Source organism: Lagopus muta, chromosome 9, assembly GCF_023343835.1.
Source record: "Lagopus muta isolate bLagMut1 chromosome 9, bLagMut1 primary, whole genome shotgun sequence".
In the NCBI taxonomy this organism is placed as follows: Eukaryota; Metazoa; Chordata; class Aves; order Galliformes; family Phasianidae; genus Lagopus; species Lagopus muta.
The window spans coordinates 11,187,844-11,390,093 of NC_064441.1; the positions used below are offsets into that span (position 1 = coordinate 11,187,844).

The 202,250-nt window shown below is 47.1% G+C and overlaps 7 protein-coding genes across 19 annotated transcripts; 2 read left to right on the plus strand and 5 right to left on the minus strand.

The window, feature by feature from the left end:
* The first annotated feature begins 2,369 nt into the window (after positions 1-2,369).
* FAM43A (family with sequence similarity 43 member A) lies at positions 2,370-4,153 on the plus strand. Its single transcript, XM_048955489.1, has one exon. It carries the CDS (start codon positions 2,595-2,597, stop codon positions 3,681-3,683), a length of 1,089 nt encoding a protein of 362 aa, XP_048811446.1. The 5' UTR covers positions 2,370-2,594; the 3' UTR covers positions 3,684-4,153.
* A 23,921-nt stretch (positions 4,154-28,074) lies between these two features.
* On the minus strand, positions 28,075-63,953 carry XXYLT1 (xyloside xylosyltransferase 1). The gene is made up of 4 exons (XM_048955488.1): positions 63,500-63,953; positions 59,290-59,437; positions 43,586-43,718; positions 28,075-29,232 (listed from the first exon to the last, which is right to left on the minus strand). The coding sequence occupies exons 1-4, from the start codon at positions 63,911-63,913 to the stop codon at positions 28,836-28,838; spliced, it is 1,092 nt and encodes a 363-aa protein (XP_048811445.1). The 5' UTR covers positions 63,914-63,953; the 3' UTR covers positions 28,075-28,835.
* Positions 63,954-66,621: 2,668 nt separating this feature from the next.
* Positions 66,622-122,406, minus strand: ACAP2 (ArfGAP with coiled-coil, ankyrin repeat and PH domains 2). 9 transcript variants are annotated; one of them, XM_048955478.1, is made up of 26 exons: positions 122,270-122,406; positions 107,436-107,493; positions 105,727-105,846; positions 104,320-104,373; positions 101,390-101,448; positions 100,708-100,891; positions 99,216-99,260; positions 98,137-98,232; positions 95,090-95,164; positions 88,743-88,855; positions 85,361-85,381; positions 84,038-84,184; positions 82,703-82,754; positions 81,264-81,364; positions 80,356-80,461; positions 79,729-79,937; positions 79,457-79,526; positions 78,193-78,287; positions 76,620-76,789; positions 76,167-76,271; positions 75,690-75,782; positions 74,283-74,470; positions 73,814-73,923; positions 72,713-72,823; positions 72,405-72,466; positions 66,622-67,529 (listed from the first exon to the last, which is right to left on the minus strand). In XM_048955478.1, exons 1-26 carry the CDS (start codon positions 122,320-122,322, stop codon positions 67,426-67,428), a joined length of 2,601 nt encoding a protein of 866 aa, XP_048811435.1. In that variant the 5' UTR covers positions 122,323-122,406; the 3' UTR covers positions 66,622-67,425. The 9 variants fall into 9 exon arrangements, with proteins under 9 accessions (XP_048811435.1, XP_048811433.1, XP_048811436.1 ...); XM_048955476.1 differs by having other exon boundaries at positions 76,602-76,789; XM_048955479.1 differs by lacking the exon at positions 85,361-85,381 and having other exon boundaries at positions 76,602-76,789.
* A 739-nt stretch (positions 122,407-123,145) lies between these two features.
* On the minus strand, positions 123,146-135,463 carry PPP1R2 (protein phosphatase 1 regulatory inhibitor subunit 2). 2 transcript variants are annotated; one of them, XR_007378953.1, is made up of 8 exons: positions 135,274-135,463; positions 131,226-131,333; positions 130,707-130,787; positions 130,306-130,409; positions 128,805-128,987; positions 127,411-127,619; positions 125,838-125,888; positions 123,146-124,528 (listed from the first exon to the last, which is right to left on the minus strand). XR_007378953.1 is itself a non-coding variant. In XM_048955490.1 (7 exons), the coding sequence occupies exons 1-6, from the start codon at positions 135,429-135,431 to the stop codon at positions 125,884-125,886; spliced, it is 639 nt and encodes a 212-aa protein (XP_048811447.1). In that variant the 5' UTR covers positions 135,432-135,463; the 3' UTR covers positions 123,148-124,528; positions 125,838-125,883. The 2 variants fall into 2 exon arrangements, 1 of the variants encoding a protein (XP_048811447.1); XM_048955490.1 differs by lacking the exon at positions 127,411-127,619 and having other exon boundaries at positions 123,148-124,528.
* A 737-nt stretch (positions 135,464-136,200) lies between these two features.
* Positions 136,201-139,700, minus strand: APOD (apolipoprotein D). Its single transcript, XM_048954768.1, has 5 exons — positions 139,575-139,700; positions 138,998-139,143; positions 138,609-138,730; positions 137,572-137,660; positions 136,201-137,164 (listed from the first exon to the last, which is right to left on the minus strand). The coding sequence occupies exons 2-5, from the start codon at positions 139,118-139,120 to the stop codon at positions 136,929-136,931; spliced, it is 570 nt and encodes a 189-aa protein (XP_048810725.1). The 5' UTR covers positions 139,121-139,143; positions 139,575-139,700; the 3' UTR covers positions 136,201-136,928.
* A 7,630-nt stretch (positions 139,701-147,330) lies between these two features.
* Positions 147,331-164,533, minus strand: LOC125697470 (D-beta-hydroxybutyrate dehydrogenase, mitochondrial-like). Of its 4 annotated transcripts, none has more exons than XM_048954730.1 (6): positions 164,388-164,529; positions 160,688-160,798; positions 160,054-160,128; positions 154,402-154,543; positions 150,865-151,017; positions 147,331-149,393 (listed from the first exon to the last, which is right to left on the minus strand). In XM_048954730.1, exons 1-6 carry the CDS (start codon positions 164,472-164,474, stop codon positions 148,912-148,914), a joined length of 1,050 nt encoding a protein of 349 aa, XP_048810687.1. In that variant the 5' UTR covers positions 164,475-164,529; the 3' UTR covers positions 147,331-148,911. The 4 variants fall into 4 exon arrangements, with proteins under 4 accessions (XP_048810687.1, XP_048810688.1, XP_048810690.1 ...); XM_048954731.1 differs by lacking the exon at positions 164,388-164,529 and adding an exon at positions 163,778-164,375; XM_048954733.1 differs by lacking the exon at positions 150,865-151,017 and having other exon boundaries at positions 164,388-164,533.
* Positions 164,533-178,266, plus strand: BDH1 (3-hydroxybutyrate dehydrogenase 1). The gene is made up of 7 exons (XM_048954735.1): positions 164,533-164,635; positions 165,706-165,837; positions 167,713-167,785; positions 169,179-169,289; positions 174,496-174,637; positions 175,453-175,605; positions 176,412-178,266. The coding sequence occupies exons 2-7, from the start codon at positions 165,755-165,757 to the stop codon at positions 176,879-176,881; spliced, it is 1,032 nt and encodes a 343-aa protein (XP_048810692.1). The 5' UTR covers positions 164,533-164,635; positions 165,706-165,754; the 3' UTR covers positions 176,882-178,266.
* The last annotated feature ends 23,984 nt before the right edge of the window (positions 178,267-202,250 follow it).

Genomic DNA, 202,250 nt, shown 5'->3' on the forward strand with positions numbered 1-202,250 from the left:
TGCACCCCGTTCCCCACTGCCTAAAAATAGCAGCAGGAAGCGCCGGGGCCGCCCGTGCAGGAAGTAGGGTGTGCCTGCCCTGGGTGGCTGAAAAACAACTGCATCAAGAGGTGTGTCAGTGTGCGAGGGGACACACGGCTGTCACTGCATGGCCCTCACTCCCTCCCGGCATGGCTCGTTCCATACTCCAGTCCATGGGTGATGCCGCCCTTTGGCACTCATGCAGGTTGGCAGGAGGTAAAGGCATTAATGACCTTTTCCTTGAAAGCAGAGCATACCTCATGCTCTCTGTCCCCTGCTTGACTGGCATACCTCGGGCTGCCTGAGCACCCAGCAGATAGACGAGGCCAGAGGAGCAGTGTTGGCACAGGGAATGCAGCACCCATCCTGCCCCTGGGCCTGGGACCCACTCTGGCTTTCCATTTAATGGGAAATCCTGACACTTCCTTTGTCTTACTTGAAGCTGAAACTTCAATTTATCACAATTACAGATCCACTACACCACTTTATTTTGGAAAAATACCAAAATGCCCTTTTGAAATGCTTCATTCTGTCTGTCTGTCTGCTGCTGCAGCAAGATAAGAAACACTGCTACCCAGGCTGTGCTCATAGCTCACACACTCACACAATCAATAGATCCCCATGCATGTGGCCTCACTGCATCCACTTTTCCCACAGGTGCACTGCCTTGGCAGAAGCATCACATTTCTGCTGCTCTCCCCAACGCCATGTAGACCCTGACCCCAGCTCCAGCAGTGGGGCACCAATGTCAGGAACGTGGTCCAGCAGCAGTGAGGAGGAGGAGGTGGAGCAGGGCAGGAAGGGAGAGCGCTGCCAAGAGCCATGCGCAGCACTGCGTGCAAGGAAGGCCGGGTTGCTCAGGAGAGATTGTATCTCACAGACTTTCCCACGCCACTGAAAAGCTCTCCAGGCGGGTGCACAGGGGCAGGTGATGCTCAGTAGCTGCTGGTGTGTGACACAAGTAGGGAGCAGGCTGCTCTCCTCCCCGTGGGTGACAGGGCTGTGCATGCCCTGCAGAGTGCTGTGCTGCTGTCCTCACAGTGTCAGCTCCAGGATGGGAAATGAAGCAGAAAGAGACCGCCGTTGGGAGCATTAACAGAGCAAGGGGGCTGCAGCGGTGTGGCACAGCAAGTGGAGAGGAAGTCTAGTGAGGAATTGAGTGGAGATACTTTCCATCCCCAGTCAGCCCTCAACCACAAGGCACCAACCTGCAGCTGGGCCTGCAGCTGGGCCACAGGCAGCTGTGCTTGGGCTGCTCTCTGCCCAGCACTGGCTGTAACCAAACCCCCAGCCCAAGCAGGCAGTGCAGAATGGAGATGCCAAGCACAGAGTTCACGTGTCACCCTACGCCCTCGGATGTGCCGTGTTTTCAGAAGGACTCCTACTGTGCTGATGCATGTGGCAGCACCAGCTGCTTGCAGCCCTGAGATTGTGGTCATCCCATGCACTGCTCACAGCCAGACATGGATTTTCTAATGCTGCAAGATGCTACGCCAGGCCTCCCTAAGACAGGAAATGCCCCGCACTGCGGGCACACATCCAGCAGTGTCTCTGGAAGCACAGACACAGGTGTCCCCTACAGTGCTTTGGGGCCGTGCTCACAGAGCTGCTCTTGGTGCAGGGCTGTGTCTGAGATGGAAGCAAACAGCAACGCTGTGGTTAATGTGGCACCGGGTGCTGCAGAGACATGCAGTTCCCGAGGAACCTGCTAGATGGCATAATGTCATGATAATAAATAATATCACTTTATTGCAATTGATCCAGACTTTATAAATGATGTGGGGAACAAGTAAGTGTACTTTTGTACCTCTTACTGCACTAAGAAGCACTGCTCCCATTCTGCAGAGCATTCATTCAAATGTGACGAAGTCCCACTCTCACTCTCTGCAGCTCCAGAACGGGCACCTTTTCTGACAGAGGATGCGATACACGGCCCTAGGAGCTCCACCACGACCCGGAGAGCAGCTTCCCACAGCCCTCATAACGTACGTGAGCGTGTTCACATAACCTCAGCCAGAAGCTGCCAGGGAGCTGCTCGTGTTCCGCCGCTGCACACCAACAGCGCGAAGCATTACTCATCCGTAACAGCCGGGCTTCGCTGCAGGCACCGCGGCCGGACTCACCGAACCGGAGGGAACGCGGTGTCGCAAGAGCGGGGCCGGCAGCGCACGCTCACGCGTGGACGGGCGGCAGGGCGGGACGCGGCGGAACGGTCCCGGCTCCCCCCGGCTCCCGCCCCGACTCCGGGCGGGGCCGACGCCGCCCTCTGCCCGCCTCTCGGCGGGGCCGGGCCCGGGGCTCCGCGGCGGGCGGCGCAGAGCAGCGGCGGCGGGCGGGCGACGAGCAGCGCGGCGGCAGCTCCGCGGGCCGCGGGCGCTCCGCCCTCGGTGCGCGGGGCCTCCCCTCTCCGCGCCCGCGGAGCGCCGGCGCCCGCCTATATCTACGGCGCTGCGGCCCGACGCCCGCAAGGATGTGAGGCGGGCGGGCAGCGCAGCCGCCGCCGCCGCCGCCGTGGCATGCGCTCCCCCGGCAGGAGCCGTCGGCGCGGCGCGTAGCCGCGGCTTCGCGGGGCGATGCTGCCCTGGAAGCGGAGCAAGGTGGAGCTGGTCGCGGGCGAGGCGCGGCGGCAGAGCAAGCCTAAGGGCTACGCGGTGAGCGTGCACTACTCGGCGCTCACCTCGCTGGCCCGCGCCTGCCCCGAGAGCGCGCTGCACCGCGTGGGCAGCATGTTCCGCTCCAAGCGGCGGAAATTCCGCGTGACCAGCGAGGACCCCACGTACACCGTGCTCTACCTGGGCAACGCCACCACCATCCAGTCCAAGGGCGAGGGCTGCACCGACCTGGCCGTTTGCAAGATCTGGAGTAAGAGCGAAGCGGGTCGCCAGGGCACCAAGATGAAGCTGACCATCAGCGCGCAGGGCATCCGCATGGCCCACGCCGAGGACAAGGGGCTGCGGCGGCCCGGCCACCTCTACCTGCTGCACCGCGTCACCTACTGCGTGGCCGACCCGCGCCTGCCGCGCGTCTTCGCCTGGATCTACCGACACGAGCTGAAGCACAAGGCGGTGATGCTGCGCTGCCACGCCGTGCTCGTCTCCAAGCCCGAGAAGGCGAAAGCCATGGCCCTGCTGCTCTACCAGACCTCGGCCACGGCGCTGGCCGAGTTCCGCCGCCTGAAAAAGCGGGACGACGCGCGGCACCAGCAGCAGCAGCTGGTGGGCGAGCAGAGCATCCCGCTGGTGCCGCTGCGCAAGCTTCTTAACGGGCAGTGCTGCTACAAGCCACCGGTGGAGCGGAGCCGCAGCGCGCCCAAGCTGGGCTCCATCACAGAGGACCTTCTGGGCGAGGAGCAGGAGGAGCGCGCCATGCACTGCGAATGCGAGGACATCCTGGAGGCGCTGGGCGAGCCCGAGGGCGAGCTGCTGCGTGCCGGCGCCGGCCGCGGGGAGGGCCCGGAGCTGGGCCGGCTGCTGCGCGACCTGGGCGAGCTCAGCCTGGGCAACGACCTGCGCTCGCTGCGCGCCGACCTCGGCGTCCGGCGGCTGCTCTCGGGGGAGAGCACGGGCAGCGAGTCCTCCTTGGAGAGCACCGGCCCCGACGGCGCCGCCCCGCCCTGCAACGGCGCCGAGCAGCCGGCCCAGGGCGACCCGGAGAGCGGATGAGCTCCGGGGAGGGGGCACGGCTCGGCAGCGCTCGGGCCCTTCCTGGAGTGCGCGGTTCCGCCGGGGCGCACCGGCTCCACCCTCGGAGCTCGCGGCCTCACCGGGGAGCTCCGGGTCCCCTCCGCCGGCGGCGCGCGGTCCCTACCGGCAGCCCGCAGCCTCACCGGGGGGGTATCGGATCCCCTCTGCCGGCAGCACGCGGCGCTCCCCGGGAGCGCCCGGTTCCGCTGGGGAGCGCCGGGGACCCTCCGCCGGCACCGCGCGGCCTCACCAGGGAACGTCGGATCCGTTCCGCCGGCAGCGCACGGTCCCTCCGGGAGCGCGCGGCTACTCCGGCTCCTCCCGGTTCCTCCGAGAGCGCCGTGGCCCCGCGGCGCCGCCGTGGCCCGTGGACAGGAGGTGTCTGCGGGCTGTTTACCTCCTTCCCGGCCCTTGAAGATCTGCCAAATTCCTGGAATAGCTTTCCCGGGGGGGGGGGGGGGGGAGGGAGGGAGGGAGGTGTTGCGCCTTGTTTACAGTTAGAAATCTCACATCCGAGGGGGGGGGGGGGGGTGCCGTTTTCTACATTAAAATCACTCCATCGTGCTGTCGTGTCCGAGAGGTTTGCACTGTTGTGAATTTATTTTTTATGACCGTTTTTAATTTAGACTTTTTTTGGGCCCCGGTCCTGCCCCCGGTCTCAGTGCTCTAGATCTTTTGCTGTGCAAAAGAAAACTCTACTCGTGGCTGTTCACCTGTACATAGGGAAATGTATGCAAATACATTTGGTTATTTTTAAGAACACCACCATCGCGATCTCCTCTGTTTGCACATTCATGATGAAAATAAAGATGACAATAATTTAAAATAAGTGGGGTGGCTGTGGCCGTGTGACCTTATTTATGTGTGTTGCTGGAAGGAGCTGGCGGGGCAGAGCGACGTGTCCTGCACGGGGTGGGGATGTCACAGTGCGGAAACTCACCGGGAGAATGCTTAAGGTCAGCTCTGAGACACACGGCTGAGATTGCCTCTAACGATAGGGACGGCAACGTGCACGAGGCCTCGTGTCTGCTGCTCCCTGTCGCTGGGTCACAGCTCTTGTGCCATTGCTGTTGCTGTTAACACCACTGAGGCTTGCCAGGAGCAATCCCTGAGGCTGCCTGCACCTGTGCCATCCCCATTGCACGGTTTGCAGCCGGGCAGTGCCACAAATGGCAGCGCAGGACCCTTGCTGCCCACACCTGAGAATTTCATAAGCTGTCCAGGGTAAGCAGTGCAATAGATTGACCACGGAGCCACCAGGGTATTTTTAGCTGTAAATCTGTTTGCAAGCAGCAGCTCCCAGAGCAGTAGAGATGTTCTGGTTTCATCCCCAAGTGGAGGTATCAATTAAGAGATAATTAATGTGGCACTTGTGACGTCTACGTGTTTTCCCCTGTGCTGCAATCGGGCAAGCTGCAGGAATGTTGCCCAGGAGCCCAACCACTGGAGCCAGTGTGAGTGCCTTGTGCAAGTTGTAAATATCTCATTAAAACATTGCAGAACTGCCACCGCACCAGCGAGCAGCTGCGGAGCTGCCTTGGTGTGAGGAGGGCAGTGCAGTGCAGTGCGGTGCTCCGCAGGGAGGAGATCACGGGAATTCGAGGTGGAGGCAAAGAGGGTGAAAGTGGCAGGGAAAATGCGGTCGTGCTGCCCCCGAACTGAGCTGCAGGCAGCCCTTCCTCTGGGGACCTCGTGCACCCCTGCCTGTCCCAGCTCCCCCAGAGCACAGGTCGTGTCCCAGCTGCAGCAGTGCAGTCCAGAGCCCTGCAGGCTGCTCTGAGAACACCGCGGTGTTTGCTTTTGCGTCCTCTGTGTGTGCTTAAGGGCAGTTAATGGCATTAGCTCAGTCAATGCCTTTCCCCTCTCCAGAACAGCTTCTGTGCTGGCAAATGTGAGGAAACATTCATGCAGCACACTGCGCTGAGAGCAGAACTCCCTGAGCGACCACAGCCAGGGCTGGAGCATTCCTCCCTGGAGCCATTAGCAGCCCGTGGTCAGCCTCATGGGAGGAAGAGGCCAGTACAGCTCACGAGCTGCAAATGCGGAGTGCAAACCCCTATGTCATATTTTCACACTGGAATCACTGAGAAAACGCAGACAGCTTTCTGCAGAACTGGTGTGTGAAGTTCTTCGTGTGTGCTGTGCCCTGCCCCGAGCAGCATGCATGGACTGGCACTGCAGCACAAATGTACATGGGCAGAGAAAGAGCCTTGTGCATTCTGCACAGCAAGGCTGGGGGAGCATCTCCCCTGATAAGGAGGGAGCCCAGCCCAACCCTGCAGCTGCCTGCTTTCCTCTGCTCTTAGCACACACTTCTCCAAACCTTCCTCATTCCTAACTGGAGAAAATATTACTTACAACCAAAAAAATCAGCCGATGGCTGAGCTGTGTGCCGTTGCCTAAATCTTGGCCATCACACCAACTCACCAAAGCACAGGGCCAGAATGCTGCGAGATTGCACCCCCCCCCCCTCCCCCCCCCCCCCCCACACACACACTCTGCTAGCAGGGGGGATGTGTGGGACGGGAATGTGAGGGCAGTTCAATCCAAGGTGACGTGGGGCTTGCTGTCAGTGGGTTCACAGCAGGAGGAAAGGGGCTGCAGCTCAGGTCATGCTCCATAAGGCAGGGGAGCTGCGGGGTGTGCGAGTGTTGCTACAAGCCAGCATGAAATCTGAGTTATGCATGCACAAAAACATGACATCCCCTCTGCCGGTGGGAGCTCTGCCCAGCAGGCGGACATGAAAACACCAGGAAAAGGGTTACATAAGGAAGGACACGGCCCCATCCTGCCTTCAGCGCAGAGCTCCTGCAGGTGCTGCAGCTGCCCAGCACCTCCAGGATCCAGCCCCAGCCATGAGCTGGGCTGTGCTTTGTGCCAAGGACAGGAGAAAAGCTTCAGGATGTCTTGTCCTGGCCTTGGCGAGGCAAAGCCCAGCACCCTCTGCATGGGTTTGGGCACAGGGGAGTCTCACAGGGCCAGGACCCACGACGCAGGAGCTGGGTGAGGTCTGGTGTGGCATTGCTCCGGGAAACCGAGGGGCAAAGGCTGAGTGCTGTGAGCATCTCTCACGCTGCTGCCTTCGGCTCCATCCCATGGGCTCCGGTCACAGTAGTGGCACATTTTGGTGCCTCCTTATGTCTATCCCCGTGTCTCAGCATGTCCCCAGCTCAGGATGTGAGCTCTGCCCTGGGGAGCTGCCCCCAGCAAAGCACTGTGCCGCTCCTCCCGTGCTGTTCCAAAGTGGGACTGTGACAGCCTGCCTCCTGCAGCCACCTCTGCACAGAGGGGGACACGCTGCACATCACGTCCACCTCCGGAAAGCCCCCGTCCCAGGGGGTTGGGAATCGTGGCTCTTCCCGCAGAGCTGCTGGGATGCATGAGCCAGCGGAGCGGTGACACTGATTGCAGCTGACAGTGCTTCTGGGGGGAGCAGTGGTGCCAAAGCTGCTGCTGCTCAGGGACGGCGAGCATCTACAGTGCGCAGAGCTGGGCTGCAGACACACGTGCTGAGCTCTGTGCGCTGGTCCCAGCATGGAGGCAGCTCCCTGCGCAGGGCTGCAAGGGGTCCTGTGAGCAGCAAATGGTTAAGGGAATTAGGACGGAAAGTTGATAAGAATAGTTCAGTAGCTCCTGTAGGAAGATTTAGCTTAATTATCATCATTACATTTTCAATCTCTTTGCTAATAAGTACGAGACAATAGAGCATGATGTGAACACAGCTGCCTGCTCTCCCTCTCACCCTGAGGACAGCTGGTAATGAGGGGATGTAGGGCTGAGGGATGCTTTCCTCTTCTGCAGCCCCAGCTCCCACCTGGGGTCCCAGGACAGCCCCCAGGCAGGTACCATAGCCAGGAGGCAACATGAGCAAGGGGGGATGTGCTGTGTTCCCATTGTGCACAGACCCCAGAGAGCAGCCAGAGCCGTGGGAAGCTCTTCCCCAACACACCATCTGCCTTTGGCTGGTCACAGTGTGACTCTACTGGAGGGACCTCTGTCCTCTTCACCCTGACTCAGCTTCAGTAGCACAACATGGCCCTGCCCTGTGCCCCCCAGTGCCCACATGGATCCAGCTCTGGTCCGTGTAGGTCTGGGGCAGCTCCATGAGCTCAGTGGATGCTGTCACTCACTCTTCCTCGTGGCACCTCTGTGTGCAGAAAGCTATTTCAGGACCCAACACAATGCTCCCTGATGTCAGCTCCAATTAGCTCTATCCCATAAGGGCGAAGTCCCCTGACACCTGGCTCCAGTGGGGCAATGACATTACAACATCCCAAGTGCTCACATGGGTTCCCCGGACAAAGCATGAGCATCATCCCGGCACGCTTCCCAGCTGCTCCCCCCACAGCCACAACAGTGAGAGATGGAGAATTTGAGGCATTTAATCTTTGCATTGTCCTCCCCCACAATGGCATTCTCCTTCTCCAAATAACCACAAGCTGAAGACACAACAACACGTTGCTTCCCCCCAAATAGCTCCAACGAAACAAACGGAGGAAGTGCGGAGGGGTTGGAGCAGAGCCTGCTGCTGGTTGCAGGACATAGAGGGGACCTTGCTGGGAACCCACAGCCCCTCCTGGCACCGGTGGGAGCCCCAGGACAGGAGAGGTGCTGGGAGGTGCTCACAGACCCCATGGAAGCCCGGTGAGCAGCAGCCTGCATGGCAGTGCTTTCTCTCCCTGAGGAAAACTGCCTGCTAAAAGCAGAGGCAGGGAAATTGCTCGACAGAATCATTTAGTAATTGTTAAAAAGAAGAACTTGTTTTCTTCGTCTTGCAACCCACAATTGCACAATGCAGCTTGCACTGTCTGCGTGTTTGCAAGTAGAAGGCTTTGGGGAAATTTAAAATTCAGCCTTAAGAGGGGGAATAGTTCTGCAGCCACTACAGACCATGTGCTGCCCAGAAGGGGCTGGGACTGATGTGCAGGTGCAAGGCAACGTGGCAGCAGGGGGAGATAGGTGGAGCAAGGGCGGCATTTAGGAGCTCATTTTTGCTGTGTTGCCATAAGAACAGTTACGACTCAGAGCTGTTTAACACACAGCCACCCTTCAGCACGGCACAGAAGGGAGCACAGGTCATGGAGCTGGCTGTGCAACAGCCTGCGCTCAGGGTTTATCACTTGCCTTGGTGCAATCCCTTTGGACCTCACATATGGACTTGGGACATAGAAAAAGAAGAGGAGAAAATCCCAGCAGTTCTGGAGCAAGAAGCAGTGGCTACAACAGTGTTTCATTCCACTCATAAAAGGCTATTGATGTTAAAAAGAAAATGGGGATTAAAAAAAAATGAACCCATAAAAACCTTCGAGCCCAGTTTTGTCCCAGTTTTAAATGGTAAAATCTGTACTTTGTTCTCAGCTGTTGTTGCAAAATTGAACCACTCTCAGCCTCTCGCCTTACTTAACCACAGGCTACCTCCATGCAGAGTGCTGCTCAGAACCAAGGCCTGCAGCTGGCCCAGGAACCTGAGCCACGTGAACCTTGCCAAAGGGCATACAAGGAGCTTTAGAGCCAGTGAGCCTCCAAGGGACTGCTGGTGTGTGCCACGCTGTGCTGCTGTGCCAAGGGGTGCCAGGGGATCTCAGCTCCCAGCCGAGACACACAGCACCACAGACACATCCCAATGGCTGCCCCCACTCCTTGGGCTCTGTTTTATCGAACTGCAGCATCATAAATGGCTGGGGTGGGATGGGACCTCTCCAGCCCACTGCTGGGAGCTTAGTGAGTTGCCCTTGATCTGCTGCCTCCTTTCCCAGACAGCACGTCGTGCCCAGTTGTAGCTTCCATAGCTTCATTACGGATGACGTATCTCGTACCACAGGAGATGATATTCACACAGCAGCTCTTGCTGTCTGACATCTGCATTTAGATTACAGCGTGGTGAAGCCCCCCACGCTCTGCACGCCCAAGGCCCAACACGTTCCCTTAACCTCTGTCCCCTCTCCCTGTTTGCAGGTGGGGATCCCACGTGGCCATGGGCAGGGATTTGTGCTTGAGTGTCCCCAGCCAGGGCACTGCCACCCTCTGCCACCCCTTTCCTTGAGACGCCCAGCACGGCAAGCAGTGGTGGCTGTAGGTAGCCAGGCACAGGCTGGACTTGAAACCAGGCATGATGAGTTATTTATGAGCGGCGGGAGGGAAGTGGCGATAAATAATACATCGGCGCTCTCACATTCTGTGTGCGTGTATCTGTGGATAAATATTTCATTCACCAGGAATATGCGTAGATGCTTGTTGATAAATAAAAATTGGAAAATGTTCCATTGGGTGGCTTTAAATGAGACACCAAGCTTGCATCCGAAGAACAGCGTGTACCCTGCTAGAGCACAAAGATTCTAATTTCCCTCAGCAGAGGCTGCCTCAACCGTGTCATTGCGCAGCGCCTGGTGCAGCACACACCCCAGAAACATACGGCCCAGCTCTCCTTCCACGCCGCTATTTTAGCATCACTTTCCTAGCAGTGGTATTCAGGCAGCTCCTCTAATTATACCTTGTACTGACTGGGCTGGGGATGCAGCTGTCAGGCTCTAAACACACGCAGACCCAGAAAGCAGCACATTGCCTTTTTCTGCATGCCATTGAAGCTCAGTGCGCTCAGGCATGGCTGATGATGCAGATCTCGTTAGTGCCGTTTAATTAGGCAGGTGGTTCTTCCCATAGGAAGAACACGAGATATGGAGAGGAACAACAACAAACTCATGGGCATCATTGGGGCTGTTCTCCAGGCTCAGGCTGACATGCACAGCTCCTGGGCTCCCATTTCCTAATTTCCATGTGTTTGCAGAGCATGTTGCTCTCTGCTGGCTCCATTTACAAGTGCTGCAGGTGGAAAAGTTGAGCGTTCCTAGTCTGACCTGTTCCCCACGTTGCAGTGCTCTTCTTCTTCTAGCCCCTTAGTAGTGCTCAGGCTCCATTATATGTCATGAAATAAATTCAGAAGGAAGATGGGTGCTCTCATGCCTCATCTTCATTTTTCATTCCAGCTTATCACCCCAAATAAACTGGAGTAATTGTGCAGAAAATTACTCAGCCCACAGCATGCCTATGAGAAATTTCTGCTCTGGGTCAGTAGCAGCAGTGCCCCAGCACAGGGGGCCAGGTGAGGGGCTCCCCACTTGTTCACCAGGTGGGCACAGTGCAGTGCTCTCCACTGCTCTGGGATGAGCCTGAGGAGGGGCAAAACACCATCCCTGGCAATGCAGCTCACCTCCAGGCTGGTCTCTGCAGGTGGGTGCCAACATGGTTGTTCCCTGCAAGCACAGAGCCCACATCCCTGTCCTGCACATCTGGGTATGAGGACAGGCAGAAGCAGGGCACAGGGACAAGCGACTGAACTGTCCTACATAACAGCACAAGGAGAGCCTCCACCCTGCAGAGTTGTGTGCTGCCTGCGACAAGCAGAAAGGCTGTAAAAATAGTACCTATTGTGCAGTGTGCTGCAGGTGGGTTGTGTAACACGGCTCCACACAGGTGGCAGGAGGGCTGTGGGGATGTGGGGCAGCCGGGCATCAGCTTCATTCGGCATCTGTGCTCCTCTGGATGGCCCTGCTCTGTGCATTCCCAGCTGTGGAATGCCTTAGGGTTGCTAAATCCATCATAAGTCAACTTTCAGATTTATTTATCCAGCAATATCACCTCATCACGAGGGCGGTGGAGGCAGCCCAGCCACGGCTCCACATACCCCAGCTTTGCTGTGCCAGCGCTGCCTCTGCTCAGCAGGCACAGTGCAGGGCTTGGCCGCGTCTCACAGGGCGAGGGCCAGGACATAACCTGCCATATTTCCAAAGGGAAGGAAGGCTCCAAGCAGATCCTCCTCCAGGTTTCCTTCCCCCAAGCTTTTTCTCACCCTCTGCCTCTCCCCTGAGATAACAATCAGTGATACTGTGGTTTAATTAATGTTTTTGACTTCCAGCACACGGATGGGATTTCTCCTCTGTACTGTTGCCAGAAGCCTTCTGCTCCTGCCAGGCAGCCAGGCAACCTGGGCCGGTGGGAGCAGCTCCATAGCGTTCCTGCAACTGCCAACCAGGCAAGGGGCCATATGCTGAGGGCTGTGACCCAGAGCAGCCCACTTCACCTGGGTAAGAAAAAAGGGAGCGACCCATGGGCAGCTGTCCCCTGCTGGCTGTGGGCTCGTGGACCATCGGCTCCATCCCTGCCATGCAGCCCCTCAGCACCAAAATAACCACTCAGCTGTCGGCTCTGCTGCCCTGGGGCACCAAAATAGCCCTGCTAGCAGCCAGCGCATTGCTGTCGTCCAGGGCCCTTCTGCTTTTTTCAAAGATGCTCAGACGATGTAAAATTAGATTTCCTTTAAAACGCAGCCCTACTGTTAAAAGAAATGCTAATAACACGTAGCCTCAGGGCTAAAGATGGAGCCAGGCCCACCGACGCCTTCACCATCCAAAGTGGCACTCGGGAGCCAAGGAGAGCTGCTCCAGAGCCAGCTCCTGCCACAGCTCACATCTCTGCACCCAGTGCAGGTGGCTGCCTCTAATTACAGGGAGGGCTTCTTCCCAGAGTGTTTAATTAGCGCCACAGGGCAGAGATGTGCTGTGAGAGCCAAGGCAGCCTTGGCACAGTCTGGCACGCAGCGTGGCCGTGCCAAGGAGCAGAGTGCATGGGAGCTCAGTGCATGGCACCACAGGGTGCTCCGGCGCTCACAAGATGTTGGGGCGTCCCACTGGGACAGGCAGGAGCTGAGCCACACTGCGCAGCACAAATCCCCCGCAGCAATCTGGCACCTCGGGGATCCCCAGGGAGTGTGAGGCTCTCACAGCACCCTGAGCTGCTCAGCAGACGACTCCTCAAGGCCACCACAGAGATCTTAAGAGCTTACGGCAGGTAAAGGTTTAACCTGCACTGAGCCCCACAGACAGGCCAGAGGGACAGCCCTGCAAAGCAGCTGCACCGCACACCTCTCCCCACCACGTCCCCCCAACACCAGGTTGATTTTCTGTCTAGACACGGTGGATTTGCCCTCCGCACCTCAGCCACGCTTCTGTGTCATCTCACCAAGAGAGCAATAAAACAAGTGGCTTTTGTGCGCAGTTGCATGCTTAATTCCAAGCTCTGCCCACTGAGAAGCCTGAGAGAAATTGCACAGAGCAGAGCTGGTGCCCCAGGTGTGTTTTCATAAATGAATTGGGAGGTTTCAGTGGGATCTTTAATACACACTAAGCAGGAGCCTGTCACAGATGAACCTCTTGCTAAGGGACAGCAGAATCTATCTTGTCTGCAAGAGCAGATCAATCTGTGCAGATTTTCCCCAAGCGGTTTCTCAGTGCCATTAATGACTTGTCCCTCCCAGTTGCACAGAACTCCATTTGCAGATGCTGGATACCACAAATTACTTCACTCGCTTTCAAGATGCCGAAGCTGACCTTAAGCTCAATATTGCAAGTTATTGCAAGCATCTGCCCTGCTTTCCTCTGAGGTGCCATGAGGAAAACCGTGCTGCCTGGCTCCCTCCCAAGCTCCTGCATTCCTACACTTGGTGGGATCACGAATCTGCCCTGTGACAGCCACAGGAGCCCACTGCTGAGGCTTCCATGGGTTTTATCTCTGCACACAACTGTAGAGGGCGAAGGCGGCCAGGCACTTCAGTTTGGGTCAGCACAGAACTCCCAGCATCCAGGCAGCCACCTCAGGCTCCAGGTGACCAGGAGACAGCCGCCTCCTCCAGCTGAAGGCCCAGGCCTCTGAGAAACTCCCCAAGAACCCAGGCACAGGGGAACATGTGTGAACAGACAGAGCATTTCCATGTGAAAGGAGGGCTCCTCTGTATGGAAATGGAAGAACCAGGGAGACTGCAGTGCAGGGCCAACATGAAAAGCAAGCTCATGCATATGGACCTGGTGTGAGAGCCTACAAACCCCATCTGTGAACAGCCCTTGTGCTGAAGGGTTCCCATGTGTGCTTTACAGCTTCTTTACGCACAAAAACCCAATCCTGGACAGCAAATTGAGTCCTTTACCATCATGCTACATTTTCCACAAATTTCAAACCCTAAAAAAAGCAATTGATTACGAAGCTATTTAGATAATAACCATACAATTATATCACGAGAGAGAGGAAAATAGCGAGAGAATTTATGAAAAGCCAGGCTTACTCAGCTTTTAACGCAGCACAAGTTTTCACTCAGGCATTTCTGAAATGAGGATTTTAAATTAAGGTTGATGATAGCTTGAAATAATAAGCTCCATACTGTCTACAAGGCTTTTATTCTATTAACTCCTGCATCGTGAACAGGATGATAAATTCACTCAGTGCTGGCCGTAAGCACCCATAAGACCTCAGATACAGCCATGCACATGCCCTTGCTGACAGTTCCCTGCAGCATCCTGCAGGCTGTGGAGGCTCAGATCCATGTGACCACAGCTGGCTGATCCTTCAGCAGCCTGACTTTGCAAGCATTCTAAATTCCTCATGCTGGATACGTAACTGGGAAGCGCAATGGCAGCAGCACCTCTGCAGCAGCACCTCTGCAACAGCACAGGAAAATTCAGGTCCCCGTTCCCCTGCCTGGTGATTTTCCATGGCCTGGTTACCCTTTGGACACCTCCCAAGTTCCTTCCTGCGGTGGTCTCTGAAATTCATTTAAACCAGGAAATTACCCTGCCTGTTTTTCTCCACCGACTCCATGTGTCCAGGCTGACAAATGATAGCAGGACAGGATGCCAGCCACCACTTAACTCTTCACCACCAGTGTGAGACCCTTCTGCATGACACCTGGCCTCTGGGCCCACGTGAGCAGCACAGGGACACAGCAGCAAGTACTCAAAGTACCAAGGACCAAAGTACCGAGGGATGGTACCACGGAGCTGGGCTGCAGCCAGGCCAGGTTGAGACTGAATGGCCACATAGAGATGGCTGCTAGAAACAAGAATTGGGAAAGATGATGAATTGAGGCTGGGAAACAAAGCCAGCTTGAATTCTTTTGAAATGGAGAGCAGCTCCTCAGACAGCAGCAAACATGAGCCTGCCTGCACAGCCTGCACTGGGGAGGAAGATAAGAGCTTGCCTGGCCCCAGTCCAAGCAGCATGAAGGAGACGCACCGAGGCAGCCAGCTGCTCCAAGACCTACTGCACCAGGATGGGCTTTGCTGGGCATAGCCAGAGGCCACACGGCTGTCCTGGGCTGCAACATTCCTTGCTTTGTACCATGAGTCAGAACCAGGCAGGGTGACACTGTCACGTCCTGCAGCAGGGCAGACAGGGACCCACACCTCCAGCAGAACCAGAGAGATGGGAGTGATTCACAGCCACTGGCAGGAGCTGGGCAGAGGGACAAGAAGAGCTGCTGGTTATTTCACAGCCTGCATCACACTAGCCCTGTAAATCAGATGAGGGAGACATAGCAGATTCATCGCTGTGGGATTAAATGCTATTTTCTCCCCTTTTTTTTTTTTTTTTTCCCTTTTTTGCTGGTGTTATGCCAACACCATCAAGCTTTGCTTCATCTCCCTCTCATTTCCAGGGGCTTTAAATAAAAGTTTCTCCCCTGTGCTATGATGTGGGTAAACAAAGCATCAGCTCCTGGCCAGAGGGCTGGGGATGGAGCACCATGAGCCAGCAGCTGCATGGGGACAGGATAGCTGAGTGCCACCAGCAGAGCTCCAGTCCCCAAGACCATGGTGGCCTCAAGTGGCCCACTGCTGTCTGTAGCAGGTGGCCCATGTACAAACCACACCAGCAAAGGGAAGGATAGCTTTAGCTAGAAGCAAGTCTCCCGTTATATAGCCTGAACATTCAAACTGTTGTAATCACAGAAAATGTTCTATTTCCAGGGAAATAGATCACTTATGTGACAGCTGTAAAACCCTATTAATGAGAGGATAAGAGCTCTGAAGCTGCTACAAAATCCACTTGCTTTTTTTCTTTTTTTTTTTTTCTTTTTTTTTTTTTTGCCTTTAGTATAGCTTACAATTCAATTTACACTCAGGAACATTTGTTCAGCGTGGCAAAGTCAAGTTATGGACAGACACCTCAGCCCCAACCAGGTAGGAAACATGTGGGGCAGGAGGACCGCTGGCAGCACCCAGCACCTCCCATCAGGGCTGCATTTTGGATGCTCAGACAAGTGCATTTTGTGTTGACTGTTGCACAGAACTGCAGTGCAGTGTCTCCATTTATTTGATTTGTATCGCCTGAAGGAAAAGGCTTTTGCTGTCTTCATGCACTCTAAGCATTTGGCTTCAAAATAAAAGCTCCAGGGACCTGTCATCACATGTGTTCTTTCCCATAAAGAAAGGGCAAGATGCAGCCTTTTGAAGCTGAATTGCAGAAAAGTGCTCAAGCTCTGTGCTGCTGCTTTGTGTTGCTCAGAGACGACCTTGCAAAGGTTGCTTTTTAAAGCAGCTGTCTCCTCTTCCTACAGTTTTACATTACAGCTGCCATGTCCTGACTTCCTTGCTTTACCTGGAGGACTTTGATGGCCTTTGGAGGAGTTAGAAAAGGAATAACATTGCTCAGGCTCTTCCACCCTGAAGAAATGCTCTCAGGACTTGATCCAACACAGCCACAGTGACCTCTCACCACGGACATCACGAGCACTCATGTGCACAGCACTCATGTGTAGCAGCCCAGTGCACCTCTGTGAGGTGGAAATGTTCTGTCTGCTGGGCTCTGGGCAATTCCCTGAGTGTCCAGTGAGCTTGGGCAGGACTTCCTCCCCCCAGCTGTGCAGAGGGCTGTGGCAGGTACACGATGTGTGCAACACACTGTGGACAGCCCTGCGTCTCTGGCCTCAGGACTGCATGCACAACCCAGTGCTGCTAGGACAGAACACCAGCTCTCCAGTTTCTCCCAGCACAGGCACTGGTTTCTATCTTGGGTATCTCAGCTCTGTGCAATGCGCTTCCCACAGCGTTTGCCCCAGGCACCCGTCCTGGAGCAGTGGGTGGGATGCTGCTGCCTGTGGGGACCATGGCACTGCTACTGCAGCAACCCCTGCAGCAGCACAGCTTTAGCCAGCCAGACAGCTCCTTCCTCACTACTAGAGGGAACAAAAAGGTATCCCAACCATTTACTGTACAATATAACAGAAAGATTCAAAAGCCACTTCCAGTTCTGCACCACTCCCAAGCACTGTTTCGCTCCAAAAGCTTAAGCTTGCTCCAACAGCACTGCTCATGCTGCACCAGATCTCTCACCCTCTCTCCTCTCACTCTCCACCTCCTCTCCCTCCTCCTCCTGTTTTTTTCCATTTCTGCTTGGAGGAGCAGCAGAGATGAAGCACAGCCCTCCCTGGCTCTTCCTGCAGGCTCTGAATTGCCCAAACCAGTGAATTTGGTTCAGCCACTACACCTCTTTTGCACACTGCTGACAGTCTGCAGAAATCATGAATCTTTACTCTTCTCCTGGCACAGTGAGAGTGATGGGATACAAGTGTTTGCAGCTGGAGGATGCAGAAAGTCTGACCTGACCCACACACCATCCAGTGGCTGATGCTGCCCACAGCAATCACCTGCCAGCTCTCTGCCAGCTTCTTCCACCACCTCTAAGGAAAACATAAGCCTTAAAGGCACTCACAGGTTCTGCAGGCAACTCTGGCATTTAGGACACACACAGAGGCAGCCTGCAGCAATCGCAACTCAGCCATCAGCAGGGCCATGGGGCTGCTGACCCAGGAGCCCTTGCTTTCTCCAGCAGCTCCCTGCCCTACTTCTCTTTCATAAATGCGTAATTGTGACACACATTACATAATTCATCATGTTACATCGACATCGGGGCCGTGCTCGTGCAGTTTATTCCATGGAGCACTGGAGCTGACACAGAGGGGACAAACTGTACTGCAGGAGGCTTTCTCATTCAGGGCCCAATTCCCAGAGGCCCTACGCCACAGGGGCTGTGACCCTCATTCAGCCCCATGAGACAGGGCAGGAATATCCAGGTGCCACCAATTTCTCCCTGCAGCCAAACAGACAAGTCTAAATCTACAAAATGGTGTCTCAACACATCACACTCTGCCATGCAGAGAGATGTGTGAACCAGCTATCGTTCCTGGGTTTGTTTTTTGGAAGGTCTGCAGACCTGCCTGACAAGTTGGTCTGATGCCTTATAACCCATTTTCCTCCAGGTTTTTAATGCCACCTAACATTCTGAGGAAAAACATTGCATGCAAACAGATTCTTGCACTAAATTTGAAGCACGGGAAAGAATTAAAGATGCTATTTGGTTGTTATGAGCTGCTCCAAGGGATCAGTTCCTGATATTGCATAATTTAGTTCTTCAACCAATAACTAAGTGGCTAGAAAAATCTTTCCTGGTAAGACAAGCAGATGGCAGAGTTAACAGTGCTATGTACAGCGAAGAGCACGTGTTGCTAAAGCAAATGACCTGAGTCACACGGGGGGTGGCCTTGGCCCCAAGAGCACCTTAAAGCACATTGAGGGCAGGGTCAGGCTGAGGATGAGAGGCGGTTGCAGAAGGATGCAGAGGATGAGAGGTCTGGTACAGGGAAGTAACAACTGAAGACAATACAGGGCTACCACTCCTAGAAACCTCTTAGTCCTCAAAACTGTGCTGTCCTGCAGCATGATACAAAGAGCACCACTAAATCACAGTCCTGTTCCAGACAACAATGAAAGCACAGGCTGGAAAGGGCTTCTGGAGGGCTTTGGTCCAACCTTCTGCTCTCTGCAGGGCTACCACAAACACTGGAACAAGCCACTTGAGTTGTGGAGATCCTTAAGCACGTGGACCCCCACAAACACCTCTTTGGTGACCTGTTCCAACACTGCACTAGCTCCCGGCACAGAAAGATGAGGAGGGGGGGAGGATACCCAAAAGGAAAGCTGCCTTGCTGATACAGTAAGCCTTCAACTGCAAAGGGAAGATGTTGTGGGCACAGTCAGAGAGCACGGACACACAGGGTGGGGTTACAAACCCTTCAACAAAACACCTAGCACATTTTCCCAAAATGAAATGGGTCAAAGGCTGAGCAACTTACCAGCAACTAGGGGCCCTATTGCTTCTGCAGGTCTTTAGCATCCCCCTAAAAAAGGAAGATGGACTGATAAGCTATAAGTACTTGAGAACTACGGCCCAGCAATGGAAGTCTCAGATCTCCCTTCCTCACCTTAGGAAGGCAAGAAGTTCTTATCTCCCCTCCCAGCACTGCCACCCTGCCTCAGAGCTTCCCTCCCACCCCTCAAGTGCTCCAGAGGTTTCTGGCCCCCTAAACCCAAATTACTGATGCTTCTCGCAATGAGCCAGCTCTGAAATACTGGTGCAGACAGGCATTATGGTAGCACCCCACCCTGCCACACACCTGGGCATAGCCAGGACCAGGTCACGGCCACCAAGCACAGGGTGATGCAATAAACAGAAAACCCTTCACTTCCTCACAGGCAAAGCAGCACTTGTGACTGCTGTCATCACCTGAGTAGCCTAACCAGGACCAGCTGGGCGAATCACAGAACAAAGCCCACGGATGCCCAATAAAAAAGCCAGCAGGGCAATGCACAGGTGAGTTGTGTTAGGGTTGGGTGTTAGGGTAGCTGTCAGCTATACATGCTTGTTAGCAGCTGCCTGGGGCAGAAAAGCTCTTGTGCTAGCCAGATTTGTTTTCCATCATCTTAGTATTAGCTGATTTTGTGCTGTTTATACCCGCAGACCATCACCACAGCTAGGGCTGTGGGGCATGGGGCTGTAGCTAGGAAGCAGCACTATATGCTCTGGGATGTAATCTTCTCCAGGGTGCCTTCCTATTTCCTTTTTCACACCGAGCCAGCCCCTGCACAAGCCCCGTGAGATAGCAGCAAATGCAGCATAGGAGCTCCTGCTTAGTCCTGCTGGAAGCACCTCAGGGCACAAGGGGCAAGCCAGACCTATCTGATAATGGGCAGCCCTGGCTTCACTGCTCCCTGCACATGGCCTGGGATGTGCTGGTGGACGTGGAGGGGTTGGCACGGGTGGTTGGGGTATGAGGCAGCCTGTGAATCTGCTGGAGTGAGCGTGGCCACAGAGCTCACTGTTCCCCAACCTCTCCAAATAGCTGCCAGCACAGCTCTCAGGTGACACACAAACTGCACCATGTCCCAGCCACGCAGTGGCCTCCTTCAAAGAATGTGCAATTAAAAAGCAAGTTTCCTATTTGATCACTTACAGAGAAGGAATTAAGTGATGTATGCATCTTGCCTCAGCCTGCCCGCTCCGATGGCAGCTGCTCAGGTGCACCAGCAGTGGTGCTGCTGGAGCCAAGGCAAGGAGGTGTCCCTGCTTGCACCCTGCCCCGTGGGCTGTGCGTGGAGAGCGATTTTGCAAACACAAAGTAACCAAGCTGTCATTGCTTGTGCTTGGATAAAAGGTCCGCGCCTCCATTAGGGTGCACGTGAGATAGAGATGACCAAGTTGTAATGCTGCTCCCTGCAGCTGGGGTGATGACTCCTACATTCTTTGTGTGCTCTTCCTTGTGCTGGAAGCTGAATGTGTTTCCTGGTGGTGTCCCAGCGGGGCGGGGAGGGGCACTGACCCCAGCTTGAGCTCAGCGGGGAGCAGAGCATCATGTTGTTCTTGTGCTGAACAAAAGGAAACAGCCGCGGCGGGCTGATGGTGTGGGGCTGTGATTGTGTCCATCCAAGCACGAGATCCATGCAGTAAGGCAGCTGCCTAAATAGAACAGGGTGAAGGGCGTGAGTTCACAACGCAGGGCAGCACATCGCGCCGAAGGAAGGTGCGGTGCGCACAAGAAAAAGCCTCTGCCGGCCCATCCAGGGGATGATGAATCCCGTAAGAAGGAGAGGTACTCAATAAGTATTTCTGTTCAGCGTTTGGAGGGCAAAAGCCAAACAATACAGCACATTATAAAATATAATAGCTATAAAACACTTCCCACCCTACGACGGCTTCAGGAAGATGTTGAACAATAGCTGCCGAGCTCGGATTTTCAAATCAGCAGCTCTGACACATGGCAGAGTGTAAAGGAGTGGGTGAGGAGTCGGCTAATGGGCGTCCCCAGGTGCTGGGATGACGACCTGCCATTACCGCCTGCAAGTAAACAGGATGTCCCACATCGGTGCAGCCCCACTGGCACCCAGCTGCACAGAGGGATGGGGTGGCGGCCGCCAGGGCTAATGGATGCAGTCCTGAAGTGAGGAAATGTAATCAGAGTCAATTAGTGCAGCTCTATGGAAAAGAGATCTTGGCCCCTGTGTTGTTAATATTGCCCATAGTGGTCAAATTTGTGACGGCGCTGATGGAGTGAGCTGTGTGTGTGTAAGGTGCTTGGCAGTGTGAGCTGGGAGGGAGGGAGTGCTGGAGCTGACACAGCTGAGGACTGATTCTCACTCCTCACAGTCACAGTATCACTAAGGTTGGAAAAGATCTCTAAGATCATCCAATCCAACCATCTGTTTACCACCAATACTGCCCACAACCCTCAGTGCCGTGTCTCCACAACTGAACCTCCAGGGATGGTGACCCCACCACCTCCGTGGGCAGTCTGTGCCAGTGCATCACCACTCTCCTGGAAAAAGCAGATTTTTTTTAAAATCCAACCTGAAATTTCACACCACTGCAGCCCTGCAGTGAGCGCTGCGAGTGCCCGGGCCCTGGCAGAGTAGCTCTGGTTGCTGGGGAGAAAATAAATCATAAGTAGCAATAAGGAATACCTGGTTGATGAATATCCTGTCATCTTTGACATGCATGCCAGAAATAGAAGGGTGGTTAAGAGGGTGACTGTCAGGAGCATGATTAAAGACCCACCAAGGGAAATGAACATGAGCTGCCAATGGGAAGTAGCTGCACTCATGTTTAAAGGCAATTACAGGTGGGTGATGAACACGGCCTGGCGGTGGCCACTGCCTTCTCTGTCATCTGTGTGTGACTGCAGGCTCTACATGCTGGTGCTGCAGCAGCTCTCTGCATGGCCTCAGGTGCGGGCTGGGCTGACTGCTGGCAGACCCCATGGTCAGACCTCACACCACTGCCTCCCAGGTGGCCGGCAGAGGCGGCTGGTGGTATGGAGGAGCCCAGCAGCGGGATGCCGACAACACAGGGATGGCCTTCTGCCGCCCAGCTGGGGCACAGCACGTTACCTTCTTCTCCCTGCCCTGCAGGGGCCCACTTGGCGAGCACCCGCGGTGCTTCCCAGCACCAGCTTATGCGTGGGCCCTTCCTGGCGGCAGGCTCGGCCCTGCAGTGCTAATTAGCCGCTGATTGCCAGGAAGCGCTGCTGCCGAGGTCACAGCCAGTGTGCTCCAGGAGGGGGGCCAGGCCAGACTGTGGGGCGGACCTTGGGTGTGAGAAGCCTTGTTGAGGGCACAGCAAAGGGAAAGGCGTACATGAGAGATGGGCTCTCAGCCTCCTGCACTTGCTCACATCCCAGAGCTGCATGTCCACTGCAGGGCAGGCAGGACACCCAACACTATGGACTGTGTGCTGAATGAAAACAGTCCCCCGAATGAAGGAAACGGTGGGACTGTTTAAAGCCTTTTTCTTATGAAGTCTAATAATGATAAGCCTCCCAAAAAGATGGCATATACCCCTTGGTACACTTGGGAAGCAAGAGTAAGGCAGGAACAAACACCAGCCTTAAATTACTGTGAAAGCTGATCCTACCTTTTAACATTTAATGTGTAAAAAGCCTATGTCCCACCACATCTTGAGTGAAGCCTCTGCATCATAAGCATGGCCAATAACTATTGGAGACAATTCATGCCTCCTTCCGGCTGGTGCAAAAGCTGCCAGCAGATATTATCTTTCATGCTATCATTTTTCCCTCTGGAGCAGTAAGTTCAGAGATGGTGAGCATAAATCCATGCTGCAGGCGCAGCTAATGCTCTCCTCATGCAGCATGCACTGTGCTGAGTGGGACCCAGCTGTGGCATGGCCTGGAAAACAGGAGCAAATGTTTGAACTTGCAGCAGCAGATGTCCAGATCCCAAAACCCCCAAGTACAGGGGTTAAAGATGATGATTATCTAATCTGCCTAACCAAGAAGGTGCTCCAAGCCAGTATGGCTTCACCTCGGATCTGCCCAGGTGCAGCCCAGGCGTTGGCCAGCAATGGGCTCTGCACCACTCCTTGCTTGGGTGACTTAGTTTTGTTTTGCTCTTTGATTTCTACCCAAAGACTTCTGATGCACAGAATCCCAGAGAAGAGAGGAGTTTCTTTGGTGCTGAAATTGCTCACGAGCATCAGCACAGACAGCACCACGTCCTTGGTTTGCTCTCCAGCTCTCAGGATTGAACAGTGGAGGTGCTGGCAGGTAATTTCACCTCCCCTCATTCTGAAGGGGGGAAAATAGCAGAGGCCTCTGGGATTAGCTGCCCTCTCTGTGAGAAGCACTTATCACTGCTCACTTGGCTCTCCGCAATCTTTTTGTCTATCATAAAATGAGTGTTGACTGAAGATCTCTGGCCTATCCAAACTTCTTCCCCAGCGAGCACAGGTCATGCAGTGAGCCTCTGCTCACACCAGTTATGTTTTGCTGGGAGCCAGCTGCTGTGTGCAAGGGCCTATCCTGAAGACATGGCTCTTATATAACCTGCCTTGTTTGAACAGGAGAAAGCCAATGCAATCTGAGAAACCACTGGGGAGCAACGCTGAGCAGCGCGGGAGGGGACCTGGTGCTCCGCGTAGGAGGCGGGATGGGAACAACACAGCTTGGCATGAAAGCCTGCATGAAGCTTTCCTTCCGTGTTGTCCTGGCACTGCGCTGAGCCGCGCTCCAGAGTGCTTCCAGCAGCTGTTTGTTACAGCAGTTTGAGAGGAGAAGAAACCTCCGCCTGGTTTCTTTCCCAGGCAGCAATGAGACTGCATTAAGAATGCTTCAGCATATAACAACAGACCACAGGCGAATGGTTTGAGCTTCAACAATGCTTGCAGCTGATAATGTTAATGCTAAACGTGTGGGACACCGCTCAAACTATACTTGAGCAAAACGAGGAGGAATATTTGCTTCCAGCTAATTGCCGAGCCTGTATGTTGTGCAAGGAAACAAAGAGCGTTCTAAATTAATTACCATCTGATCTTGAAGGTTGTGCAACAAAACTTCTCAGTTGCCTTCTCTCACCATCAAAAGAATTTGGGATGACGGGAGATTTCATGTTTTCGGCTCTGGAAGAGCAGAGGCGTGCCACAACAAGCCAGCTGTCTGCGTGCCCTGCCATCTGCGGAGCTCTTCTGGCAGTTCCCAGCTCGGAGGTGTTTCCTGGTGTGCAATGTGGGGCTGCGGGCTGGGCAGTGAGCTGGGATGTGGGGAGCACAGCCTCACCCCAGCCCGGGACAGCCACCCTGAGCCAGAGCAGGCAGGCGGGATGGCACTGCACTCAGAGCGGCTCTGGAGCTGACATCCACCGCTGCGCACACAACAGTGGTGATTAATTACTCCTGTGCCACCAACCTTGGAATTTGGTCGTTTATCATTTGCAGCCTCGTTTATCATTTCAGCAGAACTGCTGCCCCGCGTGCCGCTGCTGCTGTGCCACGCAGGCCAGGCTGTGCTCACACCCCGTGCCACCCCACACTCAGCTCTGCTCAGCTCTTCAGCATGGCCCTGGTGGCCACGATGCTCCTCCTCTTTATGAGACCTGGTTAAAAATAACGCAGTTTGATCTTCAGTGTGCAAAAGGCTGCAACATCTGTTCTCTGAAGGAGAAATTAGACAGAAGCAAATGAGTTGGGACCATAACTAAAAGGGCCTTACTGCTGCAGTTCAGGGGGATGCCTGACTGTAGGATTTCTGCAGGCAGCACGAGCTGATGGCCTCATGTTTCTCAAATCTGGAGCTTGGGGGAACAAGCATGCCTGTGACTGTTTGAGCTCGGACCGTGTGTGAGGAGCTGTGCCCAAGTCCTCTTGCACTGCCCACGGCCCGCTCCCAGCTGCAGAGCAGCAGCGCTGGACAGACATTTCCTCGGCAGGGGCAGGACAAACAGAGCTTTTCTTGCCTCCATCCCGCCGCTGTGCTGAGCCCTGGGCACCTCCGGTCGGACTCACGCCTGCTCTTGCATCTCCACAAGGCTGTATTTTACAGGCAACTATAAAGGGCGCAGAGGGTATCAATTATGGTTTTCAAACAACTGATCCACAAGAAGCCAAGTTATTTCAAGAAGGATAAGTGCAGCTGAAACCATCACGTATAATTCACATCTGCCCACAGCATTCCTGCCCCGCTGATTTGAGAGCCCACGGCTTCAGCTCCCGTCCTGCCTCAGATGTGACTCAGGAGACAGCAGGGTTTGCATTCCAGCGCTGCTGCTTCCCCAGCACAGGCTGCAGGGACCCTTGGGCAGCAGGGGCTGCAAGATGGCACATAGCAGCACCCTTTCCAATGGGAGTGATTTCCAGGTGATGCTGCAGGCACACACCCGCCTGGCGCTGCTCCTGCCCAGCTTTAGCTGACACACGTATTCATTAACACTCTGGTACTTGGTTTTTGTGACAAGCATATGACAGCCTTGGCACTCCCTCCTCACCCTGGTGCTATTTAAATATTCCCCCTATTATTATTCGATAATGCATCCTACTACATATAGCTCTTGAGGGAAGAGGAAGATCAAACACTGTGCATTTTTTATCACCTTTGTTCTTTGCTGGAAAAACTTCACTGCAGTGATGACTGGCAAAAGAAATTTAGCGGCATCTGCTGAAAAATACTGGAGGATTACAAGTAAATGTCTCAAGATAACCTGTATCATTGCGTTTGCTTCAATATTGCTGACTTCTGGTATTTCCTGCTTCGCACTGTGTGCTGCTCTGAGAGCGTGCAGCAGCAGTGTGTTGGGGCAGGCACCCCCCAGTGAGCACCCCCCAAGCCCGCAGGCCTTTGAGCACTGCTGTTCTGTTTCTGCTCTGGTGCTGTGTGCGTTGAGCAGTGTTTGGCAAGCACATCTTTTCCAATGACCAAACAAAAGTTGCTGCTGGACACCTTTGCCTTTTCTACAGCACTAACAGCTTCCAAAACCACCAAGCAGAAATGCTACATAATGACAGAATTTCTTTTGTTTCTGGGAGACTGAAACACTGCTTATTCTCCTCAATTGCATCTCTCAAATTGCACCATCCTTGTGTGAGCAAAGCTGCTTTAACCCCTGCAGTGTGGTGCTGCTCTCTGACCCAGGGCTCTGCAGCACTCTGAGGATTCCTGCCCATGGCTGTCAGCTGTCCTGAGTGCCCTGGGCATTTCCTCTGGGGTCTGTGCTGGATGTCCCAGACATTGCCAGCACCCGCTGGTCCGAGGGGCTCCATCCCACGTGCCTCTGTATTTTTTCTCTTCTGCTGCTGGTGTTTATAAGTGCTCTGAATACAACGCCCCTTTCTCCTCAGCACATACCTGGAGGTATACATCTTTGCTGTGTTCCTGACCAGCTCCAAGGGAGGGATATGTTCTGCAGAAGGCCCCAAGCCTTTCCATCTCAGCAAAACACACTCAGAGGAAGCGCTCTGCAGGAGATAAAGGCAGATTCTCCACGTGGTACCCCATGAACATGGCTCTGCATGCAGTCCATGCCTTGCCTGGCTTTGGGACCATCACCATCAGGTGACAAATCACTGCTGTACGACAGCCAAGCACCTCTGATCTCAGGCAGAAACCTGCTGCAGCACAGTGGGTTCTGGCAGCTCTGAACTCCACTTTGTCTTGGTTTTCCTTTTATTTTTTGCTTCCCAACAGGCAAAGTGCCTCAATTAACTTTGAAATTTTAGGTACAATGAAGCTAATTCCCGTGAAATATCTCCATGATGTAATTTGCTCAAAGTGCTTCCCCCATTAGCAGCAGCTTGGCAAATAAATAAGTTCCAGAGCAAGTGAATTTCACAAAGCCAACCCTGACAGCATTGAAAAGAATAACAGGACCAGGCAGCAATTTGTCAGCAGTTAGTAATTAAGCCACGGAGGCTCATGATGGTAAAAGATGGAGCTGCTACATAGCCTGGTTGAAATATCCCCAAGCCAGGTGCTTGTCTGAGGGGAAAAAAGTGTGAAGTGAAACCTCACAAAGCAGTGCAGAGACCTGGCAAAAACCTGTGTGAAAAGGAAAAAAGCCACATGCCAGCCCTACTGCCCCAAACACCTCTTTCCTCCTTCCTTCTGCTGCCTCTTGGGGCAGAGTTAAGGTTACCCACTGCTCTCCTGAAGGTGGAGAGGTGGTAAGAGCCCCTCTCTGCTGCGCTGCAGAGGGCATTGCGGGCATTGCTGAGGAAGGAGAAATAATAGGTTGGTTTTTTTGTTTTGCAAAGTCAGAAACTACATCTTAAGGCTGAAGCCTGTTGTTATGTTTTGTGTTATTCTTGGCATGCTGACCGAAGTGCGCTCAGTACGAATAGCAAAGAGCTGAAAAGTAAATATTGTATCCACTGGGAGCAGCGAGCAGGGGAGGGCTGTTATATTGCTTAATGGATCACCCCCAGCGCCTGTTTGGGTTAGGCTTACAGTAATTGCTCCCTAGGTGAGTTTACACCAACAATTGATCATTTCAAATGGGAAAGAAGTACAAATGAGTAAGAGAATAAACACTGACAGCGTTACGAAACGCTGAAGAGGCAAGCAGCAATCCCATGCAGCTCGAGCACGGCTCTGAAAGCAAAGCCGACCGGACAACAGGGGATACTGTTTGCTCTGTGTGCAATTCCTCGTGCGTGCTGAACAACACCAAGTACAGAGAGATGAAATGCAGTGCTCTCAGCACGCCCTGGCTCCAGCTCCATGGCACAGCCCTGTCTCTGCATGTGAGGCAGCGTGGTGGGCTGGGGCTCTGCCCTGTGCTCCAGCTCTCTCTCAGGGGCACTACAAGGAAGAAGGGCCACAGAGCTCCGCAGAATGCAACAGGAACCTGGTGGCATTTCCACCAAACCAGGGCACAGGGTTAGGGATGCAGCCCAGCTCAGCCTGCTGCCCTCATCACAGGGAAGAGAAACTCTCCCTCATCAAACAAAAATACCTGTTCATTCACAGCACAGGTGGAGGAAGCCAGGATCCCCCTAACCACGCTGCACATGCCATTAGTAGGTTCAGCTGTAACTACGGCCCTGTCCCTCTCTTCCACACAGAAATGTCACACACACGCACATGGCAGCTCAGTGACCAGCCCTTGTGCACACAGACCCAGGACCAGTGGGTTTCAGCCTGGAAAGAGCTTTCTCAAACACCTGGCTGTAACAGTGTCACACTGACACCACCATCACTGCTGGCAACCGCCACTCTCACACACGCATGCTGGGATAACAGAGAGCCTGAGCAGGGTACAATTTATTGCACCACTCACTCAGAACAGACTGGTGATTAAGCACGGTGATAAGCTGCACAGGGCACCATTTTCATCTGCCCAACAGATACATATCAGCTACTTATTAATCATGATAAAAAGAACACAAAACCTCCCATGGCACAGGACTCCAGTTGTGCCACAGAAAAACAGCAAAGTGTGTTTTATGTTTGCAGCTTTATTACAGTACAAAAGGTTAAAGGCAAAGCTAGAAAAATGAACCAATTTGTACACGCTTGCTGAATGCTTTTAAGACAAGATACGGCAGTAAAGCTTTTATTGCTAAGAAGAACAAGTGAAAGGCTTTAAAGTTCATATGGCATTCAATTTTTGTTCATAAGTAACACAAATTTAAAGCAGCTTTTCAGTCGTTAAAGCTTTCTTGCCTTTCTGGAATGCTGAAAAGAAAGATGACCTGAGGACAGTGTCTCCTCTCTAGACAGAGCAGACTTATGCTCTGTGTAAGTTGCAGAAATGGGCCACCAAGGAATGTCTAAACAAAACCCAACTGCCTGGCTCTGAAATCTGGCTAACAACATAGTGCTGCACAGCACCCATGGAGCCAGCACTCCCTGCAAGGTGCCAAAGCAAGGTCACCCAAAGGCCTGCCAGCTGTCCCTGTGCTTGGGGGCTGCAGCAGAGGGGCACCGTGCACTTGCCCCAGGCTGAGCCACGGAGCCAAGCCCAGGCATCTTGTATGTCCTGTGCCAGCTACTGGACTGTACCTTCTTCTGGACGGGTGGGACTACAGGCAGTGGGAAACTGAACGCTTTGGGGATTGCCAGGGATCAGGGATGTCCCTGGAACATAACAGACTGGGCTGGCCATGCTTCAGGAGGTACCGCTGGTGTGGCCACTGCAGCCTGTGCAGCCGTACAGGGACCCTGCAGTCACAGCTGCTGCTGGAGGAAGGGGTGCCCTAGTCCTCAGGGATAGGGGTGTTGCAGTTCCCGTGGTAAATTTTGACCTCACCGTCGCACCGAAAGTACTGATCAAACACATCGCTGTACCCGTGGTCCTTCCACCACGTGCAAAGCTGACGGTTCCATGTGCAGTCGAGCACGTGGAACAGTTCTGGATGCTCCATCCCCACCATGGTGAAGAAATCCTGGTCCCCAAGGTGACCCTTGAAGTGGTACTTCTCTGTGAGCTTCTGCACCATGCCAGGTTCCAGCAGCTGGTTGTAGAGCTTGGAGCGCCTCATGGCTTCCAGGTTGAGGAGCAGCACACCGCTGTTGAAGCCAGGCAGCCCGTCAGGAGGGGGCTCCCCCACCCTGGTCTGGGGGTTCTCGCGGCGGTACTGCCAGAACGTGTGCCTGGGGACAGAGGGGAGGTCGTTAGTAGGGAGGTCATTAGAACGGAGTCAGTGAGCACAGCTGAAGAGCAGCCACCACCAAAAGTCTGGGCAGGCTGGAAATGAGCCCCCCCCGCCCAGCGTGGTCCCTTGTGGCTGCTGCTCTCTGCCTTCCTGCATGAGATATTGTCCAGACCTCAAATTGTTCTTCCTGCTCTCTCCTAAAGCCTCTTTTGTGTGCATCAGCATCCTATGCTGAGTGAACTCGGGACACGGGATGGTGTGGCTGCTCACATGGCTGTGCATGGAGAAGAAATGACATCCTTCTTTCTTAGGTCAAATGACCACATGTGCTCCACTGCTACTTAGCACCAGTTTTCACAGCCCCTCCTGGGCCACAGCCCTCTGGGATGCACACTGCAAATGCATGGCAAGGGAGGTGATCCCTGGTCCTGGCATTCTGCTGCAACTCCAGGTGTTCGAGCGAGCGGCACAAAATAGGTCAGCTCTGTCTGCAGGACAGTCTCAGGCACTGATGTGCAAGCTGCAAATCTTATCAGCACTTTTTGTTTCTCTCCAGAGCCCTGGTAAAAATATTGAACAAAAGTGGGCAGAGTACAACAAAAAGAAGCCAACGGTGTCAGGAGAGCTGCTCTCACCTCACCTACAGCACCTGCAGCCATGTTCTCCTCGTAGCCCTGCTGCCCAACAACCTGACAAGGCTCTGGTTGGTGGAGTGTGACTGCAGCCCCACGCCCTGCCTGAGGACATCCATGTGGCTTCACAAATGTCACAGCAGAGCCGGTCCCTTTGCGTTGCTCACTAGCAAGATCAGCAGATGGGAAACGTCAGGAACAGAGTTAAACCTGACACTGAGCGAGGGGTTTTTGGTGTCTCTTAAGTATGCATACAGTGCGCATTTTCCACATTATCTGGTCTTATACATTAAGGTTCAGCCTCCTGGAGACAGTCGTCCTTATCTCTGTCACCCATCAACAGTGGCTGAGCAGGCTGGGACTGTTGCTGCACAGGGAGGTGAGGAAGGGGAAGGCCTCGCCTTGCTCTGGCACTCACTGTCTTGCCACAGCGTCAGCCGCAGCCCCTCCACATGAGCTCTGTGTGCAGTGCAGGAACCGCTCCCTACCGCTTCACACGGCAAGGAGCCATTAAAGCATCCCTCCAGCTCCAGGAAGGAACCGCAGGACGGGAGCTCCCTGCGGAACGAGCTCAGCACCTTCTTGTTCCTGCCAAAAATGGTCTTGGAGGCCCAAGCTAACACCGTTCCCATGGAGACCTTCAAAGCAGCATCCCAAAGCGGCCAGCAGCCTCGTCCTTCCCAGCAGCACACTTTGAAGGCGGCAGAGCGCAGCCCCATGAGCGGCCCAGCCCGACTGCCCGGCTTCCTGCAGGGACATTGTTTGCACCACGTACAACGCAGCGCTTTGCGAGCGGCGATAGCGCAGGCTCCGCTCAATCAAAGGCTCCGCTCAGGACAAACGTGGAGCAAACCCAGCCGCAGTGGTGTGGGGATGGTGAGCTCGGCCCAGACCATGTGCCAGTATCACCATGCTGAGCTGTGGCTGGGGACAAGCTGCATCCACCTGGCAGCGCTGTGCTTTGGGGGGCAACAGCTGGGCCAGAAGGGTCAGGGAGCCCAGGGACCACAGGGGACCGGGATTGTTGGGACCGCTGCCGGGCAGGCAGCACGGCTCCTGGGACACCCAAACGCCGCTCAGCTGCCCAGCCTTGCTGCTGGCAGAGCAGCACACGGCAGCAAGGCGGGCAGTCTCCGCTCCGTAACAGCCTAACACCAACTGCAGGTAGTGGAGCCATGGCATCACTGTTGTTATTTGATTATAGGGAAACTCTGGATCAAAACGGCCTGGGTTTGGGGCCGTGCAATAAGGTTTGCAGTAGAAATATTTCTTCTTCAAAATGAGATACTCAATGGCAACATTTCGTTAGCTCAATAAGCACTGCCTTCAGCTTCTGCAGCCCTGGAAAGGCTCAGATGCAGCAGCTCTGGCAGGCATGATCTCCACTAGCTAATTTCCAGCTGCCACAGAGAACAGAGTGCTGCGAGTTTAGGAACACACAGAATTAATCTAAGAGAGTGATTCAATTGGGAAAAAATCAGACTACCTCAGTAAGCAGCACAAATACGTCTTTGGCTCCTTCCACAGCCCCGGGGCAGTGAGCACACCCCACCATATACAAGCTGTTCCCACTTGCAGGAATTGAATCCATCCCATGCTGTTACCCAAGCAGCTTCTGCTGGAGTTGTATCCGCCCCACAAATCACTGCCATTCAGAAGGTCTGCTGTCCCCGAGCAGCATCCTCTGCTGAAAGCCAGGCAGAGAGCTCTTCTCTCACTCTGGCTTTAACGCCTTAGGCAAAGCTACACCACCTCGCTATGAAGCTGTCAGGGAGAAACACTGCTGAGAATACAAAGAGTACATCAAGCATGTCTGATACCTCTCTGAATTTGCCAGAGACCAAAGCCTCCATACACCTACACAGAAAACAAGAATTTGATGGTATGTGGTTGGATTCAGTACCTAAGGGTTTAATATGCTTCCAAGCTTGGAAGCGGAACTAATTCAGCTGTAAGAAGATGCAAGGAAATCAGCTTCTGGGACACCTGAAGAGCCCTGCTGGGTACTCCTGCACTGGAAAAAATGTAAATCAAAACTTTTCTTGTACTGAGCTGTGCTCAGCTCTAACGCTCCGGGAATCCCAGGGCTGGGCAGAGAGCAAACAAGCAAACCTCCTCTGGCCTCTCCCTGGGTGCCCAGGGTCTGGAGCCCTGATCAGGTGTCACCATGGGGGCTGGAAGGCAGCAGTGCGCAGGTGAGTGATCCTGGTGGAAAGTTCTATTAATAATGTCTGCGTACACAGTTTTAATTTCCTGAGAAATAAAGGCAGGAGAACCAGAGCTGTAAGATGCCATTTCTTCCTTACCATCTTCCATTCAGATGCTTCAGATTCAGAACTCTGAAATTTCTCATTTCATTCAGGGTGTTTCTACCATTCCCTTTGATCTGATTCAGGATGGAATGGGTTTTTGAAAGTGCCAATTTCCCCTGGAAGGAAGGCTCAGCTTTGAACAGCTGTCTGCAGGCCTCCTGGGGAGAGGGAGTAGAGCACTTGCTGTGGGCTCACTGCTTCACTGGGAGAGCACAGGCAGCATCCAGATCTGAAGGGGAGAGAGGGGCTCTGCCAGTGCAGAGAGCAGCTATGTCCTGCAAAGATGATTTGTGGGCACTCCTGGGAAAAGGAAGCAAGACCTCTAGATGCAGCATTAGAGGGAGTCTCAATGTGCAGAAGCAAGACCCAGCCTTGCACTCATGAGCTGCTCAGATCCAGGCTGGAGTGCTGTACAGAGGACTTGAGTGCAGTCCCAGGCTCTGAGCAGAGCTTGGCTCAAGCTCATCTCTGCATATTCTGCTCTCTCTCCTTACCCTCAGTAATTCCCTGAAAGTAATTGTCAGCACCAAAACACGATGAAAGTGACTGGCAGAATGCTGTGCAGAGCCCGAGAAGGAGGTGCCTTTCCAGCTCCAGAGCACTGGAACAGATCATTCGCTGTGCCTTCTCAATTCCAAAAACACACACTGTCCAAGCTGTTGCCAGGCTGCCAGCAAAGGGACAAAATTACACCCTCTGCAAGTTGTTGGCTGTAACAGGGAAAAGGAGAGAGCTGTGGCCCCTAGCACCACCCTGCTGCAAACTGCAGCTTCCCAGCCCAGAGCGTGAACAGATCTGTATCAAATGACTCAAGTTTTGAGCAACACCATTCCCCAGTGGATTACCCCATGATGGCTAATCCAGGTAACAACGCGGGGAGAGGAGACGGACAAACAAGCAGCAATTGTTCCAGTGCTTCCTCCAGGCCTCAGCCAGGCTGACACAAAAGCTGTGCTCTGCCTCCCAGCACGCAGGCAGCACGGCACGATGCGATGGGGAGCACGGGGCCCCTGGGAAGCAGGGATGCAGGATGCGAGAAGCACAGCACGGCTCTGACAGACACTGCCTGCAGCACCATGCTGTCCTTCCCTGTGCTGGGGCCAAGGGAGAGAAAGGTGTTCCGGCAGGGCTGCTGTCAGCATTCCTTCAGCCTGAATTCACTCAGCTTTTGTCCGTCCAAGGATGGCTTTCCGTTGTCTTCTCCAGGGACCGGGGTAGAGAAGAACAAGGTTGAAAAATGCCTCCACCCACCTGGAAGTGGATCGTGAGATCATAACTTTCCATTAAGGAACCAGGCCTCAGACTGCCACGTCCAGCCCCAGCTCCCACAGTGGGGCAGCAGCCTGGGCACAGGCCAGGACTTTCCTTTGGGCACAGGGCTCGGGCAGCACCTGTTCTGTGCAAAGAACCCCCGTGAGAAAGGGGCTGCTTCTGCTGTCCCCTGCAGGCACTGCTGGCTGCTACATCGTGTCCCCTGCTGGCATTGGAGGCCACCTGTGATTTTCCTTGGGCTGTACTCTGCATAATGTTCCCTGTGGGAAATGAGTCTGCAGGTGCTTTTCAATGGGGAAAACACACATGGAAACTTCTGGAAAAAAATGCATTAGCAGGTGCTCTGCAACAACAGGACAAGCTGTGTAAAACACACAGTTCCCCTGACACACAGGAAAGGCAGCTGGTAGCACATCATGAGGCCCATGTGGTGGGATGGTGCCTGCCCAGGGCAGGGCTGGCACTGCAGCAGGACGGATGGTGCATGAGGGACGGGACTCACAGGGCTGCTCTGTGGGAAGACCCCAATCCAGCACAAGGCCAAAGCAGAGTTGGGGCCATCAGTGAGCACAAAGCTACCCATGGTGCTGGTGCTGGAGCTCCATGTGCCCACCCAGCTGCAGCACTGCCGGCCTTGGCCGTTTGTTGCTCGTGCCCCCTGCAGAGCTGCCTCCAGCTAAGGCAGGAAGGCAGCCCAGAGACCCCAGCCACCGTGGGGATGAAAAGCAGCAGGAAGCAGCTTCCTGGTGGAGGGGAGGAAAAAGGAAGAGAAGGCATTTCAGGCTTTTGTTAACCACTGGGCTGACCGTGGCCCCTTCAGAAAAATCCTTCCAAACGTGACCCTGTGCCCCTGACACAGACACAGTGCGGGGCTGTGGCCGCCAGCGTCCATCTGCAGCCCGATGCCCTGGGCTGCACGGAGGGGCTGTGCTTTGAGGCGCTTTTTATAAACAGAGCCTGCATGTGCTAGGAAACATCTGGAGAGCAGCACTTCCAAGCATTCAAACACGGGGCCCAGATAAAAAACACTTCCACCAGGACTTCCCCTGCTGGCCCAGCACATGCTCCTGCAGCCCAGCCCCCTGTGCAGACAGCCTCCCCTGCCACCAGCCCTGACAAGGCAGCCTCCAAAACAAGGTCACAAAGAAGTAGACACTGCCATGGCCCAGCCTGGGGGCCCGAGGCACTGGCTTCTTCCGTTATGGGAATGCTGTGAAGTGACTAAAAGCCTCCTGACCAAATGTGAGGAGGTTTCATCTGCATCAAGCATGGCTGCAGCAGCCACCCACAGCATGCTGTGCTGCAAGACAGGGCCCAGTTTCTGTCCCCAAGGTAGCAGCAGAGCTGGTGCAAGCTCACCAAAGCCACAGGGCACCGGAACAGACCCTGCCCCCAGGGGCTCTGCACCATGCTGTGGGAAGGCTCTTCCCTGGCTCACACAGCCCACAGACAGTGTCTGACTGTACTCAAGGGAGATGCTCATGGAGCTGCAACCCTGCCAAACCAGCTGAAAAAACAAGTGTGAAATCTTGCTACTTCTAACTGTGCAAAACACTGCAAGAGTAAGAGGTCAAGCCTTCCTAAAGGAGCCCAGTTTTTGCCAGTTCAGCTGCAAACTGGGCGACACCGTGTATAAATGGCAATGCTGTTTGAGTAGAGCCAGCCCTTTGAACACTATTTGTTCCTGAGCAGACAGATGTGCCTTTAACTCATCACCACTTCTGCACAGAATTGCCATCTCCCTTCTGGTTGGTGGTGCTGCTGTCCCTACTGCCAATCAGAGGCAGCTTTCCCAAATCATCCTCCACAAGAAGCAAGTGTGGCCAAGAAACCTCTCTGTGACCTCCTCCTGCTCTTTGCTGCATAGAGAAGCCCCACAGCCCCTCCTGCACCAAAGGATGTTCCCCTTCCCTTTGGGGCATCGCCAGCACAAGCAGTCCTGCTGGAGAAGATTTTGTAACAAAGCGCCCTTTGTTGCTAATTGCTGATTTCCCATGTGCAAATGCTAAACCTTTTAAGGAGCTGAGGAGACAGGTTCAGTACCAGCCTGGTGCAGAGCGCCTTAGCTAAAGCTGAGCAGCTTGTGTAACAAGGAAATCCCAGCTTCACTGCCATGCAACAGAGCTCATGCAGGGATGTGCCACAGGGTCCAGCACTTGGGGTACTGCCTGGGTTCTCCCAGCCCTCCGTCCAATCCAGGCCTCTCCATCACCTGGAAACACTGACAAAATTAAGGACTAAGTCCCTCAATGAGACTCCAGTAATTTCCTGATAAATCTCTCATGTAGCACACAAATGATGTCTGTACAGCAGTGGCCTCTATCAGAATGCAGTCAGCATGCCGAGCGTTTGCAAGGCTGCACTTGGAGCAGGAAATCAATGCTGGGTGATTACATTCCCGCATGGACTCAGCGGTCTGAAAATGGCCTTGCTTAAACGGCTGATTAGTAACAACTTGCAAACATGGGTCATTATTTGGTGATTAATAGAGGCAAGTGCAATGCTTTTTGCTACCAACATGTGAAGCACATGCTGCCCTGCTTGGAGGACTGCTGACCAGAAACAGCCCACTGCAGCCTGCCTGCATGGAGAGGGGCTGCCTCTGAGCCCCGGGGAGCAGCGGGCACTGAGGAACCCTCGAGAGGACACTGCCAAGCAGACTGCCTGGAGCTGGCCCCATGCACCATTCCAGAAACATCTCAGCTATGCAGCAGAGCCTCTCAATTTCCTGCTTTTTGTTTGTTTGTTCCTCTATCAAAGAGCTTCAGTTCCTTGGAAATTCCTTCTCCACCAAGCACCGGTTAGGAGCCTGTAGATGCGACCTGGCACCAGGCCCTGGCAGCCAGAACAGCCACATCTGCTTCACCATCTGCTGAGACCCTGCAGGTATCACGGCCCTGCTCCCTGCAAAGCCTCTCTTGGGGTGCACAGAGTCACAGATATCTGTACCATGCAAACCTGCTCTGCTACACTCCACTATGGAAAGAAATGCCTGTGCTTGCAGCAAATAACAGAGCTGCCCTCAGCCAATCACCTCGGAGCTCCAAACAGTGCCCTGCTCCCTTCCAAATACTCAGCACAGGACTGAGCTGCACCCAAAAACCCCATTCATACCACCTGGCACCAACAGATGCCCATGGAAGAAACGGGCAGCATGGGGATGTCTCTCTGCTGGATGGTGGCAGCTGCTGCACCTAAAAAGATGAGTTGGAAGGCTGAAGGAGCGTGGAGCTGCTGGGACACTCCGGGAAAGTCTGAGACCATTTTTGAAGGTCCGATGGCAAGTGCAGGAAGCTCCTGCAGCAGGAGACTTTGTCCCCAGAAGGAGCAAGCTGCTCCCACCCTGGCTAAGGGAGTACAAGCAATCACTGCAGACCATGATGGGGGGTGGCTCTTCCTTGCCCTTCCTGATCCCTGCTCAGCTGAGTGCTCCTGCAGGTGGGCGCTTCCGTGGGAATGGACAGATACCAGTGGTGTGATACTTACCTCTAGACTCTGAACCTGAGACATTCAGGAGCAGAAACTGAGAAACTCAGGAGCTGAAGACAAGTACAGGAAAAGTAACCAATATGTGCTCACCTGACACTCCGGTCTTGTGTGTGATGACCAACAGAAAATCCTACAGCAAAACCACAACAAAATTCTCAGCCAGGGAAGAATGAGAAGCCCCAGCCTTGGAGAATCCCAGCTGCCTTACCCACACACACAAGTATTGTGATTGTTGAAAAAAAAAAAAGGTCTGCAACATCCAGTATCTCAAAAGAGACTATAATAGTGCTAATATTATTAATAGCACTCATGCTAATCGATGCACATTTGTGGTTGTTAGATCTTGCCAAATTTATTCACTGTTTATAAGTGACATTGCAAGTTCAGTTGGCAGTGGGAGTAAGTGAAACGGGTGCTACATATTCATGATGTGCACAGATGTACGCAATGAAAACCTCTGCCTTCTTGGATTTCAGATATCAGAAAGTAATGCTGAATTCCTTAAATCAATTCTGCTGCCAATTCCTTACAGGTTCTGCCTGTTCTGTAATTTTGGCTTTTTCTTGGTAGTAATTGCCAAAGAATTCCTAGAATCGTTTCCTCCTCACATCAAGCAGCAGCACTTGCTACAGATAGTTCAATCCTCTAAATGGTTTACAACCCAAAGTGCAGCGGGTTCTTGGCTCTGCCTCCCAGCTGAGCTGCTGGCAGCACAGGCGTCACTGTGCCTGGCAGAACACAGAAAGGCAAACTGCTGCCATCTCCAACAGGACTGAGAAAGGCAGAGCTCCCCGCTCCCCAGGGGAAAAGCAGCTGGAAAAGGGCAAAGCCTCCAGTTTGGGGCAGCCTGCCTGTATGAGGGGCCCGTGGAGCCAGGAGAGAAGGCAGGCAGAAGGAGCTGCCCTCTGGAGATGATTATTTCCTTACTCAGAAGGCTTGATCCCAAGCAACACTCCTGCACTCTGCTACAACCCCTCTCTGGCTTTACTTGGTGACTGTTTTCATGCAGCTGTGAAGCCCTAAATATCACAAACACCACCACCACTCTAATTGACACGTAGGGAATTCAGCAGCTCCACCTTGCTGGCAGCTGTCAACTCTGCTTTTTCTTTTCAAATCCAGAGAGAGGGTACAGGATGTACTGTCTCAGCACAGACATCTATCAGCCCAGTTTGACTGCAGGACCAGCATTAGACTGCTCACAGCCCAGGCTAACTCTTTTTCTCAAAACATTTGACAAACTGACTTAATCCAGCTGTCACTAAGCTTCTAGTAAACATTAAACACCAGAGGTGACAGGCTCCGAGGTAATGGATGTCTGAGGGCTATTTTACCCCTTGTGGCTTTTGGCTGAGCCCTGGTTACCTTCTTGGTTATTCGTGTGGCTGTAAGCCCACCTGGCTTGCAGGAGTGACAGGCTTCCCCTCTCTCCAGCAGCAGAAGGGGCTGCAGGAAGGGCAGTATGGTCTGTGATCCTGGTTGGTGCAAGCACATGCAGAAGAGCACAACCAAGACCTGTGAGACTGAGCACACAACGCAGCTACAGCAGCTCCCACATGACCACAGTAAGAAAAAACAAAGAAAAAACGCTTCTCACCCCTTTGACTCCTATGATAAAACACCCTATTTGCTCTCCCCAGGTTTTAGGCAGAAGCAAAGACAAATGGCCTTGCAGCTATAAAAGGATTCAAGTGTCAGTCCTTTGTAGTCAGTAGGTGTCCTTTGATGTAGACATTCTTTCCTGCAAGAAGAACTTCTTTAATTTCCAGCACTGCTGATTTCCAAGATGCCTTCGTCTTTAATGTCTTTTTGTTACCAGGGCCAGCAGTGATAACTTCACCAAGGAGGAGAAATGGAGACAGCAGTGACCTCTCCAGCCCCAGTCCCTTGGACTTGGGAAGATCTGAGACCTCTAAAGAGGCATCAGAACCCAGTACTCCCTTCTAAGCTATGCCAAGTGGGGGCTTCAGCATCTCGGCTACTGGGGCATTTGCAGCACCAGCTCAAGGAGACAAGCCCTGCCCTGCCCTGCAGACCCTACCACCTTCTCAGGAGTCTCAGGTGTGCTGCCAGGCTGCTCTTCAGATCACAAATACATCCAGTACATGTCCTGGGAACAGTGACTTGCTTGTCCATTTGACAACCTGCTGGCAGGATGCATATGCAACATCTGCCTGCATGTTCCTTAGCAGAGCTGCCAGCACCAGAGCACAAGAGAGTGGGCTTCAAAATTTGTTCAGAATCTGGCATTGAAGCCCCAGCACAACATAAATATTTAAGAAGAGCATCTTCACCTGCCCTTTGCAGTCTGGTAAGCAGGTCACTGCCAGCATGCTTCAGTAGCTGAAATGCTGCAGGGGACAACAGGATTTTAAATTAAGATTACGACTGTGCAGAAGCACTTCCTTGCACAGAAAGCCTTTTGGATTAGACAAACATCAGATGCAGATTTTAATCTTTCCATCAAAACCTCCCTCACTGAAGCATGAGGTCCCAGTCCTGGCCAAGGCAGGCACAAGAGCAGATGTCTGTTAGTGCTGTGAAGAGGTTTTGTCTGCATCCCGAGAGGGAGTAGGAGCTTGCAGACAAGAGCCTAGAATACCACACCACCACACTCGATGTGCTATACTTCTTTGGAGCAGGGCACAATTGCAGGTACTCAGCCCTTTGCAGGCTGAAGCACTGCCTCTGCAACAACTAAATCCTAGCACGTGCATTGCAGGAGGGCCAGGAGATCTCTTTGCTCACAGAAACACATTTGTCCAAGACAAACAGCAACCGGGCATTGTTTCAGCATGAGTCAACTGAATGGAAACACTCCAGTGCCATCCTGTTTTGCTGTCTGGAGGTTTCCCCTACCTCCAGGATGTGCTGGCAGGCTCTGGGACATTTCCTATCTGCTGTTCTCTTGCTGCCCTGTTTCCTGTAAGCATTTGCATCCCGTGCTGCATGGAGCCCTATCCTAGAAGCAAAGCACTGTGCAGTCCCAGCCACTGCCTGGAAAGCACAGCCTGCACTGGCAGCAGGCAGGCAGCTGGACGGAACAGAACTGCTTCTCAGAAGGTGCTGTATCATTAAAAAAAATGCCTTGAACATATAACAAGCATTAAGACTGAGCACCAACCGGTGAACCAACTGATCTCCATCCATCTTCCTACCACCATGTAAGGCAGGGGAAGAAGGCACACAGACCTTTCACAGGCAGCAACTGGCTCCCCAGGCCTGGAGCTCTCAGTCCAATGCTCGTCAGGAGCAACAGTTCAGAAAAGCTCTGAGCTCCAGCATAGGCAGGGGAAGGCAGCACACAGGCAGAGCTGGGTGCACAGAAAGTTGCATAAGTGGGGAGGGAAAGACAAGACGGTCCCACAGACTCCCAGCTGCCCCGCACCCCAGCAGTGCTTCCCCCCCCATCCTAGCTGATGCTCCCAGCCTGCATGGTAAATCACAGGGCTGGAGCTGGCACCTCTGCTTCACACCTAGGGCACATTTTTATCTTGCTAGAAGTGTAAAAACAGCAGAGTTTTACAGAGACACTCACGCCTTGTCAGCTCGCTTTGCTTTCTGGAAGCCGTTGGAAGAAGGAGGTGTGAGCCCCCAGTGCAGAGGACCTGTGGGGGGAGGCTCACCCCTCCCAGGGTGACCTATTGACACGAAATACCAGGGACTTGTTTGCACATGGAGAACAAAACAGCACAAGGAAAACACAACATAGCCCAAACTGACCCAGAACATCAAAACTGTACCGACAGAATGTTCATCCCCAAAACATAGCCTGGGAGGGCTGTTGTTCCTGGGCTCATTTGTACCCCCTGCTTGCAGCAGGGGTCGGGGAGCATGGGGTCAGCTCAGGTCAGGTATTTGCTAACAACACGGCTCAGCCCTGCCTTGTCTGTGCTGTGCTGCAGACCTCCCCCTCAGCCGAGCACCCTGCAGCTTAACTCGGCACCCCCAGGGTTACCCTTTGTACATCCCAGGAGCTGGCCACCATCCCCGCTCAATAACATACAGAAATAACACAAGACTGATCCGTACACAGGCAGAAATGTGGAGCAATAACACCTCAAACTAATTGCAGGCAAACAGATGCTTACTTTACCCCGCTTGCTTAACTCTTACAAGCTATGCTGCTAACAAAAAGGACCTGCCCTGTTGGGCAAGGCAGGCTTAAGCCCACAATCCAACACAGCTCCACTATAGTGCTCAGCTGTAGCTGTTCTCTGTATTCTACTTTAAGCTCTAACAATTGGATGTAATTAGCTGGGACTGGATTTACCATTCTGGGCACCAAAATCCTACCAGGGCACCCAAAGCGGATACAGGAGCCCTCTGTGCTTTGGGTGTGGTGTTGCACTGTGGAGCACTCAGCACCTGCAGTCCATTGGTTCTAGCTCAGTGCCAAGCCCACAAGCCAGGAGGAGCACAGAGATGTCTTCTTTCTGAAGTAGGAGCAACCAGAAATGCACTTGTGAGTATGCTCATCATTTGGCTGGGGCTTCTAGGAACTGACCGTTGGTGATGAACAGCTACATGGGACACCAGCAGCTGAGCAAGGCTCTCAGAATGGAGATGCTAGGATCAAACTCATATCCCAGTAACAGCCTCCCACAGGGCCCCATTCAGGCCCCAGCTTCCCCCCTTCTGTGCAGCTCAGTGCAGAGGGATGGCTTTCTGTTTTGCAAGCAGACTGTCCCACACCAGGCCTACAGAGCACACTGCATCTTCTGCTAAATCACATTTGCTCCAAGCTCAGCCCTTGCCCAAGAGCGATGCTGGACATGTCTTACGAGGTTCACTTATTGATCTCATTACTGGGGCTTCCAGTAAGGAAAGAAAAGGCAGAGAGAGCTCTTAAGCTTTTTTATCTTTCTCTGAGAACATTTCCATTAGGATTAGCAAATCTAGCTGAGCCATCTCAGACACTCAAACTCAGTTCAGCTGAAAAGTCATTAAGGCACCCTGAGTTCAAGATCTGACTCACTCTGGATTGAAATAAAACTGAGGTTCATCCTTGGAACAACACACGTTAAGTTAAATCAGCTTCTTTAAGTACCAGCCTAGAAATACCCACAAGGAAAATATAACATAGCCCAAACTGACCCAGAACATCAAAACTGCACCAACAGAATGTTCAGCCCCAAAACACAGCCTGGGAGGGCTGCTGTTCCTGGGCTCATTTGTACCCCCTGCTTGCAGCAGGGGTCGGGGATCCCACTCAGCACAGCATCTGCTCAAATATGAACCTCTCTCCTGTCATACTCTCTCTAAGGACCAGAACATCCCATGATGTTTGAAGATGACTCCACATCCACCCACCCCTCTACCTCAGTCTGACTGTACTGCATGTGGCTCTGCGGGGACAAGTTGAGTGGCAGCAGGGGGGTTAATAAGAGACACCACGCTGGGGCAGAAGGCTGTGCCTGACTTCTGCTGCAGATGTGCTCTGGCAGCGAAATGCAGTGTGAGCCATCAGGAGCCACACCAGTCCGTGCAGGGCACTGGAGCTCCCAGCAGCCCTAGGAGAGCCCCTTCACCTCTCACTGCCAACTATCTGTGTGTGAACAGAAAATCCCCCTCCAGAACTCCTAGTTGGGATTTTGTCTAGCGCACGTCTCACAACAAACACAGACAGCACTAAATAAACCCTCGAGCACAGCTGGAACAAATCCACTGTGAGCACACTCAGAAAGCAGGCAGCCTGCCTCTGCCAGGCAGCTCTGGAGCTGTGCATGAACCATGGAGCAGCACCAGAACGCTGAAATAGCTGAGCCAGAATTGGCTGCTGCTTCTGAGTGGCTGAAGGTCTCTTCTGGGAGTGATGAAGTCCTAAAGCCTCCTACAGCTCTGAGCAAAATCTCAACATTTGCACAGCACAACACGTGACTATCTGCACGCTCACAAGCCCAGGTCACAAGATTATCCCCCCCTAGGTTTCTCTGGGTGATCTTCAATAAAATGTGCACTTCAACTGAAAACAGGGTCAAACCTTAAGGACCTACAGACCTACAGCTACAGCACTTGCTATCTCTCCATTCTGCTGGTCATTTCTGGCACTTCCCAGAAGATTTCTCACAGGTAGCTCAAAACATTGTAAAGGAGTTCATGATAGAAGAATGCAGGCTGCTCCACCTAAACCTCACACCAGAGGGATTCCCCAAATGCCAATTCAGGTATTTTGTGGAAAACATGTGTGGAAGTCTAGGAGTATGGCTGAAACTGGTGCTGGGTCTGCCTGCAACAAGAGGTGTCCCTGCTGCTTGGGCAGGGCAGCAGTACTCACAACCCAAACCTCTGACTCCAAACACACAGATTAATGTGCCAAGCTTCAGACAAAGCACCTGAACAGGAATGGCTGGCCAAACACACCTCTAACAGGTATGTGATGAATCTATTTATGGATTAGACACTTGTTATCAGGAACTTGGCTCTGAAAGCCTTGTGACAATGTGGGAGAACAAGGAAATCACACCACACTGCACAATTTGTTCAGACTGGCCTGGAAGATTCAAATTAAATTCCCCTGCAGGGATTACAGCAGAAAGACTGTTTCTCCCCAGATTTTGTTCCAAAGACTGATCAAAGTTGAACAGAAAATGGAAAATGTGAAAGCCCCCCTCCCCACACTCGTGCCCTGGGCACACGGCTGTACCTGTACACTGGCTGCATTTCCCTGGCAATCCCAATGACAGCTCCTTCCTGGAAGTTGTCAAACTCCTCAAACAGGTCGCGGATGTTGGCCTTGTACTTCAGGTCCAAGTCTACCTGGATGATCTGTGTTATTTCTGAAAGCACAAAGAGGAAAAATGAGTAATGTGAGACAAAACCTTAACCAGCAATTACCAACGGTGGTGCAATGAACTGCACCCAATGAGGATTTGGTGAACTCAGCACCGACTCAGCTGATTCAGGGCAGCAATGATCCAGCCATAACCTCTAGATCCAGCTACCAACCTTCTGCCATGCCAAATTCTGATGGCATTCACTGCTTCGTACTGTAGGTACGCCTTACTTCAGAAACACTTCTGGTGACCTTCTGCTTCTACCAACTCCTTTTTTCCAGAAAAGCAGTTTTCCACACGACTGAGAGAAGCAAGAGGTAACTTTAACAGTTACTGTCTCCTTTTCTAGAAGTGCTCCTGCAGACAGCCACGCCACATCCCACGCACACCTCGCGCTACAAACCCAATGAGTGTCTCCCAGCTCCAACCCACGCAGCCTCCCCAGCTCAAAGCATTGGAGTGATTCCCATGGCAGACAGCAACACTAAGTCAGAGAGCCTCAGTGCACCTCAGGGACACCTGCACAGTTAGCTCCTCTGGTTTGGCATGGGCATCCCCACAGGCACCACCCTTGTCAAAACTGTCTGCCCTTGAGTCTGGGTTTAAGGAACGGGCTGCAGCAGGCCACTTGAAATGCACCAAATGCAAAGGCTGTGAGAAGTCAGAGCCTTGGACAGGCTCCCCCAGCCCTGGGCAAAGCCATGGTCACTCTTTGAGCCGCAGAGCTTAGCCCTGCCTGGAATCCCCAAGGGCAGCAGCAAGGTGTGCAGAGTAACGGGAGCAGGCTGCCAGGGCCACCGTGGTAGGTAACAGCACAGCTATTTCTGTGTTGTGACAGGAGAACCTTGGTCAGGATGCTCTGCACTCAGCACTAACTGGATTACAGCCTGTCAGCCTTTCTCAGCCCCACTTACCACGCAGAGGTGCCACGACAGCTTTCTGCAGGCCAGATGGGCCTTTCACCACTGTTTTCCTAGTTATCAGAAAATAAAGGCCTCATTCTTCCTCCTGCCAAGTACTTCCAGATAGGAGGATGTCACCCTGTGTGTCACCATGTCAAACGCCCTCCCCCCACCAGGCTTGTGGGTCTGCACCATCTGTGTGCATCCCCCAGGCCAGGGCAGCTGGTGCCCTGGGAAAGCAGGGCACAGACACCTCCACGATTCTCGTGGCTCTGCCCATGCTGTAGCTTCACACCATGTGGTTCTTCACCCGCTGCCCTCCCTGTGTGGGGAACAGGCTGCCTGCTGTTACTGTGCTGCTGGCAGCATCATGAAATGGCTCTGTCTTCAACCTCCAAAGCAAATGTTGGGACTGGAGATCCGGAGACCATGAGAGCAACCAGGCATCCACTGCTATCTTCCAGCACAGGAATGTAACTCTTCCATCTCAAATGCATTCATCACTTCATGTTTGTGTTTCAGGCAAACACTGGGCTGTACAGCAGCTCTGAATTTTTTGCAAATCCTGCATTAATCCCAAGCTCTCAGCAATTGGCCATATCTAACACGCTGTCCGTGTTTAAGATGGAAAAAGCCCACGAGGTTGAGGAAGAAATATACTGCCTAGTCTGTGAAGTATCAAAGCAGAAATATAAATCAAGGAGAAACAGTATCTAAGCTACAATCCAGGCTGTATCTCAATTTTCTTTTTTAACCATTCATCACTTGCTATTTGCTGAAGGGGAAGGCCACGCTCACTTCATCCCACAGAATGGCAATCCCCAGGCCTACCTCATGTTTACCACCACCATAATCCTCTGTTTGCAAAGATTTAAAACCCAGGCATAGTAATTCACCACAAGCTAAAGCAGGTCTCGACCCGAAAGCAATTTCCCTCAGCCTTCCTAACTGCCTTAGAAATTGCTAGCACAATTTGAGCAGATGAATAGGCAGAGCAGAGAATTTCTGAAACAGGGAACGAGATGTGGATCCCAAATACTCCAATCTAATTCCCTGGTAAAGCTTTTCCCGAGCTAAGCATGAACTTTCCGAGCAGTCCATAGCACAGCAGTGCAAAAACTCAAATCCATACCACCACTGCCCTCAAGTACATCCAGACCAGGTCACAAAGCCACAGCTTGCAACTTGTTCTCATGTGAGGGGCAAAGACAGCACTGCTGGATGGAGCAGGAGCCCCCAGATCTCACCTCAAAGCTATCAAACCCGTGGCTCGAGACCAGGAGAAAGACATCTCCAGCACGGTATGGCACAAGCTCAGCCTGAACAGGGAGAGGAGCCGGAGATGTCCAAGCACTGCAGGGCCGGGGGAATGCTCTGGGCACCATTCCCAGCCCTGGCTGTGGCAGGAAGCGTTCCAGCACAGCTCACCCCAGTGCGCAGCAGCCTTCAGCTGGCTCATCGGGTTTCAATTAAACCAACCACAAGGCACGTCATCTGATTGTTCTCCAAAATTACAGATGAGCACTAACTGCAATTAATCACAACTGAGAATGAAAGCTAAGCTCGGGGGGAAACTCTCAGTCCCTGTCTCCTCCATTTTCCCATCCCTGTCTGCTACAGCACCAGCACCCTGCTCTGGTCCGCATGCTGGGCTGGCAGAACCCTGCAGGGAAAAACTAACAAATTAGACAGAGAGCACAGAGTACTTTTCCTTCTTCTTTTTCTTTCTTACTTTTTTTTTTTTTTTTTTTTTTTTTTTTTTTTTAAGCAAGCATTAACTGAGCATTAACTGCAACACTGAGACAAAGATGAACGTGGGCAACACTAACCGCTGTGTTGCCAGATGCAGCTTGCACGAACAGATTCATGGCTGAGATGAGATCTCTGCGAGTGCTGTCTGTGACTGGCAAGGGGCCAGGCACTAATATTCATGATTTATCACTGTGTTTTGTCCTTACACCAAGCACTTCACCCTGACTGCTACACGGGGGTGGAGGAATCACATGCTCTCCTTCTCTTTGGCACAAATTGCTTGGAGGGGTCCAGCTGGAAATGTGCAAAAACACTGACAGTGTTTTGCTCAGAAATGGAGTTTTCTAACTTTGCCACGATATATTTTACCCTCTGCTCCATTCAACTGTGACTCTTTCAGCCCCTCTGCATAAAGGGGAGTTAAGCCACTCAAAACAGAGATCTCCATTAGCAGAGACAGTTTTACGACACAGGCTGGCCCCAATTAAAGCTTGTAATATTTTACTGCAGCCTCCTAACAGTAGCCACAGAGGGCTGCAGCCTGCAGGCTTGCTCACACTCCCACCAAGCCATGGCCTTGCAGGCTGGGACGCATCGCCCCAGAGGACGGCTGCAGAGCTGACTCAGCACCGACGCCTGGCTTTGCCATGCCGACTGGAACCTTCCAGCTCAGAGCCTCTCTTCAGCTGCTGGAAGACTGGCTTAAGGAATGCCTGATCCCAGAGCAGGGCCTGCTGTACTGGAAGCTGCTGCTCTCCTGCTGTGCAGGAGTGAGAGCCAGCAGCAGTGCCCAAGACATCTCATACTGGAGCTCGGCTGCCAGAGGAGAGGGGGAATCAGTGCTATTCCAAAGCAGAAGAGATGTTGGTACAGAGCCTCTCTCATGTGTGTGCTCCTCTTTCCCCTGTGAGCCTCAGTCCAGCAAAGGGACACAGACAGAGGTCACTTCCAGGTGTGCTGGCATCCAGAGTGCTTCCCCAGGACCTGGCAGAGGGGTGCAGGCATGAGGACAAGTGCTGGGTGCGTACCCAGGGGCTGGGTGAGTTGCTCTGAGCAGTATCAGGAGCACCTCTGGCAGAAAGCAGCTTCTGGAACAAGTCTGATGCAATGCATCCCTCAAGTGCAAATCACTCTCCTCAAAAAAGGCAATTTACCTTGAGTAATTGAGTGAACGTGCCTGGCAGCTGAGGTGCACAGGAGGAGGAGCTGCTCTGGCTGATCTAGACGGAGCTTGAAGGATGCTCCTTGGCTGTGCCAGCCCAGCAGCACATGCTGCACACGAGGGCAACGCACCCTCCCAAGCTGCCTGCCCAGCTTTGCACATAAGCCTGTGAGCCCCTTCCCTTGGCTGCTCTGGGAGCACATGCAGTGAGCAGGAAACCTAATGGGACAGGAGCTCTGTTCAGCAGCACTTTGCCTTTTCCTGCTCCTGTGCCTCTGCTACCAGCATGTGCTGTCTGCCCAGTACTGCAGCATCCAGTCCAGTAGCAGGCAGTTACCATGGTCACTCCAAACTTTGTCCTCCACCCAAAAATAAAGAGATCTGGAACAAGGGCACACCACTCCTGCAATCACCTTAATCATGTCACTTTGCAAAAAGGGGAAATTAGTGAAAGGAACAACTCGTGTCAAGTAACAGATGATGGAGAGCTGCCACATCACAGCACAAAATCCAGCAGTGCTTTATGACAGCTTCAGATTAGAAGACACAAGAAGACTGAAGCAGCCTGGAGTTGCTGCTGCTCTTCAGCTACTGATGGTCTCTTAGCACAATCCCAGCTCCCTTATTGCAATACAACATCCCACCAGGATGCAGGGGTGAATGCTCTCCACACTCCATTGCAGTAGTGTGCCTGAGCAGGACCGTGTGGCTACAGAGTCTGTTTATCCTGAAAAATCTGTTTGGGACTGAGTCTTATTATTCACAACCCCAACTGCTCACAGACAAGACCATGGCTCCACCAGGCTGTGTATGATGACTACTAGTGATATACAGGCTCACAAGGGGATAATCCTCACTCTGTGCAGTGCTGGCTGCAAACAACTCAGACTTCTCTGCAGTGAGAGCAGTGGCTGCAGCCAGTAGTGACACCACCCAGCCAAGGGACAGGAGTGTCCCCTGCTGGCTGCCCTGGTTCTCAGAGTAGGGGTCTGCAAATGCTGAGCACACCGGGACAGATTCTTCTTCACTATTTCCCACTGCTTTGACTTCGTCTCTGATTCTGCTGATGATTTTTGTCAGCCAGAAGTTACTCTCCTAACAGACAAAAGCTCGCTCTTCCTGTGCAGCTCAAGGCACACAGTTCCACACACTACCTGCAGGCATTGCACTGTGCCTGCACACTTGGTTCAGATCCTGGCACGCTCAGATGCAAAGGCAAAGCTTGGCTCTGGATGGGTTGGATGAGCCCGTCAGCCAAGCAAAGCCAAACCTTGGGCCGAGCCTCAAATGAGTGCAAGCCTTGCCCAGGCTGGCTGCACACTTGAACGGCAAGGCCAGCTGCTGCCAAGAGCATCCTGTCATAGCTGCTGCAGGGTACAAGGGCAATGCAGTGCCAAGCAGAGCCACAGTCAGCCAGATGCGGCCACGCACCGCTTGCTTACATAGCCATGCTCCACTCCTCTGCCTGCCTTTTGTTAGAGGCTTCCTTTGTTTTGCTCACCCTGCACTCCCGCCTTCTCCCCAGCAGCTTTCCCTCTTCTGTCACAGAGCCGTGAGCGCTTCCTGTTTTGTTGTGTGCTCCCCTTCCAGGCCTTATTTTCTTGGCAGATGAAGTCTGCTCCTCCGCTTCCAGTCTTCGTCACTGCTGCCGCCCCGCTGACCACCACTGAGCCTCACCCTGGGGCAGGGGGTGAGGCTGGGGTGAGCGTATGTGTGTGGGTCGGGACCTGCTGCCGTCCCCATCACATCTGGGGTACGAGTGCACTGAGTGCTGCTCTGCAGCTCATCTCCCCAAGAAATAAACAGCCCAGAAAACTTGCTTCAGCGGGGCTGGCCAGCTTGGCTTCTGACCTTTTGGTTCAAGGCTGGCCCCCCAGCCATGCCAAGAGCAGGAGCACCTCTTCTCCTTGCAGCATCCTTCCAGTCTGCTCTGCCTGCCCTTTTCGTTGGGGCTGTGCCTCTCAGCAGCTTGGAAGCAGCTCCCAGCCACATCCCTGCCTCCCTGCTTGGCTCAAAGAGCAGCAGTAGGGCAAGGGGCAGACCTGCAGGTATGGAGCCAAGTGAGCAAGGCAAAGGAGGACGTTTCCAGGCAGGCAGAAGAGCCCCGGCTGGCTTACAATGTCATTAAGCAGATTTCTCTAACACCTATTATGCACCCAGTGGAGCAGAACAGCAGCTCCTTCACAGCAATTTCTGCCTATCAGCTAATTAAAAAATTAGGCTGTCTGCCAGTGAGATGACAAACCCCTGCTACACAAATGGCAGCACTGGCACAGCTCAGCAGCTCAGCAGCTCCAGCCAGAAGCCCCAGTGCCAAGGCAGGTAGCAGCTTGGCTCAGCAACCTGCAGCACATTGTGGAAGTCCTGGGGCAGCACATACATGAGCTGAAGCGTTGGGTATAGCAGCAAGGACCCCAGCAGCATTGCTCCACTAGCCCAGCGCCTCCGTCCGTGCTCCTGCATCCTGCCTGGCTCCAACTCAAGGGACAGCATTTACGTCCCCCAGATCCACAGCAGGGCCAGGAGCACCCCGCGGCTCTCAGGGTGCAGCCATCACACTGCATGCTGTGTATTTACTACACAGTGCCACTGGAGGAGGAGCGTGAAGACATTTCTTGGAGCTGGAGTTAGAGCAGCAGGAAACCTTATAATCAGACAGAATAAGGTTTAATTTCAGGTTGCCATAGATTATAAAGCAGCGTGGATGGCAAGCTGTAAAGTAATGGGCGGGTGAGATGGAAAGGGAAACCAAAGAGATACAAAAAATAGATGCAGTAAGATAAATGATCTCACATCTTAACGGTGGGGGGAAGGGGCTGTGGAGCCGCAGGTACTATCTGCTTCTCCTTGCAAAACCCTTAAAAGCTGAGGCAGAGCCACCAGAGAGATGTGAGGGCCAGCAGTGCCCTCTCCCCAGCTGGTCCAGCTCTGAGCAGGGCTGGGATTTCAGCACAGGGTGCGTCCCAGCAGCTCGCATGCTCTTTCCCTGAATAATCCTCTCTCAGACGGACCAGGAGGAAGCTTACAGCCCCCCCCCACCACTCACCAAAACAGCTGCCCCAGCCAGGCCAACACAAGCCCCTGTCTCTCCGCAGGAGGTGAAATCACCACACACTCCTGCCCTGGCCTGACAGATCTAGGACAGCCCAAATAATGGATGCTGGCACTACAGCGAGGGGCAGCCGATGGAAGTAACGAGAAGTGACACTCCCAGAGGGGCTGTGGTTGTGCTGGGCTGAGCGGGGATGGTGCTGCGGGACATGGGCACTGGGGCTGCCCTGCACCGCTGTCCCAAAGCCACATCATCCCCAGGGCAGCCTCCCTGTGAGCAGCAGCACGCTGCCAGCATGGCTCCAGCAGCGCCAAGCACCCCATGACACTTGGAGCAGATGGGCCCGGCAGCCAGGTGCCTGTCCTGCAGGGTTAGCACTGCGTGCCTTTGCCACACTTAGGCCTCCAGTCCTTACCTGAGGAGGTCACTGGAGGTGTGCTGATGCCTGCACCCCAAATACAACACACAAACAACTGCCAAATCGCAACAGGATTACCCCAATAGTAAACAATGGCTGGCACTGCTGCCCTACTGCTTCTAAATCCATTTCTTCACTCTCTTTTCCTCACTAGCACTGTCACACACAAGTTCATACAGAGACTGAAGGAATCTGATTCTTTCACACATGGCTGAGATGTGAAGCAGGGAGAGAGGCTGTGAGCACACCAGACACCATCAGCTCTCCCTCTGTCCCGGTATAAATTGAAACATTTTGCCAGAAAACAAACCTTTCTGCTACTGCAGCACCCCATGGGAACTGCAGTATGGGAGCACAGGGCTGTGGAGCCACGGAGATGGCTCCAGCATAGACCAACACTTCCTATGCCTCTTACCAACATCTCCACTCCCAAAAAACATCGTCAGGCCCAGAGCATCTGGGATGCAGGCACTCCAATGCTGCTGCCTCACTGGATGCCCTGACACAGCGCAGCTCAGCAGAGATACCAGTTCTTCCAGTAGCAAAAGGCCAGTAGTGAAGTGCTCTGAAAACAGTGATTTATTAAAATGTAATAATCACTGAATTATGCAGGTGACTGGACGGCGTACAAGACATTGCTGCACAGCTGACAGAAGGAAGAGGAGGAGTTCATGCTGCTGTCTGCCAGCCTCTACATTACAGACTTTTGATGCTTACCTCTGTGTGTGACACAGATTATCACTCCATAAAACTCCCTGCAAACAGGTGCTTGAGCAAGGAACCAGCAGCTGCACGGAGTTATCTGCACTCCAGACACAAAGAAAGACCTGCAGACCCACTTGGGCACTCCTGTATTGCAGCTGCAATTGCAAATCCTCACACATGCACAAATCTATGTTTCACAAAGGCAAAAAATACCTTTTACAAAGGTATAACATTTTCGGGACACTACATCCCTGCTTTCACACAACTGCATTAACAGAAGACAACTGTGTTTGCTATCCTATTGGAACATTCCCCATGGACCCTGTCCTCCATGGCTTGATAGAAAGGCTGCTCACATTGCCCACTGCCTCTCACTAACTGCAAGGAGTGCTGTGAGCACCTGGCCAGGCTTGTGCCTTACTCTGGGCACTGAAATGCTACCAGTGCAGCTACAGGATCCTCTTGCTGCCTGTCTTCCTGCAGGGGTTGCTGTCACTGCTGCCACCAGCTGATGCAGCACAGCTTGGTGCAGCATTCACACCTTGCCCTTTGCCCTCCTCCCAACTCAGCTCTGTGGGAAAAGCACAAGCTGCAGCTCACAAAGGCTGTCGTGTCCAGGCTGAGACTCCCAGAGCACTCACAAGGCAGACAGCAGTTTCGTGGGAGACTGTCCCCTCCATTGAGCTGCAGCCAGCAGCTGGAGCCTGTTCCAAGCCATACCAATTCCCAAACGATTTGTGGCTTTGTCATTAACAGGCAGTTTGGACAAACATCATTGCAATCTGGTCTGCGTTTAATAACCAGGATAACTGTAGATAATGAGCTGGAGAGATGATCTGCCCCAGAGTCCAAGCCCAGGGGAGATCACTGGCTCTTCTGCGTCCCAGGCCACGGCACCCACTGCAAAGCCAGCAGCACAGCTCCCTGCTGGGGCCATTTCCCCATGTTTCCCAGTTTGCTCACCTGCCAGCGCTGGCTCTGCATCACCCCAAGATACACAGCCCTGTTCCCCATGACAACATCTATCACAGAGCAGCCTCCAGTGATTTTCTTTCACAAGAGATCTCCATATGCCCAGATAAATTTTAGCACCTACAACACGTGGCAGCAAGGAGCTCCACAGAGCACTAACAGCCTATTCTGTCTGCCTGCCTCTTGCTAACCATGATGCCTCTGGTTACAATTCTGCTTCTGCAGCTCATGGCTGTGCAGCCCCAGCTGTGAGCCTTCAGCCAGCTTGTCTGCAGAGCAGAGGGGCCCCTCCATAACTCCTTCCTGCACAAAGCCACTGCTTTCCTCAGAACCTCTCCCAGCACACCACATTGCGTGCTGTAAATTTAGGCAGTGCATAATGGCCAGCTCACTCTGTTCCCCAGATCGCTTAATTTAGCCATATGAAAACTTACCAACCTTTCCCACTGCTGCTTGGTTTCCTTATGAGCCTTTGATGAACAGCCTTTACCAGATGCACCTGGAAATCAGGCTCCTGGGTGTGCATCCAGCGTGCACCTCCTTGTGTCTTCCCTGCAGAGCACCACCCAGCTCCTGCTTCCCTCCACATTTCTTAAACAAACACTGCAACTGGTGATTTTAATAATTTTGTCAGAAGCATCACCCCACCAATTTCAGTAGTGATAATTACGTCAGGTATTTTCTCACCGCATATTTTCTCTCAACTATTTCCCAACACATCTAGCCTCTTACTCAGATTCCTAACACTTGATTAAAGGAAGCAATTTACCCTCTTCCCCTCCTTGGCCCCCTGCTTTCCAAGTACATAAAACTGAGTGAACTGAATGGTGTTCATCCCCTGGCTGCTACTTTGACACCCTTTATCCCAGCTTCACACCTGATACCTGCTCTCAGAGCCTCCCACATACACATGGGTCATGTCTAGGATGCAGCAGACATCAAAGCAGTAAAGAGGCTGGGCACAAGGAGGAAGGAACTATCCTGTTGAGCTGCTTTTCTGGAGATCTCCAAGCCTGATACGTGCTTGTAAGAGATTCTGTTAACTGAATTAAACAACATATTCACATTCCATCCTGCTCTAAACTGTCCTTGTGAAGATACAGAGCCTCATTAGCAGAGCAAGGACCCAACCTCTGTGGCACCCTGCTCTCTATGCAGAAATCCTAGCCACAGCTCTGCTCAGCTGCATTCCATCAGCTTCAGAGAAACAGTGCTGCCCTCCTCCCCTGCCCACCCAGAACACCAAGATTAATGAGTCAGGGCTTCACCAGTGCCTGGAAGATGCCACACGAGGGCTAACCTCTTGCATTGCAGGAACAGCACAGCCCAGGGGCCCTTTCCACTCCATGCTCACCTCTCAGGCTTTGTCAGGGCTTCTGCCTCCATGCTGAGCTGTCAGTGGGAGAGGAACCCCGAAGGCTTCCCCACACGTGCTGGGCAGGGAGGAGGGAGCTAACTTACAGAGATGACGCTAACCCCCTCAGGAGGGCCGCCAGCTGTTCTTAAAGCCAGGAAACCCTGCTGTCTCCAGTTTGTCATATGCCATCTTCAGTCAAGTTCTGCTAAATACCCTAACTGCACATGACACATTACCTCCAAGCTGAGTTTCAGAGATTCCCCTGCAGCCAACAGATACATTTCCTTTGGTCCAGTCAACAGAGATAAGCCACAGAGATGCTTCATTGAGAACTTTAGCCAGATAACTGCAGAAGCTCCAGACAAAATTAACTTGGATTTCACTTTGTCATCCAGTCCTATTTCCTCGTTGCTCCTTTCCCTCTTGTCCAACACAGTGATTCTGTTGCCAAACAGCCCGCAAAACCAAAGCAAACAGGCTCTGCTTATGGCTTCTTCCACTACATCATCCTTTCTGGCTCCCAGATTAACTGTTGCCTTGTTGTTACTTGGACATTCCAGCTCAGCTGTGGGGTGCTGACAGCACCATGCAGAAGGCCTTGGGTAGCTTATGCAAGGACCAGTTTTGCCATGGAGCAGCACCTCCTCTTGTTTGGGGGGCTCACTGCCAGGCCTAAAAACCTGTGCCTAAAAACCCTCCTCAAAACATGGCTGAAGCAAGAGCCAGCAGCTCTAACCAGCAGAGCCTATGTGATCACTCAACAAAGAAGAAAGCTGCTTTTTCACTGGGGACAGCAGGGAAGGTTTCCTGGACGACACTACGAGAGAGCTGAGCAGGTAGAGAGAATGCAACACCAGAGAGAAGCAATACTTCTCGTGCTGTGCTACCTCCAGCGGCTGCATGTCCACAGAAATCACAAAGCACACATCTGCCTCAGCTCTGATTGCTCTCCCCAGCCGTTCTCCTCAGCCACATGGCACCTCGGCATGAGATGATCTCATCCGACACCAGAAAACCTGAATGGAAATGCAGTGGGGCAGTGAAACAGAAGGACTGACATCTCTTTTTCACACACAGCCAGGATGTGGCTGCAGCTTAGCATGTATGAGTTGAAGAGGGGCAGCATGAGGAAGGTGGATGCTGCTGAGACAGCTCTCCCTGAGAGCTCCGGGGCCAAGGGCTGGGGTCCTGCTCTAAGGCTCATTGAGACCAAGCCCTGTAGCATCAGGATTACAGGGACATCAACCTGAGCTGGGCCACAGAAGAGCTGCTCAACTATGGATTGCTTATCCGCCTTACTCCCTGCCAGTCTAGTTTCTCCTTCTAGCTCAGAGACAGCCTCTCCAGCCTGAGCAGTGCAGATCCCGGGACCATTTCATTCTGGCATTGCTCTTTAGCAGCTCCTCCTCAGACTGAACCCTGCTCATCCTCTCTGTAACTTTCCCAGCACTTCTCCATCTCACAATCACTGAAATGCACCGCCCCTCCCCCAGCCCCTCAGGCCTGGCCATGCTGCATTGAAACAGGATTTATGAGTTGCAGGCACAGATGAGAGTTACGCAGTCTGCGCTGCTGCACACTGCATACCAGCTCCCCAGCTGGTTTAAATCAGGTTAACTCCACCAGTGTAAGACATTAAAGGCAAGAGAGTTACATGATTTACAGCAGCTAAGAGGCTGTTATATTATACTTTGACAGCTGCAGGTTTTAGACACAAAGTTTTGTGGCAAGGATCCAAAGCAGCAGTGAAAACCAGAACAGCTGAGTGGCACAAAACATTTACTCTCATTGCAATACACACACTGCCATGCATATGTTCTACAAAGATCTTTAAAAATAAAACAACTGCTGTTCAGCTTTTGAGCACCATCAATCTGCAAAGTCACTGCACCATCCCAGACCTGCAGCTTCAAACAAAGCACTAAGTTATGAGAGGCCAGAAATGCCATTTCATCTCAAAACGATGAACCTGGGAACCTAAAGCCAGGCAACTTAAACACAAACATTCTGAGCTCTCACAAGAACGTTCAGACGTTGACACAAATGCAAACAAACACACAAGAGAGAATTTAATATTCAAATCACTGCTTTCATTTCTGCTGGACCGTGTTTAAGCTTGCAATTAAATCCAGGTCCTACAAAAACTGGTGCTGAAGCTCAGGAGCCAGCCACACCTGCAAAGACACAGGGTGAGGTGGAACCAAAATGCACCAGAATAAATAAACACTAGTGCAGGAAAATGGAGCTTCAAACACTTACCTTCCACCTTAGCAAAGCGGCTTCTATCAGGGACTGGTTCCCCAATCTTCCAGAGAAATGAGGCAAGGCCAGGAAGGAAGTTGGGAGCACAGCACCATTCCTACGCCATGCATGAGTTTTCAGGGGACAGCAAATGCATAGCCCTCCCTGTCCCCAGTCAGAAGGCTCTTACATTTGCACATAAAAACAGGTGGGTAAGAATACAGACCGAGTAGAATTGCCAGTTCTTCACGCAGTTCACATCTAAGGTGGCTGAGCTGCAGTGGAGATGAAGAAGCAGGCACCCAGCCCAGCCTGCAGACACAGAGCAGCAGAAGCAGCCCTGGGGCACTGCCAGCCCTCTGTATGCTTGCTGCCTCCTGCCAAGCCCCACTGCACGGCCGGGAAGCAGGGAATGGGCTGGGAAGCCCTGCCAGGCCGTAAATCACCCAGTGCTTCAGGCACCCCGCTCTGCATCTGACCTCCCTTGAAAGGGAAATATAAATCAGCTTTACTAGCAGCTTCTGAAACAAAAACTAAACTCATGAAACTGTAAAATGCCTCTTTATACATCCTGTGTGCCAAAGAGGCCATTGCAAGCCCCTGTCAAAATGACAGACAGCAAGCAAGCTTTTCAGGAGACAAAACTGCCCACAGTTGGTGAACCAAGGAAAGACATCTCAGTATGTCTGAACAGGTTTTGGCTGGTAGACTGTATAATATGGGTGTCTTCAGCACACAGTAAAGATGCAGCAGAGGTACAGGGCAAGTGAACTAGACAGAACTAATGCTGTCATTTGTATTCAACAGACTTCAGAGCACTCATGATGCAGACATCACTAGACAAAAAAATTACCAAAGGCTAATAAAGAGCTGGGTACAGCACATTCACTTAAAACCAGAGAATAACAGCACAGCCAAGGTTGGATGGGACCTCTTGAGGTTGCCCAGTCCTACCCGTGCCCAAAGCACATCAACCACAGCCCAGGCCATCGCCCACTTCACCTCTAAGGACCTCCAAGGAAGAAGACACAGCACTCCCTGGGCCTGGTCCTTCACTATCCTCACTGAAAAGTAGTTTTTTCTTATAGGTAAGCGGAATTTCTCATGTTTCAGTTTGTCCCCATTGCTCCATGCCACGAGTGACACATGGCCACAAAGTCAGCGTCCTCCACATTTAGCTCACAGCTCAGCAAGAGAAAGGCTTTGCCTGAAATTTGTGGTGGCAAGATTGCAGGAAATGTTATGCCTGGGCAGCAGCCAGCACAAGCTTCTGCTCCGGCTGCGGAGGAAGTGGTGGGTGCCAGCTGAGAGAGTCGAGGGAAGAGAGATGCCACCGGCATGCAGCAGGAGCGGGCTGCTGCCACGTGCCCAGCTGCACTGCTCATAGGCAGCTTCAAGTGCCTGCAGCACAGTGCAGCCTGCAGCTGTACCTGCAGCGTGCCAGGCATGGGGCTGGGGCAGCTGGGGGCTGCTAGGGCGGCCAGAAGCAATCTGCTGCCTTCAGCACACACTGAGCAGATGTTTGGGAAGCTGCTGCTGGATCCTGGAGACATGGAGCATGGGTGAGCACGAGGCCTTCCAGGACTCTAGGGAGAAGGATATCTGTCTGCTTCTTGGATGGACACCGTGCAACTCAGGAAGGAATATGATGAATGGGGAGTAAATCTACAGAGAGAAAACCTGACTCCCATTGTCAGCAGCAATGAACCTCTGAGCTCAGTGGCTGTTCTGCGCTAGTGCTGCACCTTCACCAGCACAGCGGGCAGCCTGCAGGGTGCCGTGGGGAGCACTGACACCAGAGAGCCCCCAGACACTGCACCCACCTGCCTGTGCCCCCACAGCAGCAGGGCAGTGGGCTGCAGGCCTCGCAGTGGGATGACCCAGGCCTCTGCAGCGCATGACTGGCATGGTGACCCTCCCCAAAAGGATGGTCTGGGAACACAGGAAGGAAAGGAGCGTCTGCTCCACTTCCTCCTTGTCTGACAAGCAAACACTGTTTGTGAAACCACAGAGGCTACAGGACATACCAGGCCCCAAGAAGGCCACTCTGTATGTAACTCTCATGAGGAGGGCTTCCCAAATGGCTCCCTCTCAGACCAGACCCCACGCCGAGGCGGCCCAGTGAACACAAACCACGTGCATCATGCTGGGAGGAGCTGTGCTCCCATGGGCAGGGCTGGGTGAGCTCCACACAAGGGCTTGGGTGTGCGATCCATCCTGCTGAGCAGAGGGCACAGACCCCTCACACTGTGCCCCAGGGCTCAGCCCTTGTGGCACTGATGCGTGACTGCTCACATTCAGCACTCTGCTTCTGAAGGAATAAAAGCCAACAGCAACGTGACCGTTGGCCACTAATCTTAAGGAAAAGCCTCCAGTCTTTCTCCCAGCCCTGACCTCAGTATAAGAAAAACAATCCTGACCTACAAAATGGGAGAGACGGGAAGGCAGCAAAACTGCTGACTGATCCAAGGCTACAGAGCACGTAGGTCCTAGGAGAAATAAGTGCACACAGCTGGGGAGGAAAGTCGGGCAACTGGACCAAGCTCCCTTTGCCAGGTACCTCCTTTTCTTGCAGATTTACTGTTGTTTCCTCTCTCAATAACAGTGAAAACACAATAAGGAAAGTAAGTGATCAGTGGCTGTTAACCAGCAAAGCCTCCTAAGAGCTCATCAAAGCCACAGGAAGGGAAGGTGCGCGCAGTAACCGCACAGCTGACACTGGCAGGCAGGCAGCACCCTCACTGTGCTGCAGCACGTGGCACCTCTTCCTGCTGACACGCCAAGGGGAAGGGAGGTTGTAAAAACACACATACAAATACACAGCTGCATGTGGCCAGGTCAGTCCTGCCTTCTCTAACACTTTGAGGTGTGAGGGCAGCACTAGCCTGCTGTATGGTACAGAAACCTCCTGCCATCACCCAGTGACTTAGCCTCTTTTCATAGATGCCTGTTAACTCTGCATTTCACATAGCACACACATACAGGCAGTGCCTGCAGCTCAGCTGGGGCTTACCTTTGGGCATGATCCGATGCATTGCGACAGACAAGAAGAAAATCGAGTCGCTGTAGTAGGTTCCTGATCCAGCACTGAAGTGTTTCTGCATGGCTTCAACGATTGGAAACAGCTTCTCAGTCAGCTCGCTGACATCGTGGATTATTACCTAAGAGAGACAGCAGAAGCACCGCTCAGCCATGAGCCCCAGCCACCCCCAGCAGCCTCAGCTCAGCACACAGGTGGGAGGCTACAAAGCCCCAGTGCAGCTCGCTGCTGTTCCAGCTGCACAACGTGCACACCTGCCACAGCAGGCAGCTAGGTGCAGCAAGGACAGGAGGGGAGGATTTTTATGGCCACGCTGTAAATGTGAGAAAGGCATGGAGAGGCTCCATCAAATGTTTGACTGATATCTTCTCGCAGCCTCTGGTCCCAGCTGCTGACTCCGCAGAAATGTAACCACATATCTGGCCTCCATATGGAGTCAATCAGGGAGGTGACAGCTCACCCCAGGCTCTGGCATCCTGCAGCTCTGAGGCAAGCCAGCCCACGTCACACACCCTGAGGACCGAGACTTGCTCCCTGCCACAAAGGCAGGCTGTGACACGGCCAGGAACCGAGCCCGGATTTCCTGAACCTCAGCCCAGCAGTGAAGAAGGCTGCACAGCACGTCTCCATTGGGGCTGGGAGGGACAGGAGGGCAGGACACGGCAAGCTGGGAAAAATCCGGACATTGAGCAGTTACTGCAGAGCTGAACATCTCTTCTAGTGGGAGCTCCCCCGTGCTGGGACAAGCAGCCAAGGGACTGAGTGCTCTGTGCCATGCTGGAGCCAGGCGGGTAGCACTGCTACGGCCAGAACCAGGACCCCAGGGCACACGGACCCCTGGCATTCTATTACAGCCTGTGTCGTGTTAGCACACTCGACAGAATACAGACCAACTTCTAAAACAGAACCAAACCAAACACCTCGGCAGCCCACTGCACTTAGTTTTCAGGAGTCACTTGAAAGCTCAGCGGTGAGGCAAACCACATCTGCTCCAACCAGGATCAACTGTAAATAAACTGTCAGCTAACGAAATTTTACAAGCTTATAATTAATTTCAGCCCAACTCAGATGAATGGGACCTTTCGTGCGGGTCGATGCTCATTATTACACACACAGAATGATGCAGGTCACTGAATCACACCAGATAACTGGAGGAACTTCCAGTGTAACAAATAGACCCAAAGGACATGACCGTGGTGCAGATTAGAGAGTTCAGCAACTCTGAGTTGGAGACCTGAGGTCATGCTGCCTTCTTCAGGCAGGAGAAAGCAGGAAAATTCCAGCAGGAACTGAACACCAGTGAGGACACAACACAGCACCAGTGTTTTATTTCTGTTGAGGGATGCTGAGATACTTCCCCTAGCTGGCTGCACCAGACCCATGATCCACACAGCTCCCTTCCAAACTAAACTATTCAATGATTCTATAGTTTCGCTCCTCTTCCCTAATAAAACTTCATCTGCTAAAAGCTAGGAAGAGTGCACTATACGTGTAAATACATAGGTTAGAGTATTGCTTTTTTCTTTTATTTCAATTCCTCAAAATCAACCACTGCAGCCTAAGCTGGTGTGGCAGCTGTGCTGTGCGTGGGACGCAGCAGGGGATGCTCTGATACCAATAGGTTGGTGCAGCAGCAGGAAGCTGCCCAGAGCTTTGTCCTTCCACACTTTGTTGCTGAAATTGTTGCCCCGATCACAGCTCAGTTACCAGGAGCATCTCACCCAGGACACAGTGCCATGGCACAGGAAACCAGCTGTTTCCTCAGCAGCAGCACTAGGATCGCTGCAGAAACACACAGCACAGCAGCACAGCTGCAGCACCATGTGCTGGCTCCCCATGGAAGCTGCCAGGCTTCAATCTTCTCCCACCTGAGGAGATGACAAACAGCACAGCAGAGGTGAAAAAAGCGAGTTCAACCCAATTCTAATCACCTCTGAAATGAGCAGAGAAGTGCCAAGCACCAGGGGACAAGCACTGTGGGAAAAGCACTCCTGGAACTCCAGACACAGCAATGTGTCTTCCCTCTGCTTCCACAGAAAACAGTGGAAAATGTGTTCCTCTTGCCCATCCGTTGGTGAGGCATTTCTGCAAAGCAAACTCCTGACACAAGGAATCTTCCTTCCGCAGCACTGCAGAGGGCTCTCCTCTCCTCTCACTTGAGCACAGCCTGTTTATCTGTTACTAATTTTGTGCTTCACTATTTATTTGTGGAGCAGCTTTCAGTAAACCCCTGTAGCTAAATCTGAGTGAGTTCACTGAGGACATCAAGAAAACTAAGTTCTGTGGGTTTCCTATGGGTTTCCTACACAAACACATTTTATAAACACATCTCACACCGAGAAAGGACCTCTTCAATTGGTTCACCAGTAAACAACTGCCATACACTCAGTTTCTCTTTTTGCTTCCCTCCTTCTGGTGCAGGTACCTTTGCAGCAATCCCATAAGAACAGGGTGACGGCAGCTTGGTGGTGTGTGCCAGATCCACAGAGGAGGAGGAGAGCTCAGGCTTCCCCCACAGCCCCACTGTGGTTCCCACAGGCCCTCACCGAGGTGGCTGACAGAGGGGATGGAGCTGTGAACACAGGGCTGGGCCTGCCCAAGTGAGAAGTGCTGACTTATAGAAACCAGAGCCAGGCTTCCTGAAAGCCAGCCCTCAGGACTGTGCCGTGGGGCTCCAGCCTCCTTCTAGAGCAGCTGCTGGTGGCTGCAGGACACCTCTGCTCTGTGTCCAGAGGCAGCTGCAAACGTCCAGATCTCCTGCCACTGAATTGCATAGGCAGAAAAGCAGCGGTCCCAGGAGAGGGCTCTAAAAATTAGCTTGAGAAGGGCATGCGTTGGCACTGCGTGGTACCCATGGAGGGAATCACCTAAACAAGTCACTGAGTGTAGCAAACATTGAGGGCAGGCGCTGCTTGGGGTGCACAGGGCATAGCACAGGCCAATGCTGGTGGCAGAGCCCAGGCAGGCAGGCTGTGAGCCCTTTGTGCAGCAATGCTGCTCGCTTGCCACTCAAGGCTCCATGCAGTGCCGTGCTGTGGAGCTCTGGCTCCATCTGCTGGCACGGCTCTCATCTGGGACGCATCTGCATGCAGCCGGTGCTCCCGAGGCAATTCAGATCGCAGGCCCTGTGACACCGTACCATCGTGCTCCGAGGATCTGGGACAGCTGAGGCCACCCCTCAGTGCAGCACAGAGTCCTGTGCAGATGCTGTTCCATGCACACTGCTGTGTGCACCCCAAAGCACCCTGCTCTCGCTGTCTGCACACCGTGGAGAGGCTGCAGCCTGCTTTTGCACTCTCCAGAGATCTTTGTAAGTGCCTGAAGTTGCAAATGTGCCCAGGGAGTGATGAGAGCTGACCCGATACCTTCCCCAGGGGAAGGTTCTCTGATTCCTTCACTCTAGCAGAGATTCTATCTGATCCCATCTCTGCTGGGAGGGCCGGGCAAAGACAGCTCCAAAACCCCAGTGCTCTGCATGAAGTAGAAGCACAGCTTGGGGCTCAGCAGCCCTGCCCTGTGGCTCCAGCTGCTCTCCAGGCACTCAGCAGGCCTCAGCTCTGCACCTGCTCTGGGAAAGCTGCATAAAGACCAGGAAAGCGCCCTGCGAGCACCTGAGGGAAGCCAGGAGAGGCCTCAGGGCAGAGACAGTTACTGCTGGAGCCACCAGAAGACTGCACTGAGAGTCTGCCTTCTTCAGAATTGCAGCAGCACGAGAGCTGCAAGCTACCCTTGTGTCTGTGCTGCTATTTTCTGCCAGCTTGCCACTGCGAGCGCCCCGGGAGCTGCTGGCACCGAGGGCACAGCTGCACGTGTAGGAGCTGACATGGAGGCTGTCCGTGCCAGCAGCTCCCGCTTACAGCCGGGCAACGGACCGCAGCCCGCTGCCGGCCACAGCGAGCGTACCGCAGCGCTAAGCACCTGACCGAGCGCTGTGAGGAGACGGGATTATTTACCGAGGAATACTTGGTACGAACACCACCGAGGTTCCATCTGCGGACACAGCCCCGGCTCTGCCAGCAGTCCAGCTAACATTGAAGGACGCGCTCCGTTAGTGCCGCAGGGCTCCGAGCAGCGCACGCCCGGCAGGCACCCGGCTGCAGCGGGCCGGGCACGCACCGAGCCCGGGAACGGGGCGGGGACCCGGCCGCCCCTCCCCTCCCCCGCCTTCACCCCCCCGCCGCACCTGGTAGCGGAAGGCGGCGCCGCGCATGGCGTCCCGCAGCAGCTCCTCGCCGACGTCTCTGCTGGCGCTGTCGGTGACGAGGTGGAGGTGCAGCCCGTCCCCGCGGCGCAGCCGTCCGTGGCGCAGCAGGGAGCGCAACGCGACCTGGCCCTTACCGCGCAGCGCCGGGCTGCGCTCCACCTTGGTGAACATCATCAGGAGGTGCAGCGCCCGGCCCGCCTCTCCTCCTGCCGCCGTCCTCTCGCGGCGGGCCGGGCCGGGCGGCGTGGCGGGCGGCGCGGCGGCCCGCGTGGCGCGGAGGCGGCGGGTGGCGCTGGAGAAGGTCTCCCCGCCGCCGCCCAGGTAGTAGAAGGCGCACACGGCCAGGGCCGCCGCCAGCGCCAGCGCGCACGGCTGCGAGCGCGCCCAGCCCATCCCGCCGCTACCCGCCGCGCGCCGCCATGCTGCGGCTCCGCCCCGCCCCGCGCTCGGAGGCGGCGCCTGCCGGGGGCGCGGAACGACCGCGAACAAAGCGCGGCGCGGACGTCGCGGCCCTGCTGGGCTGATTCCCCCTTTCTCCTTTTTCCTTGGGTGATGCAAAGTTATCCGTGGTAGAGCAGTAATTCAGGTAACGCGTACCGACGTCGCTGCAAGGCAGGGGAATCCTCCTTTCCTAGGGGGGGTGCTGACGTGTGGAAGGTCAGGTTGCATTTTCTGAAACTACTTCAGCTCTGCATATAAATGGATCAAACACAACTCCAGAGAGTGAAAAAAGCGGCGCTAATACAGGATTCCTTATAACGCAGCTAAGGGGTGACACGTGGCATTGAAGCCCGGAAGGCTACAAGCCAAAGCCTCTGAAATGAGGGGGGCAGAGCCCACCCCAATGCCAGCAAGCATTTGGGTTAGGCGCCAACAGGGAGGAGGCTGAAGGCTTCCAACACACCAACCAGCAAGCGAAATGCGTTCAGGCTGCAGTTGGGCAGCCTGCAGAAGCAGGCAGGATGTCTGCAACCCACCGCCTTCACCCGAAGTTAAGGGAGCACAGCCCAGTATGTCTAATACCATTCAGTAGCATTATGCAGAAAGAGGATTTATAAGTTTGTTTACATGCATTGTACCAACATTAACAAAACATGAAACCTTATGAACAATCAAAACAATAGGAGACACCACAGATACCATCTTCACATGCAACATAAGGAAATTATACTTCTGAAATTAAGATGCATTAGAATACGTGCTCATTCTTAAAGGATAAACATGAACTGAAATTGAAGTTTTCCATTATCTGGTATAAGGTACAATGTGCTAACCAGCAGGGGAACCCTACTGCCTACCACTGAAGTTCTGCTCAGATTTATATTGTTATAAAAATAAAAGTTTCCTAGAATTAGTGAACAGAACATGAGCACTCAATCCAGAACTCAAGGAAATCCATATCTGAGCACAGGAATTAATCATGCTTTCTCTTACTGAGGGCTGAATCCTCCAAGGCAGAGGCCCTGGAGCGCTGAGCCTGCCAGCATCTGCTGGGACACCCTCACTGCATTGCATGCAGCTTAATGACACATTCATTTTTGCTGATGAGCAAGACCTTAACATACGTATTGCACCTGACCTTGAAAGTGACTTCCTAGTGTACCTAAAAAGATCAGGGAACAAGGCTGCGGGATCACAAGTGCTGCACCTAATCCCTGATCCACTGAAACTTCCAATCTCCTGAAAGAGTCATCTGACCTAAAGATCAGCTATGTTCCTCGCTCATCAGCATGAACAGTCTGGTACTGCTTTCCAGAGTCAGAATGCACACTGATCTGCAGAGCTGCGGGAAGAAGCTTTTGTTGACAGGAAATTATCCTGCCAAGTTTGACAGATTTTTGTGGCTGGGAAGGAAGATACCCTTGTGGATTGGGTGTCTCAGCAGCAAGGAGTGAGACAGATTATGCCACTAAGCTGTAGGGAGCTTTGCTTTACAAGCAATCACACTGCACACTGCCTGTCCTGTAGGCAGCAGAGGACACACATCTTAAGAAAAAAGAAATCTATGTGTAAAGTGTACTCCATACATAGCTGTATCTTACATGGTCCGTCTGTACATGGGGCATTTAACTTCCTCTAAAATCTACTAACAGAACATTCACTGCTGTTAAATACAGATTAGAAAGTACATCAGCATTTCATAGACAATTATTTAAAAAGGTTATGAATCATCTATAAGCAGTAATTTCTATTAAGTTGCTTATTATTCAACTAAACTCACCCTTGAAGTGGACAGAATCTGCTTTTCCTAACATAATTACACCACACATGAAGCAAAAAACCTTTTAAGATTCTTTTGCTTGGAAAACTTACTGCTCACTTTTCAGATGTTATTAACTTTGCATCAAGAATCATTCAGATTAAATGCATGGCTATACATTTTCTGCAAAATAATATATATGTGAAAAGCTTTGTTAAATATTAACGTGCTAAAAAGTTTAACTTTACCATAACCTACAAAAATTCTTTGCCCGATTTTGGTTATTAAGCAACTTGGAAAAACCCCATTCTTTTCCTACATATACAGAAGACCAGCATAGTGCTGCGGCTAACAGAACGACAAGAAACACAAGGATGTAACTAACAATTCTCCTCGAGTTTTCCTTGGGGCAAATACAGCATAAAGAACTGCAGTGAGTGCCTTATGGCTTCAGGTGACGATGATCTAGGCACTAACCTAACCTGACACACGAGCACATACCTACAGACACCATTTATGCATGCACATCAGAGTGGAGCTGACTGAAACAAGCAGTTTGTGTTGCTGCCTTCAATACAGCTGCAAACTGCACTCATTTGTTACTTTGCAAGAACGTGCAGCAAAATTCCTAGACTTCCTTCTGCAAATGTTAGCTTAGACACGTAAATAAAATCTGCAAAGATGTGTATATTACACCATGCTTGAGTGACCTGAATTTAGGATGGCTGTATTACAGTATGGAGTTTTATATACACAGCTTAGGGCTAGCAGTGAGAACAGCAGAGGTGACAAACAGCCTTTGCATGACTGTTCTGCACAACACTTTCAGCTTTCCATTTTTTACTTTAATGTCTCAATTTTCATGTCCAGATATCAACATACTGACAAAACCCAGATAATGTCCAGCAGGATTACATTTATTTTTCCTCATGAAAGGTTCCAAGTGCTCATTTAAAAGTTACTTCCTTCACAGCAAGTCTTAATTTTAGAAAGGGCAATGAAAAGAAAAAAGGAAAACATAAACTACTCTTAGAAATTTGGTCCTTCGGGATATACACCTACTGTGACTGACCTGCAGTCACCAGCATAAAGGCCAGCCTGGTGTTAAAGCTTCCACTGCCAAAGAGCTTGAAAAAGAGAAAAGCTCCCACACCTTGTTATTAACAGCCTGCCTCTAACCAGCTTCAGCACAGGAACAAGAGAATGCTGTACGTTACAGACCCACAGGCAGAAGGACGATTCAGCAAGTCATTACCTGATTTCCCTTCCAAACAGTCCAAGAAAATGCAGCCTAGACCTTCTTGTCAGAGGTGCATCTTTATGGCAATAGTGAGACAGGTGACAGCAGAGGATACCGGCAAGCAAAGCTGATCCGGACCCTCGGTCACCATCTGCAACACACACAGCTGTGCTCTGCTAACTTCACACACGAGTCACAGATGAACGTGGTACTTGCTAACAGGTACTATTTCTATACTGAGCTAGCAGGTATTCCTTTTTTTTTTTAATAATATACATATTTTTCAGCTGCTGAGGTATATGTACTGTACAACATAAAAACTTGTATACAATTCCTCAGCTACCGCAATCTACAGCTACATTTAGAGTGGTCATTTTATCCAAGCTAACAAAACACAGATAATTCATTCTCTTAACGTAAAGACGACTTGCACTGTAAGGAGCAGATTCTTTTCCTTCTTGACACTTAAGGCTTCTGGGAATCTGACTGCTGGAAACGGTTTAGCTTCTCTGGATTATTTGATGCCATTTGAGAAAAGTCACGAAAAATGTCCTGATAAATTTCATCTCCTAAAAGAAGAGAAGAAAGGAAACAGTTCATTATCACAGATGTTTGAAACATCACCCATCACTACACAAATGCCCTACCACGTTACCGATCACTGTAAAAACATATATTATTGGGGTAAGGACTGCTTATAGATGGAATGATGCTGATGTCAACTCTGAGACTGTTTATTGCATGCACGTTCTGTAGAAGCAAATTAAACAAAGCCAAACTATACCTGCAATAGTACCTCAAAGGCAGCCGCACAGAGGAAAGTCCAGAGTTAGAAAGGAAAAGTGCAAGCATTTTAAAGCAATGTAAAACAAAAAATGTTCATTAGCTATCAAAGAACAAAAGTCATTTTTGACAGGACGTGTTAACCAAGACTCTGCTCAGGAGGTCAGAATTACGGCGTAAATGGAGCTTTGCTGGGAAACAGAGGCCAGAAGTCTAACAGCCAGACAGAACTCCCCATGAAAGAAACAATTAGCAAGCAATACCATAGAAAGCAATCCTAAGTAATTAGTTGTTGCTCGTAAAAGCTTTTCAACTACTACTTCAGCAAGTATAAATTTTTACTGCATCATTGGACATCTATTATATCCTCTAGGTTTATCTCTAAGAGTAACAATACCTTCCTTAAACATTTTCCAGTGTTTCTTTTCTTCACCCTTTATGTTTAAGAACAACCTGACAACAAGAACAGCTCTATTCCAGAGTAAGGCAAGGCAGTGATTTGCACCTGCTCTGTCTCCCCATCTCTCTCCAAACTGGAAAATCACATTCAAGAGAAATTACTTCTTGAGTCATTGCCAGGTCATTCTTCTACCATTTTGAAGTGGCTTGTTTTCCATCTGCTGCAACATTTTAGGCCTTGAGTTCTGCTTGAGTTTTAAAACATTAACCCCACCCCACTGACTTCAAAGGGAACTGCATGCGTAAAGCATTCAGCCCAGGCAGGAAATATTCAGCCATCCAGATTTTCCTGTCTTCCCACAGCAGATGACCGCATGGCACAAGATCCCAGCATCACTGCTCCCTGCTGACGACTTGATTAAAACACGACAAAGAAATCAACCTAACAATATCTGTTATCACGTAGGTTGAATGTGATTCTCAGCCCCTCCTTTTCCCCTCCCCTCCCCTCCCCCAGCAGCAGGACTGCACACAAATCACAATTCCACCTCTCCTTTCAAAAGGACAGTTTTAAAAAGGGTTTATTGTGCGAGAAGTTACACTGCTCTGTTTTCCATCTTTTTAGTGCACGTTTCCAATATCAGAACCATTCTACATTTCAAATATTGGAGATGAGGCTGCATTCACTTGAAAACGCTCTCAGAAGAGATAACTGACCTTCTGCAGATACTTCACACGGTACGTGGGGTCATACAGAAGTGTAGTAGTGACAATTCTGTGCAGGCTTTAAGGGACAAAGAAATTCTGCACTACTCTGCTAGGAAGCTTTCATTCTAGTGAAATCTCTTTTGGTTTTCAGGTTTAGTTTCAAGTACATTCTAGAGATGAAACAGGCACACAACACTTTACCACAAGTTTCTGGTAACTGCTTGCAATGGAGAATAAGCACAGAACAGAAGAAGTTGCAAGATCCATCCCAAGGCTAGGTTTGAGGAGCACAAATCAGAATCAAACTAGTATGATGCAAGAAATGAGACTTTTAATACAGACACGGGTTCCATTTGTGAACTACTACTGCAGTTCAAGTTGCCATATTTAGTTCTCTTAAATAAACTTGAAAGAAAAAAGCTATTTTTGTAAGAATCGTTGTGGCTCTGATTTTTACTATATTACATAACAAAACTATTACATACAAAAATAGAGTAAAATAAAGTGCCCCTTTAGTTCGTATGCTGCATTAAAATATTTAATGCTGTAAACCTTATTCTTTTAAAATCTTACTTTAAAGTTTAATTCTGGAAATCCTCTTTCCAAGCAATGTTTTCACTAAAGTGCAGATTTTATGTACAAAAATACTGAAACACTGCTTTACCATTTAACACCAGAATAAATTAAAAGGCACACATGATACATTCAAGAAAAGACAGGAAGAAAGAGTAGCAGTTCTAATATCAAGTAGTTAGCAGACATACTGCAGCACCAGAAGATGAGCACTCAAGTATCATATGAGAATCAGTACGATGGTGTGTATGGCTTCCACCACCAGAAATGAGCCAAGCTCATTTGGCTCATTTCAGCTAGTTCCCACTCTAGGAATATTATTCTGGAAGACCAACCATACCTTGCAAAGCAACACAGAGTTCCCTACGTAGCTCAAACCAGCCAAGTATATTAAAATCAGAAACGCTGGCACTATCAGCTACATTATTAATTGCTTATCAATTGCATTACTGAAGCAGAGGAATACGCAGCCTGCTTCGCTGTGATGACAAACTCTTGCACTGATGTTTACCCTCCCACATACCATATGCATATCCCATATATGAGATACGTATATCCCATATATACATATCTCCCAGCAAATGTACAACTGCCTCGAAAATCCTTATCTTTTAGAAACACAATTTAGGAAAAGAGGAGTTCTAAAATAAGCGTAGCGCAGATACTTAAGCATGTCTGTGCAGTGAAAAAGACCTGCTTTGTCTATGGCCAAGCAAGGGGAACATCCATCAGAACGATTCAACTAGATGATTCTGGAAGGTCCCTTCCAACTGAACTACTCTATTCTAACAGCAGACAGGGGCTTTGTGCTCACACAGTTTCACAATCCTAGCAGGCTAGCAGACGTTAACATTTAGAACACTCAAATACTTATTCAGCTTTCTAGGAGACTTCAGCAAGCAAAGAAATGCTGAATCCAGAGACAGTCAGAGCTTCTGGCCGGGACGCTGCCCTGTACAGCTCCTGGTCAGAGTTATGACAGCTACTCTAATGCTACCCTCCCTCTGATTCGGGGCAAGCTTTATGCTTTGTGCTGGCATAAAGCTTTATGCCTTGTGCTGGCTCCACTTTCCATGATCAATCTTGCCCCTTTACAGTTATCAGAGATTGTCTACACAAAAAATGTCTGGTGCAGATTGCATTGGCTGCAGTCTCCAGGTTCTACTGTAACTGTTAAGAAGGCCCAGGTATCTTTGATAAAAGATGTACCAAGCTTTTTATTTTCTCTACTTACTTGAAGAATCTGTCTAGACCACTTTTAAACAATATAACAGGGAAAACAGACTCCCCTCATCTTCAGTTTAAAGACGTGGACATTCATACTTTCATGTGACAGAATTTCTTATGAATTCAGTCAAAGCAAGCCTTATAATATTTAGGAACCAACTTAGGTTTTAGTACAAACTACAGAAATACATTTTCTGTTTTATAACAGTTTTAGATTTTTTCATGTCAATTAAGTGATGCAGAGTGTTCATTTATGACCTAAAGCATAACTTTTGAATCAAAGTTATCACCTCCCCTAAAACAAATGCATTTCACTATTTGAAACCAGTAGTTATGATTTTTAACACTTAAAACAAGAACTAGGAAAATCAGAACTACTCCAGTAGTTGTTATCTCCAGCCTGGCAGTGAAGTAGCATGCATTATATCAGAAAACAGCCTCAAATTGAACATGAGCAAACAGGCAATAGATCCTTTCACTGCTGCATTTTGGGTGGAAGATTATTCCATATTATGCTCATAATTGAGTACTTATTTCTGATTTATTTGTTGCTCCTCCAGAGAGAGCATATAAGTCTCTGAGTGATCTTCAATACTTCCATTGTTTTAATTTGAATTTCCTAGGAGTTTTGTTTAAAGATAAATTTGTAACACAATCATTCTTCAGGAGAAGCTTTACAAAATATGGAAGTTCTGTTCATTTGATACCATCCATCTGGGACACTGGACACTCAACACGGCCCCTTGAGTACATCCCAGCTCCAAACTGAGGCAAAAGCACACAGTCCTTATGAATCAGTGACAACTATGAAGGCTTGATGAGCAGTGAGCCAAGATTACCTGGCACTCAGCCTTAGAAAGGTTTTTCTTTCACTACTGCCTGGGATAGCATATTTTTACGATTGCCTTGAATAACCTGACAATTAACCATACATTCATTATTGATATTTGCATGAAAATAAATTAGGTTCCTATGGAAGCATATTGTAACAGAGGAAATGGCTTGCATAAATGTCATATCAGAACACGTTATAAACTGGGACAGAATGCCTGAGAATAAGTTGCACATGCTCCTTAAATAATGTTATTTTCTGGTATGAGTGAACTCAAATGCCTGATGCATACACTTCTTTTAAAAATCGAATGGTGAGATACTATGCATACAAAAATACATAATTAAGAATTACTGTCTTGCTCAAGATATTAACTAAAAATATTTTTTAAAAGGAAGAAGTAATACTTTCAGAATTGTCTGGAGATATTTTGAAATATTTGATACACATTTTTACAGTGGCGTAGAATTTTTCTCTCTTAAAAAAAAATTAAGAAAAAAAAAAAAAGTCCATTCTAAAGGAAGAAGAATGGCATCTTGTACTAAGATGAACTTCTCAAGTGTCTCTGAGCAACCTGGCCTATAAGGCTGCCACTCAGTGTCAGATAAATCCTAACATTACATCAGTTTCAGAGAAATGTCAGTAGGAGAAAACTGAACAACCAGCAGCAAAAAAGATTGGTAAGAGTTTACTAACAAACTACCATAACTATGTGCTTTAAACACTCTTTTTTAGGTCTCCTAACTAATCTGACAAAGCTGCACCATAATGAAGCTTTAACGTGTAAATACTGTCTAAAAAAAACACTGTACGAAGTTATCTTAAATTTTCTTCAGACCCTAAGAATCTAGCTGTAAACTGATAAATTCCTGAATACATTTCTTGTACTGCATCTCAGTATGGTTATTAGTAGAGTATTGACCTGGCTGTCCATAGAGCCCTTCTGATTCACGCATTTCTTCATTCATCCTTGCTAAGCGCAACCTGCGATGTGGGAAACAGAAAAAGAACAACGTCACTTTGAAAGCAGAGCAAAAAGGCTGCTGCTCCAAGACCTACAGCGTGCCCTTGAACCTCATAGCAAGGTCACCTATGTCCAGTGCACTCAGCTTTATTTTGCTCTCCCTGTTTTTATGTATATTTGACATAACATGTATTTTGACATAACATGTATTTTAAAATAGAAGCAGTATGAAAAGCTCAGACACCTAATTAGAACACAGAACTTACAATGTTACAATATCTGCATTTGCAGCCTCTACAGCTATACTCAGTGGATCTTTCCCATCTTCATCAGTAGCATGCTGGTTTGCTCCTCGTTTTAGGAATAAACACACTTGCCTGTTTAGAGATATAATTCAATAATTAATTTCCATCACAATAAAGGAAAAGAAGCTAATATACAAAACCAAGCAGGATACAATATATTTTACTTAAATCACCAAAAACCTCTCGAATACCACTGTTCACCTATAATAAGATATTAACAGATAGTTAAGCAAAGCTTTTAGCTAGCTTTCTGAAAAGTTCTGAACAGTATTGAAACTGCCAAATCATGCTAATGCAGCTATGAGTTGAACCCTTCAGAAGGTAATCCTTTTCCTTCCTGCGTCATCCGAGGTTACAGAACCATAAAACTTCATCCCTTTTGCTATGACAGAAGAGAAATACTGAGCAGGATAAATTAATACAGTACAGAATCCGTAGGCACAGATGCATGTTTTACCAAGTAGAAGCTGTCCTCATTTTTCATCTACATGCCTGTACGTATGCACACGTGTACGTAGATCACCTACACAAGCAGGGCATGATGGCTAAGCTTAGACCTTAAACTCTCTCAAGCTGTCAACTTCACTCTATTCAGAATTCATGTATGCAAAGAGGATGGGTGCCACAAAACAGATTACGTCCTCATTTGAATTAAGCTGGTACAAGGCTGCAGTTTAAAGCCCTGATTCCAAGATTCAAAATGTGATGTAGCACATTTCATTTCAACATGAACTACCTGTGTGAGATGAACCAGAAACAGCTCTGGTCCACACTCACCACTATTTCTCTTACTTGCATTTCATGAATCTTCACCCACATTGTTTCAAAAGTATTATCAAACACACATTTTTCCAACACGGACTGAAGTGTTTACAGGCATGTGTTCTGCTAGGAGATGAGTGGGGAAATAATGCTTTCAGTGCTCTCATCACAAAGTTTAAAGGAAAAAACTCTATGATCTGAAATAAATTAAAACGTTTGAGTGTGGGGCAAGTGAAGAAGCTTTGCATTAATAAAGGCAGTAACCAGTGACTACTGTCAAATTCTGGAACAGAGAGGTACCCCGTGTGTCCTAGAACTGTGGCGTGGTGTAGGGGTCCTCTTCCTTTCATGTCCCTGATGTTCACATTGGCACCATTCTGCAGCAGGAATTCACAAGTTACCAGTGAACCCTATGGAAGAAGAGCAAAAAAAACAATTTAGCACCAGATCTCCAGAATCAGAGTGAAAACCATCCTGCCTTGTTACCACTGAGTATTATGGTAAAGGAAACTAAAGGGATTGCTTCCATATCATTACTGCACACTACCAGGTTGTGTAACAACCAAGAAAAACAACAACAAAAAAGTAACCAACCATAATACCGGGGAAAAATAGTTCAGAAATAACTTTGAAAGAACTCTGTAAAGACGATTTCAGGATCACCTTATCATTCATGAGCAAAGCAAGTAGTTGGAAAGAAGCAGTGACAGAAATGTCCCTATTATTCCCCCTCCCCTCCTCCCACATCACTCTGCTGTAGATCACATACCCCTCGCACTGCCTGAATGAGTGGAGTTGCTTTGTTTTCTTCCATATTGACCCAATTTACTTCAGCTCCATGGGCCAATGCTTCTGCCATATCTGGAAGATTCTTCTCAAAGGCAGCTTGATAAAGATGCAATCCTGGATTAAGCTGTCTGGAGTCATAGAACACGGAAGATTCTTGCTTTTCTCCTTCTGAAAGAAGTTTTTAAAAGAAAAAGCTTGTTTGTAATCCCTGTTTCTGCAAGGTACATCTTTGGCATAAGGTGGATCAGACTTCACAGAAAGGTCTGCATTGGTGCCCCATTCTACCAGACATCTTCACACATGCCTTTAGCTTATTCCAGCACTCAAACATGGACACTTCAGAATTCTGCCCAGAAAACCTTCTCTTCATGTTACTGGCATTTGTGAATATCCTTCAACCTACCTATCCCATGTAATTGCTAAAAGAAAAAATAATAATTATAAGAAGCTTGACTGGTCTCAAACAAGATATGAATTAAACCAATTTCCTGCTGAGACGCAGTCATACAAATATATCTATCTGCAACAGTTTAATACAGCTGAATATAACAAGGCTAATATTGTTCTGAGAGTTTTCAATTAAACACATCATTCTTACATATAAATTACTTGCTGGGGCTGTAATCCTTTGAAGTAAACCAAATCCTTTTATCTCAACAACAGTTGCACACAGTAAAGTGTGGGAAGACATTTATACATAAGCTTTCATGAGTTACTTCATAACTGCTTCTACAATGCAGTCAGAAGATCTAAGGCACATACTGCCTGCCTACAAACCACAGCTGTGAACTACTGTACTTGAAACGTACCTCAGAAGTGTGCTATGATGCAGAAGTATAAGCTTGCTTTGTAATTAAATGCTTTAACAAGCTATACTCTATCAGCCCAGGATACTGATAATAGATAATTTTATCAGTTTATAAAAGCTTTAGATATGTGGATGAATGTTTGAAGGTATGATCACTTCCATATAAGTAGAAAACAAAAATTAAGCAAGAATGTTGAAGTAACACACAAAGCTTATAATCTGTGACTTAACAGGAATTCCATCTCTAACATCATAACTGTATGAAATGAGTAGTGCATCTCTCTGGAGACATCTCTGTGTCAAGATGAAGCAGTGTTCCATTCTGCTAAAAAGAAGTTCTGGCTCAATATCACGAACTAAAAAATTCTCTCAACTTATTTAGGAGGATTCTATGACATTCTTGCTACCAAGCATGGAGGAAAGAAAGACAACCCAAGCAACTATTACCCTTATTAAAATGTTTCAGCATACTGGGATAGAAGACACATGAACTTTACCATTAAGTACTAAAGCCTTTGATGGAATGTGCTGGCAAAAAAAAGATTAAATCTTTGTCTTGAAACACAAAGCCAAACACACCTGGTTCATACAAGCTGTTAGCTGATATAGTAGAGGCAAGGTGTTCTCTGCTGTCATCAACACTCTGCTGGATCCCACTGTCACTGCTTCTTACTGTTTTGGGGAGAAATTAACATTACTATGCAGATCACAAGTTACCTACTCTTCACAGACACCATGATAATAAAGCAAGCTCTTATACTTGGTCCTGAATTATTTTTTTTCCTTCCCATTAACAAGTACTTATTCATTATCTTTCTCACAAACCTACCAAAATAAATCTGAAGTCACACACTTCAACTGTAAAATTCGTAACAATAGTATCCAAGATTACCATAAAGGTGGAAAATCAGGATAAGTAAAAAAGCTTAAATTATTTCATGAAAACACTAAGCAATGCAGTAGCCCGGAGACAATGGATTGAAGGCAGGGAGATGGCCACAACACACAATGGATCACTAGTGCAAATACTAAACATGCCACTGCTGTAGTACTTACTACTACGTAGCTTTGAGGAGGTATCAAAGTAGGAGAAGAGTGAATCTAGTTCATCAGGACAGAACAGAGACTCCCGCCTCGCCTCGTCGCTACTTACAGCAACCGCTGGGACATGCAAGTTAGCAAAGCACAAAGCAGGCAGTAAGGAAGGAACAGGGCAGGAAAGAACATTATTGGAAGAATTAAGGATGAAAATACGGAGGAAAGAAGGTGGTTAATATGTTTCTGAATGTAAGCATCCCCAGTCCACAAACTGCCCACCTAAGAAATGCACATTCCTCAACAAGCCTTTTCTTCCCTGTACCTCTGAACTAGGCTACAACCCACTGACAGGACTACTCTGCTTGGGGCAGGAAATCAGCAGATACAAAAAGCTTTAAAAATACTTTAAAAAGAACACGTGTAAGGTAGCTAAGGAGAGAAATGTGTAGATACCTCTTGGAGATGTCACACCTTGCTCTGCTGCCAAAAGGGATTTTTCAGGAGCACTGTGCCTTTTCTCTTCCTGACTCTGAGGTAAAACTTTTGTTCTGGACTCAAGTGGAGACACTGCTGCTGCAGGCTGCTTTTCTACAAATTTTCTTTCCACGTATTTTGCTTTGATGTACGCCTCCTTCTCTTGTCTGCCATATACAAAATGCCTGGAGTTAGTAAGCTCAGATTATCTTTTCTACAAGAACATCCACTTCATACTAATGCCAGTAATCAAACTGCACTTTGGCACTGCACATAGGACACTCAATGACATTTTCAGAATGATGAAGAGCACATTACCCAGCTCTCTCTGGATTCCTGATGAAGTTTTGTATAAGCCTAAAAAGAATGAAACTTATGAAAATTTTAGGAAGTTAAAAGAAAATGCTATGATTGTATAGGTACATTTTCTGTCAGGCAGATGCTTTACAAAGCAGAAGAAAGACATTAGTTACTGTACATAACTCTTGATATAAATCCCTTAGGCACATTTTCTATATTGCCGATAACCAACTAATATCACACATATTTAGATTCTTCAGTAAAAACATTTGTTAAAGGAACACCAAGACTGCATGAGAGAACAAAAATGAAAGCCTCAGGTAGACACAGCCGCCAGCTGCAGAATGCATGCTATGCATTTTTTTCCTGAAGCCCAGTATCATGTTCAGGTGACAATCCAACTGGGACAAAATGATGAAAGAGCTTTTAAAGTGCTGCTACTGAAATCGCTGAAAAGCAGTTATCACTAGAAGGAATACCTAGCAAATCTCCTACAGTATTAATGACATTACAACATCACCAAATTGTCAGTACCTTAGGAATCACAGTTTTCTACTGCATGAAACTCTGACAGCAAGCAGCACAGAATTGGAAAGCCACTAAAACGTTTTAAAAGACTTACACTTTATGGTGGAACAAAATGTTAGGACATATCTTCAAACACATTAACAAACAGAAATTGTAGACAGCAGTAAGAGAGAGAAAAGAGCATGCCAGGGGATTAGGGAACAGAAAGAAAAGCACAAAGCCACTGTAAACAAAAGTCAGAACCACAGGTTCCTTTCGGGGCACCTTACACAAGAGCTGGCTGAGATGGTGCAAAGCAAACAAGAAACAAAACCAACCTGCCCACACTGATGTGGCAGAGCAGGATGTTACAGGGTTGTCATCAGAAGGAGGAAGTGAGATCAGAAAAAGAAGTGCGTTATAGAAGCCAAAGGAGCCTAACAAAAGGAATACCCATGAGAAGCAGGAGGAATATACTGCTTATATGGAGAAAAGAAGAGGAAAGTGTTAAACACAGTTAAGTGACAGCACCTTTTTCAGGCTGGAGGCAGAAGAAAGAAACAAGACACAGGAAATAAGCACAGCTATTAGACCACTGGAGTTGGCGTCATTCAAAGAAAGACTCAGGAAATGAAAAATATCAGATACTGAGAAGGGGAAGTTCAGCTGCATTGGTATTAAATGATGACACAAGTTGTTTAATTTAATATAATTTATAGCTATAATGAACGGATGAACAAATGAAAGTGAAGCACATTACTACCTTTGGCTTCCAGGCTGAGGCTTCTTTACTCCCACTTTTTCCAACTTTGCTTCATATATTCTATTTATAACATCATTTCCTAATTCACACATAAGCTATGAAGAAAAATAAATACATTCAAATACAATTGCAAATGGCTTTATCTACTTATTTAGTAGTTTTATCGTAGACTATTTTTAAATCTCAGTATTTTCACTAAGTTTTGTGAGCTCCCTTAGGAAAATATGCATGGGTTTATTTCATGATAAAGAAATATCAGCAAACAAAGGGACTAAACAGTGTAAGATTACAATAACTGTTGTTTTGTTAAGTCCAATTCCCTTCCAAAATAGGATTAAGAAAATGAATATAAAGAATCTTGTTTTCCTGCAATCACAATGACAGCTGTGGGCCTCAAGAGCATTACTTTCCAACAGCTTTGCTGTTAGTTCCTCTTATGCCATCTGGCAAGACACAATTCACTCCATTCTGATCCATCTTGTCCAAGACAAGAGTGGAAAGATTGCTTGCTCCTACTGCCACGTAGAACATTAAGGTCTTCTGTACGTGAACACAGCACGTACTTTTCTTTTACCCCCTCATTAGCAACACATTAGTACTAAAATTATTTTGGGTCAAACAACAAACCTGTTCATACTGTCTTCCTGTTCTTTAGAATAGAAAGGTAATATGCAAGAACGAGAACGTGAGCTACAAACAAGTGTAGTGATCAGCTATCCAACTGCACATGAGCATTGGCTCCTACTCCTGTATTTCAATGTCATATGACTTTCATTTTTAAGCCAGAATTCTGGCACACATACAGCACACAGTAGCAGTTACACATAAGAGTCTCCCAGAAGCGTTTGAAATCAGGATCTCATTCTAACAGGTGGCATTCAAATTTTCAAAAATACTCAAGCTTTAATCTGACATAGAACTTGAATTTTTTCAGCCCACTGCAATATTTATCTGTATCATTTTCATATGTTGAAAGTATCAGATCAAACTTAGCAGTTAAAACTGCATTTGTGCACCTAAAAGTGTCACAAAGTGTTCTGACTTTGTATCACGTTTGTATCAAGAATGACTGCTAATCCAGCAAGTTGTAAAAAAGCAATGTGAGTTAACAAATACATCATCACAAATATGTTCTACTCAAAAGCAGAAGAGATGCACTGAGTATAAATGCAATTTCTTCCTCCATGAACATTCAGATGCCTTGGCTTTAGACAAATAACCTCCGTAGCAGACAGAAACTCCTGTTTCAAAAATAACATCCTACCTTCAGAAGTTCAGGTTCCCATGAATCCAGGGTCAGAGATCTTACTTTTGAGAAGTGGACTCCTAAGCTCCTAAACAGCAAAAAGAAACAGTAACCTGTAACAGTGCCTCTGTCTTATTTCAGATCACTTTACACAGGTTTATGCAAACAAAGCACATTACTTTCACCCTGTTTACTAAAAGGAGTCTCTAACCTTGCCTCAATGTCCACTTCAAGAGGCAAACACTGCATTTCCTATTTAAATCAGTCGTACTTCTGGAGAGCTCACCAACCTGTGGATCCCAGAGCACTCGATGCACAGCGTGATCCCAAGGTTGATGCTGGCCCAGCGAGGATCTGCCAGGCCACAGTCGCAGCAGGCAGCATTACCAGGAATGCACTGCACTCGCTGCAGAGCACTTTCTCCCTTTAACAACTTCTCTTTTGTCTCACTGCCAGATTCCAGGCTTCCAGTAGAAGGGGATGATTTCTTTTCCTGTTTCTGAAAAAGAAACAAAAAATACACTACATTAAAGAAGAGCCTGTGAATAATGAAATACTGACAGGACACTAGAACTCTAGGAAAAAGGCTTCTGCATTTAAAGCCAAAGAAAGCCACTGAACTGGAAAATATCTTCAGCTTTTTAGAAATATTACAGAATGGAGTGTGGAGTATCCAATAATCCTACCAATTATGATGACGCTACAGAAAAACTTCAAAACATACAGGCCAAAGCAATGCTAGTAAGAAGGAAGAAAAGACAAATTAGACGATTGGAGCCTTCAAAATTTCATTGCATTTCCACTGGAAGACAAACAACGGATTTTATTTTATTTTTAGTTCCCTTCTCTCCAGTTCTTGCTAATTTTACTCCTTAAGATCTAAAGGTCGTTGCTGTTTGGTCGATCTTTAAACTCACCTCAGCTTCATCCCCTTTCTCTCTGTATGCTGTAGCAATACTGGTCTGAACAGCCTTAATCCACGCCTGCCGCAGCTTTTCTGAGTCAGCTTGGAGCATGCAGCTTCTGTGAAGAACCACACAATGCCCTGAGACAGAGGCCAAACCAACAACACGCTGTTCAATCAAACATAAAGCCTTGTCAAAGTTTGTTGCTGTCAGCATACGTTTATTGCTTATTATGCACCATGTAATAAATCCATTTATTTACAGATAATAAGGCTTTGACTTTATGACCCACACATTCCTGGTTTCAAAACTATTTATAAGTAACCTTAAACATGGATATGACTCTTCAAATAACCCAGAGAATTGCTTAATCTCCTATTTCTGATATTTTTTTTCTTATTCCAAGTCTCTCATTCTCATATATGATGATTTACCTCCATGACTGTCTACACGAGGGGCAGCTATCAGTCCCTGAAACCTTAAATCATTCAGCAAAAATAAGAGAAAATGACCTGAAAGCTCTGAGGAAAACAAAAAAAAAACTATTTTTCACATGGACAGTCTAAGGAAAACTTATTCTTCGTTTCTGGTTAGCTACCTCCTAGGCTACTAAGCAGCTTGATAATTAATACCAGCTACTACTACTAACCACAACAGCTCCATGACTACAAGACATTTATACATAAAGCACAGGAACACATGTTTATTTTAATGCCAGAAGTAAATTAAATACTAGGAATACTTCTCACAGCATCACTTTCTCCCAGCCAAAGTTTCAGAGATCAGAATTGCTCAGATATTTTTCCTGTTTTGATTTGTCCCAAGAGACACATTCACCCTGCGTTTCAAGGCAACCGAATCTAACAGTGTTACTTATCCATTTCATTTTTAAATAAACACGCTCCATCACTTCTCCTTACTTTGTTGGAGAAACCACCTCAAAACAGAAACGCCTTTCTATGTCTTCGCAGTGTTTAACCGTGCAAAGCCGCAAGTCTTCAACAACTACTGTGGGATTATCCTAGGAAACAGGAAAGACAGATGAAAGAAAAAGTAGCTGATACCCTCAAATTATTTCTCACTTAATTTCACCGCTTCACATATATTTTTCCTTCAGAAATGAAATTTGACATAAGTGACAATGGACACACTTGGCAGGAAATATTTATTTCAATTTCCATGCTTGGTCATACTCTGTGAGAATTTTGAGGTTGTCTTGCCATCTAGAATCCAATCAACTAAATAATCCATAGCTTAAAGAACAGCATTAAAGGAGCTCAAAGATGCTTTCTGAGAAGATGTGCTATTAACTCATACAGAAATCAGACAGGTTACACCTAAATAAGCCACGCTGTAAGTGCCAAGTATAAAATTCAGAAACCACGACGGAGTGGTTTTGAAAACTTGATTCAACTCCAAAGGTACCCATTCTAAAATAATGCAATTTTAAAGGTGCTTTTTGTAATATAAAAATGTATCAAAACACAACTGCAATTCACAATCAGAAAGTGCCCAAAATGTACTAACATGAATTCCACCACTTGTCTCCTATCCAACCACAAAAACAAAAGACCATCCTATCTGATAGCATATCAGTTAACAAGCAGTAGGCTCTGAACCTGGGCTGTTACTGTTGAAGAACAATGCATAACCATAAACTTCCCTTTATTGACTTATTGCCTTCTCCATTCAGTTCTCTACTTTTATTTTCTTTTTCCACAAAGAGCAGCTACAGTTATGTGGTGCACAAGCTGATTCTAGAAGAGTAAATCAGAGGAGCACTTGCCCAAATGCTAGCTGGCAAAGCTGACTTCTGGGCTTGGGGTGGAGCTGCTCCAGCTGCGGTCACAGCAGATGTGAAAAATTGTACTTTGCTCCAACAAACATCAACTGCTGAGTTGCCTTACACTTTCAATACTAGGTATGTGCACATAGCATCTGTAATAAATACTTTCACGTCATTTTCTCCTCTCTATGATTGCAAAATTGGGTTTGTGAGTCCAGCCAGTAATGGGAAAGAGCAAATCCTTATGGACTCGTCCAAAGAACACTACGTAGCACTCAGTCTGCCAGCAAGTGCATACAAGCCTTTTGTTATCAGCAGCTCTCAATGCTCCTTGTGAGTCTTCTCTGCAACGAGGTAACAAAAGCACAACAAATAAGGCATGGCTTACAAGTCTCTACATCTGTATGTACAATGTTCATCTCATTTTACAAAGGGAAAAACTAATTTAGAAAATGAAGTAGGTTGTTCAAGAGCACATAGGACATCCATGCCAACTCTCTGCTTCTCTCACCCTGATGAGGAAGACCAGCATCCACATCAAACTATGATGCCAAGACAGCTTTCCATACCTACCTTAAATTTCTTCTGGTACACAAGTTGGTTATTCTGTATGGAGAACCAGCGCCTGTTCAAACAGAGAGATCCAAACAATATGAAACTGACCTCGCAGTACTTATTTGACTGAAATATACTATGATGCAGTCTACAGAGAGACTGTAAGTGAGAAAGAATTCATGGTATTAATTCTGCAGTCAGTTTGGACAAGTATTTCATGAAAAAAAGGGAGAGCAGAGACAAAACAAAAAAAGAAAGCAAGGTTCAAATAATTTGAATCCTGAACGAATACATTCATGTTATGACATTAGTAAAGCTAAGATACAAAACATTTTCATTTCAAAGAACATTTACATCTGTATTTTAGCAGCAAACTACGACTTCAAGTAATTCAGTAATGGTAGTTTAAATAATGAAAGTATTAAAACATTTTAACTACTCACTCCTGAAATATTTTCAGGAACAGAGCTATCAAATAACTTACCTAGCCCTTAGACAAAACTAGACTACTGCTACGCCATGGAGGTCTCTCCACATTGGCATTTCTTAAAATTTTAGATAGAAAATATTGCATATAAACACAAAGCAACTACTAAGTAGAGTCTTACTCATTAGTTCTATAGGGAACTATTAAAAAATAAATTGAGGCATCCAATAAAATCCAAAAGATAATACTTAAAGGAAAAAAAAAATCCCCCTTCCTTGTCCAAATTCTGCTCGGGTGGGATACAATTCACAGCAAATGGAAGAACAGTTCATGTTTTGGAAAAAATTCTGAGCATCTCAGATCTAGAACTGCATCTATCAGGTCAGCAAATATGAAAATAGGAGCAAACATGGCCATCTGCCTCTGGCTTTCCTGGAGATGCACAAAAGAAAAGGGAACCAATCCTCACTGGTTTTGAACTGCACAAAAATTTGATACTGCAAAAATTAATTCAGTCCTGCAGTGAAGTCTGTATACATCAGTTTTGTACAGGTTTGTAATACCAACCTGTGCTCACTGTAACACAGCAGCTCAGTTACCACAAATATCCCATTTATACACACTGCACATCCCTGTTTTCTGCATGGCCAACTAGCCTGAGTGCCAACAGTGCACAAAATACTGTGAAGAACAAGATAGGCTGCAGTACAAACTTGTGAACATCAAGCTATGGCTCACTAAAATTAGTAACAAGAGAGCTCCATAAATGTGTTTGATCACCACAAGCCATTCATAGAAAGAAGCACACAAAGAATGTTAAGAAAATATAAAAGGAAAAATTAAGATATATGAGATAGTTAGATTCCAATCAGGAAAGCTAGTATTTGTTAGAAAAGTTAATATTTAGTAGACAGATGAGATTCTACCTTTTTACAAGTATTCTTTCAAATGCTGTGCAGATGTATTTCATTTTAAAAACAACAAAAGAATCTCCTCTCAATACTGGATTTCCACCAGAACAGCCGTCAACTTTTGCATTGAGAAAATGGAGCAGAATAAAGCAGAACAGTGACCTGCATCAGGGAAATGCAGTCTTTAATGGAACTTGCCAAGTTCAGTCAAAAAGCATTTGGAGATGGGATGTGGGGGGATTTTTATTTCTTAAGAAACATTCACTGAGCAGGATCTATAATTTAGAGCATAGTATGACTTGTAGCTCCCATCTTTTGAGGGTGCTCATATATTTCACTGTATGCTTTAAAAAACAAAGGTGGCAGCCTCCTTTCTGACATATCAGCACCACAGTCATTTCATTCAGGCCAAAATTTGGATGTTTTGTAAATTCAAAATAATTTGCTAAAAAACTACTGTAGCAAATAGAGTGCTGGGGGCTTGCAGCATTAACAGGCAGGAACATTTGAGCTATAACATATGGACTGAAGGGGCTGTTGCAGGGTGTATCTGTTTGTAGGTTTATCTATCTCCCATTCGTGCACCTTTGGGCAACAGGTGCTGCCAGGCTGAAAGTCACCAAAGTTTCTTCAAATGTGACCTTCTGTAAAAAGGCACAAGGAAAAAAGCACAGTGAAACAGAAAAAACTCTTCTGGGGAAATTTTACAGCAGTTGGCACTGCCCCATGGAGTTTATAGGAGTGCAGCTGTTTGGGTTTGGAAACTAAATGGTTCCAATCATTCTCACCCAGGCAATCAAAAAAAGAAGTGTTTCTTAAATAGAAAACAACACCATTAATTGAAAAGCATTTCAAATTTCTGAGAGCTACAAGAAGTACTGAAAAATAATGTTAAATTATTTGAATGTTACATTGAATTGTGCTTATTCATCTTCAAAAGGAAACCATTTTCTTAATTGGTTGCCATCAGCGTTTGCATAAAACAGTGATCAAGAATGCACAACATTCAAAAGTTACATTTCTATTTCCAATGTAGTTGGTGAGAGAAAAACCATCAATCTACAGAGGAAAAAGTCAAAACAGTGATCTCATATGCTCAGAAGTCTGAGTGCATAAACTTTGCTTTAATTCCTTTGTAGCTAAAACTAGCTCCATCTTACTAATTCTTTTACAAGTGTTGAGCAGCAGGTTGGCATCCCAGGCAGAATCCTTCTGTTATTTTCTTAGACTGAGCCACTTTACATCCATTGCAAGTAATCAAAATTAAATGCAGGGTTAATTAGAGCATTTTGCGTGCCAAAGAAACATTGGGAAGGTATAAAAGAAGCTGGTTGGTACCTGATGTGATCTGGCTTTTTCCTGTCATGTGAAAAAACGGGGTAGGATTAAAACATAAGGGAAAGGAGGAACAGGAATGAAAAATGCAAAATGAGCAAAATAAGCAAAGAATTAGCATGATCTGAAAACACAGCCGAATTAAAAAGGAAAACACCTACCTAAAGCATCCAACCTAAAAATTATTCAGAATGTACTGTTTCATAAAGGCTTTTCTTAGTCACACAATACATTTCTTAACACAGACCCATTTTAAATCTGGATTTCTAAGAACCAAAGGTCTTCCACCTATTGTTGCACAATAAGTTCAATCGATTTCATTTCCTGATACCTCCAGAAAATCTGTGTACTGAAAGACATGATCTAAATATATATACATTCCCAAACCAGGTCTCCATGCTGGTTGCTGTGAGACTTGCCAGTACTGAATCTGGCTTCCACTGAAGTATCCATAGTACACACATACATGCAGATACAGTGTAAAGATTCCCAAATCTTAAACTCTTTCAGAACAAAGCGATGCCAAACAACAAGCAGCTCTTACAGTTTACCTTGTAACCTGCTCACAAACTATTTCTCAGGTGAGCACCATACAGAATTATCCCAAATAATTTTGCACGCTTTGTACAGAAGTGCAAATTAACTGCAGTCTTTGGACAAGTAAACCAAGATGCCAACTGCCCAAGGAAGAAACTACACCATCCTAGCAAAAAATAATTGGGATTTGGAATTTTTTCCCCCGCAGCAACTGGAATTGTCCAAGGATAATCCACAACAGAGTCCATGGATGCACAGACGCATCACAACACTATCTGATGGAATCATAGCGATGTGTACAAGCCAAGAAAAGTTCACTGTACCATTCCCTGGTCCGTGTTTTTAACACTGGCAAATGCAGCCATTTTTATGCCTTTTCCTAATATTGTTGTCAAGGAATACTTTAAAAACTCTCAAACCATCAAAACACTGACACTGACAGAGAAGAAAAGAGAAACAACCACATTACAGCTGGCATTACAGACAGCAGTTAGCTGGGATAAGCGACATCGCCATCAGTTCAGATCACCAGGAAACTCCAGTATTTGCCTCAAGAAGAGTTTTGTGTGGTTTCTCTTCAGCTTCTCCACCCCTTGCCCTCTCACAAAAGACAGGCACATCATGAAGAAGCAAACTACCTACCTGACAGGGAGACTGAAAACAGCCTGTCACAAGGGCCTCAGATTTCTGCTCTGAATTCCCTCATATAAAATACATCATTCTCTACGTTTCCTCCTCCAATATTTCTTTGTACATTTTTATGCTCAGAACTGTTTAAACTGGAGACAGTCCTTTCCTGTGGCTGGAAGCACACTCCAGCCTCTAACAAATGTTTGGATTTCAGTCGGTTTTGCCTCTGTGAAGGTGAAACTGCAGCAATACGGAAGTAAAGCACCAGCAACAAAGCAACAAACCAGCAACAGAAAGGCAAAAGCTACTTCAGCGCCTACAGCACAGCAAGCAGTAACAAATCTATTCAGAAATAAAAACAGGATAAAACTTCTCTGCTTTATTAAAATGTGAAGAACGGGGATAGATCAAGTAACTAGCAGTTGTCTTCATTAAGAGGGTTTTTATTTTATGTAGCTTAATGGTAATAGTTTCAGCAGACAACAATGGTTTGTGACTGTATGAAGTACAAAATTAAAATCATGGCTTCAATTTCTAAGCCACATTTATACATGGCTTATCACTATGCTACTCACTGCCTGGTTCTGACACATCCAACTAGCCTAGGATGATGAGATAAGATATGAACTTCAGATTAAAAAAGATTAAAGGCTCAGCTTTATTGAATACTCTCGTGACAAACAGAAAAAACTGCAAGCAAATATGAGCTATGTATTAAAGTAGGTTAGCTCTGACTCATTACTGAGCTGCTTACCTTGGCTCTCTTAAATGACATTGTTCAAACATTTTAATTGAATATGCTCACGCATGTAAACTTACACTATGACTTTTGTTCATTCTGACTTCTGTTACATTCCCAGTGAGCAAAGCCTTTATAACACACAACAGAAGAACCTGAAGCAGGAGTTTTGTTTTCAGTCACTTATCAAGAGCCTGCAGATAACCCTGCAAAACACCCCACAAAAAGGACCCTCCGAACCTGTTGTAAATTCAGTGGAAGACAGCTTCCTGCCCTGTTACTGTAGAGTTTTCCCAAAGTGTGCTTACCTACTTACACTAGCATTCTACTTCTGACCATGAATGTGCTTTTGAAATGTATCTGCTAGTTTTGTCCTTTCTTCATTCTTAGGTGCCTCTAAGAATAAAGAACTCTAAATTCATGTGGGTGAAACTAACACAGAAGGTAAATCACAATTACAAATAACCAGACCACAGGACTAGACTAGAGGTAGTCCAAGGCAAGCCCCTTAGAGGAACTGCACAACACTTGCTAATGTAAACACGGTCTCATCAACTGCAGCAGCCCTTACATCAGTTTATGGATTTAGGTGAAGCAATGCCAATTTCCTATCAACCTGTGACATTCCAAAACGTTCAAAGAATTACAGAATTAAGGTTGGAAGAGGTCACAGATCCAAATGCAGATTCTGACCTTCAAAGCACAGCAAACTGCTTAACAGGAGCACTGCTGCAAAACTGCAGAGTAAGAGACAGGAAGAGCAGCTCAATGTCCAACTAACTTTACAATTTAAGAACTGCACTCAACTACACCATAAGTGCTTCAGAATACATTTCCTTGAAAAAAATGTACACCACTGGAGATGCAAAAGAAACCCAGTTCACTAATAAAAACATTCAAACAATAGTAAAATAAACATCTTCAAACAGACAAGACTGACAGTGCACTTTGAATTCCCAACAGGACCATCAAAACTGCTATGCAGAAGTTACTGCACTGCACACTGGAATTGTAAAGAACAACAATGCTTATCTTTCACGAAAAATAACAGCCCTCGAGTTCTCTGCTATGTTCCCCTGCTTCCAATAGCTGTGCAGCTTCTATTCTACTTCATCACTTAAGGCTTATTTTCCCAGCATATATGTTCAAATAGCAAACTGCATATAGTAATAATTGCTCTGTTTCAAAATAAAAGATCAAAACACAATTACAGAACCAGACCACAGACAATAAAGCAAGCCTTCCATACACAGGACTTCTCCAAACTTCAAGAACTTTGAATTCTTACAAAGGGCCTGCAAACCTCTAGGAGAGATAATAAGGAGAAATGGCTAAGAAGCATTCTCTCCACAGACTCAAAGAGCAGTCCAAGGGTTTTGGTGGATCTGTGGAATCAGTAAGCTGCACAGGTTATAAGTCAGACCAGAACTGAGCTTAACAAGCAGCCTCTTAAAAAGCCAGAGGTTCTGAGTAAATTACCTGTTCCATGTCTTGAAGGCATTGCTGGCTCGCTTGAACAGATAGCCTTCCATAACAATACCGTTGGCTGCATCTACGTTGTATTCCAGTTTCGTATCGTCACCAGAGTAATCCTAATACAAAGGAACGAGAAGAAAGAAAACCAACAACGCATTGTAGGTTCAATTAGAAGTTCAGGTATTGACCATGTCAAAAAGATAATTATTTAGGATTAATGTTTAGCTTGTAACACTCGCTAGTCATGTCGTGACTCTAAGCCCCACCAACTTACAAAGAAGTATTTTTAGGAGATCAGATGCTGGAGATTATTTTAATAGGTCAGAAATCTTCATTTATTTTACTAACCATCTTCTCAAAGCGCATGAAAGAACAAGGGAGGACAAGGAAAGCCTCTGAATCAGCAAGGCTGTATTTCAAAGAAGAGGTGCACACTTACCTATGTTCTAGAGAACAAAACTAACATATTTTCTAGAAGCTTATCATGTTAAGAGCTATCATTTGATTAATATCTAACATATGTTGTTATTACCTAATGAACGCTACAGCTACTGAAAACCTACAGTGAGCATTCTGTAGATAATGATCACCTACATTTTGAGTTTTTGTCCTTATATCTTTCCTGAGCTTTGCACACGTAAGTTATGAATGGGATTTCTCCAAAACTGTCAGATTTTCTTTTTTTTTCCACAATCACCTGCTCAACACTTATACATACAGATCGTGAAGAGACAAAGGGGAATGGTTTTAAACCAAGAGGGGAGATTTATATCAGTTGTTTGGAGAAAATTCTTCACTCAGAGGGTGGTGAGACACAGGCACTGCTGCCCAGAGAGCAGCAGGGGCCCCATCCCAGGTAAGATTCAAGGCCAGTTTGCATGGGTGGCAACCCTGCCCATGGCAGAGGGTTGGAACTGCCTTTAAGGTCTATTCCAACCCAAGCTGTATTCTGTGACTCATTCTATCATCCTGTGATCTCATTCATATTAGGACAGGCAGTAAGTAGACATTCAAATGCATTAAACTTCCAGTATCTCCCTCAAGTTCTGTGCAAATGAAAGCTCAGAAATAAATGCATGGGAGAATGAACAGTCACCTTCTAATTTACTGAAAAGTTACAGTACGAGACTATGAAGTTTACTGTTTATTATTTATTTGCATCCCACAAATTAAGCAAGTATCTCCAAGACTTATCTCTGTAGCTCCTCAGATAAGAGAAGGAATACACCAATTTTCCACTTTTTTCTTACTTGCATTCAGACTTGTCTAATTAAGACAAGGTCATCTCAGCTGTTCATTGAGCAAGGGACTAACTGCTGCTAGGGATACAAGAAGCACCATGCAATTACATTATTTGCTACAAACTATATCCAGACATCAAAACAATGTTCATGCTATTACTAAATCTTGTGGTTAGTAAAATATGTCCTTAAGATAGAGGAGTGACATTTGGCTTCTCCTCAATGAGGGCATAAGAGGCATCACTGAAAATAGTCTCGTAACTTCAAAGTCCTGTAAGTATTAGGGGGGCAGAATATTTCATAAACATTTTTTGAAAAGCAGGCGCTTTTCCACATAAACTGCACAGCAGCAGATTTCATGCTGTGACTCTCCTAAGTATTTTACTACCCATCTTTACAGAGGGACTAAATTTGAAACGTAGAATTTAGATTTTTATTAATTCACTGATAGGAGATCAGTGCAAAAGTTCTGAAAGACAGATTATAAACAAAAGCTTCACAAAAATTACCAATTGGTGCAGTATCTCACGACCTTGATTTTCTGCCTGTTTTCTAGATCAGAACAGGCTAAGCATTAAAGACTTCACAAAGCCCTTATCATGGTAGTTTTAACATAGCATTACAGCTTATATAACATACAAAAACATTCTCAAACTGCTTTAAGTTCTTTCTGGGAAAAAAAAATCCTTTCCTTTCCAGGGAGAAGAGGGAAAACAAAAACAAAAAAAGGCAACAAGGCAACCCTCCCCCCACTCCAAATCACAAATTCCTCCAACTTACCAGCTCCCAAACATAATGAAACCTGCTAAAGATTTGCATCTTCCTGCCTCAGTGACTCCTGGACTCCTTGGCTAGTGAAAGATAATATGCATTCTCTCAGTCTTTTCTACCCAAAGTACCGTGTAATCACATTTTCCTTCAAGTATGGAAAACTTCTGCAGAAAATGCAACTGTCTCTTCCAAGGGAGCAGATTTAACCTCTGAAGACACACACCATCTTAACATTTATCTCACTACCTTCTCAGCCTAAGTGGTCTAAACAATAAGCCTTCCTCATGAAATGCATTTGGTGTTATTTTTAATGGCTTTCCTGAACGACTCACACCTTCACAGAGCAGATAAAGACACAGAAGTATGCAGCCATACAGCTCTAACACTGCACACACTACCAGCTTGGGGGAGGGGGTTAAAGCTTCCCTGTGCTTCATGCATAAAGCTTCACTGAAAGTTGTAGTCAGTGAAACAGCATTTAACTGCCTTCATTCCAATTAAAGAGATTAAAGTAGAAAAACTAGATAACCTCAGTCTGATCTGAACGTCTCAATTCATAATTAAAGAACAGGGAAAAGAGGTCACATCATAATTTATTTTTACCTTGGATCATGGAAAAGTTTAATGAATCACAAAAAATAATCAGGGGTGGAGAGAAATACATCCTTCTCTTTCCAGTAACCCGAATAAGAGAATCACATGTTAATAAATCCAGTCTGTGTGACTCAGAATCTTATATTCCTTAAACACACACACAGCCAATAAGGAGCATTTTAAATATCATTTGTTTGTTCATTTCACTTGCTGAGGACTAGAGCACGCTTCACCTGATTGGAACTTAAAAAATTAAACCAGTATTATGAAGCTTACACTGTAGTGTGATACCACACATTTAATTAAGATTAAAGGAATGAACATCTGTGGTTTATATTCTGGTATCAATTTGCCAAGGCTGGCCATCTACAGGAAGACATAAAAGTGAGTTACACAAATGAAATATACAGCATGCTTTTGGCAGTTTTTGTTGTTGATGTTTGTCTTTAGTTTAAAAACAAACAAAGTGTCCACGAAGAGCAGGAAATCAGTTGGCAATGGAAAAACTTCCCACATTTACAGTTAACCTGGTGGGTCCCAGCATGCTGCACTTGACAGTGGTTCAGTGAATGCATTTTTATACCAACTTCGAAATTTATCACATACACTGGAGTCATTTCACAGCTCATGTTTTCTTTGTTTCTCTACACATGATTTTCCTGTGAGTAAAGCATCACAAACCCCAGTTTTCAGTGGCAGAGCTGACTGCCAGCACATCACAAAAGCCACGCGAGTCATTTTACTCAGAAAACATCAGGAACGTATCAGTATCCTAAACTTGAATTTGTAAGCAAAGATATTGTTTGATGTATTCTGCTTCTTTAAAGAAAAACAAACTCTTTTTTTTTTTATAAGGCAGTAAATAACAGAGAACAAATACCAAAGAAAATAATACTCTGAAAAGTTGCTCCAGTATATACCAAAGCAGAAGACATTCACCATGCAAACACCCCCCTTTTGGGAAGCTGCTTCCATTCCCATCCCATCACACAGGCAAACTGAAAGAGAAGGTTGTTGTTATGCTGAAGATGAAAGTCCCTTGAGGAAGAGCTCAGAACAACACCACATTCAAGTAACAAGGTTTGCAATCCAAGGCAAAGGGCCAGAAGTCAAGATCACCACTGAACATACAAGGCACTTGAATTACTGGCACATCTTCACTTCTGCAAAAAGCATTAGTCTGTCTCAACAGCAGCTCTGGTTAATGACTGCTTTAAGACTCTGGTAGCATCTGGTTTCCTATTCCTTGTTTACTCAAATCACTCTCACTACAGCTGTTTCCTGAACAGTTCTTTACAGGTAGGGTTTTTTGTCTTTTAAGTGAAAGTGGGATTTGAATAGAACAAAAACACTACCTGGGGTTTGATGCAAATGCTTCTGGTACCATTTCCCTGGTTTTAGAACAAAATGTTACCGTCACAGAACCAAAAGGCCATAATGCTGCTCACAAGTGATTTTTAAATCTCATAAATTAACAGTAATAGGTAATCCCTAGTATGTGTTGCTTCAAATAATGAGGAGCAAAAAAGCATTTCTTACACTAAAATAATGGCTTCTTGCATAGCTGCTGAGTAAATACAGCACAAATTTAAAACAAAAATCAAACATCAATTATCTCAAGAAAACAAATTATAGTAGTGACCAAACCCTTCCATGGCTTTTACATTAGCTATTCCAGTAACAGTCTATTTAAACGATGATCATAAGGAAGGATGTGATGGATTATTTAATTAGTGCAATTATTCAGCATGCAGATGCACACGTATGCAAACACAGGTAGTGGGTGGGTAGGTGTGCACACATGCACTTACCTATAGATTTCAGAAAAGGAACTGCTGTCTATCCACACAATGAAGAAAAGGCATCATTCTGAAGCATCAGATTAAAACTTCAGTACATTAAATCCATAAACACTTCATGAGATATTCAACTCAAGAAGTTTCAATAGTTATAAAACACGTACGGATTTGGAACTGGAAGATTTGGGAACATATGCCTGAGGGGTAACCCAGTGGAAAGCAACATGACAAGAAAATAGAAACAGGCTGACATCCTGATCAGGTCAAATGGATGATAAAATGCTGTAAAGAACAAGATCTGAGGTCTAAGGCAGTTCAAGATTCTGAACTCCTGATGCACTGGAAACAAACTTGGTGGGAAGGTTGGGAAAAGCAAGTGGGAGATAAAACAGACAGCATGGTTTAAATAAAAAATGAAAAGAAAAAAAAAAAGTAGGAGCTGTAAGAGGAATTTCCAGTAAGGCATGCCTTCCAAAGCCTAGTTGCATTAATCTATGCATTATCATAAAACACATCAGTAACTCAACTGATAACAAGAGGCAACACTGATAACACAAAACACAACTTCAGAAGACAACATACGATACAACTGAATGTACCGAATTATTTTGGTGACAGCACAAAATGGTCATTCCATTAAAATACTTAATAAATTAATAATCTCACATGAATGCTGTTTGCAATATATATATTTATATATACACACACACTGCTAATACAATCAGAAACAGTTTACCTGTAAAGCAGCCTTAAGCAGCATTTGAGGAAAAAAAGAACATAAACACTACTGCCAACAACAACCATAATGCATGGTAACAAGTTATTACTTCTTTGGTCAATTAAATATAATTGTCCATAACTAAATTCCTTCACCAAGCACTGCTATTCTCTAAGAGCAAAAACCCCAACCATCGCCCACTCCTAGAGCTAGCAAATTTGAACACAAGCACTGACCTCACCTGTTCCCCATTTCCCAGTACTATTTATACTGACTCCTACTAATGATACCTAAAATTGGAATACTAGCATGTTTCCACTACTGAATTTCTTTATTCAGATTTCACTTACACTTTCCAAAATTTATGACACCTGAATGATACAGAATGTATTTGAATGAGAGTAAAAAGTGCTCCATTACCTTCAAACTGGTATCTAATTCATTTCAAAACTACCTGCACTATCAGAGAGTTCAATAGAAAAAAAATCTATATAATACATATTTAACTTCTAGCACTATACCCGCAAAATCAATACTTATCTAGAGCTTCTGAATCATCCGACCGTTATTTCCCCCATAATGTGAACAATCTACACTTTGTCAGTAAGCAAAAATAAGAGTTATCATACATACGAATACATTCAAAACAATTTCATGTTACCACTTTCATAACTGCACAGAAGAGAAGACCCTACATGAGAAAGCCTATACAGTTTTCCTATACAGTCCTACAGTTATCCTATACAGTTTGCCTATAAGTTTGCTTTGCCTCTTTATAGGCAACAGCAGCTGCCAGACTATAAGAAAGTGCTGTACTCGTTTGGCACAGTTCAGGAGGAGAGCAATACATAAGACTGCATGAGTGTGCAGTGTATCTCTCACTCCTACAGCATACAGGAGAAAGAGAGAGCTACTTTTACAGACATACTGAACCCGAAATGTGATTGGAATTAAGAACTCTAGTGAAAAGTTTAGGGATCCCTAAAAAAACTCCAAAGCAACCCTAATATTCTATTTATGTTCCAGTCAAAACTAAATATAATACTATATTCTGTTACATAAAAATGAATAACTACAATCCCATCTTATGCTTAAGGACGTGCAAGTCTAATTCTCTGTGCTGAAGATAACATCTTTCACTGTTCCAATGCAGAGATGAACCCTTGGGCATAGATGTCAGAGACATGAAAATGGATGTGCAGTGTACCCTTTACATTTCTGAAGTACCTTTTGTTGAATAGTGGAGTGCTTTTGCTCCATATCTCTCTTCTCCTTCGCAGCATCTACAGCCAACTGATCCAGCTGTAAAGAAAAACAGAAAATGGGATCTTTAGATTTCAAAAGAAATTTGGTTCTGTAGATTTCATAACACTGACAAAAAAATAGAACACATTATGTCTAGACATTGCACGATTTGTTTCATTTGCATAGTAAAAAACCACTTCTCTGGTTAAAGTGTTTACCTTTAATAACCATTGAAGCCTTGTTTAAAGCACTGCACCTATCATCTTGAATTAACCTCTATGAAAGGTGCACATTTCTTGTAAGCCCTAGGAGAAATGTTTCAAAGAACAGCATGATGCCAAGCATATGCGACTCCTATACCGCATTGGTGCTCAGTCTCTGAAGAGAATGACTCATGCTTTAGCTGCTCCTGCTGGCTGACTGGCCTATGCAGCAGCATTGGATTCAGCAGCCAAAACTAGAAAGAGCAAATGATAGTGATTTTTTCCTTCCAGAAAGAGGAGGGAATTGCTCCAACCAGGCTTTTGCATTGGTGGCTTTGAATGAGTCACCAGAACTACTTGAGCAAGGCTCCATTGCATCTTAGGACCATTCAAAAACTGCTTCTTGTTTCAGAAACAACTGATTTTGCACTGTCACAGTAGAGAGGGATTTGATTGAAGTTATCATCCTTACCAAATCAGTGATTTAAAAAAAACAAAAAAGCTTGCTATATCCATGTCTATAATGCCACCATAAAAAAAATAAAAGTTTTGAAACCATAAAGGAAAAATAAGGCAGGAAATTTAAGATATCCTCTTAGACAGTAAGTTTGTTTGTTCAGGCTTTGATGTTTAAACAAGGAATGGGGTGGAGAAACAGACATTGCTTGACATTTCAACTATCTTGGTAGTTCCACAAAATGCTACAGAGCCTGATGAGCTCCTGCTTTATCCAGCTGTTAACACAACTCCACGATCCCCAGATACTCAACAGTGACACAGCCACACTGCTTATGGAGCACTGCAGCCTGCAGCTCTGCATCTGAGGGGCAGACACTGTTCAACTCCAGGCCTAAATGCAGGAAACTGGACAGCGTGTAACACAAACCAGTCACATGGCAGAGGGCACCCTGTGACTAACAGAGCCCCTCATTTACACACCACTTACATCACCTCCATCCACTCCCATAACCACACACAGAATTCTCTGCCAAATCCGGTCATGTCCTCCATTGCTCTCTTTGCCCTGCTTGAAATGAAACAAATGAGAGCAAAAGAAAAAAAAGAAAAAAAAGGAGACCACAGGGTCTCACACCTTTACATTGGACAGCCCAACGGTTATGAACCATCACACAGCTGGGACGTGTTTCTAAGTCCAGGCTCTGTCAGTTTCCAGATTCTCAACAACACCTTTTTCCATCTCCTGCTTTTCACTACAAAAACAGCACTGCATCATTCCAGCTCCAAAACTCAGACAAGAACTTATTCTTTTCACTCTGGTCAGAAGCACAACAACCAAACAGCAAACAACTACTGAGAACTGTGGCAATCACATCACTCAATCAAAATCTCAGTCCTCCTACCCATCATTGGTTAGCCTTCAAAAATTAGATTCCTCAAAATACTGCATTTACTGGTGAACGTATACTATACTATTTCAATGTTTTTAAGCAGTATTCTATGCAGAACTAAGAGTAAGATGTTTAACTTTTTGCATCTTTACCCTAGAATGAAAATTCAAGTCAGCTCTGTTTTTAAACTAATACCACATTTCATGTGAGAAGTGCCAAATATCAAAATTTCCATGCAAAACCACATATCACTCGTGTGTCATTAAAGCTTCTCTTACAATGATCTGATCCATGAGTGATACTACACTGACTTAAAATATTCAGAACACAGAAGATGCTCAGTTCTGTCATGTAAACCAGTAGTTTTGAAAACATAAAAGAATTACACACAACTGTACAACTTAAGATTGCTTAAATTTTACTATTTCATGCTATTAAATGTCATATGAGCACAGGATTCACCTGCGAAAGAGAATTTATTTACTAACAAAAACAGCCAAGAGTATTTTCAGAAAAATCTAACAAATGCCCATTTCGTGTTTCACCATACCTCCTCTGTCTCACCATACCTCCTCTGTCTCACCATACCTCCTCTGTCTCACCATACCTCCTCTGTCTCACCATACCTCCTTCACTGCCTGTCAAACACATAATTCAACCAAAGCAAACTGCAGAATCATTAGCAGTTACATTTTCATCAGCTATTTACAAGTCTGTATCTGTTACTTAAAAGCCAATGTCTGCAACCGGAAAATTCAACAAGTTGTACAACTTTAGGGATGTCAATCCAGCTTTGTTCCATTTGCAAAAAAATTAAACACTCTCAGCTTTGGGTTTTCTATATTTAACTCCTTTAGTTGCTATGATACCAGCACCAAAGTGAGTGTTAGAGAAAACTCCGTATGAGATAGACGAAGAAAATGGATGATCAGCCTTTCAAAAATAACCCTGTGTTCCTAACTCCAATGATATCAATGAAAAAGAAACATGAAACCTGACTGGCAGCATAAAGCGCTCCCAACTCTACAGCTTTTGTTTGCTTTCCCCATCTCCTCTTCCAAACAGGTACAGAACACACTCTGTACTATCAAAGCACTAGAGTTCAACAACTACAACTCAAAATGGATGGATGTGAAAGAATAAAAGGCACCCAGCCAGTGCTAAGGACAGTCACACACCTGAACCTTTAACTTGCTACTAGTGCACCAAAGGCCGAGGGCTGCAGCTGAAGCAGCTCTTCCTTTCTTGATGGCAGGACAGAACAAGAAAATGTCACAAACACTGCACCACAACTGCTTGAGATGAATGCAGATGCACCCGTTTGCTCTCATTTATTTGCTTTCATACATGGATAGACATTTAGAATTCAGGCTGGTTTTATCAATCCAAAATATGCCTACATATGTACATAGATGGACCTTTCTTCCACACCAGCATAGGGTTGTTTATTTATAAGGCATTATTTTTGAAGTCTTACCTGTGCACCCAGATCTTTCATGTAGGGCCCAAGCTCGCTGAACAGATCGTAGCCTTGATGGAAAAAGGTCAAATGGGCATACATAAATGACAACATCTGGAGGGAAAAAAAAAGAAGATATTTAAAAAAGGCTCAACGTTTATCAGATATTGCATAAATGTTCCTTAACTCCATGTGAACAGAACTTAAAAGAAAAAAAAAGAAGCAAAAAATCTGGAGTTCTTTTCTGCTGTGTTGCTCCCTGCAGTTCTACGTCAACAGCTTGTGCAGCTTTCAATGCTGTAACAAACATGCAAGGTAAAGGCAGCAAAGAGCCACATGAAATATTTTAGAAGATGTTTGCATTAAGGACAGAAAACCACAGTAATTCCTGTCATCTAAAAATTTATTAGTGCCTGTTTAACTAGCATATGTACAACAGAGAGACTACATGATTTATTTACCAACTATCCAAAACAACAACTTTTCTGAACACAGCTGAGATAAGACTGTCCAGTCATAAAGGAAACAACTGGGGAAGATTTAGAGCACAATGACAAGCAGCTATACTGCTGTGATCCAACAGAACTTTGTGCTAGTTAAAGAAATTAAGGAAAATACAAATTTAGAGCTTTGAAAGAAAGGCACCATTTAATTTTGTGGTCTATTTAGCAGACAGCATACTAAAACATCTTGTATATTAGCTGACTCTAAGCTATTTATATAAAAAATACCATTTTTGTACAAATAGCTTAATCCATCTTAGAATAGACTATGAAAAGTATTTATTGTTTATAAATGAATATAGCAGACTTAAATAGCAGAATTCTTGGCAAACAAAGTTCAATTTTAACCATGCAGCACATCCCAATGAACAATGAAAACCTTATTAAAGTGTTCAAATCTGAACCAAGAGATTGCTAAAAGTAACCAAGTTTCTATGCCAAGTTATAGTAAAGACCAAGCTGACTATCATCAAAGTGCCAACTGTACTTGTAATGTTTAATGAGTAAAATTACATTTTTAATGTACTGCTTTGCAGTCATTTATCATTTTATGTATTCAAATATACCCTATACAGAAATCAAAGCACATCTTACCGATTTTAAGATTTCTGATCTTCTTTTAGATTGAAGAACATTGATCTAAAGAAAAAAGAAAAAAGTTGCTGATTTTTGCTGATTTTCTTCAGCTTACAAATTTCCCCCATAGGGGTAAACTTCAGATTACTTCCAAATAATCACATCAAAGCTTAAGACAACAAAAAAGCATAACTCAATATCTAATTTCACATGGCACTTCTAAAACTGCAGAAGCTGTATGTGAGTTTTTTAATGATTTTAAAGTGATGCAATCATAGAAAGCTTGCAACTATTGACTTCTACACTAATAGTCACAACTTCCTTAGGCAAGAAGAGAAAATTAAGACACTACACATTGTATAGAAGGAATGCAGTAAACCTCTGAAACAAGGAAAATTTGTACCCATTTTCAAGAAACTGAATTGAACATTTCAAATCCTCTTTTTGACAGCATGAGCTGATCCTGCTCACCAATCTCTTAAAAATGCTGCTGGCAGCATCACTGCCTTCAGTGTCCAGACGCAAAGAATAGACTGGGCCATATTTATTTTTCCTTTCAGCTGACACTTTCTAAACTGTTCCAGAACCCCCACTCACTGAAATAAACAAGATCACTGTAACTTCAGTCACATTTTGCATATACTTGTACTTTTAAAATGGCTGAAGCAACTGGCCAATGGTGTTGCCCTAGAACTTGAGATATTTCACTTTATATAAATAGAAGGATTTAATTCTTGACATTCACTTAATTTTATCTTCTTTGTCTCCTAATCCTCAAAGTTGCCACCCAGACCTGCCTTGGATTTAAAGGCCCCATACAGCAGGAAAAGAAATGTGTAATTTTGTAATTTAACACCTCTGTATCAGTTCAGAGATTCCAGCAGCAGGAAAGCTTAGTGAAGCTATAATCAAACCCAGGCTGTAATTCTACACCAAAACCAGAATGTAGTTCTATAGTTCCACAGTTGGTATTTTGGAAAACTGTCTGCAGTGAAAATAATTAAATTTGTACAGAACAAACCCCCAGCTCAAGGGAGAGAATAAGAGGAAAGCGAGGGATTTGAAATGCAGTTCAAAGTCAGTACAGCTGCAAAGAGACTGTTATTGTGAAGCCGCTCTTCCAGCAGAAAAGAGTCATCCAAGCAGAAGGGATTCCTAAGGGTGAATTCATTTTTTGCCTGCATTAATTAAGAGATGCTGAAACTTTGCCTTGCTCTATAAAGGCACCTTTATCATAGGAACTGTACAACGTTAGAACACACAAATTCCAAAAGACAAATGAGCTGCAGGTCAATGGACACAAGGACCCAGTCTACAGCAGTGGCTGCCAATCTCCCTACACCCCACTAATAGGTTGCACTGCCACACCAGAACGATTCTTGTCATTAGTATTTGCTAGGCTGGGTTACAGGTTATATTTTAAATATTTAAGGAACTACAGCACAGCCAACTTACAGAATACACTTAGGTCAGAGATGTCAAGTTTGAAAAGCATTATTGCTGCACTGACCTGAAGAACGTAATCCAGAGCTATGTGCCGGAAACACTTCCGTGTTGCAGTCAAAATATTGGTTGCTTCCTCTACTTCATGTTGCTTATTTCTTTGAACTTGGGCATTTTTCACTAGAGCATTCTCTTTTTCTTCGCTAACTTTTTCAAACTGCTTCTTTGCATCTTTAAATTTCTTAATATCCCTGCAACGAAGGAAAGATAGATGGCAAATGAATTCCAAAGCACAAAGTGCTTAAAGATTCACTAAACAGCCTGTGTTGTGACTGTTACAGCGAGCTTCTTGGCTTTCACATTCTTTAACAAATGCTGAGATCAAATAAAGAAATCAAAGTATTACTGCAGCCTCTCTGTCCTCTTTCTGAGGAAAGGAAAAAATTGAAATTTACATCAGTGTATCTCCTACTTAGTGGGAAAAGCTTTAGTAAGCACTTTTCTTCTAAACTTGGAGAATGACAGCACATAATTTATGGTTAGTAATTTGAACCATTTCCATTTAAACATTTCTGCAGCTGAAACAAAAGCCTCTCAGATTTAGAGTGATTTTTGACAAACTAAAACATGCTCTTCTCAACTTACGGCTGGTGAGTTTCAGGAAAGATGTTTCACCAACTCACTCATATCAGATGCTTTTAATTCAGTTTTATGTGTGGTTTTCCCATAACAAGTGCAAAGTAACTTACTCTTTAACAAAAGTCTGAAGCTGTGCTTTAATTGATCTTTGAGTCTGGTCAAACAGGATCTGAAAGAAAAGCATTAATACATAGTTCAGTAACTTCAGGGTATTCATGGCTTTTCATTTTTGAGAAGCACATCAACACTGTTTAGGAATCCCTACACCCCACAATCCATCCTAAGCCATTGCTTTCCTCAACATTTTGAAACTCTACGACAAGAATTTCTGAATGTATTCTGTGTGTCAAACTGAATACTTTTTCACATTATATAGCACTTCCATAGTTAAAAACATCTTTGCCAAACTTCACTGTGTAGCAAAAAAAAAAAAAAAAAAAAAAAGAAAGAAAAAAGAAGAGAGCAATATAGCAATAAACACAGACTGATGACATTGGTCCATACTCACATAAACGTTTATACAGGAAGGTATAAAGGTAATCAAATTAACCGTGGCTCAAGTTGTTTTTTGATGTAACATCTGTGTAAAACAACAACTTTCTAAATTCCTCTGAAAGAGGCATCACTGGATTTTCAGTGATTGAGCACCTTTGGAAAAGGGATTGGAGTCAGTGTGCCAGAACGAGCACTGCTGCATGTCTACCTGCAGCAACACACTGTTGGCATGGCACAGAGATGTTGAGATGTATCCTTAAGATTTTCAACATACAAAGGCAAAAAGTAGACTGGAATCAGATCACCAAAGCAACAGCAAAAAATCTAGTAAGTGATGTCAGCAGAAGTGTACCTCGTGTTCCAGCCTGTTCTGATGGAAGTTGGACTCAAGTCCAAGTGCAGCACTGATGGCATTACAATCTCTTCACACAGTGTCACTAACACAACTCAGCTTTGACCCACATTTTAACTTAAATCCAGTTTTTGTCTTATAAAGATGACTGGCAGTATCTGTTTTGCTGCTATGCTGAGCTATATGCTTGATTGTGACATCCTGATTAAGTCAAAAGAATACAAGGAAAAAGTGATTGTCCCAACTGAACACAAACTGTTCCAAAATGTAATGACTTAAGTGTGAAATAATCTTATTGAAAGAACAAATCCAAAATTCAGTTTGAGTCTTAATATTCCTATATACTAAATATTGGATTAAAGAAACAAGCAGCATCAACTATGCAATACCAAGTACTGCAGAGCAAAGCACCCAGCAGCTTGTTCTTTCCTCTTTCAAGAAAACGAAGAAAATACAACTGAGTTCAAGCCACCCATTAACAGTGGTACTACACTCACTGTTCAGTCTCCATTTTCAATGGTTTTCAAGACCAAACAGGATAAAAACACTCAGCAGCCTCACCCAACCTCACAGCTGACCCCACCTGAGGCAGGCTGACAGACAGACAGACCAGCATCTCCTGAGACCTCATCCAACCTCAATCATCCTACATCTAACAGCAGGATTAGGAGCATCGAGAAGATGGTGTTTGTGCTTTCACTTTGGAAAAAGCAAAAAAAACCCAGATAAAAGAACAGATAAAGTGCTTCTTTACAAGCTGGAAATCACAGAGGGACTACTCCCACTGCTGACATTTAAGTGTGCCAATGCCTGACGAGTGCACCAATCAAGATCAATACACAAAGAATGCAACCAGATGGAACTGCACTGATGACTGGACTCCCAGAAGCATCAGCCTTGCAATTCCACTTACAGTAATAACGAAGCGGGAAGAAAAAATGTTAGGGGAAAAAAAAAATAAATGAATGTTTTTCCCAAATGAACAGAAAACACTGCCCAGACCATCACTGCACCAGACTTACAGCCTTCCCAACACATTACCTTTACCACATTACATCAGTCTGGGTCTCAGCCTTTTCTGTAGCAAAGACACATACTGAAAAACAGGCAGTAATTCACATCTCAGTGGGACCCTCTCCTAGCCCTTCCCTTCTTTCTCTGGACAGAGCCTGCTTCTCCTCTTCTTTTCTCCTCTAGCTTCCCCCCACTCACAAGAGCTCTCCTGCCAACTTGGTCAGCAGCAGAGCTGGCACTGAGCTCATAAGTCCTGATGAACTAAGTAGATTCACACAAAGCTAAGCAGGGCCACAGAGTAAATCTGGCAAAGCTCTACTTTAAAATCCTATGCCATGCCTCACTTCTTACGTTCGTGCCTTTTGACAAGAGCCATTGCTCTACTCAGCAGGCTTGAGCACAGCAAGGAAACGGGGGAAAAGCAGGACAGAACTCACAAGTAGCTCTGCTTCCATCTGCAAAGCCTTCTGTTGTCTCCTTGTTTGCTATCTGCACTCAAACTGCCCCAAACGAAGAGCTGGAATATGCATGATCTTAGCCAAAGTACTGCAAGTCACAATCATGTAGTACAAGCATAAAAGTAGGAACGTGGGGCCTAGGGCATGTGTGTCAAAGGAAACACACCATAGAGCAAAGACACGGCTAAGAGGGCAACCAGCAGCAAGAACAATGGATTAAGAGCCAACTGGATCCACCTGTTCTAATCTGAAGAAATTGCTGACATGAAAGGAATCCTTTCCTATGTCTGCTGCTTTGAACCTTTGCATTGCTTCTCTCTGCCAAAATGTCACTGACCACTTCTTCTCAAGCTATCATTTTATTTCATTATACAAGATAAAGAAATTCAACTTCCATTGTTTCTCTTCCCTTCTAAGCTAGCATCTCAAACAAAACACACACACACACACACCGCAGCCTGTAGAACAACTTTAGGTTGATGCTAACAAGGTGAATTTCAGCTCAAACTGTTTGAATTGCATTTTAAGCTCTTAGTGCCATAAAGAAAACGCTACATATCTTCAGCACTTGGAGATACTTCAGTTGCTTTCCACCACTTTTCTGGAAAAGAGAAGAGAAGCAGTAGGGGCCAAAGGGAAAAGAAGAAAACAGAAAAAAAAAGAACACCAGTGTAGCTGGAGTTGAGCCATCAGCGTTATGTTCCAGCCAAAAATCACTTACATTGTGATAATTGATCATTTCCTGTAAGGTGTCAGAGAACTTTGTCAAGTTAGCCTGTAAAAAGAGAAAAAACAAAGTGGTTTTAAGTTCAGTCCTACTAAATACACAACACAAAAGCAATGCTTGCAGCTTTAAAGTAAAGAACTTAGGAAAAGGTTTCCCTTCACATGATTATTCAAACTGAAACCATTTTGTTAGAAGGAGAACACAGGGATATCATAAAGTAAATCTACTGAAGCTACAAACAACCCAAACAAAATGTTTTTGCTACCTACCTGTATATAAAGGACCAAATTGAAGCAAAGCAGGAAAAATTCAAGTTCAGCTGACTAAACTATGCAAAGGCTACATAATTTAACACAACATAAACCTAATATAACTTCTAATCACAATATAAAATCTTAATTTACACCACTTCATATTTATTAAAGCTTATAAGTAACACCAAAAGCTTGGTTAGTATGCTGCAATCATCCAGACATACACATTTACTGCAGGAAGTGCTGCCTCACAGCTGGTATGGTTAGAACTACCAAAATGTAGTTGTAGAAATTAAGTATCAACAAGAAACAGAAAATAAGGCTCCCTAACACCCTTGGCTAAAAGCTTTTCTAACAATAAAAAAGAATCACCCAGCTGGAATAAAAAAATGTAACAATTGATTAGAAGTAAAACTGGGCCAAATTCAGGGGATTTTGTCACTGCAGTGACAACTTCTTAAACAAGTAAGCTTCAAGACAACAAGCTTCAGCAACACTCAAAGCCATACAGGAGCCCACAGGCATTACATATAACCAGTGTGAAGATGCATACTTGCAATCAGTGCTGTTACATAATATGCATTAAACATGCACGATATACAAGATGTGCACGTAATTATAGCTGCACATTACATAACTTCATACTCACTTCACACCAATACATGGGAAATATTGTTTCCCAAATTAGCTTATCAAGACATCAGTCTGAAGTTACAACTTCATCAACGTGAGCTTTGTGAATTTAAAATCTAAGTGTTTATGGATCAGAGCATGCAAGGCTCAACTCCCCAGAGATCAACTCAAGGAACTCAGCTGTACAGAACTGGCTTTTACACTTTGTAGCTGGAACAACTACAACAAAATAAACAGGGCACACCTGTTCACTGCTCCACTCCTCCCAGGATGACTACTGCTGTCTTAAGATGCTCTGGAGTTTGAAAAACCCTCGTCATTACAGGTTAATGCTGAAGTGCAACATGCATTTGCAATGCACCACAGCTCAGAAAGCTCACTTTTAAGGCATACTCCAAAGAAAAACCAGCAACAGCTCAGTAGCATAAACCTCAGCTACCTCCCTTGCTGAATGTTGCACTATGTGCCCTTTTAAAGTTACATGTTTCTACATCCACTTTGACCAGTAACTTACCTCCACCAATGCATCTTTACAGGAATATTGTGCGAGGTCTCGAATTCCATTCATAAACTGCTTGTTGGCCAAACAGAAAGCTTTCCCAGTATCAATCATTGCAATACAAAGCTTTACCAGCTAAAAAGAAGAAAAATGATACAGTAAGATGTTTGGTTTTATGAGGTTTTTGCTTGTTTTGTTTTCACTTTCTCTAAATACCACCAACATAATCTTTCTTTTCCACTTTCTTTTTACGTTTTTGCTTATGGCTCCTTATCCTGAGCACACTGTCCGTCTTCCAGGGAAGAAGCAGCAGCATATAATTTAGTCCAGAAATCACAACTGTGGGACAGTAAGGCTGAGCGCAATGTGACCAACCAAGCAACAAGGTTGCCATCCAACTATAGGCCGTAGTTATCTAGCTCACACACTGAGCTGGCTTTAGATTAAAGCATTAGACTAAATCACTAATGCTTCACGTTACAATTACGCTGCTTAAATACTCCCCTTGTGCACTTGCCAGGAGAGTAAAAGGGGCTTTTCTGGTTGTTTCTGTTTTAAAACGCTAGGACACTGTCCCAGGGTAAAGAGTGAAGGGACTTTGCATGCAAAACAAAAGAACAAGAAAATTGTATTTTTGGCACAGAACTCCTGCAAGAAATCTGGAGGAGCAGGACAAGATCCTGGAGAATTCTCCTCCAGCCCTTCAAATGAGCCTCCTACACTGGTGCGAAACACAAACTTCCAAGACGGACGCTCGTAGTCTTTAAATACTCGTGTGCCTCATCACCCCTTGCAGCCAGCAGCATCGCTATCATTGGCACTGGACAGCTGAAATTAAGTATCCTTGATTTATTTTGAAAAAGCAAATGGTTACACTATTAACCACGAACCTAAAAACAGTGTTACAAGAAAAGGAAAAGCCTCTGGAGTTACCACACCTAACAGGGGCTTCATTTGTTTGCCAGCAGCCAACCCACAAGTGCTGGAGCAAAGGTTCGTATGCAAAAAGCAGCTGAGGAGATCAGCAAATGGCATCTGCCTGCCATATCAGATCACCGGCAGAAAATAAATTCAGACATTTAGCAAAAAATGAAGAAACAGTTTTCTTGTAGATGTGAAAGTAAAGCAAGCCACACAAAATGCTGCAAAGAAAGAAAAAAGCCTCTACATACTGCTGTTTAGAGAAAAAGAAAACACAAATGGATTGTAATGCACTGAAGGCGTGCTGCACAACGTACATTTTACATACATGCACAAAGCAGGACAAATCTTTCAGCAGTTAAGCCCCCTAGGCTGCAGGACGGGTGGATGCATACACAGCGTGTATCAAGCCGTAACCGTGCCTGCAGATTACGAGGGATCTCCAGACGTGATCAGCACGCAGTTCTCATAAAACCCAAGTTCCCAGATCAGGGACAGCAAAGCCTGGGGAAGCTGATGGAGCTCTCCTGCAGCTCACGGGACTGCCACAGGCAAGCAAGGGTCCTGGCTAGAGGGCCGGCAGGGATTGCACGAGCCCAGCCCCAGCTGCAGGATGCAGCCGCGCTGCCTGCTGCTGCCTTACCCAAACTGGGGTCCCCGGGGTCCTGCTGTGTGCTCGGCCCACATCCATCCCCTCTGCAGCAGCTGCTGCCACTTCCCAGCTGCAGACTTCAATTACACAAACCTAAACAAGGTTCCTGTGTTTTCCCCCAAAGCAGACGCTGTTGAATTAAAAAGCTTACCTTGTCAAGTTTCAGTTCCAGTTCTGTCACATCTCCTTCTACTTCTTCTAAAGCTGCCCTGCATGGTTAAAAATGTTTCCATGTAAAACTTGATTGGAAAAAAAAAAAAGAAAAAAAAAAAAGAAATACTCTGGGAGGTGGGGGAAGGGATAAGGACACATCCATTTAACCCATTTATTGGCATTGCAGTTTCACTGAAATCTGTGCTGTCTTACACCTGAAACTTAAAAGAACCACCAAAAATGCAGGGAAAGAAAAGACAGTAAGAAAAGGGAAAAAACACATTACCAGAAAATAATACCAGTAATAAGTCAGATAGCCTAGTAAGAAGGGTTTGAGATCCAATTGTGTCATACCTTTATGATTGCCACATCTAAATGTTTCCTCTACTGCTGGACAGCCAGTGGCCCATTATAAAAATAACACAGGAAAGAAACTAACTCTGAGTAAAATTCTGTAATCCTTTAGTGATGCTCATGGTGCCAACAGTCCTCTCATCCCTTTTTCTGCAGAACTACAGCAATAGGAGCATGAAAAATACCACTCTTACTATCAGCTGGCCTTACAGTACAGCTCACAGCAGTTACAGCCCTTGCCTCTAAGTCAAGGCTGATCCCATCTTCTGGGCCAGTCAAATTCCAGCTTCCACCAAATGCTGCATTCATAAAGCATTGCTAAACAGTAACTTTTTTTTAGTTTGAAGGCTGAATTTTCCTTTGACACCCCCTCCCTTACTGCTACCTGGAAAAAAAACAAACGGAGACCGAGAAAGGAGGGCGCTTTGCTCAGAGTTCATGAGGTAAGTTTCATCAGGCTCTACTGCCTTGAGGATTTGCATGTATTCATTTCTGGCAACAAGTGCTACACAACAAAAGCTACCCAGTGGGGCTGTGCTCTCGAGTTACAGAACACTCGGTAGGAACAGCTGTATTCCCAGCCCTTGTCCCATCCCGGGGCAGCTTGCTCTGTCAGCTTCTCCCCCCTAACAGCCCACAGAGGCACACTGCTCACCCACTGCAGCGAGTCCTGGGGAAAGCATGAGGGAACAGCAAGCTTTCTGCATTGGTTTATGGAAAACTGGATTGGATGAATCTCACATTTCAGCCGCCATCCCCTCTGCTCCCCCCAAAAACCTCCTCCTGGAAAAAGTGAGACTGGCAGAGAGCTACAATTTGGAGCAGGAATTCCTTCAGCCAGCTTTAAACTGAGGAGAGAGCACACGGGACCACAGCTTTACTGTCTCTTCTTGCTAATTCCATTCCAGTTCACATGAGTTCAAGCCAAGAATTAAGAAAAATTAAAAAACTGGCTCAGCCCCAAACTAAGGGAAAGCAATTTTATTTATTTATTTTAAAAGAACAGATCTGAAAAACATAACCAGTTGCCTGCAGTGCTCCAATACTACGCATGACATTCCCAGCCCTTTGCAGGTCACCCCAATAGAGAATTACATTCCTGTTCAGTATCCAAAGGCATTCCCACAGTGACATCCTCCTTCTATAGCCAAGCACGTTCCCCAGCAGTTACATTCTGGCTTCTGCTTTCTCTAGCTTCACACATAAAAGGATTTTGGGCAATTTTACTTTCTTCTCTTTCTTCCATAAACAGCTAACTTGCATTTCAGCCTACAGAACAGAATTTTGTTTCCGAAAGAACTGTGGAATGGAACACAAACAAACAAGCAAAAACTTCAAGAAAGAGGAGAAAAATGATAAACATCTCAATATTTAAAATATTAGTTTGTATTAGTTTGCTTACAACCAGTGCAACCAATTTTGTTTGTCTCTCTGGCATCGACATGAAAAGCATGATTAAGTCGTTTGTTTACAGAATCGCTGCAAGATCTGATAAGAAAAATGTTTTGTGTGTGCTTAACTAGCAGGGAATTCCAGCTCCACAGGACTTAATGAGCTAAAAAGTTTGAGAGAGATTTGAGATTAAGAGGGGAGATAAGGGCAGTTAGAGCAGTAGAATGAAGACAGCACATCTGCTCAGCAGTTGCAGTTGTGCTCAGCGGTGGGTGGACACACAGCCCTTCCATCACTCCGTTCCCTGCAGGTGGGACACTGCAGCCCCCAGCTCAGGCTGGCCCATCACCACAGCCACAGGACAGAGGGACAGGACAGTACACCTGGGCACGGGTCAGAGGGCTCCAGAACCCAGCTCTCCATTTCTCCCTGTTTCTCTGCACTGAGCTGGCATCTTTCACCATTTCCATCACATTAAAACAAGTAGAAGAGTTACTTTCATGCTCGCAGACACACTAGATTGTGAGCTTAAGAATGGAGAGCATGCCCTCCTATCAGAATAGACATACAGACACCCAATAACACACTAATGTGAAAGTACCCATCTATCCAGACAAATTAATTTCATACTGTGTTCATAGGGAACACATTAAAAACCCTTTACCTGAGCTGTGCTACATCAACATTATTTTTTCTTAATTTAATAGTTCACGAAGCCACAAAACACAAAGGTGCAGATCCTTCTCTAAAACATCTGTGTCAGGGATCCAAATTCACTGAAAACTGTCACAATTGAGTAAATCCCACGTCTTCAGCCAAGACAAAACCTCCAGCTATAAACACAGGAAATGGTCACAAAACAACACTGAGGACGCAGTGCCAATTGTGACAAGTACCAGGAATGCCGCTGCTTCAAAGTGGGAGCTGGGACCAGGGTTTGCGTCAGGCTAATCTTGGCCAAAAGGCTCTGGCATCAGGATTAAGGATCAGCTCTTCAAATCTGCCTCAGCATACGAACAAAAGGCAAACATCTGCAGCTGTGGGATGTTCAAACACTGCATGGCAAGCACAAAAGCAGAACAGCTGCTTAAAGGTGGGGGACAGCTCTGTAAGTGAGCAGTCTCCCGATTTCTTCATGCTCCATAAGAAGGACTCCCAGGAACGTGTTTCTCTCCACTGCTGCTCCTCCTCTCCTTCCCTCTCCTAAAACACAGGCAATTTGCTAGAATACAGCTTCCTGCACAGCCACACTGCAATGCAGAAGGAATATAGGAGACAAGGGAAGGAAACTCAAAACCCAACTTGGTGGCTCTGGGCAGCAGCACGGTGTCACAGGACGGTGTCACTGGATACCTGGCTCTGCAGGTGATGAAGGACAGGCTCAGAACTGCGGAGCCGGACACCAAAAACCCCAGGAACCAAAGGAAGATGACAGCTGAGCTCTGCTCCAGGAGAATCAGTCACCTGCAGGCCGTGAGCTGCAGGCACATCTTAAGGAATTAACTTAGTCCAGGTGTGAACACCACGCACTGCTGAGCACAAGGCCAGCAACCCACAGACACACAAGTGCCTGCTTGGCTTCTATGACCCCTCCTTACCCTTACAGTGTAAAAGATGGCAGTGGTCAAGGCTCATAAAGGCAGCTGTTCTTCAAATATCTGCATGGCATCAAAGCCATGGCTAGCCTTGTGCCTTCCACTCATTCATCCCATCCACTCTATCTTGCATTTTAACACTGCATTCCTGGAAGCAAGGAGGCAGGATACTCATCATGTATCAGATGCTGAATGCAAGGCAACAAATTGGAGAAGCCAAATGTGCCGTGGATGATTAATGATCATTGTTAATTCAAGAATTAATACAACCCAGTATCACAAATTATTCAAAAGAATAGCAGCCTATTAATAATTTCCCATGGGCTCCCCCCCATTTTATTGAAAGAAAGTTTAAAGCCTAAATATTAATCTCAATATTCACCTCCTAAATGCACTTTAAGAACAGAAACACACAACAGAAAATGCTAATCAGACTGAGATTTCTGCATACCTTCATGTATAAGGGTTTGTGGTGGAAACAGCAGATTCTCACCATTATAAATCCAACAATATTAGTGCTGAAGCTTTGTCTTCAAATCTTGGAAAGACACAGATCTCACAGGTCTCCTACCTGCACATATTCTGTACACAATTGTCCCCACTGCACACCTGATTTCACTGCAGATGCCATACCATTTCAACTCACTTCTACTGCGGTTCAGTAGCACAAAGCTGACATGTAATACTAGCCACAAGTTGTCAGTAGCTAAATCAAAGTACTTGAGAACACATTACTATATTCCCCTTTTTTCATTTTTTCCACTGCAGTACTGTCACATGAGAGCAGTCAGTAAGGAAGCATTACTGCGCCCCACTGCCAGTGGAGAACAGTTCTGCCTTGCATGGATGAAGATGACTGAATGTGAACCAACAAGTAAATGGAACGGTGATTAACTGCCTTTTATCCTCTTCATTGCATTTTGTTTTAAACTTTAAGGCCATTCGGAAGACTGAAAAGCTGTAACGAGGCACAGCTCACTAACAGCAAGGCCAGAGCTGGATAAAGCTGGTTCTTAGTTGGCTAAAGTAAAAGTGATGATCATTTTAACTTCTCAATACAGCCCCCCATGTATACAGAAGCTATCCATGCATCCCACTGCTCTAGATGTGCACAGGAATGAATTGAAATTACCAAGCACTCATGCTACCATTTTATGATACCAAACTGAGGTTTCAACCTGTGCAGTGCCCACTGAGATTCATTCAAAGGTCACTAAGACAATGACTCCTGATCCCAATTATCCAACTGGAACAAAATCAGCCATAGAGTTGTTTATGAATCACTGGTAACAGTGACTGCATTCTGCATTCTTAAAGACAAAGAAAATAGGAGCAAATAAGTCACTACATTTTTCCAAGAAAGAATAATTCACAGCAAGAGAACTTCAAAACACCTTAAGGGCAACTTGAAAAGAAGTCCTACTAACTGTGAAAAATGTGGCAATAGGATAAGATGCAGAAGTGCAAGATAAGGGCACGCACCTGATGATTTCAGCAACATCTCTTCTCTGACCTCCCTGTCAGAGTCCACCATAACAGCAGAAAGGCCAGCAGACATTAATGAGAGGACAAACTGCAAGCTGCAAGTATGAGCAGTTGCACCTTGCTATCACATTTGAGAAGCTAAACAATTGTTTGCACATAGGTTTAAAAACAGCCATGCAATAATTGCTGAAGGTAAAAGTAAGGCCTGGGGAAACACGCTTCAACAGGGCTTAGTGCCACTGCACAGAGAAACAGGAGGCTTCCACCTGTTCTTTACTTCACTTCATCCCTCTGATGGCAGATCATAGAATGGTTTGGGTTGGAAGGGACCTTTAAGATCTAGCCTCAGGCTCGTCAACTGTTCCCTCCTTCCACTGTGTATTTTATTTGACCTCTTTCATCTACAACTGGATATTAGAAGGTACCTAGAATTAACTTACTCAGCAAGGTAACAAGGAATACTTCTGGTGCACTTCTGGTGAAATGGTATTAGAAAATCACAGGTTAAAAAGAAGCATGTTACACTGAGGGACAGAAGTCACACACTGACCAACAGGCCCAAAAACCATGACTAACACCAAGGATGCACACAAAAGTGGCTGAATGACTTCTGGCATGACCCACAACCATGAGTGTGGGCTGAAGAAAGCAGGCTGTAGCAGCCTGTCACTGAGCCCATTGAAGCACTGGTTTGGCACCACAAAGATTTTTCCCTCCTGGCACAGAGCCCCTCCATGCAGGACAGATGATGAATGCTCCAAGACACGCTGAGATGAGCTGCCTCAGCCACACTAGTATGCCTTGCATTATTAATTCTTCAGTCATTAGCATAAAACGTTTTATCAATAGCTCAGAAAAGCTTCACAACCTGAACCAGAATCAGAAACAATGTTCACTCTATTTCCTCTCTGAAATTCCAGGGATTTTCTATGAGCTTGCAACAAAACAGGACAAACCCCTTTAAGATGCATGCTTCACCTGATTTATTCTTTACTGCAGGACTACCCATGGTTAAAGGATAATGAACGCAATAAAGTGACTGTCCAAAAGGAGGAAATTTTGTTGCACTCAAGGTACACATCACAATCTCTGTCCCAGACAGCTTTGACTGGTAACGCCAACCAGGAATGAGTCCAAAGCTTTCTAAGAGGCCTTACTATGAGATAAGGAGGTAGTTCTATCATCCCAAAATAGTAAAACAACAAAAAAGGCAGAAACAAGCTCCAGATACTGAGAGTGCTGAGCAAAAACTTCTCATTGCTAAAATCTGCAAACATCACAGGGCTGCTCCCATCTTCTAAATCTCAGCAGCTCAGAGCTTTCACACAGAAGCAGCAGAAGAAATAAGGGGCTTGAGCATTGGAAGCACAGCTATGCAGAAAGGTGAGCAAAAGAAAACACAAACATTACCATTGAGCAGCCAACTGTCAAGGAGAAAAGACAGGAACAGCTCACCATCTATGTACTATTGGCCTCAAGTTCTGGAGTTCCAAGTCAGATGCTGGAATCTGACACGACTCTAAAGTCAGAAGTAATAAAGTCAGAGGAACAATAGAGGAATTAATTCCTGATTTGTGAAGGTACCCCTTATGTACCTCAGGTGCAGCTAATGTAAAAGACAAGTTACCAGTGCTTGAAAAACAGAAAAAGGAAATACCACCAGGTCCCCTTGGTCTAAGTTCCTCAGTGCAAAGATGTCCAGAACTGCTCACAGCATGACTTACACACCTGCACACAACTCCTCCTGAAGATCAGAGTGCTCTGAGGTTACTGAAAGGCCATTACTTCCAGATTTCCTATAGTGTCCATACGGGTGTTGCATTGAATAAGGCAATATCTGTCCCTTTCACCTTTAATTTCCCAATTAGCTTATACATAACCACTGTTAGAAAAGTACTGTCGTGTTCAAACCACCGTAAGAGGCCAATGCCTTCATAACAGAGCTTACGGGGTATTAAAAGGGCAAGGAGCATTAGCTCTGTAGAATTTAGTTAAATCAGGTGGATCCTCTGTACTGAAACCAGAGGAAAGTTTTAGCTGCGTTGTGCAGACAGCTCTCAGCAAGTCAAAAATACACATATTTTGCAGTGTGTTTCCTCAAAATCGAGATGTCCTGTTTAAGTCAGATGAGAGGTTGCAGCAGTTTTGCAGTAGATGAGCTCTAACCTGAAACTTTTGTTCAGCTTTTAGGTGCTGACACATACAGACCTCACACGCATACAATAACCACATTCGACATGCAAATGAGTGACTTTATTGTGGTTTTATCAGATACCATTACTTCAAAGTGATGATCTTTGTTTGCCCTTTGTGCCTCAGCATTTGCACTAAAAAAGACAATTGAATCCAATCTCAAGATGACAGAAAGCACAAGCATGAGGAGAACAAACATGCATGATGGACGGGTGCTTCTCTCAAGTTTGCCATCTTCACAGTCAGAAAAGTGAGTCTCTTCATTCCTCTCGTAAGTGACAACAGGCAATAGATTCAAAGAGAATAAGCATTTGGAATATTGTAAAGCAAAAACTACAAAATGCATACGGCACACCCGCAGCCTTGGAAAAGGTTTAAATACACTTTGGGTACATTTAGCTCTCTCTTCCCCCACAGCTTTCAGTCATCAGGAGATTAGAGACCCCAGGCCCTCACTCCTCCACTGAAGCTGATTGCAGGTATGCTGTTTCCCAACAAAACAGGAGTTTGCATATTCGTTATAAATGACACTTTAAAGGTTTCTCATCTCACATCACCTGTAAATATTTTCAGACAGAATCCTGCGAGATCAATATTTATAATGCAGTGGACACTCTGCAATAGTGGATGCATTCAGTCCTTCAACTGATGAATTTTCATCATTCAATTACAGAGACCGACCAAGTGGGACAGAACAAACAGGCTGACAAATTCACAGTCAGTCTCTTAAGAAGGTATTCCAGGAATTTAAATGAGTACTTGTAAAAGCAATTCTACCCAAAATTGGAGAACCCACTGGAGAAGAACCCCAGAGAGAGGGTAGCCATGCATACTTCCTAAAAAGACACCTACTCACACCACACACACATTTGGCTGCCATTTGCATCCTCAGTGATACATCAGAGACTCCACAGCCCCTTAAGCAGGTTTTATCCTCAGTGACCCTGACCAGCAAGGCCAATACTCCTGGCCTGCTCTCACAGCACGCCTTACCCAACCAGAGCAGGCTATCTGCACTGACACCCAGGTTAGTCACCTAAACCTCCTTTGGAAACAATGGCGTAGAACATCATTGCCAGGGTGCAGTTCACCTTATCTTGACATGCTTGGCTAAAACAAACCAGGAGGCACCCAAGATACACCTCTTGCTCTTCGTAAGAATTCCAGGAGCATAGCTTAAGTTTTCTCTTACTAAAGCAACGGCAATGCTAAGATGAGATTAAATGCACTTTTTGTTCTTCAAGGAAATGAAGAAAGAAGAGGTCTATTTCATTAATAAATTACTGAGAAAGACAGAAGCTCCAACAGCCTCACACGAGCACTACAGAGACTGTAGATACTGCCCACACTGCCAGGTGAGCACAGTGGGTCTTGAATGCCTTTTGACAGCCCCAGCTCAGATCACATGGCCCAGCACCTTTCCATCTACAGTTTATTACTTTTCCTTCTTCATCCACTCAGTTCTTATTTAGTGGTCTTACACCTAAAGCATATTAGAAAATACTATTAAAAATACAATAGGAAACAATATTGTGATGCTCAACACATTCCTTACATTGAATTTCACCAGAAGAATCCAGCAACACGCTTCCAGAAAGTACTCTAAGCGAAAGCCAAAACCACACACAGACCACAGCTTTCTGCCCCAACACACAGCATTCTCTGCCATTGCCACTGGCTGAAGAAGGGCGATGGTAACGGGGGACCCTGGGAGACGTGGTTTGGCCAGGCACAGGGCAGTCAAGGACACTGCAGGCAGCAGGAGAGGGATGGAGAGCTCAGGCCCCCACAGGTCCCCACTGGGCAGAAAGCACAGCCCAGCTCCCAGCCGCATTCCTCAGCCCTCTGCCAGGCAGAATGGATAACACTCAAGGCCAGAAGCCACCTGGAGCAGAGGAGAAGCATGGCTCATCTCCCTTTGTGCCAGGTGGGGAGCTGAAAGCAAACTTCAGTTCACAAAATGTCATTCCAAACATCACTGCACAAATGCATGCGATCTATTCAGCACTACACAAGCTGCAAGTCTTCTTCCAAATAGGTACAAGCTCACCAGTGATTGGAAATCAGGATATTTGAAAAGCACAGAAATGTTAGTGTTTGATATCCTTAAACAAACATCTGGCACTCAGAAAGACAGAAATCTGGAGTTCTCTGAACAGAACCTTTTTTAATTCCACAGATGGGATACATTTCACTGCATGTGGCTTCTCCAGTTTCTCTTTGCATTATATCCAGCATACAATACAAAAATACATTTTGGAGGTTTAGAAACTTCAAAATCGCATCATACAAACGGATCGCTCGCTCCGCTTCATGTTTATGCATACAAAAATGTCAGCAGAAGTTTCTTGTAGGGACTACTGAGCACATATTATTCTCTCATAAGCAAATCAAGTGCTCTGCATGTCCACTGAACGCCGCTGGGCTGCATATCCTGTGCAGAGCCACATGCAACTATTTTAAATCCCCATTACTATTAATACTCTAAAAATTACTCAACGGCACCTTGCTTGCACACTGCAGCATCCAGCCATGTGAATGTCAAGCAGCAAGCCTCCATCCCAGAAAAAGCCCTGCCACATCAGCAGGCACCCAGGCACCTCTGACAAGCCTCAGCTCCGCTCAGATCGTCCTCTCGGACATAAAACACCCAAAGAGAATGCTTTGCAGCCAATTATTTTCTTAGTCTATGCTGGCGTTCTGTCAATTTGAAAACAGAGAGGGCACCGTTCCATAAACAAGGCAGCTCTTGCCCCTGCAGAGGAACACTTGGCAGTGTAACAGTGCATTTACCCCAGATTTGAGGCCTGGCTGCTTTTAATTTTCACAGATTGAATGCTATCCAGAAAATAACTGTTCTACTGAATATGTGAGGACTCCTCCTGAAGAGACCACGAGGCAAAGCAGCATTTAATCTGTGTTCCTGCACTCCTTAAAACTGCATGCTTTATGATCACAATGACACTACCTGCTATTTGCTTTGCTCTCCACTTCATCCTTCAGCCACACAAAGGAGTGGCAACCAGTGCAGGATTTACACTGCCCCACAGACAGCTGAGGGAAAACTACAGATATTAAAATAAACACCACAGACCGTGTGCTGCTAATCTTTATTTCCTCCAAAATCTCCCACTACAGGCAACAGACAGCAGCAAATGGAGCTGCCTGATCTGCCACCGTCCCACAGCAGCTGCCCACAACACTACCCAAGCACAAGACTACTTCTGCAGTCACTGCATCTTAACTTCTGGTCACACTTGAGCTTTTCATATACAAGTGAGTTAAAACAACAGTCTATCAGAGTTGAGTCTTCTGCTTCCTGCCCACGTAAACATAAGGCTGTGAGACACCACATTAAGTAACCACACGTCTGTATTTTTGCTCTCCCTGGTGACACCGCTGCACTCACAGCTCCTCACAGCACTACAGCAAGAACCTGACCTCTTCTGTGTATAAAGCTGACTGATGACCCTCCTGCATACAGTAATGGGCTGTTACTGCCTCCACTCTAAGCTCACTTCTTTGTTTCTTTAGGGAAAAGGGCACAAACAAACCCAGAACAAACAGCCACCAACCAACAACCCCACCACTGCATTCCCAGATGAGAATGCCAAACCAAAACTAAGAAAACATCTAAAGTTCCTATCAGCAATTCGGGATACGGTTAAGTAAAATCAAATGGAAAAGTCTTAGTAATTATAATCAAACAAAACAGAATTGCAATTACCATAGCAAAACTAACATTTGTAATACATAATTATAATGGGCACTTTAAAAATAAACCACCAAACAACAACGAAACAGAACAAATGAGATGTCCTACCTGACCCCTGCAGCCTGACTTCCAGACACAGATTTCTCCAGTCTCCATTAGGAAGGACTACAACAACTTAGCAGTAACAATTTCAGTGTGAGAGATATAGAAGAAATGTATTTGAAAAGCTGGTCTGATGAGAATTTTTTGCCCCGGATGAAAATGCTATTTGCTGGATCCCCTATTCCAGTGTACATTTTTTATATCAATTATTTTCTTTGTGCACATCTGAAAGATGCAGTCCTACCTGAAATAAACACAGATGGCTGGCAGGTAGCTGAGAGTAGAACTCACACAAGCAAAGGATGAGCAGCTGGAGGCACTGCTAAGTAACTCCAACAGGCTGTGAATAGCACCATTCTGCTGGGCTGCTGCCATTCACCGGGTATTACAATCACAAAAACAACTGCATGAGTTTGCTATTACCTGCCTTACATTCACAAAGAAGTTTTCTATTTTGAGTTACCGCATCTTTCTTACTTCCTTATTCTGCAATATTTTCCAGACTGCCCTGCCAAGTCAGTCACAACATGCTTTCCAGTCCTAACAGTGAGAGCAGAGAGCTCAGAGAGAGAATTTCTTTCAAAACTGCTCTTGGAAGAGCTAGATGGGGTGTGAATCTGCTCAGCCCTTCCCTCTCATGATGGGGGAGCTGGACACCACCGCGCTCAGGGTCTGGAGGCAGCGTGCCCTGCACAGCAGCCCTGATGAGAGGCAGGCTATGCTCTATGGCAGGCCGACGTGAGTTGAGCTCAGCAAGGCACTCTGCTCTGCTCCACACCGCCATGTGACAGAGCACTTCCGTCACGTGGGCAACAGATGCTTGTTGACTAAACTTGGGTTATACAGTAAGAAGCAGAGAAAAATGATCCTAAACATAGTAATCTGTACGTGGCACAAGTGACCTATTCAGATACACATCCTAAATCAGCCTCTCGAAGCAGGATGTGCAGTGAGCTGGTCTCCCAATAAGAGTTAAGCGATAACTTCACGCAAAAGCTACTGAATTTAGAGATTATTTCTTTCAAGCTATTGCCTTTTGAGCATTGCAAGCTCATACCTAAAAGGTACATTGATCTAGTGGCAGAAGTGATCAAATGCAACCCCAACACAAAGCTCTTGGGGCAGATTTACAGCAACTACAACAAAAATCAATGGTTTTAAGAGCTCATTCACATTTGAATGCGACACATTTATAAACATTAGATACACCAAAAACAAACTGAAGTGAATCACGCCCTTCATCCTAGAGAAGGAAAGCAATCTTGTCATCTACACACCCCATTCTTCCTGTCCTGCATGCGAGACAAGGGACTCAATCTTATCTAAAGGCAAATGAGCTGCATCAGATGCTGCTGGAGGTGAAAGCAGATCTTTATTTCTGCAGCAGGAGCAATCTGACCTCCCCAGCACCTCCCCACTCTGTGCTGCTCTCACAGAGAGGCCCAGCCTGGCAGAACCACGCTCACCCACAGCTTCAGTCACATCTCACCCAGGGCCTATTGAAGAGGATACGCCATAGCCACCCCTTCTCCTCAAACTGCCCATCACATATTTTCACTAAGAATGAGAATTGGCAACAGTTTCATTTACATCCTTTCATCTACCTCCTGTATCCATCATCTGTTCTGCAGCTGGGTCTCAGGAACTCAACTTTCCCCTAAGCGCACGCGCTCACCAGAAGAAAAACAAAAACAGAACCTTAAAATTCAGTAACACTCACAGAGTAACAGACAAGGACTGAAAATCATCTCAAAACTTCGAACACTTCCCTGATGTATTGTAGAGACTGGAATAGACAAAAGCTTTGGTTTCTTTTAACAAGTTCTAACAATTGCATGCATCACAAGGAATAGAACTGAGCTGTTTCTATTATTTATCAAGACTGTTAACTGCCACAGCAGATCCATTCCCGCGTCACCCAACCATACTTGTCCTTTCCAGACATTCACGTTCAAAGCAATCCAAGTGGCTGCATGCTTCATTTATCAAGAGATCTGATAATTGTAGTAGCAAGAGCTCAAAGAACTGTTCCAATAAACTCTGAAATTCTCATTGTTTAATGATAAGGAGAGCGTATTATTTCACAACACTATTTGCGTATTAAAAAGCACTCCAGGAATTCCTGCTTATACACCAGGAACTTGTCAGCACAGCTGAGATCTTGCTGCCCAAAGGCTGCTCCACGGCCCTTCCCTCAGCAACTTCTTCATCTGATGGGAAGTCACCACCATGCTGCGAGAGAACTGCAAGCACATTTCCTTGCTAACTCAGTGGTTTGTCCACACTTTGAGAAAGGGAGTCGTGGAGGAAAAGCACATGACTTCTGTGAGATTATTTTCAGAGCTTCAAAGGAAGAGTGCATTTAAAAGAAAAAAGGAAAAATGTGCAAAACAAATACGATTGCCAGTTTGCAAAGATGAGCTTCGACTCACAGCCTTTTCTACTGTCCTGTCAGAAATCCGTTTCTCAACCTCAAGCTCCCAAACACAAACGGATTTGGTATGACTCAGCTCACAAACAGCAACAAGCTGTCCTTGCTTCGGGTTTTATCACTCACAGATTCCTTTATCCACTGGGAAAAAAAACACGCCTTCCCAAGACACAATACACCATGCATCCAATGTGAATCCTCACACCCATTATCCATCATTGCATCAGCCACAACTTGTGTTATTTTATATGCACCTTGTGTAAACAAACCGACCTCCCTTTGATTCAAGCAACTACAGCATTCCCAATTAATAAGTCAAAGCCAATGAGAGAGCAGCACGATATTTGTGAGAAGCTTATCAAAGCAAGGAAGCTGGACATCCCCAGCTGTAGGTTGTGGCATGATTTAAGAGACTCAAGTTGTGCCCTGCCAAAAGAGGGATTTGTTGACTCACGTACTCTGATTCACCCACTTCCTTCCAGTTGTCTCCACAGCTACAGATGTCAGTATGCTGTGACAGCTCCGTGCCCTGCTCTCCTCCTGACAGGTTCATTTAACCGCTCCAACAGGTGCCGCGGTATCAAGGAGTGGGACTGCACCCACCTGTTCAGCAGGGCCAGGAGACAGCCGCAGCTCTGCTTTGCTATGAGGAGCACAGCGTGGGGACGCTGCTCCCCGAGCAGCACTAAGGCTCCTGCTGGCCCTTCCTATGTCAGCGCACACACCGAACTCACCGCAACCTCCACAGCCAGTGTGCAGGAAAGGCTTCTGAGCACTCATTAGTTGAGCCACAGGAACACTGAGAACAACCAAAGTTATAACAGTAAATGCTAATTAATAATGAAAGATACAAGCGTTCTTCCCCATGTGAAATACCGCAGAATTGCTGCTTCATAGTTTTAAGCACGCAGCTCAAAGGTTGGAAGAACATTTTGGTGGCATCAAACAATTTCATCATAAGGCTGTCCTCAGTTTCTCCATAGGCAGCAGCATCTGAGGCTCTCCGAAAGAGCACTAGACTGATAGAAGAGGCATCCCACTGTTTCTCTCCTTGAAGGAAAAGGATCGAGAGCGGAGAAAAGGAGAATTGAGGGGTAAATATGATGAGAAACCAAGATAACTTGAAGACACAGCACGCTTCTGCTCACAAATCATAATCTTAATTTCCTGCTTTCTTAAGCGCGTTCTATACCTAACAGCTATCAGTAACCAAACAGTATTACGGCCAATCAAACAGTTCCATGATTCAATCAAGTCGCTCTGCGATCGCATCGCCACCAGATGGGACAGACCCGGACAGGAAACATCGGCAGCACGGAGCGCACTGCCGTTACAGAGCAGCGGTCAAACGAGAGGAGACAACAGGGGAGCGCACGCCCTGGCCCGACGGCGGTTCGGGTCAGCGGAGCCGCCGGCAAGGAGCGGGCTGCTGCTGCTGCGGGCAGAGGCAGCGGGGCCGGGCGCGGCCGAGGATCCGGAGCCGCCCGGCGGGAGCCGCACCCCGCTCCACACGGCTGCCTCCCGCCCCGCCGCGTGCCCCCCGCTCGCCCCCCGGCCCCGCACACCTGAAGCGCGGCGAGTCCTTCAGGCACTCCTCGAAGTCCACGGTCACCTTCATACTGCCCGGCGGCGGGGCTGCGCTGCGGAGTGCGGGGCGAGGCCGCGCCGAGGCCGGCGGCCGGGCGGGGCGGGACGGGGCGGGGCTACGAGGGGGCGGTGCCGGCGGCACTCATGGCGGCGCGCGGGGGCCCGGCGGCCGCAGCGGGGACGCCTCAGCGAGAGTCCCTCGTCCCGCCTCCCGCTCCCGGCCGGAACTGACGGCCCGGACAGCCGAGAGGAGGCAGCCGTCACCGGGAGCGGCCAATCGCAGCCGGAGGTGGGCGGGGATTCGCCGCATCGGCGTACGGCGGGAGAGCGGCGACCCGCAGGAACGGGAGCGGCTCGGCCAATCGCAGAGCGGAAGAGGAGGGCACAGCAGCGAGAGCGGCCAATGACCGCTGTGCTGGAGGAGGGCGCCAACCACTGCCGTGCCGCAGAGATCGCTTCCGCATCGGGCTCCAGAAGTGACGGCCAGGTAAGCCAATGGGAGAACGGCCAGCAGCACTTGACACGCCTCGTTGCCGCGACGACCCGAAAGGCCAATGGCAGCTCTCACGAGTAGGAAGGGACGGCCGCCGCGCTGCCATAGGCTGAGCCGCCTGTCACTCACAGCAGCCGGCGGGAAGGCAGCGGCCGCCCGAGGAGCCTGAACATCCCACTGCTGGCAACTGTCACCTGCTAAGAGGAAAGCCTTGGGAAAGGCACGCTGCAGCAACCACGCGGCACGGCGCCTATGTCGGCGATACATCCGTTCTCATCGTTCCTGTATCAGGGTCACGAGGCAGCGCTCACTGCTTTATTCACACTCAGTCTGGGGTTTCCAGAAAGCTCACACGTGAGAACGTGGGTATCTGTAAAATAACTTTCATTCCTTTATTCAAACGTCACATATACAGTGGACAAAAACATTTTAAAATAGATCCATATTTAATTATATGGATTTTTGCAACATATCAAATTCGGACTAAAATTAAGATATACACTGTATTTCATAACCAAGCTTAAGCTTAAGTGTGTACTTTGTGTAATACAGCCCAGGAACTATTCTGAGTACTAGAACATTCACCAGTCAAATTCCGTCGCTGTTTACAGCAATGTGGAGGTTCGGAGCCACTCCTTGCAAGGGCTCTACGACTGCACTGTAAACAAGTATTTGAATTAGGCAGTTTCCCTTCTGTATCCTTTCAAACACCCTTCACTGTACAAAAGCAGCTGCTCTACGTCTCACTGGATACAGAAAGATGTAGACCAGTGGTTTTCAGTATCCAGGTTACAAACCCCAAGTGAGATCATCAGCAGTTATCCTTATATAGAGGACAGAGTCTAAACACAGCCCATCTTCGGTCCTGATGTGGATTTCCCTCCATGGCTGTTCCTTTTCAGGTGCTAGCAGCACAGGCACTCTCCATGCAACTGGAAAAGACTAAAAGCGTGAAGCGAGCCCGAAGAATAACAGTTGGTGTGGTTTTAAGAAAAGAAAACATCCAGTGGAAGAGAAAGTGACAGTTAATTTCAAAGTTCAAGTTAGCACATTTCCAGTGTAAAACACTCCCTCCACCAGATGTTAGTACTGCCTCACAGTCAACAGCAAATAACCAATTCCAAACACTGCTCTGAAGAATTACACAACTCTTCTTCTAGAGTCTAGGAAAATACAAGTAACAATACACTGAAGTTTAGTTTAAGAGGTCAATATTTTATAAAAAAAAAACATAAAACTTGCATCCCTTTCTCAATTGCTTAACAAACCTGATAACTAGCTTGCTTGCCAATTTGATATATGCTGTACCGTTAAGCTCTTGAATCCCAAACTCTTCCATAAGAGATACCACACTTAGAGCACTGTCAAATAAATAGTGAAAAAACAGATACTGTCTGTGTTTCAAAGCATGAAGAGTAACAGTACATGATGCAAGATAATCAGCATTATACATACAGGGAACGCCATTCCGGTCGAACAGATTATGAAGCAGTATTCTCCATGAAATACTAGGCACAGGAATAAATCAATTAGACAGTTTTTTCCTGCCTAATGGACAAGTCTAAAATTAACAACCTTGGCAACACAACATTGTAACTGATATGCTTCTTAATATTTAAGAGCCTTATTTGCAAAAGTCATGAAGCAGTGTTTATGTTCGTGTCTCTGACAAGCAGTTACAGTTCTGGACAGATTTCTTCTATGCTGCGTGCTCTGCTTTCCAGCTGGTCATGAGTAGCATGTGCTGCATAAGAAAGATTACAAAAACAGTTAACTATTCACACTTGTTGTATATTTAAAAAGTAAACCCAAAGCATCACTAAAATATACTTCGGAAGTCACTTTTACTTCCTCAAAGATAATGTTTGCAACCTATTTTAGCAACTTTCAGTTTCAGAGTGCAGAAACCTTCAGAGCAATTATTTCACCCTCACGTTCTGAAGAAATAGTGCTATTGTTCTGCATACCAAACACCGACTGCTTGCCACCCCTGAAACTGAGATGATTTAACCCAAGACTTGAGAGATCAATTTGCAGAACTAACATACAAGGCTCCTGAAACACCAGTAAGCACAGCACCTTTCAGGTCAAGTTTCATTTCCAGATGAGACACTTCAAAACAAGATGAGCTAATAAATGAGGTAGCACAGTCTGATGCACCCTTCCACTCACAGTTTTGAAACAAAGAACATTAATAAGTCAGAGAAAAAATTCCTTACCAATTTTAAAATGAAAAATCCTACTGACTTCAGCTATTGTTTATAAATAAATTTGCTGCATAATACACAGATCAGAGAAAGCCATGTCTGGTCCTTCTTAAAGAAAGCCAGTTAGGCTTATGCATAGAATGAGACTTGGTTCTAAGTGCAATTTAACAAGCAAATAGCATGTCTGACAAGCAGAAATAATTTGCATATGTTCCCAGTCTTCTGACATAAGTCATTTTTATGGTGATGCTCACTATAGTTAAGAAAACACAACGTTCTGTCAAAGTCCAGCAGAACACACCCAGTCAGATGACAGCTAAGTGGGTCAGCAATATCTGAGCAAAGTTACCACAGCAATGAACGCTAAACGAACCACAAGCAGAGAACAGCAGCTGTACTGCTTGTCAGTGGATCTACTACAGATCACACCCTTGTACTTCCTGAAGAGAGATACTGCTGTGTAGTAGAAAACATGTCTGCATTGAAATCCTTATGCTCAATCTACACGTGGAACCTTTCCCTTCAGTGATTTCAAACAGAATTTTTAAAGGAAAGGTATTTCTGGAGAGGAACAAATGCCACTATTTTGCTGGCAAAGTCCATCACATTGTTCATGGAGTCATAAATAAGAGTAGCCAGAGAAATGCCACCGAAGCTGAAATGCTGAAGCAAGCAACCTTAACGGTCTACTTTAACCTTCCTGCTCCCCAAACAGCTTGGCTGGCAGAATCCACACGTACGAGATAAGGTACAGCTACTTAAGGCAAGAGAGGAACGACCCATCTGTTTAAAATACTTGGCAGCCTGAGATGAAAACAGCAGCATAAATGTACAAGCAGTTCTCACCATTACTGACTGGACTGGCCATCTTCATTTCAATCAGCAAGAAATCTCAGTCTGTAATTAAGAAGCGCAACTTAAATTAGCAGATTCTGTGGTACCTGATAGAAAACTTCTTAACATCCCATCTCAAGTCTGTAGCCCCTTCCTCAGCATAGATATAACAAAAAGGAAAATTTGCAGTCACCAGGACAGTACTGTTAGTTCTACTGGAAACCGAAAATGGTAAGAGGTAGAGGGCAGTCAGGAGCATTGGATAAGCGATGCAAAGAACCGTAAAGGGATCTTCATTGATTAAAACCTTCCAAGTGACAAGGGGGTCCCAAACTGCCCCCAAAACTTCTCAGGAGCCAGCAGAGCCCTACAGTCACAGCAGTTACCAAGAAACACCTCGTGTCACATCGCTGGAGTTATCTTTGGAACAAGGGAAGCCACGCTATTCTACTGGAATAAACAGACATTGCATGCCAGCTCTAACAAGTGGTAGCCACATCACCAGATTATCTCTGCAAATTCAGAAGTCAACGGGAAAAAAAATTATTAAACTGTACCTACAATACAACATGCAGCATAAAACAGATGTTTCCTCTGCAGTTAAAAGGAACGTGAGAGCTGTTAGTTTAACAGAAGGAAGCCAAAACAAGCCGTCACAAGAGTCAATGCCTGCAACACCCAACACACTGAGTGAAGGAAACTCTCTTCTGCTCTGTAAGAAAGCATTTTAAGACACAATTTTCAGTCAAAGAGCTCTTTAAAAGCCATCCAAATCAATTAAAAACTTCCCATGTAGCTTCAGAAAGATCCAAAAACATCCTGACACGCTTACAGTCCTAGGGAGGGAACTTCAGGAACAAGAACATTACCGACATTTGATCCACTTCCATGAAGGAAGCAACGAACCTGCAACAGTTCATGATCAGCAGTACAGGTTAGCAGTGAATCCAAGTAGCTAGTTTTAAAACTTGCTATTTGAGAAATGCTCCATAGCCAAAATAAATAAATAGACAAACAGTAACTAACTTTTGAGAGATACTTTAGATTCTTTAGCACACCTCGAATAAAAGGCAGAGAATAATCAAAAGTTACCATCTCAGAAAAAGTGATTCCAGTAAAATTTTGCCATTATTTAACAATTATGTTGCTGAACACTTATCAGCTCAATGTAGGAATTTCTTAAAGCATGGGCAGTGGCAGAAAACAGTTGTTTATCAACAGTTTTTACCAGATTCCACTGTCCTTAGAGCAACCTTGCCACAGAAAAATTGTGTGTAATCAGTTTGAGGGCATACAGTTTACCAGCCATTACAAAAGTGAGCCCAGTACTTGACCTGTGAAGACCTGATCAAATACAGAGACCAGAAGTTATGATAGCTGATGTAGAGATTAGGAGATAACAAAACACCAGGGCCTGTTAAGCAGAGTATCACAACAGAAGTGAAGAATTGAGAACCACATCAAATAGAGTATTTCTATATGCCACGTTACTGAGGTGAACCAGTGAGTTAACGGATTGATAAACTGGTGTGCAGTCATACTTAATGAGTCTATTGGCCACGAGTAGCCTAAAATTGATAGTTACCAGTTGTGGCTCAGAAGCTGCTTATGAGCCAAGGTGGAATGGACTTCAACAATAGAGATGGAAAAATACTGCAAAGGTGTGCCTTCCGTTCCCTGGAGAATGCAGCTGGAGAGCGGAGTTGCCTCTGTTTTACAGCACAGTGCAGACAGATGGCAGCTTCAAGCCACGGAGAAAGGTCATAATGTTGCCTACTGGAGTACTCCTTTCCCCTGGAGAGTGAAGTTCTAGTAAATAGCCATTATAAGGCATATGATAAATTACCAGAGAAGTTTGGTCCATGAATGGGTCTCAGACTCACGTACCAAAAGACCCTCTCAAAGCCATTATGAAGGCATGAGCCTTCCTGTCAGATATAGCGGGAGCAAACTGTGCAACCCACAGAGCTTAAAATATAAGTCAACCTGGCAAATCACCTTTCTATTTGGTGAAATTTAAACTTATTTTGGAAGAATTTCTAGTTCACAAGGTTATGAAAAGCAAATGTGAGCAAAGCTAAACCCATGCAGCATCTTCCCAAGTCTGCATGCTGTTCTAACCTCTTGTCGCCTTGCCAAGCAACAGATGAATGAGGTTTACAGATTTCAGATTCATCACCACTAGTCTCATAAACAAGAGATGTCTGGTTTTTTTAATGCCCAGAAACTTGTTCAATATGCTGTTCCAAACAGATGTGGGTACTCAACAGATGTAGTTATTCACCAGAAGGCCACCACAAAAATCAAACTGCTGTTATATAGTCCCAGAGAAAAGCTTAAAGATGGCAGAGAAGGCTCCAGAAACAGCTCCCAACCAAGGGTCCCAGACTTTCTTCCAGCAGCTGTGCTAAAAGGTTCACATCCCACATAGAAATTAATATTACTGTTTAAGGACAAAAGCACACTGAACTTTTAAACAGTTTTAAGTTATAGCAAGACAGGTAAAAGCTCATTAGATACACTGCTCTCAACAGGGAGGAAGCATTCAAGCTAATTTCCCAGTGCTGATTACAGCATGGGTTGGGAGGGGAGAGGGAAATACACCGTGACACAAGGACAGGCCCTCTCATGTGGCCACAGCTTTAAGCATCCTGTAGAGGACAGCTGCCTCTTTAAAAAGGATGCTGACAACTTCACTGCCAAGAGTCAATTATGCTGTGGAGACAGTACTGGCCTGAAGCAGAGGTGTCTGTTTTTCTGTTGTGCTATAACAAACAGAAGCCCAGACTAATTAACAACACTGATTGTTTTGGTATCACACTACAAATCTGCCTGTTAAGATAGCAGGCAGCACTGCACACCAAGCATTACACACATACTTCATTTTTCCTGCTTATTCTCACACTTGGATGTATTCATCCCAACAGATGAAAGGACAACCAACACCTACATGTGGCATCTGATCAATCAGCACCTCACCATGTTCGATAGCTTCTGTATTCATTGTTTCTACGTCTGGAGCATCACGCATCTCTTCATCTTCCTCCTCCTCCTCTTCATCCTCACCATGTAGCTCTTTTGCAATTAGCTGTCTTGCAAGTTTGATGTTTCGTCCTTCATTGTAGTGCATTTTCCTCTTCATTTCAAACTGTTTCTTTTTTTCTGTAGATAATAAAAACAAAAAGCCAACATATATATATTTATTTTTTAGTTCTAGTACCTTTTTTTATTTTTTTTTTTTTTTCAGAGAGGTACCAGTATCAAGTGCTTTGTAGGCTTGTTTTATTCCTACCATGAAACTGTATTGTTGATATGACCAAGCAATCCTTGTTCTTAAATGAGTTTGATTTTCAAAAAATGTAGTAATGAATGGAGTGGAATGACTGAAGGGCTCTAAAAAGAACAGCCTGCAAGCACGAGGAAGTCTGAATCAAGAGAAGCAAGTGGTAACGGTGTAAAAAACTCTGGAGTTTCACAAACCTTGTTTCTAAGGAAACTGAATGGCAAACCAAGACATACTGGTGGAACAGAAAATCAACTTCTGCACACATCCAACACGGCTCCTGGCCAGCCATCAAAAGCTAGTCTTAAGAGATACACCTGTCTAACACAGGCAGAAGAAAATATTCTTCTCTTCCCTGCAGCCTGAAGTTTATCTTTGCTTCGTACATCCAACATTCCCAAAGTAGATTTTATAATTAAACTCTGTTTATTGGTGACCCCAACACCGTTTTTCTCTTCCTCTGGAGTTGTGAGGTTATACACTCAACGTTGATGACAGGGGCCAGGAAAGATGAGAAGCACCAGCTAAATGACACGCACCTGAAACCTTAGAAGCTTTATTGTTTAACTTAGCTTTATTGTTTTCTAAGTTAATGTAACATTACTGCTCTGCTGAAGATGAGAAAATTTTGTTAGGAATAATTGCTGATATCCTGCTGGATCCATCCAGCAGCTTTGAAAATAATAACTGATTAAAAAAAACAACAACAACCAACCCAAACCCGTATATTTGCAAGCAATTAGTAGAGTCTTAATTGGAGCAGTACTCATTAAATTGTTACATCTACCTGAAGTACATTAAGTCATAATATATGTATTATATATGTAAAGAAGTAATACAATTAAGAAGTACTTCCTCAGCCCCAAAAGAGAAAAGCTTTCCATTTGGGAAGCCCAGGTTTAAGAGGAATTCCTGTACTTATGCTTGTTATGTTCAACTCCTCTTCACGTATAAATCCCAAACCAAACAATTCTGACTGAGCAACTGAGCTGCTTGTTTCTAATCTTTTCCTTACCCTTCAAAGACTACGTACCCAAATCACAAGATCTTTCTTAGGCAGTACTTTTTATTCAATAATCCTTCCTACTGAATGGCAGAAACTGCATGTATTAAAAAAAAATCCAACAAAAACCAACCAAAACCATGAATAATAATAAAAAAAAGCCACCCAAAAAAACCCCTCTGACTTATGCCTACCTCGTTCTTCAGGTGTTAATTCTTCTTCCTCCTCCTCCTCCTCGCTGCTTTCCTCTTGCCTCGCTATAACCTTGGGTCCTTTACCCTCAGCTGCAGCAGCCAGCCTAACGAAGATAAAAATACAATGTCATGAACCATCAAGTTTTTCATTGCATAAAATGCATGAAATTTCAGAACACTCATACAAACTTGGTTCAGTATTTTTGCTACACTTACTTATATTAACAATCTGCAAGAGATTTTAAGTACCAGAGGGACTATCAACCCAGAAATCTACTTAATTTGACAACAGCCAAAACTTGGCATCAAGATAAAAAGGAAACACCTTTCCAAAAAGCAAACCAACCCATAAAAAAGAACATGATCCTAACATTTAGTCCATTTTCCATGACAATACTTACTTCTTACTCAACACATCTGCTCTTAAGGGCTCATTTGATTCCGAATCACTCACTGCATCTTCATCATCATCTCCTACCATGCTTGGAATGCAAACAAAGAGAGCAGCCTTTATCAATTATTTGTTGTATAAATTCAATTGATGTAACAGTCAAAACATTACAGTGCTCAATTAAAAGACTCCTGTAATACTTTAAAAGCTTTCCAAATCTATTTCAATATTGATGAGTGACAATTTATATTCTAGTACATAGATGCTAACTATAAAAAACAAACGAGACATCAATTACATGAGTGAAACCTGAGAGATATGTACACCTTCCAGTACTCACAGACCTCCAAAATTTCACTGACGGTCCTTCTTGTAGCTGTAAGCCTTTACTTAAAAGCTTTGTCAATTCAAGTATGTTGCATATACTCAGTAGGATAGCACAGTCAGTAATGTGTCAGGCAGAAAGTCTACTTCACTGCAAAACTACCCTGTCACCTGCCTCGTGTCAGGTGGCCATTCAGAAACCTACCTGTGATAAGGAGTACTCGGCTCATCGATTTTCATCAGGCCATAATCTTTGCCCGCTGGGTGGTACGTGGCTATGATGTTCATTTCGTCCCATTTCTGAGATTTTTTACTGAAACAAGACAGCAAAGTGGTTTTGTTTTAATCCCCTAAAATCAGCTCATTCTGTTTGGCCACGGGAAAGGAACGCTGAGAGTGACTTTTGCCCTCAATTCTACACTATGGAAAAAAAGCACTGTTAAGGCTCGGGGGCACGTTTGAAGTATAAAGGTGGTTGTTAAGCACCACCTCACGCACACTTCTGTTGGGTCAGGACAAATCACCAATGTGAATTACCTTTCCCTAACAAGTCACAGTATCTAAATGAACCAGTGCTCACAGATACGTTCATGTACCTGTGCACATCTTCAAGAGACCACCAGTGCTGCCCACTCACTGCCCCATTAACCAGCTGCTCATTGCAAGTCACTGCAACAATCATTCCTCCTGTCATTACAGCCCTCAACACTTGATGCAAAGAAATAACCAACTTCCACTTCAGCACAGCTCAGTGAGCTGCCAGGACTGTCTGCAGAACCGCTGCACAAACAATAGCAACCAACAGACAACTTCCTGCAGTAAAACTAATTGGACTGAACAAGGTGGTTGTTAATACTGCCTTTGTCATCTTAAATTGGAACCATAAAACAGAACTGACTCACTGCTGTAACTAACCAAAGGGAGTTTCGTGCTCTATACAGCCAGCCACCAGCCATGCTGCTTAATTTAGGATTTCCTCAATTAGTCACAGAATGCATCATTTTATGTGTATTTGTAGAAACAAAAGCCTACCCAGACTGACACATGGAAGCCACAAGGGAAGCAACTGCCTTGTGGAAAAGTCCATGCTCTACTGGTCTAGAAGCCACTGAAAGGTTCCCTGGGCAACCTGATCCAGTGCCTGATTTAGTGACTGGCAACCAGTGCTGTTGGATCTTTGAGGTCCCTCCCAACCAAAGCCATTCTGTGAAAGATTTAGTCAACAGGACCTACCAGGTTCCACATTTTTCCTAAAGCATCAACACAGCCTTCCCGAGAGGTGGCCTTCTCTTAGATTAAACCAAGAAACATAATTCTAGAACAGCATCAAATTCCACTATGGATTTCTTTTCCCTGTAGGGGGCACAGTTGGCTGAAAGAACGTAGCTCACGTACTCTTACTTAAGTACAGACTGCTCCAATAACAAATTGCCAGACCTGACATCTGAACTCAGCCTCAGTAATACTACTGCTTTTAAGCGGAATGCCATCCGTACAACAAAACTGATAATGCAAAATTCCAAAGACAAACAAAGCTTAGCCTTCATGGAGAGCTCTCCATAATACGACGGAAAGAAACAGAAAGGATAAAAGAAATAGAAGTGGAAGAGCTGATGCAGAATCCTATGTGCCACAGACCTGTACCCTGGAACTGCAGACAAGTGAGCTGAATAACTTCAGCTCTTAAACTAACCAATGCCATAAGTTCCCATCTGAAGTTCCCTATCTATTTAATCACCTTGTGCAAACTGCAACACCAGGACTGCAAGCTGAGCAGACAGAACACGAGTCAGACTGCCTGCTTTGGTGGAGTCGTGAGCTCCACGATGACAAAGCAAGAGCTCCAGTGTAGGAATGTCCGCTACTCAAACCTGCCTCGTGAAGGTTCTAAAAACCACTGTCTCAACGCCAGCTGAACAGCTGCTTCAAGCTCCTGTGATTAACGTACCACAAGCACGTGGTTACAGGGAGCACGTGAGAATTTTTACTAGCCATAGCAGCTGGATGATGGCACAAAGGGCAAGCTCAGGTAGAGAGGAAATATGACAGATGGGAGACGGTCCCACCCACACCTTAGTGCTCACTGCGCTGCCCACAGGACACCCAGGTGTAACCTGCACCAGTTCACAGCACAGTACCCAATCTGCCTCATATACCAGTCTGGAAATTAGATGGTCCACAGCTAGCAATTCAGGAACTCGCAAATGCAACATGGAAGGAGAATTTAGTGGCCTGTTTTTCACAGTCGTGTATTTAAACTTACATTTCAACACAAAAAGCCTTGGCTGTGGAACACACCCCAAAACACAACTTAAAATTCAGCTGGGAAAATAATGATCACGAGCAACAAAGAGACAAGCATGTCATCTCATCCCTTGGTGGAAAACAGCATCGCGGGAGGGTGACTAAGTGCTCTAAAAACACACACCTCCCTTGGCTGCCTCCAATTCAGCGTGCTTATGCATGCCATGGCAGCCTAGCATTAACAACAAAGCTTACGACTATCACCACAAAACACTTTCTGCATCCCTTCAGAGGACCAGGTTCATATTTCCTTATGTGAAACAGACTCTTCCTTAGTAAAATCAGATTTAAAAGATGAAACATTCCACAAGTATTCGTTCGTATTCTTTCACGCCTTCAAATGTCTAAATCACTTATTCTAATACCACAAGCCAACAGGTCAGAGGCTGCAGCATTACTCAAAGGAATACACCTCCTAACTCCCTCACTCCTGCCAGTTCCAACACAGCTACTTGCAGGACTACCCAGCAAACAGGGCCAAGGAACAGCAAAATACAGCCAGCTACTTTGTACAATGCCATGTCACGTCCTACAGAAACTCTACCAGGAGTGTGAAGGCAAAAAATACTTTCTATCTGGTTTGCCAAGAACGTATCTCCCATTAAGCCATCATCTCAGCCCTTCAGATGCTGTCCCAGTGATGTCTCAATTTTGCCAATTTCTCTCTTGAATCACACCTTCATTAAGGATATTACCATCGCTAGCAATAGAACAAGGCTGATGACGAAAGTACGAGAGCTCTTCTGAACACGGTACTTTGAAAGATGACAGCTGACACAATGAGCTCCTTTATCTACAGCTATTTTTAAAGGCGTTCAGATTTGAATTTCAATGCTAGAAAGAAGCAGGGAGGCTGCTGACAGACATGCACTAAGAAAACAGAGGCATTAATTTATAAACCCGTTTTTTAGTCTTAAAGGAAAATAACTGCAGTATTGCTTGCCATTCTTTCAGAGTACAAAATGGTGCTACTTCTGACCAAATAAAATCACTTTAATGAAGAGCTGCCATCCAGAAAACAACAGCTGCACACAGCCTAACATTAAATATCCTATTCTGATCTTTTCAGGAAATTTTCTATTGCAACGTGCCAGGTTTAGACAGCGTACTTTAACTTGCAAGGCAGTTCCAGAATTAACCTAACGATGCATTTATTGACTCTCATCAGAAAACAAGCAACAGAAGATGGAGTCCTGCTCACTTAACTGCAGTACCAGCTATCCCACATACTCAGCTCAGCATCCTGTACTCTAACTTCTGCTCATCCTGCAGGGTGGCAGAAAAAAGACTCCAGAAAAATGAAGCTGAGGCTCCTAACAGCCAGTTTTACTTTATGCCTGCTGTCAGTCAGTTTCTTGTCCTTATATTAAAACTAGGGAACAGAAGGAAAACATTAAAAAGGGACAACTCGTGTGTAGCACATTCTTACTTACATCTGATTCCACTCCCAAAGCCATCACGTCACTGCTTCCATTGCAATACTTTCTCCCTGGAAAGTAGGAGCCCTTAGCAGGCAAGAGAGCAAACCAAAGGTTTTCTGTCCTACCTCGCAGACTCGGACTGTATTAATGACTGTCCAGCCGAAGGGGAAAGGAATTACTATGCTATAGAGAAGACTACGCGCCCATTTTATTTTATTTCATTATTATCCCTCGCCTCTCCTCGCAATACCGGGGTCTCAGATTAGAAAACTGTCTGAAACCACGTTATAAATACGGCAGCCTGGGAGCGGTGCCGGCGCTCAGACTAACGTTGCAGCGTTACGGCATCTCCAGGCTGTTCTGCTGAGCGCCAGAGCCTCCCCTGCGCTTCAGCCCTCAATGCCCTCATTGCCCTCAACGCTCCGCGCTCCCCGCAGCGCCCCGCGCAGCGCCCCGCTCCGACCCGCCTCACGGCACAGCGCGCTCAGCCCCGCGCCGCCACCCCGCCGGCCTGGGCGCGGCCCCCACCCGTGCTCGTCGTCGTCGCGGGCCGGGCTGGCCTGCCGGGCTCCGGACCCCGCGCCTCCCGCGGACTGCTTGCCGCCGCCCTTCTTCAGGATGCCTTTGATGGGCGCCCGGCCCGACGCTCCCGCCGCCGAAGCGGCCGGCACCGAAGGCGCCTCCATGGCCGCGCCGCCTGCCGACTTCCGGCCCCCGCCTCGGCCCGCCCCGAGCCGCATCGCGTCAGATCCGCCGGCGCCGGACAGGCAGCGCTGCGCCTTCGCTGCCGCGCCCCCTGGTGGTCGGAGGATCGCCGCTGTCCTGCCTGCAGCGCTCCTGCGCGACCGCGGTGGGGCGCCGTGCGCCGACGGCGAGCTGTTGCGCGTGCACGGGGCTCCGGCACGCGCGAGGGGCCTCGCGCACGTGCCCTGTCGCGGATGGCGATTGGTGTCACGTGGGGCGCGGCCCGCACGGCCCGTGTGCGGTTTCTCGCAGGAACGGCTGACAGTCATCCCACCTCTGTCTCGTTCCTGTCCCCGTCCATCTCAGAGCTGGGCAGGGCAACATCACGCCAGGCTGGGTGAATGCTGCCTTAGGAACTGGGGAGACTGAACCCCTGGGGAGAAACGAAGTGATCTGCCCCCAAATGTCACCCAGTGGGAAGCGGCCTTGCGGCTGTCTGCATCCCCACGTGTCCCTGTGTTACTCCGAGGCTGCAGGGAGAGCCTGGGCTGCACCATAGGGTTGTTGTGGAAGCACTGAGAGCTGTGAAGGGTGATGGCATGAGCACGGCAGCTGCATGCAACCCTACACGGCTGTGGGGTGCAGCCCAGGGCACCCAAGGCCAGGGGCGGAGGTGGGAGGCAGGGGCTGGCCGAGCCCCTCACAATCCAAGGGCTGCATGAAGGCTGCAGTGGGCTGGAAAGCGCCGCAGGGAGGCACAGAGGGCCGGGAGCAGGTGCTTGGTTTTGTTTTTAATGAGTTGCTTTGGTGCTATGCGAGCAGAGCTGCAGCGGGAGTGAGGTGCTGAGCAGGGCAGCTGTGGAAGAAGGACAAGGCACATCGTAGGCAGGACCTACTATGAGCTGTGCATGAGAACACGAGGTGCTGGCCCTGGGGCTCTGCAAGGCCTCACTGAGGGCAGCTGGGGGCTAATGCAGACTGTGGGAAGGAGCTGTGGTAAGGTTCTGGGCATTTGGAGACTTCCCAGGCTTTAAATACAAAAGACCAAATCTGAATTCTAGGGAGGAGATCAGATGTGGCAGCAACCTGCAGAGAAAGCACACTCAAAATGCCTGGCCCCAGCTGTAGCACTGTCCCCTGTGTTCCCAGCAGGCCTAGAAGCATCAGAACCTAAACTAGGTTCATGATGAGTCTCCCCTGCATCTCACAGCTTTTTGCATCCACGTGCTGTGGGACCCGTGGCAGCAGCAGAGCCCCATGCCTGCACATCAGTTGCTGGTTGTCTTCCCCCATCAGCTTGCAGTCAGCCACACTGCAGAAGTCAGGTGGGGTGAGATGGACTGGGAGGAACAGCGACAGCGGGAGTGACACACAGAGTGCCGGGGCTGGCAGACTACTGTGAGCGAAGGGATCATTGCTTTGCTCTCTTACACAGAAACACTACTGACTAATAAGGGAAGCGACCCAGTTCAGAGCTGGCCTGCTGTGCATGGCAGCAGTTACATCTCGGCGGGGCAGTTGAGCTGATCCGTGGGCATCATCTTGTCGGTGTCGATCTTGTAGGACTGGAGCATGCTCTTCAGGTGCTCTACAGTGTCTGGGTGCATGTCGGGAGTTCGGGACATAATCCAGGCGTAGTCAAAGTGGAAAAGCCAGAGGATGTTGGTGCAGGAGTACACCAGCGAGTAGTTCTCGTAGTCAGTGGAGATGACCCAATATGGTGCAGAAGGCATAACTGGGGAGAGAGGCTCGGTTACACTGGGAGCAGCCACTCCTGCACAGCGGGTGGCCACAGCTCAGACTTAGAGCTGCCCCCGCTTTTGCTGCTGCCGAGCTGTGAAACTGCAGATCTTGTTGACAAACCCCATCAGGATTCCTCGCTCTGCCCAGAGGGACCCAAAAATGCCACAAAGCCCTGCATGGGAAGCTGTAGCAGGGGAATTAACACCATGACCCAACTTGCTTGCCCAGTCGTCTGGCAGTATGCTATCCATACTCATGTGCCTCAGGCCCCTGCCTGCTCTGAGCCCCATGCCCTCACCCCACTGTGCTGCCAGGCCCCAGGGCAGGCCTGGCCCTTACTCTGTGGCTCTGCCCCTCTGCTGCGAGGGAGCTCAGCCTGCTCACATCAGCAGTACTTACACCAGTTGAAGCGGACGCCCAGCTTGGCCGGCTCCTTCACATCTGTGTGCATGATTTCTCCTTCAATTTCATTTATTTTGCCACTGGAACTAAGGGCAGGAGGACACAGGGAAGAAATGGTATCAGCCATGCTTGAAATCATATTTCAATTTCCTGACTTTGTGGGCAGGACGTTACCCCTCCAGATACCCTTGCCTACCAACAGGGGCAGACCACTCCTACTGCCTGTGGGAGCTGCTGGCCTGCAGGGATGGGGGCCAGCAGCACCCAGGACACACCAAAGATGCAGACCTCCCTGCGCAGGACAGGCAGAGCCCAGCACCTTATGCGGTGTGTCAGGGCTTGCCAGACCCTGCTGCTTGTTGTGTGTTCACCTCTGTTTAATCACCTGTGTTTTTTCCAGGTCAGCACACTCTTCCACACACCAGTGGCCCGCCCCTGCTCGGTGAGCTGGGGTTTGTTCCACTGCAGGTGCTGAGCACGGCCCTGCTGGCAGCAGGCTCTGCCACTTGGACACCCATCTGCTAATTGCCTTTATCCACCACATGCCTCAAGACCTCCACGCTGCCCGTGGGGCAGGAAAGTTTCACTGTTTCTTGTGAAACAGGAACGTCCAGGACAGCAGCGCACGGCCCCATTGGCACGCCGCCTGCATCCCACAAACAGCACACAGCTGTTTGCCAGAGTGGGAGCTGCAGGGACAATGCGGTGCAGCCAGAGAGCAGCATGGGCACAGCTCCCCGCCGGCCACAAGGTGCCTGGTGCCACGCTGTTGTTCTTGTGAGGCAGAACAAAGTCCGCATGCCATGCCAGGGACCGAGGGGACGGCGCATCCCCCCTGCTTGCTCACGCGCTCCTCCTGCTACTGGCACTCCATGGCACCAGGGCTAGCACAGAGCCTGATACATCAACATCTGTGTTTGTTCCTCCCCCAGCAGCCAGAAACAGGGGATGTGGAGAAAAATCACCCCCTAGGATAGGAGGAGGGGTGGTGGAAGCCTCACCAATACAGGCATGGCCTGCACACTGGCACTTACAGCATCTCCTTGTTGATCACTTTAAACTTCCCGTTCTCCTTCAGAGAGTAGTTTGCCTGGACACAGCTTCCTTTCTCGAAATTTGAGGGCAGCTTTTCTATCTCGTACCATTTTCCCAAATACTGAGAAAAGAAAGTCAAGAGAGAAGCTTGGAGCACAAGGACTGGAGGTGGAACGGCTGAGCCCACTGGGTTTATGTGAGCCACAGGCACTGCAGCAGGGTGGCTCCTCCTGCACAGGGCTGGGTTGGACCAGGAGCAGGGCACCATATCACTGCTGCCATTGGGCATCCAAGTCACCACCAACCCATATCTGAGCACTGTGCCACTGCTCCTGTGCCACCCAAACCCCCTCACTGCCTGCTGTGAGGCTTTAGAATCACTTCACACCTTGTTGATATCGAAGTCCTGCTGCACTGGTGGGTCTGGGCATGGTCCCATGTGGAACATCTGTGCGTTCCCCAAGCCGAGGAGACCGAGCAGGACTGAGAGCTGCACTGCCGTGCCCAGCATGGCTGTGCTGGTGGGAAACAGACCTGGGAAGGAGGAAAAAAGCTGCATTTGGTCCTGAGAGGTGACAGGAAGGACAGCGCAGCTTCAGGTGCTGGGGTGCTCACAACTTCATCAACACCAAATGAAGTGTGATCTGACCCCTGCGAGGTGTGCTGTGAGGAGGCAGAGGGCACGTTTCCTGCAGCACAGCCCCCAGCCCCATGCCCCAGGCACCATGCAGCATCCTTCGTGATGTGCTGACCAGTGCAGAACCGGATGAGACCTGTGCCTCCCACCCCACATAGATCCAGCACCAGAACCCTGCCCACACAGTCTGGGCATGGAGCTGCTCTGCGTCCAGAAAGGAGCGGCAGTGGCATTTCCCCAAGTTTTGAAGATGAGCCCAGCCTGCCTCCAGCTGCAGGGCATGGCCTCTCTGTGGACAAACACAGCATCTCCTAGGTCGTACACGTACCTTGGCTGATGAGACACAGCGATGCTCCGCGAAGGACCAGGTCCGTACAGAACAGCTCTGCAGGGAGATCTCCACCCCTCTTTTTATAAGCGAGCCAGGATTCTCATTATTCAGCACCAGCACAAGCCACTCCCTGGCCTTGGACGTGTTTTACTTTGCGGAGCGCCGGTCGGCTGCCTTGGATCCGCGGTTGGTATGGGGCCAGGGATGGGCCGTGCCTTGGCTGCTCACCCATGCAAACAGCACCCCTCGTCTCTGCGCTCTGCTCCCTGCTGCTGGGCAGCCCCGGCCGGCCGCTCACACAGCCCTGTGGCTGCACACAGCGGGAGGGAGAACCCGCAGCCCTGCCCTGTTGCACTGGCCCATCACTGTGCTCCTGGGTGAGATGTGACCGTCCCGTCTCGCACAGAGCCTGTCCCCTGCCCCACGTCCCATGGACCCTTGGTGTGCTGAAGGGCACTGAATGGGGTCTGTACTATGGCGTGGTGCCACCCCATGGCCGACCCACAGAGGGGCCTCCTGCTGGGGGGAGCACTGGCTGCTCACAGCCACCTCTGTGCGGGGTCTGCCCAGTGACACAGGCTGGCAGTGTGTGCAGTGCTTGTGCAAGGCAGCTCCCAGCCATCCTGGTCAGACCCAGCGCACAGGGAGGATGAAGTGCAGGAAGCACTGCAGGAATGCTGAGGAGCCGCAGGGTCTTTTGGCAGTTTGTTTTCCAGACTTGTCTCATCCCGAATGAAAGGTGTCAATGTAATTAGCGGTGTGCTGAGCTGACAGCCCTTCCAACAGGTGCCCGGCAAATGGCTCTGACAGCAGCGCAGTCATCTGTGCATCCGCCAGGCCTGTACGTTATGCAAGGAGCTGGGTGGCAGCCAGCTGCCCCGTGTGGTTAATTGCTGTCTTTAAAACCTTATCTCTGCTGAGGCTTTCACTCTGTGTGCACTTACATGTGTGTGCACATCCTAGGGATCCCCTGGCTGCTCACATGATGCCCCAAGAGCCACAAATATACCTCCCAAAAAGCCCATGCAGGGACAGTCAGGCCATGATGGGCCCCTTCAGGTGCACTAAGACAGAACCAAGGTGAGCTGACAGCCGGGTCCTGGCTGCTGGGCTGCCTGGTGCCTGGGCTGTCCCTCTGTATCTGCCCGGCCACACAGAGCCAAGGGTCGGGGGAAGCTGAAGCTGAGCCTCCCGAGCAGCTTAATTGCAGGGTGCAGAGAGCTCATCTCCAGCTGGCGGGTGGCTCCTGGCCCGGGGCAGAGGAGGGAGGCACATCAAAGAGCAGGAAGCTGGGGCAGGGCTGGGAGCACAGGAAGGAGGAGAGGTGGGGGGAAGCCGAGCCCAGGGAGAGCAGGAGGTGCCCGGAGCGCTGCTGCAGGAACGGCGCCTCCACCCGTGTCTGGGTGCCAAAGCGCTCTGACCAGATGCTGCTGCCCGCTCCTCACTGTGCACCCCAGGGATGCCAGCTTAGGGCGGGAGGCAATGGAACCCCTCCTTGCACTGAGAGCCTGAGGCAGGGAGGGGTCTGCTCCAAAATGCCGTCTCCCCCGTCCCCCTCTGCCATGGAGAGCGCCGCAGTGTGCACACTGACTGTGGTACTGGTTAGAAGCTCCACATGGAAGTGCTTCTCAGGGAGCACAGGATGTGGTGGATGCAGGGCTGGATGGCTCCTGGGGCTGCTGCTTGTGGCAGGGTGGTGGAGCTGCCCTGGGATTTTCAGTTGCAAAGGATGGGAGAGCAGCTGGAAAAGCCTCTGTTGGAGGCACTGCAATGACCAGGAGCTCAGCCTCTGCTGTGGGACACCAGCAGCTCCTGCCTCAGTGCTGGAGCAAGAATGTCCTGGGGCCAGAGCAGAGATCCAGCACAGGGACAACACTGTGGCTCTTCCTCATACACAAGGTTCCTTTCTTCCCTTTCTCTGTCTTCGCCCCTGCAAGTTCATCTGGAGTGTTTTTCTACCTCCTCTAAAGGAAATGTGGTTTTGGGAAGGCCAAACAGGCCAAAACATGCACTGAGACAAAAATGAGCCCAGAGGGAAAAAGGCAGAGAAAAGAAGGGCAGGTGGGAATTCTTCTCCGTTTCTAGGAGTGGCAGAAAGTGCTTTGAAATCTGTTTGTGCAAAATGCTGTAAAAATTCCAATTACAGTTATAGAACCAAAGGAAATAAACAAGCTCTGGAAGCCAGTTGTGGCCTCTGGGATGGAGGAATGTGGTCCAAGGTGACTGCCTGAAAGATGTTGTGATTCATGTGTGTATATTAGTGAGTAATTTTCCACCTCGGAAATTATCCAATTACATATTCAAAACACAAGAAGGCAGAGAGAGATTTAAGGAGTTGTAAAACTGAACAAGATGTTATTATGCCAAAGCAGTCCTGGCGGTGAAGGTTGCCCTGATCCAGGTGGGCAAATCCCTGGGGAGAGAAGTCAGTGGGGTCCCTCCCTGCCTGATAGGAGAAAAAATGAAATAGAGCAAATTAAAATAAGGACAGAGAGGCATAGCCAGGCAATCTCCTCAGACAGGACTGCATTGCTGAGGTGGCAGCACTTCACCCCTGTGGACCAGAGCTCAGGTACCGCTTGATCCCAGCCTTCCAGCCTGACCCAGAGGTGCCCCGTACCACGCTGTACACTGCTAAATAAGGGCCAAAAAATGTTTATTTTGCATTTCACTGCTGCGTTATCACTCGCTGTGCTGGGTACCAGGCACAGCGTTGTGTTCAGCCCCACTTGGAGGAGCAAGGAGGGGTGCTGTGGAGGACTCCTCCAGGGCCATGCAGCAGCTTCCAAGGCTGTGCTGTGCCACACCACATCATGTCACAGGGGTCAGCGCTTCAGCCTGGCCCAGGCACTCCTTCCCACACACATCCACTTTTTGGCAGAGTCCCTCAGTGGTTCCCAGCAAACTGAAGCATTTATCAAATGCTCGTCCAGCATACTTGGAGCTGTGGTGGGACTTTGCACAAGCTGCAGATCACTGCAGCAGAGGTGATGGCTGTGCCCTGAGTGGCTGCAGTGAGGCTGCTGGGCTGGAACTCCTCTGCCTCAGTGCAACACAGGCCTGAGTGTTCCCCGGCTGGAGCTTACCCTGTACAGAAAATAAATAGCATACATTCTGCACCCAGTGCTCTGGCTTTGTTTCAATCCACAGTTAGGCTTTGAAATAGCACAGAGATACCATTCATGGTGAGCTTTGTACTGGTCAGGGGATTTCAGGAATGATTAATTCACTTCTGTAGCGTTGACACATAAGTCTGGAGCAATGTCTTCTATTCTGCTACAAAAAGTGATTCAGCTGATGGAAGAGGTAGCAGTGATTTGGACATCAGTTATAGCAACAAAATAGATTTGGTTTTCCACTTTCTAACACCTTCCAGACAGCAGCAGAGGTGTGAGGAAGCTGAGCACAGGCAGAGGGAGCTGCTCGGACACCTCACACACCAGCAGCAGTGCCAGGAGCAGAGCTGCTGCATCTCAGTCTGTGTTACAGCATTAAAATGGAGCAGCTCTTCCTGGCCTACATGCCTAAATGCTCACTTTACAATCAAAGCAGCTGTTTTCTTCAAACTCACCTGTTTCTACTTTCATCAGTGTCTTCACACACGGTGAAGGAAGATGGGTCAGGCTGCTCTGGCTGTGTGCTGGAGCTGCCAAGGGAACTGCCTGGTCCTCCCAGAGAAAGACACGAGGCCAAAGAACCTGGCACAGCACTTGGGGGTGGACAACCTTGCAGGTGCAAAGCAGTGCTGCAAACCCCTAGGCGGTGGGAGACAGAGACCCGCTCTGCAACTGTTCTGCTTGCAGTCCGTGCTGGGAGATGAACCCCTCGAGGGAAGTGAAACTATCCACCCTGAGAGAAGTGAATCACTGCACAACAGACATGACAACCACACCTGACCATCGGTGCCTGAAGCTGCCCCCTCCCAGCCAGGTGATGCTGTCATGGCTCTGAGCAGGTGATGTGCACGCAGGGGTGGTCAGACTGAAGAGCAGTGTGAAAAACCATTCGCTATATCAAGATGCTGCCAGAGAAGGCATTGCACCATTGGGCCTCTGGAGCTTCTATCAGGGAAGAACTGTTATTCCACATTGTTCTAGGTGAAGGCACAGCTGTGCTATGTCCCCGAACACACGCTAGGGAGAATATGATCTGGCCATGTTGATAACATCCCTGAGGCTCTTCCAGCTCTGCTGAGAATTACTGCACTCCACCTGGCTCTTGGCCAGGCCCCAGAGGTGGCTCTGGCTCTGTTACAAGTTCTCATGCTATTTGTAGCATCTCTCCCACCCCCAGCACTCAGGCAGCTGGCTGAGAAACATGCTGTTATTGGTTTGTTAAAAAGGCATTTCTCAGCATTGTGGTTACAGAAGAAGCTGAAGACTCGCTTTTGAAACCCCAGTCAGAAAGACAGGTGCTTCTGCTGCTGGTGTCTTGCTATTTACAGCGTCATTGTGTCCAGAGCAGCCCAAGGCTAGGAAGATTAAGACCTAGGACACACGGAATGGTTTTGAATTTGTAAAGCACAAAATGAGCCTCCAGCTGAGATGCGCTGGGTGGCACTGTTGCAGTGGATGCAGCTGGGCCAGCAGCAGTCAGTGCAGGGCAGGGCTCAGCAACCTCACAGAGCTGATGTAGCTGTTGTAGTGATCTTGAGTACAGCCTTCTAACCTTCATTTAACATGTTGAACACTTTTTTCTTTTTCAGATGGTAATGATGATGTTCATCTTTGATCTTTTCTGCGTGGCGGTTTAACCCAGTGGCTCCTGCTAGCAGTGGGTAGGGACAGCACGTGAATTTACAGCTTCTGCATCTGAAACCCTCAGCCCTGTTTCCTTGCCAGAGCGCATGAATTTATTTGTCTAACCTCAGTCTTTCAAACTGAACTTCACTCATCACATAAGTGGGAGGCCACAGCTGCCTGCACAGTGCTGCACTTCAACACTGAAAAATGATGTGGATGAAAAAGTTTAAAGATGGAGGTTCTTTAGTCAAGATTCAGTACAGTCTTCAGATACATAAAAAGCAGTTATGAATGGAACAGGCTCCTCTCTGTGTCTCCCACTGGTGGAGGAGATGTTTGAGGGTTGAAGTCAGGAGCCCTGGGTACCCAAGTCCCCATGTAGACCTTTGAAAACGGGACTGCACCACAGCAACAGAGGTATGGTGCTGAGGAGAGCAGCCTTGGGTAATGTCCCTGCTGGTTTCAGGAACATTGCTGTGTGTGAGAATACTGCCATCACTGGCCTCCTTCCCAGTAATGTTTCTGGCAGAAATACAGCTCCTCAGCTACAGGTTCAAAGCCAGATATGCACAAAGGGATCTTAAATCCAGCACCCATCCACCTCCATCCCAGGTATCGAAGCAATAGGCTCCACAGAGTGTTGCCAACACGAGTTGGTCAGATGCACGCTTTGGCCAGGAGAAAGAGTATCTGTTAATTTGGGCCTGCTTGGCAGGGCAGAGCAGCTCGCATCCCTTGCCCTTTGTTGGTTTTTTTTGGCAGTGCTCAGTAACCAGACAGTGCCTTCAAGGCCATCATTTGGAAGGAAAGTGGCACATAGAAATATTCCAATTGTAACATTATCTGAGAGAAATTACGCACCATTGCCTATGAACACTTCTCCAGATGCTGGCTGTTCTCTCAGCCAACAGACTGCAGATTACCATTCCAGTGCAGCAGTTAACATTTGGTATCACTCAGCTCCTGACCCATTCTGCAATTGTTTGAACTCCCCCAGACATACAAGAACAGCAGACCTAGAGTGTCATTCATTCCCAGCTGTGGTAACAACTTCTGAAGCCCAGAGGAAGAAGCATGCATTCTTATTCTCTGTGTGTCTCCCTGTACAGCTAAGCACATACAAGACCATCAATGAGGGATCTCCATAGCAACTTCTTGCCTCTGCCTGAGATGAACTGCTTCCTCTGCAGCTCTTGCTGCTTAGAAGCTTTCTGGTTTCTCTGGACTTATAGAGATCTTTATTTACTTACTTTATCTTTATTTACTCCACCCCCAATGAACCTCACCCTGTAAACTCTCTCCCTGTGCTGCCAGTTGAGGATTCATGTTGGGTGTAAGCCAAATACCACGGGTTCTCTGAGGTCAGGGACACACACTGAGATTTGTCACTATTCTGGGTCTTGCTTTGTGGTTCAGACAGAGAGATCCTGGAGCTATTTGGAGCACCCAGACAGATACACAGCGCTCATATCGGCGGCTGCAGAAGTTCCCTTGCTGTGTTAAGTTGGCCCAGAGCAAACACGACATGTAGACGATCACTCCTTGGCTCCCAGAGGCATCATAGAGAACTAACCCCATGTGAACAGGAAAACAGAACTATTTTGCAAAGACTGAAGGAGCTGTATGTCTTAAAGTATCATGAAGAACACGCAGGAAAAGGCAGGACTGCCATGGTCTTAGCAGCTGGCCATTTGTAGGAAAGCCACAGCCTCCTACTCCTCACGGGATACCAGAGCAGAAATGAGCAAGGATCTCTATGGGATATCACTTAGCTTCTGATTTATCTGTCCTCCAGGCTTGAAGGTCATTCTCAAAAGGAATTAAGCTTTCTTCCCTATTACTCATTAGCAAGACAACGATCTCCCTCAATGACTGCATAATGCAACATGCTACAGTGATCTAACTGCCTCAGGGAGCAGATTTTAAAACCACGTTTTCTCTGGACAGCAAACAGCTGCTGGAAGATGGGAAGGGACCTGCTCAGTCAGCTTGGCTCTCCCCCGCTGGATCAGAGCTCACGTACTGTACAGAAACATCTGATATTGCTCTTCCACGTCAGCACTCTCACCCCCAGCCATCCACGCAGAGCTCCCAGCAAGGCAGAAATCAGACTGGGCTGTGGCAGCTCACCCGAGCACTTCTGAGAGGGACAGACCAAGGGACTGGGGCTCCCGTGCTGTGAAATCCTAAATCCTAATGCCGGCTCTGACATGAGGTCCTCGCATGGCCTTGGGCACTTTTTGGCTTGCAAGTCTCAGTTCTGTCTGTAAGAAGAGCTAATCCTTATTACCTGACAGCTGTAGCATTTGGATTAATTACATGGAGAATGCTGAGGCAATGAATAACGTGCATCAACACTCTCTCACCAATGTCACTTGAGGGAAACCACATAAAATACAAACAGTGGTAATGTGTGCTTGCAGAGGCCTTTCTCTGGCTGCCTTTTGCTAATGAAACACAGGGCCTGTGGAACTGTAAGTACACTGCTGGTCTGGAAATGGCCTTCGCAGCACAGGCAGTGGGCTTGTTGAGACCTCCCTGAACTGGATAGCTGAGAGACCTAAGCAATGGCAGCCCAACTTAAGAGGCTTTTTGCTTTACATCCAAGACTGAACACAAACAGCCACCAGGTGCAGCTCCAAAATAGGGATCTTCTGAGGAACCTTTTCTCCAATTGCTTCTTCCCTTCCACTCATTCTTACCAGCAGTCCAGACTGGGAGCTGCTGGAGGAAGGATCTCATTCCTGTCACTGCCTTAGTACAAAGCCACCTTGCAGAGAGGAACTGGCCTGGTAACTGAAGCCATTAACTTGAAAAGCAGCACAAACTTCTCACTGCCCCTTTCTCCAAGTAAACTTGACCAATTCCATTGCCTCTCCTTCTCCTCACCCCATTTTTTACTTCAGTGCTAAAAAAAATGGGTATAATCAACAAACACAAAACTGCTCAGGACACTGAGATGTTCACAGGGGGAAAGAAATGTAGGAATGAGCAGTGGAGACACAGACATGTGCTTTACAAATCTCACAGTTTATTTTCCTCTGTGCAAATTAGTGCTACTTAACATTACTCACATTTCACAGTGCAAGGGGCAGAAGTGATTTCAACACTGCCTAAACAAGCTGCAGTTCAGTAGGACAGTGGAATCATTCTGGGTACCAGATCCCAGACAGCCTCCATGTGATTATGGTCTGAAATAAAAAAAGAACTGCATAGCCAGCATTTTCAGAAATTATTTGTAATACAAGCTACCTCCACGGCATATCCAAAGGAAGCCTGCTGCCTCCTTAGGCATCACAGCATTCAGTTGTATCCAGTCTCCAAGCAGTTACAAAGAGCAGCATATAAAAGTTTAAGGCACAGCTTCAAAGTCATAGCTATCCAAGATAGATGAGGAAAGAGCAAATTATAAGCTCTTTTCATATTCATTTAATCTCACAGAAGTCAAAACAGAACAAAACTTAGCAGAATGGGAAGCTGGTCCCCTAGAATGACAAGGCAGATCACCACTAGCTGCTTTGCTGGTGTTCACCACTTGGAAAGAGGACATGAGGTGTGAGGTTTGGCAGCCTCAGCACTTGGAAAAATGATTGAATGCCCCAGATATGGCCAACAGGAGAGATCCTCAGAGGTATTTTGCAAAAGCAGCTCGTATCAGTTGTCGTGTCATGAAATTCTGAGGAGACGATTACGTGTGATGTAGGAATTTCATTGTGCAGTATTAATTAAAAAGAAATGCATCACCTGAAACATCCTTCCAGAGCTCGTAGTCAGGCCAAACTGACTGCACACTGTCCTTTTTTCACCTGGTACCTAACACAGCAGTTAAAGGAGCTAAATCTGTTTGCTACGTAGATTCAAGTCTGTCTCACACAGCTCATCAGCAGTGGGTGGAAAGATCACTGGCTGAGGGGCAGCTCAGATACCAGGAGATATTACAAGGGCTTTTCCCTGCCTAGTCTGTCTCCAGTTGCTGGACACAGTGCTGGGAGAGAAGAACCCTTCTTTGCAATTGGGTAATGAGGCTGTTTAGAGGCACTGCTGCTGTTTTCTTGGAAAGAGCAAACAGTTATGGAGCAGCAGAGCTTCCTACCAGTACTGTGAAAACAAAATAAGGCTGTGATTGACCCATTTTTAATCAAATGGAAAACTGCTTTTGTTTCCCATTTTAGCTTCTTCCCTATGAGACATCTCATAGCAACAGCTTCACTCTGCTATTAGCAGCCTATCCTTGTAAGGAAAACCAAGAGCCCAGTAATGAGTCCAATTTATCACTAGGGGAGCTCAGCTGACCTAGTTACAATAGCCACATATTTGATCTGTTATGTTAACCTTCCTCTGTCTTCTCCACAGTTAAAAGCAAAACACCTTTCAACTTCAATCAGGACAGCGGGGGATACAAAGACCAAGGCAGGAGACAGTAAAGACAATTTTCCTCCGCATCCCATAACACAGGATGCAAAGCCATAACCCAACCAAACTGAAGACACAAACGTCTAAAGAGGAGATGCACCAGCAATTAGTACAGGACTAAGTCAGCTCTAAACTGTGCGTACATACAAGCCCTGGAAGGATGTTTGAAGGATGGCCGTTCACAGTGTGGCTCCAGGAATGTAAAGCCAGTCAGCAATGGCAGTGGGCAGATGAGTCATGACTTGCAGTCTCATCCACCAGTAGGTCTCCATGGGATTGTAGCGGTTGCTTGGGTGTGCGGAGACGAGCGCGTTGGTGATGTCATTCAAGACAAGAGACATGTCCTTCAGGCCGCTGTTAACAAAGGACTTCATCGTGGCCACGTGGCGAGTGAAGTACTCCCTGCCATAGTCCTCCCGCACGGTGTTGCTGGCTCCACTCCACAGCACCTCGGCCTGCTTGTCGATGCCGTCCTCTGTCAGGCTGCCGGTCGCTGCCACAAAGTTACTGGGCTCGATGAGGATGACTTTGACCCCCCAGCGATACATCTCCTGCCGGAGGCAGTCAGAGAAGGCGGCCGCCCCAAACTTGGAAATGCAGTAGCAGGAGCGAGACGGGCTCACCATCCGTCCTAACATGCTTGTGATATTCACTACACGGCCTGGAGAGGAAAGAGCAATGAGAAATGACTGACTGGTTGTTCCCAGTGAGGTCAGCATGGGCTACAGGAGCAGCAGTGACGACGTTCTAGTAAAAAGGTGCTTTGTTGGATGGCACTGATTTGTGAAATCTGTATCTTGAAGTAGTGTCCAAATCTTCCGTCAGGAGTCTCTCCAGACTCAAGCAGGCCAGCCTCAGCTCTGACCTCTTCAGTGGGTGGTCCACATACCTGCCTATGTACAGAGAAGGATGTACAAAGCATACAAGACATCTTCTTCCTTCTAATTTCCAAGTAAGTCAGTATCTGTATCTTCTCAGGCTACTAGCTGTATGCTCTTACACCAGCGTTCACCAGTAGAACCAGTGGAAGAACCTGCAGCACAAGAGCTGTAATTTTCTCACCTCACTGGTTGGCCAGGACTGCCTACAGCATGGGATACATGGAGAAGAGACTTGATGTGCTTCTGTCTATGGCACAGCAAAGAGCATTTGTTCAAACACTTATGAGCAGCCCATGTCAGCCTAACTGCAGAGCCCTGGCAGCTTGTGCTAGATCACTGTCTGAGGGCAGTGGTGGTAGCAGTCACCCCTCCGTGGGGAACTGTCCTTCCTCACCAAGTTTGGGATTACAGCTTTGGCTACGCTTACAAGACAGGCCCTTGAAATCTCATCAGCTATTCCCACAAAGAGGATTTTCACAGCCATGGAGTATGACACCTTTCTGCAGCTTGAAACTTCAGCTGAGAAACAAGTGGGTGGCTCTGTACTCTCATTACAGAGCAAAGCAAAGTTTGGAGGGACTGTGAGAACCACTTACTGATCTGATGGATAAGTGGCATTCTGTAGTAAGATGGGGCTTGTTTAGTGGGTACTTTCTGGAAATGGTATCCGAGCAATCTGCTCAATATAGCCTCTTTCTGTCCTCACAGAACATATAGCTGTACCAGCATTCTCCCACACACACTAAATAAAGAAGTTCTTCAGAGCTTTGCTCATAGGTATCTTCCCCCCCTCCATAAAATAGAATTTTGATGGTAACCACCTTTTTGTATGCTATATAAAATGGCTGTTATGGATTCATTTATTCCATGACTACTCCTCTGCAATCATCTGTGAGCTGAGTAACATGAAGGGAAAGATTCAGCCGTCCAAACTTAAGCACTCATGGTGACTTTGGAAACCAGAAGCATCTTTTTTATGGCCTCCAGACACTTTTTCTAAAGGTGGCTCAAGTTCTCCTGTCATCTCTGCCAGCGATGTTTGGAGGTCTTTGATATCCCGGAACGTTTAAGATCACACCTGCTGTGTAGTGCTTGTTTGGAACACAATACATCAAACAATGCTGTCTAGTTTGCCTGCATGCCACAGACACCTTGGCATTCTTTGAAGCAATCTGGTTCATACATTTTAGCTACACTTCTTTGCTGCGTGGCAAAATATCCATGAACCTTCCCACACTACCCAGCATATACCTTTAGCTCTGCGAATGAGGGGCAGAAAAGCCTTCGTCACCCTCACGGTGCCCCACAGGTTGATATCTGTCACCTCCTTGTAGTTGTCTAAACTTGTAAATTCCACCTCTCCAAAAGTTGAGACACCAGCATTGTTCACCAGGCCCCACAGACCTGCCAACAACAACAACAAAGTTAAAGAATGGAACAAGGAAGAATGTCACAGAGAAGCTGTCTTCACAGTAACCCAACACCTTGACAAAGAACTGGACACTTTCATAGGAAAAAAGTTATAGACAAAAACCCTGCAAGGAGAAAAATTATCCTAAAGATACCAGATATCAAATTCATAGGGCTTATTTGAAGCTTCTGGGATTGTGAGAGGGGTCCACAAGCATAGCAATCCTGAATGTCTCCTCTAAGGCCAGAGGCTGTACTTTGTCTCTGTATGGTTGGATCCTGTTGGCCCTCTTTTATACCTTTTCTAAGTCCCAGGTTTGTCTTCTCTCACGGACTTTATCACACCCTCCTGCATTCTGAAGAGGGTTGGACTTTCCCTCAATTAAGCAAACAAAAAAAACAGAAAGAAAACAACTACCTTAGATCTCTACATCTTCTTCACAACTCTGGGATGTGATGCACTACCTGGGAAAGCGTGCAGCATTGATCTGCAGGATCATGGCCAGTTACCAGCTCCTGGACTTCAGTCCAGATATTCAGACTCCCTCAATCCTAACTATTGCAGGACATGGCAAATTTACAACCAACCCTTAAACTACTAGAATTAAAAATTGAGCTTCTATTGTGCATGCAGTCCCATCAAGATTAAATAGACTGCATTTACCACAAGCTCCTGCACTCAGCCCCTTACATGCCCAAGATTTAGCAGGTCACTGAGCCTTTGAAGTTATTACTGTAGGAATCCTCATGGCAAATACTTTAGGGCGGAGTCCACACTTTGTGAAATTGCTGAAGCACAGGACTATGCAGCCATAAACTGCAGTAAGAACAAACAGAAGAGCTGGAACAAGATAAGAATTGTCCTAATTAGCTGTCCTGATGTTGTTATTTTTTGCGTAAGTAGCAAGCTTGAACTGGGGCTCCATTCTACTTTCCAACCCACTTCTTAGTACTAAGAACACACCTAGGAATGGGAAATAACATTTGTGTACAGCTCCGGAGCTCAGACACTGTTATCACAAGTCCCCATGCCATGCCACTGTGACACAAACTTACCAAACTCTGAAAAAAATTGGGCTGTTTGCCCAGCCTCTGTTCCACATCTCCTCTGCTCTCATGTATGAAAGTCTTCCAGCCTAGATTTATTTGTGGTGAGATAGTAACCACATATTTTACTAAATACAGTCTAAGCAAATTGCAACATTCCCCTATTCACCCAATAAATGTCAATAGAATGTATTTTCCTGGTTCATTTTAAAAGCCCAACTGCCCTTGCTAGGCTGGCTTTCATGATGGCGATGGTAGCCCTCCCTGTCCTCCCACAGCTGGGAAGCTGAGTTTACTTTCCCTGAAAGCTTCTGGCCAACCCATGTAGAAGGGAACAGAGGAAGTCATGTCCTACCCAGTGATAACCATACATTCCCTCACAGTCTATCCCAGTCAGGCCACGCAGAACAAAGAGCTAATACTTAAATGGTCACAAGGCTGTTTGCAGGACAGTGGTGTGTTTATAGAGCACGGCCTTATCACTATTACTTCTTTAATGTCAATAATGCAGTGGGAGCTACATAACTCCGAAGACAAACAGTGGCACTCCCAACATCAGAATGAGTTTAGCTTTATGTACACAGTGGAAAGAGGTAGAGGAGTCTAACACAAGAACTGTTCTGTGCTACCTCCTTCAGGGCTACACTTGGTGTGCAACACACCTCAGTCTGAATACAGACTGTATTCCAGTATGTTACTGAGCACTATTTATGAGTAAACTCCAACCCTCAGTCACATGCCTCCCAAAAAGAGGTCTTTACTGCTTTGCAGTCTGTGCTGCAGCAACCAACGACAAGGTAAGGCTCTCAAGAGCAGCAGGAACCGGTCCAACTTGCTGATCAAGGGCACAAGCTCTCACTGTTCATTTTGCACACAAGATTCTGTGAACAGTGCTGCATTTATAGGAGCAACAGAGCTGCCCCCTTACAAGTTATCTCACAGTGGGAAATGGCACCGTGCCACCACCACTGCTGCTGGGTTCTTCAGGAAAAGCTTGAGAAGCTATGAAATGTGTGATGAGGGCTGGATGATTGCGTAGGAAGAAAAATCATGCAAAGCACGTGTGGGAACAGAGCTTGTATGTAACTTAGTTTCATATGCTTCTTTTAGGAGGAAAGGTGTGCTACATAATTCGCAAGAAGATTAGAGCTGTCATTTACTAGCTTTAGGCATTTATATGAATTAGGACAGGCTCACAGTAGCCTCATCCAAGCCTCAGGAGCAGTCACCATCCAGCCACACAACCCATTAATGCTGGAGACACAGATGTGAAACTTCACCCTCAGCCAAGCTCTGTAGTTGCTGCCCAGCTTGTTATTCACACAGAGGCTGCACAGAAACCCAGAAAGGACAAGAAAGCCTCACAGCCTCATTATGCGGGAAGAGGTGAGGTGTCACACAGGCCCTGGTTGTAAGCTCATATCCCACTGCCAAACCACTCACAGAAGCTGTCTGAAGCCCATTCTAGGAGCCAAGCTGTGCTGCAGCAGCAGTGCAATCAGTCACCCTTCCCCAGGTACCTCTCCTCCATTCAAGCCCAAGTGCAAGGGTAGACATGGAGCATCCTGCTACCTGTATCTTGAGCTGTCTGCACTCTCATGGGCTGCTCTTCTCCTGCCTTTCCACCCCACACACATTCCCAAGCAAGAAGAAACATGAAAGAATTGTCTTCTTTTGCATGCTCCTAAGGCCCCTGAATTGGACTTATACTTGAGGCTGCATGCAGATTAAGGTGGTCTGTGCTGAGCCTATCTTGAATTCTGTCTCACATCACAGCTAGAGTGTTGCATGGCAAACTGAAAGCATGGACTGGCACAGATGAAAGACGATCTAGATTTGGGTCCAGGTCAGTTTTATGGACCAGATCAACACCTGATCACACAAGCAGGTTGTACCAATATAGCAATAAGCAGCCAGGGGCCATGAGCCAGGGGCCATAAGCAGTACTGCTATAGAAAAATCTGTGAAGCTGTAACAGGAGCATCGGAAGAGAACCAAGGTCTTGCCATCCTATGTTACTATGGTCACTCAGCGAAATAAGTTCTTAAGGACATGCTCATCACTCATCACTTTTTACAGGATGTAAGGTTAGAGTCTTACCACCTAAGCCAGTCTTGGTCTCTCGTTCTGGCACTGATGTGCTGGCCACATGGGAATTCCCACTGACCCAAACACAGCACTGCCTGACCGTCAGGCCTTCAAGCTTGTTAATCATGTTTTGGCATTGCAGCACAGGAACAACCTGGCCAGAGTTGGGCCTGATCCATAGGAAGGATTCCGTGAGTGCACCGAAGAATCATCTGGCCCAGGAAAACAAAGATTCTCACACACCTTCCTCTGGGTCTTTCAGGGTCTTCTTCACATAATCCACAGCCTCAGCCACCTCCTGGTCACTGCACACATTCATCTGCAGCACTTTCATGCGATCTGACTTCATGTCCTTCAGCTCCCTGGCTCCATCTCCATTCTTATCCTGCTCAGCAGAAAAGAAAGATGCCTTGCTAAGGCAGGCATATTCACAGAGATAGGAAATACCACCTACTGAAACTGCATGCAGAGGTGTAAACCTGGTACAGAAACAGGCACACAAGACACACGACCCACTGTGCAACCCATGGCTATAATCTGTCCTCTCCAGCACAGGGAACATCTACATCATGATCCACTGCTCTGAAGGGCCAAAGCCCTTCTTGTTTGCTCCTCATGTGAAGGGTTTCACAATCATAACAATGTCAAATAATGCGTCAGCTCAGGATAACTGCAGGTGGCTCTCTGCTGCCCCAGTCCCCATGCTCCATAGGTAACTCAGCAAACATTATACACAAATCAGAGGCTGCTTTTCTAGGCTTAATAGCAAAAGGCTAATTAGGTACCTTACTCATGTAATTCCAAAATACTGTTTAGCTTCTAATGAGATAGTAGTGTCAGAAAGCAAGACATTAGGGTCACCTCTGGCATGCCTACCAGCAAACAGTTTGATGCTACAGGACACAGCAGAAAGCCTACAACCTACATAATAGTAATATTTTGCACTAAATATGCAGCAGAACAGCATGCATAGTAAAGCATGAACAGTGAAGATGTCTATAATTTTGTCTTGTGCAGCATGAAAGGAGGAAGTTCTGTCCAAAGAAACAAGAACAAGGCTCTTCCAGTAATATGATGGCTTCCTTTCTCTCCTTTTCCTTTCTTCTGTCTTTTCTGCAAGGTACTTCTTTCCTTCTCAAGACTTCATTATTAAAGAATGATATGGAAATGTTTGAGAAAAGTAGTGTACAATTAACTTACAATAATGAAGATAATTTTATGAGCCCTTAGCTTCTTATCAGCTTACTGCTGTTACCATCAGACATTCTGTTACTACTTGTTGGTTGGTTTTTGTTTTTTTGGTGGTTTTCTTTTTTTTGCATACCAAACCTAAATGTGGTTTGCGTTTCAAATTTTACCTGGTCACTTCCAGACAGGATCAATAGCCAAGTTCAGCTATCATACAAAAAAATGAGACTGAATAGAGCACAGATTAGCCACGCAGTTCCTCAGCAGGCTCGAGATATAGCTCACCAAACTACTCCCTGAAGTACAGGATCTGCCTTGTTAGGGAGGAAGAAGTTATGAATAGGTGAGTCACATGCCTGGCTGCCACTCTTCCTTTAGTACTTGATACCAACACCCACCCACAGCACAAGGGCAAACAAGGAGAGCAACACACTGCCTGCACAGCAAAGCTAATGTAAAACTGTAACCACTTGTTTTGCTACAGGCATCTCAAGCTACCTATTCAATGAGCACAGCATAAACCACCCTGCCTCTACCTTCAGCTCAGTGAACAGTGACATGTTATGAAGGAAAAGAGCTGAAATTCCATCCAGGCATAGAGAAAAACAGGGTTCCCCTGTAAATATGAGCATGTGATTACTCCAGATTTATGGCAACAGTAGGAATCTGCGTCTGTCCCTATGGCTGCAGATCACATCACAACTGACCTATTTCAAGGTATCACAAAAAGAAAGACTTGAAGTTTTCCAGTGCACAGTGACTCTTATCCAGCCATGAAAGGAATCTCTAAAGTGACATTACAAGTAGTTAACAACACAGTCATCAAAACACTATATTCCCTTTGAAATGAGTGAAGGTTGTGTGATGTCTCACTGTATTTCTGGAAGATGCTCTTGCATCTCAGCTCTGAATTACACAAAGTTCTGAAGAAGTTTACTGTATCTCACTGCAAACAAACAACCACAGCTGTAATCACAGAGCACAGAACACACATTTCCCTGTGTTGCTTTTCTTTTTCTTTTTTTTTAATCTTTCATAGTCTTCATGATATAAAGAAATAGTTCCACTGTTTGGTTGGTTGGTTTTTTTGAGAAAAAACTTGCAGATCAGCAACTTAAAAGTTCAATATAAGTGTATTATTCACACTGGAACATATTTTCCCCTATTCCACTGCAACTCCATCTGCAAAGTTAACTTCCCAGCTACAAGTTAATTGCTGTTGACAAAACACAGTGATCTTGGAAGACTGATTTCAGCAAGAAGACACCATTCCAGACACCATTTAGCTATAAAACCAATAGCTCAGGGCACCTCAGGGACAGTGAGCACACTGTACAGCTCATATGCTCCCATGGTTCCCCCTCATTTTTTGAAGGCTGGTTTTGAACCTGCCATTTGTTCTTCTTCACACACTGGCCGGTTCCTCTATCCTTGCAATCCTGTCCAAGCTGCCACCAGAATGGGGGGGACAACATCTTGGTCCCATTGGCAGCGCTGGCCCTGGCAAGGCTTTGGGGCTTTGGGCACTTGCAGTGATTTCTGGGAATCGAGAAGCAACAAACCCAGTGCTGAGTACCATCGGCGAGCTGCCACCAATCCCACTGGCACCTTCCCACTCCTCATCCCTGTGCTCCTTCTCCTCAGATGTGCCTCAGACCTACCCACATCACACAGCAACTCAGGCACAGCTTTGCTGTGACTGCTTCCCAGAGCGAGATGTGACACGGCACAGCAGGACTTGGGCTGACTCATGGCGTTTGCATCCTCCTGTCACCTTCAGTTCCCTCACTGCTGCCTACCCACCCATTCCTTCTCCACATTTCCCCAGGAAAAAACGCTGGTATTTGTCATTACCGGATTTCAGCTATTTGTTTTCAGATTGCAACTGATTTGTTGGCATCATTTTGAATACTACTCCCTCAGGGACCTGCAATCCTGCTTGATACTACGCACATATTTATTTTTCCTCTGTGTGAACTGTGTTCCAGGGCACTTCCAAGAAAATTTCACTGGGACTGAACAGCAGTCACAGGCTTAGAGTGTAAGTTTGCTCGTCAGACTACGAGGGACTGCATCAGAAGCCTTATTTGAGGTGTATTTATTCCTTCCCCTTTAACCACGCTGCTGCTTAGCCAGAATGAGATTAGGCTGACACGGCACAACCTGTTCCCAGTGAACTCGTACAGCACACATGACACTGTGATCTAGGCATTTATCACACTGACAGTTCTGTGTGTTGCAGCTTCATCTCATGTGCAGGAGGTAAGCTGCCTGGTTGATAACCTCACAGGTCTGCCTCCTTTTGAGAGACAAGTACAGCATCTGCCCTTTTTCAGCCTTCTGGAAATGCCCTACCTTCAAGAGTTCCTGAAGATATTACCCATGGTAGAAACCACTTTGGCTAACCGTATCGATGCTCTTTTGGGACATTTATTACATTAAGAAAAACTTTTTTCCCCATGAGGGTGGTCAAACACTGGAACAGGCTCCTAGGAGGTAACTGATGCCCCAGACCTGTCAGTGTTCAAAAGGAATTTGGATCACATCCTCTATAATGTGCTAACTTCTGATAAGCAACTAGGCAGTTGGACTACACCATCTCTTAAGGTCCTTTCCAGCTGACCTACTCCATTCTATTTAATCAGGCCTTTCTGTGACCAGTAGTACATCAGGGAACCTTTAATTCTTAGCACAAAAGGGAGTAAGCAATGATGGAGTAACTAGGTGTGAACAGGCTGCCACCTACTTTGTGACAACTGCCCCCAGACCTGTTGTGACCCTGCAGTGAACCTACAACAGCTCAGGTGTTCTTTGATGACAGGGTAAGTTGCTTTGCATCTGCCATAAGCAGTTTCATGTACACTGCCAATTCTCACAGGCATCCTTAACCACACTGCATACGCACAGCTTGACTTACTAATAATCACTCACATGCTCCTATCTTACTCTTCACTAGTGATCTTACCTAACAGCGCTCTGCCTTCACTGCTGTCTCTTACTTCATTTGGACCCATCACCCTTTTCTGCTCTGTGCTTCCTTTTCTTGGAATGTCAGCTCTAGATTTCATCCCAAACACATTCTACCATTAGGTTTTCAGCAACCTCCTGCTCAAAGTTCTGAGGACACTTTCCCCCATCAACCATCTAAAACCCAAAGCTGTTCCCACTCTCTACCTCTTCAGGATCAAAGCACTCAGTTAACATCTTAAAAGTCACGTGCAGACCAACTATGATTGCTGATGAATTTCCCACTTACACAGTTCAAGTGGGGATCACAACAATTTTGGCTGTTAGTAAAAAGCTGCCAGACCAGATCACAGAGGATGCCAGCAGCTGCCAGGCCACTCTGGGAACAAGTAGTAGTACGTAATCAGAAATATATATCATTTTTAGTGTCAGTAAAGTGAGCAAACAAGGCTCATATTGTGTGCACTTCAATTTTTTATGCATCTTCAAATCCAGTCTGTTCCTGTCTGCTGTGCAAAAGCATTGCTGCCTTCTGAAAGAGCCTCCTCAGAACCCCTGTCACTTCTTTTCTGTTTCCTACACTTGCTATCACTACAAAGACAGACACCCCAAAGTAGCAAATGACATGATCACTGGAGGATTTACAGAGCCTCCGCATGGAAATTTCCAAACAATGGCAGCTTTCCAAGAGGGATTGTTTGTTCTTGAGTTACACAATGTGCCAGCTGATAACTTTCCCTGCTGGTCCGGAGGAAGAACGCAACCTCCGCTGAAATCACACAGGCAAGGATGGCCACACTGCTTTTCCATTGTTCTTGCCCTTCACAAATTTCATCAACCTGTGGTCATCACTCTGAGCATCTGGACTGGAACAGACATATTGAAATAGCATCTATTCCACTGAGAAGCAGTAAGAGAGCAAAACCAAAGAGTTCCACTATCTATTTAATGTCATCTGTTAGCACTAGAAGTGATGATTGTTACACTGTCAACTGAATTCACTTATTACATTTGATTGACTTCCCTCTTATTTTGGCTTAAGGAAATAGGTAAGTCAGTTTTCCTCTCTAACTCTCCAGTGCGTGTACTGATGTGTTAGAAGCAGCACTTGCACCAAAAGAAAATAAAACATCTAAGAAATAACTGAAATAAAGACATGAAGTACCCATTAAGAGAGATGGCAATTGACAGCACTGGACAATACTGGAATTAAAATGCTCTTTCTCGTTAAGAGTCACCAGCGGAACTCCCAAAGGACAAACCTCATTCACTGTTTTTCATCAGTGACTTTCATCCATAACACAGGAGGGTGCATGACAAAAACCAAAGGTACAGAGAAGCACGGCATAACATGGATGGCCATGAAGAATGAAGTAAAAGAACAGGACAAAAATTAGAGTGTGAAATAAACCACAGAAAAGCCAGTTACGAGCCTGGCACTCATTTTGATTGGTGTGTTTAAGGCAATGGACGATGTTTAAGAGAAATTATGTGGGCAACTTTGTTTAGACTAGATAACAAAGGTTGAGAGAAGCTTTGAGCACATTGTCGTTCCATCCAGGGAAGAGATAAGAAACTAAAGATCATTTGATAGACAAACGAGCAGGCATGAACTGATTTTAAACAATTAATGCTGGAAATTACATAAGTTTTGATAATCTAAAGAGGAAAAAAAAAGAATAAAACTTCAGATGGAAGTGGACTGTGCCCAATTTATGGAGGATTACACAACATGATTACCTGCAAGAACAGGGACTGGACTGACAGCTCTGCAGATTCAGCGTGCCTAAACTGATCTCTTGCAATTGATACTACCTACCAAGTAAAATGACAGAAGGTGAGACCTACAGGTATCAGAAGGGTACAGTTAGTTGGTTTGCTCATCTATCCAAAGAGCAGACAGCTTTCAGAGAAGCTGGAGAAGCACTTTGGAGATAAACCCAACCAAGGCAGCTTGGAGAGAAGTTTGAGTAAAATGTCCTTAGAGGACTGTGATAGAATGAGAAATAGCAACAGAGATGCCTGAGAAGCCAGGAAAGCATGGTGCCATAGCAGTTTTGAATCACCAGATTTATTGTGTATTTTGCAGCATTGCTGAGACGTTCCAGAAGCAACCTCAAACCTTGCATGCTGTTGTGCAAGCTACTGCACAGACATGCAGCTACAGACAGTCCCTGCCCTAAAGAGCTCAGAATTACAGGAACAACAAGATTCAACAGGTGGATGAAGCAACAGAACATACATAAAATCTCTCCCCACCTTACCTCCCACGGGTTTTGGATTAGGACAAATGGAAGCTGCAGATAAAAAGGCTGTTACTTGAGAGAAATTTTTCTCTAGTCCCAGAAGAATTTTGATCAGTATTATTACTCACCGCTAGCAAGCATCCAGCAAAAACAGTAAATCCCTTTGCATGAAGCTGTTTGGCCAAGGCATGTCCAAAACCTTTGTCACAGCCTGTTATGAGCACCGCCTTCCCTTCAGCCTGTATGGGAAAAGACAATATGTTATCATCAGACACTGCAATCCTGCAGGTACCAGCAGCATTGAGCTACACAGCAAAAGAGCAGCTTACAGACCTGCAGCCAGTGTTTAGAAGGTACAGCTAGCAATTAAGAGGCTGTATGGCTGATACGTGGACTCTGTGTGGGGCTGAGCTCACCTGACCTAAGCTATCTGAAAGATGGCCGTTCATGTTAGCAGTCAAACATCCTTGTGAAATCCACAGAGAAGGAAAGGCAGCCCCTATAGAACACCTCAGAACCTATCCAGAAGAGCTGGAATAACTTCCCTCCAGACCAGAGGGAGCTCAGATAACCATCTCAGATCTGGTGAACCATTGTGGACAAGTACCACTCTGAAAGCAGCAATAACCTAAATGCAGCAAAGCTTGGTCATATTTCTCTGCAGCTCAGCTCCCTCCCTGTGCATGATGGTGGGCACAGACTCAAGTCACGATGACCACTGACCTGTTTCACTGTAAACTAGATCCAGTGATTTTATGGAACTCCTGCTGGAGCAACCAGCACAAAGGTGTAGGTGAGATTCCTGTGTAGAAAAACAACCAGCTCCCAACTACCATGAAATCCTAAGTTTATTTTATCACTGGTCTGTAACAACTTGTGTTATCTTGATACCCTAGCTAAAACTGCAGCTATCAAGTATCAGTGGCCAAAACTGCACAGACATGTTTTAAAATAAATGAGTGATCTATCAGCTCATAGGCTTATGAGAAAGAACAGCATAGAAAAAGTTACAATGACAGTATGTCATCTGTCCAATCAGCACAGCAGCTCCTTTGACTGCAGTGACTATTGTCTGTACCCTTCTTACTCCCACTCTATGCAGTACTTTTCATGCTGTATTTTAGCAGGAGTGTGACTACAGCTTAGGGCTTCCTTTTGAAGCACTGAACTCTTAACAGGAACCATTTGTCAAATCCTGCAGTTCCCTCCTACATTATTATCTTTTGACTGACAGCTAAATTGAGAGAGAAGATTTGATACTACATCTGCTTTGACATAACAGGCTTGTGATAGTTCTGAAAACAGAACTCAAAATCCTGAATAGAGCTCCATACCAAAACATTGCACATTCATCCTCTTTCTTTGCTTGAAAGCCATCTTACCCTCTCTTTGGCACTGCTGTGAAGCAGTGAACTCTTGAGATGTTTCTCAACCAGCAGCCACCCAAATGCAGTGCTCCAGACTGTTCCAAACAGAAACTCTATCTGTCAGGTGATAATGTGACATGGCAATAAATGCCTGGAGAATGCAGTAAGGAAGTGAGGTCACTTCCATCTCAGCAGAGGCATTCACTACTAATATTCCCCACTGCCACATTAATGGCATCTGGAATACAAACATTTGTATTTTACACTACCTATGTAGGAATTTCATCATTTTGCCCAACCACTGTTTCAGACAGAAATCAGGCAACCCCCAGTGTTCTGATACCTTGTTCTGCGAACATGTGGTAGTGAAATGGCAATAAGGGATAACTGCAGGATGACAGTGATCAGTTACTGCACATACTTAAACGAGGGCAACAGGCAAACGAGCAACGCCCTCTCCCATCCACAACTTATTGCTTCAAAGGACAGTCAGGAATTGAAGCTGAAGTGAGAACTGATGAAAAGTCTGTCCTGCATTTATCACATCAACACCCACACGAACACTGACTCCTATAGTCAGACAAAAATGCACCCAGCTACAGACTAGTTCTACTGAACTGTTAAAGATAGCTACAGCAAAAGGATATAGGCTGAGTGAGAACCAGATATAGTGCTCAGTCTTAACCTACAGTGACACAATTTTAAGAAAAATGAGGATCAATAATGAACCAGAGCACAGATCTGCCAAAGTTACTTCCCACGTTAATTCAGCAACCTGACCCTTAAAGAACACACCTTTCTTCTTTTTACTGCCTTACCATTTGCTTTTGAGTCCTGAACACAAAGAACTTCCAGAAAGCAGAGGAAATGAGCAGGACATAAAGAGCCCCGATCACATCCAAAGACCAGAACAGGCGAAAGGAGAAGTGCACCCCTCAGCCAAAGGCAGCTGCCCCCTCAGTCAGTCTGGTAAGGGCAGGTACATAACTAAGGGAAGACCCATCTACAAATGGCTGGGCTGTGTTCCTATCTTCATCGAGTTTAACTCACAGCAGCTGTTTAGTTTTCTCTGGTTAAAACAAACAAACAAGCAACAGCACAACAAACCAACCACCAACATGTACGCAAAAAAAACAAGGATGGGGAAAAATCCTCCCAGCAACCTACAGTGACCAGAAAGGTGAGAAACAATTTACAGTACAGAAGGCTCCTGTGATTACTAATTATTTGTTATTATACTCAGAGGCACACACACTCCATAAGCTTTTCCTACTGGGATACGAATGCTTTGTTAAACAGTAGAAGCTTTTATTTATGTAGGTAATCTATCCAAAGTGTACACATTTATTGCAATAGAAACTAAGCAAAGTTACTTCATCAGCCCTAGTCTTCCCACAGTTTCAGAGCTTGCCCTGTCTCTTTCCTTTTCTACTTTGTGCCATGTTATTTTCCACATGCTGTTGCCTTGGAGGACATCCCCGATCATTTCCTTGTTATCAGGTACGTTAATTTGAAGATAAGAACAAGCAGTTACATTGTAAACTTTCCTTGTTCCTTATTTCCAGAGTTAGGAACTCGGGGCTTTCAATCCCAGGAAGAGAAACTGAAGATGTTCTCTAAAGAGGTCTTTTTCCCAACATGCAGAAACCCCTGCCTGCAGGACAGCCACCAGTCACAAAATTCCTTTGCTAGAGGAATCTCTGAATTATTAACTTTCCTGCAGTTCTGGCTAGCACAGATTGCCTGGTTACGATGCACAGGCACTGCCACTGCTTCAGTACAATAAACATTCACGGGGCAAAGTCATATAGGCAAGTTAAAGCACAAGAAGCCAGGCACAAGTCATCACACCTGGAAGGCCTCCAAAGGCAAAGGCTGGAGGCCAACTCGTGCACCATCCATCACCTTCATGATGGACAGACACCAAACTGTTCCTTGGCTCTCTGGAGAAGGCCGCGGTGCCACCTCTACTCAGGTACTGCCAGCCAGGGGTTCCTCGTGGCACAGAAGGCAGAGGATGGCGATGGGAAGTGCCACGTGGAAGGCAGTGAAGCAGGAGCACGGAGCTGAATCCCGGCTGCCTCAGAGCGGGCAGGAGCTGCGGATCCCTCCTGCAGCACAACCAGGAGCCGAGCTCACCGAGAGCACCCGGCCGGGCTTCTGAAAGCACACTAAAGTTGGCCGGTCACGCAGTTATTCCATTCACGGGGCTTTTTTCTCCGTTACGTTCACTTCCTATAATGTCAAAGGCCGTACGAAGATCCGCGTGTTCAGCACTCGCCGAACGCAGCGCAGCCGAACGGCTGACAAGGGCCCGGGAGCCGCGGCACGTGCCGGGCTTCGGATTTCAGCGGCCCGGCTCCCCCTCGCAGCGCCGACTCTACGCTTCCCTCAGCCCCGCACAGCGGCGAGAGGAGCGAGGCCGGCCCGCCGCCCCCCCGGCCCCCGCCGCGGTACTCACGGGCAGGGCGCGGCGGAGCCGCCGCAGGAGGCGGGGGGCCAGGCACAGAGCGGCGCCCAGCGCCAGCAGCACGGCGGGGCCGCGCATGGCCGCGGCGGTTCGGCCTCAGCCTATGGCCGCCGTCTACCGCCGCCGCCGCCCGCGCCCGCCCCGGCCCTTCCCCCGGCCCGCCCCCCGCCGCGCCCAAGCAGCCGGTTTGCGGCCCAGCCTCATTCAAACGCAGCGCCCGGGACTCCCGCCGGCCGCAGGTAAGGGGCTGCCGATGACCTCGTGCCCGCGGGGAGGGGGCGGGCGAGCCGCGCCGCTTCTCCTCTTCCTTCTCCTCTTCCTCCTCGGGGCCTCGCAGGCCGCGCGGGCAGCGGCCCCGCCGACATCTTCCCTCGCCCCCCTCGCGGGGCCGGGCCGCCGAGTGACAGCCGCCCGCCGGGCCGCCCGGGCGTTTCGCCCCACGCCGCCGCCCAAGGACGCATCCATCGCCCTGCAGCGGTGCGCACCGCTCGGGCACGGCCGAAGGGCGGCACCGGCACGCCGGCAGCGTTTCGGGGCTTCCCGGAGCCGCCCGGTCCCTGCCGAAAGTGGAGCGACGTTGGCGCCTTTAATGCACGCTTTCTAGACCTTTCTTTGTTGGCCGCAGCTCTTTCATAGCAGTTTCAAGCTTAGGCCCGTTTCCAGCAGGCCCTAAAATTGCAGAATTCAACGGAGGCGTACATAAAGCCTAGCACTTAGACACCATTTTTCAGCTGCGGTGAGGGAGACAATGCCCTAAGCTGGGGTGCGTGTGCTGGATCAGTTTTAAACAAAAAAGAAATGAATACAATGGACTTTCTGAGCTTAATTCCTGCTCTTGAGCCGTGTTCTCCCCTGGGTCACAGGGACTCCTGTGCACAGCCCAGTATCACAGCTGCTCCATTACAAGGAAATGCATTTCTAACCACGTGGCTGTATGAGCTGCATTGCTTCGGGAACATGTAGCACAATGTCACCTGTGCCTCCAGCATCTGTTTTACATCATATATTGTACTCAAAATAATAAATTCCAGTTTTCAGTTGTTTCAGAGAATAGTCTAAGATGCAATGAACAAAGAGACATGGACACGTTCTTTAAGTGACTGCCTGCTTGTCAGCCCATCTGTAGTCTTTTCCTTGTTTACAAGCACATTGAGGTGGCTGAAGGTTGAGCCATTTATCTCAGGATGAGGAACTGCAAGGGGGAAAGATGAGTTCCTTTGGACTTTATTTTGTCTTTAAAATGTACAGAGTCAGCATGACTTACAAAATAATTGAGCAACTAAAGGTGAGGCACTATCTTGCCTTGCAGAGCTAAGGAAGAGCAGGCTCGCTGTTGATAGAGCGTGTTGATTAGAAGCATGTTGGCAACCAAGCTGTCCCGTCCTCTCCTGAACCTCCCTGTAAAAACCCTGACTTTCAAGAACCCAGGGAACAAGTCCAGGTAAGTAACTCAGTAGAGAAGAAGAGCGAGATTTTGAGTAAAGCACACATCACTTGATTTCAGTGGGGCAGTTTATTTACAGAGTGTCAGAATTGCTGAGGTTGGGAGGGCCCTCCAGAGGTCATATGGTCAACCTCTTTGCTCAAGAAGAGCAAGGAGCTGCTTGCCCAGGACCACAGCCCAGCTGCTTTTGAAAGTCTCCAAGGATGGAGATCCTACAACCTTTCTGGGCATTCCTGAACATCAGCAAGTAGGCGTTGGTGCAGTGCAAGGAACCATCACATGTTTCTATAACTGTAATAAAGAGATAATCATGTAAAATGGGAAAGTTGATGAGAATTTTAATAAGAAAGGTAGGTTGAATAACAAAACTGCCTTTTTTCTTTTTTGGAACATAAATAGGCAGAAAATTATTTAATTCTAATTCCTAACTCTGAAAAAAAAACCAAAAACAAACAAAAGCAAATCTTTGTACCTGTCTGTGGTGAGAATCCTGCTAGTCCAAACCCAGCGCAAACTGAGTACTTTCACTGGCTTTGGAACAGGGTTCCCATACAACAGTAAGCATGCCACTGATTGTAGAGTGGTCTGCTAAGCAAGAATTTACACCTTCAGTGTTGTTCTACTGCTGTTGATAATGGTATCACACTGTCAAGGTTGGCACTTGAAACAGCAAAAGATAGCTAATCTGTTAGAGATTTCCTATGCTGATCGGCAGCAGACATTTGTTATATCATGTGACTGTAGATCAGCTTCCTTTCCACCTAGTTCAAAGCTTCTGCTCTGTTCTCTAGCCTTGTTTTCTGAAGATGCAGCTCAGAGGCCAGTGTCTGCAGATTGCAGTTCAGTATTGCATAGATCACCCTGGGAGTGCCTGTGATTTCTGAGAAGAGATAATTGTGGGTGATTAAGCAAATTCAGCCTCAAAGAGGAGCTCTGTTGGAGAATAGATGTTATCAGAGGAACCAGAGAACAGCTGAAATATCCAGAGGAAAGCAAGGTAGCAGGCCATGGCAGTGCTCAAAGCAAACCATGAAAAAGCTGATAGAGCCCAGAGAGGTGGCTGGCAAGGTCAGCAGGCAGGGTTAGCCTGGCATGTTCTCTAGACCCAGCTTTGCTGGATTATAGCAAGGCCTAAGATAAGATGTTACTGATAACAAGACTTTTCTGAACAGATTCTCCCCTGGAAGGCATTGTTGCTTTGCTCTGACCTGTGTTTTTGAACACACTGTATATTCCTAAGAGTCAAACATACTGTGCAGAGTAGCTTTAGATCTGCATGGCACATATTGTGCAAAAACATCTTTGTTTTAACAGCTGCTAAGAGGGATATGAGATCTAAGAGGATCTAATGGGCACACACTGCAGAAGTGTCATAGGTGACAGAAGGGTGGAGCTGTGTGTAAAAAGAGTGAGATAATTCCAAGCAAATCAGCATTAGGATGGATATCAGACAATGCCACAGCAGCGTGCTTTCAGTAGACAAACGCATAACTTCCACTATCCCTGCTTTGTGCAACTCTAATGAGAGCACTGTTGCTGTTGAAAATGAAAGCACTGTACTGCCCATTTTGCAGGTGGAGGCAATTCTGTGCATTCAGACTAGGAGCTATTTTAGAATTCTCATTTATATCCATATATAGATCCAACAGAAATAGCATCAGAGTCTTGGGAGAAACAAGTGTTTCCTACTGTAGGAAACAGACAGGCTTAGACTAAGAACTGTAGGTAAGATTGTTTTCTCAGGTGGCAGTCCACATTATGTATAAAGGCAACACAATATTCTTTTTCACATACATTTTCCATATGTAGCACCAAGGTATGGACAGGATATTCCATGCTTGATTGTTCTGTGTTGCTGTTCTTCTTTAACAGACCCACGCAAAAGTTTTGCTTCCCTCTCCTATCCTCATGTGGCAGCCGCTCTTATGCAAGTGAGGTTGATCAGGTGAGTATTATTGTAGTTTCCAATATCTAGTTCTGCTGAGCTGAGGCTTTAAACTCTCTGGAGCCTGGTGACTAAATTCTTCTTTCCTATTTGCCAGAACGACTCTGAGCTAGACCTCTTCAACATACTCCACATTCTTTCCTAGCAGAGAGATTCCATTGACGCAACATGGTACATGCTACTAAGGATAGCAATAAACAATCAGACTGGTGTTTTTTTTTTTTTTCTATTTCTGGAACTTACTCAGCAGATGAAATCTTCCACCTTAGAGTGGAGGGAATTTGCATGACAAGTTCTTAATAAAGCACTCCTTCCAGAGTATGGTTGTATAAAGTGATGTAAATAAATTGGAGCGTCCTCACTTTCACTCTGGGGACTGACCCTCTTCTTTAATAGCTCTTTCCTTGAAGGCACTAACTTAACAGAAAAAAAGTTTTTCTTTTTGCCTGGCATGTAACACAGCACAGAACTCAGCTCTATAACAGTACCAGAGCACGCACATCTTGTCTGGGACAGAGTCTCAAAGGAATTCATGTATGGCCCTCGTGTTGTCAGGCTTCTGATGCAACTCTCATCAGTCCTCCTGTATCTTGGGAAAAGCCAAACTTCTAGTTTTAACAGAGATAAGCTGAAATGAGTTGCAAACAGTCATTACGTAATCCCACCCACAGCAGCACCTTGCTGTGTACACACCTGGTGTTGCTAAGATGGTGGATACATGATGCAGTTCTTAACACAGAACTTAACTGCTGCCTCGGGAGATGGCAAGGTATTTGGAGAAGAAGTGTACTACTTATTTTTCAAACCTGTAATTTAAATAGAAGACTAATCACTGATTAATCTTAATTTCAACTATACAAGCTTTGTGATCCTACTTGGATTTTAAAATGCAAAGCCAGAGGGTTTGTGTGTCGGAAGGAGAAAGATAAACAAGCAGTCAGTAATATTAACCTGTTGTCATCTTCTTCAGTCAAACTATATTCCCCACACCCTGCAGGCTACAAGATAGAGAAGAGTGGATTCTTGCCTGCTCTGGAAACATAAGAACAGTTCCTACTGTAGCAAAAACATGTTCTGAAATGCGAAAATAAACCAGGCAGTTCCCAAAATGGATATGAACTGCCAGAGAATGCTGGTTTACTTGGTCTCTTTGCCTTGAAAGCCTGTTGCCAAAAGTGCTGGGAGGACAGCAATCCTACCTCACTGGAGTGATTTTTTGTATGAAGCCTTAGTTCCTCTCTTCAGGAGGCACTGGGTGGCAGTAGCTGGCAATGAACACAGAAAATGTGCCTAGAACAGGTTGCTCCTGGCCAAGGACACTATTTGTTCAGTGCACACGAATGGCTGTTCTTGATTACTCAGTTCCAGTGCATTGTTTTGTTCTGTTTTGCAGATTGGCAACAGAGCTGTGCTTATAACAGGCTGTGACTCTGGGTTTGGATTTGCCTTGGCCAAGCACCTACATGCTAAAGGCTTCATTATCTATGCTGGCTGCCTGCAAAAGGTAGGAAAACCAAAAGCTTTATTCTTCATCTGTGGCATATGAACAGACACACAGTAAATCCTGTCTTTCATCTCAACATCTTGCCAAGGAGAGGGAGAGTTGTTGGTCACGCTAAAGAAAAGACACACATGCTTGAATTTCATAGAGCATTACCTGGTCTAGACCATAACAAGAGCTCATCAGGGCTTGGAAATGGTCCTATTTGAATTAGGACATCCTGGTCTTTTTCAAGTACAGTTGACTCAAACCCCAGATCTGAGTTTATAGGTTTATCTGTAAGTGATTTGAGGATCGGTTTAGTTTGATCCTTTGGAGCTGCACTCAGTTTATACATAATTATGCAGGGTTTGTTTTGATTAGTCACGACATCCAACAAACCACTAGTGTTTTTATAGTATGTGGTAGGAGTATTTTCTTTTACATTCATGAGTACAACCATGCTGGAGTGCACACTGAAGCCACTATGAAAGCAATAGTTTTGGTAGTGCCAGGACTACATGAGGCAGAGCCAGGACACATAGCTCAGCAATGCAGTCTTTGGTTTGCTCTTCAAGAGCAGTCCAAGTTACCTGGTCATGAAGAATGAGAGCAAGCTTTAGCTTCTCCTTAGGAGGTTTTCCTCTTCTTTCAGCTGCACTGTCATCTCCTAGCAGAAACAAGCTTACTTTTCAGGATATCCTGGGGTGAATCAGTTATTTTGATCCTAATCTTTTTAGTTCACTTATCACTGTGAATGTCTTTTAAGTAGTTACATTAGTTAAAGAGACTTTATCAGCTGCTTTTATAGGTATTATCAATATTCTTTCTGTTGTTAGTCTTGCTATTATCACAAAATTTTGCTTAGATTATTACTTTCTACCAGTTTGAAAAAAGTGTTCAGGTTGCTCTGTCTCTTGTGGTCTTAGCTTTGAGTCTTTGAGTTTTTTTAAGCTTTGGCTCCCTCTACAGGCTTCACAGAAGAGCAGGATGCCTGCTATAAAATACTGCTTTTCCAAAGACAACGAGAAGAAAAAGAATAGAAGAGTTTTTTCCACAGATTTTTTTACCATGCTTTTTTAAACTAGAAATAAACATTGGAAAAGATAATACTGTAGACTTTTAAAAAAAAAAATTCAGAATAATAGCCTGCCTATTCATAGGCAGTAGCCAAAGATTTTAAAGCCACAGGCTTACTTCCTTATTTCACTTCCTCAGTCTGAGCTGCCAGAAAAACACAAACATATGTTTAACTGTTGCTGAAGCCTCCCTTCTATTTTGGTGCCTTCAGTATGCATACTGCTGAGTGCATGGGTAATGCTATAGTGTGATGGAAAGTACAGCAGTAGCCGCAGAGTAGCACAATCCTAAGCTACAGCAAATCAGAACAAGCCCAAAAAGAACAACCTGAACACAGAAACAAAGGAAGAAAAACTACTTACCTTTAGAAAGCCTCCAGTAGGCAGGAATCTCCACTGAGGTGCCCCTGCCTCCACTGCTAACCCTTAAATGAGGTCCAGGAAGGGGTGGATCCTGGCTCTACCCCTTCCAGTCACTCAGCTGCATTATGTGCACCTGAGCTCCCCTGGGTTGGCCCTGCCTTCCCACCAGGTGCTCAATCACTGTTTCAAGCCATGACTTAGCATTTCCACTACAGCATGTTAGTGGAAAATATTGGCCTCTGACAATTTCAATATAAGCTGACATGAAGCAGCATGCCAGAACTTTTTGATCAACATTTGTTTCCTCTCCAAGAATCAGCAAAAATCTGTACTGTATCCCTGTGTAACTGACTATTGATTTTTTAGCTGGATTCACATACCATGTTGCAAAGTCTGTGTGACCATGACAAGCTGGTAACAGCAGCTGTCATCAGAAAAATGCTATAAGTGGCACAGTCAGCAAATTGGTGTACTATGTGTCTTCAGATAATATTCATTTTGGAAAAAAAAGCCAGGCTCTTAACCCTGCAGAACTGAACTCCAAGACACTGAGCTGATTTCTGTTTATGTCACAGGTTTCATTAGCAAAACCGTGAGCAGAACCACATGCTATAAAATCAGTGTTATTGTTGGTGGTACTGATTTTAGGGGCAGAACAATGCTAGCATTTATTTTGGCTCTAGAGAGAAATAAAGGTGGAAATAAGAAGCATTGTGTTTTGCTGTAAACTGGATGTATTTGACCTTGCCTTGACTGAGAGGAAATGAGTATGACACTTCAGTGTTATTTTCACATGACTACTTGTCAGAACACAGCTGCACATCAGAAACACACTCCAGCTCAGGGAGTCATATCCCCAGGGTATGTACTCTCCTTGCAGATACAAAATATGTGCAGTGCTGACTCTTTGTTAGGAGCATTTCCTAGAGTGAGCAGATCCTGAGCATCTGACTATACTTTTTACTGAAGGAAATCTGAGGGGTTTTTAAAGTCATGACTTAAGGCAGCCCAAGGGTGCATCTGTGCTAACAGTGCTTATTTCACTAGTTTCACTATTTTCACTAACAAATGTTAGTTTAAGAGATATATTGATTCTTCATTGCCAAAAGACAGTGGATTCAATGAACAATCACACTGCAGCTGTCTTGTTTTTCCTCTTTGGTTAATAGCTGGAGGAGCCAGCTGACACAAGATGAAGAAGGTATTTTTCCATCAATATCTGTTACCAGTGGACATGTGATGTTTGTCACTACTGTCAGGAGTGCTGTGGGATCTCTGCTTGCTTTGCATTGTGTGCTCAGGTCTGCTGGGGCTTGCAGAGGGTGCAGAGCCAGAGGTTATGTGATCAACCCAGCATGTGAGTTACTGGAGGGCTCATAAGGAGTGCTCACAGCCACATGCCACTTCAAGGACGCAGTGATAAAGATCCAAGCTGGAGTTGTGGGCTCCAGAGGGTGACCATGGAAAGAGGAAGATGTCACAGTGATGCCAGAGCTGAGACCTCTTGCCATGGGGTCAGGGAACCTCGGGGCTGATAGCAGAGATGCACTGGTCTCTTGGCATAGCGTGAGAAGGTCCTTCCACTGCTGCTTATGGGCCAAGGGGTTGAGTCCTATGCCAGGAGTGCATGACACCATCACAGGATACCTGAGGGAAACACCACCCATCTGCCCTTCCTGAAGAGCCAAGGGAATGACCTGTGTGTCTGGGTTAGTGTCCAGATTCAGCACTTGAGTCAGCATCCCATCCCATCCCACCTAGCTGCATGTGGGTGGGAGGGAGGAAGGATGTTGGCTTGCTGAGACAGCTCTGTGAGGGAGGAAGAAGATGCTGTGAAGTTCCCAGTAAAGCCTCTGAGGCTGCTGTGGTTATACAAGGAGAATTGAATGCTTGAGAACCAAGTTCACTGCTGCACATCTTTTGCCAGAATTTCTGACATGTTGAGCCATGTGCCTTTTCCACCTTGTGCTCTCATGGTTTTCTTCTCTGGGAGGTGACTTTGTAGATATGGGACAGGGGGAAGAAGCACATTGGCCTTGGTGTTGTCCATTGTCTCTTAGCTATAGCTGCTGATTCTAAGGGTCTTGCATGCTTGCTGATTCCCTTTTGGCATTCCCACCTGTGCCTTTGGTATGCTTTTCAGTGCTTTGCCATGCACACTGACTTGAGCACCAAAGTAAGTTTGAGTGAGCAGCAAACAGCACAAAACTCTTATTTTCAGTCACCGCAAAACCAAACATTAAACTATGCATGGAACTTCTAGTGGCTCAATTCCGTATGCAGTATGCTTCCGTATGAAGTGAGTGCAGTAAATGTCATCTCTTAAAGAAAAGCACTAAACAGTATTAACTGTCTGCTTTGGAATAAGGGGGGGACGGAGAAGAATATGCAGGAGAGACGAGGCACTGAAGTTAATGAATTTCAGGGTACTGCGTGTGAGCATGGCAGATAAACACAGAAGCAAAGAGGAGCCAGGAGAAGGTGTGTTGAAAGATAAGGTGGCACTGAGAGCAATCTATGGTCACCCTTGTGGCCTCATCTACACTTCTGTCTTGTAGAAGCTGAGGAGTGAAGAGCACTCTGATGCTTACCAACGATGCTAACAAAGTAAGCAAGGCTACCTAAAGGAATGAGAGCTCAGCTAGGGGAGCAATCATCAGATTGTTCTGTGGAACATGCTTCATGGCTAGGCTGTTAGTGGGGAGTAAAAGCTTCTAGTGAGGATGATTTTGAGGGACGTGGGGCATTTTTTATAGTAAAGACAGAGATGTTCCAAAAAGAATATCTGGATTTTCAGATCCAGCTAATCAATATCCTGTATAAAAGTACCCCAGCATGGCCAGCTAGCTACAGTCCAGTAGCTCATAATCATGAAAGCAATTCAGGAATACTTATGAACTCCTATGAATATTCTCTGTCTATGTCCTTGTAGCACCATAGCAAAACTGAGCTGCAGGACCACTGAAGTAGCACACCTAGGGCATGGCAACCCTGTTCCTTGCTCATGTGAAAGATATCTGAGGGGTTGGCTGCAGTTACATGGCTGGACTATGAGCAGATATATACGTGTAAGCTGGGGTGTCTATTGCTCTGAGATGAGGAAAAAAGGAGTGGGGATGGGAAGCAGGAGTGAGAAATAGCTTGTGGAGAGAAGAGAGTAAGGTGCTGGAGAAGACTCCTGGGGAATTACTGATAGGCAGGTTGGCCAGACGTTTGATGATTGTACTCTGTAGGAGTCCATTGGAGGCAGCAGATATGTCTCCAGGCAGCAGGAGCTGCATGTACAGATCAGCTGAAGGGAGAGGGCAGTAGACAGGCAGTCCCTCTTATGGGATTGTTGCTCCCAGAGCTGGCAGTGTGACTGAGAAACACATGCAATGTATGTGTGCAGCCTCTCACAGCTATTTTATACCACGCCACTGCCACACTATTTGTTGTGCACCATATGCAGGCAAAAGTGGCAGTGGTACCATGTTCACATTGCTATGGTGGATCACAGCTTGATCTCAGGAACTTGTGCTGGGCAGGAGTTACATTGCTGGGGCAGATCCACCTCTGCCTTCTTCCCAGGGTCAAAGCAGTTGGTACCAGCTGACTCAGTGGCAGAGCTAATGGCCAGATGGCTCAGGGAATGGTGTTCTTCTGCAGAAACATCCCTGTTCATCTCCTTTCTCTTTGAACTGCAGGTCTGTCCTGATAATGCTGTCTGCCCTGCATACTCTCTTTTGCTTGACTTGGTGGTTGGTGTGTTTTGGCCACATTCAAACCAGCTCTTTCTTCCCCTCTAGAGTAAGGGAGAGGGTGGCTCCAAGGAACTGGACAACATGAACAGTGACCGAATGAGAACTGTGCAGCTCAATGTCTGTGACAGCAAAGAGGTGGACCGAGCAGTGGAGCATGTGAATAGCAGCCTGGAGGACCCAGAGAAAGGTGCGTGCATTCAGTGGGCTGTAAGGTCGTATGCAGATAGGTGACAAGAGCTCCCTCAGCTGGGCTCTGAGAGCATTTTCAGGGCATGCTTCAGGAGCTGCTATCCTGCTATATATATCCTGCTATATTCAGGAGCTGCGGTTGGAGGGCAAAAAGCTTTGAGGAGCAGCAGTGTGGAGCAAATGAATCAGAATGCAGCTTCGCCCTTGCACCATAAGATGACATCTCCAGAAAACAAAACAAAACAAAAAACACTCTGCTTTTTCTCAACCAGCTCCTACAGGGGGCATTAGCAGAAATTGGGGTGCTGTTTCAAGACCCTGGGGTTAGTGCTTGATTCTTGTGACTTGAGATTTCTTGTGACTCCCTTTCTGACATAAATCCTGGCCAATGTTCAAAAATTAGCAAAGGAAGTAGAGAGGCTATTCAAAGGATTTGTCACGAAGCTGGCTATTGTTAATGCTGTTGTAGATGTTACCATAAATGTCAAGGTTCAAGGGGTAGCTGTACCTGTCTTTCACTCTGATGAGCAAATTTTGCTCCAGTAGGTGAAAATCCCAGTTGCTCGTGCATTCCTGAAACCATTCCACCCTTTGTCAAGCTACATTTTCCTCAGTATTTTCTGTCTGATCCTGATTGTGGTTTTATTTGCTCAGAAGACCTAAGTCTCACTCTGGTATCTTTTCTGTCTGGCTTCATCACTACAGGTCATAAGTGCTCTGTTAAATGGTTCAATAATCTGTTAGCAAAGCTTTTCCCAAGCTGATCTCATTTGTCTCAGAGAGGAGAAGATTTATGTTTGATCTGTCTTCTAGGGCTCTGGGGGCTGGTTAACAATGCTGGCATCTCCACGTTTGGGGAGGTAGAGTTCACCAGCATGGACACGTACATGGAAGTAGCTGAAGTGAACCTGTGGGGGACCGTGCGAACCACCAAGGCTTTCCTCCCACTCATCCGGAGGTCAAAGGGTGAGTGATCTCCTCCTGACTGGCATTCTGTGAAATGGATCTCTCATTTGCCGCATGTCTTGCTGGACACCTGGGCTCTATGTGGCCCAGGGAGCATTTCTTCCATCATGGGAATGTAGCCATCTTTGTAGTCAAACCTCTTTTCAGTGCAACTCAGCACAGAGCACTGACAGTGTGTGATGTGCAGTCCCTGATTAGGCTGCAGCATCCACAGTCTCCTAGTGCTCTCCGCTACCAAAATGCGTGGCTTCTAGTGAGGAGAGGGTGCCCAGCTCTATTTCTGAAACCACAATTCAGCTGTCATTGTAGGGAAAGAAGCATGGGACTTACAACTTCCCAGTTGTGTTACAGGAGCTATCACTTTTGATAGTATAAGGCGCCATTGGGCTCCTGAATATTGTGCCTTAGCCTTGCAAATAACCAAGCTTAGTCTTGGTGACAGAGGTTTGCTTTGATGCTGCTTCGTCTTGTCTGAGCTCAATCCTGATTGCTGCTGAGCAATCCTATTTCCCACTATGCAAGTTCTGTCCAGCCTCTTCTGTGTTCCCCATAGCTCTGTACTTTCTGCATCACCATGTGCCTGTGCTCGCATGTAAAGGGAGCACCCCACTTGTTTTCCTGCCTGAAGGCTGCTGTACGTGACAGCAGTGCTCAGACACAGCTCAGACAGCAGCAGGTCTGTCAGGCAGCTCTTAGAGATACGCAGAGTGAACTGGATGCACTTTCATGAATCCGGTGGGTGGTGTATGTCAGGGATCTGGTCTACGCTTGTCAGCTCAGCTGTGCTTTCCCTGGCCTCTGCCTAGGTCGTGTAGTGAACATCAGTAGCATGATGGGTCGGATGGGCAGTCCTGCACGGTCACCATACTGCATCACCAAGTTTGGTGTGGAAGCCTTCTCTGACTGCCTGCGGTACGAAATGCAGCCCCAGGGGGTGATGGTCAGCATCGTGGAGCCTGGCAACTTCATAGCTGCCACCAACCTGTACAGCCCCGAGCGGATCAAAGCCATAGCCGATAAAATGTGGGACGAGCTCCCGGAAATCGTGCGCAAAGACTACGGCAGGAAGTACTTTGATGAGCAGGTCAGCAAGATGGAGACGTACTGCAACAGCGGCTCGACGGACACCTCACCTGTCATCGAAAGCGTTGCCCACGCGCTCACCTCCACGGCCCCCTACACTCGCTACCACCCCATGGATTACTACTGGTGGCTGCGCATGCAGATCATGACCCACATGCCTGCAGCCATTTCAGATCGGCTCTATGTCTATTGAGGCCTGACACTCTCAGGCTGTCCCGGGGGGAGCATTTTGTTTTAAGGAGAGCATTGTACACAATTCCCATTTTTTAAATTTTTCTAACCTCATTTCAGAGTACTGTAGCTCTAAAGGGTTCATTTAAACATCTGACATAACCTAAAGGGCAATAACTTGCAAGGGGTGCTTCGTTGGCAGGAATGTATTATGTTTGCAGGGACGTTGTTTCTTTGCTATTTATTTCATGTGATCTTTTTATTTTCACCTCAAATGCCGAGATAAAATCATTATTTAAATTGCAATTGCTCTGAAATGGTATCAAAATAATTTCTTCTGTTGATCCTCCACAATCTTCAGAATTCCTGCTTAAGATGCAGCCTTCACACCGTATAGCGGGGGCACTCCATGCTGTAGTGGCAAATCACTGCCTCCTGATGACTGTGAGTGTCCAACAGGCTTTTTCAGGCCTGGTCACAGTAGCCCAAAGCAAAGCAGAGGCTCCTTTAATTTGAGGATCAGAACTCAAAACACAGTGTTGCAACCAAGCAACTGACCATATCCCTTTTTCTCTTAGAATTATACCGGTAATTACTAGAGAAAGGAACCACACTGCTTTTTTTGCATACTTTCTTGCAAAGGAAGGAGTTCAGTGATCGAGGGACTCAGTCTGGCAGGCCTCTCCCACAGAAGTTTCTTAATCATACGAGCATTCCCATGAGCATGAGAAGCTTTAGTGGCAGGACTGCAGTCATCAGGATTGGCCCATTGTAACATTTCTCTTCTCTTCAACAGTAGTTGAACATCAACTCCAGACTTCATTTGGAGTAGAGTTTCACTCCACCTCCTGTAATCTGAGAGGGTCACCGTTGATCAGAGGGAAGCAAAGAGGGTTACAGTAGATCAGTGAATGCCATTTTTGCCAGAGACCTCAGTGTGTTACAGCAAAGTGTTTGTGCAGCACCTTGCACAGAAGGGCCTCAACCCTCTTCAGGGTCTGTAGGCACCATCGCAGTGCAAGTGCTGGTCATAAGAACTTCCATTGAAGGATTTACCAAGCCTAAGTACCTCTAACAGGATATAAATCTAACAAAACGTCCATAACATGAGAAAAGTAACTTTTAGAGCAGTTTCATTTCCGTGATGGTTATGTTTACATATCTGTGAAACATTTGTTTTGTACTGAAAGGATAGGAGAAAGAAAGCCACAAAAGAGCCTTTCGTGGGGAAGTGTGGAAAGAGTTAATTTGTTTAAGCTCAAAAGGCAAAAAACAAAAGAATTATAATAACTGTTGTTAGCAAGATGAAGAGAAGGGATCTCGTGCTCTAGTGACATATCATGACATGATTGAACTCCTTTGGCTTAATAAATGTGTACATGGATGGTAACAAAATTCCGAGGCTCCCTCTCTATTCTTTGGTATTTAAAGTGAGAAGCTTATATACTTCAGTTCTTTTGTTTGTTTAACTGGGACATCTGTTGTTACACATGCACAATTCATTCAGAGGCTTATTTGCAGCCTGGAGTCTTCTGTCCACATTTGTGCAAGGCTTCAGTACGAGTACCAGACATCTCCTCCTGCTTCTCATGACAAATATGTCTAACCCCTGGACTCCGTATGTTAACAGCTGTTAAGCCTGCGTCTGTATCGGGCTCCCATGGATTACAAAGGATTATTATGGATTATTCCCACGGAGTGGGAAGAGACGCTGAGCTGTGAAGAGGGGAGGAGGGGGACAGCAATGATTCAGCAGGGCAGCGTGCAGCAGGACCCTGGCAAACCTAAAATGAAACCTCGGTGTGACGAGCCAGCTTCCAGACCTTCGTGATCCCGAGTCCTGAAGTGACGTGGCTGTGGTAGCTGCATCTGGTGCTATAGGGAGGAGCATTGCCACATTTTCCAATACGTGGCCTTCTCTCTGGGACAGAATGTAAGATAAACCACAAGAGACTCAGCAGGCACTAATTTACAAGGCAGAGCAAAACATCTGGATAACAGTGGCTGCATTGCAGTACGGTTCACAGAGGACTGTGCTGCCAAATATGTGATATGGGAGACAATGGCCAGGATGCTCCTCTGTGTCTGGGCCAATTCCAGGTTTCTTTGCAACTTTCTCTGACACTGGGAGAGTTTGACTGATGGCCATGAGGGCAGCAAGCTTGTTAGTTTTCCTGCTGGAATCCTGGCAATCCCCCAGTTTAAGGGTTTGCCCTGAGAATCGCATTAAAGGCTAATCTCCTTCAGCTTTGCTTGACTATCCTTGCAACTTACTGCACACTGGGTCCTGCCTGTATGATGCCACTGGGACTCCTGGAGTAGCTTCAGCCCACCAAATTTATTTGAAAGTGAAACAAACAGTGCTGGAGAAACAAGTGTGTGTCCAATTTAACCCAAAGGTAGGAGAAGGACCTTCAGAGCAGGCTGGGCTGAGACCACTTTGCTGCTGGGAAATACATCCTTCCTCTTCCTTTTTCCTTGAGTTATGGGGGATGTGCTGCTTTTTCTTTGCATAACTAATCAAATGGGAGAAGAGTGGTTCACTGCTCAGTGCACTGAGCAGAGGCTGTCAGAAAGCCACTGGCCAGCTTGCAGCACTGCTCTCCGTGCAGCCACATGGCTGAGATCTGCCTCAGCTGCCTGGGAGATGAGCAGATTGTCACCAGTGCTTTCCGTGGTAAGACTCTAATAACCTAAAAATAACTTCTCTGGTGTGGTGGGAGGCAGCAGGGATGGGGTAATTTTAACTACAGCTGTTACATCTTGTTCTCAGTCTTAGTGAGGAAATCTTGAAGCCCCAGCCACTTAAGATCTTGTTGTTCCTGGTATTAAGGGCGGTAAGCGTGGTGTTTGAGACAAGCATTTAGTGACTGCTGGTTTGCAGGAATTTGCCAATTGAACAGCAAATTATCTCATGGCCAGGAATGTGACTGCTGTCCCTGCAGGTTTGTCTGAGACTCGCTGCTCTGGAAACAGAAAGTGAAAGGGGCCGATCCAGTCCTGGCAGCGTTACATAGCTGAGCACAGGATGCCTGCCCCAAGTGAATTGAGTGTAAGAATGAAATAGTTACTGAATTAAACATGCAAATGGATCGGCTGCTGAGCCACAAATTCTGTACTGAGATTTGACTGAAGCAGAGACCTTGCTGCAGAGCTGATATGCAGCTGCTGGCACTTCAGGGTCTGTGGCTCTGAAAAATGAGCAGCTTCCAGCTTGCTCCCAGGAAACCAGGAGGAAATCATATGCGTAATTCACAAAAGACCCAACAGCAGCTCCCAGGAGCACCTCCCAGGGGACAGAGCACTGGTGTCACCCACAGCCACGCTGAGAGATGTGCAGTGGCACAATGTGATCTGCAGCTCCTGCACAACAGGTGAGGGGCAGCTGGAGGGCTACATTTGCCTTGGAAGGGCCCCAGGACTTGAGGACAGCCAAGAAAAATTCAGACCAGGTTCCTGCACCCAGACAGCAGCTCGGGACAGCCTGCAGGAAGCAGAGGGGGGCAGGGAAGCTGGGTAAGATGTAGGCTGCTATTTTGAAATCATGTTTGCTAACAGAGTGTTTTGTTTGCTGTTCATGTGCTTGTTTGAAGATGACTCTTTGTCAGTGTCTGTCTCTGATCACAAATGAGTCTCTGTGCTTATGGAGCCCTACTATTGGGTATACATAATGATCTGGAAGAGGGACCAGACTGGTACGTGCCATACAGCTGCCCTGACAGCAGGCTCACCGAGTTTTTCTCTCTCCTTCCTCCTCTAACACAAGGTTGTGTAATTCCTGGTGTGACGTGGGTAAGCTTTAGCAGAAGAGCTTAGCAGAGCTGTCATCACCCACCACCTCATTCTGGAGAAGCAGTGCTCTCCTGAGGCGGGGCTGGCCCTGTTTCACAGCTATGGGACAAGCAGGTCACCTCACCCACAGCCCAGCTGAGCTCAGATGGTGCCAAGAAACTGTGCCCTGGGAGCTGTGGTTCCACTGCAGCCATCCCAGGAGTTCAGGGACTGCATTTCTGACCAACTCCATCGTGCTGCTTCTGAGGGTGTTTGCTCCCCTCATTTCCTCCATCACACTTTTACTAATGGAAAAGTGGAAATAGAAGGAAAAAAAAAGCCCTAATTCCATCCCTGGGCTAACCCAGGTACTCCTTCCTGAATACAACCTGATCTTATTCTCCAGCCAGAACTACAAGTAGGGAATAGCAGGACACTGCTGTCATTGCCCCATGAAACCAGCACAGCCCCCAGATTGTTCTCTGGGTGGAAGTGTAAATGTTCCTATCGTCATTTCTCCCTTAGCAGTGTGTGTCAGAGTAGCAGTGTAGAAACGTGGCAATGTCAGGAGGGATCACTGCAGTGGTATTTCTGACTTCACCTGGAGCAGGGTGGGCCATAAATCTTGTCAGATAACGTGTTGCCACAGAGACCTGCAGCCAGTTTTTCAGGCCTTAGGAGTCTGAATGCTGCCAGCAAGCACAGCTGAACCAGCACACCAGGTCTGCGCATCGCTAGCACAGGAAACAGCAGGTTTGTTGTAGCAGGAGCTCAGTGAGGACTGGGAGCCCAGTCCTGCAGGCTACATGAGCACACACAGCAATGTGCTCCTGGAGAGTGCAGCCCCAGCGCTGCACTGCCCTCACTGCTCCCAACCCATGCAGATGGGACAGAGGAGATGCTGATGTCTTTGAAATGGGCTTTTCAATGGGATTTGTCCCCATTCGATTCAGCAGAGAGAAAGGGAATCTATGAGGCAGTACCCATGGGCCTGTAAGTGTTAAACTGCAGTGAGGATGAAAGCAGATGGGATTTATTTAGGATTGAGCTGCAACTCTTTAAAACCCACTTTCAGCAGTGCCTTGGGCTGGCCTGCTTTGATCTGAGATGCAGTGGGAAAGCTCACAAGAGCCCGTGCAGTGCTGCAGCAGTGGGCAGAGGTGGGGGTGCAGATAGCAGCATTCCTGAAGAGACTGCAGCCATCCTTGGGGATTTCTGTGAAGGAAGGCTGCAGTTGGATAAGAGCAGACTTTCAGCCCTGCTCGCTCCCTTATCTCCAGCAATCTCACTCCACTGCAGGGCCTGTGATGCACTCAGAGAGAGGCAGCTTTCAGTTTCCAGTAGTGCCACAGCTGGGGACGCTGCCCTGGCTGGGGCCATCAGCACTGCCTGCGCCTGGGGTGGGCTCACACTCGCTGGGGTCCATCAGCCTGTGGCACTTTGTCATCTCTCCTGGGAGCCTTGCTTCCAGGAATGGAAGCAGCCACATGGGTGCACAAAGGGCTCCTCTGGAGTCTCCACAACAGGTGGGAGGTGAGGGGCAGGCTGGTGGCTGCAGCACACCTGGGCTCAGGCTCTGCCCACCTCAGGCTCATGGTGCCTTCCCTGTGGCCATTCCCAGCCTTTAGTGAACTGAAACTTCACATTGACAGAAGTGGGCAGTGGATGGGAACTGGGGGCTATCAGTTGCATAAAATGTTCTATTTCATTTTTCTAGCTTCAAAACTAGCTTGGAAATAGCTATGGAAGCACGCAGTACCTCGAGTTGAAGCTTTACAGCCAGCTCTGCTGGCTCTGTAATGCCCACATCGCCCTTTGGGCAGCAGCAGCTTGCCGTTCCTGCTCACTTGCTGGTCTGTTTGTAAGATCTCTGAGCAAGCCTGTTCTCTAAGGGGATAGAATTGACTATTCGGAGATGGTGGAGTAAGACAGTCTCCTTCCTACAATGGCTAGTATTTGCTGACTGCCTTTGAAGAGGGAAAGTTCCTAAGAAAAATATAATAAAAGACCTTATTTTCCTCCAGGCTTCAAGAGCCTGGTGAAAGTCTGTGTTCATTTGTTATTTATTGCCATAAAATGTTTTTCTGACATTTGAAATCACTGCCAGTACCCTCCAATGTGTCTTAAAGCTTAATTGCCTGAACTTTTCTGTTAGCGATGAGCTAATGCTCTGACCTTCTCTTGCACTGCTTCATTTACAGCAGAGCAGCCCGCGGCACCCACTGCCTTCCCACCACTGCCCTGTGCTGGGGAGAAGCTGGGCAGAGCCAAAGCCCCAGGATGACCGGGTGCTCACACGGCTCCTGTGGTGTCTTGGGCACAGGAATCCCCTAACTGCAAAGCTGGGCTGGCAAAGGGGGCTAAGGCGACATCCAAGCCCTGAGATGAGGCTCTTCGGCCCAACGTTAGCACTGAATGCCCAGAGCTGCCAGTCAGGAGCTGCCTGTGCCCCCTGTGTCCCGCACAGCTCCGTTCGCGGCTGTGCATCATCCTCAGCCCCACCGTCCCCTCGCCGCCCAGCCCCACCGATGCCCGCCGCAGATCAGCACTCAGTTCACGGCTGCTTCGGAGAGGGCTGTGGCGGCTGCCTTCCACTCCCGTCCCTGCTCGTCAATGAGTCACCGGGATGCAGGAGCGGAGCTGCGGGCCGGGGATGATGTGCCTTGCGGTGATTCAGCCTCTGCGGGGCGGGGACGGAGTGAGCGGAGCTATTGTTCTCCCCGACACTTGATGACAAAGGGCTTCTTACCCTTTTTGTGTAGAAAAAATGCGAACGAAGTGATGTGTAAAACAGTGGTGATTAATGTCCCTGCTTCAGGGAACACCCTCAGGTTCTCGCAGCCTGCGCTGAGCACCGGGGCTGTTTGGTGCGACCCAGCCGTCCCCTGCTGTCTGAGGATGGCTTTTGTCACGCTGCTGGTCCTACGAGTGGGGCGGCGCACAGGGACAGGAGCAGCTCAGTGTGTGCGGGAGCTGAACAGCGGAGCAGACCTGCCCTGGCAGCATGGGAGTGCCACGTTGCCCTCTTGCATTCATACACTGACAAATTCCCTCGTCTGTGTGCCACCAGCCACCCTTATGGCACGCCCCAGCATCGCTGAGTGGCTCATGAGGCACACGGTGCAGCCACTGAGCTGTACTACTAACACGGTATTGAACAAGCAGCAGTTAAAGGTCAGCTTGCCCTCAAAATAGGAAAGCGAGTCACTGTATGTACAGTGATTTGTACCCAAAAGGCAGCTGCACATTCTTCTGTTCCTGCTCAGTCCTCCCGCCTGCACCAAACTTCCCCTCCAATTTTAAGCAGTCCAGCAGCAATGAGGATGAGCAATGTTTGCAGGGCAGCATCTGCTGTACAGCAACCAGCCCAGCCCCACCGTGCTGCTGTCTCTGGGAAAGGCAGCAGTGAAGGGAGAGCAGGGCTGTGCTGTGACGGTGGCTGGGGGTTTGAACAGCTCCTGTGCATGAGATGGGACAATGCTACAGATGCAGCCTTTCAGCAAATGCTGACAGATCAGTTGCTACTCCAGGATCAGTAATGTGAAAATCAATAGGAAACTGAACCAGGAACCCCTACTTCAGCACTTACTGACTTTAACTTTTTTTTCTCCTGGTTCTTTACATTTTCCATGTTTCCCATCTGCATTTTAGATGAAGTCCTGGGAATTGCATGCAAGAATAAGACATGATTGATAGCAGCTTCGGACAGGCAGCAGTAATAAGTGTGCCATAGACTGTGAATATTCATGGGGATAGATCAGCTCGGAGGATTAAAAGACGTATCCTGGAGGGGCGGATATAATGGCAACACAGGCAATCAGGGAAACAACCAAAAAGGAGCAGCTTTTCCTGCCCTTTGCAGTCACTGCCTCTGAGCCTCATTCAGCCCATAATTGCTGCTGCTGGAAGATAGCAGCTAGTAGCACTGCTGCAGGTCTCCGGCTCTTTGAAGTCCTGAACAATGGACCACAGGAGGTGCCACGGTGTCTTCTTCATCTTCACCCCAGTCTACATCATCCCTGTGTCTGCACACCACTGCTGGCTGTTTCCACCAGCAGCGTCCTGTTCGCCTTTGATCACGGCTGCCCTCTCAATAACTTCAAGGAGCGGGATTAATTTGGGTGCAATAAAGGTCATTTGTTGCTGATCAAGCCCAAACAGGCACTGAGGGGCCTGGCAGCAGTGGGGGTGAGCAGAGCTGTGCCTGGCAGACCTCAGACAGGGCAGCAGCTCTGGGCAGTGCTGTTCAGCCAAGGGCCGGCAGCACCCGGTGCCTCAGGGCTTGGCCATGGCCATGGCTCAGCTGGGTGGGAAGCCAAGCATGGGGTCATGTGCAGCTCCAGTGGGATGCAGAGGGTGCAGAAGGCCAGCACTTCTCTCTCGGTTTAACACTAGTAATATCTCAAATTTAAACCAACAAGGCTCTTTATTTCAAGTATGTTTCCCCTAACTACCTTTACAATGAGCTCCATCCTGTACGTAGCAAGAGCCACAGATACATTTAATTTCTCCATGAGACAAGAAAACTGTTTAACTGCTTGCTGTGTGGCTTTGCCCTAATACCAAACCATTAAGATGCCAGAGCACAGCAGTGCCATTTTAACACGTGGGATGGCTACAAACAGATGTTCATGGGCCTGCCCTCTGTCTGCTGAGCTCATCTGTTTTGTCTGGGACTTAGCAGTCATAAATGACTCACTCTAAGCATGGGGTTTTGGTGCATTCCAAAGGACAGAGCTCCCCATAGCCAGCACCTGCAGACCAGGTGTTCCTGCACCCTGGAGCACAGCACCCTCACTGCATCCTTGAGGATGTGGAGGTGGCCTTCATTGCTTGGGTTACCCAAGCCAGCCAGCCCAGAACAGGAAGACAAAAGCACCCTTGCCTTGTACTGAAGGAGGCTGTTTGTGCAGCCCCCAGGTGAGGGCCTGCTGTCTCAGGCAGCCATTGTATGTAATTCCTTCCATTAGCAGCAAGATCTAGCCTGGGCTGTTTCTGCATGGAACCAGTGTTCTCATAACACCTCCTTACATTTCTTAGTCCAGAAATCTGTATACCTGGAGAATCCAATGGTGGTCCTCCGTGCCACATGGCTGCTCGTGCCCACACACTGATGTTCTGCTCTTTAGGTTCTCACTCTCCCCTGTGCCTGATGCACAAGGTGGGAGAGGAGGGAGAGGTAGGAAAACTTCAGAATAATGAGGAAGGAAATTTTCTCCTTTTGTATTCACTTCAGAACAGCCTATATGAAAACCTCTTTGATGAAACCCAGAGCGTATGAGCGCTCATTCTTAGCCATGAGCAGTATTAATAGACAACGGCAAAATTTTCTTTCCACAGGAAAGGGCCTTGCAGCCCGAGGCAATATTTCCACAGTTTCCAATGGTTTTAGTCACTCATAATGGGTTTTCTCTATTTCATGCAGCTCTGGGCTGGCACATTGTGTGACAGGGAACATTTTCAAGTTAGGGTTTGCAGACTGGGGTTATTTAATTAATCCCGTATAGACAGAATAATAACTGCCTGTCTTCTCTGCTTTGGAACAACCTTCTTCTCCCAGCAGCAGACTTTGCATGTCCTTGGCTTCACTAAATGCAGGGTGGTTATGCCCTTTCTCACGTGTGAAAGTGTACATCAAAGCTTTTGACTGCTGCTCACAGGACAAAGTGTGAGGTCCTCTGAACTCTATTTTTAGCTGAGTCTTGCAGACGTCTGGAAAACCAAGAGCTGCCCCTTCCTTGCTATGCTGGTCTGAGGAGGCTGATGTCTGCGACCAGATCTGTCCTGATCTGCTTTGCCAGGCACTGGCTCTCACTAGGTCTGTGCCTTTCCCAACAGACTGGGACATGCAGTGGAGGCAACGTTCACATCCATCCATCTGCAGTGACAGAGCTATGCATAAAAAACACTGAAAATCCAAAACAAAACCCCCTCAGGATGCCGAGATCCACCCTATGTCAGATGGGATGTTTCTGGATCAGCACCATGACTCCGTGTCTAGAAAAAGAGTGAGTTAATCACTCCCTGACACAGAACTGGTTTTGCGTGATTTGCAGATTCTTATCCTTGTCTCCTTATTCTGCCCTTTTTCCTCTCACCACCCACACAAAGCTTCTTTCTTTCTACCTAATTCTAGCTCCTTCCTGACAACAGGAGTTACTGCCTCCACTTGCCCTGCCAGGCCCCAATTCCCTGCTGACACCAGTCTGCCCCTGCCCAGTGAGGAGCCCCATGTGCTGGAGAGCAGCCATGGCCAGCTGTGCCCCAGCGCTCTGCCCAGCCACCAGCACTGCAGGATGCTCAGGGCATCGCACGGAGTTCTGCAGGCAGCACAGCTGGATTTGCTTAGGCAAAGCTTGCACAAATAAAGTTAATTGATTAGTAGCCCGGCAGAAAGCTTTCCTTTGTAGGTACTGCGCAAACCTCATCCTGGATTGCGATCCAACTTTCCAGGAAGGAATTATTTTCGTGAAACTTCTGAAGCAGCACAGTTCACTGCTCCTTTCTATCACTGCTCGGAGTCTGTTGGTTTCCCTGCCCAAATATGCACAGCTACAGCATCACAGAGATTTCAGTATGAATGACATCCATATATTTTTGTGTGTGACCTTTTGCCAATTTTATTCCTTTTCCAAAGACGTATATGATAGGCCATGGCAGTTCAGATCCGCCAGAAAAAGAAGCCATTACTGTGGGTTCTATAAAGACATTTTCCATGAGAAAAGCTATGTTGAAGGAATAGGAATAGTGTTTTGGCATGAGAGGAAAAATGAAGCTAAACTGGTCTGCACTGTGAAACCACATCTGGAAGGGCTGGCTCCATCCGCATGCTTGCAGACAGTGCAGTGCGAATGGCAGCCCCAGATGGCCTGGGTCTCCATCTGCCTTCATACATCTCCTTGCTGCTCCCCAGGACCACTGCTCTTCAGAGCTGATGAACTCGTGGACTTCCAAAGGTGCCAATATAACACTTTATTCCACTGTGAACTGGTGCGATCCTATTTGGTCTTTTTAAAGCCAGCTGGGAGGAAAGCTGTCTTTGTTCCTGAGATCCTCATCTTCAGCTTGTTTCCAATAGGAAGTAAATCAGGAAGCTTTTAGTGATTCAAATCAGAGCTGCATTCCTACCTTGTGACTTCTCGTGTGTGCTGCAGACCAGAGTTACGTTGCACTGATTTGAGCTAGGTGTTCTGGCAGCAGTCTGACAGAGCAGAGGTGCTGCATTTCTAGTTACTATTCAGCACTGCTCTGTAACAGCCTCGCATCATGGTTGCTGGGGGACCAGAAAGCAAAAGGACTGCTCCTGCTCTCACCTCTGCTGTGGTAGATCAGCCCTGGTACTCTGCGGGTGAACACAACACGGCCCCAGTTTGGTTCAATCCCCTTTCTGCAGATGAATGCCCTCTGTCAGGATGTGCTTTTTAGGCTCAGCGCTGCATTTCTGAATTGCAAAGGCACTTCCACATCTCACTGAGCTTCCTTGTAAGGCTCAGTGACAGCAGCAAAAGGCTTTTCAGCTGGCAGCGTGACACAAAGCGCTACACCTCCAGCAGGCAGCAGCAAGCTTGTGGGGATGAGGAGATGGCTGGCTATAAAGGGTACAGCCTGGGGGTGAGGAGTGAGCTGTTGTTGACCACATCTATTTAAATTGTGATGGGGAGCCGCTGGCAAATATCCACAGCAGCCATGGAGGAAGGCCCAGGTTGGCTGATGCAGAGAAGTTTGGGCTCGGTAGGAGGTGCAGAGATGTCTGTTGTTCCCACGCCTGTTCCACGCTGATGGTTGTTGAGTTTTCTGGCTGTACAATTAGCCTTGCACTGAAAGTGGTAGATATTTTACTGTGTCCCTTGGGAACCTGATTCATTAGTTTATAATTTTAATTAAAATTATACTCCTTAATTTCTTTGAACTGCACTGATTTTGCTAGTGTTGTGCTATTATCTAACAGAATAGGAGCATCTGATGCTGGCTGTAAGCACTCCTGAGCATGGTCCCTAAGGAGAACCAGAGGAGAGAAGAGCCAGGCTACTTCCAGCACTTGCAGGCACTCGTGCAGTCCCATGGTGTGGTGCTGGTGGTAGAAACTGGAGAGAAAAATGGAGCACAGAGCTAACAAACTCCCTTACATCATAACTGGTGGTGCCTGGCTGGTATCCATCCACATCAGTCGGGAAATTTGCTGGAGATTACCAGGGGTGAGACGTATTATGTGCTGTGCAGAGGCTGAACAATGAAGTTAACCTATAAGTGAGGAAAGAGCGCGCGCCAAGAGATGTTATCTTCCTTCAATGAGCTGGATCTGAAGGGCTCCTGACTTGATGAAAGGCAGGAAACCCAAGCTCCTATTTTATGAGCCAAGGGCTCTGACCACCGTGAATCAACGCCTGTGTCATCGGCTTGGTGAGTGGCCCTGAGTGTGTGAGGACCGTGGTAGGGGCCGGTGCTGCCAGGAGCACCCCTGCTCACCTGGGAGCTGTGGAACAGCTGGCACTTCTTGTGCCACACATGGAAATGTGAATCTCAGCAGCCAGCCCTTAAGGCCCCGCATCATTCACTCTTCTCCAGACTCACCCTCCCTCCATCAGCACTGCTTTTCATCGCTGCCCCTGGAGCTGGTTTGGTTCCTTCCTGCTTTGTAATGCATTTTAGCAGAAGTGTCTCCAGTTTGCTGATCTCCCTTTGATGCCATGTCAGCCACTTCTCTGAAGTCCAAAGAGATGAGCTCTAAGGGGCTTCCTTTTGACTTTCAAAGGAAGAAAGAATAAAGTCTGACAACATTTCTCTTTGCAAAGTCCATATTTAATGTTCTTGTGTTTCCCATTATCTCTGACTCTTTCCCAATTTAAGACCTAGCTTCCTGCTGCAGCCAGAGCACTGGAGCTCGAGCTTGCTTCCCTGCTTCTGCCTTAACATTATCTTTTTCCAAGTCATATTGAAATGTCCCAGACATGAGAGACTCATTCAGATACAGCTGTTTCTGAGGTCATGTAAATCCATCCCAAGTACCAAAACTGCTTTTTACACAGTATTTAGATATCCTGTTATCTGTTTTGCCTTTTCTTCATATTCATCGTTATTGTTTTCCTATTGAAAACCAAGCGAAGGGTTAACTTAGCCAGGGGTCATTCTGCCCTGCCATTATCCCATGTTCTCTGTAAAAGGGATCTCCTCTTTCTCATATATCTGAATGCCCCTTTCCGTTTCTTTGCTATCCCCAGTGGTACACAGGTTGCTCTGAGGGCTGCCAGAAGTGACAACCAAATGTATTTTTCTCCACTCCACTTGCAGTTTTGCATGTTCCCTTCTGTGTCAAAATCCCAGAATGCAGAATCAGACCTCTGTTTCTTTCCAGTTTAAGCTAAAACAAAGAAGTTTGTGCTGAACTGAGTTTTTCACAAGCCATCTCCAGGAGCAGCAGTTGGTGGCTGCCATGTCCTTGGAGGAATGGGCAGAGTCACAGCTGTACCTTCTACCTTCAGGCCCTGGCTGAAAACCAGAGTGTCACACAGCTCCCACCGTGCCCAAAATTGGGCAGCCCAATCCTGCCCTTGTGGCAGCTCGCAGATATTCGCATTCTGGTTAATTATATAATTAAGATGTTTCCGGTGATTTAAAAGACTTCTGACTAAGCTGTTGGCATAATGGGGAAAACTGAAAGCCAGAGTCAGGGGGAATCAAGAATTCAGCAGAAGCCTTTGAACTGGCTTTGATTTACATATGAATGACGCTGAGCTGCAAAGGGAATTGTGTCCGGCCATCTCCAACAGAGGCGCCGAGCAGGTTTCTTGCTGCGAACACTCCCCCACTTCCTATTAGGATTACTTTCACTCCTGTGCGATGTATTTCAGCCTAGTTACACGGAGCTCATCCAGATAAAAAGTCCCTTGATCGCAGGGATGCTGAGCCACAGTGAGGTGCGACCGTGATGCGCAGCATAGGGACAGCCATGCAGTCCCGCAGTTTGCCCCGTGCTGATGGAGGAGCCGACGCCAAACACGTAAGGAGGAAGGCACGAACATGCCATGACTGCAGCCACACTCTGCTGCTGGTGCCGACCCGGCGACCCGTGTGGCAGTGCTGCTCCCAAGGGTGCCGGAGATGAAGGACTTTGCAGGTTTTTGCTTTACATAAAGGAGGCACGGAAGCATAACATGTAGCCTATGTAGCCTATAAACTGCTTAGGAGACTCTAAGCTTTGCTTTCTGCTCCTTCTGGGGTAACTGGCATTGTGTACCTCACCTGACTATTGCTTTTTAAAATACAGTAGCTGAAAGGTAAGCATGTCGGTTTGGGTTTAGCAGTGAGGTGACATATTTCACACATTATCAGGGAGGATGACCTTTCCAAAACATGCCTGTCATCCGCTGATTGAATCTGTGCCCCCACACCGGTCTGTGCAGCACATCTGCCTGCTTGTGCCCCAGCCATGCTGCTCCATGGCATGCTGCAAGGCAAAGCTGTGAGTCTTCACGTACAGGTGTGTCTATGCTAAATATCTGGGCTATGATATTTCTGAATGTGACCTGGAGGCGGGGTGAGTTGGTTCTTTGTTTGCATTGCTGCCTGGCCACAAGAAAGGAGGGATGAGCCATGTGTTTTGAGGGCTGCATGCCAAAAAAGATAGCCTGTGCCTTCTGCCCACCTCTCCCCCTGCACAGGCTGCTGATCCCTAAGGGTGGCATGCTGCAGGATATCTCGCTGGAGCTGGTTTAAGCTCAGACCATATTCACAGCAATATATATTTAATCTGCTGCCCAGTTCTAGCACTTCTGAGCCACTTCAGTCTGTGTGACTGCTTCTCCTTCTTATTCTGGGCTCCTGGGTGTGCTTTGATGCTGCTTCTGTGTAGCTCAGCCTTCCAAGCTTCAGCTTACGTGAAATCCCTAAGACAGCCAGCTTATGTGACCATCATCCATCAGGGACAGTCACACAGAAATCCTCAGCTCAGTAGATCTGCTCTCTCTCCCTTCCAACTGGGAAGAGGAAATACAAACTGAATTGCACATGAACCGTGGTCACATTTAAAAGGGAAAAGCAGCATAAAACTCCAGTGCTATTCATCAGGTAGCTGTTATCTGCTGCTCAGTTGCTTTTGGCCCTTACCAGACCTACATGCTGGTTTCTTCCTAAACAGCCTCCTGCCATGCTGCTAAGAAATGTGGGAATTTCACGCTTGAAGGAGAAGGATGCAGGGCTGCTCTCTGCTGTACAGCTCTTGTTATTCTGTGTTGCAAATTAATGAGATTGTATTCGGTTTGTAATCAGCACTGATTAACCTACCACAGAGGTCGAAAGACAAATCTTCATCTCACATCAGAGCCTTCTGATCCTTCTCACAGAGCAGAGCCTGTATAGAGCCGTCCTGGGCCGTGTGCTGCAGGGTTCCCCTCCTAGCTCCATGCTGGATTGAGGAAGGAGGTTGGCAGGCCCAGAGCAGAGCACTGCCCCTCTGCTGGAGGCCGGACCCAGCTGGCCAGCCCTGCTGGCACCGATAATTGCATACAAATGAGATGTAATTAGATGGAGTTTATTTAACTGTTGGTTGTGTTCAAGCTCTCACAGAGACATCTTTATTGCCTTAAGGTTAAATTAATTAATTCAATTGCTTATTTAGACAAGCATCAGAAGAGGAGGAAGATTACCATCCAAAACCTGTAAGGCTTACAGAGCTTGTCTATTTGATAGCATAGCACTCTGCAAAGGCCTGATCTCATAAAATCAAGAATGAAGCACAAAGTGCATCAATCACAGTGAATGAGATGCAGGACCCATGCTGGAGCCCACGCTCGCTGCCTCCTCCCTAGAGGCTGACAGGAGACAGCAGACGAGTGCCCTGACAGGCACACAAACGTGGGGCTCACTCTTCAGCATCCATTCTTTCTTTGGTTTTTGGAAGTAAACTTTGATGGCTCATCACTGCTGTTGAAGTCCTCTTGTGTCCTGCTCTCCCACTGCTGTCTCCTTGCTTGGCCTCAAGGCAGAGGAGATGTTCTGACAGCTTGGAGACCAGTGTTTTATTTCTGTCATTCCATTTTTTCTCTTGCATTGTTAGATCAAGACGGTTGTCTCTTCTCCTTCCCTGAGCCTGCTATGATGCAAAAGCAGCGTTGGCAGAAGGGTCATATCTTCATCTACTGATATTTATTGGCAAAATTCTCACTTAGTCCCAGAGCAGAGCAACTCAATCTGTGCTATCTAAGGATATCCTCTACTGTGCTGAGAATAGCATTTTCCATCTCTATGAAAGCCATGGAGAGAGCCCTAGGTGAAACACTCCAGTGTAAATCTCTAACACAGATCCCTCTACTTGGATATCCTCATGGGCTTGGATATTTTCAGGTAAAGCAGTCCCATTTTTGGAACATTTTTGTTTGGAGAGGGATTCCAAGGAGCATTTGTGCAATGCAGAGAAAGTGTTTCCCCAGCTCCAAGGCAGCTCAGGTTGCTGTGAGCACAGGTAAGATCAGCTCAGACATCTCCCCAGACAGCAGGCAGCCACGAGATCCAGCAGGATGTAAGCCTCATGTTGCCACATACCTTTGGCTGACAAAAGACACATGAATCCATTCTGATTTCCTCACTGGCCTCCTGCTCTTGTTGGACTTGAGACTGAAGCTACAGGAGCAAATGCACCATCTCCAGCAGATGCTATGTTGCAGTGAGACTGACTTAAATAAAAATTTTCCTTGTGAACAGTATATTTCATATTTTGCTTCCCCTTTTCAGTTTTTTTCTATAGTATTTGGAGTGAGGAAGATCTTGTTACAGGAAAAATAACATAGAAAAATGTCCATTCTTTTCAATTTATTTTTTCAGGAAATAGTTGGCAGTCTGCTTTTACATAATAAGAAGGGGCAGTGTATGGCTGTTGTGCGCAGTCCACCTTTGAAAAGCACCTGCCCTACCTCACAAGAAGCCACAAAACTCATGACTCAGCTTTAGCTGCTTGTTTCTTCCCACCCTAAGGGAAATCACCACGTGAATTCTGCTGACTCTTGGGAAAGGAGACCTGAGTTCCCCAGTGGTGCAGCAGCTTGTCATACTTCTCTTGTTCTCATTGGATGGCAGCTCTGCACCCTGTCTTGTGCCAGGAATTGGCTACTGCAGTTCTTCTTTGATCAGAGAAGCCCACCTTAACATTTAATCATAGTATTTCATGATGCATTTAGACTGGGTTAAACAAATAATGCTCCTTTGGCATCTATGGAGTAGATGTCTTGCTGGAAATCTAAGTTTGGCTCTTCAGTTTGAAACATTTTTAGACTTCAAATGAAATGACTTCCAGCTGCTTTCACAAAGACCCACATGATGTCCCTGTTCTGCCAGAGTATGGCCTCCGATAGAGAATTCTTTAAAGTTTGGTTTCAACGAAAACAAACTATTTGGGAATATAATTGCCTCTCACCCCCTTAAATTTCAATGTGTTCCAAAGGCTTCTCCTGTAAACAGACCCCACTCCTCAGCAAAGCAGAGGTGTTCTGCCATGCTGATGGAAGCCAGCTCTTGCCAGGCTTCATTCTGTCAGGAATGCTCAGACAGGCAGTGCTCAAGTAGCTCACTGTAGGATTGTAGCAGAAATACTGAGATGCTTCTTGAACCAGTGATTGAGCACCTGGTGGGAAGGCAGGACCAATCCAGGGGAGCTCAGGTGCATGCAGTGTACCTGAGGGACCACAAGGGCTGTAGCCAAGATCCACCCTACCCAGACCTCATTTAAGGGCTGATGGTGGAGGTGGGGGCATCTCAATGGAGATTCCTGCCTGTTTGAGGCTTTCTCAGGGTAAGTAGTGTCTTTATTTCACATCTTGTGGCTGTGGTATTTGAGTGAATCTTTGTTGTAGCCTGGGACCTTGCTGTTCTGCTGCCATTGCTGTGCTTCCCATTGCATTACAGAGATAAAACATCACATTTCTTCTCCCTGCTACCCCTTTCACTGAGATTCAGCTCCTGCAAGAAACCATACGGTTTCCAGAAGCCTACCCACATACCTTTATATGCCTACGCAGCCCATGAGTCACGCTCACTGGTTGGATGCCCCCTGAGTCATGCTGAAAATCTGTGAGATTTCAGATTTCTGTCTTCCATGTAAACTCTTGAGAACTTTAGGCAGTTCTACATAACAATTTGCATATGCATGTCTCTTTTTCTGTTCTTAGTTTTATGGATGCACTGACATTTCTTATTTTGAGGCATATTGTACCTAGATGTTTGCAGAAGACTGATGGCAGCTGTTGTGTGGCCTTTGGAGGGATGCAGGCATTCTTTGAGCACACTCGTATCTTTACAGCACATCCTGGGGATTAAGCCAGGCCAGTGGGACTCAAGAAAGAGGGACATAGACTTATCCACACCATCAGCCCCTCAGCTGCATGGGCTCTGATCCCAGCTGGGCATGAGGCAAGGCTGTCATTTTGCTTCCTCAGCACATTGTAGGCGGTGTGTGAACTTTGACAGTTCTTTTTGCCAATAAAAGTAGAGGAAAAATAGCTATTCCCTTTTCTGTAAAGGGCCAATGCAGGAGATGTGTTACATACCAAATTAAAAACAGCAACCCCAGGTTGTGCTTAAAAGAAAGTTGTAATGAGCCTAGCAGAAGCTGTGCTGTTTTTGCAGCTGTACCCCAATGCTGTCAGTGTTAGGTGACAAGGAGAGTAATCCCACACCCAATGAGGGGTGGGTAGGTGCACTGCTCTGCTTTGGAGCTGGTTAGTTGCTGTTGCATTCAATGTACCACTGTGCCTTGAAAGTGTTCCCTGACCTAGTGATTATCTGTGCCCTAATACAGTCAGAGAAAGCAGTGGGGACTATTTCTTCATATGCCACATGTGAGAGCTTTTGAAGAAACAATGTGAGTCTGTAGGGAATGTTGTGCTGTAATTTAACACCGTAAAACTGCCAGAAATGTTCATTAGGACAAACAATCCAACCACCTCCCCCACCGGGTAAAAATGTGTTACTTCACTCCTCTGCCCAAAGACAATGCTGGGGGAGGTAGATCTTCTTCAGTGCCACTGTAAGCATGCCTGACCTGAAAAGTCACAGAGGGGCACACAAAACTACTGCTGGTTTAGACCATTCCCAGTTCAGTTTTGTATGGCTTCAAATATTTGTTGTGATGTGGAATAAGTTCATCTCACCCATTTCCTGAAAAGTGGATGCAGTCATAGTAAGCTGCTCAGACACTTCTTATCAGCAATCCTATCTGAGATGCCCTATGGGAAATGCTTGTGCCCTTCCCAGGCAGTGTTAAGGAGTGTAGTAGGACTGCCTGAGGAAAGCTTTCCTTGTGCTGCCTGCACAGCACTGCTCCTTGGAATTCACTGGGATCTGTGCAGTACCAGTGTTGCTTTAAATACCCAGCGCTGCAGAACGTGTTGGGGTGTGAGGCTGATGATTTCATTCTGTGGTGCTTGTGGAGCTGTTCCCTGGGTTTTACCAGTGCCACTGCTGTGAGGGTTGGACAGGGGCTGCCTGGGGCTGGCGGACGGCTTTCCTCTGTGGGCATCAGCCATGTAACCCCTCTGGTCCAGGAGTGGGGCTGGTAAGATCTGCAGGGTGCTTGGAGGAGGCTTATAAATTTTCCACATTTTCAAAAATACTTTCTACCCATCCCAGCAGTGTACTGAAATAACCAACTGCAAAACTATAAAAAGCAGCAAGTGCTCGTAGTATGTGGAAACGTTAATTTGAACTCACTGGGGTAGACCACATTGTTTACTTACCAATGCTTACAGCATGGATAGAGCCATTTCTGGGCGTCCCTAGAAGCTGTAAAGCAGACACCTCTCTGACCACATCACCAGTAGGACTAGGGCCAGCATGGCATTGCATTCTGGTGCAGGGAATGCAGTGCTGCAGCACAGAGCAGGGCAGCAGAACCTGATGTTTCCTCACAAACTGAGATAAAGCTCACATAATGCATCAAGCATGTGAGGTCTGAGGGGCCGCATTGTCCTCACACAGCTTCCCTTTGATGCTTGTAGTTCTGTGAGCCTCTGGAAAACAGATACGGTGAGTAAACAGTACCCAATTCCAGTCACAGACAGTAACTGGCACTCTTTGTTTGCTAATTCCTCAAAGATATGAGATGTTTCTGGTATAAATATAAGCATGGGGCTCAGTGCAGGGATTAACTACAGAATTATCATTTTCAGTTACAGTAAGGTAAGGTGGAGTAAAAAATGTATCTACAGAGGCAAAGATGCATCAGGAATTGACTGGGACCATGCCAAAGATATATCCTGCATAAGTAGCCTTAGCCAACAGTAACTAACATGGCAAGCATGCTTCATCATATATTGTAAAGAGATTAGAAACGGAGTTGGTTAATTTCATCTGAATTGTAATGCAATACTATAAATAATGATGCAGTTTTCTTTCTCTGGACTACTGTTTGCTTTTAGGACAGTATCTTTGGAGTCTGAATGAACTGTTAGTGATGAAACTAGATGTCTCCTGCAGTATGGGATAGAGTTTATAATCAAATGAGCTTTTAATTAATAATTGAGAAAATCCTTAGTGAGACTCTGAAATGTGAGGCATGTTCTACACCTGTGTTATGCTCAGAGAAGACTGAGCTATTTCTGATTAGGAAAGTAATGAGAAGTCCTTCAATCCAGAGCAGCAACACAGACTTCTGTCAAGTCTCATTGCCCACCCTTGGTGCAAAGATCTGGGTGCTCACAGCAGTCCTTCATTAAACAGAAACTCCGTGCACCTTTGGGAGAGATATTGCTCTTCCTCATAGCTGAGGAAGGTTCTCATCCTTGGGAGCCTGTGCATCACAAGAATATTTTCTTCCATCAGATGTCTAAATTATCACGGAAATAGGGTGAGAACTGCAAGCATACACCTGTCTTCCAACTTTTGTTGCCCTTATGAGTCAATCTTGGTATCGGACAAACTAGTTACTCCATGTGCTCTGCTGTTGCAATAGCATACACCTGGGAAGGAATGCAGTATGGCCTTTGACACCATTTTTTGCTTCCTTAAAAAGAACATTCACAGTCAGTGGAAGATTTTCCTGCCACATGCAAAAAAAAAATCTTAAAATAAGAAGAAAACATGCATTATTTCCACGAATATTGTTTTTGGAGGCAAAGAGCAGACAGATGGAATGAGAAGAAGCACTGGATTATCAGTAGTGAATGGTACTACAGTGTTTGTTGTCTCTGTGTGTGTGCCTGATGTTTGCAGCCAGCTTCCTGCACCTTTTTGAAGCATGCAGCTGGATCCTTGGGCCTGGCTGCAGAGGCTGGGTTTCCATGCGAGCTGCTGGCAACAGCTTAGGTTGATGTGTTTGTAAGTAATATGGAGAGCCTAATAGGAGGCCAGCAGGAGTGTATCAGAAACTGTTTAAATTCCTATTGAACTCAGCTTGCAACAGTACTTCAGGGAATTTAAGTAAGAAAAGGGACATGTAAGCTGTAAGGCTTAATGAGCTATCTGTCACATGAAACTTATTGAAAGGACAAACTGGAGTCTGTGTGTGAATCAATAACAAGTTCATTTTGATACTGACTGTCTCTTTTATGTCCATAAGAGTAGAAACAGTACCACTGGGATTCAAAAGCATTACAAAAAATGCATGATGGCTCCAAGCAACGTTCTGTCCTGAAAACACCACAGGTTTACAAGGACTTCCTGCAACTAAATGAGCCTCAAAGTAAAACAGAAGAGAATGGGGGCACTGCAGAGTTAGTGTGAGCTCAGCACCACTGAACACTTGCTTCACCCAAGGGCACGAGGGGGCTCATTCATTCCTGTGGGCAATGTCTGTGACCCCACAGAGCTGCTCCTCTCATCTGCAGGGCTTACTCAGCCAGGCAAAGCCTTACAGATTTCTCTCTGCTCACTCAGAGCTGTGACACCAGAGGACTCACCTCTCAGCTTCATTCATCTGTGGCCTCTCCCTCCTGTGATATAAATGATTCATAAAATTCCAAACAAGATAAAACATTTGAGTTCTTTTTGCATTCTTTTTTAGTGCTGCTTTTTTTCCTTCACATAACTATTGCACGCAGTCACCTTTATCCTCTCAAAGCTTCTCCACAAACAAGTAAGGAGAAGCCCATGAAAAGGAAGGTGTGCCTGATAATCCAGTTACCTGCTCACCACAGAGGCAGCCCTGGGGGCCAGTGGAGCTGCTGTCTCCAGCAACTCTGCACAGCTCTTCTGCAGCACTGAGCAGCAGGGAGTGGAGGTAGGAGGTGGGGAGCTGGTGATCTGGGTGTCCTCAGCACAGCCTGTGCATAGCAGAGGGCAGAGCTGCTTGGGAAGTACTGTGGGGATGCAGGCCAGCAACTGTACTTGGTGAGAACTGTGATCTCCTAATGCCTTGTGAGAACACCTCATTTGTAAGGTGATACTTAGCTGCTAACAAAGGCAACTTCTGACATGTGTGACTTTGATTCCATCAAAAAGAAATCACTACCATCAAGCTTCCTTTCTGTTCTTTTGACTCACCTAATCCTTTGTGTCTCTGTAATCCCAAAATTTAAAGGGTTCCTTCAGGTGCACGTGATAGACAACACAGTGGCAGCAGAGGTTTGTGGATCTAACCAGGCTGCACAGCCCTGTGCTCTCTGCCACAAGTGCTGCATTGTTCATGCTGAGGAAACAAAGGTATCTGGATGTGATATGCAGTGATGTCAATGTGCTGATGGGCTGCATGGCTAAGGCACAGATGTCCAACCCAATGTAGGGCAGTCCCCAACTCTGGGGCAGCTCCTGCAGACACAAAAATCAGCACAGAGCAAGCAGTGCTTACGGCTTGAGGGATCGCAAACATTTATATAATGTAAGAGTTAAACTGACTAGATTTTACTTTAATTGCCTAATGCCTGATTGTAGAAAAAATCCCAAACTAGCATTCTAACCGCAGTTACTACATGTGATCAGTCAAAACCCAAAGCGACTGCTGCGCTTTTCACAGCAAAATGCTCCTGAGCAGGGTGTAAGCTTCTATTGACAGGTTTACTTCTTAGGTTGGGTTTTCACACAGGCTCATTCCACATAATGCAGCACCCTCTGCTTCATTTGACTCAAAGTTAAAATAGGCAGGTTATATAATGATGTTTATCTTTACATCAGGAAGTCAACTAAGAAGCTGTTAAGCTGATATTATATAACACAGTCCTGGTTACAGAAAGTGCGGAGGAAGATGATCCAGGTTGATGTGTGTTGTATTGGCAGTAATTGTTAAGGGTTATAACTAGTATTGTGTCACAGGCTCTTGTTTCTCATATTTTGTACCTGTCCAGAAAGCGTTTGGGCATTAGCAGCTAGGAACAGAACTTTACACGTTTATAGAAATTTCAGTTACGCTGTTCTATATGTTAGGCAAGAGTAAACACACTTTATTTTTAAATCTGAAAAGTGAAGTCACACGTTACTCCATTCCACGTAGTTTTCTAGTTCTTGAAGCTGACAGAATAACAGAACTCCATCTTTTGTAGGATGGTGAGTTGTCCCAACATTACTAGGAATGCTTTATTACAAGAGCAGGAGAAGGGACAGATGACATCATACACAAGGCACCAAACTCCTAATTCAGCAACAACTCAGACAACTTTGGAGAACACAAACTGTACACAGGCTGAAAACTTAAGATTGGAGAGGAAATAAAATCACACCAAACCAAAAAATGCACAACACAAAGCAACAGTTCTCTCTCATTCTCCTTGTAATCGGGAACATGCTCGTGTGCTGCTCACACTCGGCTGGGCCCTTGAACCATAAGAACAACACATTGCTAGATGCTTGTGTTCAGGTGCCCATTTAAACTGAGAGGCATTTCACTTACGAGGACAAACTTTGGACGTAGAGGTAACTTAAGAGCATGACTGGGAAACGATTCTCTGTGCCCTGTATTCTTCCTTGCATTCCCTCGTTGAAAAGCAAAGAATCAAAGCTGTGTAAGATGACCTTATAAGGATTCTACTGAGTAGACTTAATTAAATAAGATGAAATTTTTTTTTTTTAATTAAAACTTTGATTTTAACAACTGGAATAATTTCAGGTCAAAGGGCACTGAGAGCACAGTGTATTGATTCTTGTAATTCTTTGTATCCTTCTGTGAGTGATAGGGAGTGAATTACATTACCCACCATAGAAAAGCTGATATGGATGAGCTGGTTCTTCGACTGATAACTGAGTGTGTATGACAGCCACTAATAGCACACTGCAATGAAAATAACAGCTTGAATTTTTAGTAGCCTCATGGAAACTGGATGTATCCATGAAGTTTTGCAGAGAGACACATACTACTATGGCATGCTTTTCTTTAAGCAGAACTCATCCAGAAGTTGTCTGTATCTTTTTAGCCCATGAAATTATGGATCACAATTTTAAAAAACGCTGCCCTGAAAAGCAGGAAGGTAAGGCTGCAGCCATGATCCAATCTTACCAGGCATCAGAGAATCCAGATCAGCATAATGAATGAGCTAACTTCACTCAGGCTTTATTCCTTAACAGCCAGAGGAAATTAGGCTTCATTAGTTTCATTGCTTCTCCGGTTAGCTGTGAAATGTTGCGCTGACTTTGCAGGGGAAGTGAAGTGAAATCTCTCTGCAGCTGCAGGAGGTCTGCTGAGGTGTACTGCTGCCACAGCTCGGCACTGTGTGCTGTATGACAGCTGCTTTTAGGCTTCGGGCACTATGCAGATGACAAGCATAAGACTGAAAGGATCACTGTTCTTGTTATTCTGTTTTCTCTTATTAGCAACCCTGATACAAAAAGCTCTTTCCTCTCATTCCTCGTCAACGAGCAGCAATTTTATTATTTTGCTGAAGTGGCGTATTGCAAGAATCAATGCTAACCTTCCGTATGATCGTCCAACTTGATGTGAGTAAATATCACCAGGGGACTGTCCCAGGGTCCCACATAGGCTGCTGGCAGCAGTGGCGAAAGAAAGGCTTTAGTGGCAGGGACAGGGACTGTCACACTCTGGGTCATATCTGTGGCCAGGAGGGCAACAATGGAGGCAGGAGGCTTCTTGGTGTAATTGTTCTGGAGTTCCTCTGCTGAGGGTCATTCTGGACCAGAGCCAGGACTTGCTGAGCTCAGCATAATGCAGACTTGTGTGCTTGTTGCACAATTGCAGCACAAGCCTTTCTGTATGCTGCCTATAATGGTTTGTTTTAAATGATGTTGCTTGAGCAGTGGCATAAACGATCCTCTGGTTATTGCCCCACTTCCTTCTCCTCTGTGTGAATGAACAATTTCCTCAGGGCTGGAGCGCCAGCAAGAAGGTGTGCAATTAAGGACAGTTCTATAACAGACCCTTATGCAGTGTGTTGGTGAAAGGTCTGTTCGTAGGATATCTTCTATACATGCTGGAATTTCCAAACCATATTCTAAAGTTTCATTGGAATCAACAAAAGTCCCCTGGAACTAAAACAGCAGTGCTGAGATCAGCCCCACTTGGAAGTGCACTAGGGCCCAGCTAATTGCTTCCTGACTCACTGATCTCTCATCCTGACCCTTCTTTGATCTTTTCTTTCTTTCTTTCTTTTTTTTTTTTTTTTTCTTTTTTCTTTTTTCTTTTTTTTCCTGGAGCATGAGTAACAAGTGAGAAATGCCATCTCAGGGTGTTATATGAGATTATTCCTCTACCCCCA

Excerpts from the sequence above, each read along its gene's own strand:
- FAM43A (XM_048955489.1), top strand. The coding sequence starts at position 2,595 with ATGCTGCCCTGGAAGCGGAGCAAGGTGGAGCTGGTCGCGGGCGAGGCG.
- XXYLT1 (XM_048955488.1), bottom strand. The coding sequence starts at position 63,913 with ATGGGCTGGGCGCGCTCGCAGCCGTGCGCGCTGGCGCTGGCGGCGGCC. Across the intron at positions 43,719-59,289 it reads GCATCGGATCATGCCCAAAG|AAATAACACAGATCATCCAG; the intron begins GTAAGCCCCAGC and ends TTGTGCTTTCAG. Across the intron at positions 29,233-43,585 it reads GAAATGCAGCCAGTGTACAG|GCACACGTTCTGGCAGTACC; the intron begins GTACAGCCGTGT and ends CTCTGTCCCCAG.
- PPP1R2 (XM_048955490.1), bottom strand. The coding sequence starts at position 135,431 with ATGGAGGCGCCTTCGGTGCCGGCCGCTTCGGCGGCGGGAGCGTCGGGC. Across the intron at positions 131,334-135,273 it reads CGCGACGACGACGAGCACGG|TAAAAAATCTCAGAAATGGG; the intron begins GTGGGGGCCGCG and ends GTCTTGTTTCAG. Across the intron at positions 128,988-130,305 it reads ATTAACACCTGAAGAACGAG|AAAAAAAGAAACAGTTTGAA; the intron begins GTAGGCATAAGT and ends TATTATCTACAG.
- LOC125697470 (XM_048954730.1), bottom strand. The coding sequence starts at position 164,474 with ATGCGCGGCCCCGCCGTGCTGCTGGCGCTGGGCGCCGCTCTGTGCCTG. Across the intron at positions 160,799-164,387 it reads GGCTCCGCCGCGCCCTGCCC|GCTGAAGGGAAGGCGGTGCT; the intron begins GTGAGTACCGCG and ends TTTCCCATACAG. Across the intron at positions 160,129-160,687 it reads TTGCTGGATGCTTGCTAGCG|GTAGTATCAATTGCAAGAGA; the intron begins GTGAGTAATAAT and ends TTTACTTGGTAG.
- APOD (XM_048954768.1), bottom strand. The coding sequence starts at position 139,120 with ATGCTGGGCACGGCAGTGCAGCTCTCAGTCCTGCTCGGTCTCCTCGGC. Across the intron at positions 138,731-138,997 it reads AGGACTTCGATATCAACAAG|TATTTGGGAAAATGGTACGA; the intron begins GTGTGAAGTGAT and ends TTCTTTTCTCAG. Across the intron at positions 137,661-138,608 it reads GTGATCAACAAGGAGATGCT|TTCCAGTGGCAAAATAAATG; the intron begins GTAAGTGCCAGT and ends TCCTGCCCTTAG.
- ACAP2 (XM_048955476.1), bottom strand. The coding sequence starts at position 122,322 with ATGAAGGTGACCGTGGACTTCGAGGAGTGCCTGAAGGACTCGCCGCGC. Across the intron at positions 107,494-122,269 it reads AAGGACTCGCCGCGCTTCAG|GGCAGCTTTAGAAGAAGTAG; the intron begins GTGTGCGGGGCC and ends TTAACCATGCAG. Across the intron at positions 85,382-88,742 it reads GCCTTCAAGACATGGAACAG|GAAAAAGCCAGATCACATCA; the intron begins GTAATTTACTCA and ends TTCACATGACAG.
- BDH1 (XM_048954735.1), top strand. The coding sequence starts at position 165,755 with ATGTTGGCAACCAAGCTGTCCCGTCCTCTCCTGAACCTCCCTGTAAAA. Across the intron at positions 169,290-174,495 it reads ATGCTGGCTGCCTGCAAAAG|AGTAAGGGAGAGGGTGGCTC; the intron begins GTAGGAAAACCA and ends CTTCCCCTCTAG. Across the intron at positions 174,638-175,452 it reads CCTGGAGGACCCAGAGAAAG|GGCTCTGGGGGCTGGTTAAC; the intron begins GTGCGTGCATTC and ends TCTGTCTTCTAG.